The sequence below is a fragment of the Semicossyphus pulcher genome, unplaced genomic scaffold (genome assembly GCF_022749685.1).
Source record: "Semicossyphus pulcher isolate SPU_LCO1_2020_fin unplaced genomic scaffold, fSemPul1.0.p SCAF_4, whole genome shotgun sequence".
In the NCBI taxonomy this organism is placed as follows: domain Eukaryota; kingdom Metazoa; phylum Chordata; class Actinopteri; order Labriformes; family Labridae; genus Semicossyphus; species Semicossyphus pulcher.
The window spans coordinates 13,942,666-14,230,326 of record NW_027211715.1 but is presented as its reverse complement, the minus strand read 5'-3'; the positions used below and the strand labels follow the sequence as shown (position 1 = coordinate 14,230,326).

At 40.9% G+C, this 287,661-nt stretch overlaps 15 protein-coding genes across 18 annotated transcripts; 2 read left to right on the top strand and 13 right to left on the bottom strand.

The window, feature by feature from the left end:
• Nucleotides 1–818: 818 nt before the first annotated feature.
• hsd11b1la (hydroxysteroid (11-beta) dehydrogenase 1-like a) lies at nt 819–6,802 on the bottom strand. The gene is made up of 6 exons (XM_069680155.1): nt 6,659–6,802; nt 3,124–3,254; nt 2,748–2,951; nt 2,554–2,647; nt 1,438–1,603; nt 819–1,287 (listed from the first exon to the last, which is right to left on the bottom strand). The coding sequence occupies exons 1-6, from the start codon at nt 6,741–6,743 to the stop codon at nt 1,104–1,106; spliced, it is 864 nt and encodes a 287-aa protein (XP_069536256.1). The 5' UTR covers nt 6,744–6,802; the 3' UTR covers nt 819–1,103.
• A 985-nt stretch (nt 6,803–7,787) lies between these two features.
• Nucleotides 7,788–9,737, top strand: micos13 (mitochondrial contact site and cristae organizing system subunit 13). The gene is made up of 4 exons (XM_069680041.1): nt 7,788–7,927; nt 8,393–8,549; nt 8,930–8,987; nt 9,282–9,737. Exons 1-4 carry the CDS (start codon nt 7,899–7,901, stop codon nt 9,377–9,379), a joined length of 342 nt encoding a protein of 113 aa, XP_069536142.1. The 5' UTR covers nt 7,788–7,898; the 3' UTR covers nt 9,380–9,737.
• Nucleotides 9,738–9,814: 77 nt separating this feature from the next.
• On the bottom strand, nt 9,815–15,246 carry LOC138607436 (spindlin-1-like). Of its 2 annotated transcripts, none has more exons than XM_069680039.1 (5): nt 15,174–15,246; nt 14,411–14,452; nt 13,700–13,947; nt 13,356–13,589; nt 9,815–12,053 (listed from the first exon to the last, which is right to left on the bottom strand). In XM_069680039.1, exons 2-5 carry the CDS (start codon nt 14,428–14,430, stop codon nt 11,848–11,850), a joined length of 708 nt encoding a protein of 235 aa, XP_069536140.1. In that variant the 5' UTR covers nt 14,431–14,452; nt 15,174–15,246; the 3' UTR covers nt 9,815–11,847. The 2 variants fall into 2 exon arrangements, with proteins under 2 accessions (XP_069536140.1, XP_069536141.1); XM_069680040.1 differs by having other exon boundaries at nt 14,411–14,449; nt 15,174–15,242.
• An 849-nt stretch (nt 15,247–16,095) lies between these two features.
• Nucleotides 16,096–18,085, bottom strand: LOC138607534 (serine protease 57-like). The gene is made up of 5 exons (XM_069680158.1): nt 18,017–18,085; nt 17,785–17,938; nt 17,183–17,312; nt 16,815–17,060; nt 16,096–16,723 (listed from the first exon to the last, which is right to left on the bottom strand). Exons 1-5 carry the CDS (start codon nt 18,057–18,059, stop codon nt 16,571–16,573), a joined length of 726 nt encoding a protein of 241 aa, XP_069536259.1. The 5' UTR covers nt 18,060–18,085; the 3' UTR covers nt 16,096–16,570.
• A 6,709-nt stretch (nt 18,086–24,794) lies between these two features.
• LOC138607683 (granzyme B-like) lies at nt 24,795–26,655 on the bottom strand. Of its 2 annotated transcripts, none has more exons than XM_069680323.1 (5): nt 26,588–26,655; nt 26,361–26,511; nt 25,691–25,826; nt 25,252–25,518; nt 24,795–25,163 (listed from the first exon to the last, which is right to left on the bottom strand). In XM_069680323.1, the coding sequence occupies exons 1-5, from the start codon at nt 26,646–26,648 to the stop codon at nt 24,987–24,989; spliced, it is 792 nt and encodes a 263-aa protein (XP_069536424.1). In that variant the 5' UTR covers nt 26,649–26,655; the 3' UTR covers nt 24,795–24,986. The 2 variants fall into 2 exon arrangements, with proteins under 2 accessions (XP_069536424.1, XP_069536425.1); XM_069680324.1 differs by having other exon boundaries at nt 24,795–25,148.
• A 1,909-nt stretch (nt 26,656–28,564) lies between these two features.
• LOC138607960 (transmembrane protease serine 9-like) lies at nt 28,565–41,126 on the bottom strand. The gene is made up of 11 exons (XM_069680626.1): nt 41,059–41,126; nt 40,832–40,982; nt 40,564–40,699; nt 40,121–40,387; nt 39,861–40,017; nt 32,248–32,254; nt 30,371–30,456; nt 30,144–30,294; nt 29,468–29,603; nt 29,028–29,294; nt 28,565–28,924 (listed from the first exon to the last, which is right to left on the bottom strand). Exons 1-11 carry the CDS (start codon nt 41,117–41,119, stop codon nt 28,763–28,765), a joined length of 1,581 nt encoding a protein of 526 aa, XP_069536727.1. The 5' UTR covers nt 41,120–41,126; the 3' UTR covers nt 28,565–28,762.
• Nucleotides 32,419–34,062, bottom strand: LOC138607084 (mast cell protease 1A-like). Its single transcript, XM_069679633.1, has 5 exons — nt 33,999–34,062; nt 33,772–33,922; nt 33,258–33,393; nt 32,819–33,085; nt 32,419–32,716 (listed from the first exon to the last, which is right to left on the bottom strand). The coding sequence occupies exons 1-5, from the start codon at nt 34,057–34,059 to the stop codon at nt 32,555–32,557; spliced, it is 777 nt and encodes a 258-aa protein (XP_069535734.1). The 5' UTR covers nt 34,060–34,062; the 3' UTR covers nt 32,419–32,554.
• Nucleotides 35,977–37,682, bottom strand: LOC138607085 (mast cell protease 1A-like). Its single transcript, XM_069679634.1, has 5 exons — nt 37,619–37,682; nt 37,392–37,542; nt 36,878–37,013; nt 36,439–36,705; nt 35,977–36,335 (listed from the first exon to the last, which is right to left on the bottom strand). Exons 1-5 carry the CDS (start codon nt 37,677–37,679, stop codon nt 36,174–36,176), a joined length of 777 nt encoding a protein of 258 aa, XP_069535735.1. The 5' UTR covers nt 37,680–37,682; the 3' UTR covers nt 35,977–36,173.
• A 1,695-nt stretch (nt 41,127–42,821) lies between the features above and the next one.
• LOC138607574 (granzyme B(G,H)-like) lies at nt 42,822–45,371 on the bottom strand. The gene is made up of 5 exons (XM_069680204.1): nt 45,287–45,371; nt 45,057–45,204; nt 44,854–44,989; nt 43,287–43,547; nt 42,822–43,191 (listed from the first exon to the last, which is right to left on the bottom strand). Exons 1-5 carry the CDS (start codon nt 45,336–45,338, stop codon nt 43,030–43,032), a joined length of 759 nt encoding a protein of 252 aa, XP_069536305.1. The 5' UTR covers nt 45,339–45,371; the 3' UTR covers nt 42,822–43,029.
• Nucleotides 45,372–60,657: 15,286 nt separating this feature from the next.
• Nucleotides 60,658–86,931, bottom strand: fgf22 (fibroblast growth factor 22). Its single transcript, XM_069680279.1, has 3 exons — nt 86,559–86,931; nt 62,392–62,495; nt 60,658–60,902 (listed from the first exon to the last, which is right to left on the bottom strand). Exons 1-3 carry the CDS (start codon nt 86,929–86,931, stop codon nt 60,708–60,710), a joined length of 672 nt encoding a protein of 223 aa, XP_069536380.1. The 3' UTR covers nt 60,658–60,707.
• Nucleotides 86,932–96,775: 9,844 nt separating this feature from the next.
• On the top strand, nt 96,776–161,826 carry polrmt (polymerase (RNA) mitochondrial (DNA directed)). The gene is made up of 21 exons (XM_069679706.1): nt 96,776–96,917; nt 97,583–97,681; nt 98,399–99,249; nt 99,873–100,006; nt 112,174–112,360; nt 115,520–115,669; nt 117,484–117,651; nt 118,118–118,288; nt 120,569–120,808; nt 121,889–122,674; nt 122,947–123,069; nt 125,773–125,895; nt 128,536–128,715; nt 129,802–129,888; nt 133,822–133,935; nt 146,914–146,966; nt 150,982–151,080; nt 151,504–151,576; nt 154,536–154,627; nt 155,558–155,631; nt 161,116–161,826. Exons 1-21 carry the CDS (start codon nt 96,776–96,778, stop codon nt 161,163–161,165), a joined length of 3,996 nt encoding a protein of 1,331 aa, XP_069535807.1. The 3' UTR covers nt 161,166–161,826.
• Nucleotides 161,827–174,736: 12,910 nt separating this feature from the next.
• Nucleotides 174,737–227,172, bottom strand: hcn2b (hyperpolarization activated cyclic nucleotide-gated potassium channel 2b). Its single transcript, XM_069679661.1, has 8 exons — nt 226,355–227,172; nt 224,541–224,964; nt 217,333–217,494; nt 205,706–205,924; nt 189,538–189,684; nt 188,849–189,089; nt 182,486–182,650; nt 174,737–175,808 (listed from the first exon to the last, which is right to left on the bottom strand). The coding sequence occupies exons 1-8, from the start codon at nt 227,170–227,172 to the stop codon at nt 174,877–174,879; spliced, it is 3,108 nt and encodes a 1,035-aa protein (XP_069535762.1). The 3' UTR covers nt 174,737–174,876.
• A 2,026-nt stretch (nt 227,173–229,198) lies between these two features.
• Nucleotides 229,199–242,718, bottom strand: bsg (basigin). Of its 2 annotated transcripts, none has more exons than XM_069679509.1 (8): nt 242,496–242,718; nt 236,519–236,687; nt 235,664–235,752; nt 234,559–234,695; nt 234,044–234,320; nt 231,829–231,853; nt 231,665–231,737; nt 229,199–231,091 (listed from the first exon to the last, which is right to left on the bottom strand). In XM_069679509.1, the coding sequence occupies exons 1-7, from the start codon at nt 242,557–242,559 to the stop codon at nt 231,677–231,679; spliced, it is 822 nt and encodes a 273-aa protein (XP_069535610.1). In that variant the 5' UTR covers nt 242,560–242,718; the 3' UTR covers nt 229,199–231,091; nt 231,665–231,676. The 2 variants fall into 2 exon arrangements, with proteins under 2 accessions (XP_069535610.1, XP_069535611.1); XM_069679510.1 differs by having other exon boundaries at nt 231,829–231,841.
• A 1,866-nt stretch (nt 242,719–244,584) lies between these two features.
• LOC138606994 (E3 ubiquitin-protein ligase RNF126-like) lies at nt 244,585–251,685 on the bottom strand. Its single transcript, XM_069679508.1, has 9 exons — nt 251,610–251,685; nt 249,737–249,795; nt 249,046–249,106; nt 248,369–248,604; nt 248,169–248,237; nt 247,994–248,063; nt 247,755–247,848; nt 245,860–245,975; nt 244,585–245,750 (listed from the first exon to the last, which is right to left on the bottom strand). Exons 1-9 carry the CDS (start codon nt 251,682–251,684, stop codon nt 245,574–245,576), a joined length of 957 nt encoding a protein of 318 aa, XP_069535609.1. The 5' UTR covers nt 251,685; the 3' UTR covers nt 244,585–245,573.
• A 7,788-nt stretch (nt 251,686–259,473) lies between these two features.
• fstl3 (follistatin-like 3 (secreted glycoprotein)) lies at nt 259,474–263,705 on the bottom strand. Its single transcript, XM_069679707.1, has 5 exons — nt 263,541–263,705; nt 262,945–263,130; nt 261,028–261,243; nt 260,721–260,948; nt 259,474–260,638 (listed from the first exon to the last, which is right to left on the bottom strand). Exons 1-5 carry the CDS (start codon nt 263,608–263,610, stop codon nt 260,586–260,588), a joined length of 753 nt encoding a protein of 250 aa, XP_069535808.1. The 5' UTR covers nt 263,611–263,705; the 3' UTR covers nt 259,474–260,585.
• Nucleotides 263,706–287,661: the final 23,956 nt, after the last annotated feature.

The following is a 287,661-nucleotide window of genomic DNA, read 5'->3' as shown; positions in this document are numbered from 1 at the left end:
TTCCCTGGTAAGCCTGACGTGAGACAGGTGGTTGTGTTTCCTTTATGCCTGTTGCAATGTTCTTTTGGCCAGGAGCACTAACATGGAAGTTGCATTGAATTGGTCATTCTGGCTACTTTCAGGCTTAGGGTCAACGTGACTAGAGGTCAAACTGACGTCCAACTGCACACAGCTCACTTTTTACTAAGGTCAAAGTGACCTCATGCTGCACTCACATCAACCTCACGTTAATGATTACTTTATGGTCACGGTGACCTCATTCACAGATTAATTGCAACATTTTAAGTGTTACTATATCAGTAGGCTAACATCAGTCTAATTCTCAGATTTTTCTTCCTCTTTGAAAGACATTCTGTTGCGTTTTCTTTTCATTCTGTTTTGTGTGCCATCCTCTAACACTCTCAGCCTCACTGCCCCTTGAAATAAGACGTCACGACGGGCTAATCAAAGTAGAGAAGCAAGTTTGCAGAGAGGGAATGGACAATAACCCTTGTGTATCAATTTAGATGAGCTGGATTCAATCCTAATATGAATATAAAAAGGAGTATTATGTTGTGGATCTCCAGAAATGGCAGAAAAAACACCCAAAATCTTCCAACTCTCCGGGCTTACCTTCAGGTTATATATGATCTTTTCATTTGATATACATGATCCGAGTTCGTGTCCTCTAGAAGATGTTGGTCCTTGTGTCGTCTTCTGAATACAATAATTCAGTTGGATCTCTAAAAAAGGGAATTTTATGTGCCTTGTCTGATGGACCACACTGGCTGAACTATGAAAAATGAGACTAAAAGCCAAACTTTCCTCCTTGTGGACTTTTAATGAGGAAAAGGGGACAGGGGTCGGTTTGTTATAAATATGAACTTGATCCATTTGGCTGTAAGGACAACAGCTTTCCGATGAAAAGTTAAAGATTGGGGACAAAAATCTGAGTTTACAATAATCTTATCAATCACAGGGGATATACCAAGCACAGACAGTCCATGGAATAATCAGCCCCAGTGTGAATATATACAGGAAGGATATGATGTTTAAGCTCTAAAACACATAACAAATTGTGTAATAAATCTAGGGCAGGCAATGACACTGCAGATGAATGTTTTTCATGGGATGTAGTTGTAGGAGTTCTGCATTATATAGCTTGTGAGGGACGGGAACCAGTCTTTGCTTAGAGTCACTATTTGGGTGAACCATGGGTAGAACAGGTCCGTCTGTCTCGTAGCTCCTGTGATGATGATGTTTAAGGCTGCATCAGTGGCAGGGTAGGCTGGAACATTAGTGACGCCCCTACAATACAGAAAGATACTGTTATTAACTTCTGTGCCAGCAGAATATAAATATCAATAAGCCAAATCATACAAAAGCATCAGTGATTATTTTGCTTGTTAAAGACGCTTTACATTTGGGTTAATAAAAGTTACTGTATAGTGCACTAACTTGACTTTGTCCATAGCTGCTTCAGTATCAATGAGCCCCAGTGTACATATAGAGATGGACACATTGCTCTTCTTCATAGCCAGCTCATGATGAAGAGCCCCAAAGAAACCGTTCAGGGCAAATTTTGTTGAGGTATATGGTGCAACAAAGGGACTGGCCATTTTACCTGTAAGGAATAAAAAAATAAACAATTTACCAGATGTAAAATACAGGACATTTTGGGCCTCATAACTTTTGTTTTTTATGCTACTTAGTGTAAGTATACTACTTTGCTTCTTGTACTGATGACAGATGAGTTTTAACCTGACTGTAAATTTAACGTTACACGGGTAACTGAACACTGTTTGGTTAAAATGGCGACAGTTTGGTCATGTTTACTGTTACGATAACTAAGTTAGCCCAAGATCGCACTGCTGTGTCCTGCAGAACCAAACACTGTGTTTGCAGCTGGGTAAGTCTTCTCCATAAACAATGAGAACTGAATGTTATCTTAAAGAGAAACACAATGCAATGTTTGCCTGTGTTGGACCTTGATTTAAGTACAGTCCCTTGTGTGTATCCTACTACTACTGCTTGATCTGACATACTGTATTCAGCTTTACTCAGCTGTTATCAAAACGTCTATATCCTACTGTCATAGCACTCCTGATCAATGATTTACGTGTTAAGTAACTAACTCGTTTTTAGTTTTTTGTGTGCCGTTTTTTGAACATTTTAACTGTGTTAAGTTTATTTGTGTATCCTGAAAAACATTTATTACATAATTAAAACATTAATCAATTATTACCATTATTACAGGAAACAATTGAAACAATTGCAAGCCTGGCTGTTCTCAGCTTCCGCACTTTTCAATACATATATAAAAATACCAATTAAACCAGACTCGACATGGCTTGTAATCAGTGGGTGAAATCATTTAAAAGTAATAATCTAGTCGAGGAAGTACTGCTCATGTTGGATTCATGTTGGGTCGCTGTAAATAACCTTACAAAGAGTACGGTCTAAACCTGCTCTTTTTGTAAAGTGCCTTGAGATAAGTTTGGGTATTTGGCGCTATACAAATAAAATTGGATTAAATTTGATGTATGTATAAATGTTAGTGCGCGGCAAACCTACCCAGAAGTGATGAAACGACCACCAGTGATCCTTTACTTTGCTCTAGGGAGGCCAAAGCTTTCCAAGCCATCTGAATATAGCTGAAGAAATTGACCTTTTGAAAGCGCGCACACACACACACACACACACACACACACACGTCAGTGCATTCCCCTCATGTTTTGTGCTGCTATACCATTTAAATGCTGCACTACCTTCATGAGCCACCTGGTGTGCTCCACGTCTCCCTTCCACATGCTGAAAGGGCTCGGGCCTATGTGGTTGAGAACCAGGTAATCCAGCCCTCCGAGCTTCTCCACAGCAAAATCTACCACTCTCTCAGGGTCAGACTCACTGGACATGTCTGCTGCTATGTACAGGGCTTTCTGGGCTCCCAAACTCTGGCACTTCTCTGCCACCTGAAAGAACAGACCAGAACAAATGGATTAACCGTCAAATGCAGCTCATGTTTTATAACAACCCAGAGCCAGGACAAAGTTCTTCAGGCAGTTGGCAGAACTTTTAGCGCTTATTTCTTCAAATATTTGCTGTCCGGAGCTTTGTGTCCATTTTGATGTTAGGTTCACTGACCTGCTGTAACACTTTCTCCCTCCTTGCTGTAATTACTATCTGTGCACCAAAACGGGCGTAGTGATATGCCATTTGTTCGCCAATGCCCGTGCTGGCCCCTGTCACCAATACTCTGGCACCTCTGAGAGATTCTGTGAGAAACATGAAACACAAAAAGACAAAGTTCCTGTTAAAAAGATATGTTAAATACATGTATGTATATTAATAGCCTACGTATATATGATTTTTTTGTTGTAATTTCTTTGAAAGTGATGACATTGTACTGTCTCAGATGACCTAAATTTATACCTATGTTCATTCAGCAGCCATGAAAAAGATAGACGACTCAAAGTCCTCTGTGTGTTGTTTGACATATTGAAACTTAGTGTAGGAGACCTCTGACCTGAGGTGGGAGGGGCTGTTACATACATGTTTATGTCCTATATCCCGTGTAAGGTACTTCATTCTTTTATGTCCAGTTGCTTTTTGTTTTTGAATTTCTTTTGAAGCCCTTATCAATATTTTAGGCACCTTTACTCTCTGCCTGCAGTCATTAAGATTTTGGTGATTTACAGGCTTAGTAAATGTCTCTTTCCAAACTCAGCCCTCCTTATGTATGGAGAATCATTTAGCACTTTCTGTTCTTCTCGTAAATTGTGAAAAACTGTAAAAGAGATAAGAAAGCAGTTTACAGGTAAAACAGCAGATCCTGGATAATGCACACTCGGACCAAACTGTGTGTGCACAGATGCAGAGTGCGTCTGAAACAAATCAAGTTTAATTTCCACTTGTAAAAGTCGGAAGTCATATAAATGTCAAAATATAAAATTCATAACTGTGCAACATCAGCTGTAGTTCCTTGGACATAATGCGATGCAATTGTTAAATAGCTCACATTAAGACTACCCCATTGAATCAGACCATATCATTGTGTTACTGGTGGAAACTTCAACGCACACTGCTCCCTCACAACATAAATGCGGCGTTCTCTCTCTTGTAAGGTCTCGGTCACAAGCGGAAAGCATGTCAAATGATCACCAATTAATCGCTCACTTTGTGCTTTCTTTTCTCCAGGGCAACATTAAAGTTTCATCAGCGTAATTATACACATATTTTGTTTAATGCAAAGCAGTTAACGTGTAAGGCATCGCGTCAACAAAACAGCGACATGATGAGGTTAGGGGGTCCATATTGAAGCGTGGGCAATAAAGATGCTGCGTGGTCTCGACTTTAATGGGTGGGTAAGGTTAATGGCAGTACACAGAGTTAGCTTATTAAAGATAAATAACATTTAGCAGTTTGACAAAACATTGAATCCTTTTTAACGCACACATAACACTCAAGAATTCAGATAAACATAACAACCCACACATTAGCTGTGTCTCAATTCAGGGGCTGCATCCTTCGAAGGACGCGATCTACAAACGATGAGTCACTTGTAGCCTGCGTAGAGCGAGAAGGCTGAACTGAAACGAGACAGTCTGGTCTACGGAGGATTTCCTGTTTTCCTCACCAGCTATTCCTGCTCTTCTCCTTGCATCACCAAACACCGCTCCTGTTGCCTAGCAACAGCGAGCTAGCGGGCTAACTAGCTATCACATCTAACGTCACGTAACTCAACCTATTCTTTTAAAGATAATTTGTTATTTTTAACATTTATGTCGCTAGCTATTCGATTGAGTTGAAACCAAAAACTTTAACATTTTAAAGTGTATTCCTCGGCCGCTTAAGAGTCCACCATCTCATTTGAATTGGCGCACAATAAATCTCAGGATACGTTGGGATGCACCCGATGGATCCTTCGCGGCCCAGGGAAAGGAGGACCCATTTGCCACCCCCATCTGAAGGAGCCTTCGAAATGGGACAGCCTTCAATGTGCCGCTGTGACGCAATTGGCCTTCAAATATGTCCTTTGAAGGATGCAGCCCCTGAAGTGGGACACAGCTACTGTCATTTTACTGTATTTTGAAGGTATAGCTTGGGAAGGAAAATTTAACCCTGCACTGTATAGGGACACTTTATGTTTCCAAGGTTATTCTTTACCAGGCTTAAGTTGCGTAAGATTCTATTGAATATTGGATAATAAAAGGACTACACTTACCATAGTCAAGCTACATCACGTCATTAGTCTTTAGGTCACGTTTGTCTTCAGGTCACTAAGTGCTAATCTAAGTCAAGACATTAGTAGTAAAGGTTGAAGGTCAATTCGATATATGTAAGACATAGATTCCCAGGGAGACAAAGCCAATTGAGTGTTATCAAGACTGTGGATTAATCTAAACTGGTTATATGGATTTGGAATATTGCTCTGGGACAGACAGATTGTACCTTATCCTCTGAGGTCAACTGACCTGAAATACAGGGTCATAGAACATTTGTTGAGAGACACCCCTTTTCCGTCAAGAGATCAACACCTAAAATACTGAAACCTAAAACTACTACATCAGGATCATCTTAAGGACTAAATTATATTTATGTGTCTGTACTGGGAAGTTAATGTAACTCAGACAGAAAATAGTCCCCTGATTTACAGACATTTCTTTCAACACGCAGATAGAGAAGAGGGTCTTCTTGGTACAGTCTGGATCATGTGACAGCCCTGTAGATTTAATTACATGTTTGACTTTTATTACAAATTGACTTGGAAAAAGCCTGGAGTACTTCCAGGGGACTTGTGCGTCACACTTAATGTTGTCTGATGCCTGGACTTGCTCGCTTGCATTTAACTTTTCGGAGATGTTAGGTGTGGTAGCTACTTTCCCAGGATTTTTTTTTTTAAAGCCTAATATTCTATTTTCTGCATTGTAATGTAGTCCACTAACTCAAACTGCACTCTCTGCATCTGGTAAAAAAACATGCACCAACCAACAAATGACAATAAGGAGTCTGTTATTTAATTACTGCTTGTGGTCAGGCTGAACTGTAGGCTAAGTGCATTCCATAGTAGCCTTAACTCTTCAGTAACAGCCAAACACGTTTTCTAAAATGAGATTTAACCACTATAGGAAGATTTATTATATGTTTCTAATTATAATTTAATTTTTTGGGGACAAGTTATTGCAGTTCAATAAAAAAACAATTCAGTAACTGTTGTTGGTGGGGGCATGTCCTCACAGTCTTTGCCATTTCTACGCCCTTGGTCTGTGAAAACAGCGGCTGAACTACTAATCTATTCCAGCATCTCAAACAGGCACGCAGCCGAGTGGGAGAAGTTTGGAACCGTTTGAAAAGTCAGACAAGCCCGATAACAACCCCTGAAAAACCCAAAACAAATCGAACAGGCGTGACAGTGACAAACAGGAGATTTTAATTAAGTCTACATGGCCCCGTCCTACCTTAAGTTTAGGCTATGTTTCACATCATTATGTCAATAAAAACCACTGCAAAATGGTATAACCACCTGCAGATCTTAACGCCATCTGTCATTGCAATTTAAAAAAGCTAAATCTGCAGGTATTAAAGTGACCCAACTCATAAACAAAGAACGCATAGATTAGCAGGTACACTTCACAAAAACGCAAGTAAGTGATTTCGATGTTGCAGTGTCGTCCCTTACCTGCATCAAAACTCGGTGCGTACCACTTGACAGCCAGGAAAGCTACACATATACTAGCTAATAGGACTTTTTTGAAAGTTCCCATTTTGTAAACGTTTAGGCACTTAGGATTTAGGAGTAAACCCAGACCTCCACAGTTCCAGCTCCGCCTTGCACATGAGATGAGGGAAAGCGAATGCCATTTATGTAACTCTCCGCTGTCTTACTCTTGACATGTGTGAGCATGTTTGTATGGAAGCCCATTTCTGCCAATCAGATTTTTAGAAAGACCCGCAAGTCGTTATAATGAGAAACTTTACTAAAATAATGCAAAGTTCCCTCTAAATAATGACATATTATCACAAAATAACAACCAAATATTGCGATATAATGAGATAGCATCACAAAGATAATGACCAAAAATAGTTTTTTTATTTACCAAAAAAGGCAATGGCGAATTGTCACATAACTAAGAGCATAGATGACCTATGGATTTATTTGAAATAACTAGATTTCCCTAGGTAACACTTTGCAAATATGCCTATATTAATATGTGATAATGGCTGTTATGTATGTCATTTTGTCAAATTTTATCCCCACTAGCTGTTTTCTTTTAAGCTTTTATTTTTATGCTTCAAAACCACTGAAAAATAATTATTTTAAAAATTATTTTTATAATATATATTCTATATTTCTCATTGCTTTGAAAAACTAACTCATTAATTTGAGATAATAATTCATTACTTTGATACTTGCTCATTGGTTTTAGATATGCATTAATTTCAATAAAATACGCAGTAAGTCATTATTTTGAGAAAATGTGTCTTTTAAATAACTTACAGGATCTATTTATACACTTCTTCATATTGGCCTTAATGGGCTTCCATACCAGGTGTTTTGTTCAAGATGTTATTGAACTGGAATCAAGCCTGGCCAACTTCTGAAAGACAGACAACAAAAAACATTTGTTTTATATTTAAAAATACACCTAATTTTAAATAACTGTTCTTTTTTTTATTAAGACGTAAAATTGTGATTTAAATGGCTATACATCCAAACAAGTCGATGAGAGCGAATCTGCCTCTCTGAATGTAAGCTAGCGCTGCCTTTTGAAGGGGAAACTTTATTGACAAAACCCTTGTGCGCAGGGCTCGAACAGGCTTGTCCTTCAGTGAAGCTATCCAAACAGCCTTCACATAAGCTCATCTTTTCGTGTACTCGTAATAACAGTACGCAAAAGGAAACTTCCCTCCTGTGGACAATGGCGGCAAAGATTTTGCCCGTTGTGAAGTTAGTGTTTTTGATTTTACTCGTCATTTAAGTTAATGCTGCTGTTGATGCTAGCTGCTCGATTAGTTAGTTAGCTAACTGACGCTAAGCTAACTGTCAGTCTACCCGAGACCTTTCCATCTGTCAACTTTAACCAATTTGCTTAGGTGTTAGATTGCTGGCTTAATAACTCAGCATTACAATTATTTGATTACAATAATGTTGTATATATTTATTGGAATTTGACGTAGATCTAGCATTTTTTCTGTTTGCTAACGTCGGCCAGGCAATGTTTTATAAATAGCTTACTTGTGTTCCTAGCTGAATGAAAATGTCTTTGCATTAATGAAAACTCTTAAGTGGTGTACTGTAGTAGCTATTAATGACATTAAATCTTGTTTCCAATCAGTTTTACATATGTTTTACGGAATAAAGTGGTGATTAAGCCCAGTTGAAAGCCTGCCTGCTTCTGTTCTTCATTTTTAGACTGGCCACCAAGGTGACCATTGCAGGAGGAGCTCTGTACGTCGCCTGTGACTCAGGTCTGTTGGGAAGCAGTGAGCAGGGCTCAGAGGCACTGGGAAAGGCCAAGGCTGCAATACCACCCGCCGTAGAGGAATGGATGAAGTACTTTGGCCTGGAGGTATAGATAAGATAGACCACTTAAGCATAGTACTAAGGCACCATAGTGCAGTTCAAGGGGGGGACTCTTGTATACCTTTTGTTTTAGAATTTGGACTATAGCAGGGAATGATGTCAGTGCTGAGGTCACTCCTATGCATTGACATACTGTCAGTATTGCTGCAAAGTCCAGGTCCTTTATTAATAATAAAAACATTCACAGAGGTAATTATCCAACCCAAACTGATGCCCTAAGGTTTTCCTCCTAAAGTTGCATTGATTCACTAGAGAAGTTGTCATATTACACACTAGATACATGAATGAGAATTCAGTGGACTCTAGAATAACAACAAAATATTGTACTATTCTGCTCCAAACTAATGAATTCCCTCTTCTCCTCAGACTCAGCTTCCCACCATGCCCAAAGTTGAATTCTCCCCAGTTCAGGCATGGAACTCTGGTAAGAGCTGAGAGAAAGACTTGTTTCTTTTTTTTTTTTTTATCATTTAGAGAGATTATAACTTTATTAAGGTCATGACTATGTGAGTGTGCCCGGATTTAAAATTGTAGTCTAGATATAGGGAAGTTGTTAGCAGTTCATTGGCAAAGTAATCAATTTCAACATCACTATTCTAAGATAATATAGAACTTTCTTAATCCCGAAGGAAACTACGACTTTCAGTTTAAACTTCTTTTTCTGTATTTTCATTGAATCAAACGCAAACCATTGATTGTATTTTTTATTTAATTGCAGGAGTGCGGTGGACTATCACAAGTCTTTCGGAGGCTCCAACAAAAGCAAATGACTATACACATCAGGGTGTGCAGTACATTAAAGACCTCACGAAGTGAACAGGAACTCTCTTGACGACCTGACATTTATCTTTTTGTGTTTTGCACTTGAGAAATGACATCACTTCTCCTAAAGTTGTAGCCCCTCACAGGAAAGAAGAAAGAATATGACAGAGAACCGTTGAAAAGGGTACTGTGGTTCTCTGAATATCAGTGGCATTGGTTTGGAGTTGTATATAATGCTAGGAAGCAAAATGCAGTTTTAAAAAGTTCATTCTGTGTCGTATCATATTTAATTTCTTCTCAAGACTGACACTTCCCTTGTTCTCAAACCGCCCAAATGTTGTGACAAGAATGTCTGTTGTATATATGCAGTTTGTCCATTTATGACTAAGTAATACATCAATCTTAAAACACATCCAGTCTTAAGTTTGTTTTATTGAGGCAAAATATTTTCTCACCTGTTCATTATGTGCTCAAAGAACAAGGCCAAACAAATGTGCAAAAATCTTTATTTCTCATGACAGAATAATAATGACACCAATGGGCCGTCAATGTCGCTACAACTTCCGAGCAGGAGGTGATCGAAAGAATGAAGAGCACATAGTCATGTGAAACTCCACTTTACACAACATTGAAACACTCCACAGCACCATAACGGAGATGTAAAGTTTGAACCTTTTTTCCCATTTAATATGGATTAAACAAAGAGCACTGACTCTTCAACACATTGTCACTTCCCTAGTGTCAAAATGAAGGTTTTAAAATCTCCTCTGTTCAGGTGACACATGCACAGTTTTGACAGCTGAAAATAATAACCGTATCCTTACTGATTGGCTAGTCTACAGAGGGATACACTGAATGACCTTGAAAAGGCTGATAGGACAAGGTGACGAAGTTGGTGATGAAATCCGTACAACAAGCATACATGTTTGCAAGACAAAGTTATAAAGACGAGAACCAGAGTGAGTTAGATACTGTAAACACACTAGTTTGTCAGCTGATTATACCTGTTAAATATTAAGTTTATAATTTATGTATATTAATAACCCTTTCACTAAAAGCTGGTGGTGTTTCATGAGATATTCCTATAAATGAGAGTAGTCACAACAGGCAACATTACATGGCATCATACACAAGTTGTACATATTAAATAGTGTTTTCTGAATGTATTGCAACATTATTTTTTCTACATGCAAATGTTACATGACATTTATTCTGTCACATTTGCTCTGAAGGAAAAAGCATTATGGGGGAACCTTTGTAGTGTAACCATAACCTAAACATGTAAACTTTATACAATAAAGTGCTCCCCACAATATCAACAGTGAGATAATACAACCAATGATAATGTGTTTTATACTTAAAGATAATTTCCATACTGCATTAAGAGCAAAACACAGCACTAATATAAACTGATGGTTGCAAAACTGTCCTCAAGCTGACTTCTGAATGAAAACCAAATAGCAGCCTTCAAACGCAACAATACCTTAAGTGCGTAGCTAGTAGGAGATACAGTATGTACAATATTGCAAAATGGCAAGCCAGAAGGCACTTTATGATTTGTGTGGGATCAAATTTTAATTGAGAATTTAGCAAAGTGCATCTTCATCACCAGTAAAAAGGATCTGATCTGGTACAATACAAGGCATGGTGCAAAGGCGCAGCAGTACATTTCCCCATGATCATAGTTAGTCAGACACGAAATTTGATAGTATTGTTAGAGAAATACAGCACACATATTCACCTTTCCATTTGATCCAATACATGCCTCGGTTAAAGGCAACCATCCAAAACACAATACTTGTGTGTATATGATAGTTAGGCCAAATCAACACGTACACAGGTACTTCAAACTGTGTACGGCTACACTGAAAACTCCTTACAGGTAGAAGGTGTTCAGAAACTTCAGAAAATTTTAGCTTTTAGGAGACGGAGAAAAAACATTAGCTTACTACGCAGGCTTAGAATGTTCTCCTCTTCTGAAACACGCTTGTGTGAGTGTTTGGGATAGTTTTTGGTTCTCGTGTTGACACATACTTTGTTAAACAAAGCTGCATATGAAAAAAACTTCTCTGTACACCCGTGTACCTGTGAGCTCGGCCTTACAAGATACTAAGTTGATCAACAGAAAAAGTGTCCTCAAAAGGATATTTTGAGCTTCTTTTTGGTCATACTGGGATTAAATTAGGATAAATACTTTAAGGACAGATCAATAAGAACCTCAGGGACAACAATGCAAATGCAGTAACAACCGCACCTTGCAGCTGTTGGGCAGTGCAATCAGGACTGTCCTAAGTACAAAGTAGAGCAGCAACATTAAAAAGAGTGAGTACCTCTCCTGGAAATAGCCAAGCATAGCGGTGCTACAGTTCTGCTGTGCTATGAAAAGCAGATTGCACTTTCTTCTGAACAATAAAGCATATTAACTAAACAACCCTGGCATGGCTTTGAATAACAAGATTATTACAATGAGTGGAACAGAAGCACATGGACGGCTGGAGAGTGAGATAAAATGTCCACTTTCTTTAGGTGGTTTTGACCAGGTCATAGACATGGATATGAAAGTCATCATCGTATTTGATATAGTAGACAGAGGGCTTGGCCGGGACCTGGTAGATCACCAGGCCTGTTCTCTTAATCCCCTTATCGGTAACATACTCTACTTGTTTTCCCACCAGGCTCTCCGTCTCTTCTCCTGGCTTCCTGTCTGCAGGCAACAGGTGCTTGTTTTCTGAGGAGTGAAACATCACAACATAGCAATTACATTAAATTCGAGTTAGATCCTGTACTCTTTTCATTACTTCAAAATGATCATGCACAAAACACAGCAAAGCTTTTACAGACCACAAAATCCTCCATTCATTAAGTTTGAATGTAACTTTATACATTTCTGTGAACATGTATTTGCAGAATCATTTCAATATATATATATTTTTTAAAGCAGTAACTTGTGCATGTTTTAAAACATTACCTCAGGAACAGTTGTTGATGAAACAACTTATTAGAGTCTGAGCTCTCATTATTCAAACGTAACACCACAAATATCTTATCTCTTCAGGAAAAACCTTCCATGGCCTTGTTTCACTCCAGCTTTACTCTGGTGGAAAAACGTCACCCTTGACATACACTACTGCTCTTTGAAATCATCTGCCACGATATTTAATACAGTCAGATGGTTGAGTGTACCATTCTATATTTTAGGATGGCATTTCATGCTTTTAGGCTGTAGAAGGGCCCTCTTTTCAAACAGATGTGTCTTTGTATAAACAGATTACAAGAAATATCACAGAACAAAGCGATGTAAAATCAAGCAGGGCAACAGTTACATAAGAATTTAGGAAACGGTCAATCATTGGTAAAAGAAATCTGAAGCCGAGCATCCAAATCTGTACAAATATAGAAACAGGTTCATGTTTCTGTTCCAAGTGTTTAAATCAAGTGTTGCTGTAGTACAGCTATTCTATGAACTTCTAGATAGACACAGATTAGGCACTGTTGGATTGAATCAGCTGAACACACTGTGGACTGACAATTCACAATATTACAGATCAATTGCAAGCAACTTTGTGGTTAAATAGTGATTTAGGGTTACTTACACTTAAATTAACTGTTAACCGATTCAATATTGAATCACAGGAGGGAATTCTCTTGTCCATTAACACTCAAACTATATCAAATGTAAATAATAGATTTAGTGTCAAATTTAAACGTTTTATCTATGTTCAAATAGCCATTATTGAAGACAAGAAGAAGAACACCATAATCATGGTTGATTTCAGACTTTACAACATTGTGTATGTCAAAGTCTGTTGACACAAATTGATTTACTTAAATGACGCAATTGTGGCTTTCGCCTGATGCGGATTTGAAACGAATAGCGACTCCCACAATCACCGTGACTCATTGTGGTCTCACATGGTATCCATGCTTTACGGATGCCCTTTATGGATATTATCCATAAAGTCTGAGGACAAGATGACCAAAGATTTTGTGATTAATTAATCAGACTTTTATAAATCCAAAACACCAGTACCTGCTTCAGGCAGAATTCTGAGGTCTCCGTCAGCGTAGTCGTCCCACAGCTGGTACATATAAAGAACGGGGTCCTTTTCATAAGTGATATAATACCAGTTGGTCATTATTGGAGCCCTGGAGAGGACCATGCCTCTCCACTCATTCTTCTCTCCATCTTCCTTTTCAAACAGATGCTCCACAGCTTTTCCCACCAGCTCCTCCGCCCCTGGAGGAATCTTGATCTTGTTGTTTACTGTGTAGACAAAGTTGCATGTGAGACATATGGCAATCTATAAACCCAGTGTTGCAAAAACAAAAATGCAAATCACCTTTATTATAAGGTGCAGATTTGCACTGACTCACCAACTTTTTCTGACAGAACTTGTAGGTTCGACACTCTGTCATCCTTGAACAACTCGATGCCGTAGACGCAGTCAAAGCCGTCGTACTTCACCATGAAGAGAGAGGGGTTCACACTAAGCCTGTCCAGTACCGTTCCTTTCCATTTGCTCTGGTTCCCCTTCTCACGCCAGTTATGCTGAATGCGGACTCCCAGAATGCTGTTGGGGTCCGGGGTCAGTGTGTCACTCAGCTCACCGCTACTCCGTTTCCTGGTAAAACAGGTTGAATATTCAGGTCTTGGGGTCTATGGTTAGGTTTAAAGTGCGCAGTTTAAATCTTAAACAAATAGAAAAACTTTCACGTAACAGGCTCTGTAACTTCTCACGTAACATTCCAATGTTTGATTGCACATAAATATTTGAATTTGAAACATTTCCTAAAATGTACTATAGGTTAAACTGCCATTTAAATACAATTTTTATTTAGGTCTTGTTGCAACATTAACACCATCAAAACATATCATACAGTTTTATATGCAGCTAATGAATCAAATTAAATCCTAAATTAATTCAAGTCAATATTTTCAGGGATAAGTTCAGTACAAACTAGAATGAAGTTGACCACTTTTCATGTAGTTGTTTGTGACATTATTTTTTCACTGATACATTACACCCAAAAACCTTCATTAACAGGATCATTCGATGGCAACCACTAAGGTTTGTTTCTACATACCTGCCCCTTTTCTTGGACATGCCTCCAGAAATTCAAAGGCTACTGATTAAGAGAAAGAAAGGGCAATGTTCAGTTATATTGTGAGTGAATATGACAGCTGCCAAACTTCACATGTACGGCATACTAGTGCATGAGGAAGGCCTCTACCTCAGCTGAGAGGCTGGTCTGTTCTAGGAGACCCGTGACAGGCTGCAGCCTGCTCTGTAGAGACTGACAACTCCAACAGCCAATAGATTAGTATGATGAAATAACTTCCTGGGTATTTACTTTAATTACACAGCCATGGAGGTCATAAAACGCAAGACTGTATAGTTGTCTTATTTAGTTAGCAGAATGCACACATATCGCCTCACTTAAGAATTAAAAGCCAATAAAAATCCAGGTGACACAACTTAAGATAATACGTCAGCCATGTCACCGTAAATGACGAGTTGCAGTGTGTAACGTTACATTTTAGTAAAAAATGATTTGTACATTCGTAACATGCATATGGGAGACGATTAAGCGAGCTCGACAAAATACAAAATAAAGTCATGCCGTGCGTCACCTGTCCTGGACTAAATCCAGCACACCTACACCTCACACTGTAGGTTAACACTCGTCTGTCCTAGCTCTACATTAATGCAGATGTTAACGTTACTGTCAGAGGAGCAGAGGCGGCGAGCTACCTCCGCTCTTCGTTGTCCTTAATGGTACGTAACAAACACCAGACACAACTGGATGTTTATTGCCTCATTCTCTCTTCGGAACATATTGTCATTACCTTTATGCAGATTTCATATCAGTATTGTTCTGTTCGTCTGGCAGAGAAATGTTGCCACACACCACCCGCCTATCAAATCTCGCGAAACCTGTGGAAAATGGGAGATGAGAGAAAAGACTCTAGTTCCCAGCGAGCCTGTGGTTGCCATGACCGCAGTGAAGGACGTGAACACGCGCGCAATGGATAGTGGGAGTTGATGTTTTCATGACAATGATATGGACTTTTAACGACTACAGTTAACCAAGTGTTGTAAACTACCCTGCATGCTGTGTACTCCTGTTTTCGGAAATAGCGTAATTACAGTATTAGTCCACAGTATCGAGCTGGAAAAGACAACCGACCACAACCACGGATGAATTGCCACAACCGGTGAAGGGAGGTCGAGGTTTTGTGTGACGCAAAAATGGTCTAGATTCGATTTAAAGGGATAGACAGCATAAGAGAGGCGCTATAGATGCATAACAGTATGTAACGACCCCTCTGCTTCGTTCACTTTGCTGTGGCGGCAAGACAATCAGCAGAATGGGCCCGGTGTTCGTCATGCATATTTAAACCAGGGCAACAGCCTGTCTTGTGTTATTTTTACAGAACACTTCCTCTCATCTACACCCTACTCGACTGACTTTACTGATTCTTTATATCTACTTTTTTGTTTTTGTTGTTTTTATATTGTGTTTTGTTGTAAATGGATTAGGATTATTTTTCTAAAATGGTGTACCCGGTGTGTCCCCGTTATTTGTCTCAGAGCTGGGCTGTGACAAATAATCCCAGATGTCCTGATTTGGCACAGCCTGGCTCTGAAACGTAATCAGACATAATACCCTGCCAATAGGTGTGCAAGCCTTGAGACAGAAAGCAGAGTAAACCAACAGAGGGGCACAGAAACTATCACACAACTTACTTTAATGAAATTAAACCCACAGTTGTTCATCTTTTTGGAATACTTGGTCCATCAAATAAATGCAACCCCAAAGCTATTTGCATGAATCAAACATGCAAGAACAGCTTTAAGTTTGAGCGTTTCAAAGCAGCTGGATGATGACAACACTTTAAAAAGGTCTATCATACCTGCAAATATGAACAAAACATTGACCCATAAAAAAAACATATTTCTCCAAAGCTACATTAACAACAAATTTATTTTATTCATCATGCATCCTTTTCTCATTATTATTACATTCAGCTAAATATACATTTTAAAAAACAGTTTTGCCTGACCATCTTGAATTCATACTGTGTAAAACTCACTTCAACTAATATCACCTCACCTGGACCACAGAACTGCATTATTGAACACATATCAAACAACATAAAACCACGTATTAATATATTAAGATCCCTGTCTTAAAAAGTACATCCAAGCAAGCATACTGACACTGCCTGTTCAGTCTCAGAGGTTAATTGTTGGCTAATACGGTTCTGATCCATGCCCTGAAGGACGATACGCGTGTGTAGACATCAGGGGTGGCGGGGTCTCCGCATCGCCGGCCAGAGAAGGAGACGACACCTGCTGCATCTCCATCACACACCAACGGACCACCGGAATCCCCCTAAAACAGAAGACATATACACTTCAGAGAAGGTGAACTTTGTATGAAATGTCCTTTGTAATTAATTTTTCTAGCTGCTGTATTTACTTACCGAGCAGAAGCCTTGTAAGACGCGGGATCCAATGCCACAAACCATTGACCTGAAGATGGGAACAGTTCCCCATCTCCTCCGGCATTTCTGCAGAGTTAGGAGTGTCACATTGACTTCCTGAAGCCTGTTCGCCAAGGTATTGTTGTCCCCTATATCTCCCCAGCCAGCTGTGTCACACTGACTCAGCCTGCCCCTTTTCGGGGTGATCAGCTGCACTGCTTCAGTCAGTTCGGCGCTGCCGTTGAGCTGAGAAAAAGGAGATCAATGGTAGAAGCATCTTAAAATACAAACAGTGTAAAATAGAAACAATTATGAGGAGAGTTTCTTCATGCTACAGTGTTGTGAACAACAGTTTAAACTATCCTCACCTTCAGGAGCATGATGTCGTTTTCATGTCCGTCATAGTTGGGATGTGGAATGGATCTGACCACGCTGAACTCTTGCTTTGTGGACTCATCACTGGTCAGAGAGTCAGCTCCAAGAACAACCGTGACTGGTCTAGAAATCACAAACAATTTAGTGGACTTTAGATATGATATAATAGGTACTAAAAAGCTCTTTGACTTGACTTAAATACATTTGTAAAACTCTAAATCACAGTCTTCAAATCAGTGCTTTCCATGCATGTCAGAACAGTTCAGCCATAGTGTTTACTTTGATGGATTACTATTACAGTATGTCTGACAATCTGGAATCTCTGCAAGTTGATTTAATTCTGAATTGACAGGAATTAAATACACTTGGCTGCAATGGAAGTAGGAAAAACATTTAAACGCATATAATCAAGTTATTGCAAACTTTGAGAAAAGAAACTCAGGTCCCTGAAGACACTGTCATTATGGTGTCGGGGAAAATAGTGGTTTACATTAGCTTAACAATATTTCAAATGCCAAGGTATCTGTTGTAGTTGTGTAAGTAGTTCTTATAACAAAAAAAACCCTAAAGGATATTTCTGTTTTTGTATTCTTACAAACTTAGCTGGCAGTGTGCTGCTGTGAGCACAAAGTCCTCCTTCACCAGGGCGCCCCCACAGAAGTGGTTACCTCGGACTTGCAGCGAGGCCATGTAAGGGCGCGAGTGGGGCGCAGCAGTTTGGCCTCCGACAATTAGAGAACCATCAGCCCCTGAAACACCAATCATCATTCATTATTTGCTCACATTTATACAAGGCAAGGATTTTATGTCTCTGATGTGTAGCTTACCGTTCAGGACGAAGAGCAGCAGCAGTACGACGGTGATTGCCATGGTCTCTGGTCAAATCAACACTTTCCACTCTTAGTCTTATAATTTTTGGAGAAGAGAGCATCTTGCTTATTTTGTGGTCTGTGTTGCTTCAGTCAGTTTGCTAACAAGCTTCAGACTTCTCTTTTGTGAAGTTGTCGGTGGAATTACAAACATAGTGGTGTCAATTTTCAAAACAGGGTTTCATAATCAATGCAAGAACCAGTGGAGTTATAATGGCTCTGAAATATTCACATTAAACATTTTGGATCATTGGAAGTTAAACAGAAATAATGTGCAATGTGTGTTTGTGTGAGGTATTCTGACAGTTACTGCATAGATTTAAATCCGGCAAAGACTGTTATTTCATTTTCCTCTTCTCAGTTAGTTGCATCACGTTTGTGTAAACAAGTCTGTTCTTAAGAAAGAAAGCGGTCTTGTCTGATGCAATGCACAGCAGACTTATGACAGTACTATGCAACATTTGCCACTCTATCTAATCTACCTAATTTACTTAGTTCAGTCACGGAATTAATGTACCACCTAATTTCCTCCCATTAAAGCCAACACACTTATCTTAAAGATGCTACGTGGAGGTCATTGTAAATACCCAGTTGTGTTTACTTTCATTTAAAGGGGCAGGCATTCATTTTCACAAACCTGCATTGTGTGTAAACTTTGAGGTCACACAAACATTTTGGGCTTCCCAAGAATTTAATTTTGCTGTAACGTGCGACTGGTTTTTTAAGCTGTGTTGGCTCTCAAATCCACAAAATTCAAAACTTATTACACTTTAAAATTTTTCCTTTTCTGCGATGACTGCACAAAAGGAAAAAAGGGCCTTTTGGTAAAACTTTGAGTGGAAATAAACAATGCAGTTATTTTATTTGATATTTTAGATGTTCGTGGCAGCCCTCTCCACAACAACGCAGAACAGGAACAAATTTCTTATCGCTATTTAATTTAGCTGGCTAATCCTTCTGCCCTTCTGGCATCATGAAAATTCTTGCTATCAGTTACAGTAAATGAGGTGATAAGTGATTGCCTGTTATCCGTCTCCTCTGTTTTCCCCTCGGGCCTGATGCAAAAGAGGTTAATCATCAAACATGTTGTCAGATATGCAAGGTTAACACTGCATAGCATGTACTGCTCCACATATCACTCTTACACCTGCTGATCAATGCTGTCTAATTATCTCCTCTACATTGGTCTGTGGAGATATTCATGGATGTCATTGTCTACCGTCAAACAAATCTAACTTTTATTATAGAACTGGATCAGCTTCTATTGTTAGATTGACCAGTTTGTTTTTTAGTAAAATTATTAGTCCCCTCCCCACAGGTGGCCCAGGTGAGATAAGGCCTCCAGGCAGCAGTCTTCAGTGTGTGACCTCGATACTGAACAACCATGAGAATTAACACAACACAGCTGAAACTATTGCGCTTTGCCAAAGTATCTGAAAGCCTTTCACCTCCAGTTTTGATTTAACCAAAATCCTTTTGGAACTGTAACCAACGAAAACTCGAACCAGACCTGTCTGTAAACAACGTGCATGGGGAGCCTGGTTAGAGTTAGCCGCTGTCAACGGTTACAGGTTAGCCCACACAACCAACTGCCAGCTATCTTCTCTTAGAGTTGAACTCAGTCATTCGCGTGACGTTTTATTTATTAAATTATTTGCTATATGCTCAGTCTCAGAACCCTTCGGCTATTGTCTGACGATATATTTATGCTTCTGGGAGGGATTGCAGACTTTTCGGGCATTCCAGTGTAGCCAGCGTTTAGCTATAAAGGACCTCCGTCCAAGACTACATTGTTAAAAGTCCAATTAACTACTTGAATTTGCCCTTCCAGATATGTCTGCCAAATAAACACCATAATTTCTTGGCTCATTAAATCCCCCGGAGGAGCGCCCGTCATTTTGGCTTACTACACAGGTAACATTGTCAGGAAGACCAAGAGTCTCAGTTGTTACTGTTGTGTACACACAGTATAGGGATCTGAAAGAGGCGTGCGCCACCTCCCATGGAAAAGTTTTGATCTAGCTAACAAACACTGACCCATACGTACAAACTTTTTGGAGATGACGGTAAGTGGTGTTACGGAAAGTGGCGTTATGGAGAGTGAAGCTACGGAAAGTGGTGTAACGGATGATAGTGGTGTTACAAATAGTGGTGTTACGGATTGTGGTGTTATGGATCGTGGTGTTACGGATCATGGTGTTACGGGTCGTGCTGTTACGGGTCGTGCTGTTACGGATAGTGGCGTTACTGGCTGTGCTGTTACGGATAGTGGCGTTACAGATTGCGGCCTTTTATTATGTATCATGATGTCGTACACACACTGAATTAGACTTGAAAGCTAACTTTGATTTTACATCCACGTCATCATAAACATTAAAACTAGCGGTGTTATTTTACACCCCTCCTCTAGTGACCCATAACTAATAACTAATGTGTGCATATACAGTATAACCAAGTGTGTTGTATCACTACCACTGTGTTGTCAGGCGCAGAGAGGGTGCTAGAGACACTGCAGTGTCTGCCTCACACACTGCCTTCTCCAGTCACCTCATCCAGCACTTTTCCACTATCTTCACATATAGACTGCTTAAATGAGCAAAGTCAGCTCTGAGCACCAATCCTTGTGAAGGCCAAGCTCACCATAACAAATCCTGAGCTTTTGTACACTTATCAAACTTATGAAACTTCAATCTTCAAATGAAATTCCTTTTCTTCATCTTCCTTTCAGTCGTTGCGATGATTCACCGTAGAGAGCCATTAGTCGTTGAGAAGTGGAAACATTTTTTACATGGACATATGGTCCAGTCAAAGCTTCATAGAAAACACACAAATGAACACGCCACTAAGACGTCTTCTCAACTACTGGAAAAACTAAGTAGGATTTAGGCCAGGGGTTGCACTTTGTTCGAGCATGCCAGAGGAGGAGGAGGACTCATCAATGATGTTGCTTTGTTAATATCAATATAACATGCATTTGCATGTATCTTCAATATCAGCAAAAGTGTGAAAAGTAAAATACAGGCACGCACAATCAAGAAAATTACCTGCTATGTTCACACATCAGCTCAATGAGACATCACACAGACTTTGTACTTTAGGGGGCAGGCAGGGTAAAGTTTGTATATGTTAAATATGTCAAACCTGCTTTTCAGACCAAAGGTTAAAATAACTGCCATGGAGTATGATGCGCACCGGAGGTCCAAAGGTTCCAGGCTAATCTGGTGGTACTGAGATTGTATTAATTTAGATAAGAGCGCCACACGATAAGATATGACTGTGTTTATCTCAGTGGAAATTGTTGTGCACGCTCTTTGATTGTGGTTCTGCTGCCTAAGCAGTCCTGTCTGTATAGATTATGTGGATCTTGTATTGAGTAAACATGCAGGCAGATTTGTAAAGGTGAAAGTGTGGACCGAATATGACATTCAATCTGGTTTTGTGGTAAAAACTCAATGTTGATAGGTAACTTGGTAATATCACTCAAAGCAGGTGAGTGCATGAGCTGTGTTGAGCTCTGTGCCAATAAACAGATCATTTTCACATTAACCCTTGCAGGTAATCTTAAACATAACACAAAATACATGGACACATTGGTTAAAAAAATTAACACATTTATATTAAACATCCTAAAATCAATCAATTGTTATTTCTATATCGCCAAATCATAACCAAAGTTATCTCAGGACACTTTACAAAAAGAGCAGGACTAGGCCGCACTCCTTGTTATATTATTTAGAGACCATGAGCAGTACTAAGCAACATTTGCCAGCATTGGAGGAAACGCTTCCTTTAACAGGCAGAAACCTCGAGCAGAACCGGGCCCATGCTTCTTTTTGCATTTTGCATGCCGTTACCTCTGCAATATCAAGAGGCAAGAAACATTATATCTAACATGTAAAATAATGATGATAAGTAACAATATTCTGATAATAACAATTACTTAAAAACCCCCTCCAGTGAAAATCAAGTGATTAACCTTGTAAACATCTCCATGTGGTGTTTTTCATGCGCTACAAGACATATCAGGGACAACCTAAGCAGTCATCTCCATGGCTGGGCCTGTCTGCTTTTAAACTGCAGTGTACCAAGGACAGGCTGAACAACACGTTTTCAGATTGCCAGGTTTGAGACTTCACAAACCTAAGGAGCCAATCCTTGGATTGGACTGGGTGACACTATGCATATCATTATGTGTAACCTATGGCAACTACTTTGGCAAAGCATGAGCCAGCTGTAACCGTCGTCGTAATTTGTGCAAACTTACTACTGACTACTAACGTTAATGTTACTACTACTAATTACTACATTTCAAGCTAGATAAGTTTCAGCAACTTGCCACTAAACAATGGCAGAGACGTGTTTTGTTTTCGGCTGTAATATGTGAAAGGAGAAACATACTGCATAGTGGGCGGGGACTATGCAGATTCTAGATTTTTTAGGAGAAGGAGGAGACGCCTTTGGAGGTTTTTTACAAGGTAATTAAATGTATTTTGCAGAAACGTTTCAGATGCAATTTGTTATTTCAAAAAGAGCATTTTATATGTCTTAAAACATGACTGGAGCTGGTCTTTAAACAAGAGAATAAAGATGTGTAGTGATTTGCATGCATATGGAGTGGGTAGAGAAATCTATTTTTCTTCACTGTTTGTATTGCTGTCATCTCATTTATCTCAACTTCTCTCTTTACTAACAAAGAATCCTGATTTAAGGGACAATGTCCTCCAAACTCCCCCAAGTTGACAAATCTCAGAAACAAAACATCAGTAGCAGAATCAGAGGGGTGGCCAGGGACCCCTTTGAAATCTCATTGGCCAAACCTCGGTGCAATCTCAAAATCCTAAGCTATGATTGGCTATTTGTGTTGTCAGAGGCGGGACTTATGTTCAAATCGCCTATTTGGGCTGAGTTGCAACAGGCTGCTTGTAGCTTTCTTTGCATTTCAATGTTGCACATTTCCTTCTGTTAGTACTTTAAATTGTTACTCTGGACATACATCTTCTTACTGAGCCCTTCAAGAATTAAGCAGTTGTCACTTTATGTTACTTTTATATAACATCTTTACATACTTTGATGTTAGTCGTCAAAGTAGATATGATTAGAGGAGATGGGTAAATAAATGCTAATTATCTGTGTGTATGTGGTAGCGTGGACACATACTTCATGCCCACCTGCATAAGTCAGTTCCCCAGCTGGGCCACCCCAGTCAAAACAGTCTGGATCCACCCCTGCAAAACATGCCAACATATTAGTCAGTACTCGGTCAAGATCAAGATGAGTCTACTATCTAACAGCTGTCCATGTATATGGACCTGTTTAACATATGACTGATACTGACACTCAAGTTGGCAACTCTTAAGGTTTGCATGTGAGCAGTTAGAAGCCCTGCTGTGTCAATATTTTACACAGTATTCATGTCCTTCTGAAGATGAAAGTAACCTTTGTGATCCCATAAAATGTTCATCATGGGACATTAAAATGTATTTAATACTCAGATTTATGACCAAACAGCTGTTAAAATAATAACACTTCCATCAGCCTCACTTAGCGCTTAGCAAGGCTGTGGATTCAGTCTTGTTTCATCATGTCTAATACTTGATCACATCAGGTGAACTTTGGTGAGAAAGTATTGAATAACCTCTGATGTAAACTACATTTGGGAGGACATACTGTGATGGACGTGTTCAACTTTTACAAATTGCACTCGTCACATAAAGATGCGTGTCCTTAGGATACATGCGTGTGTGCAACAGCTAACTAGCACATGTGTATAGATTAGTATTAAGAAATTAACGATGTCGGACATCTTTGAATCTCAGACTTGTGTGAAACAGCAGAGTTTATTAATACCACACAATTGTCCTTAAAATTTACCATATTTTCCTACTTGAACATCATAGAATATCAAATTCACAAGCATACAAACTTTTACAATCATTTTTTATCATGTATTATTTCATCACTATGCAGCCTCAGCATCCCCCTTCCTGCACTAATGATTGTAGATGTGTTAGTGCATCAGGGTGAAGCATTTACTGTAGAATCATGAGACTAATAGCAGGTTTATTTCAAGAGTAAGTACCTTTAAATCATCATTTTTTGATTTGGTATTTTCCCATTTTAAGCCTCTCCTTTTGGAGGAGGAAATGCTTCCTGCCCAGTCAGCTTTTGACACAAAGTGAGAAAGTGAAAGTATCAAACTTGTACTGAGTGTGCTCCGTCTATCGCTCAGATATCTGACACTCTTTCGGACCCCTCCTCTCCCTGTTTGTGGACACTACTCAGCCACATCAAGTGAACCCTGTTTGATGAGTTAAACACAAACGTCAGTCTGATTTTCTTTGGTGTGGATTCACACAGCCCACTGAAACATTTACTTTGAATTCCAAGACAAGCTATGTGAGCCACGGAAACCACAGTTTCCAGGTTCAGGTTTGAGCCTCAATGTTCTCACAGTTACAAAATGTTTGCTCTAGTTAGAATCCTTTCATTTTGGAGCTCTGCTGCTCTTTCAGTGCAACCAGTGTTATATTTTCTTCTTTAAAAGTACGCTAAAATGTTTTTTTTAAAAGCTCTTTTTAACTTGAACACTATTTTTTTTTCTTGAGTTTCAGTTAAGGAGCAAACTCAAAAGACGATTTAAACATGGCAATAAATCCACAATAACACTGAACACAACAGTTTTATTTGTTTAGCTTTATTTAAGCAGAAGGCAAAATGAAATTTACAGGACGTCAGCAGATTTAAAAAACAGTTTTAGATATTTAGATATGAAACATACAGCCAGGTCATAAAGGTCAAGAGAGAATATAAACTGTAAAAAAGGCCCATTCTGTAAATGCAAGCTTTAAGACGAGCTCTGCAGGCTCGTCCTGAGGTGGGTCCAATAAAATACAACACAAAACAGTACAGTTAAGCTGAATTGTTGCATTTAACAGTTCTTTTGCTTGAGTGCCTTTTTGATCCAGTGAAGGTACTTCGATGTCTCTGTATAGACGTTGGGAGCGTTTGGGTAGTCACAGTTTCCCCCGTAGTTAAAAGACACCACACCTACAGCTGCCCCGCCGCACACCAGAGGACCACCAGAATCCCCCTGTGAGGAAGAAAGCTGCATTTGTTTATTTTAATGTTTAAGATGACAAACCATTTAAAATAGAAACCACTTGATGTTTTCTGTGAACAAACTGAAAATGTACCTTACAGAATCCTTTGTCTGTCTTATATCCACCTGCACAGATAACATTGGCAGGAAGAGTAACTCTGCCACACTTCCATTCTTTCTTACAGGTCTCCAGGTTAACAGTGGAAACTTCCACAGCTTGAAGCACATCAACAGCTTTACCACGAGTTGTTGTGTAACCCCACCCAGCTACACGACACTTAGCGTTGTCCTTTATTTTAGTGACAGACTTTGGAAGTTGAATCGGTTGTACTCTTTTGTTCAGTGGAGCCTTCTTCAACAGCTGGAGACACAAAGACGTGAAGGTGAAATCAAAATGTAGCAAAGACAGATTCAAACCATTTCCTCCATCAGGTCCCAGATTTATAAAGATGCTTAAAAATGGAGCGACCCAGAAAAGTAATTGGTTTTGACCATTTTGGGGAGACTCCAAGGCTGATCAAATTTCTACTTACTTTGAGGAGCATGATGTCGTTGCCAGTACCCACTTTTTGATAAGATGGATGCGGGCATGTCCTTACTTTGAATCTCATCGTGTCATTATTAACCTTCTTGAGATCATGGGTGCCGAGAACAACACTTGTAGGCGACCTGAGCAAGTGAACATTGAAAGGTTGTCAGTAACTTTTCTCAAGCTGCACTATAAGAAACAACCTATAAAATCTATTCAATAAAATTGAGGTAACAATTTGCACTGTATTTAATTTAGTAAATTTTATCTTATGCTTTGAGTGAAGACTACATACATTTCACAACTACTCACTAATAAAACCTGAACCAGGGTTTGAACCTTCTAGCTGTGAGGCAACAGCACTAACCACTGCATCTCTGTTGCACACTGTGCAGAACAGGCCCGATATCTTTGGGTAGATTGTATTATGTTATTTTGGGTTGCAATTGTTACTGTTGAAAATTAGGTAACACAGGTAAACTTTACTCATTTTAATCAATTCATTCGCTGTATACTTTTAGTATAATTTACACAATTTGCATGGATTTTATTCACTACCCTCAAAAATCCTTTTTTACAGTGGGTGCAGATACAGCAAATAAAACAATACAATTAAAATGTGACACATTTTTGCTACACAATAGGTTCTCTTGATTTAATTCCTGATTACTCACGAGTTTTTACAATGCGCAGCAGTGAGTACGAAGTCTTCACTGATGAGGAATCCTCCACATACATGTTTCCCTGCGTCGTTCTGCAAGGAGGCCATATACAGCATCAATTTCTGCGGGGCCTTTTTACCATGTATGATTTCACTCCCAAGAGCTGTAAAAAGTGAAAAAAAGATGCTTTAATGGAGCATTTGTGCACCAGAGACACAAACTAGAACTGTAAATCTTACCGTGAAGTCCAAGACATGTCAGAAGATAAAAAAGCAGACACTTGTGCAGAGCGTGCATCATGCTGACAGCAAATTCATCCTTCTGTCTTTGGGGTCTCAACTGGAGCTTTTTATACAGCAGTGTGCTCAGTGAGCGGCCCCGTGGTTTCCATCTGCTTCACCCAGACTTTTTCAGCCACATCCTCTGTGCACCGGTGTGACATTAAATCGTCTTATCGTGATGAGTGCATGTGGTCAAGAAACGAGGCAATGTGCAGAATTGCAGTTGTTACGGTAAATATGAAGCCTGTGGTTTTGCTGCTTCATAGACCTCCAGCACATACGCACATTATGCAGTCAGTATGTTCTGTTCACCAGTCAGCTTACTTACTTTACTCACTTCTACATTTAATGTCATTATTATTATTTTTTGTCATTTCTGGGTGTTTGCAGTCTGTCTCTTTCTGTTTGGATTAAGGCCACTTAAGCTTATTTTAACTTCAGTCAGATGAATTAAAGAATAAAAACTAAATTCTCTGTTATAGATCTCAATTTAAATTCTGACCTTTGAGCTGTTTTTTTGGCTTTGTCACTTTTGTTGCACCAAAACCTCTGACAGCTAAACGAGTAGCACAAACCACAGTTACAGGTTTGAGTGTCGATATTTTCACACCCACAGTTATGAAACCGATGCTCTAAAGTCATGTGATCATTAACTGACAGCTACAAGTCTAATGGAGTATCTTCACTCATGTGTCAGTCCACAGATGGTGGAGCATTTGTGTAAATGACATTATGAAGTCTGCAGTTTCATAATCTCACATACTCAGGATACTTGTTGGCCAACACAAGTTTTAACCATCTGATTTTTAATAAATGGTAAAGTAATGTGAAGAGGAAGCATCACTCCATTACCATATAACAAGAAGCTATGTGAGAGGTTTCACAGCATGGAGGCATGAGAAGCCTTATGCCTTATTTATGTGGTTTTGCTGCATCATTTGGATGAGACAACTGCAGAAGTGTTCCACAAATGTTTCCAAATGTGAAACATATCTGTTCTGTTTCCTGCGTGTGTTTGGTCTATTAGAGTTTGATATTGTTGATGATGCACGCAACTTTCTTTAGTGAATAGTACAACAGGGGTATATCAGTACGAAAGGCCTAAACAGACGGGCATCCATACACTTTATTGACTCTGTTCTCCTGTGGTAACGAATTATTTCCTGCTATTTGCTCGAGATCTCAACTTTTTATTTTTGAACATCATAGAATAACAAATTCGTAAGCACACAAACCCTATTTTGAAAATAATTTTCATCATAAATTACCCAGGAGTGAATTTTTATTTCCACTGTTGCACTCTGGGCAGCCAGCAGGGGGGGATGCAGCCTCCTGGCCTCAGCATCGCCCCTCCTGCCCTAATGATTGCAGGTGTGTTTGTGGGTTAAGGGGAGGCACATTTGATCAGTATGAGACTAGATGCAGGTTTCTATTACATGATACCCTTTACCCACCACCTTATTGGACAGTTTTTAACTTAAGCACTCCCTGTATGTGGACACTATACTCAGCCACATGAAGTGAACCCTGTTTGATGAGTTAAACACAAACTTCAGACTGATATTCTTTGGTGTGGATTCACACAGCCACTGAAACATTTACTTTGAGGTCCAAGACAAACTAGGCCAACCACGGAAACCACAGTTCCCAGGTTCAGGTTTGAGCTTCAATGTTCTCACAGTTACAAAATGTTTGCTCTCGTTAGAATTCTTTCATTTTGGAGCTCTGCAGGGCCTTTTCAGTGCAACCAGTGTTATATTTTCTACTTTAAACGTACGCTGTAATAGAAAAAAGGCTTTATTTATTTATGAAGGGTTTTTCTTGCATTTCAGCTAAGGAGCAAACACAAAAGACGATTTAAACATGGCAATAAATCCACAACAACACTGAACACAACAGTTTTATTTGTTTAGCTTTATTTAAGCAGAAGGCAAAATGAAATTTACAGGATGTCAGCAGATTTAAAAACAGTTTTTCAGATATGAAACATACAGCCAGGTCATAAAGGTCAAGAGAGAATATAAACTGTAAAAAAGGCCCATTCTGTAAAAGCTCTGCAGGGTCAGACGTCTCATCCTGAAGTGGGTCTAATAAAATGTAACAAAACAGTACATTTAAGCTGAATTGTTACATTTAACAGTTCTTTTGCTTGAGTGCCTTTTTGATCCATGGAAGGTACTTCGATATCTCTGTATAGACGTTGGGTGCATCTGGGTAGCGACAGTTTTCATCATAGTTAAAAGACACCACACCTACAGCCGCCCCGCCGCATACCAGAGGACCACCAGAATCCCCCTGTGAGGAAGAAAGCTGCATTTATTAATTTTAATGTTTAAGACGACAAACCATTTAAAATAGAAACCACTTCATGTTTTCTGTGAACAAACTGAAAACGTACCTGACAGAATCCTTTGTCTGTCTTATATCCACCTGCACAGATAACATTGGCAGGAAGAGTAACTCTGACACTCTTCCATTCTTTCTTACAGGTCTCCAGGTTAACAGTGGAAACTTCCACAAATTGGAGCACATCAACAGCTTTACCACGAGTTGTTGTGTAACCCCACCCAGCTACACGACACTTAGCGTTGTCCTTTATTTTAGTGACAGACTTTGGAAGTTGAATCGGTTGTACTCTTTTGTTCAGTGGAGCCTTCTTCAACAGCTGGAGACATAAAAGATGTGAAGGGGAAATCAAAATGTAGCAAAGACAGATTCAAACCATTTCCTCCATCAGGTCCCAGATTTATAAAGATGCTTAAAAACGGAGCGACCCAGGAAAGTAATTGGTTTTGACCATTTTGGGGAGACTCCAAGGCTGATCAAATTTCTACTTACTTTGAGGAGCATGATGTCGTTGCCAGTAACTGCGTCTTCATAAGATGGATGCGGGCATGTCTTTACTCTGAATCTCATTGTGTCATTATTAACCTTCTTGAGATCATGGGTGCCGAGAACAACACTTGTAGGCGACCTGAGCAAGTGAACATTGAAAGGTTGTCAGTAACTTTTCTCAAGCTGCACTATAAAAAACAACCTATAGAATCTATTCAATAAAATTGAGGTAACAATTTGCACTGTATTTGATTGAGTAACTTTTATCCTATGTTTTGAGTGAAGAGTACATACATTTCACAACTACTCACTAAAAAAAACCTGAACCAGGGTTTGAACCTTCTAGCTGTGAGGCAACAGCACTAACCACTGCATCTCTGTTGCACACTGTGCAGAACAGGCCCGATATCTTTGGGTAGATTGTATTATGTTATTTTGGGTTGCAATTGTTACTGTTGAAAATTAGGTAACACAAGTAAACTTTACTCATTTTAATTAATTCGTTCGCTGACTTGTATACTTTGAATATAATTTACACAATTTGCATGGATTTTATTTACTACCCTCAAAAATCCTTTTTTACAGTGGGTGCAGATACAGCCAATAAAATAATACAATTAAAATGTGACACATTTTTGCTACACAATAGGTTCTCTTGATTTAATTCCTGATTACTCACGAGTTTTTACAATGCGCAGCAGTGAGTACGAAGTCTTCACTGATGAGGAATCCTCCACATACATGTTTCCCTGCATCGTTCTGCAAGGAGGCCATATACAGCATCAAGTTCTGCGGGGCCTTTTTACCATGTATGATTTCACTCCCAAGAGCTGTAAAAAGTGAAAAAAAGATGCTTTAATGGAGCATTTGTGCACCAGAGACATAAACTAGAACTGTAAATCTCACCGTGAAGTCCAAGACATGTCAGAAGATAAAAAAGCAGACACTTGTGCAGAGCGTGCATCATGCTGACAGCAAATTCGACCTTCTGTCTTTGGGGTCTCAACTGGAGCTTTTTATACAGCAGTGTGCTCAGTGAGCGGCCCCGTGGTTTCCATCTGCTTCACCCAGACTTTTTCAGCCACATCCTCTGTGCACCGGTGTGACATTAAATCGTCTTATCGTGATGAGTGCATGTGGTCAAGAAACGAGGCAATGTGCAGAATTGCAGTTGTTACGGTAATTATGAAGCCTGTGGTTTTGCTGCTTCATAGACCTGCAGCACATACGCACATTATGCAATCAGCATGTTCTGTTAACCAGTCAGCTTACTTACTTTACTCACTTCTACATTTAATGTCATTTTTATTATTTTTTTCATTTCTGGGTGTTTGCAGTCTGTCTCTTTCTGTATGGATTAAGGCCACTTAAGCTTATTTTAACTTCAGTCAGATGAATAAAAGAATAAAAACTAAATTCTCTGTTATAGATCTCAATTTAAATTCTGACCTTTGAGCTGTTTTTTTGGCTTTGTCACTTTTGTTGCACCAAAACCTCTGACAGCTAAACGAGTAGCACAAACCACAGTTACAGGTTTGAGTGTCGATATTTTCACACCCACAGCTATGAAACCGATGCTCTAAAGTCATGTGATCATTAACTGACAGCTACAAGTCTAATGGAGTATCTTCACTCATGTGTCAGTGTTTACTTGTCCACAGACGGTGGAGCATTTGTGTAAATGACATTATGAAGTCTGCAGTTTCATAATTTCACATACTCAGGATACTTGTTGGCCAACACAAGTTTTAACCATCTGATTTTTAATAAATGGTAAAGTAATGTGAAGAGGAAGCATCACTCCATTACCATATAACAAGAAGCTATGTGAGAGGTTTCACAGCATGGAGGCATGAAAAGCCTTATGCCTTATTTATGTGGTTTTGCTGCATCATTTGGATGAGACAACTGCAGAAGTGTTCCACAAATGTTTCCAAATGTGAAACATATCTGTTCTGTTTCCTGCGTGTGTTTAGTCTATTAGAGTTTGATATTGCTGCTGATGCACGCAGCTTTCTTTAGTGAATAGTACAACAGGGGTATATCAGTACGAAAGGCCTAAACAGACGGGCATCCATACACTTTATTGACTCTGTTCTCCTGTGGTAACGAATTATTTCCTGCTATTTTCTCGAGATCTCAACTTTTTATTTTTGAACATCATAGAATAACAAATTCGTGAGCACACAAACCCAACTTTGAAAATAATTTTCATCATATATTACCCAGGAGTGAATTTTTATTTCCACTGTTGCACTCTGGGCAGCCAGCAGGGGGGGATGCAGCCTCCTGGCCTCAGCATCGCCCCTCCTGCTCTAATGGTTGCAGGTGTGTTTGTGCATTAAGGGGAGGCCCATTTGATCAGTATGAGACTAGAAGCAGGTTTCTATGACATGATACCCTTTACCCACCACCTTATTGGACAGTTTTTAACTTAAGCACTCCCTGTATGTGGACACTATACTCAGCCACATGAAGTGAACCCTGTTTGATGAGTTAAACACAAACTTCAGACTGATATTCTTTGGTGTGGATTCACACAGCCACTGAAACATTTACTTTGAGTTCCAAAACAAACAAGGCCAACCACGGAAACCACAGTTCCCAGGTTCAGGTTTGAGCTTCAATGTTCTCACAGTAACAAAATGTTTGCTCTCGTTAGAATCCTTTCATTTTGGAGCTCTGCAGGGCCTTTTCAGTGCAACCAGTGTTATATTTTCTACTTTAAACGTACGCTGTAATAGAAAAAAAGGCTTTATTTATTTATGAAGGGTTTTTCTTGCATTTCAGCTAAGGAGCAAACACAAAAGACGAATTAAACACAGCAATAAATCCACAATTACACTGAACACAACAGTTTTATTTGTTTAGCTTTATTTAAGCAGAAGGCAAAACGAAATTTACAGGATGTCAGCAGATTTAAAAACAGCTTTTAGATATGAAACATACAGCCAGGTCATAAAGGTCAAGAGAGAATATAAGCTGTAAATAAGGCCCATTCTGTAAAAGCTCTGCAGGGTCAGCCGACTCATCCTGGAGTGGGTCTAATAAAATGTAACAAAACAGTACAATTAAGCTGAATTGTTACATTTAACAGTTCTTTTGCTTGAGTGCCTTTGTGATCCAGTGAAGGTACTTCGATATCTCTGTATAGACGTTGGGTACATTTGGGTAGTCACAGTTTGCCCCTTCGTTAAATGACACCACACCTACAGCTGCCCCGCCGCACACCAGAGGACCACCAGAATCTTCCTGTGAGGAAGAAAGCTTCATTTGTTTATTCAATTTCTAAGACGACAAACCATTTAAAATAGAAACCACTTGATGTTTTCTGTAAACAAACTGAAAACGTACCTGACAGAATCCTTTGTCTGTCTTATATCCACCTGCACAGATAACATTGGCAGGAAGAGTAACTCCGCCACTCTTCCATTCTTTCTTACAGGTCTCCAGGTTAACAGTGGAAACTTCCACAAATTGGAGCACATCAACAGCTTTACCACGAGTTGTTGTGTAACCCCACCCAGCTACACGACACTTAGCGTTGTCCTTTATTTTAGTGACAGACTTTGGAAGTTGAATCGGTTGTACTCTTTTGTTCAGTGGAGCCTTCTTCAACAGCTGGTGACACAAAGACATGAAGGTGAAACAAAAAAGTAGCAAAGACAGATTCAAACCATTTCCTCCATCAGGTCCCAGATTTATAAAAATGCTTAAAAACGGAGCGACCCAGAAAAGTAATTGGTTTTGACCATTTTGGGGAGACTCCAAGGCTGATCAAATTTCTACTTACTTTGAGGAGCATGATGTCGTTGCCAGTAACTGCGTCTTCATAAGATGGATGCGGGCATGTCCTTACTCTGAATCTCATTGTGTCATTATTAACCTTCTTGAGGTTGTGAGTGCCGAGAACAACACTTGTAGGCGACCTGAGCAAGTGAACATTGAAAGGTTGTCAGTAACTTTTCTCAAGCTGCACTATAAAAAACAACCTATAGAATCTATTCAATAAAATTGAGGTAACAATTTGCACTGTATTTGATTGAGTACATTTTATCTTGTGCTTTGAGTGAAGACTACATACATTTCACAACTACTCACTAAAAAAAACCTGAACCAGGGTTTGAACCTTCTAGCTGTGAGGCAACAGCACTAACCACTGCATCTCCGTTGCACACTGTGCAGAACAGGCCCGATATCTTTGGGTAGATTGTATTATTATTATTACAGCCAATAAAATAATACAATTAAAATGTGACACATTTTTGCTACAATAGGTTCTTTTGATTTAATTTCTGATTACTCACCGGTCTTTACAGTGCGCAGCAGTGAGTACGAAGTCTTCACTGATGAGGAATCCTCCACATACATGTTTCCCTGCGTCGTTCTGCAAGGAGGCCATATACAGCATCGATTTCTGCGGGACCTCTTTACCATGTATGATTTCACTCCCAAGAGCTGTAAAAAGTGAAAAAAAGATGCTTTAATGGAGCATTTGTGCACCAGAGACACAAACTAGAACTGTAAATCTCACCGTGAAGTCCAAGACATGTCAGAAGATAAAAAAGCAGACACTTGTGCAGAGCGTGCATCATGCTGACAGCAAATTCATCCTTCTGTCTTTGGGGTCTCAACTGGAGCTTTTTATACAGCAGTGTGCTCAGTGAGTGGCCCCGTGGTTTCCATCTGCTTCACCCAGACTTTTTCAGCCACATCCTCTGTGCACAGGTGTGACATTAAATTGATGAGTGCTTTGGGTCAAGAAATGGGGCATAGTGCAGAATTGCAGTTGTTACGGTAATTATGAAGCCTGTGGTTTTGCTGCTTCATAGACCTGCAGCACATACACACATTATGCAATCAGCATGTTCTGTTAACCAGTCAGCTTACTTACTTTACTCACTTCTACATTTAATGTCATTATTATTATTTTTTGTCATTTCTGGGTGTTTGCAGTCTGTCTCTTTCTGTTTGGATTAAGGCCACTTAAGCTTATTTTAACTTCAGTCAGATGAATAAAAGAATAAAAACTAAATTCTCTGTTATAGATCTCAATTTAAATTCTGACCTTTGAGCTGTTTTTTTGGCTTTGTCACTTTTGTTGCACCAAAACCTCTGACAGCTAAACGAGTAGCACAAACCACAGTTACAGGTTTGAGTGTCGATATTTTCACACCCACAGTTATGAAACCGATGCTCTAAAGTCATGTGATCATTAACTGGCAGCTACAAGTCTAATGGAGTATCTTCACTCATGTGTCAGTGTTTACTTGTCCACTGACGGTGGAGCATTTGTGTAAATGACATTATAAAGTGTGCAGTTTCATAATCTCACATACTCAGGATACTTGTTGGCCAACACAAGTTTTAACCATCTAATTTTTAATAAATGGTAAAGTAATGTGAAGAGGAAGCATCACTCCATTACCATATAACAAGAAGCTATGTGAGAGGTTTCACAGCATGGAGGCATGAGAAGCCTTATGCCTTATTTATGTGGTTTTGCTGCATCATTTGGATGAGACAACTGCAGAAGTGTTCCACAAATGTTTCCAAATGTGAAACATATCTGTTCTGTTTCCTGCGTGTGTTTGGTCTATTAGAGTTTGATATTGCTGCTGATGCACGCAGCTTTCTTTAGTGAATAGTACAACAGGGGTATATCAGTACGAAAAGCCTAAACAGACGGGCATCCATACACTTTATTGACTCTGTTCTCCTGTGGTAACGAATTATTTCCTGCTATTTTCTCGAGATCTCAACTTTTTATTTTTGATCATCATAGAATAACAAATTCGTAAGCACAGAAAACCAACTTTGAAAATAATTTTCATCATAAATTACCCAGGAGTGAATTTTTAATTCCACTGTTGCACTCTGGGCAGCCAGCAGGGGGGGATGCAGCCTCCTGGCCTCAGCATCGCCCCTCCTGCCCTAATGATTGCAGGTGTGTTTGTGCATTAAGGGGAGGCACATTTGATCAGTATGAGACTAGAAGCAGGTTTCTATGACATGATACCATTTACCCACCACCTTATTTGAAATGTTTTAACTTAAGCACTCCCTGTATGTGGACACTATACTCAGCCACATGAAGTGAACCCTGTTTGATGAGTTAAACACAAACTTCAGACTAATATTCTTTGGTGTGGATTCACACAGCCACTGAAACATTTACTTTGAGTTCCAAAACAAACAAGGCCAACCACGGAAACCACAGTTCCCAGGTTCAGGTTTGAGCTTCAATGTTCTCACAGTAACAAAATGTTTGCTCTCGTTAGAATCCTTTCATTTTGGAGCTCTGCAGGGCCTTTTCAGTGCAACCAGTGTTATATTTTCTACTTTAAACGTACGCTGTAATAGAAAAAAAGGCTTTATTTATTTATGAAGGGTTTTTTTTGCATTTCAGCTAAGGAGCAAACACAAAAGACGAATTAAACACAGCAATAAATCCACAACAACACTGAACACAACAGTTTTATCTGTTTAGCTTTATTTAAGCAGAAGGCAAAATTAAATTTACAGGACGTCAGCAGATTTAAAAACAGCTTTTAGATATGAAACATACAGCCAGGTCATAAAGGTCAAGAGAGAATATAAGCTGTAAAAAAGGCCCATTCTGTAAAAGCTCTGCAGGGTCAGCCGACTCATCCTGGAGTGGGTCTAATAAAATGTAACAAAACAGTACAATTAAGCTGAATTGTTACATTTAACAGTTCTTTTGCTTGAGTGCCTTTGTGATCCAGTGAAGGTACTTCGATATCTCTGTATAGACGTTGGGTACATTTGGGTAGTCACAGTTTGCCCCTTCGTTAAATGACACCACACCTACAGCTGCCCCGCCGCACACCAGAGGACCACCAGAATCTTCCTGTGAGGAAGAAAGCTTCATTTATTTATTTTAATGTTTAAGACGACAAACCATTTAAAATAGAAACCACTTCATGTTTTCTGTAAACAAACTGAAAACGTACCTGACAGAATCCTTTGTCTGTCTTATATCCACCTGCACAGATAACATTGGCAGGAAGAGTAACTCCGCCACTCTTCCATTCTTTCTTACAGGTCTCCAGGTTAACAGTGGAAACTTCCACAAATTGGAGCACATCAACAACTTCACCACCAGTTTTTGTGTAACCCCACCCAGCTACATAACACTTAGCGTTGTCCTTTATTTTAGTGACAGACTTTGGAAGTTGAATCGGTTGTACTCTTTTGTTCAGTGGAGCCTTCTTCAACAGCTGGTGACACAAAGACATGAAGGTGAAACAAAAAAGTAGCAAAGACAGATTCAAACCATTTCCTCCATCAGGTCCCAGATTTATAAAAATGCTTAAAAACGGAGCGACCCAGAAAAGTAATTGGTTTTGACCATTTTGGGGAGACTCCAAGGCTGATCAAATTTCTACTTACTTTGAGGAGCATGATGTCGTTGCCAGTAACTGCGTCTTCATAAGATGGATGCGGGCATGTCCTTACTCTGAATCTCATTGTGTCATTATTAACCTTCTTGAGGTTGTGAGTGCCGAGAACAACACTTGTAGGCGACCTGAGCAAGTGAACATTGAAAGGTTGTCAGTAACTTTTCTCAAGCTGCACTATAAAAAACAACCTATAGAATCTATTCAATAAAATTGAGGTAACAATTTGCACTGTATTTGATTGAGTACATTTTATCTTGTGCTTTGAGTGAAGACTACATACATTTCACAACTACTCACTAAAAAAAACCTGAACCAGGGTTTGAACCTTCTAGCTGTGAGGCAACAGCACTAACCACTGCATCTCCGTTGCACACTGTGCAGAACAGGCCCGATATCTTTGGGTAGATTGTATTATTATTATTACAGCCAATAAAATAATACAATTAAAATGTGACACATTTTTGCTACAATAGGTTCTTTTGATTTAATTTCTGATTACTCACCGGTCTTTACAGTGCGCAGCAGTGAGTACGAAGTCTTCACTGATGAGGAATCCTCCACATACATGTTTCCCTGCGTCGTTCTGCAAGGAGGCCATATACAGCATCGATTTCTGCGGGACCTCTTTACCATGTATGATTTCACTCCCAAGAGCTGTAAAAAGTGAAAAAAAGATGCTTTAATGGAGCATTTGTGCACCAGAGACACAAACTAGAACTGTAAATCTCACCGTGAAGTCCAAGACATGTCAGAAGATAAAAAAGCAGACACTTGTGCAGAGCGTGCATCATGCTGACAGCAAATTCATCCTTCTGTCTTTGGGGTCTCAACTGGAGCTTTTTATACAGCAGTGTGCTCAGTGAGTGGCCCCGTGGTTTCCATCTGCTTCACCCAGACTTTTTCAGCCACATCCTCTGTGCACCGGTGTGACATTAAATTGATGAGTGCTTTGGGTCAAGAAATGGGGCATAGTGCAGAATTGCAGTTGTTACGGTAATTATGAAGCCTGTGGTTTTGCTGCTTCATAGACCTGCAGCACATACACACATTATGCAATCAGCATGTTCTGTTAACCAGTCAGCTTACTTACTTTACTCACTTCTACATTTAATGTCATTTTTATTATTTTTTTCATTTCTGGGTGTTTGCAGTCTGTCTCTTTCTGTTTGGATTAAGGCCACTTAAGCTTATTTTAACTTCAGTCAGATGAATTAAAGAATAAAAACTAAATTCTCTGTTATAGATCTCATTTTAAATTCTGACCTTTGAGCTGTTTTTTTGGCTTTGTCACTTTTGTTGCACCAAAACCTCTGACAGCTAAACGAGTAGCACAAACCACAGTTACAGGTTTGAGTGTCGATATTTTCACACCAACAGCTATGAAACCGATGCTCTAAAGTCATGTGATCATTAACTGGCAGCTACAAGTCTAATGGAGTATCTTCACTCATGTGTCAGTGTTTACTTGTCCACTGACGGTGGAGCATTTGTGTAAATGACATTATAAAGTGTGCAGTTTCATAATCTCACATACTCAGGATACTTGTTGGCCAACACAAGTTTTAACCATCTAATTTTTTACAAATGGGAAAGTAATGTGAAGAGGAAGCATCACTCCATTACCATATAACAAGAAGCTATGTGAGAGGTTTCACAGCATGGAGGCATGAGAAGCCTTATGCCTTATTTATGTGGTTTTGCTGCATCATTTGGATGAGACAACTGCAGAAGTGTTCCACAAATGTTTCCAAATGTGAAACATATCTGTTCTGTTTCCTGCGTGTGTTTGGTCTATTAGAGTTTGATATTGCTGCTGATGCACGCAGCTTTCTTTAGTGAATAGTACAACAGGGGTATATCAGTACGAAAGGCCTAAACAGACGGGCATCCATACACTTTATTGACTCTGTTCTCCTGTGGTAACGAATTATTTCCTGCTATTTTCTCGAGATCTCAACTTTTCATTTTTGATCATCATAGAATAACAAATTCGTAAGCACAGAAAACCAACTTTGAAAATAATTTTCATCATAAATTACCCAGGAGTGAATTTTTATTTCCACTGTTGCACTCTGGGCAGCCAGCAGGGGGGGATGCAGCCTCCTGGCCTCAGCATCCCCCCTCCTGCTCTAATGGTTGCAGGTGTGTTTGTGCATTAAGGGGAGGTACATTTGATCAGTATGAGACTAGATGCAGGTTTCTATTACATGATACCCTTTACCCACCACCTTATTTGAAATGTTTCAACTTAAGCACTCCCTGTTTGTGGACACTATACTCAGCCACATGAAGTGAACCCTGTTTGATGAGTTAAACACAAACTTCAGACTGATATTCTTTGGTGTGGATTCACACAGCCACTGAAACATTTACTTTGAGTTCCAAGACAAACTAGGCCAACCACGGAAACCACAGTTTCCAGGTTCAGGTTTGAGCTTCAATGTTCTCACATGTTTGCTCTAGTTAGAATCCTTTCATTTTGGAGCTCTGCAGGCTCTTTTCAGTACAACCAGTGTTATATTTTCTACTTCAAATGTACCCTAAAATGTTTTTTTTAAACCTCTTTTTAACTTGAACACTATTTCTGCCTACTGGTGATAAAAAACAATAATAACAAAAGACTATATGAAACACAAAAAAAATGAAGGGTTTTTCTTGATTTTCAGCTAAGGAGCAGACACAAAAGACGAATTAAACACGACAATAAATCCACAATAACACTGAACACAACAGTTTTATTTGTTTAGCTTTATTTAAGCAGAAGGCAAAATTAAATTTACTGGACGTCAGCAGATTTAAAAACAGTTTTTTAGATATGAAACATACAGCCAGGTCATAAAGGTCAAGAGAGAATATAAGCTGTAAAAAAGGCCCATTCTGTAAAAGCTCTGCAGGGTCAGACGTCTCATCCTGAAGTGGGTCTAATAAAATGTAACAAAACAGTACATTTAAGCTGAATTGTTACATTTAACAGTTCTTTTGCTTGAGTGCCTTTTTGATCCAGTGAAGGTACTTCGATGTCTCTGTATAGACGTTGGGTGCATCTGGGTAGTCACAGTTTCCCCCGTAGTTAAAAGACACCACACCTACAGCCGCCCCGCCGCACACCAGAGGACCACCAGAATCCCCCTGTGAGGAAGAAAGCTTCATTTATTTATTTTAATGTTTAAGACGACAAACCATTTAAAATAGAAACCACTTCATGTTTTCTGTGAACAAACTGAAAACGTACCCGACAGAATCCTTTGACTGTGTCATATCCACCTGCACAGATAACATTGGCAGGAAGATTAGTGTTGACAGTCTTCCATTCTTTCTTACAGGTCTCCAGGTTAACAGTGGAAACTTCCACAAATTGGAGCTCATCAACAGCTTTACCACGAGTTGTTGTGTAACCCCACCCAGCTACATAACACTTAGCGTTGTCCTTTATTTTAGTGACAGACTTTGGAAGTTGAATCGGTTGTACTCTTTCGTTCAGTGGAGCCTTCTTCAACAGCTGGAGACACAAAGACGTGAAGGTGAAATCAAAATGTAGCAAAGACAGATTCAAACCATTTCCTCCATCAGGTCCCAGATTTCTGAAAGTACTTAAAATGGAGCGACCCAAAAAAGTGATGTCATTGGTTTTGACCATTTTGGGGAGACTCCAAGGCTGATCAAATTTCTACTTACTTTGAGGAGCATGATGTCGTTGCCAGTAACTGCGTCTTCATAGGATGGATGCGGGCATGTCTTTACTCTGAATCTCATCGTGTCATTATTAACCTTCTTGAGGTTGTGAGTGCCGAGAACAACACTTGTAGGCGACCTGAGCAAGGGAACATTGAAAGGTTGTCAGTAACTTTTCTTAAGCTGTGCAGATACAGCCAATAAAATAATACAATTAAAATGTGACACATTTTTGCTACACAATAGGTTCTTTTGATTTGCAATTACTCACCAGTCTTTACAGTGTGCAGCAGTGAGTACGAAGTCTTCACTGATGAGGAATCCTCCACATACATGTTTCCCTGTGTCGTTCTGCAAGGAGGCCATATACAGCATCAAGTTCTGCGGGACCTTTTTGCCATGTATGATTTCACTCCCAAGAGCTGTAAAAAGTGAAAAAAAGATGCTTTAATGGAGCATTTGTGCACCAGAGACATAAACTAGAACTGTAAATCTCACCGTGAAGTCCAAGACATGTCAGAAGATAAAAAAGCAGACACTTGTGCAGAGCGTGCATCATGCTGACAGCAAATTCGACCTTCTGTCTTTGGGGTCTCAACTGGAGCTTTTTATACAGCAGTGTGCTCAGTGAGTGGCCCCGTGGTTTCCATCTGCTTCACCCAGACTTTTTCAGCCACATCCTCTGTGCACAGATGTGACATTAAATTGATAAGTGCATGTGGTCAAGAAATGGCCATTTACCAGAATTGCAGTTGTTATACTATACAATAATACTCACTTCTACATTTAATGTCATTTAATTTGTTTATTTTCATCTCTTGGTTTTTGTCGACTTCTGTCATTCTGTCTCTTTCTGTTTGGATTAAGGCCACTTAAGCTTATTTTAACTTCAGTCAGATGAATTAAAGAATAAAAACTAAATTCTCTGTTATAGATCTCAATTTAAATTCTGACCTTTGAGCTGTTTTTTTGGCTTTGTCACTTTTGTTGCACCAAAACCTCTGACAGCTAAACGAGTAGCACAAACCACAGTTACAGGTTTGAATGTCGATATTTTCACACCCACAGTTATGAAACCGATGCTCTAAAGTCATGTGATCATTAACTGGCAGCTACAAGTCTAATGGAGTATCTTCACTCATGTGTCAGTGTTTACTTGTCCACAGACGGTGGAGCATTTGTGTAAATGACATCATAAAGTGTGCAGTTTCATAATCTCACATACTCAGGATACTTGTTGGCCAACACAAGTTTTAACCATCTAATTTTTAACAAATGGTAAAGTAATGTGAAGAGGAAGCATCACTCCATTACCATATAACAAGAAGCTATGTGAGAGGTTTCACAGCATGGAGGCATGAGAAGCCTTATGCCTTATTTATGTGGTTTTGCTGCATCATTTGGATGAGACAACTGCAGAAGTGTTCCAAATGTGAAACATATCTGTTCTGTTTCCTGCGTGTGTTTGGTCTATTAGAGTTTGATATTACTGCTGATGCACGCAACTTTCTTTAGTGAATAGGCTGGTCACTGTAAAACTGCAGACTAAAACATGCCATGCTGCCACTGCCCACACGATTGATGTCAGTTAAGCATATTTCTTTTCTTTGTGTTTTTGCAACTCTGGGGATACGAGTTATCATCATCTGACATTAGTGATGCAGCATTGTCACCTCGAGATAACGTGATGAATGGGCCGAGGTCTCGAGAAAACAACCGGAAAATAAGCACGGGAAAACCGAGTAAATAAAATATATGGATGCATGTCCACTTCGGGCCTCTGTAGAATACAGTAGCAGTCTTTTAATGAAAGATATAGAGGGTTACATATACGCCGTGCTTGTCTAACAGTCTTTCAACATAAGTCAAACTCACCAGATCCAGTCACTGACATGCATTTAACACTCATAATCTTTTGTCCCATGCATCATTTTATTACCCTACAATTTTTATTTAGCATCCATAACCCTTTGATAACCTTTATATTATTCATTTATGACCATGTTGCTACTCTTATGTGTGTATGTGGTCACATCATATCAGATTTAGTTGATGCAAGTATTAGATATAACACCAGTGTTTTCTTTGCTGTAAATCTACGTGACACAAGTCACAACCAGAAAATGTTTCTTTGAACTGTGAGACAATCTTGATGAAACAACAACAGCGACAGAAACCACAGTTTGCAGCTGCAGATATGGGCAGAGATGTTCCCACAGTCACGGAAATAAAAGTATACCAGACAACAATTTTAATGAGCCTCATTACAAAGTCGATTTTATTATTGAAAAGAATTTAACATGTCACAAACTGTATTTTGATTTTGGATGCTTTAGGCGTTAACAGAAATCACAGAAGCAAAAAGCACGTATTGCATAAGTGTCTAACTAGGTGACAAAACAATACTGCCACAATACAATCAAACTTTATACATCCACCGTGAAGAACTCATTTATAATGCTGTTTCATTCAACACTTCTTTTTCTTGAGAATCTCTTTAATCCAGGGGAGAAATTTGGATACGTCTGTGTAGATGTTGGGCACGTCTGGGTAGTCACAGTTATTATTGCTGTTGTAGGAAACAACACCGACTGCAACCTTGTTGTACACCAGAGGGCCGCCGGAGTCACCCTGTGAGGAGGAAGTGAGGAGGAGGGAGTTCCATTATTTGTCATACATGTACACTTTTACATTGTTTGATATTCTTGAACAGATAGAAAACCCACCTGACAAATTCCACTTTTTGTGCCGTATCCTCCTGCACAGATGACATTGGCAGGAAGTTTATTCCACAGCTTCTGACACTCTTTCAGGTTAACGATTGGAACCTCCACCTCTTGCAGATCAGCAACAACATCACCAGCAGATCTTGTCCAACCCCATCCGGCTACACGGCACTTCTTCTTGTCTTTCAGGTTCATTTTAGGACTTGGAAGTTGAATCGGCTTGATCCGATCTTTTTTACCCATGCGAGCTTTCCTTGACAGCTGAAGACAAGAAAGTAAAGGTTACAAACTGGTCAAACTCCTTCATAAAATTGCCCTTTTCTCCTCCAAATTTCAGGTGAACAAACATGTGAAGTGTTTCTCATTTTACTGTTACAATTGTGTTGATGAAATTATAATTTTTACAGTAAATAAGCAAAAATCTTCCACTTCATAGTCTTTACGACAATATCATTAATAAGATAATGAGTAAGATTTGAAGACAAGCTTTTAAAAAACACTATGGAAAACAGATGTTTTGTGTTTTTCAAGAACATCACTGGATCTTGGAAGTGGACTGAGTAAACAGGGACCTCAGGTGAGCCACAGAGAATGCCCAATCCCCCTCCCCCCACACAACATGGAAGCAAGACCAAAGTATATCAAATGAGGGCGAGCAATTTTCATTCATAAGTGAATGGGTGACATTTGAGTCCATCCAGTTCCTCTAATTATCTAATACACCCAACAAATGGATGAGATATGGTATTGGTGGAGGTCTGAGTCGAGTTTTTGGCTATGTTTCACTTAACACTGCTTAAAGGTATAAATATGTTTTTGCCTTGCATGTTGTCAAAAACACATTCAAACTGGGCCCCTCCTCCTGGGCTCTTTGTCACCAGAAGCTCACTCTCACTCACTGCAAGAACACGCGCCCCTAGCCGAGCTAACACCAACAGCATCACGGTTACCTTTGCGCTAGCATACTAACCGCCAGTTACCGCTGCGCTACTATGCTAACCACCGGTTACCATTGCGCTAGCATGCTAACCACCTGTTAGCTTTGTGCTAGCATGCTACCACGTACCCGTGCAAAGCAAAACAACAGAATAGATGCAGAGGGAAGGGTCTCACAAGGGTCTGCACACGCACTCACCAACACACATGTATGGAGGCCCATAAGTGATGATTTATATTATATTGTATTTGTAAAAGTCTATATTTAATTTTTCTAGGAAAATCCTATTAATTACATTTAAACAGAGCTACATTTTGTCACAAGTAAGTTTTCTGTTGATTTTTAAGGCTGTATTTCTTCCGTTTTGAACACCCCCTCTTGCTTAGTAATATAAAATCTATACGCTAAAGCCTGGGCGGAAAAGATGTGGGACTAGCTTCACAAGCACGTGGCCACTCTCTGGAGGCAGGACGTACTCGTGCAGATTAAATACATATCAAACTTGAATCATAATCTTTAGGAAAAAATGTGCTCCTATTTACTGAACCTTGAACTCAAAGTAAAAGCAAATAATTGAACAAAGATACAAAATGTCACTTGAAGTTAAAAGGTTGAATAGAATGTGCTTACTTTGAGGAGCATGATGTCATTCCCAGATGCCAGATCCTTATACGATGGGTGTTTGCATGTCTTCACAGAGTATCTCATTGTTTCATTATTAACCTTGTTGAGGTTATGGGTGCCAAGAACAACATTTGTAGGATTCCTACATAGAAAAAAAGGATTAAGGAACTGACAGAATTATATACAATATGTGAATGAAGGTTGCTCACCATTTATCACAGTGTGCAGCAGTGACCACAAAGTCTTCACTGATGAGGAATCCTCCACATATATGGCCTTCTTTGTCCTGCACTGAGGCCATGTACTGCATCGACTTCTCTTTGCTCTTTTTACCGTTTATGATATCGCTCCCAAGCGCTAAAAAGAGAAGACGGACATTGTAATGGAGTAATGTTTCATTTGTGAGCCGGAGAATAATAATCAGGTTTAATAATCTTACCATTTCCTTCTAAACCCGTCAGAACACAGAGAAAGAAGAACTTGTGCATCATGGCGTTGGCACTCAGACTGTCGTCTTTGGTGTCTGAGACCCCTTAAAATGTCAGTTTGTGCACAAAGCGACCGTGTGGTTATCACCTTCATCATCTAGTCACATCCTGTCTTTGTTAGTGCAACTTTCTTTGGCATTCACTATTGTCAATGTTTCCATCAAGGTAAGTGTGATACAAAATGCATTCTCATTTTCCTCCTTTGATTTTATACAATTTTTTTTTTTTCTCACTTCAGATGTCTTTCAGTCTCTGTGTTTGTTAAGTATCTGCCTTTTTGGACCTAATCTCTCTCTGTTTGGAGACAACTTGGTGAACTGGATTTAAGAGTAAAGAACATAGATTTAGAAGTATATATGCTGTGAGCTTAATTTTGTTTGAATGTGCACTGTCGTGTATATCTTGAATGCCAATAAAGTATATCTAAGTTTAAGTCAAAGTCTTTACTTGGTTGTGGGTCTGCTTTTAAAAACTAATTGGGTAACAGAAACCCCTGATGTAATCATCTGGTCACAGTTCAGAAAGTATGTAGCTCTGTCTAACTCTCAGGTTTGTCAGTGAAGTGTTTGAACTAAACTGCAGCCTGGAGTTTCGGTTAAAGGTGACAGACAGTCTGACAGCTGTCTCATATAAATGAGTCATCCGCAAGTTGAACGTGCTTTCATAGATTTGAGTATCATATTTAATTTTTTGACATAACTATTGCTAGGAACAATTCAGCGGTAGCTGGATATTAGTAAGGACATGTTTGTGTTTAATAATTGTCATGGAACATGTCTGCTCTTGCACACCCACTGGGGTCCATTCGCAATGTTTATCTGAGTAAGAGATTTGATTGGCTGAGTAGCATCACTTGTGATAATTTACAATGAATGCTTTGGCCTGTGAGTTTGCTGGACCGCTTGAATTACTACCGCAAAGACAAAAAAGCTGTGCATGTTGAAAACGATATGCTTGTCAAAATGTAATAACAGGTCCAGGTCTGGATACGATGTCATCTGGGTCTGGACCCGGACTGTTGTCTGCCAATTGGTGACCTATTCTTTACTAGCCGCTAGTTAGCAATTGCTTCTATGTTATCTGAAAACCACGCTCCGTCTGCAGCCTTTGAACATTTTTTAATTTAATATGGTGGTCTCCTAGCTTAATAGTTCAACTGACTTTACTGTCCATTCAAACATTATTATCTTGAGATTTAATGTTAGCAAGCTTTTAAGCAATTTTTACTCCATTATAATCTACGATAAATAGCCCCAGTTGCTCTGGAGTTGAGTTTTGAGAGTCGAGTTGAGTTGAGAGTTTTATTTTTACATCTTATAGTTCTGTTTGGGAGTTGAAGTATTTACATCATATTTCCATCTTCTAATTGTGAATACAGTATCGAGGAGGATTTCATGCAGGGTTTGGCTTATGGCAGCCCAGGGCTTACCATATTACACACCATTACAAGCCTCCGTTTTAGCAGCACACTGACCTCATCAACCCGCCGTGCCTTTTTTTATTGTCAAACTAGTCCTTTTTTCAGCTTCTTCACCATATTCACGTGGTGGCCATTTTGCTTCGATCTCACACTCAGAATGCTCAAATGCAGATGTTGTAACCCAGTATTCCAAGTTTTGCATAACATAAGGAATCTGCAAATGATTTCCATTGACTTGCTGACTTATCAGCAACATAAAAGATAATGGATAGTAAAAATATAGACATCGGGACATTTTGCAAGGTGAAAACACATTTTATAACCAAGTAGATACAGCTAAGTCTCAACAGCTAATGTTGGCATTATACCATGTCCTAGCTAACACTACCCTTAGCTAGCTTACATTACCCTTAGCTAAGAATGTATGCTGCCTCTCCCGTATCACTATCAAACAGTAATGTTTGCTAGGAAGTAGATGAATGTTAATGTTGGCTGTTGATGAGATGCCAAACATGTTGTTTTAGTTTAAAATATTACCCAGTGTTATGCCACATCAGCGCTGCCAAGCGTCACGCTTTGAGTGTGACAGTCACGCAATTTGACCCATTCTCACACCACACGGCACACTTGACATTTCTCACGCTTACATTTCCCCATTCAATACTCTATATTTATTTTTTTCATGATAATAAACTTTGGTCCTCGCGGCATGCCGTAGTTCGAGTAACTCTGATTGACTGACCGAGATAACCAATCCCAGACCAATCCACCAGTCCTTTGTGCCTAAATCTAACCAACCACGGAAGGCACCACGCAATATAAACCAATCAGAAGCAACGTAAGGCGGGTCTTGGCGTCTCTAACGATCTTTCACACACAACAGCGCCGACATTTAAAACCCACTCGACGTTCTCCTGCTTGCTAGAAGACGGACGGTAGGTAACTACCCAATTTTGATCACACAAAATTATTGAAAATGGGTTCACTTTTTAAATATTTTTACTAGTTTGATGTCGACGTAGGACAAATGTTGCTCTTAGTTTTTATCTGTATTATTATTAGACCCCCCTAAAGGAACCCACAGAGTCCCTGGAATCCACTTTGGCTGTGTCCGAAATCACCCCCTACTCAAACAAAACCAAAACCCGAAACAGTTTGGCTCTTGAGGGAACTCTATCGTCCATCATGACTGTGAAGATGGCGAGCCTTGAGCCACAGTGTTTCAAGTGGGAGCCCCCTGCCTCCGTCGTCAAGGCATCAAAATCTGCCACAAATGCCTACAACATGAGACATGTCCCCAGCTAAATGATGGACAGTTGGTTGAAATGAAATATTGCAAATAAATGTATTTTGTCAAAATTCTTGTTACAATTTTCATTTCTAATTTCTGGTTAATTAAGACTAGCATTAGGAGGCCACAGTGCAGGGAGAGCAGCTGGCATGGAGGTGAGGACATCAGTCTTAAGGTATAAATCGACGTTAAAACAGGCCAAAATTTTTTCGCCGGCGGCCAAACACATCATAACACTAAAGTCTCACTCTTGTGATTTTCTGAAACTTGGCAGCCCTGCCACATGTTCTCGTTACATTACCTCTATACATTAAACAATAGTTGCTGATCAATCAGGAAGCTGTGAAATGGTAAATATTTTATCAATATAAAAACGTTTTTACAGTTTGTAAACCTGGAACCTACAACAATATAACAGCATTTGAGCTTCCCACCATGAGCATGATGTCAAAAGGAAAATGGCCGCCCTGAAAGCTCCTCCCCCTTTTCAATTCTACAGGAAATTTTAAAAAAAGCTTTGGAACGTTTCTACAAGCCAATGGAATGTTACCAACTGATGTAATGCACAGTGCTTTGATCCTTTTATGCTTTGATTCAGAATGTTCTGTGACATCACCACTCCATTAAAAAAACTATAAATGACACAAGAGTTCAGGAGTCAAGTAGGATTTTCAACAGAGAAAACAGTGTACACACAATCGATCTCAGTCTTACCAGAATCTACTGCAGTCTACTACAGACAACCAGAATCCACTGCAGTCTACTACAGAGATGAACCCAACACAGAATTCGAGAATGGAGGCTGGATGTGCTGCTCCTCAGAGCAATCCAAATCCTCCTGCTGAGGTCTGCCACCTGCAACAATCCTGTCATGGTGCTCACACTGTGATTGGAAATTTACACGAGCAGATGGATGTGGATAACATGGCATGGGAAGAGGAAAGGCTCAAGCTGTGCCACAAGATCCATAATGGGCGTTACAGGGTGAACAGGCTGGAGGGGCTCATTGACCTCAGGGAAAATGAGTTCAAAGGCGAACTGAAGAAGAGCCTTGAGACCGTCTCAAAACAGCAGTCCGAGATCTCCCGCCTCAAGACCAGCCTCAAGCTCAAGGAGGAGCAGATGGAGGCCGCCCAGCGCCTGAACCAGGAGCAGATGGGGAAGATGGCGGCTCTTCTGGAAGCAGAGAAGCAGAAAGTCTCTGAGCTTAAAGACCAGATGTTTAAGGCATCTTTGGAGAGCCAGAGGACTGCTTCTCTGCAGAAGGAGAGCCAGGTGAAGTTGGACCACCTGAAGCAGCAGCTTCTGCAGAGGGACAACGTGATCCTGGACCTCAGGAAGGAGAAGGAGGCTGTCTCCCAGAGGCTAATAGAGACCTCAGCCCTGCTTAGGAGGAAAGTAAATGAAGTCCCCCGAGGTGGAAATCCTTGGGAGGACAAATTCAAAGCTCTGCAACAACAGGTCAAGGAGCAACACAGCAGAGTGGAAGAGGTAGAGGGCACCAACAAAGACCTGGTCAAGAGGGAAAACACCTGGATGACCAGAGTTCAACAGTTGGAAAAGGATAACAAAGACCTGGAAAACACCTGGCTGACCAGAGTTCGAGAGTTGGAGAGGAAGAACAACGAACTGTTGGAAAGAGAAAAGACTCAGATGATCAGAATCCAAGACCTGGAGGAGGAGAAAAGGGAACTGGAGCTGGTGAAAGAAGAACGACAAAGACACGAAAGTGAAACAGTAAATAAGATTAAAGTTAAAGATGGGGAAGTGAAAGATGAAGAGATGAACATCGAAGAGAAGGACAGGAAACAAAAAGAAAAGGAGGAGAGGAAACAGAAGAAACGAAAAGGCAAGAAACGTTTCTGGATGTTCTGGAAGAAGGATAATGAGGACACAAAGGTAGAGGAAGCTGCTTGTTGTTCGGCGGAGTCCGAGCAATAGTAGCCTTCTCTTCCTCCCTCATCTCCTTCCTTCCATCTTCTTCCTCTTTCTTCTTCTTCCTCCCCCTTCTCCCTCCATCCCCCTCATTCACTCCCTCCTCTCTTCATCCTCCCACCATCGTCCCTTCCTCCGTCCTTTCTTTCCACCCCTCTTTAACCCGCCCTCTATCTACCCTAACCCTTCTTTCCACCCCCAGCCCAAATACATACAAAAATAACCCCCAAACAAAACGAGTCGAGGCAGACGGCCGTCCACCAGGAGCCCGGTTCCGTCCGAGGTTTCTGCCTGTTAAAGGGAAGTTTTTCCTCGCCGCTGTTGCGCACTAATGTTGCCAACGCTCCTGGTGGTCAATTTGATATCCCTTTCCCCCCCTAAATATTTTCCCAAATTAATTAAAGCAATCACAGAATTACAGGTGCTGCACACTGGTGCGGTGGTTAGCGCTGGCGCCTCACAGCTAGAAGGTTCCTAGCTCGAATCCCCGGTTCGGACGAAGCGGGCCTTTCTGTGTGGAGTTGACATGTTCTCCCCGTGCATGTGTGGGTTCTCTCCGGGTGCTCCGGCTTCCCCCCACAAAAATCAAAAAATCAAAAAGTATTTATGTGTCAGCCCTGTGATTGACTCTCATTAACAATTTAAATAAAATTCGGACCATATTCCTGTTTGTGTTTGAAACTATTATTAACATTAACTCTTTACTCTGTTGTAGTGTTTAGAATATTTTGACACTTCCTGCATTTTCTTGGAAAAAGGTGTTTTTTTTACTTAACTCATTACTTAATACCTGAACGTTGGTCTTAAATGAATCGATTTGACCAACATCTTAAGCATGTAACATGGTAGTGAGCAGCTTCAGTGAGAATCTGTCCGGATGCACCAGTCCAGTTACTTTACCATGTCTTTACATTTTAAAGTATCTCACTGCTGTGTTTACAATGTAGAGCCAGTGTTTTCTTTTTTCATTTAAATTAGTTAACAGTAAATTACAGTAATGTGAGACTGAAGTTAATGCTGCATTTTGAAAATAATGTTTTTTTTTAACTAATTGAATATTCAAAGTTTTTGAGCTAAACTACTTCACAGAGTTCATCTTACTTCATTGACAAGTTCAAATACTCATTTTAAGTTCCACACACTGAATGGAATGTGTACTGTTTACTTAATGTATATAGGTTACCTTAACAAGAAATAAAATAGTTAGGTTTCCTCAAATGGTTTGAGTTGAACTAACTTATCAGGTTTTACAGTGTACTTGGATACATTAAGTGCTCACATCATTAAAAAAAAAAAGTACAGCTTACTTATATAACACATGTTCTAAACACAGAATCATTTCACACAACTTGACACAGTTAAGTTATTTTACTTAGTTTTCCCAAGGTAATCGCTTTCCTAATGTTTTTTAAGTAAATTTAACTTGTTAGAATGTACAGTGTGCCATCAGCGTATGAATGTGTGTGTGTGTGTGTGTGTGTGTGTGTGTGTGTGTGTGTGTGTGTGAAAGGGTGAATGTGACATGTGTTGTTCAGCCCTATGAGTGGTCAGAACACTGAAAAGCACTACATAAGTGCAGTGCATTGACATTTAGGTATCGATAAGATAAAGCCACATCAGAGTCTGCAGAGCCATGCAATTCTTGCTACATGTTATATATGTCCATATCTACATTTAGATCCCATCAAGTGTAACATCATATGTACCGTATGTACTGTACTTTGTCAGATATTACTGGTACTTTGTTAGTACTTCATGATGTCCAGCAGAGTGTGCCAGAGTTCATAGCAGGGCTTTAAAAACAGATCTACTTTATCACCACCAGATGGCACTGCTTCTCCATCAGTTAAATCAAATGTAAAGTCACAAATTGAGCTGTCTGATCACTCTTCCTTACAGCAGCTGTCTACCTTCTGTGACCCATTAAGGTCAACTCCCCAATTGGAAGTACAGTGAGCATGTCCTCCCAATACCAATATATAGGGTGTAGTTTGTGTCTTTGGGGGTGAGGAGGTAGTGTCGGTTGTCTCTCAATTGGAAGGTTGGGGGTTCAATACCCAGCTGCTGCAGTCTACATATCAAAGTGTCCTTGGGCAAGACACTGAACCCCAAATTGCTGTAGAAGGCATAGCCAGAACCTGACTGGAAATTGGCACTTCACGAAGCAGCCTCTGCAATCAGTGTATGAATGTGTGTGTGAAAGGGTGAACGTGACTTGAGTGGTCGGAAGACTAGAAAGTAGCTATAGAAGTGCTGTGCCTTTACCATTTTTTTGATGAAGCAGTCCTTTTGCAAACTATACCTTTGCCATTAAAAGTCCCAGATTACAAGAAAATATAAAAAGGGTTAAACATGCAAGCATGCAGGAAGTCCATGAGATCAATACTAGCTACTTATTTCTGCACTAATCCAAAAAATTAGGCAATGATGGCCTGATGCCTGACTACGTGGTGCAGTTACATGCTTTTTTTAATGATTTGTTTCAAATCAAAAGTCTCTGATAATTAGCAACAACAAACGTCAGAACCCTCCCAGTTTAGGGATGTAACACAAGACCTCAGAGCCTGAGTGCATGATCAATGTAAGCTCTCCTGGCTGCAGCCTCTGGTGCTGAAGCTGGAGAAGTGCAGGACAGAAATCACCTGTATTGTTTTGTCTAACTCTTTCTTAGTTAAATGTAAATGCCATTAGATTTAAGATAGATGTCTTTGTGCTCTCCATACTATAAACATATATTTACTTTGGCTTGACTCTTTATTCCTGGCTCTGACATCTTCTACTTATCTTTTAAGTAGAGTAAAAAACCTTAAAGGCTGTTAGAGAAATGTTAAAAATTAAATGCGATACAGCCAGTTGATACAATAACCAAAGATTTTAGCGGCATGATCATGTATTTCTAAACGCTGATATAATGTGTCACAAGGTGTCAAGCCTGGAGGGACATGATCTTTAAGGCCCTGACCTTAGCCTGCAATACAGCCTCACAGCTTCCTTAGACACTTGCTAGAATTATGTGTCCATGGTACAGATCAAAAAAACATATCAGCTTGTTTTTTAAACCCTAGTTTGAGCCAGGGTTTGAGTGAGAGATTGTTTCTCTACAGACTCAGTTGGAGTGGATCATCTGTCCCAAAGTTTTCCAGCTTGTATCAAGTTTCTTCACCTGACAGACCCTGACAGAGGAAACTGACCTGTGAATGTCTTGCTAATTGTAAGGCACAACCCAAAGGTTTTAATCCAATAAAAACCTTCTTTCTGCTTTATTTCAACCTGCTTAAAGGAAAACAGAAAGCAGATTTTGACATTGTGCATGAAAAAAAATCTGCTTTTAAGGAAGAAAGTCCACCTGTTAATCTTTGAGTTAAAAAAGCTGCAGTGTTAAAAAAAAAAAAAAAGTGAAAAAACACAGAGTCTGTCTGGTTTCACTGGCATGAAGAATTACTTCACACAGCCAGGCTTGAGGATCAGGGTGGATAGTCGTTGGCACAGCTAAAACTTTGTATGAAGCAGGACTGACTTTGGTCTTTTCCAGTCACTGACAGCCAAAGACAACCTCACGATGTTGACTGGGACGCAGGCCAACATGTGACTGCTCTGCCTCAGCTGGCCTGACTATGTAGGAGATGCTCTGTGCTCCTTTAGGCAGCCACCACCTTTTCAGTGTTCTTCTTATATTTGTACACTGTGTACGTTCTATATTTTAACAGTTTACCAGTCTAGGAACATGTGCAACCTTAAGTGAGAACTTACCCAGTGTCACTAAACATTGCTTACAGATGTGAGACCAGCTAGCCTGATTGGTATTTGAGGTATGTCTCTTTAGGGCATATGCTAGCTTTTTTTGCACTACCTTCTGCAGTATCCTGGTGAAACACACAAGCAACACGTATGTGAAACATTGGTCACAATTATAGCATCATAATTAACAGTGTTGGGGGTAGCACGTTATAATGCAATCGGTTAGAGTACTCAGATTACTTTTGTGTTGTTACGAGTAACTTACCTTTGCAATCCAAGTAATCCGTAACTTACTTACTTTTTCATCAAAAGTAATCCGTTACTGAGGAAAAAAAGACGTCTTTCCCTTTTCTGTTTGTCACCACAAAAAAGTAGATTCTTGACAGGTAGCTACGTACCAGCGGAGGAGTGTAATGAGTCGCAAAGGGGTCATTTTCAATTATTGGTAACGTAACACAAAAGTAATCTAATGTGTTACTTTTCTCAGTAGGTAGCGCAGTAACATAACGTATCCCATTTTTTTAAGGTAGCATTACCAAACACTGATAATTATAGCTAAACTTCATTATAAAGACTAAGGTAAGACTACATCCAAAGTGAAATGATAGTAAACACAGAAAAATGTTTCAATTTGAGACATATGCCTACTTTTAACCAAAGCCTTGAGCGATACACTGTGGCTAATTAAGGGTAAGGAAACTTCATAGGTGAGTGTTACATGAGAACATAAATACTTCTATCTGCACATTATATTGAGGCTGACATTAGCATAGAAACTGAAAGTAGGGTAAAAAATTTTATAGCATTTTTTTAATGTTGAGTTTGCTGCTGCTGTCCGTGATTTCAACTGCCGCTGTGACGTTCCAGCACATTGCATTGTGGGATACAGTATGCAAGGTAGACTGGTCCGATGAGATTTTTTCCGAATCAGTACGACATCCGGGTATTTCTGGCACACTGTACATTTTGCTTTTGTTTGCATACTGCATGCTACACAGTACATTTTGGCCAAATCAGTGCGTACTGCTAGTATAGTATGGCATTTTGAACACAGCAAATGCCAAGGCAGGAAATAACATGATAAAAACTCAAACCATTTCAAACTAAAACCATGCAATAAGACAAAATAAAACCACACATTAAAACCCATTATGCACACCAAAACATGCTGGTAAAACACTGGTATAAAATAATGCGAAATAAATACAGAACAAATATGAATTAAAGAAAATAACATGCCCTACCATGAAGATATCACTTCTAAACCTATTTACAATTGGCAAGAAAAGTGATGAATCATGGACTATTTATTTTAATAACAATTTAACGATGATGTCTATGTCTGCACTCAATCCCTCCCCTACTTTGAATCCAACTAGTAGCCTAGCTAATTGTCATGTTCTTCCTCAGAACATCTCTTGCGTGTTTTTAGATGACACTCATTGACTTTCCTTACTTTCCCCTCATCCATTCTGATTCAAACAATCACCGCTCCATCCATCTCCTCACCTCGCCCCCTGTGTCTGGCACGACTGCAAGCATCCAGAGAATGCCCGACATGGGGTTTGGCTGGTCGGCACCACATACCTGCGGCGTGGCATGGCAGGGCTTTGGGGAAACTGTGGCGCATGTGCCACTCAGCAGCCCTGTCTAATGTCCAGTAAGTGGCTTCATGCACACTAATCCACTCAGTGATGAGAAGGCCTCGGTCTGATGGCTCTGCTGCAGCCTGCCAAGTCTTTCTAAGCACACTCAGACGGTTCAGACGGAGCACAATGAGGACAAACTCCCGGCTTCACAGGGAAACATTGCTACTTTAATGAAATTTGATTTCCTTTGCAGGTATTTTTACTGTGATGAATCAGTTTGTTCACGCTTTCCCTCTTGTTTATGAAATATTTAATTTCAGCAGGAGGCACGGCAGGGAACTGTCTTGCTCTCGTGTGAAATAGAAGACATGTGAAAAGACAGCATGTGATTAAGAGAGTTTTGTAAATGTTAGTCCTGTATTTACATTTTTAGCAGAGCAAGGTTAAGTGTGCAAACCTTTAACCTGTTTAACCCCAGCCTCCTATTTCATTCCCGTTGAACTAGCCTCAAAGTTATCAAACTATTTCATTAGATTCTGCACGATTACTCGATTCATGGCGCGGCAATTACATCAAGTAGTATCTTTGATAACTTATTCTAAAACTTAAAGTTCCTTTTCCTACATAATGACATATTTCATACTTAAAAAAAAAAAATTTTGAACAAGGGGCGCAGGTTTAGCTCAGCGGTTACATGGAGCGTCCCATATGCAGAGGCTACAGTCCTCGATGCGCCGGCCCCCTGGTTCGACTCCCACCCTCGTCTCTTTGCCGCGTGTCATCCCCACTCTCTCTTCCCCCTATTTCCGACACTTTGCACTGTCCTCTCTGTATCAGTAAAAGCTACAATTGCGTTACAAACATTCCTCAAAGACAGGAGGCAAAACAAATTTCTGCTGTTATTCGCGCATATTCGACCACTGGACCATTTGTACAGTCCATGTTACTGCGCCTTAGATCAGCCAATTATAAAGAGGTTAGTAAGCTAACTAGAATTGGACAGAACAACAGCGATTCTGGGAGTATGCCAGTGTTTGCATTTGTCTTGAGATCTCCCCTTTTCCCCTTATTTCTCTATTTACACGAGGCAGAAACATTTAAACTAGCAAGGACCCTTTTCCCCTCAGTTTGTGCCTTCCTGTGTAAAAACACATCTATTCCTGCTCACTTCTTTACTTCGCAAGCTGTCTAAACCCTAAAGTATGTATGCATCTGTTTCAAAATTCAAATTTTCAACTGTCACCACACGAAAGGAGATATGACCATGTTAAACATTTGACACCTACAGTGTTAAGAGGGATTCTGCAAATGTGTTGTTGTGTGAACATTATACAATAAGTCCTCTGCAAAGGAAAGCTACATCTTCCATTGCACCACTTTTCACTGAAATGGGAATTAAGACAAAATCCTGACTAGGTTATGCATTCTCGTGCATTTGGTCGTAAACCTCGGTGTACCTGATAACCATACATACACATGCCCGCAAACTCACATGCACACTCATCTGTCGTCCACCCTTTAGTCCATCCATTCAGCATTATAACTTGGGCTGTTTTTGTAACAAAACAAGGCCTAATCCTAAATTCAGGGAGCTGTGAATGTGCCTCAACAAATGGCAGACAAATGAGAAGGATTAGCGAGGGCCTGTGAAAGAGTGAAAGGTTTGCCATTGATCTACGGTGGTCCTGTTCTCTTTCAGGGCCACTCGGTTTGAAAACCCCACTGAGTAAGAGCATACAGGGCCACTCCAGAGCCCCCTAGGCCACCGAGAGACACACAACAGCCACAATTAGTCTCAGGAGCTGTAATGGCAATTCAATAAGCGCTTTAAAATTGTGCCTTAGTCCGTCTGCCACCCCACAACCCCTCCCATCCCTCCCCATTTTCGTCTACATACATAAGATTGGTATTATGAGTGGCGAGGGGCTCTTTTTTTCTTTCCCACCCACCACAGTTCTTTTCAGTCACTGTGAGAGAAAATGACCACACAGGGTTTCAAAGGTTCCAGAGGCTGCGGTTTGTTGTCGCTGAAGCAGCATGACTTGTGCCCCTGTAGATTTTGGCTAAGGCCCTCAAAATGGGCTTCCATTATTACGTTTTTGTCACTCTGCTGCAAATTAATTTTGAAGCAAGTCAAAGTAACCTTCTTTATATACACTCTTTTTATTGGGTCACGCAGAATACCATCAGCCAAGTAATGTTTCATGGATGTGACGTGAAGAAGTACAGTACTAAAAGAGGTTTTTTGTGATGTACAGACATTTTCAGTGAAGTCAAAATGTCTTCTGTGCAGCCCACCAGGTGCTATCTAAGACGACGCTTTAGCAACAACATCATCGCATGACTCACTCTCAGTCCTGTGCTTACACTGATCAGATCAAACGCATCCTAAACACCTGCGCTCCTGACATCAACACATCATGGCAGAGGAGGAACTGGGTCTCCTGTCTTCTGGACGGCTGTCATTCCCATTCTCCCAGGCTCTCTTTGGGACATTCCTCGTTGATTTTGCACAGTGTTTAGGTTTTTCCTTTTGCTTCGTGATCAAAGGCCAAAGCTTTTGATCAGGACTTCCAAAGGATCCCTCTTGTTTTGCTGGCGAGCACACTGACAGGACAGTGGTTCGAGCAATGATAATTACAGCTCCCATTTGGTGTCCCTGGACCTGGCACCAACAGCCAGTCGCACCCTCGGGCCAAGAAGAAAGGAGAGATTCTTGGACGTTTAAAAAGAGGAGAGCGGAGAGGTAGAGGAGAAAAGATGGAGGACACGCTGACAAAGAGGCGAGTCAATCGAGAGAACAGGCAGAAAATGGGATTACTTTGTGTCTTGCATGTTTTAGTGTGTCTGTGCCAGCTGAGGGTCGGCTGACGTTCATATGTTCAGAGACACCTGTGAAACTGTAATGCTTTATTTTGCACAGCTATGAAGTCGGCCATTTCTGTAAAACAAAAAGCAAAAAATCTGAAATATAATGGTATATTCTGTCTTTTGTTGAAAAATGGTTAATACAGTTTGAAAGGTAAAGGTCTAATTAGGAAAACGCTAAATTGATTTCCGAGAGAAAGTGAGATGAGAAAATCGATTCTTAGCTGTCAAATCTGTATGCTATTGCTATTAGCAGCTGGTTAGCTAGCGTAGCACCCATATTGGAAACAAAGGGGAACTGCTAGCTTGCTAGCAATTACACAAAGTAAAGTGAAAAAGTATAAATATAAATATTTTTATAGTATATTTTTGGTAAGGACCAGTATCTTGTTGGAGTTTTCACTGGTTGATGGTTTATACTTTGTATCATATTTGTACGGAGTTATTCAAATGAGATACATTTTAATCAGTTAGCTTTAGCGGCATTGTCAAGTTTTGCTAACTTTTAATAGAGCCAGGCTAACTGTTGCCCCCTGTTTTCCGTCTTTGTGCTCGCTAGCAAGTTAGTTAGCAGCTTGTTGGTAGTATTTAGCATACAGACATGGAAGTGGTATCAATTTCTGGTCCAACTCTGGGCATTAAGTGTATTTTCCAAATAACAACATTTCCTGTAAAGGACATATATTTTATAGCTGTACAGCAAAAGGAGAACAATTACAGGCATTATTTACTTTTCAAAATGCCCTCAAAAGCTGAGGACAATGACATTTGCATGGCAACAGCCCAGCCAGACCCCCCATACTGATATTTCAGTGCTGCACCCAGACCTTTGGAGCTGAACTACAGTGTGACTTCACGCCATTCTGACCAGACATGTACCCCGTCACAGTAATCTCACATTATGACAAGCTGAAAGGTTGGCCTTTATTCACCCCAAACAGCCACTATTCATCCCCGACTCGCCTTTCTGTTCGGTGAAAGGACCGAGTGGCCTCCTGTGCCACTGGAGGGCTCGTCTGTGTGTAAATGACCTCGATGCTGGGTTGCATAGTTCATAACCACAGACCTTTCATCAGACACGGGGAGGTCCTCCACATCAACGCCTCTCCCGCTGTGAGTTTTGTCATGATTATGATGGGGACGGGGATTATGTCGGGGAGCTTGGATGGAGATGTTACCAGCACTTAACAATCAGTGCCACGCACAGGTTTTTTTCTGTCTTTATATTTGCACTTGAGGATTTAAAAAGGACTTGCTAGGCTGAGTAAATAAGCTATGAGTCATGATTTATGCACATTTTTTATTGAAGTTTACCAAACTCAGCATGGACCAAGGCACTCAAATGACTTTACTTTTCTGAAATGAATCTAAAGACTGTTTATTCTGAGACTTTGGACTTATATACAACCTACTGTTACTGGCCTAAAACTGAAAGCTGTTTATGATAAGTGGATCACAAATGTACCAACATAGTACCTGCAGTAATACCATACAAAATGAATATGGACTTGAGTATGATTATTTTTTTCCCTTCTTTTTTTTAAACTACAATTCAACACAAAAAGTCGACACTTACAATATTTATCAACTTCAAACAGTTAAAGAGTACAAAATGTTTTAAATATATTAATTGTTCTATTAGCAACAGCCTTGTTGTAGAGAAAAGTGTTAGCAAGACTTGACAGAGAGTAAGTCACTGTTTACTACTTTGTATAAAATGAATGAAGTTTCAGCTAAAGACATCTGGTGTACCTACGGCAGCTATAATGCAATAAATGACTCAAAAGTATATTATTATTTCACAAATGAACTAAAGACCAAGAATCAGACACTTGATGAGACACTGTGTCCTAGTCTAATCGCTGTGTGTTGTTGAATAGAGGAAGCAGACAGGAGCATGCACAAACATACAAAGGTCATCTCAGGAAATTCAGCTTGTTATCCCAGTAGTTAGCTTAGTTTCTGTTGTGTTATTGTCAAATGTAGACATATAAAGACAGAACAGTACATTTATCAATGTGTTTCAGTCATCTTCATCTCATCAGTTTCTTATAACCAGCAGTGTCAGTACAGTATATCCCAAGAAACAGTGAAGATGTTCAGTTTGTAGCTTTTTCGGAGCTGCTTGTTTTTTGTTTTAAAAGTGATACTTTTCTTTTATCACTGAATTGGCAAATATATTTGCTGTACCAGAAGTTTCCCTTCTTGTTTTGTAAAGCAGCTAAAATAGGCTAAAAAACAAACCATGTTGTGTTCTTTCCAAGCCTTGCTGTCCCTTTTTACAGTAACTTAAAGTCACCAGACATCCACTTCATATGCAGTTCAGACACACAGACAGATACTGTAGCCAGACAGATGTCTGAAGATATAATTCTACTGTCATTAGAAAATAAAGAAAATAACTTAAAAGTACATATTATACTAAGGCTACAAATGTTACAAACCTCAACAAATGTACATTTTTTGACAGGAGGATGGAATAATAAAAGGAAAGATCGCTTTCGTGCTGGTCAGAGTTCAGACTTAGGCAGCTATGAGGGCAGCATGGGCAGGAAGTGAGTAGACGGGTGCCTTCGTCGGGCCTTGTGACCTCGCCGCGGCTTCCCCCGCCCGTTCAGCGAAACAAACATCTGCCTGCCGCCATGCTTCCAGCGGAGGGAGGCGTACGTGTTGTAGCCGTTCTCCTCGATGCGCTCCTTGAACTTGCAGCTTGGGTTGTACTTCACCTGGGGGGGGAGACAGAGAGGTTAAGGAGGCTATAACAGATGAGTGTTTAGCTTATGTCTGACTGCCTTTCCTGCTGTGCTATACTAGGCAAGCTTCCAAGAAGAGCACAAAGGTTAATGTCTGTTGTTGCACTAAAGGATTTTCCAGGTGTTGGAGTGGTTGATAGGGAGTATTTCCATCACAAAGTAGTGGGCTGGCTTTGGGCTGACATTTTTCAGTCTCGAAGTGAAGGGTTGGTTCACCCAAGTAATAAAAAACAACACTGTATCTTATAGTATCTCTCAGTCCTGGTGGTGTCTGGAGATAGTTAAAAGGGTTTAAGATATTCATGTCCAAAACATTTGCTATTGACAGATTACAGCTTCTGTAAGTGGAATCAGTTTTGCTGCTCAAAGTACTGAACAAAACCAAAAGCAATTTGTCTTTCCAGAAACAATGTTGTGGTTACTCAAAATAACCCACAGGCCTCATGGCCCCAAGTTTTCTTTGGGACAAACGTTTGAAAACTGATCAGTGACTGAAATATTCACTATGAGGTCTGTGAAATATCCTGAGTAACTGTTACTGGAAAGAATTTTGCTGCTCAGGAACAGCACAAAAAAGCTGAAAACAAGAGAATATACCAAACCATACTTCAAACTAAAAGTCTTAAGCAATATCACACAGGAGAGAGTGCTGTTATACTGAATATCAGCACAGGCTGTTATAGGCATAATTGAGAAAAACATTTCAAACCTGACCCCTTGTTGCACTCAAACAATCAAAATGGTCAAAGTTCTCTTATGATCTGGTTTTTTAATCCAGTTTGGAGCTTTGTCTACATTTATAGTGATCTGTGAAGTAATCAAGGTGTCAGCTTAACCTTATCAGTTAGTCAAAGAGTCCTGAGAGATACTGTAGCGACAAAAGGTTGTAGTGCATTCCCTTTTTTAAGATTGTTATCCAGCTGCTTTAATGAGGCCCTGATAACATCAAGATACCGCAAGCCTGGCTGAAGTTACGGCCTGGCTCTTCAGATATGTTTACTGTGTTAGCTTGTTGAAGGCACTTGTCTTATCACTTCTTGTCCCTGATTTCTCAGGATGTAAAAACATGAGCCAGACACCACACACCTCAGGTCTGATGTCTGAAGAGAGGTGATTACTTTTAAAAGCTCGCTGTGAGAACAATAGGCAGATGGCACGCAAACTTTTAGGAGCCCAGCTGGCTCTTTGTCGTCGCCGGTTGGGTTTCTATCTATTTTGACAGTAGAACAAGCCAACTCAAGCTGAACGTATATCAACCATAACCCAGCCAGGTGTACAGGCATGATTGATTGTAACAGTTTGACCTTTTCTGGTCGATACAGCAGAAGATTCCTGAGATTTCCAGAATCAAACATATGTGGGTAGGCATTCATTTGGGACCCCTATATGTATATACCTCTCCTACCCTCACCTCCCTCCCATCTTGACCTTCTGAAACAATGTAGCCAGGTTGTATACGCACCGATCCAAAGAGCGTGCCTTTCTTGGACATAGCTAAGTACAGCCCGGTGCTGACAGATTTGATGGCAACAACTCCCACACTGACAGATCGGATTTCCATCAGGCCTGGAAAATAAAAGAGAGAAAGAGTCTGGGTTAGAAACATGTAGCGTCGGAGTTTCCTCATCAAAAGAGTCATTAGGATACCAGACAGACATATTCTCTGGGGAGGGAGAGAAGACACGAGAAAAAAACATATAGAGAGAGAACATGTGCAGTGACCTGAGAGAGCTCTCTTTGTAAGAAGACCAGGTGAGGTCAGAGCATTTCTAAACAAAAGGGTTAAAGCTTGATTGTGCCAAAAAAAGGTGGGAAATTATCACTTTTTTCTCATGGATGCTTAACTGAACACAGTTACTGTTTCTGCACAATGTCACCCTGCCTCTCTGCTTGCGTCCATTTAAACCTCCAGACTCCAGATGTGACACTCCATCCTGATGATGCCTTGCGTTGTTTACTGAGGGACATAAAATCTGTGTCTGCTGGCCTCTTAAGCATCCTCTCCAACTCTCTTCACCCCGTGAAAAAGCTGGCAAGCTTGTGGGCTAATTGTTTCCTCTAGGCAGTGATTGCAAACAAGTCCCATGTGGCTCACTCTTGATCTGGTTTTTGTCTGCATACAAAAATAAAAGGCACGCATCCATTGTCATGGCTACGATAGGGAGATGTTTTGGAGATGACCTGAGGGCGTACCGCAGGGTGCTGAATAGCAGCTAATTACTGAAGATGAAGCTCTCTTTAGGATGGTATTTTTCTGCCTTTATTTGCCCACTTACACCTTCAAAAGCACCCTGATGTGGCCTGTTATCAGATCAGAGCACGAAATCCGCTTTTTACACCCTTGGAAACCAAGTCTGTGCTTCGAAAACATGCAATGTTGTTGCTCAGAGGCAAGGCACTGCTGGATGTTTGTGAGAGATGACTGTTAGCCTTGGACAGATGCTGTAAACATAGCACGAGATCAAGGTGCTGAAGGACAGGGTGACCCAAAGCTGGTCGGAAATGAAGGAGTCATAAAAGTGGCAGCGGGCGACTGGCAACACGACTGACCATCCCCAGCTGCATCGGTGCGACCGCAAGTCTCGTACAAGGCATCGACTGAGCTCCTGAGCAGTCACGCTGGTTCAAACCATCCAGCAATGAAAAATAAACGCTCACACCGGGGGTTTCACAGGTGCTGCTCTTTTTTCTATTTCCTATTTATTTGTGCAAATCCAAATTTGTTTTGGAGAGAACAGTGAAGCTGAACTTGGCACAAAGAGTTGAGTTAATATGTTTTTTTTATTATATAATGTGTTTGTGTTTCCTTTTGACCAGGCCTAAAGGATAGGCTCACATTTTTCAAGTCTATCCTAACACACAACAAGACCTTGAAATCAAAAAACATTGTGTTTGTGTGTCTACCATGGCTGATATGCAGAAGGAAATTATCTGTCTGTTCCTTGAAAAACCATCAGTTGGTAAATATTTGGTGAATGTATAGACACAAAACCAACCTGGTTAGTCTGCTCATCAGGAGCAGATTGGCTGCAGGAGCCGTATTTGTCATCAGAGCTGTCAATCATCATTTTTACAGCATCAAATAACTAATTTAAAATAAACTTTAAAAATTAACACTTACTGACGCACGTAAATCAGCATGATAATAGCTAACTATACTAACAGAAGCCATGTTTGAAAAATATTTATTTGGCGTGCATTTTGATTTTATAGTTTGACTCATGTCCCATCTGTTAACATGGAGGGCTTTATGACCTATACTGCAGCCAGTCAGCAGGGGGCGCTTGAAATGTTTTGGCTTCACTTTAAGGGAGCTGACATAAGGCATAAAAGGCCCAAACAAAAAAATTAAAAATAAATGAATAAAAAACTTGATTGACTTTTGAAAACAGACAATTAACCAGACTTGACGCTTAAATACACATTTTCTTGACAAATCCACATCGAAAACTTCGTCACCTGACTTCTTCCATTGCCCGATTGGAATGGCTGAAATGACTGATTGCTGTTATTCTCGTTGGAATGCCCATCTGTGCATTCAAATAGAGAGACTGCATGTCTTACATGACGTGAAGAGATTTGCGCTCTGGGTGTCTACGGCCACTGAGCAAAAATGGGAATTTTACACTAAAAAGACTGTAAATCTAGTATAGTAGACACGACATGATTCCACTAACTGGGACTGTTAAAGCCGAACTGATTTCCGCTCAATTTAAGAATACAGTTTTATACTGAATAAAGACCGTGGAATTGCCCCCATTAAAATGTAGTAATGTAATGTAGAATGTCTCTTTATAGCTTGAATTAAGGTAAGGGGCAATAATTACAGCCCCGAAGAACTGTTTCAGTGTGTAAATGCGCATGTGAGTTCAAAACAGACTTGTAATATGGTAAATGGACTTCACTTATAGTGTGCCTTTCTAGTCCACTCAAGGTGCTTTACACTACCTGTCACGTTCACCCTTTCACGCACACATTCATACAGTCATTTGCAGGGTAACTGAGCTACTAATCACACACATTCACACACCGCAGTCTATGCTTCCAGGAGCTATTTGGAGTTCAATATCTTCCCCAAAGATGAAAATGTAGACAGGAGGAGCTGGGGATCGAACCACCAACCTTACGATTGGAGGGCGACCCACTCTACCTCTGAGCCAATGTTGTGTCATTTTTACCCCTGTGTGATCAAATAAAACCATCATAGTGGATTATCTTACTTTCTGATAACACACAAAGATCACACTAACTCTTCAGGACAGCTGTTAATGTCATCAGACTACTGTTTCTGCTTTCAAAGGATGCATCTGAAGAGCTCCAAAGCTTAAAAACACACATCTGCTGCCCCCATCTTTTGAAGCACGCAACTATCTCCAACTTTGTTTTCAGCTCTGAACATGGGCTGCCGTGCTTCCCGAGTGAGGTCATCCACTTCAGACACAGACACAAAGAGGTACAAAGGACGGCAGAGAAGAAGAGGAAGGTAAACAAACACAAACTCCTGTTGAGTGTCTTTCTTCTCTGACAGGAGCGTGTAAAAGAAGCCCTCTCTGAGCTCGACGCAGCTGCGGGGAAGGAGGGAATGCCTGAGTCGAGGACATCCAGGTACAAACCCAGCTGCACCCCCATCATCCCACCACCGCCTCTGATCCTCCGAGGAAACATTAACACTTTGATGGCAGCCTCCTCTTTACGAGCTGTGTTTACAAACACCGGGTGTGCTACGGTGGCACCTGGAGCGTGCAAGGGACTCATAAGCAATTAGCTGAGGCCCGGCTGGTGATTGGAGCGCTGCAAGGATTTATGGGGGATTAGTCCAGGCCAATGAAAACCGCTGGTGCCTGAAAGTGGTGCCAGCAGTAATTGCCATTATTTGCTGCTTTGGGTTCCAGGCACAGTAGGTGTGTTGGAAGGATGTTTGTCACATCTGAGACATTCAAAGAGAAAAGTCGTACGGGTTTAAAAGGTAAAAAAAAAAAAAAATCTATCAAATAAATCAGGTCTTATTTATTCTAAAAAAATGTTCAAATTAAAGAACCAACAACTTAGAAACTTGTGCCTACAACAAATTAAACGTTGTCCTATCTCTCCCCCTCATGTCACTTCATTCAAACGTGCTGCTGTAGCAGCCGGGCGACACAAAAGATCTGAGGACATGAAACAGGGATTTCACGTTGTCTGGAGGAATCACTCGGGCTCTGGACGCTTGACCACACATCTATAAAGACGAGTTAGATCCATATAACTCACAGTCGCCCCTTTGAAAAGTCACTCCATTGTGTGCAAAGCCTGAGAAATCACAGCGAGCTATTCCCAGCTATTAGAGGGCTTTCCTAACTGCTGAAATGCAGAGGTCGCGTTACTGGAAGTGTTGGGAAGAGTCGAGACCTGGTTGGACTACAGAGGAAACATGCTTTAATATTGGTATACGTTTTTGACCAAAACTATTATTATTTTCTTTTTTTCATTTTTTCATTTTAACGAGTTTAGTTGTACTATACAGTGAAATTTTCAGAAATATAGCAAAGGCTCACGTCTTATGGGTAATATTGGCATCCTTTCAATGTCTGTGTATCATAACATGAATAGTCTTTTGTCAAAAACCCAGACAAATAAATTAATATTATATACATTCAAATTATAATAATAGCTGTGATAATACTAGCATGGAGTGTTGCTTAACTTTTATTAGGCCCATAAAGTGTTTTTTCAAATCTTCTAATCGGAGATTTAAGTGAGGAAAGTTCTTGATTCTGAACTAATTTATTATGACAAAACTGAACAATCATGACTTTTTGCCCCTGAACTTAAATTCAGGTTGGACAAATAGGCCCTGTTTCTGAATGCATCAGACATTTTGACAAAGCAATAAGGAGGTAATCCTCTTTTATTAAAAACGCTGTTTTTTAGTATGGGGTTTGGTGCAACTTGTATCTACACAAAGGGACGTTTTTTTGTATTAAAATTAGACTCATTGAAGTGTAATAATTCACCATGTTAAGAGAAAATGTAAGTGTTTTGAAACTTCAAATCTTTTTAAATCAAGAAATGTTTCACATTTTAAAACAATCTCACCATTAGAATGAAGAAAGAGAAATAATGGAGACAAATTATCTCTTTGTTCCCGAGCTGCATTGGAAACCGAACGTCACTCCTGCTCCGCGTTCTGCTGAGCAAGTATCAACCGATGGCCCTATTGAGCTCATGAAAAAGGTACTTTTGGCTTCCCACTTGCAATTGGCAAGATCTCTTAACCTTTGACATGTTTTGGCTGGGACTGTCAATAAGCTCAAGCTGCCATTACAAGCAAATCCTGCACTATACGTGTCTAGTCAACTGTGGACTTGCCATTTATTTCTCCTCTATGGGATTTTTAAAAGCATAGAAAAAGTCTTTCAGCCTGCCTTTTTTATACTCTTTCTTTTCTCCCCGTCGCCTATTTTTTGGACGTTAGCCCATCGTCAGATCATTCAAGCCTTTTCTGACTTTGAAAAAAAAAAGGCAGAAAGGAAAGAGGGAGACACTCTCACGGGGTTCTCTTTTGTCAGACTCATGGTATGGGGGAGGAGGAGGAGGAGGGGGGGGGCAAGTACAGGGTGAAGGTGCTGCTTATAAGATGGGGGTTTTGGTTGCGGGGGCAGGCGCCTTCAGCGGCTCCCCCCTCCCCAATAAATCTTTGTTACTCACCTGAGAGGTGAAGAGCTAGACAAGATCTTATTAATGACCAGGCGCTTTGAATGGGCCTCTACAAAGTGTGGCAAAATGGTTCCTTTCATCACAAATTTCAAGCGGCAAAGAGTGAAAGACTGAGCAAAGAGAGAGCGAGAAAAAGAGATTTTCCTGCTCCTTTCCTCCTGTCTTCTTTTTGTTCCTTTTCCCAGGTCTTTAATTTCTTGGGTTGCACCCTTGAGCAGCTCTCCATGGCTCAGTGCTCGACCAGAGCAAAGCCTGGGAATCTCGGAGTTCCCGCTGTGCTCCTGCTCTTGATTGACATACCTTTTCAATTATTTCACAGTTTGCTTGCTTTTTAAACGAAGAGGGCCCTGTTGTTTTTTTCCTTCTGCCCTCCTTTTCAAAACACCAGCTTTTCATGTCGGGTCTGGGCTGCCGGGCCTAATGGCTGTGACCAGCACCTTTGATCTGCCATGACCCCCTCCAAGGGTCTGGTACTGGGTGAAGCAGCCGCCTGCACTGACAAAGGCTGCATCACTCACTATTGCTTTAAACACCTTGAGAGATTACCATGAGAACGGGCGCTCTGGTGGAGGCCATCACAGGTGGTGTGATATGGAAACTTGGACATTAACCCTTGAATGTACAGTAGAATACCAACTAATGATTACGAAGGACTTGTGGAGAAGGATGGTTTTGATTTCCACCAGAGGGAAGAGTGTAACCTGCACACAATTTAGCCGAGAAGTGATTGAAATTGGTGACTTTGACTTGCATGCAACCTGCATTTATGTACGGGATAATGCACGACAAGGTGTCCATTATCGGGAATTTATGGCAGATTTAGAGGCAAGAAATTCCTGATAATGGGCAGCTCGAAGGGCATTATTCTGACTACACCATTTTCACTTGCAGTTGCTCGCTAACCAGCGGAATAGAGCAGATCTTAGCTAGAACTTTTGGACCAGAGATATTCCTTCCTCTCAGCTAATACAACCATTCCTCTTAGCTATGAGGTACAATGCTATTGATATGTTAGCAAGGTTCAAAGTCACATTAGCTGTGTCTCAATCCAGGGACTGCAGCGTACGAAGGAGGCAGTCCACGGAGGATGCGTCATTCATAGCCTGCGTAGACGCTAAAGCCGAACTGAAATGATACGCTCTGGTCTACGGAGGATTTCCTGTTTGCGTCATCAGCTGTTCTCAACCTTACCCTAGTAAAGTCCTGTCGCCTAGCAAAGAGTAGCTAGCGGACTAACTAGCTAGCATTTATAACGTCAGGTAACTTAACCTTTTATTTTAAAGATAATTTGTTTCAAGGGCCCTTTCGTTTTTTTAAACATATGTATCGCTAGCTATTCGATTGAGTTGAAACCAAACACTTTTACATTTTATAAGTGTATTCCTCAGCCATGTAAGAGTCCGCCATCTCCTTTGATATGGGGCGCAATAAACTTTGGGATATGTTGGGCCACGAAGGATGCACTCAATGGATCCTTCGTGGCCCGGGAAAAGGAGGAGGCATTCGTTGGCCGCATCTGAAGGATCATTCAAAATTGGGACAGCCTTCGACTAGCCGCTGACTCGGCCTTCAAATACGCCCTTCGAAGTGTGCCGCCGCTGGATTGGGACACAGCTATTGCATACGGTTAGCTTACAGTTTATACATCAAGACTACCAAGCTAACAAGCAATCACATATCACCAAATCAACATCAAAATGTCACTAACAAATGACGAAGTGACACGTTGAAGAGTGGATGGAATGAATAGACCGGAACTACTTCATAGGCGCTACACACTGCAGCCAATCAGAATTTAGTAGTCCCCTAGACCAGCTTATGGTATAAGCTGATTTTTAGACAGGAAAGATGCGTTCAAATGCTCGCATTATTATCCCACTTAAAATTAGACTACAATGAAAAACCCAACCAGTTCTTGCAGAGAATGAGTGCGGTGTTGGGAAGCAGTCGACATTTGTCTGTATTAGGACGATTTTTCCAGACTTAAGAGTTGGCCGTTTGTAAGAATTCTAAGCCTTCCTTTTAGAGGACATGCTCAGTGGCCTTGTCTGCTTATAGCATACTGAGGCCTTTAAGTGTATAAGAGAGCCAAGACAGATCTGAAAGAAATGCTTGATGTCAACATGATTGAAGACCATGCATAAAAAGAGGGATATACAAGAAATGTCAGTGGTCACATGATATATTCTGAATAAACTGCCATTAAAAACACATTTGTTTGATTTACAATGACAGAAAATCTGATTCCTACTAGTAGTACCAGCTGTCCCAAAGCCAAAGACACACCAGCAGTGATTGCACACTGCACTCTCATTTAATAGTCCATAAAACATAATCATGACATTGATTTGGGGCAGAGGCCATTGTTTATGCCCTGACAACATAATGTTGTGCCACAAAAGCTTTGATTATGGTCTTCAGCATGTGGTGACCGAGAAGGTCCAAGGCGAGTGGTGTGTCAGCACAAGAGTGACTGTGTCAGTGTCTCTGAGGGCAGACAGGAAGTGCCAGACCTCTGCCCTTGTTTTCAAACTGTATTAAAGATATACTTTAAACGTGACATGACTTTATATCTGACTTATTAGGGTGCATTATCCGGAAAAATCCAGACACTAGATATTGATTGGTTTCTGACAGATGAAGGAATGCCTCATCAGGAAGCTCATATACCAGGAGCCTGGCAGTTATCAATACACTGATAGCTGTAGCGGTTGTCACGTGATACTGGGTCAGAGATGATCTCATTGCAAGGAGAGGCCGATATGAAACCTGATCTTCAGTTTTCTGTGGAACATGACAGTGCTGCATGGATCCAAAGATAACTTTACAGGGAACACAGCGTGCCGGAGAGTTTGCGGTTTGAATATGATTGTGTTCCACTCCCAAGCAAATCGGAAAATCACTGTCATAAAACCATTTTCAGCAGCCCTGCAGGTTGATTGTAAGTCGAGTTGAGTCAAGTCACAACACACAATGCACGACACATATAAAAAAGCAAATTTTGTGAAAGTATAAAGAGTTGTTGGTGAAAACTATGATATTGAATTAAATAATACATGAGCTTACTAGATATAGGATCAATACAACCAAAGTAACTTCAAAGATGGATTCCTAAGTAAAGTGAAATGATTGCTTACTACTGAACCTGTTTCTTCTCCCAGCATGCACTGATGTATGAGGTTGCATTTCCTCTAACCTCACACCGCAGTCTGGGTATTGACTTATAACATCACTAACTAGTTGTGTGCTATAATATATATTACATTCATATTTACATAGCATTATTAACAATGAAAACTCCACAAACTTCAAATACATCAACAGATAATGATCACATTAGAAATGTAAGAAGAACACTGAAGAACCCTTCTGAAACAGTGACACAGTTACTACAGGGAGACATGTCTGTCTTTTGGTCACACACATGAGCGATGTCAGAGCAGGTGTTTTACATCTGTTTCTAAAGGAAAGAGCACCTGCTCTGACTGATTGGGCCGCCACTATGATTTTCTGCCATTCAACTTCAGTTACATTATAAATTGGGTTTTCTTTGATGTTCTTCAGTCGTTTTTAAGGACGCCATGAATATGAAGAAAGACAATTCCTAGTAAGTTGCAACCTGCATTTTTGTTATACTCAGCTCCGTAACGTAGCTCCGCCGTCATGCAGCCTTTGCCATTGGACCAAGCAAGGCCAGCGTAAAGCCGCCCCAGTTTGTGTTTGTAAATAGCGTTCCAGTGTTGCAGAAGCCAAACGTGTACGAGGTGTAAACAAACAGAGCGTGCTTCACATACACACACACACGGTGCTGTTCCACCCTGTCGGCTCCGCTGTTTACACAGACCTCTGTTATTGCCTCCGATCCCGGGTCAGACTTCGCCCAACCATTCCGCCTCCGTGTGTTTTACATAGAAGACAGAACGTAACAGAGGTGTAATAATCCCCGCTTGAACTTGCTGTGTACAAGGGGCTTAGTACTGCACTACTGAGGTGTCTAACCCAGGAGTGACGTCGCTGAAGCGCGGCGGGGTAGTTTCCAATCAACGTTAAACATTCAACAAACATTCGCGCTTCATTGGTCAAAAAACATTTGCCCTTCAGGGATCAAACACCTGACCTCGACGGTGAACTTACTACCTTCATAACGGCGCTGTTATACAGTGCATTGGAAGCACACAATTTTTTGTAAAAGCAATGGCCCTATTTTTTGTAATTAAACTAAAGCAAAATTTGTCTACCAAATCTGTACTACAGTTTTGATTTGTAATGTGATGAAAATTCATTTTATTTATGGTCAGGAGAATTTTTTTCTTTTTCTTCAGTCTCATGTTTAGTCCTACAAAAGCGTTGGTTGAAGTTAAGGGTACCAAAGTTGAGGGTGGAGTCACTTTCCACAATGTGTTTTACACCTAGTGATGAAAAGATGACATTTATGTTTGTTTGAATACGTCTGATCAGGCTCGTGATACATATGATGCAATCCCTTCATTGGTTTAGTGGACCAACCAGTTCTGGACAGCAGTATAACATTTACAGTCTCTTTTACAGGAGCTGTGCCTGCAGCCCTGAGAGCTCTACTGTTCCTGCAGATGATTTGTGTGTGTGTGTGTGTGTGTGTGTGTGTGCAGTTTTACGCGTGTTTGTATGTGGGCCTCAGTCACAGAGCAGAGCTGTGGGTCTACAGGCAGCAAACTGTACCTGTCTTTCTCCCCTTCTTCATGTCTCCCATCTGCCAGCTTGCTTTTCGCTGCCTGTCTGTCCCTCTCTTCTCTGTCGTACCTCTTGTGGTGTCTCTGTCTCAGTCTGCCCGGGTCACCCCTGCTTCTCCCTCCCCACCGGCCCGTCTGCATCGGGTCTTCGGACATGCATCATACCTATTAACTCTCACAGGACTGGGATGATTTATTCATCCTTTACAGACAGCTATGAGATATGTCTGCTTGAGGCTGACCCGGGCTGGACTAAACACAACATGCAGTTACAAATCTCAGGTTTAAGTTACTTTGTCTCTCAGTTTTTCAAAGGAAAAAAGATTAAAAAACAAGGTATGACAATCTGGAAAAATTCACAAACATCAGCCTCCCTCAAATCAGCACATTCAGGCTACTGTACAAAGTAAGCTGGCCCTTTAAGATCTGATTCTGCTCCTCTAATGAGCGCAGGCAATCTGGACGTCTGAACAGTGTTTTTCTTGCCTAATTCAGCTCTTGATTCCTGGACAGTTAGGAATCCTTAACCTCAAGTCATGTTCGATTTGATCAAACAAAATGTAAAAAGGACATAATTAACGTAACAACAAAGGAGACAGGAAACAGGACTATTTTTGCACTCTTTTTTAACACACTTGAACTTACACAGATCCAAACATGCTGTCTCTCTCTTAATCACTCTGTACACACTGTGTGCATGTGTGCTGTCACTTTAATATGACTGTGTACAGTGTCATTTAGGAAGTAGGATGGAGGAAGGCTGGTCTGCATGTGTGTGAGTCCATCCCTGTGCATGTGGCCCACCACATCAAAAGATCGGGGACGATGGAGAGAAAGGACAGGAAGAAAGGAGAGAAAGGGCTGGCAGAGGGCTGGTCCTCCCTGCCCACATATCACTTGCTGTTCCCACATTCCATCAAAATCTCTGGAGGGAAGATGAGACCGATAAGATTATTTTGCTCCTGTCTTTTTCATGGCCAATGCCTTTTGTCCGGCAATGCTGTTACTATTTTTATATTATCATTGTTAGCATCAGGTACAGCCATTTGGGCCTCATGCAGGAGCCTCTCATGCGAGCAGCTTTGCTCTTGAACATGATTTTAGAGAATGTTTGGCGTTCTGCAACTTCACACACATCCCCTGCTGTATGATATCCCCTCATCCTTCTCCCTGACTGCTTCGTGCCCTTGACTAAAGACATTTTTAAGCATCAAACTTCACGTCAAACCGTTCCCACTTCATTTCCGCCCTTCTTGATACCAATCTCCTCTACTATTGAGTGAGCAAATATCATCCATGAAGACCTACTTTGCACAATTTGAAAAGGAATCTGGAAACAACTTGAAATGCACTCTCTTAAAGTTGCAGGCTCGTCCCCGGCAGGTTTCCCATGCCTTGCCAGACGGAGCCTCTGAGGGAGGTGTAAAGCACAGAGAGAATCTCCTTCTCTACAAGCGCGGGCCCCATTTTTTAGAGCCTGTGAACAAGCCACACGGCGGTGATCTGCTGAAAGCTGACTCCCGCACTCCCTCGAACGCAAGGGGTGACATTCTCTCACACACAATCCAGAGGCTAGTCCTCTTTCAGGTCTCGCACTGGGCCCTGTTACCCCCACCCTTTCATGCGGTGCTGCTGGGAGAAGCACTCCAGGGATTAGCCCAGCCAGGTCTTTCAAAGGCCATTAGAGCAAATTACAGGTATCCTGTTACCAGTGCGCTGGGACAGGCCAGGTGAGGGGCGCAGAGGCCAGGCGGGAGAGCAGGGGTCAGCTTGGGACAAAAAGACAAGGCCACCCTGGGCCCCACTCTATCGGAGTGTCTCCCTGGCTCCACAAACTGGTAGGCTTGCATGTATGAATGGCTCACTTGATGGGACCTCAGAGACATTGTCTCACCACCGTAACTTTAGCCTTTTTTTCTTCATACCCCCCCACCCACCAACCCCACAACTCAACCCTCCCCACCCTGGTTTTCTTGTCTTTCAACTGATGTGGGCATGACTTCGCCCAGATAAATGATCACACACAACAACTATAAAACATGAGAAAAATCCAATAATATACGACACAAAGCCGCGGCATATCGACCTTGGTGTTCAGAGTTTGACCTAAAAGTTGCAAACAGTCTCGTTCTGGCTACATCATCATTATGCGCCCTGCCCCTGGCTGAAGATTTAATTTGAATCACATTAACCTCTCTACTTTAAACCTAAATTTAAGTTGAAATAGTCCCACACAAACATTAATGTGTGGTCTGTCAATGTATCAGTCCGCTGCAGGCATCATGAGACTGATGCTGGTGATAACGTGGTGGAGATGGCCACAGGGAGTTCCGCATCCTGCCATTTTCTCGAGACTACTCACTCAAACACACACACACACACACACCCCTTTGGGCCACTTGTGTCAGCCACACTCACACTAAGACACACACTCATGCCTCACCCACTCCCAACCGGTGGATGATAATCTAGTGGAGGAGTTGCGGAAGTGTTTCATTAGCCAATTACCGTTGTTAGATAAAGGCCGCGTTCCCACAGTCCGCGAGGCCGGGGGTCAAATGTAACCAATTACCCTCCATCCCCTCGCAGGACAGATTAGTCTGTGTGATTTATCCCCAGACGGAATGACCCAATACTCCAGAATCACCATCCACATCTGGACATGTCTGTGTACATGTGTGGAGATGCATTTGTATGAGTCAAAAACGCTGCTTTTACAGTCAATGATAATGCGAAAGGGGAGATGGGAAATGAGCGCTAACGGTTAGCACAAAGAGAGAAGCGTGGTGAAAAACAATGCCAAAAATCAGGGATAATAAAGGTCAAAGATTCCCACAGCGCTGGAATCTCTTCTACCACACACAGACTCTCCATCAAACAGTGATTAGTGTAGCTGCTTGTCCTGTCAGCATGCTCTCCATGCTAGTTATACCACTGAACACAAACTTTCCCGGACATACTAAGCTGTGATTGGACGTAATGGAACATCAATCAGCTCATTATGGACCTCCAGGATGCCGCATCAGAGGGTAAAGACCCTCCGCTGATCAAACATCCAATTTATAAGCATGGAGGGGGCAGGCGACCCTTAAAAGGTAACACTAGAGGAGAACCTGAGGGAGCGGACGAGAGCTGGGATGGCGGGCTGGTGAAGTGAGGCTGAGGGATAGCAGAGGTGAAAAAGGTTAACGAAGCCCTCAGAGTGCTCGTCTGTGCCTGTGTGGTACCGAGGGGCCGCAATCTGACCGGCCAAGAGGCCTTTTCTTTAATCAAGGACGGTAAAATGCCTCCAAATCATGCATCACATCCGTAACAAGCGAACAGCAAGCTTTCAAAGGCTTCACAGATAGTTACGAAAAAGAGCTGCCCGCCAAGAGCTTTGTGACTCACAGCTTCTGCAGTTTCCTGCACTTTGGTGCCCTCGGAGGGGCGGCTGGGATGGCGGGATCCACATGAGACTGAGGTTATTCCCCTGTGTAACTAAATTGCAGTAGTGTGTTGCATCTGTGGCTGGTTTGGTTGGCTGTCCAGATCAGACTCAGCCACTCTGAGTAATCAGGAGAGGGCCTTTTCCTACCTTAGTATTCCCTGGTTCCTTAGACCAAAATTATCTCCATTTATATTGAAGAGAATTCACATCAGATCCAAAGGGCATTCCCTGACAGTTTTAACCACAGTGAATGTGTTGTCAAATACACCAATGAACCAAGATCTTATAGGTAAATGGACTGCGCTTTTGGAGGCTTCTTAAGACCACTCAAAGTACTTTCACATGTCGCATTAACCATTTAGCATACACATTCATACACTGTTGGCAGAGGCTAATTGCCAAGTGCCAATAGAGGATTTAACCATTCTCACATATTCATATACTGATGGCTATGCCTTAGGGAGCAATTTGGGGTTCAGTGTCTTGCCCAAGGACACTTCGACATGTAGGCTGCAGGAGCTGGGGATCAAACCACCAACCATCTGGTTGGGAGACGGCCGACTCTTTCACTGAGCCACAGCCAGCCCTCGTGATAATCAAAGAAAATCAAATATTGTGTGTTAATGTATGTCGTATGTTGCACAGGCTGGGTATCTGAATTTATATTTAAAAAGAGGTGCGTTTCAGTCATATGCAAGTTATCTTAATTACGCGTTTCAGACCTGTAAAAAGAATTTGCACTAACCTTAAAGTCGTAATCACGCTGGGGTAACTTTTTTTATATTTTTACAAATCTGTCAAGATGCTTTAAAATAACGAGGCGTCAGAGAAACACATCTTCTATAGTGGGCTGTTGAAACTTTATGGGTATTGCGATACACATCACTTTTAAATGGCCAGTGCCCTCATTGTACTTATTATCAGGGTACTATTCAGCCTGTGATGTCTTTTGGGGTAAAATGGTCTGATCCATGCATTCATACAGGGCATAGTCACCAGGAGCAATTTGGCCTCAGTTCAGTGTCTTTCCCAAGGACATTTCAACAAGTGACTGTAGCAGTCAGGGATCGAAGCCCCAACCTTCCGGTTGAGAGACGACCGACTCTACCACTGAGCCAGAGCTGCCGCAGTGATTGAATACTTGACTCTGATGATGTCGTCAGGGTTATCTCGGCTGTAACGTGACATTTTTTTTAAGATGTGCATTTAAAATTGTTGGGGATTTAGGAGGCAGGGAGGGTCTGATGAAAGACAATATCCAGGTGCTTTATGGGAAATGTAGGATCCTGTATTTTTTGTTGTTTGGCCCATTAAAAGGCATGAAAATACCTTTATGGCAATGAAAGTGTCTTGAGTAGACACGACATGACATGAAAAAATGCAGCATCATCAACATGGGAATCTTTCCTATGTCTACCATTTATCCCATATGACGTGCTTAGTATTGTGTGATTGGTTCTATATGTCAGTATATTCTAAATGTAGTGTAACTGTTTACTTTCTTATTGTTAGGATATAGGACTTCATTCATGTAAGCGCCTCCAGTTATTGTTCTTCGTAGTTCTGCATTCAACAGCAGTTTGGAAACCCACCAAATCTGAGTTAGTTTGAAAGAAACTGCCAACTTTCAGTGTGTGCATGTGCAGCTCAGGTGTGCAGTGAGGTTCCAGTGAGTGAGCAGCAGGACACAGAATATTCTCTCTGGCCTTAGCCTGCCCCATATTTACATTATTAAAATGAGATGGGCATACAGGGAGGTGACAGAAGGCACAAGAGTGAAATCAGGGCCCTGTCAGAGCTGTCACTTGCTCCACTGGCCAAAGGGCCCTGACCCCAATCCTATCCACTGCAGGGGAGGACAGGGGGAAATGGAGACAGCAGGAGAGAGAGAGATGGTGATAGGTAGAAACAGGAAGACAGATAAAAGAAAGAAGAGGATGATGGTGAAAGACGTGTATAAAGCGATATATAAAAACTAGATATAGTGACTCAATGCAGCTTCTTCCTGGTGTTTCACATGCATTTAAATACTACTGCTCATCAAAACTAGGACAATGCCAAGATAATTGTTAGGATGTTACCTCCATTTTCCATTCTCTGAAAAGCAAAATTAGCAAAAAAAGAAAGCTGCATTCAAGACAAAGATCGGTCAGTCTGCACAGAAGTGGGCTAATGTATGGCGGGACAATACTGTCCTGCTTCAACTGCTAAGCTTTGTGCCACCCTCTGTGTTCTAATGAGGAGCATGGCCTTCCAGACGGGGAAAACACCCGGGTGCGTACAAGCTTGCACATGTCAGCGTGTGTGCAAACACACACACACACACATGCGTCTGAACTGAGTGCAAGGTAAGGTCTGGTTCATATTAGCCATTAGGGAGAGCAAACGCACATCTTTTTCAGTTTAGGGTCCACTTCATGCTCCTGCAATGGCACAAGTATAAACACAGGCACATGCATTCTAAGTGTACACACATTCAAAGAGCTCTGACACGATACTCACATCCTGCTCATGTTCAGTTTGCAAAATGGCCTAAAAGATAAAATGCAGGTACGGGTGGATATGTGTAATGCAGTGCAGAAAAGACGTAGTATGGCCTCAACCTGTTGGTATGCACAGACCTGCTTCGCATTTGCTATTTTTAGCCTTCCATATTTGCATTGATTATCCTACTTCTACTTTCAGGAAACAAATTTGCAAGATGGTGATCTGGTCTGACAGGAAGTTTTCCTTTTATTCTCCAAAGCATAACTGCTCTCGCACAGAGGCTGTTAATCTAAACCCCAATCCCAGTCCCAGTGAAGTTTTTAATCAGATTTGGTCAGTTAAAGTCTGAATTAGAGACAGTTGTATTCCGTTCTCACCCAGTGGTCGGTCAATATGGTCTGCATTTCTTTGTTGTAACCCATGTGTTAAAATTAGTTCAGATATCTGCACTCTACTTACTGGACTACACTTGAAATGTATAATGGATTACCTGTAGTCTTTGCCTGGTGCTCTGAGATTGGAAAAAGCCATATGCTGATGATTAACACCTATTAGCACTCTTCTCTTCTGTGTAGTTAATTGTTTAGCCAAGTTAGGGACTCAGCTCTCAGAAAGGCAATGTTGGTTGTTCAGTCAACCACTTTGGTCCAGACTAAATGTCTCAAAAACTGGAGGTTGAAATGTATCTAGTATCTAAAAACATTCATGGTCCCAGTGGGATAAATCATACTGACTTTGGTGATCCCGTGACCTTCCATCAAGCATCTTTCTTTTAGTGCCACAGCTGTTGGACATATTGCCATGTTAGACGTTCATGGTACCAAGTGGATGTACCCTAAAGACCTTGCTGATTTAATGACTTTCATCTTGTCCCATGAGCATATCAAAGTTTTCTGGGATTCTATGAAGAATCTCAACATTTGCTCTGTGATTTGGTGCTAGTATATGGCCCTAAGAGGATGAATCGTAATGACTTTGGAGAGCCCCTGCGAGCACCATCATCTACTGAAAAACAAAAATGTGGTTGCTTAGCATTACAGCCTCACAGAGCAGCTAGCACGTCTTCTTTAAAATCGCACAAATTAGATAGTGTCTGTATGATTAGATATAATTTGTTACATCTTATGCTATCTTGAGGACAGTATTAATTTGCTGCACCCTTCAGTGTGGTCAATGAATTATTGTAAATATGTCATTTCCAGTTATCATTCGTAATATTTCTTCTCAGAGGTGTCATGAGTAAATAGATTTCCTGTCTATTACACACAGCCAGGAAACTAGATTTTTATGACTTGTCAATATTTAGCCACAGAGATTGATATGCAGGTCGTGATTGTTCTATTTATTGGTCAGTTGTTCCTGGCTGAGAAAGAGAGAGTTAAAGTCCATGAAACTCCTATGTGAGTTGTAATTTCGAATAAAAACAGGTGGGGAGACCCAGATTTACCTAAATGTTACCAAGAAGGGGTGCATGATTTTACTGCGTCTTATTGCTTCCTTTAACATTAAGTCCAAATCGTGCAGTGAGGGATACCTGTCTTTAGGGCAACAGGTGCATTACATTCCTGCTATTATTGCTTCCGAGTCCCAGGCTCCTTGTGATTCGTAGTTAAGTCGGAACACCTTTAAATTCCTGTAGCTTTAGCCAGTCAGCCGTAGCTGTATTTAGGGATGCCAAGTTGTTTCTTTTTCCTCCCGACAGTAGGGGTTCTCTTTCAGCCTCTTTATTCTTGGGCCAGTGGTTAAACGCCTTCCAAGACATGGTGTCTGGCTCAGTTTGTGCAGGGAGGTGAGGGGCTTTATTGGAAGGGTCAAAACAAAACCATTAATCTGTCTTGGTCTATCTAAGAATGAGGCAAGACCTGTCTCCCTCCACTCAATGCGCTGATTACGCCAGTGCATGTGTGTTTGTGTGTGTGTAGAGTCCGAGATGTGAGTGGCAGCAGCTTTTTGGTGGTTTCCTTTGGTGAATGAAATCAAACATGTTGTGCCGCATGAGTGAGACTAGCTGGCCGACTTTTCCCAGCTGATCTAATTTATACTAATTTGCTGTAACTTAATTTGCTGTAGACAACACCTAAATCACTTGATGAACACAAGAAGTTACCTGATCACGGGAGAAAATAGTTGAAAGTCTGATCATTTTCTGATGTTCACACTATTTGTTCCGTCATTTAAAAGTTGATCTACTTGAACCTTGTATTCAGTGTCCGTCCCTACTTTTAGGAGGATTTTTAGAACATCGATGCAAACATCTTTTATCAATGGCTTTACTATCCAAGAATCTGGTTACTGGCACTGTGAAGTCTTCCCCTTTGTGTTCCCTTCACACCCACAGGATGTCCAGAGCTGTGGGATGCTATAAAAGAATTGGCTGCTGGAGCCAAAGTCAGACTCTATAAACCTGCTGATGAACCCAGTAAATCCCAGAGAGGAGCCGCAGCCAGACTGCTAAAGGTTGTTAGCTACTAATTGCTACATTTCTAAGCCCATTCATGATATCAAACCCTGGTGGCAGAAACCAGGGAGCTCGGCTAATTAGGGTGACACTGACACTCTTGTCCTGCAATGTTCCCAGGACAGTGATAGTGTGTGTGTGTGTGTGTGTGTGTGTGTGTGTGTGTGTTCGAGAAAGAGATAAAACATGCACGGTCAACATGCATGCGCGAGTTAGTGAAGTTTTATTTAGCTTTCGGCCTCTTAATACCAAGAACAGCTGGTGAAGGGTCGATTCTCATCTGTCTCCCGCAGGCTGAGGCCATGCACTGTCCTTACTGGTGAGGATAATAAATTCATGATTCGTGGGATTTTACCCTCCTGCTGGCATCCAAAATGTCCACGAATCCCCTCTCAGATGAGACGACCCAGAGGAAACCTTACATAATGCCTAATGAGCAGCGGGAAACGCTCCAGCACTCCTCTAGCCTTTAATTTCCACCTCAATACTGAGCAGAGCACGCCCCGGCCCTTCTCCTAGCCTCATTAACATGTGTATTCTCAGGATTCTAAACACCAAAGCGCTTCCTTCGGCCAGGTGCTTCCCTCTTTAGCCCCTCCAGCCCCGCTGCTGTTGATCCAGTCACACGTCCCTGTCTGAGCTCTAGCAGAATTAATGATGAGTCATGGCAAGGATGTGGAGCTGCCAGGACAAAATAAACCTTCTTACACCTTTAAAATGGCAGACAGCACAGAAAAGACATGTAATGAAGGAGGATAGGGGTGTTTTTGAGAGGGCTAACTCAATATTAACCTGAAAATAATGTACAATGATGCTTATTTTCTGAGATGTAGTCATTATTAAATTTAAAACGGGATACATCACACAAACGATCTTCAGATTTGTTTTTACAAAACATTCACATCAAATACCAGCAAGGAGGAAATGTGTTTACTTATGCTAGCTGACTGAAACAAAGCTAATGTTAGCTTGCTAATATACAAGTTATAGTACAAGAGTCAAATTGAATTTTACAGATGATACAGCTAAAATGATACTTGTTTAAAATGCTTCTTTAATTCACATTTCTCCTAATGAGACAATACACTCAAATTTTCAGGACTATAAACAACCTTAGGCTTACGTTCCAAATAACCAAGATAACTTTAGTTATGATATTTTCTTACTTATTGAAAGGTTTTGGATCACACTAACTCTTATTTTTCTATATATGAATATGTAAATATAACAAAATATGATGAAATTATAAGTCCTTCTGGATTTACATGTTTGTTGGTCTTAACTAGTAAGGTTTTATTGGTGCAACTACATTTTTTTTGTATATAACAAGTTTTTAGTTAGCTAGTCGCTAACTTAGCTTATTACTCAATGAGGGATTTATAAATAGCCTTATTGTTATAAACCAGTCTTGGTACATAACATAATGAAGCTACTACTAAAGCTGGTATTGTTTACACTAAAAGACCTACCCATGTCTGACATCAAACCTGTAATAAGTGATTGCCTTGGTCATGTAGGGGCGACTAAAACTACTTATCTTTGACATATCACCCCTTTTTAGGTTGATACCACAAACTTAGCGAACAGCTAGTCAAAATGTAACAATCCTGCAGTTATAGAGCAGTACCAGCATTTTATTTGAAGATGTATTTCTAGCCACCTGATAAATGTATGTCAAAATTTCACTCTCTTTTTGCTTGGTTTTTGGTTCCTACCAACTCATGAAGGAAACATCAGGTTCTTCAGCTGCTGAATGCTTTACTATATCCACCAACTAGTTTCTTAGTCTCTCTGCTGTTTGGTGCTGAGCATGTGGTGTGCAGTGCAGCTTTTTAAAATATTTTTTTTTACTAAAAACAGTTGCCTTATGCAAATGGAACTGATGCAATGAGAGCAACGAGAGAGAACCAAAACAGTCTAGTTACAACTTAGAGAGCTAAATAATGTGGTAAATGTCACTGTAAAGCTCGGCAAAGGTGAGTGGCAAGGAAGATTGGGTGATTATCCTCATAAGTTCATGACTACCAAGTAACCCCTTTCAAAATAAAACATTTGATTATAACTACTTTACAAGGACAAATTCATTTATCAATCAAACAGGAGAATTTCAATTAAAAAAATATTTTTAAAAAACCCAATGTTTTCTATCTCTTCTTTACCCGATCATTCATTCACTGTACATGGAGACGCTTATATTCTCAAAACTGCCTATGCTGTCAAAACCTTCAGGTGTACTTAGTCATCTGTCTGCAGCACTCTGCTTGTCTTTTCCCATTTCAAATTCAAGTCAGTCTCTCCTTGGCGAGTGACAGTTTCCCCTGTCTAAAACAAGTTTGAATAATTTCCACAACATATTTCAGCAGGGTGGAAGATTTTCTTCCCATTGGGTCCCATCCAACTCAAACACACTCATGAACTAGGAAAACTCTCACATCAAACAGCGAGATGTTGCACACCGAGGAAAATTTGGTAAACACAACACTCCCTGGCTGTGAGAGCTGCACAGCTGGAGAGGCAGAGCGGAGCTCGTACGGCCGCAGTGACTTCTGCGCGTACAGCGGCGTGGTGAGGTGACCTTATTTCTTAGGGGTGAATGGGCTGTTATTACCTGGAGGCTGCACAAACGTTTGATGCCTTCAGCCACACACACCCAAAATTTAACAGCCCATCTTTTAAAATGTGATGAAAAAAATGAAACATAAAATATATGCTCTACCGCATGCCAAACAACAAGATAAAAGGCGAGAAATTACTCATTCAATTTCAATTACCCTTCTTGCATTGACTAATAGCTACTGTAAAAAGAGCTTTTTTTTGGCCCACACTCCACTGAGCTTCATGGTTTGCTGTATAAATTGATCATGAAAGTGTTGCTGGGTGTGTCCACGCAGCTGTAGTGCCGTAGCTCTGTCTAATTAGCAGGCTATGACCGATGACCCAGGACAGGATATGATGCGTACCTGCCTCTGGAGCTTTTGTAAACACTTGGGTGTGTTTTTTTCCCCTCAATCCTTTTTTTTTCTTTGCCATAGGTCAAAAGAAAAACATGTCGAGGCCCTCCATTTTAATGCCTCCAACTACTTGACTATGCCTCTTGTGTTATTTTTAGAAACTTTGATTACCAAGTGGTTTATAATTATGGGTGAATCTATTTTTAGAGCGTGCAGTTTCAATAGCTGTAGTCAGATAACAGTTTTCTTATCTGATTTTTGTCCCTCTGATTTGCTTAACAAATGCAGTAAGGCTATGTAAGCTGACAACCTGCTTAAACCTGATCACAAATTTCAGGAATGGATACATGAAACTTTAGTGTTAGTGTGTGTTTCAGTGTGTGTTTGTGTATAGTTCTGCTTGTGTGCTCACAAGGCAGGGCATTTATTCTCAGAACACTTTGGAGATGGAACTTAAACACGTTTACTCGTCCTGTCAGGGGCTTCTGACAGTTTTGAATTCCAGCATGTCCTCTCTTATCTGTCCTTCAATAACTCAAATATAGTTCCTTTATAACCAAAATGTAACATGTATAAACGTAAAATGCATTCACCTAAATGTATCACTTAAAATCTCCCTTTCACGTTGTCCCGCTCTCTTATCCTTTCAATACCTCCGCGTCAGGCCCTCTCCCGCTCTCGCCTCTTCCCTCAGCTGTTCCATGCCCCTGCTCCACTGGGATTGATACAATATTTTCCAACCTCAATTAGCAGAGAGCCTGTTGACTAATTCCAACTGTTTTTGCACCTGAGAGGGAGCTGGGAGTCGGGGCTGGAAAAACTGAGTGGGGTGGAGGTGAGGGCCGGGACCTGGGTGTAGCAGGCGAAAGCTGTCGGGGTAATGTAGCTGTGTCGACAAGAGTGTAAGGGCAACACAGAGGACAGAGGAGGGGTCGGCCAGACTGCTGGGCAGCGTTTGTGGAAGCTGGATGAAGGCTTTGGACAGCATTCAGAGCTGTGCTACCGTAGGTAGCGCTGAATCTTGCATTCTGTGTGGGTTTGTATGTGCAAGTATCTAATTTTCTGCAGATTTCATTAGTATTATAGAAATAGAAATAAAATGTGTCCTTTTTCCTGTGTTCGACTATCATTGATGTTCCAGTATCTCTGTCCCTGCTCGTGTCATTAAAAATGTACAACTTCCAGCTTGTTCTGCCACTCTAATCTATAGCATGGCACCCGTATCGGTATCAAGAAATGCTCCGGGTCAGGAGGCTTTAAGTCTGATTGGTAGAAACAGAATGAGACTTTAAAACAGCCTTAAACCAGATCTAGCTCATTGTAAAGCGCAACCACAGACTGACCACAACGTCTACATGACCGCTGGTTTGGCACTGCGCTCAGCTCAGGGTGCAGGTACACACCCTCGCTCTGTGTGAGCGCTGAAAGAATCGTTCTTTCCACCAAAGGAAATGAGAGGATGATGGCTGAAGAGTATGAGGACATTACATTTAAGGGGACTTTTCATAGAGCTACAGCAGCCACATAAGCATTAATGACCCGACTATGAATTTCACAATCCTGAAGCGTACATTTTGCTACTTTCCAAAGACTTTGATCGCTAGTTTCGATTAAAACGTCCTCATGCTGCCGCTGGATTTGCTACCCCACTTCTAGCATGATCTCTGAAGTGTGAAATTCAAGCAAAGTTTGGGCGTAATGTTTTATTATGGTAGCTGACTAATATGAGCGAATAATGTCCCAACTGGGGTAAGCTCACAGGTTCAAATTTAACACAGTAATAATTCATCTCAACTTGAATTTCTACCAGTGTGTGTGGTTTTTAAAGATCCTGCCAGGTGACTAATCCCGACAGGTTAACAAATGTCATCCAGTCTGCAGCTTGGAGCTTATTGAAACAGTGGCAGCAGACTGGCTGGCCTGTTAGCTGGACGCGGCAGCTGCTCCGGCCCCCAGTAGCTGCATGGAAAATCTCTGACTCACCCACTTGTATGAAAAGGCATTAATGACTGAATACATAAATATTACTGTCAAAGGCATTAATGTCTCAAAGGGCTATCCAGTCAGTCAGTCAGCCGGTGACTAATGGAGAAGGAGGTCAGATCGCGACCAGAGTCGGCTCATTTGACCTGGTCAAGCATCTGAAAGAGCACACATTGATGGACATGCTGAAAAGGCACGGCTGCTCTTCTAAGGTGTCGCTGAACCACAGATTGTGTACAGACTACAAGCCATCCAAGGGAATAACCCATGGTGGAAACAGCATTGTAACACGCTTGACACAGTGATCTGAGCCGAAGCAAAAAGGCAGGATTATGGGTGCAAGGGAGAGCACTCTTAAAAGAGAGCCATAGCTTGGTGAGTGATTGCAAGAAATAAGAAATGAAATGCTTTAAGTGGAAGCTATTTTGGCAGCACTTTGATTCTGCCGTCTCATTACTTATGACTAATCAAACAGCAAACAATACTCATGAATCCCTGTTTGCACGTGTTGCAGGAGCGTGTACAGCTGCTACTTACAATGGATGCACTCTCATCACAGTTTTGACAAGTTAATCCCGACTGACATTGAAGCCTTTTTTTTTTCCAAACTCAATTTGCATCAGCAACTGATGCTCAATGTCTCTCCTCAAGTCAGCTTTCCCGTACGGGCTGTCCCATGAGGAGCCTTAATCCACACAAGGGTATTCCTTCTTTACCTAGCAACGCGTCTCTCAAACTCCAAACACAACACAAATAGCAGCAGTGATAGAACATGGGATATCCCTATGAACTGCAATAAAAGGGAACAGATACGAAAGTCCAGCCATAAAAATCATACTGAGAACGTCAGAGGGGATCCTGTCTGCTCAGTGACACCCATATGAGATAAAGAAGTCAGCTGTGCCGGCTACTTACTGTCTGCGTAGTTCTTCCGCCGTGTGCCGTCCACCTTGCCTGTTTTGTCAATGCAGAGGAAGAACTTGTTGGCAGAGTAAAGCCGCCGCAGTCGGACGTCGCCCTCTAGGTGATTGTAACTGCGAGTGTGCCTTTCCAATGTCCATGAGCAGTTGATGCCACTCGCCAGCACCTGTAGGGGTTCATGCCCTACCCCGGGAGGACAGGCCCCTGCGGCGGTGCCAGAGGTGACCAGGAGCAGGGTGAAGCATGCCAGGCACAGGGAGGCTGCACTCGGCAGGGGGACAGGTCGCCCAGCGGAGGCTGCAGTAGAGTTTGTGCCAAGGGAAGGCTCAGGACAGAGTTGAGCTACGGACAGCGTCCATCTGCACATGGTGGGTCAGACTCCCAAGGTGCACCTTGTGCAAGCTGTAGGCATGCTGGTGATCGGGAGACGTCCCAGTGGAGGGATGACGGGAGGGTGTGAGTCCTGAAGGGAGAAGGGATGGTTCTCACAGCAGATCCTCTGGAAGCCGCAGATCCTCTGGAAGCCACAGATGACCGATCTCCACTTCGGGCCTTCCTACTGCAACAAGCTTGTCGAAGTTTCTCCAGTTGTCATCTTATGATTCGATTTGTCCAATCCCTTCATGGAGTGTCTTAATCTTAACAATCCATCTTTAAAAGTTCCTCTTTGGTGTCGCTCCTTGTTGTCTGCTGGTCCTCCTCCTTGGACTGAGGTCTTCTTTCCAGTACCACAGATAAAGTCCTGGGATGTATGAGGATGCGCATGTGTGTGTGAGTGAGTGTGTTTTTCTCTGTGTGTATGAATATGTGTGTTTTTGTGTGAGTGTGTTCAAGTATAAGTGTGTGCACCTTGCGATGCTCTACCCTTTCCAGCTGAATAGGAACAAGGTGCCTGTCTGAGCTGCTGACCCGTGGCTGAGAGGGAGTTGAATGAGTGACTCTCTGTGTGTGTGTGTATGTGTGTGAGTGTGTGATACTGAGAGAAAGAGAGAGAGAAAGAGAGGGAGTGAGCGAGTGAGTGAGTATGGGAGGGAGAGAGCCGGTGTGTGTTTGCGACAGAGAGAGAGGCAGTGAGAGTGTGTCTGGAAGTGTCAGAGTGAGCGGGTGTGTGTCAGCCAGCACGGGGCAGTGAAGCAGTAAGTGAACGGCCTCACGCTCTGCTGTGTGCAGTCACTCAGTCCTCTCTTCTGTGGAGGCACCGGCTGAGTTGTCCTGCATTTTATCCTGGGCAGGGCCAGCATCTAGGGGCTTGAAAGGAGTAGAAGGAGGGGTGGGTGGGGCCACCGCACTCATTCATAAACATTTCAAACAAATGAGAAAGCCTCCGTAAAGCAGCGTCTCCTTTCTCAGAAAAAGTTTATTCTCTGAGAAACAAGCAATGTTTTTCACCTGAGGATTTTATTATCCTCTTTTTCCCCCTTCTTCTTTGGTCGGTTACAGACACCTGGAAAGACTTACACTCCTTCCTATCCCATGACCACTACTGTCTCCCCTTCTGAACGGTGCAGCATTTTGTAACACGGTCAAATCATCTCCATTACTGTCCAGTGAACCAGCGAGGAGACTTTTTTTTTTTGACACCCTCGCCTCCTTTTTCTTCTCTCTGGCCACATGGGGCAAATTAAGGGAGCCTTTCCTTTTTTTTAACGGCTGCTGGTTTGAATCATCAAGCAGTCGCAAACACAGAGCAGGTTGCAGGAGTGTCGGCAGAGTTAGTCCAGATGAAGCCTGAGAGACTTTCTGATCACCTTTGTTAATATTTCAATGAAACACCCTCTCTGATCTTTGCTGTGTAATTTGGTAGAGCAGCGCGGAAATGAAGAACACCTTTTTTGTGACCTCCCGCACTCTTGTCTGTTTTTTACAAGCTGCGTAAACCTGATTAGGGCAAGGCATTAAAACACTCAGCCAAGCTGTTCCAGTTTCACCAGGGGGACTCCTTATCTTAGACGTTTTCTATGATATAGAATTATTCCCAACTACAATGTGAATAATTAAAGATAGATAGCTTGGGTAAGACTTTTTTGGATGTAGGATATTGGCTTTCTCGCTGTGAAATAAATTAGAAGATCTCTAGCACTCTCATACTTGTCTAGTAAATTCAAACTACAATACGTAGCCAGTTAATTTATCTTAGTATAAGACCTGAAATATAGCAAAAGAGCTAGTTTGGCTCCCTGTAATTTTTGTATATAGATATCTCCATATGAATATAGAATATATAAGTGAGAGACAAGACTGTTGGTTCCGGGAGTGTTTTGCGTCCTATTCCTAATCAGGGAAGTATCAACACATTGTGTCTGAGCACACTTTGGTTACAGAACTGCCGAAAAACAGTCCATTTGGAGCCAAATTGGTGAAACCCACTGGATGAAATGCAATTCTGAACCCATGGTCCAACTACGGACGACTTTTTAGTGATCTGTATAAACAGATATCTGTAAGTGAGTGCACATCCAGTCCTAGAAGTCGTCTCTCTACTTCAACTCCATTCTCTTGTCTCAAGTCTGCAGTCGGACACCGACCCGTGGATGAAAGAAGTCTTGGCCCGGATATCTGATATCTTTGTTTCAAAAATCGACTGGCTTCGACGAAAGCCAAGAAATATTGTCCGTCAGCCACTGAGGCTAAATCATCTTTAGTCAAAGCCAGCAGGTTTCTTGATTGGACTCTGTCTATGTGTGAGAAATCAACTTGCAAAGTGAACAGCAGACACATAAATATTCCCACCCTGTCCAAGAAAACCCAGGACGTAACTCCTGGAAAAAACAGAGAGATGACTCTTTTCTTTTGTACAAATTATAAAAATAAAATAATAACTTGAAAAAGCAACAACTTGACAATTACTGAGCTTTTGTTATCTTTGGACAGGGCAAGGCTAGCTGTTTCCCCTTGTTTCCAGTCTTTCTGCTAAGCTAAGCTAACTGCCTGCTGGCTCCAGCTACGTGTTTACTGTACAGCATGATGGTGATAGTGACTTGTTTGTGGGGAGTGGATTTGCACACACTGCTGTATGCAACAATCCAGGGTCTGCACACCAGACATGTTGTGATCCCAGACCATATGTGATCTCATGAAAGCAAAAAGAGGAGGTCCTTTGTTTTATTTGGACGAGCAACAAGTGAAGGTCATAAAGATTACATATACATGTAGCTGGTGTGCTTGTAGTGGAGATTATATCATAGTTTATATCAAGTTTATATCATAAGGCTGCACACATACTGTACAGCAACTTTAAAAAATAAAATAACTTTGGATGAAAGCAAAAGAAGTGTAGTTTTTCATTTTCAAAGTGAGATGAAGATTATAGTGTAGCAACTAAAGTCTATTTTTTAATGTAGAAGATCGTGGAAACTTAAAATGTAGATATAAAGACACAGAGAAAAAAACCGAACAAACAAAAAAACCCAGAGAAATTGAGAGTGAATAAGCCGTAGTTCTCAATCGGGGCTGTCCAGTGAGAGGTGGCAATGACCTCCTTTTTAAAAGAGTCACTGTTTCAATTACGTTTACCACCCTGAGGCGCAGCTTGTCCGGTGCTGGAAGTGTGTTTGAGAAGTATGTGCTCAAAGAGGGTGACAGTCACTTCACACTCTTTAGCTTGTTAACTGCCCCCAGAGACTTGCTGTCCCCTAGCCCCTATTTAAACCTTCCCATCATAAAAAAAACCCTATGAGAAAGAGACCAGTCACCTCTTTCTCTAAACTCTCAGCTCCAGCCCCCAACTCCCCCCGAGCCATTCCTGTCTACCTGCCGGTATGTTCTGGTCCTTGTTGCCCACCAGGCTCCTCATCAAAGCTTCTCTCAGCACAGATCTATGCGGGCCCTTCGTAAAAATCACCCTCTTTCACCCTCAATTAAACCACGCTGCCGCGTCTGTAAACTTCCTCTGGCTTTATCCGCTTTCCGGTCTTTGCTCTCCTCCCAGCTCCCAGCAACTTTGGAACCCGTGGCAAACTACTCAGTTTGAACAAAGACATAGTTAATTATTAGTTAAGATCAATGTTGCCAATTTTTGGCTGGCCGGCGGGGTCAGCCCTACACATGGGTCTGTATGTAGCTGACTGACTGACTGAGTGAGGGACAGTACTTTCAGAGCCGTAGCAAGAGAGAGTTGCGACATCGCAATGGCGGATCATGCATATTGGACCTCCACTGACGCGACTCTCTGTCTATATGGCTCTGGATACTTTGTTCTGGGAGTAGGCGGGGCTGGTCCTCCGCTGCTAGTCCACTGTCCTCACCTACATGCGCAGCGCGCACCTGCTTTCAAACACGTTGTCATCGGCCTTGTAAGGACAGTCCTTATAACACATTGCCCACAAAAGCGCACATTGACCTGATGCAGTCAGCCACATACTAGGTTTTGACCTAGTCTTGTTTAAAAGCTGATTGAAGTTACCCTAATGTGTGCTTCTTATTTGTGCCTTGCAGTCCGTTGGAGGGACTAGTTTGACAAGTCACACTGTTGTAGCAAAATTCAAATGCACAATACACTTTTAGGAATTGGTTTCTTCTCGAAGGTACAGTAACAGTTTTATATTTTTATTGAAAAGTCCAAAATCATTTCAGTTAACTGTTTACTCAACAAAGATGTCAGGGTACGAGTTAAGATCAATGACTTTGAACAATAGGTTCACGAAGAATCTAATATTGCAACCAGTCATGGTAGATGCTTTTGATGGTACAATACAGAGGCTAGTGTAAAAAAGGCCTTAAAAGCAACGACTATTGTACAATCTGTGGTTGTATTTCTCTTTTGTTAAATGTTATTTAACACCTAATTTGAATGGAAGTTTTTTTTCTGCTGAAGTGGTGTCTCTCTGCCAAACACACACAGGCTAACAGGAAAAAAAAACTTTGCTGAAATTCTTTGTAATTAAAATCATAAAATCATTCTATGTACTGTAACTTCTCAAAAATCCGATTGCCCCCTGAGGTCAACAACAAAGCTGTGCCTCATGTGAGTGTCAGATGTGGCGGCAGATTGCTTTGTGGTGTCTTGGAGGCAAATGTTAAAGCTGTGAGCTCAGAGCTCGAGCAGACACAAGCATAATGTATGTCTTTGTTAAATGTTGTAATGAGCAATCTATTTCTATTTTACAGTAAGCATCTTTGACTCTGAAATCTGCAGTAATTAACATAGTTTTAATGCTGTAACACATACCGAACCTGAATAAGATGTCCAGGTTAAGCTAACTCGGTTTACAATTGTTAAGCTAATTTACTATTTAAAATAAACTTAGGGTGTAATTCTTATTTCACACATCAGGAACAGAAATGTGTGATGCTAGCAGCTCTTTAAGACTATCGTGGTACTTTGAACTAAATGCTAAAATGTTTCAGCATTTAGCTTCTTAGCATGCTCACAGTTGCTAATTAGCACTATACCAGAACTACAGTTGAGGCTGATGCCATTAGTTTTGCAGATATTCAGTTTAAAAACAAAGTATTAAATAATTTTGAGGTGCGAGACAAATGACATCAAAAACTTATTACATTGCATCTCTAGGGGAACATGAGTGTACCAAATTTTATGTCAATCTGTACAATAGTTGCTGCTAGCTTAGCAGAAAGGATCCTTGATCTAGCTAGCTGGAATTAGGGCTACCACCGTCCTGAATTGTTCTAACCGCGGTGACCGCTTTTCTAACAACGCCCCCTTGTGAGTCGGAGGAGTATTTTGATTATTTAACTACAGCGTGTCCCACAGATGGTAAAACATCATCGACACGAGTGAACACAGCATGAGCGGTGGAAACATGAGTTTATTAACCACTACTCAGTTCACTACTAGTTGTTGTAGTGGCTAAACAAGCATGTCGTGAGACTGCACATGGGCTCATCTGCACCAATTAGATGTGCAGAGGGTTGAAACAGCGGCGCTGTGCCAGGTTTCTTTTGCAGATTACTGTGATTCTTATACGAGTTTGTAGTTCATAATGTTTCGTTCTATATGGTAAAGATGAGGTGCTTCCCTGGGGCGCATGGATAGTGACTTTACTGCGTTCCTTTACATTTTAATGCAGCAGAGATGCAGGACGTGTACCTAGCACTACACTGGGTCTATGATATTAAAAAAAATAGCGGTCAAGACAGTCACTGCATCCACCCCGCGTCACTGGTTGGTGTCAGATAACTGTGATCTTGCGGTCATGCGGTTACCGTGACAGCCGTAGCTAGAATTTAGTGTGCTCTTTAATTACCACTACATGCCTGATGCGTGTCTGCCAAGCATAGATTACATTGGCTCTTTATCCCCTGAGTTGAGTTGAGTCTAGTTGAGTCGGGCTGAGCCGTGTGGGTGTGCCCTTAGCTGAGAACACCACTCTGTGAGCCAGGCACCCAAGGAGGATGTTCTCAAGTTGGGGAACCTAATCTGTCCCAGCAGGAATCCAAGCGGCTCTGTAAGTGTATGAATAGAGATAATATCTCTATAATGAGGCCTGTTTTGTACCATCAAAGTCTTCAAAAGGGTCTGAAACCCGACCTCCCTCCTAGCACTGACAATCCCTCAGTAATAGCTCCCTATTATTAATTGTTTTGCCTTCCTGCTAAATCCATGTAGTTGTGTTTTAGCTGCTCACCCATGACTAGGTGCTTTAAAGTTTTCAGACATTGTTCCAGTTTGTAACTTAGTGGAATTAAAGTGTTTGTTTTCCTCTTTTAAAATGAAAGTGTTTTGAGAAACACAGCAATTTACTTTCTCTTTATCGTCGATGCTAAGCTGCAAGCAGTTACAACACATGCTTGAGGAATGAGGTATTATTCTCGAGTAGTAAATTCCTATAATTTTCGCCATTATTCAATTTATCCTTTCAGCGTGTCTAACCTTGCCTGTGTTGTTGCGTTGGAACCAGCACAGGTGTGCTCGACAAGATTGAGCTGCGTGCTGCAGTTGGCTGAAAAACATCCGGACGTGGTTAAAGGAACTGACCAGACCACCCCAAATCAGCCCCACTGACAACATGGCTCTTTGCATATCCTGCTTCGTGACCATTGTCTATTGTCAGCGGCAGGATGATAAGTGATCGTCTATCTGATGCTGTGGCGAGTTCTGAGAGATACAGCCTCCCCAGTTCTTCACAGGACAGCAAGGAGAGATCCAAACGGCTGATACTGTTTGATGAAAAAAAATGTGACTTGTCAGGGGTGATTTAACATCTACGCGCTGCTAATCTGAGCGATCAGAAGCACAAAACAGAGGACACGGATAGAACAGGATGGTGGTGGTGAGGATGGGAGAAGCACTTTTCCATCCTCACCGCCACAAATCTTTGCTGACTCAGCATTTCTTCACTCTCCTGTTAAGTGCATTGGCTTTGTGTGAACGTTGAGGTCGACCTAGCATCATAAAAGGATTCTTTCGAAACTTTTATTTAGATACAAAGTGTAGCATGAAACATCTTGAGACGTTTTAACAGACTCACTAATTGAATGCATCTTTAAATGTAGTTTTGGGGAAACCAAGTGAGAGCTGTGTGAGTCACAGCATCCAGTAAAGGCCTGAAGGATCATCGTGATGTCAGTCTGCTAATGGACAGTAATGGATGCAAAGTGAATGATATGATGACTAACATTTCATAATTAATGTTTGTATCAGTGATTAAGAAGTTTACAGCAGACTGTAAAAGTACTAAAGTGCTGCATGTCTCAGCTTGAGCCCAAAAGTTTCTAAAAAAAGAAAAAAGTTTAACAAAGTTTTCAAATTCTGCTCTAAATACGACTTCTCAGATGTCACATTTGTGAAGCTTCAAAAGGAAGTTCCTTAAGAAGCAGTTTTTTTCCACATGGTGACAGGTCACTAATTCCCTGTAAGTGATGCAGGGGCACACACAAGAGACTCACACGCACACACAAGCACATGCCAAAGGCATTTACCAACACAAGCATCTCACAGAGAAGTATCTCCATCAAAAACAGCCCTCTCTCCATCTGTTAAACAAATAGGGAGCCCCGACAAAGGTGTGCAAAAGAATCCCCATGATCAAAGTGTATGAGAATGGCAGCCTTGTCCTGGCCTGGCCATTATCAGGCCCCATGAATGCCTGTCTTCTCCTCTTTTGTCGGCCGGGGCATTGACAGTCACTCACCCGGCAATGACTGTCACACCAGCGCAAAGAGCCAGCCGCCGACAGGGGCCAACCACATCAAACGAGGCTGTCAAGGGGCCCTGCTCGTGAACCGTGGCAACAAACACCTCCTGATCCTCACCTACAGCTCAGCAGCAGACACCCACCGCTGTGCTCTCAGCCACTGCCTCCACTGAGAAAAGATGTACTGCCTGGACCTCATTTCCCTCTCTGCCCCCCCCCATCTACCCCCACCCTCTCTCTCTGTGTCAAGTAGTGCTTGTGTTAACCTCCAGCCTGCCGAAACAAAAAAGGGCCGCTAGAGTGTTTAAGAATGCTTTATGGATGCATGACAAGGGGAGGCTGAGGCTGCTGGGGGTCAGAAAGTATACAGCATCTGAATGAGATACATTCAGTGTTGGCATCAATTTGGAGCTGAGTCACATTTGATTTAAACCGTATGATGTTTCAAATTTAAAAAGTCGACTGGAAGAAGAAGAAGACGATAATTTTCACAAGGCTGTAACGAGTACTTTCTACGAGTTTCAGATTACATTAGTGGGAATAGATGTAAGTTCATACACAGTGTTTTTCCTCAGTGAAGGAAAATTTTACAACAATAACTGTATAGGAGTGAGTGCTGTGCAAGTCTTGAGACAATACACACAAAACTTTGTGCTGCTTTATGTGGCCACTATTATACTTATAAAACAAGCTTGAAACATTGTGAATGTCACCTTACAAAAATTTGCTCGTAATGGAATATTAAGTTTCAACCAATTTTATAGTGCATATAAAAAAAAACATTGTCAGAACTTTTCCATTCTAATATTGAACTATACACTAAACCACATTTCTTTAAACATATTCTAAAATCTCTCCATATCACATATTTATGTAGGTTCTAGAATAACATGATAATTAACATCTTGTCTGTATCTATGTAAGACTCTATTTTTCACCTTGGTCTGCAGTTTGACCTCTAGTGCTACTTTGATTTACTGTGGTGACACTGCCACCTGTAGGCCAAACATAATTTACTCACATTTCAAACAATTGATGTATACTGTACATGAACATATCTGTTTAACCAAAACAGATTTTGCCTATTAAGAGAACAGACATTTTAAAATATTCAGCAATAATTAATTGAATTTCTGCTATAACAAAGAGTAAAATACATCTGTAAGTCAATCTCACATAAAGTGGTGGATAATGAAAACTTAATAATGAAAACTGTCTAATTATTAATTCCCTCATATAGGCTATCTAATTGTGTTTCTGAATCAACACCAACATTTGCAGGCAAGGCAGAGAGACAAGAACCCCGAACCCCAAAAGACTTGGCAGATGGAAGGATGGCAGACGTCAACCAAGTCATAGTCATCAACCAAGGCAGTTTAAAAATTGCTTATTGTAAAAAAAACTTCAAATTAATTCTCAATGTTTGTATGTAAACTCTATTTTCAAACTAGTTATTTTCGATACCTAAAAGCAAAGTGCAAAGTTTTCTGCACTACACCATATCTGGATAATTTTGACCTTAATTTGAAAAATAGATTTATAGAATAGAAAACGTTTTGGAAATATGTCTTGCTTCTGTACCCACCTTACTGTAACAGATGGAACTATTCTATCACTATCACTTCAGCTTTATTGCTAGTTTTATTGCTTTATTGCTAAGTTTCAATGACAAAAAGATCTTACACCTTGTAATATAAACAACAGGTTGCTTATGGGTAAATAATCAGTTTTGCTTTTAAAGTACTTAAAAAAAAAAACATTAGGGTAGCCTACTTGAAATCCCCAAATCTAATGTAATGTGAATCATTAGCAACATCAATATTTAAAGGTACAATTGAATTTACTTAATTACCTAACAGCTTGACTCCCGTCAGTGTGGCTTTTTCATCTTCAAACTGGCACAAGTCCTTTCAGGTCTTTCAGGTCTCTGACTTCTGAAAACATAAAGCTTCAAAAAGCACATTCTTAAAATACTAAAAACGAACTCGATTTATCTGCGATCTTCTACTAATGCCTTAAACTACGATCAACCGCTCTGTGCGACTAGCTTGGTCTTATTTAAGATGGCTGCCTAGTGCTCGGTAGTAACGCGGTTATGGATTATTACATGTCAACATGTCACTTCTTAGAGTGTGTGCCTTTGCTAAATGTCTGAATCGTCGGAGTTTATTGGAAAAGTGCCCTGTCCGGGTGTCTTTTACGGACTGCTGTCAACTGTGTGTGTCAATAAGGAGCGGTACAGTCAGAAGAATATCAGGTGAGCCGAAGGAGACAGTCTTACATGTACACCCCAACCAGCACAGTAACAGTGTTATGGACAAGTACGACCACTTTCACAAAGGATTCTTGTGTTAAATGTGATTATGCTTACATGTGTATTAAATCTAGCCTTTACCTAAAAGTTCTTGTAATATTTGAAGAGCACAGTTCTTGTAAGTTACTAAGAATTTTTTGGAATCAGTAGTTATTGAGTCCAGCCAAATGACTGTATACAATCTAAGGTCCAGCCTGGGGATGTTTTGTTTGAGGACAATAATTTAACGGTTAACGGGTTTGCAGGGCGTGGGCAAACTTCTCAGAGCTGGCCAACCAGTGACCAACCAACCATGACTTCACTAAAGTACAACATAACTTTACCATAGCAGGGTCATGTTAGTCCACTCTGCCCCACTGTCAGGCTAAAGCTCAGGTGGTGGACCACGTACTGAAAGGTTGGTTGTTCGAGCCCCAGCCAAGGATGATGTAATAAAGTGAATGCAATGTAGAAGTTAGTGTTTGTTAAATGCAAGCAATAAGCAGAACATCACTCTTGTGTTTAGTTGTTGAATGCTGTCTCCCTGGTTAGGCACATATGTAGGACGTTAGCCTGCAAAATTAAAATTATTATCTCTAATGGTAAATACAACTGTTTTTGTTTTTCAGAAACTCCATTCCAGCTTCAAAGAAGAAATGTTTCATTTGTTATCCCAAAGACAGAAGATGGGAAGAAGCGTGTGCTGGAACAGTCTCAGTTGTTAGATGGTATGTGATGCCGTCACATTTGTGACCTCAAATACTCAAAAAATGTTTTGAAATAATTGCATTATACAAAGTATCATGTTAAAGCTGCTGTGAGGAACTTTAAATTTGTGTTGATTTTGCCCCCCCCTGTGGACAAAGCCGTACCTCCTATCTCTTTGCTGATTTTGTCCTATACTTAAGTGTTGTTTCTTTAACAAAAAATCTCATCCTGCTTTCTTTAACAGTCATATGTATCACTCACTGTAAATTGTTGCCCTGTAAAATGTAAGCAAAGGCAGCGTGCAGTTAATCGCCTCACCCGACACCTACCCCCCGCCAATGGTTTCAGGCATTAAAAATAACTATATAGAAATAATCAATCTTGTCGCTGATGGTCTGGTTTGCTTTTGTAGGTCATATACAGTAATCAGAATTATTTTCAGTCTGTTTCATAAACAGCGAAAAACTCCTCACAGGGGCTCTGGTATACCTAATGATTAGGGAGGTCTATATTTTGCCAGCCTAAATTGCATTTTTTACCATCAATAAATCAAGCCAACAAATTTATGAATCCGACTAGGGGGCATTTTTTTGGCACAGCTGGTACATGGAAAAAAAACATTAAAAAGTGACATACAGGCCCTAATTAGATACTGTACCTTGTAGTTCTTGTATTTTAGTCATTGTCTAAAAAGGTTTGTCACTAACCCAGATTCCTGTTCTTTTTCTCCCTGTCAGTGCTTGAGGCAAGGATCCACCAACTACGAACTGACGTCGTTTTAGATGTCCAACATGCAAAGGTGCAGTTTGTTAAAGCCCCCTTCTCTGGAAGAGTTTTTGTATCTGGTAAGGGTTCAAAAGGCAGCCCTCAGGAGAAAACTGACATTACGAAATCAGGACAGACTGTTTCTAAAGGAGCTTCTAAATCTCAGCCCACGCGGTGGATGGAAAAATTATCGCAGGAAAAGAAAATCAAACTTAAGAAACAGCAGCACATCCAGCAGAAAATACAGAAGAATGTCAAAGAGAAAGCTGCAGCCAAATCTAAAGACAGTAAAAGCAGCATGAGGCTGTCTGGCACGTCACATAAGACTATATCTAAGACAGCTAAAAAGACGGCCAAAAACTTGGGTGATGAGATTCATGCTGCTTTTTCTCCGAGGGCTACCTCCACTGCTGCTGCTTCTGCTGCAGCAGGGACAGCTGCCATGCCGCATAAAGCATTTAAAGAGAAACGGGAGAAGCAGAAAAATCTGGTTCCTACTGAAGAGGACCAACAGCAGGCTGTTATTGATGCTGAGAACAGGGCCAAAGAGCTAGCTGAGGTGGAGGAGCTGGAGAGGAGGCTTAATCAGCAAGTAGGCCAGTCGACGTATTCAAGTAAGCCAGAGCACCCACAGCAGGATGCTGAAGGAACTGCATGTCGGGACACCCGGAAAAAAATCTGCTCTTACCTGGAGGCGTGTGTGTTTGCGGGCGACATTGAGAGGGCACACCGTTTCCTGCTCAGCCAGCACAGAGTTATGGGTCGACGGAAACATCTGAACACAGACATCTACAACATCATGATGAGGGTGTGGGCCAAGAAGGTGAGTTTAACAACTCGGACACCTTTTTAAATCACAGGCACAGAAGCTTCCCTTGTCAATGAGATAATGCAAAAGTGTTTGATTTATTATTGGTCGAAAATTCTTTGGTTCTCTGACAGCTCATAGTCTTTCTATTGTACTTTAAAACTTCACCCTTTTGAGCCATTTATAGCAGCACCTTGTGGTACAAGTGCACAGAATCACTTTATGTTGCATCCCAGGGCCCTCAAACAGGTGTGCTGAGGTAGCGGGCTGTGGGAGACACCACCAGATTAGAACAGAGTTTTTTTTGACGAATTATTTTATTCCCTTTACTGATATTGATTTATTTGTAAAGGTCTGTTTTATTCCGAATAATGTTTATTTGGGGTTTTTATCTAATTTATGACTCGTTCAATACAGCTTTCAAACATACCTTGGTCCACTCAGATCACGGTGAATAACTAAAGAACCTTCAGTTTAACCTGTTTCCATTTCGAAGCTGAAATTGAGCCAAATCTCTGAAATGAAGTTATATCTTTTGTCTCCAGTTTCCTTGGTTACAATAAACATTTCTGGAATAGACATTGGTGTTACGGAAACAAAGTTTAATTGTCCTCCAATGTCTTGCTCTCTGTTTACAGGGCACGTTAAATCAGATTGGCCGCATGTTTATCCTGTTAGAAGAGGCTGGTCTGAAGCCAAATCTGGGATCGTACTGTTCTGCCCTGGAACGAATGGGCCGCTCTCCCGACTGCTCCCCAAGTATCGTCACAAGGTATGAATGCACGCACACATACACACAAACAGACATACAGTACGATAGCCACGAAAAAGACTCATAAAGACCTGGGCTCTAGAGAGCAAACATTTGAGAAATTAACACAAATATGAATTACAATTGGAAAGAAAATAGTGCAATATTTTATCGCTAACGATTTTAGATTATAATGGAGTAAAAAATAGCTAAAAGCTATTAAAAAAAGCTGCTAACATTACCTGAAAATGTCAAGATAAACATTTTTAAATGGACAGTAAAGACAATTTAATTATGAGGCCATGAGACCACCAAATATTAAATTAAGAAATGTACAAAGACTGCAGACCAAGCTTGGCTTTCAGATAGCATATAAGCAATTGCTAACTAGCAGCTAGTAAAGCCTAGGTCACCGACTGCCGATCTGAGCTACATCAGCTTCATCATCAAATAAACAGTTCTCCTGTTACGTCCGCACTTCTGTTCTTATTAGTTACTCTCTCTCGCTCCCTCACTATATCCCAGGGCCGTCTGTGTAGCTACAGTGCGTAGCCTATAAATATGTAATATGTTATATGTATGTGTAAATGTGCAAATTAGGTCTATAGTATCACTTCTATTCATGTTCATGAATATACTTGTATATCCTCCCTCTCACGATCAGCTCTCAAAGCTCCTGAATCAAGAGACCTGATTGGTCAGTAGGCGGCCTTTTTACACGCGCTGATGTCTTATCTCGAACATAAGTTCAGCATAAGTTACCATGGTGATCTACCTCGGTAAGAAGTGAACCACCATCGTAGTACTGAAAGTCCGGAGTTAACCCTGAAATTACCTGGATAACCACAAATCCTGCTTCGTGGTATAAAGCCCAGGAGGCAGAGACAGCAGCCTAAGTGAGGAAGTAAACCCCTCTCTCTCTTTCATTTGATTTTTGCATGGGCAACATTACACCACCATATGATTTATCACACTTTGAATTCTTGCTTGAAGTACCAGACATGTATTATTTGAATTAATTTGTTTTCATTTACAAAAATTAAGACAATTCATCACAAAAAAGAGCATAAAAATAAATCAGAATACAGGTAAGAATGGTTTTGACACTCAAAATCCTCCCCTGACCCCCCTGACCCCCCAGACTTACAAACACTCTATTTTTCCCTTCCAATATTGAAATATTTATTATCATTATTGTTACTTTATGAGACGCCCTCCAATTCTATGTGAAAATGAATAATAAGCATTGTTGTAAAACTATTTAATTGTACCTTCTTTATTAGGCTACTTCAAAATCCGAATAAGATATACTTTATTTAAACCCACGGGGGAAATGTGGGCATTGCAGTTGCTCTTCTGTGGTCCTGAATCATAATGCAGGTTAGACATTATGACTTTTTTGGACCTCGTTCAGTTTTCATGAAGTACCCCTGGTCTGGGGACTCGACATTAAACCCAGCAATACATGGCAACCAACAGGATGCCAATAGAGGGCAGCTTTATGCAGCAGATAATTATTCACTCGTATTCATATTAAAATCATGTAGACTGTAAAGTTAAGTTTACTTAAAAAAAATCAGGAAACCAATTACCTTGGGAAAGGTAAGTAAATCAATTAACTGTGTCAAGTCATATGAAAGAATCATATGTTTAGAAGGAACTTTGAACTTATCAATTAAGTAAGATGAACTTAGTTAAGTAGTTTATCTCAACTTAAAACTCTCCTGTGTCTACTCATTTCGACTGAGGAAACCTTAAACCTTTTAAGTTGCATTAAAACAAATACTTTAAACTGGAACAAATTATTAAACACTTTATTCAGTTCAATGCTGAACACTCACAACACGCACTTAGCCACACAAAGTGAACATTTCCATGTAAAGAATTATTTACAGCTCCCGAATTGAACTGAAATACTTCAGATTTCATCTCAGCAATCAATAAGAAAAATCTGTTTAAATATTCAATTACTTAAAAAATACCTTTTCTTTATTATTTTCAAAATGCAGCATTAACTTCAGTCTTAGATTACTGTAATTTACTGTTAACTGGTTTAAATGAAAAAAGAAAACACTGGCTCTACATAGTAAACACAGCAGTGAGATACTTTAAAATGCAAGTCACCTGACCGGTGCATCCGCACAGATTCTTACTGAAGCTGCTCACTACCATGTTCCATGCTTAAGATGTTGGTCAAATCGATTCATTTAAGACCAATGAGTTAATGAGTTAAATAAAAAACACCCTTTCCAAGAAAATGCAGCAAATGTCACAATAAAATATTCTAAACACCACAACAGAGTAAAGAGTTAATGTGAATAATAGTTTCAAACACAAACAGAAATATGGTCCGAATTTTATTTCAATGGTTGTTAATAACAATCAATCACAGGGCTGACAGATAAATACTTTTTGATTTTTGACTGTGGGAGGAAGCCGGAGCACCCGGAGAGAACCCACACATGCACGGGGAGAACATGCCAACTCCACACAGAAAGGCCCACTTCGTCCGAACCGGGGTTCAAACTAGGAACCTTCTAGCTGTGAGGCGCCAGCGCGAACTACCGCACCACTGTGCAGCACCTGTAACTGTGTGATTATTTTAATTAATTTGAGAAAGTATTTGGGGATGGGTGGGTGGGGGGGATCAAATTGACCACCAGGAGCGTTGTCAATATTAGTGAGCAACAGCGGCGAGGAAAAACTTCCCTTTAACAGGCAGAAACCTCGGACAGAACCGGGCTCCTGGTGGACGGCCGTCTGCCTCGACCCGTTTTGTCTGGGGGTTATTTTTTTGTGGGGGGGGTGGGTGGAAAGGGGGGGGCTGGTGGTTAGAAGGGGTAGGGTCGATAGAGGGGGGGGTTAAAGAGGGGTGGAAAGAAAGGACGGAGGACGGGATGATGGTGGGAGGATGGAGAGAGGAAAGAGTGGATGAGGGTGATTGAGGGAGAAGGGGGAGGAAGAGGAAGAAAGAGGAGGAGGAGGATGGAAGGAAAGAGATGAGGGAGGAAGAGGAGGCTACTGTTGCTCGGCCTCCGCCGAACAACAAGCACCTTCCTCCACCTTTGTGTCCTCATAATCCTTCTTCCAGAACATCCAGAAACGTTTTTTGCCTTTTTGTTTCTTCTGTTTCCTCTCCTCCTTTTCTTTTTGTTTCCTGTCCTTGTCTTCTCTTTCTTGTTGTTGCTTTTGCTCCTTCGTCCTTCGTCCTTCGATCTCTTCGTCTTTCACTTCCTCATCTTTATCTTTCATCGTATTTACTGTGTCACTTTTGTCTCTTTGTCGTTCCTCTTCTTTCGCCAGCTCCAGTTCTGTTTTCTCCTCCTCCAGGTCTTGGATTCTGGTTGACAGTGTTTTTTCTTTCTCCACCAGTTCATTGTTTTTGTTCTCCACACCTTGGATTCTGGTCATCAGAGTTTTTTCCTTGTCTACCAGCTCGTTATTCTTCTTCTCCAACTCTTCAACTCTGGTCATCCAGGTGTTTTCCCTCTCGACCAGTTCTTTGTTGGTGCTTACCACCTCTTCCACTCTGCTGTGTTGTTTCTTCACCTGTTCTAGCAGAGCTTTAAATTTGTCCTCCCAAGGATTTCCACCTTGGAGGACTTCATTCTCCTTCCTCCTAAGCAGGGCTGAGGTCTCTATTAGCCTCTGGGAGACGGCCTCCTTCTCCTTCCTGAGGTCCAGGATCACGTTGTCCCTCTGCAGAAGCTGCTGCTTCAGGTGGTCCAACTTCACCTGGCTCTCCTTCTGCAGAGAAGCAGTCCTCTGGCTCTCCAAAGATGCCTTAAACATCTGGTCTTTGAGCTCAGAGACTTGCTGCTTCTCTGCTTCCAGAAGAGCCGCCATCTTCTCCAGCTGTTCCTGGCTCTGGCGCTGGGCGGCCTCCATCTGCTCCTCCTTGAACTTCAGGCTGGTCTGGAGGCGGGAGATCTCGGACTGTTGTTTTGAAACGGTCTCGAGGCTCCTCTTAAGTTCGCCTTTAAACTCATTTTCCCTGAGGTCAATGAGCCCCTCCAGCCTGTTCACCCTGTAGCGTCCATTGTGGATCTTGTGGCACAGCTTGAGCCTTTCCTCTTCCCATGCCATGTAATCCAAGTCCATCTGCTCCTGTAGGTTTCCAGTCACAGTGCGAGCACTATGACGGGATTCTTGCAGGTGGCAGACCTCAGCAGGAGGATTTGAATTGCTCTGAGGAGCAGCACATCCAGCCTCCATTCCTGAATTTGGTGTTGGTATCATCTCTTTAGTTGACTGCAGTAGACTCTGGTTGCCTGTGCTTAACTAAAATGTCTGTGATAGACTCTGGTTGTCTGTGATCGACTGTGTGTAGAGTGTTGTCTCTGTTGAAGATCCTACTTGACTCCTGAACTCTTGTGTCTTTAATAGCTTTTTTAATGGAGTGGTGATGTCACAAAACATTCTTAATCAAAGCGTAAAAGGATCAAAGCACTGTGCATTACATCAGTTGGTGACATTCCAAAGCATTTTTTAAATATTCTGGAGAATTGAAAAGGGGGAGGAGCTTCCACGACGGCCATTTTCCTTTTATACGTCATGCTCATGGTGGGAAGCTCAAATATACATATTGGTGTAGGTTTCCAAACTGTAAAAAAAAATGGGATTTTGATAAAATTGTTATAATTTCTCAGCTTCCTGATTGATCAGCAGCTTTTGTTTAATGTGCTCACTTCCTGTTTTTAAATCCTCTCTAAAAACACATTTTTTCTCTTTGGCTTTTAACTCAATTTGAGATGCTGGCTTTATTGTCTTCTATTCTTTTAACTGTTTTTAATTGTTTTTATTTTGTTTTAATTACTTTTTATGTTTTTATGTGGGTGTACAGCACTTTGGCCAACTGTGTTGTTTTAAAGTGCTTTATAAATAAAGTTGCGGTAAAGAAGCGCTGCGAAGCGCCGCGCAACGAAAATTGCGTGCGAGCCAGAGCACTTCCATTCACACCAGACGCGCATTTCTCCGCGCCGGTCGACAAGCGCCTCTGCTCCTCAGCTGTCGTTTACTCACATTTGGAGCTGTTTTCATGTTTTCATCATGCTCTCTCTCTCTGTTTGCGTGTGTGTTTTGACACCCCGCCCGCACCCCCTATAGCCAGTCCACTTTGTGTCTCTCTCTTTCGTGTGTGTGCCTGTGTGTCTGTGCCTGTGTGTCTGTGTCTGTGTCTATGTCTGTGTGTTTGTGTCTGTGTGTGTGTGTGTGTGTGTGTCTGTGTCTGTGTGTATCTTCATCTCTCTAGCGCTCTGTTTAGATACTGACAAATATATAAAAGCACACAAATATAACATCGCATTTGTCAATCGCGGTGTTTTATTTTGAAAATTGTTTAAATTTTGAAAATTGACCGGATTCTCTCGTTTTTTCATGTGTGACTTCCTGCCAGGACTGACGCGATCGCTCGCGGAGGTGCGCGCCACGGCGCGTCTGGTGTGAACGACACAATCGGTTAACATGGGCGCCGAAACGGGCTCCGCTCCGCGGCTATTCGCGGCGCTTCGGCGTCCGGTGTGTTCCCGGTGTTATGGTTTAATGCTAACGTTAGCTGTTGAGACTTTATCTACTTGGTTATTAAATGTGTTGTGTCAAACTTTGCAAAATGTCCAGATGTCTCTACATATTTTACTACCCATTATCTTTTATGTTGCAGACAAATGGAGAAGCAGTAAAATGGAAATAATTTGCAGATTCCCTAGATATACAGTATGTTTAGCAAAACGTGGAACACATTATAACAGTATTCTGAGCAGGAGATCGAAGCAATATATGAATATGTGAATCTTTTCTCACCCTAAACCTAACCCGAGGAATTTGACTCGGGGGACGAAAAAAGGCACAATGGGTTGACGAGGTTAGCAAGCTGCGAAAAGTGGGGTTAGGGTTGGCCTGCGTGAAATCCACCACGATACTGTATTCGCCATTAGAAGAATAGAAATATAATGTAGATATTTCAACTTCCAAACAATGAAAACTCCAATTCAACTCTCAAAACCTGTAAATAAAAACATTTTTTGATTGCTCACTATAAATAAGAGAAAAACTTTTTGTCCTGTTCTGTTTTTGCAGGGATCACCAGTTTGGTTACTGTGTGAGGTTCTATTTTCCACATAGCACATATTCCTGCTATGTATCATTTTATTTTTTTTGCAAAATTGATACATATTTAAGAAATTAAACATTTGCTTCGTATCATTTGGTGTTAAACAAAGTTACTTTTACTGTAAGGCAGTGTGACAGAAAATTGAGTTTGAAAGGCGGGCAGTGGTAATACAGTGACTTACCAGCAGGGGTCATGCTATGACCATGCTTTAGCACATCCTGCCAGTTTCAGAAGTAGCAAAGTGTGTCTCCAAGAATCTGGTAGTCAACTTATTTTCAAAACAAAAGTTGCATTTGCTTCTGTTGTGTTTTATAATGTCAAGCAGCTGTTTTCCTACTGCAGTCTATTTAATACTTCTTAAATTGACACATAGAGCATTACAATGTAACCCAGTACAGTTATCTGGGATACTAACAGTTCGTTATACTGGGTCTGAAAGGAGATGAAGAGAAGTTAGTCCAAATGCTTCTAGCTGCACATTGTGAATTCATCAAATATTGATATTTCTTCTATGTATTGATGTATTGGCAGTACAGTGGTGCAATGGTTTGAACTGTTGCCTAACAGCGAGAAGGTTCTCAGTTCAAAGATGCGTGTTCTCCCTGCGCCTGCTTGGGTTTTCTCCAGGAAATCCAGCTTCCTCCCACAGTCCAAAGACGTGCTCGTTAGGTTAATTGGTATGAATAGTTTTCTGTCTCTATGTGTCAGCCCAGATTGACTGGCAACCTGTGGAGGGTGCACTTGTAAAATGTCAGCTGGGATTGGCTGCAGGCCCCGGCAAACCTCATAGAATATACAGTAGATAATGGATATATTGATATAATATCAGAATATATGCTTGAATACCAATAAAAACCCTAGACTTAATCACTTTCTAACATTTCTATATGTTGAATGTAAAACAAATACATAACATAATATATTGTGTGGAATTTTATACAGTCTGCGCATTGGGACCCAATGCCATTAAATCACCGCAGCAGTAGGATAGCCTAAAAAGGCTAGACTGTAAACTCATGATGCCTTTGCTTTGGTGGCAATGATGCTTTTTTTAGTTATATAATTCTTAATCCCTGCCTCCTGTTTTTCATTGTTGGGTTATTGCTGATTTACCCGAGTGTTGCAGGTTAGCAGTGTTAGTAGTTGGTCAGGTGTCCGACCAACACTGGTCACATGACTAACATATGACCAACACTAAGCTGCTGCTCGGGGACTCAGCAGCAGCTTAACCTGAACAGTCCCTTTTAGGAATTTAACAGTCGAAGTGCAACTTAAATCAATCAGGTCCACTGTCATTTTCCTTTGTAGACTTTTTGTTTGTTTGTTTTTTTGCTTGTTTTAGGGCTTTGGTTTCTCCTTTCATGCTGAATCAATTTACTTTTGTTGCTGCAACAATCTGATCCCCATTGTCATGTTCCTTTTGCTGTTGTGGCTGCATCCTGACCAGACTGTTTGTAGAAACCAAGCTGTCTTTTAAACTGCAAATTTAGGCATGCTTTAGTTTGAATACGAAAACCGTGTTAGTGTTCAGTGTTTCTCCTGCGCTGAGCGTACAGACACAAGTGTTCCTAACACTTTGCACCTCATTTGCTGTTCCATTCCCCTGTCGCTAATATTGTTACCATGGCAACCCTGCATCACATGGTTTGTGAATTGGGGGAGTTTTCTGTATAAGTAATGGTAGCACAAGACCACTTAAAATTGTGACAACACGCTGAGGCAGACTTAATGGCGTTGGCTTAAACTAATCAGGATGTTACCTGATAGCAGAACTCCACTAACGTGCATTGTGAACTTAATTTGGTTTTGCTCAGACAAGCCAGCAAGTTTTTACAACTTTTTACAACCTCATGAATCATTGTTAAGTATGTATAATTGAGTAGTAATGTCTCTGACTGTTTCAGCCCCACACTTGACATGAGATTCAACCTGTACACTTTACACCTATTGTGCACAGCTCACAGTTTCCACAGAAGACTGCATGTGTCACAGTGTGTGTGTTTGTTTGATGGCAGCCGATACAATCAGCTGGCCCGCAGCCCAGACGGTGCAGCTCTCACTGAATTTTCAGTTTTTTTCTGAGGGCTCAAACTTTAATCTGAGTCATTATAGCGTGAAAAACTACAGATACATGTCAGTCAAAGACTGACAGAGAATGTTTAACTCTCAAGTAATCATATTTGTACGCGCTCAAACATCCAGTGTTGGTTTTGCTGTAATGTTTACTGTTCATTTGGCACATTGTCTCAGCTGTGACGATGAGCACATCTTGTGTAAACTCTGTTATCATGGCAACTTTTTTGGGAGGGGGAATGTTTTTAGTTTTATGCTTTGAATAAGGCCTCTTGTGAACTAAGCTACATCTAATCACGCCAATGCAAAATAGCCCTCTACGACCAGATGCTTTAAATAATAGAAAAATAATATGTCATCGCCCAAAATAGATCACTTCTTTGGGAGCTTCATCAGCTCGAGTCCCGTTGAGTGCTTTTGCACAAACCACACACATCACACTGTACAGCACAGTCCAATAGCAGGACAGGTTGCAGGGCAGTAGGGTTGGTGGTAGGTATCAGGTTGGTCCATCGATCACTGTAAGCTGATGCTGATACGACATTGTTCTAAAGTGGTACACTCCTGCTCAGTCTCTGACCGAGCAGCCTCTCCTCTCTCTTACCTTCCGCACCATCATCATTTACTGAATTGTTTGTTGTCTACACGTCCTTCTCTTCACTGTGTTTTCTCCCCCTTTATGATGGCCTTTCCTTTCCTTTAATCACAGTTGCCTCTGAAGTTTCCCTCGCAGCATCCTCGCCCTCACTGTACCAATCTGTTCCCCTTCTCCTCTGACTCTCTCTCTCTCTCTCGCACACATACGCAAGCTGAGTCACGCACACACTTATCCCTTCAAGTTTTCCCTTTTGTAAGTGCTGTGTCCTCCAGAGCTCTTTGCTCCCTAGGGTGCAGCAGAGCAGTCAGCAGGCTGATTATGCTCTATCTTTCAACCTCTCTGCTCTCTTTGTTCCTCTGGACCACACTGCCAGCACCCAGACTAATCCTCTCTTTGTTCAGGGCTCCCTCATGTACTCAGACCAAATTGCACATTGCATCACTAGAGACTCCGAGGCATGAGTGAAAATACTAAAATATTTGACCTCTTTGGCTTTCTGTAGAAATATTTCCAAACATACGTTTAAACTGTAGAAACACGACAGATTATTGTAATACAGTGTTTTCCTCATTGGATTAATTATTGTGCAGAACCCTGGCTCACTTCTGATTAGATTAAGTCGGTGGAAGTCGCTGAGCCACGGTTTCCTCCAGATGGTAATTAGGGTGTTGTTATTTATAATTGTCTTGAGGAAAAGGTGTGCAGGGTGAAGCAGAGCGCTCTCATCCTCTGTGCTCGATGACAAATGGGTTTTCCTCACGTCCTTTTCAGGGCTTGGTTGTGCAGTTCTGTTCTTCTCCTCTAGAGAGCAGTACATCCAAACATGGTATTCAGGCTCCTCTATCTCTGTTGGGTAAAGGCTCCATACCCTGAAATGTGCATTGACCAACTAGACATAGTGCATAGTGTATACTGTGAGTCATATACATGGAATGAAATAAAAACAGTACTGGGATAACATTCAGACATTCCACAGCCAATAGGACTGCAACAAACGACTACTTTCATAGTCAACTAGTCATCGATCATTTAAACAGTTATTCAACTAATCAGATAATGAATTGCACAGTTACTATAATGGTTTGTTTAGCTATCAGCTTTTAAATTTACTATGAGGTTATTTCAAGCATGTGCTAACTAACAATAAAGACAACAAATATGAGTTCTTCATCAAAAATATGTCTTTTAATAAACTTTGCTGACTTGGCTACGACTGATACAAAAGATCAATAAATAATCCAATATCATGTATTTGTCCATTTAAAACAAAGGACAGACAAATGCTGATTAAAAAAAAGTCCAACATGCATTCATTTCACGTGCTCCCGTGATGCAAAGTCCGCTTTACAGATCTTGCAGGGAACCCTTTTCTGAGGGTAAAATGCTCCCACACATTTGAAGTTTAAGTACACGATGGTGTTGCATCAGCTTCCGCCATTTTGCTTTGTTGTTTACCTGTTACTTCAGTGACTGTAAATATAGATGGGCCACGCATCTCCACCTGCTGTCATTGCACGACATTGAAGCCAAACAGCCCCTGTGATAGGAGCTGCCATCTTGCATTGGTGATGTCATTTGGAGCCAGAGTACAGAGCACGCTGGTGTATTTAACATCAGAACAGCTTCTTTGTGTTGGTCTGATGTTAACGTTCATAGATGCGGAAACTTCAATGACTTTAGTGATTGTTTTAGTTACGTTTCCTCTCGCCGATCCTCCTCTACGCTGCTAATCTGTAACTGTCAATCATCCTTTTGACAGCTTTAAATTACTTTTTAAAACTAAACTTTTAAACTTGGAAAATGAACACTTGGACGTAAATCAGCATGATAAGAACTAACTATAATGACAGAAAGCATGTTTGAAAAACATTTATTTGCCGTGTATTTTGATTTTATAGTTTGACTCATGTCCGATCATCGGATAACATGGAGGAGGCGAGCTTTATGACCTATACTGCAGCCAGTCAGCAGGGGGCAATAGAGATGTTTTGGCTTCACTTTTAGGGAGCTGTCATGTCGTTCATCTTTTTATACAGTCTATGGTCGCTTCCCGAGCGCTGTTTTGCATGCGCAACTCACAGCAGAAATAGTAAGGATGCGAGATGGCTCACCCCTCAGCAAACTCAGCTCTGGAAAACAATGTTATGTCTGCGCACAGCATGAAAAACACACGTGACTTAACCGACTATTATCAATTGCTCATTGCTGCCCTTATAGCCGATGTGCTAATTACGAAGTTTATTATTTTCTGTTGCCACATATCACCATTACAATTAATTGATGTATTTAGTGCTTTTAGCATTTGAACAAAGTGTATTACTTAAGCCCCATAATCTCACTTATCACAGAACAAAAAAGATCAGCTAGGCCAAAAATGTTTATTCACAGGCCTATTGAGGTATCATGTATTTAATTGAGTTATGGAATAATCACGTTATAACACCTCATTTGTATTCCAGGGGCTGGTCACACATTGGCATTATCTGTATTGTGCAGTCCACTCATGGAGACTGTGCTCTCTCTCGGATTTCTCTAGGAGATTCTATTTAAATAAAGATTTCACTGATGTCGCCAGTGCTCATCTGCCTTTGGATCAAACTCATACTTTGTGTCTGGCAGAAAGGGCTGTCAATGCAAATGCTTGAATTAATATTCTGTAACTGTCAGTCAGAGCAAGGGGGACATATACAATGATCCCACAGACAGGGGAGTTTTTTTTTTAAAGATGAATTAATCAGAAGCCCAGATATTTCCACATCAACAGGCAGGTCAGAGGGTTTTGAATTCTGAACTTGTGATCAGACTCCAAAGTCTGTTCCGTCATAACATCCATAATCTCTCCCATAAAGGAAAATCTACTTCCCGTCTCAACCAATGTGCTGTTTTTTCTGGCTAGCTTTCTGCTAAATCTGAACACTGCGCTAACCTGATTAGGGGGAAAGTATTGTGGTTACTCTCGACAGCAGATTCTAATGTAGGTTAGAATCAGCTGACAGCTGGTGGGGGACGAGTCAAAGGTACAGGGATATGGGGAAGAGTGCAGCAGATCGATGTCATCACTTACTGTATCTAACAACCTCTCTCTGGCACTCTTGTGTGGCTAGCTTGCTGGCATTTACTTGTGGAAGACCCAGGGCATGTGCAGTAAGTATGTGGGTGCAAGTAAGATGCCAATCATTTCCTGTTATTGGCAATACTAACTCATAGAGCTTATATCAGTTATTACGAGTGACTGTATAAAGTGTATTATCCTAAATAAACTCCAATAATAATCAGTTAGAGGCCAGAAATCTCAAAACCTTGCAAAGCAATTGTTGAATCTGTAGTCCTGATGAATATCCCCACAAAGACCCCACAGATAAAACATTACTAAAACACCTTGTACACTGTGTGTCCCTTTATATCCAGGTGCCTGAGCCATATGGAGGAGGATGGCCTATCTGTGGACGACATTTTCAGCCAGTGTGTGTTTCGCCAAGATGAGAGAGACATGGTGCTGAACGCAATTCACATTGTCCGGCCAGACTATCAGCCCAGCCTCAACGAGACTACAAGCGAGAGCTACTCACCACTGGTTAAGGACTACTACACACAGGTATTACAAGCTAGCTTTCACCTGTATAGCATAGGCTTAAAAACGCTAAAAGAATTGCATCATATTCAATTATCAGTATTGGGTTGCCTAAATTGATAATATTAATACAAATCTTTCAATTATATTTTAGTATGTTTTTTTTTTTAATGAATATTGCTCGTTACAATGGCCTCTGTCAGTGGGTGGGATATGTTAGGCAGCAAGTGAAACTCAAAGTTGATGTGTTGGAAGCAAGAAAAATGGGCAAGCGTAAGGATGTCAGCGACTGTGACAAGGGCCAAATTGCCCCTACAATGTGCATGTGAGCATCAGGACTGGACCATGGAGCAATTGAAGAAGTTGCCTGGTCTGATGAATCACGTTTTCTTTTATATCATGTCGATGGCCAAGTGCATGTGCATCGCTTACCTGGGGAAGACATGGCGCCAAGATGCACTATGGGATAAAGGCAAGCTGGGGGAGACAGTGTGATGCTTTGGGCAGTGTTTTGCTGGGTAACCTTGGGGCCTGCCATCCATGTGGGTGTTAATTATCCCTTTTTACACTGCGTTTCCACCTCAGTGCCATAATGAAGCTCCACCATCCCCATTGTGTGTTTTTACATAGCGTTCTGGCTGTGTGGAAGCAAAATGTGCACAAGGTGTAAACAAACAGAGCATGCTTCAAATACACACACATGGTGCAGTTCCGCCCTGCTGCTAATGTCTTGGTACCAGATACCTCAGCACACCTTCAGAGGTCTAGTGGAGTCCATGCCTCGACGGGTCAGGGCTGTTTTAGCGGCAAAAGGGGTGGACCTACACTGTATTAGGCAGGTGGTCATAATGTTATGGCTGATCGGTGTATATATTGGACTATCATCATTGTAAATTGGAATGAGAATTACATGACAATTTTTTATTTATAGTCATCATAGAAATATTAAAGGACCTGGCAGTAAGCCTTGGGGTGCCCCAAAGTTAACTTTAAGTTTTTAGAGATACATGTTTTTTTAGCATAGGTGGATGTAAAGTGCATGTAAGTCATACTATCTGCTAATTTTGGGGTGGCAGATGTTTGTTGTAATCAGTAATTTTATACCCCACTTTGTGTTAGTTTAAATAAGCTTGAAATGAGCATCCTTTCCATTGAATGCATTTCATAGATAACATATTTTCAATCTAAAAGCAATGCTTAAAGGCTATATTGAAACAAGTACATTTAGAATGTACATGGGCATTGCATTAAAGAGTGAGGATGCTTGACTTTAAATAGCTCCAGAAGAGTTATTTTCTCCAGACCTAAGTCATGTGTGAGTTCTGAGAGTCAAAACACCAGGGAACTGGGTAAGCTGTCAGGAGGCTCCAGCGTGACTACGAAAGATTTGATTGTCACCCCTTCACAGCCAGACAGGCACTGGCCTATTTATAGTGAGCCAACTCTGCTTTCTAATGGGCCCTCCGCTTTCCTTTCCTCTCCACCTCTCACCTCTCCTCCCTTTTCCCACTCCCCCCCACCCCCCTCGATTCTCACACGATTCATTAACAGCTTCATGTACAATTGCAGTATTTTTAGCCTCAATCATTCCGCCATATTCCCGTCATCTGAGTGACATATTTCTGGTCTCCTTTATCTTATTGTCATCCTGTATGTAGGATGGTGGCAGTCAGAGGGTCATATATATTTAGCTGTAGAGTGGATGTGAAATTATGCCACTTGGTGAAATAAGAAGCAAGTCAATTGTGTTTGCTCCATTACCATTGCCACTGATTACATGTGTACGGTCGACTTACTATCCGGTTGTTTATCTGACTGTGAGCGTGACTTTTTTGGTAGGTTGATTTAACGACTGAAAGGCTGTCCAAATAACTGGTCCACTAGATAATGGAGGAGCAGACGGGATAGTCTCTGGAGGATTGGAATCAGTGTTAGCCGCAGACACACAATCTAATTAGAATATTGTTTGTTGGTGTGAGATGGAATTTTGATGAAGTTGAGGCTCGTACAAAATGCAGTTTGATCTAGTTTCAAATAATCATCTGAGATTTTGTGGTATTCTGTCCTTTTATTTTGGAAACTTTCCAATGTGGGTTCCCATTTTAACAATCTGGCAATACTAAAAGTACTTAATAGACTCTGCAGTCTTCTGCTTAGATCTTGTCGACCTACCCTGGGAAAGCAAGAACGTAAGACATTACTACAGATTCAAATAACGGCACACATCTTTACTGCAACAATACTGCAGCATAGTCCTTTTCACACATTTTACACCTGCTATCTACCGATTTAAACCTGCTCGACTGATCGTGAGGTGTTAGCTTATTTGCTCATTTATTGTTCTTAAGCTGTAATATTGTACAAGAGCTCTCTGTGGAGCATTTTATGTGCCACACTACCCTAAGCTTTGCTCTGGCTGCTGTCCATGCTACATCTCTCTGAGGCCTGATTTACAGACTATCTTGTCTGCTTCTCTGTGAGCTAATAAATGTTCTTACCACTGTGCTTCATTCACTCATACCTACAAGCTTTCTACAATGTGAACAGATACCTTCCTGGGGTTTAATGACCTTGGCAAGGTCCCTATCTATGTAAATAATGAACTTTTAAAGCACATTCTGTCTCTTTAGCAATTTGCAGATGTCTGAGACGTCTGTTGCTTGTTTGGTCACCTTGTCAGTGCAAAACACTTGGATATGGGGGATGTAGGGAGCCGTGTATTTGGCATCTGTTAGCATAGTGTTTTGACAGCTTGTGAGTCATCTAGGGGTTTAAAACTGATAAGCATTGCGGGTCCACTTACCTGCTTCAAATCTTAATTTAAGTCTTGAAAATTATGATGCTGAGAAAAAGGAACTCTAAGTTTGCTGTCTATAATACTGAGCCAACATTTGTGAGGTTGAAACTCTGCCTTGGCCTCTGCTCACTGGTCTGAAAAGATTGTCTTTACTTCTTCCCTGAGTTGATCCTCTCACGCAGAGCTTATACCCAGGTTGGGTACTAGCAACATCCAAAAATCTAAATCAGTAAAAACAGTTTAAAATGAAAGCCAATGTCCGTTCATCTTGATGTCTTGAGAGGTTAAGCACAGAGCAAGCAAACCTCCATATGACTTTTAGTAGGATGTTGTCATGATTTTCTGTCTCTTTCTCTCTGGCGTGTGTGTGTGTGTGTGTGTTTTAGAGGGAAGACCACCACTATCCCAAACTGGACTTCACTCGGGAGGAGCTTCAGGAGCGATTCAAACGTCAGCTCAATACGGAGCAGGCCTGCACTGTCACCATCAACTCTGTGGAGGGGCTCAAACCTGTTACTGAAAACATGGCCAAAATGGTAAAGAAACCACGTTGTTACATCTCTTAATCTTAATTGCAGTCAATTGCAGTTGCAATACACAGGACTGCTAGATGGGGCCACTAACTGTGATGTTTTATTTCAAAAATAGAATGTTCCCAAGTTGTTTATAAAGCCCTTTTCCCCATTGTCAAAAAACCTGCTAACATCCGGCATTTTTGCTTAGTGGGAAAGGTTACAATCGGCATTCAGACCTGGGTCAGATGACTCTGCAGTAGACCCGGGTAATTATCGCCTTGGCTCCAATCGGCAATGATGGGAACACAAAACCTGGGTTGACACGCTAATCTCTGCCACTTTTCCGGCGCGATGCTATGACACGCCTCCTTGTCATCTCAGCTACAAATTCCGCCCGTCTCCGTCCGAGCAGCCCTCGAACATAATAGTAATAGATAAAGTAAAGACCTAACCACCATAACATCACTGTTTACTAACCCTGTTTCCGGTGCTTTGTGACGTTAATGCAGCAGAAAAGGAGGCCGAAAGGAGTATACTCCACTGGCAATGGGAAAAGAGACAATCGACATTTATTAGCGGGTCTTCCTGGGTCTGAAAAACCTGCGTCAAGGCGCTAATTTCAGTGGGAAAGAGGTATAAGAGGGCGTTTCTGTGTTTAAAAAGCTATACAGCACCTGAAATCCTTTAATACTACAGGTGCAACACATGCTATCACATTGTTGGATTGATTAACAGACTGCTTGAAATAATTGGTAACCCTTGTCTGCAAGGTAGATTAGATGATGGAATGTTTTAAATAAAAAAACACCACATTTCCTCGAAACCTTTTTGCTTCTTCTTGGACAAAACAGCCTTTGTGCTGGAAGAACATCACCCTGTTGTGCCATAATATTGTCTCATAAAACTGCAAACTTTCAAAAAAGCTGGCTCCTATTGTAAGATGCAACAATGCAGCAGTAGAAGGTGCATATTATCTTGGCAGTACCCTGGTTTGTTAAGTGTAATTGTATCTGAACTGATAAATGTATTAACATTTAAAGTACTTTTAAATGCAGTCTTAAGGTAAGCATCACCCTATGAGTAAAGTTCCTCTTTTTTTTCTGCTGAAACTTTAAAATGATATGCATTTAGGCCTCACAAGTCAGAGGAGGAAACATATTCCTGTGGCGTGCCTTCTTTCCAACTCTGGCATTTACAGTCCAGCCTGGCTCGTCTGCCTCTGCAGATGGGCTACGTGGGAAGCGAGCAGGCTGAGAGTCCCTGGTGGTCAGGAAGCATTTACAGACAGACAGGGCAGAATAATAATGTATTGTAATGGAGGCCTCTGGAGAGACTGCAGAGTCACCTCTCCATCCAACATCTAGACTGTGTCTCTGCTTCAGTCAGACTAAGTAAAACTCTTCAACTGGAGAGTGAACACTAACAAATACAGTCGTGCAAAGTATGTACAGAATGCATCCTAACTGCTTAATGGGCCGTGACTCTGAAAAGAAAAATAGGTTTTTCCTTCCTGTTTTAGTCCAAAATAATAAGTCCATGGCCCAGTTGTGTTCCTCTCAGAAGGATACTCTTATTTTCTCCCTGAGCCAAACACGCCTAACCATCAAATGGAATGCAGGATCATGTTGCACATTACATATGTCCAGTGAGAGCTGGCCCCATCTACAGCTTCACAAACTATAATGACTTTCTATTTGGTTCATGTAGCATATGATAAAGAATGATTTCTGCAGGATTCTTCCATTTTATTTGACTCATTCTTCAAGTTTTTCTTGCTGGAAGGCACTGTCATGATATGGATCACTTCCAGTAACTCCAATGTGTTGTCCTTTCAGAGGGAGCTGCTGGCGAAGCAGCAGGAACAGTGGCAGAAGATCCTCCTCCAGGCGCTAAAAGAGAGCAAGATGATCCTTGCTAACACCAACACCAGGAACTTCAGGCTTAACCTTTATCCCTTCCTCTGTCTGCTGGAGGATAGGGAGTATGTTGACATCATGATACAGGTAAAACAAACTGCTCAATGAAATGCTGGAAGATTAGGATTCAACAAAGACTTGTTAGTGTTTGAGTCAAATAAGTTTGATTGACGACAGCTTTACTTGACTAAAACATTATAAAACATGTGTAGTGATGTCACTGTCATGCTCCTTAGTATTCTGTTGTTGTCCAAGACGACCCAAACAATCTGGGAAACCACAAAGCACAAGTCAAGTAGCTGACAATGACAACAGCTGCAAAAGAATCAGGAGAGGAGAGCATGCTTTGATCAGACACTTTATGCTTCCAATAGACAAACACACAGGATGTGATGTGAACTCTGAAGAGACCATTCTCACTTTGATTTCCCCTCTGAGTGAAGGATTGCATTTTTATTAAACTGAAGCAGGCCTGCCAAGAGCTCTGCTGTTTTGTTACAGAGTTGTAATTAACGTTTACTTTTCTTTGTGGCTCTGTCTTTCTGTTGTCCAGAGCGTTGCCAACATGCCTCCCAGTGGGGAGTCAGTGAAGATTTTAGCCGGAGATCTGGGCAACAGGGTCTACACCAAGTACTCTGTGCGACAGAAGATCCGGAATCAGAAAGTGGAAAAGTTGGGCAACATTTACAACGCTTACACCGACCTGCTGGCCAAAGATAGCAAGGTAGAGAAATCATCATGCTGCGTAGGTTTTCCTATGTGTGCTATGTTATGCTTTTATTTCTTTTGTATGCAATAAGTAGAAATCTGTCACATCAAAAAGTGAGTGGAAAACTTTTGCGTATGCACTACATAACAGAATGTATTAAGTTTAACAGAAACCTATGAGCACATTGTTTTTATGTTTGTTGATACCTTTTATAATTAAAAAGCTGTTGACATTCTAAATGTATAGCACTGCACTGTATCACTGCATAGCCTCTAAAATAAGCAATATGAATTATATTGTTGTTGATTATAAACATAACAGTTAGTTCCGACCAAGTAATCTTATTGGATAAGAGGCGTTCCATGAGTGCTGATATAGAGAACAAGATCACTGGGACTTTTCACTTGTGTATCATTCCGCCTCAGCCAGGCCAGTTCGCCAATTTCCAACCTCAGTCCTATCATGCTATCATGAGGAGCTAATGCTATTATGGTAGAGAAGAAATGCATTTGTAGGACGCTATCTGCTTCTCCAATAGGCTCTGGAAAACCTCCGCCAGACTGTATCATCTGGCGGAGGCTAGGGAGCTAGCTAACACACTTCCTCAATCTAGGACGCCCACCTCTGATGTCATGTCTCGTTCAAAATGGTCAGGTTTGAAATGTAGACTGCAGACCTGAAGGTTTTCAAGACCTAAGGTGTATTCTTGATGTATTTTGGTAGTATTTCACTCCAGCGTCTCTCGCTGGGCCGTTCCTTTCAGAGGGAGGGGCGCAATGCATGCTGGGCATTGTAAGAATGTAGAATGGGCGAAACCACAAGCTGTTTGTACAACTTTCTCCACAGCTATGTCGCCAATTTCAAATATTATTGCTTCTATGGATTACAGAGAACATTAATCAAGCTGGCACCTCTGAATCACACAGCAGACTCTTATTTCAATGGTTGGATGATTAATTAAAACATACAGATGTGATACATGATACAAGTGTGCATGATAAAAAACAGCCCGATCTGTTGTAACCTGTAGACGCAGTGCAGGAGAATGTTTGGGTTGCTTGGCAACAGAAGTCCAGTTTAAGTTGTGGAACTAGTTGAATTGGTTGAGCAAAAAGTAATCTGTTGCTGATTGTTGCTTTTTACTACTTTTTGCTGCTTAACTTCACCGAATTACAGCTGTGATGATACTCTGTACAACATCCCTCTCATGTGATATTGCTTAATTGATGAAGCTCTAGTAACGTGAAAACTTATACATGGCTCTTACTTCTGATTAACAAAATCAAATATTTTAAAACAGCTGTAGTTGTTGAGCTGATATTCTCTGTTTTTGTCACAAAGTGTTGTTGGATTTATTTTATTGCTAAGCGCCACTTTGGTTTGGTGTCCTAGAAATCAGACTGAATGACTCAGATGTATGACTCTGAGGTCTTTGATATTATTCATTTGTGCAGTTCCATGTGGTAGCGAATTGATAATGAAATGTAGAGACGTATACATACATGCTTCTGACCATCACTTCTTTATCAGCTTGTCAGACATCCCCTTGTAAAACCACCGGCCTTTATATAGACTTGTATCCCCCTTTTGCAGCTTTAACAGCCGCCGCTGTTCCCGGTGATCATTGTGATGACAGGCACTGATATTAGGCGAGAAGATGTGCCTTGCAATCAGCGCTGTATTCCTCCCGATGGTGTTGAATGAGGTTTAGGTCAGCGCTCTGTGCAGGCCAATCACATTCCTCCCTACAAAGATTGTCAAACCATGTCTTAATAGACCTCACTGTGTGCACATGGGCACAGTCATGCAGGAACAGTAAAGAGTCTGCTTGACTATAGTATCTTCTTAAACAGCCTCAGACTGTTATAGCACCTCCACCAAACTTTAGAGTTGGCACTGTTCCCTCTGGTAGGTACCGTTCTGCTGGCATCCAGTAATAGTGAGGCATGGATGGTCTTTACTCTCTCAGAGTACAGTAGCAGTATGCTTTACACTCATGAATCTCATTTCACACAGTTAAAGAGTTCCCCCCTTTAAAGGTTCCCTAGCTCTAGGTTCTTGTCTGGCAATTTGTCATTTTGCAGAATTTATTGTGTTTCTTGAAACATTTAAGCTTGATTGATTGATTTTAAAGATCACAGAGACAGTGCCTGTTCAACTAATTATTTAAGTCTGATTTCCAACATTCTATCTTATTGTAATTTGTACTGATTAAAAATGTCTGTGCTTTGAGAGATATTACTAAAACCATGTTCTATCCTGACTTTCAACCCACTTCCTTTCTTCTCCCTTCAGGCTTATGAGGTCCTCTCCAGGGAGCAGTGGTGCAAGCTTGAATTGGAGCACAGATCAGGACCCACGCTACAGGGCGAAGAGGCCCATTGGCCATACATAGTAACTCTGGAGCTGGGCACTTACCTGGTGGATATGATGGTCAAGAACCTGAAAATACATAGCGACATCCTGAACTCGGCTAACGACAGGAAGCTTATCCCCATTCTGTACCACATGTACACCTTCCGGAGCACACGGCAGGTAGAGTATACACAAGCCTTCAAAGAGCTCACTTTGTCTGTTCAACAGGGATTGTAAAGGAGTTGGATACTCTAAAGTAGGCAGCGATAATAACATAGTGGTCTTGCCATAGCGGCTTTTACCCAGAACAAAAAAAATAGCCTTTCAATAGAGATTTATTTGGACACATGGTCAAGGATTACACCTGAAGAGATCTCTGTGTGACTTACGTTCAATACATACAATTAATCTGATTAAAAGTTCAAAGTAGTTGAGGACTTTTACATTATAAAGAAAGAACCACAGTGGAGCAGAAACAAAGGAAACACCTGAAAAAAGTTGACCTTCACTCTGTACAAGTAGACTGTCTGTCACTCTAAAGCCTATTACCTGGTGCTCTTGTGCAGCCGCCTATTCAGTCTGAAGCCCCAAAGAGTGTGAATTATAAAGCCCCTTGTGTGAATTGGCAGAGGGAACAGTCGAGTAAGATGAATAGGTTCCAGGCTAATCCCTTTTTTTAGTGTCCCTTTAATTGGCTCACTGCTTTACTGCTGTGGGACCCTGCAGGAGGGTGAGCCGACCGTGTCAGGGGTGAGAGGCAGAAAGAGACGCAGGGCATTGTGGATTTTTGGACCTGATGCATGATTGCAATAAGGCAAACTGTTGCACAATTCTGTCCTTGTGTTTTTCTTTATATAACTCTCTTTCCCCCTCTGCTTTACTTTCCCTTATTCTCCCCCTCCTCTTTGGAGGTATCCCATCAGGGGAGCATCCTAATGATTTTACAGCACAGCATGAAAGTCTGACTCATGCAAGCAACACTGAGGTGTTTTTATTTTTCTGTCAGCTTTCTGTATTGTTTCTTTTGATGCTCGTATTGTCCAGACACACAAGCTCTCGGCATGAGATAAAACTAGAACACAGTAACTCTTTTATATCAAAACCAAGGCCTGGAAAGCGTCAACCCAGGTCTTCTCCCCTGACATTTTTAAAGTAAGAACTAAAAGAGGTTCAACAAGATAATCTGTGTATGGGAGCTCCAGTATTCAACATTTAAGATTTCTGCTTCTAATTGGACTCCTATGTTGTTTCACCCCCCAGGTTGGCTTCATCAAGCCCCACCCCATCTTAACTCAAATGCAGCAGGAGGCCATGGAGACCAAGTTGACCTTTGACTCCTATGTGATGCCGATGCTGTGCCCCCCCATGCCCTGGACTTCTGTCAAGTTTGGAGCATACCTGCTGACACCAACCAAGCTCATGCGCTCAGTGGAGGGGGCAACACAGCATGAGGTGCTGTTGGAGAAATGCCAGAACCTCCATGCAGTCCTCGACTCTCTCAACCAGGTTGGCAACTGTGCCTGGAGGATTAACCAAGCCTTGGTTGATATAATAATCTCCATCTTCAATGATCGGGGTAGTGAAAAGCTGGACATCCCTCCTCCTCTGTCAGAGGCCCCCAAAATCCCCTACTTCAACCCCCAAGACCCCGCTTACACTGCGTCTGAGAAAGCCCACATGAAGAGGGAAGTGATTATAGCCAAAAAGAAGTGCAGTGAGATGCACAGCCTGCGTATGGATGCTCTGTATAAACTCTCTATAGCCAATCACTTGCGGGATGAGATCTTCTGGTTCCCTCACAACATGGACTTCCGGGGACGTACCTACCCCTGTCCTCCCTACTTTAATCACCTAGGAAGTGATGTCACACGAGCTATCCTTGTGTTTGCAGAGGGGAAGAAACTTGGTCCCAAAGGCCTGGACTGGTTAAAGATCCACTTAGTAAATCTGACAGGACTGAAGAAGAAGAGCTCGCTACAGGAACGGCTGGAGTACGCCAACAGTATCATGGAGGACGTACTGGACTCTGCCGACAACCCTCTCACTGTCAGTTTGTCACCTTTCCTGTTTATTAATATCTTAGTCTAAGAACGGCTTAGTTATCAAGTATACACACATAAACATTGTGCAAAAATACAAATGTTAAGGCTCCCATTTTCAGTTTATATCATAACATTTTTTCCTGACTGAGGGAGTGTTCAGCTTATGCAGTTACAAAATCTTAAGGGGATATAAATGTCTGGCAAAACAAAAAGTGAAAATGCTTCCGAGCAAGTGTTTATGTATGCAGGATAATGTGTCGTGTTTGTCTTTCTCAGGGTAAGAAGTGGTGGATGAATGCAGATGAGCCTTGGCAGGCTCTGGGCTGCTGCATGGAGTTAGCCAACGCTGTGAGGTCCCCCGATCCAACACAGTTCATCTCTCATTTTCCTGTTCACCAGGTACAATCAAGCACTTCAAGAGTCATTCATCTATTTAAAGATGCACAGCATTATAAGTCTCATGTTTGATCTCCTACCAATGCATTTAACTGCAAACTAAAAAATGCAAATCCATTCACAGAGATGAAAAAATAAGACCATTAGAACAGATTAGCTTATCAATCAAAGTATTATTATTATATAGTATTAAATCATCTGTCGTCACTTTAGGCCAACCACAGCTTCAGTTAATAGCCTCCTAAAAATGACGTTTGCCATTCAGTCATGTTTTATAGAGCTATTTCAGAGGGCACATCAAAGTTAACAAGGCAAGACCTCCACAGCCATCTGGGGCCATTTATGTTATTCACCATAAAGCTGTGGCTGTTATCTGACCAACCAGACCAGCTTCAACTATCCTGTACTTCCATCTGGTTTTCGACCCTGGCCATCCCTCATACACAGCGAAGCAACAGATAAATCCTCCAGAATATTATCAGTGTTGGATTTTTACTGCACTATACAGCCCACTAACTGCACAGCCTTATGTCAGTAATTCAGTGATGGGTTTATAAATGATCTGTGGCATGTATAGTATTTAGATCAGTGGTTCACAACTGGTCTAGCCTCAGGACCCACAACCACCTCCTTAATGACGAATCGCGACCCAAATCTTTTAACCACTCAGATTTTGTATTTAATTAAAATCTGTGCATCACAAAACCTATCAGTATAATAGTCAGCCAAAATGACAAGCAGGCAGCAGTGCATTTGAAGAACATAATACCTCTACATTCAATTCACAGCCTCTTTTGAACAGAAATAAACTAAAAAAGTGTAACATAAATGCAACTACTGCAGGGCTCATCAAATTTCAAGATTGTAAATGTAACTGTAGCTGGGATACCCAATCAGTGCGTACATGGAGTGTGAATAAACTACACTACTACTGCATCATAGAATACCGATGTTCTTCAAAATAAAAGCGCAGCAAATAATATTGGCCTTTTTTCTTCTCCTGCGACCCCAAAAACAGCTCCGTAACCCACTTTTGGTTACCGACCCACCAGTTGAGAACCAGAGATTTAGAGTAGTAAAGCAACCTTGCACGCTCCTCAGGCCTTTTTTAACAGCCTTGTATTAATGAAGCTGTTTTTTTGGCAGTTGAGAAAATTTCGCTCATTTGTTTGTTATATAAATGCACAGTTCATATAATTCAATGACAGTTTTATGTGACAATTTACTAAAAAATGTCTCAGCAAAATCATTTAAAGTGTAATAGATGATTTCTAAGTGTCAGTAATTTTTCCAGACTCTAGGCTTTACACATATTTAAGAAAACTTGCTGACAATAAGTCAGTGTAATTGTTGTGGCTTACTTAGCATTAATTAGCATACCTAGCACCTCAGTGCAGATATTTTGACAGGACAGTAGCTCCAAGGTTTTCACTCAGTGTAGCTGTGAACTTTAACAAGCTGAGGGACTGTGGATGAAAATTTGCCTTTTAGCTAAACTTGTCACATCTACTGTTTATCAAATTGATGTGAACTACCCCTGATGGATGAGTAAATAAATGGAGGAAAGGGAAGAATTCAAACAGTCAAAAGGAGTTCATTTGACTTTTAATTGCAGAAATCTTGTTGTAGAGATTGTAGAGAGGCATTTAACTCATTGACCACATTTTGATGGAAATGAATGCCGTGCGAGCTAGTTCAGGCAGGCAACTGGAGCTGCACTGATTTTACACTTCGTCACCTGACAAACACTTCCTCCCAATTTGGCACTCTATTTTAGTTGGAAGATTTCTAGTCTCTCCGTCTGCTCTGTCATTGCCATCGCTGCCCTGCACCAGTACTACGCTCAGGCTTTCAGCCCCGTCACCACCCCAGCATCCACCTACAGGCTCCGGCTAGGGGGGGGTCTAAGATGTTATCTCATCACTCTTCAAATTTCTGCATGAAAAATAAATCTGTGAGGAGTGATGACGTCGGAGCCTATACACACAACACACAACACAAGCTATGTTCTGCTGCTGCAATACACATTTCAGACTATCACAAACGTAAGTTGTCTGACTGAAATAAAAATAATTCTATAGATGAATAATGCTTTTTATATTTTACTCTATGAGCCGAATATGGGGACGTTGCAGATTCCCCATATACCGCTAATCTCATTTAAACTGCTCAGTGTGTTAAGAGCATTACATTTCGATTGGGACAATGTTAAACCTCCATTAAAAATCCAATTCAAAGTGGATCAACTACTTTTGATTCAGTACCAATGATAAATAATGTATCATAAGTTAATTATTTACTACCATACTTAATTTCCATTCTGATGCCAAATCCAGTCCAGATGTTGCTTTGAATGTGCTATTATTTTAAGGTTCTTTAAGATGGTTTGATGGTCTAGGATAAGGTGTAAAATTCACTGCGTGGCTTTGGGCTGAGGGACATGTGGCAATATGTTTTTTATGAACTAACTAACTAACCTATTCCTCTTAGGTCGTTGCTCTTTCTCCTTAGTTTCTGTTTTCTATTCAGTTTCTTTGTCTTTCTTTCACTTACATATACTTTAAATCAACTGTTCTTTGTCTTGCCCACCCTTATCTTTTATCTTTGCCCTCTCTTATTCTGTCTTTATAATGATCTCTCTGTTTTTTCTCCTCCTCCATATCGCTGCTCTAATCTTTCCTCTCTTTCTCTCCATGTCTCCTCCAGGACGGCTCCTGTAACGGTCTCCAGCACTATGCTGCTCTCGGCAGAGATGTTATTGGTGCCACATCGGTCAACCTCGTGCCCTGTGACGTGCCCCAGGATGTGTACAGCGGGGTAGCACAGCAGGTCAGCGCCAGCGGGATGTTTTTGGTTTGCATTGTTTGTTCCCTTGTTGGAGCAGCACAGACTTGGAGAGGCATAAGAAAACTAAATGATGGTCGGGTTGAGTTTCTTGGCAGTTGCTCTGCTAATAATAGATAATAGATCATTATATCCTCCAGTGAGTGACAGACTTGGCTTTAAGAATATATTTCAAGTTTCTGACTTGAGGTTTTGAATTTAAATGGTTTAGTATCTCCTGCCTTACATTAAAGTGCAGTGAGAGTCAACTGTCAGCCACGTCCAAAGGCTCAAAGGGCAAATGTGCACACAGTCTCTGAAAGGAGACAGCCTGCGCTGAACCAGAATATTTTGAGCCATTTAAAGCTAATTGTTGTGAGTGTGCAGTGGAAAAAGTCCATCCCCAAGGCCCAAGACTATGATTGCAAAGTGTATAATGGAGTTATAGATGAGCGTTGGGGTTTGACAGAAAGTGGAGTGCAATTTGCTGCAGGACACTATCTCACTGTTGTATTTTTACCTCCGGGCGTTAGAGTTATTGTTACATGATACTGTAGATTGTATCAGGCTTGTGAAATAGTGAGCTACCTGGATAAATACATCTTGTTATCAGTACATTGCAAAGGTAAGCTGTACAATAAGTCAAGGTAGCAACAGTCAAATTATTAAAGACTCTGTGAAAAGCAGTAGAGCTGAAATGAATAGTTGATAACTCTGTTAGTTGATCAACATTAACATCAAGATTTTAATGTAAATAAATGTCTGTTAAGTCACTATCTATCACTGAATGAAGTGGCCCACTGATGAAAGCCTTTGCATTCGCAGTATATAGTATTATTATGGACTGGGTGTCTGATGCTAGAACAAATCACAAGCGGTGCCCAGTTAGTGACGTGTTTTCCATCAGCCAGCAGTGGTTGGTCTGCCAGAGAGGGTAGGCGGAGCTAAGCGGCTGATTTTCCGGTCTCTGCAGGTGTTGCGAGTAAACGGTAATCTACTGTGGCTGAACAAAGAAAAGATCGATGACTACAGATACAACTTCAAAAATAAGTAAAAATCCAAAGAAAAAGAAACAAATTCGACGCTTAGATGAAGGCAAATCAAGAGTTACAACTGGAGCCAACTGTAGACGTCACACATGCAACACTGTCTGGATATCTGGAAAGTGTGCTCCCGCAATTACCGTTTATCGCCATAGGTGCCACCAAAGAGAATGAAACTGAGATCTTCGAGATTTTCACTGAAAGTCATATTTTAAGCGTCTTCTGGTTCAAGTTCCTGTCTTTATTTTAAGTGAAAATCTCTTAGATATCTTTGTGTCTTGGACATTTGATGAAGTTACTTTGCATTTAAGAAAACTGTGATGGACATTTTTTAAGCACTTATGCTCTAGATGTATGTGGAGCCGTGTTGGGTAACGTTACTTTTACATATAACTTGTTTTGTTACTGCATTACCTACTAAGAAAAGTAACGCTTTAGAGTAATTTTGTGTTACAGAAAATTAAAAACCCCTAAAACCCGTTACATATGTCAGTTATAGTGTCAGGGCGGCGTGTAGCCTACTGTACGTCTACCTTTGAATGAATTGACTCTACCCTCATTGCATAGCCACGTTTATGGCCCATAATCTGTAAGTTTGCAGCCAAATGACAGACGCAATATAACCTTTACAGCTACTTATTATGCTAACAATCTGACAGTGAACTGGGCAGAGGCATACAGTATTAGGCGAAGAGATTTCAATGACAGCTGACAAGTACAGAAGCCCTTAGCAGACATGCATCCATACATTATATTTACTCTGTTTTCCCATGATAGAGTTATTTCTGGTTGTTTTCTCGAGATCTCGACTTATTTATCACGAGATAACGACGCGGCACCACCGTAACCAGATGATCATAACTCGTATCCCCAGAGTTGTAAAAGCACAAAACAAACACAGAAACACTTACCTCATTAGTGTGGGCAATGACGGCATGGCATGTCGTAGTCTGTAATACCACAGTGACCAGCCTGTTGTTTTGTTTTCTAGATCGACACAAAATTATCCCGTTATCATGAGAAAACGAGCTTTGTTGTCCCAAGATAACTCGTTATCACGGGAAAACGGAGTAAATAAAATATATGGATGTATGTCTGCTAAGGGCTTCCGTAGACAAGCACTTATCATCCAGGCACAACATAGATTTCACTCTGATGTTCTTGTTGCTTTCGCCCAAAAATGTAAGATAATGGGAATATTTCCATGAAGTAAATGCTGTCCTCTCTGCCATCTCGCTAGCTGAATTAGCTAGCTACGCATGTGCACTGTAGCTGTGTTTACCTCCTGCTGGTACACAGCTACCCGCCAAGAAGTAGGAGAGAAACAGAAACAGTGCTTCGAGGAAAAGGGAAATTTTTTTATCCAGTAACAGATTACTTTTTATGAAAAAGTAACTATATCAGGGATTACTTCAATTTGTATGTAATTGTAATTGTAACTTGAATGTAATGTGTTATGTTACTTTTTAGAACAAAAAACTAATCTGAGTACTCCAACGGATTAGTTGGAACGCGTAACCCCGACACTGATGTGGTGTGTGTGTGATATTTGATTGCATTTCAAGTAAATTACAATTAATATCTAAAAATGTCTATTTATTAGGTGGAGGAGTTCAGAGCACGAGATGCGGAGCAAGGTCTGAAGATCGCCCAGGTCCTGGAGGGCTTCATCAGCAGGAAGGTGGTCAAACAGACCGTGATGACTGTGGTGTATGGGGTCACACGCTACGGGGGACGCCTGCAGATAGAGAAAAGACTGAAGGAGATTGATGAGTTCCCCAAGGTACAGTACTGGTGGAGGCTGTCTGTGTATAGGGGGTTCCCTTACACGGCATGCTGTTTTATTTTTAGTGTTGTATCGGCGTGGTATGACGGAGTGGCCTTTCAGCTCAGGATCTCCTCTATATGGGGTTCCCCTCCCACCTTCCTCTCAGGCCATACATTCTCACACACGCATTAATCACAGACAGACTCGTAATGAAGTACAAGGTCCTCTATACTGAGGACTGTCCTCCTCGCATATTATTGCTCCTATGTCTCCTGCACATGCATAAAGACATTCATCACACTGCTTAGACTGACTGCATACAATTGATCGTGGACCCAATGGGATTTCAGTAACTCTGACCTTGACATTAAGAGTTTCAGTGTCTTGACGTGAGCAGCATGGAGCGGTGCAGAAGCTTTTAAAGTTTATTATAGTGAAGTTATTTATATATTATCTTACTTTAGTGAAATACAATATTACATGGTTGTATCAGCGAGGCCAGGAGTGTAATAATACAATAGATATCCTGTGCACAGTCATTATGAGTCTATTTTTAGTCGCACTTGAAATTGGTTGGACGTAAATGGTTGTGTGAGGCACACCCGTTCTGTGAAATGACTCAATGGCAGGAGAATGACAGCACTTAATCTTCTCCAAGCGCTGTTCTTCTTATTATCTGCCAAAGAGCTGTATAGTTCTTTACAATAGTTGGACTTAATCTCATTGTCAGTATAAACTGGTTCGGTACGATCCTGCTGTCAGTGTATCTACAGTCTCACAGCCAGAAAATTGTGCTAAATGACTTCTGCATAATGTCCCTAATTGTTTAAACAGGGAATTAGGGGGGAGTGTAATTGTGAGTGATTACAGAGGGATGGATGGCGGATGAGACAGCTCCTACCAAGGAGGAGATCATATCACTGTAATGATATAAGAAAACACCATTCTCATTCAGTGCTGCAACTTTAATCACTTATATTATATATTTATATGTATATATAAGTACATAGTTAAAAAATCAATGTGTGGCTTGTTTAAGTTGAGAAACGCTTGGAGCAAAAATGTAATGATGTGACTGTTAATCATGTGTTGTATTTGCAGACCTACGTGTGGGATGCATCTCATTACCTGGTGCGTCTGGTGTTCAGTGGCTTGAAAGAGATGTTTACAGGGACCAGAGAGATCCAGGTGAGACTTTTAAAAGTGACAAATACACACAACAAATTACCCCCACTTAAAAAACTGACCCTTTTGTTGTACTCTTTGTATACTGGTACAGACATTTAGTAAAACTACCTGAATTCTTAAGCCCCTTTTCCACCCTGCCTGTTCAAGGCGGGATTATTACGCCTCTGTTACATCTCGTCTCTAATGTAAAACGCATGGAGGCGGAATGGTGCGACGAAGTTGTTTCACCTCTGACCCGGCATCGGAGGTAGTAACAGAGGCGCATGTAGCCCATGTTAGAAAAGCAATGGAAAGAAATGATGGAAAGTGTAATATTGTAAGAGGGACTCTTCACTTTGATTGACACTGGGCGGCTTAGTGGGTGAACGCAACTTAGCCAATAGGGTGGAGACGCCCAGCATACCTTGCAGGTTGCTTGACCGCAGTCTCTCAGCTATCCGCCATCTTGCTGGTCATGCTTTGGCAATATTACCTGCTGTTTTTTGACTTTTTGTGTGCTGAAATCGTCCAAAAACTACTCTGCTGCCCTGTCCGGAGGTAGAGAGATTCACACTGCTCAGCGGTCAGGTTTTGGTAGACTGTGGATTTTGGACCAAATCCGGTGCCAGGGAGATCATCCGATGAAGATGAGAGATTCCAGTTAACTGGATGGCGAGCCAACCTACAGGTCCTTGAAGAGGATCAGATGGACTGTTACTGAGAAAGGATTTCCTCTTCATTTCATGGTGTGGTAGGACTAAGTAAACACAGATCAATGATCGATCCAACGCATAAATGGGACACTTTTTTTTTTTTTGTGCTCACTTTTATTTTAGTTTGTTATTTTGGGGGATAATTTGTACAATATTGTGTTGTGTGAATGCTAAACATAACCGCGGTTGAATTGTTCAATACACGTACAAATTCATCCTTGTGATTCGTCTCTTTCCTGATATTCAAATCTAGAGCTCCTGCCGTCCTAGTCCTTCTGAAACTGGTCCACCATAATTATTTTGAGCTTTTATTATTGTCATAGCTTTAAATCGTAACCAGGGTTGGACGTAACAGAAGCGAAACGGCGTCTGTGTAAACAGCGGAGCCGGCAGGGCGGAACAGCGCTGTGTGTGTGTGTATGTGAAGCTTGCGCTGTTTGTTTACACCTTGCGCACGTTTTGCTTCCGCAACACTAGAACGCGATGTAAAAACACACACTGGGGCGGCTTTCCGCGAACAATGTAAAATAGCAAAGGCGGATATCGGCGTGTTGGCCGATCCATTTTTAAGCCAATATCGGCCGATACCGATAACGTGCCGATAATATCGTGCATCCCTATTAAATTTGTGTAAGGAAATAGGTCTTGAAATATGTATATTGGTAAGTCTAAACTCAAATTAACTATGTAAATCTTTATAACAGATATGAGTCTCTATGTTCCCTTTATTAAATACTAAATCACTGTACTCCCCGGGAAACAGGGCAGACTTGTTTACTCAAATTTCAGATTCCTGACCTACTAATACTTCTTACTAGGATGTTGGATGTTTTTTATCAATGACTAGTTTACTTCACCATTACCCCGGCAACAGCACTCATTCATCACGTAGACTCCATTTATAGATTGAGGACGTGCACCTGGCAGGGGCTTGTGCATTATCTCCATAGGCAGGGAGGAGTCTGGCGAGCAGAGCGAAACACCACCCACTGCTGCTGTGTGTGTCCTTTGGGGAAAGTGTGGGGACGGCCCAGTCTGAAAAATCTGCTTCCCTTCGAGCCTCGGTGCTGACCTGATGCTCCAGTGCATGCATGTGTGTTTGTGTGTGTGCTGATGCTCTTTAAATAGGTCACATCCTCTCACATTTTGTAGCAGTGAGTTGAAGTATGAGTGAGAGAGAGGAAGCTGATCAATCCCCGGTGCTGTCATCCCTGACCTCTCTACGGTCTCTTTACATTTATTCTGTCAACACTGCTGTTCCACTCTTTCTACCTCTTATCAATCTATGGATTGATCAGTCACCCTCCACAGCTATCTCACTAGTTAATCTGTCTCTCCTCTGTGTTTGCTTTCATGCTATCTTCATTTTATTTTACCTGAACGAGGTAGGGGATGATGAATGGAGCAGCTTTGGGCCAGACTGCTACCGGGACATATTTATCTTTCCTACAGCTCCCTCTGTGTGCCTGCATGTGTGAGGAGGCTCTGGTGGGACTTCAACAGTCCTTCTATTCTTGGAGATAAACTGTGCCAGACGCTTATGCAAACATCACTGTTGCACTTGCAATTTTTAGAGTAAGCAACAACCCCTCACCTGTACCTCAGCAAGTTTGCAACAATTGTTTGGCACTCCAGGAAGTAGAACAGCAGACCTAAATGTAGAGATCATCTGTCAACGCTGGGGAGAAAACAGTTCCTTTTTTCTCTCTGTTGTTCCACATGTCCCGTGGTGTTTTTATATTCTTATCCTGATCTTATTCATGAAAAAATTAAACATGAAAGCCTCATCACCGGACCTTCAAAACTCACTGATTTGTGTTTGATTGCTCTGATGTCATTCACGCAATACAAACTCAAGCAACAGGCAGATATTGGCACTCTTGATTGCTAACGTACGTTGATCTTCTGCCCAGTGTGTGCATTCACTTAAAGAGGGGGTATCATGCTGTTTCACATTTTAAGACATGTATGTAATGTTACAATGTTGGATGTCCAGACTAAATGTTTCAATCTGTAGGTAAAATTACGTTGGAGTAATCCCCTGCTAAACAAGTCTAAGTCTGCAGCTGTGAACACTTGCTTTCAGACAGACTTCCTCCACTTTGTGATGTCACAAAGTGGAGGAACTCTATATTTGGTCATCTGCAAGAGACACAGCAGAACTTCCTGCCCCTGGCACAGTTCAAAGACATGTCCACCCGGCAGCTCAGACTGCATTGGAAATGTTTTTCACTCCACCGCTCTGCTCAACGGCTCTGCTCGTCAAGTTGGTTAAGAATGTCTCGGAGAAAGAAAGTTTTTCCTTAGCTGTGAAGGAAAGACATCCATGTTTACTTTTCCAAAGAGCAGCAGATATTCAGTTCAAATCGAAAAAGTGAAATTTACTCTTTGCTGACAACTCTGTAACACGGCCACAGGGTAGAGGTCTTCATGGGTCTACCGTAACCCAAGGACCTGGGGTCGGGACTTGTTTTAAAATCCTCGGTTCCGAGTCTGCTCAACATTATGTGTAATACCCGAGTGGATCCGGGAAGACCTGGCCGTGTTTAGAAAGTGTTCATGATTAAAGTACTGTGTGTGTCTGTGTGTGTATTTTAACTTGCAACAATGTGTCATTTGCATGAGAACGTGCGGGAAATTAAAGTGGAAAAAAACATAAGAAAGAGCAAAAATGAGTTGAGTGTCATGTCAGGTTCAGAGAAAAGTTGAAGCCAAAGCCGGTAATGATGGATACCTTCCTCGCTGATGTGGACAAAAAAGCTAAAAGAAAATGAATATAAAGAGGTAAAACCTCGTTTATGCTAATTGTGGCAAAAGATGAGAAGAAAGTATGCGCAGTTACGTGTAACACGTGTGTGTGGCTTCTAAACGAGCCGCGCGTTTGTCATCCGTCTGCATGACAGCAAGTGGACTTTTAATCTGAAATAACTAGTGAATTAGCATCTCTGTTTTTATCAACACGACATGGATACCAGGAAACTGCCCCTGACAGGCTTTGGAGAGCTGGCCAATCAGAAGAAATCAGGCTTGTAGGGGCGGGGTTTCTTAAAGGGACAGAGCTGACTGAGTCGTTTCAGGCAGAGGCCGTATGAGGGCCTGCACAGAGCACCAGTGTGAGAAAAAATAATGAGCTTTTTTAACTATAAATTATGCTAAACTACTCCACAGGTATCCCAGAGTGAAATATGAAGCTTGACATAATACCCCGCCTTTAACCTCTACTGGCATCCATGTGTTGCAGGATTGGCTGACAGAGAGCGCCAGGCTCATCTCCAAGTCCGGCCACACAGTGGAGTGGGTGACCCCCCTGGGTTTACCCGTCATCCAGCCCTACCACCGAATACGCAACCAAGTGGTAAGTCCCATTCTAAGGCATGTGTAGTGGTTCTCTGCTGGTCCCTCTGGAGAGTTGTGTAGGGTTAAGCATTTGGAACGTCTCCACTTTACATCAGTTATTAAACTGCAGAGCTTTCACTTGATTTCACACATAATTTCACACAACGTTGAAGTAGAAGTATTTGCACTATTTTAATGCTGAGCGCCTTACCCACTCTTGGAATGATCACCATAGTTTCATATAGCTACTGATAGACAGCTGAGACAAAACCCGCCTGTCTTCATTTTTCCGTATTTCGTAAATTCACCGCCTGACCTTTCTACACTTCCCATCATGTATCTTCACCTGCTATTGTTGCTCCTCTTCACTCTTTGTCTCAACCTTCAAAACATTCTTGATACTCCCACAGCTGACCTTTTCATAGCACGCACTGTATACACTTTTAACTCACAGAAGTATGCAGCACTCATTAATCTCTCTCTTGACATACTGACCAACAATAGATCCCCTGTGTGTGCCAGCTTTATTGTAGTCAGATTTAAGCCAGAATTTTCCTTTTGTTCTGATATTTCCATGAGGAAGTAAGGTGCTTTGCATCATCACTTTCACTGTAATCATAATTTCACAGTGTAATTTCCACTCATTACATCTCATTGGACTTTGATGGAATTTCTGATGGACCTCATAAGAAATGAGGGCAGCCGGTTATCTGTGAGACGGATGATTTTAAGTTAGAGTTGTACAGTAGGCGGACACACGTATGATCCAGAAAAGTATTAACACAGAAGAAAAACAGCAGCTCTCATAATGACTTTCAACCTTTAAAAAGCTCTACATCTTGTTAAATCAGTGTTTTTTAACCAAGAGAGCAAGCTGTTGTCCTCACACAGCCAGCCCACAATATTGTCTTCTGCCAAAGCTCAACAGGCATTTGCTTGAATTAGGGGCATTGCCACGGTGCATATACCAAAGCTATTTTGCATTTGTCTTTCAACCGTTAGATTACTGTAAAGGGCACTTCTTGGCTTTAATGTGAAAATGACTGGATGCCCTCAAGCCTCACTTGTGTGTCTAGATTTTTAGAAAGTTTTCTATCAAAGGTTAAAAAGAGGACTCTTCTGGTTATAGCACGTAACTGAGCTTGTGAGATACAATGTAGTCTGACTTTGGGCTTAGTGTAGTCTCTATTTACAGGGATGTGGATTTCCGGGACAGCAAGTGTTCTGGTTTCTGTTTGGACTATGCTTGTAGTCCGAGTAATTTTGACCAATCAGGTATCAGCAAGCTGCAGCATATGCAGGAACAACAGTCCGTGTGGAGAGCAAAAGCAGGCGGAACATAATGCGCCGTAATGACGTCCCGGCTCCCATCAGCAGCTATCTGACAACAATTTAGCTTCTTATTAATCTCTATAAACAGACATTTGCTTGCTAACAGCTAACTATCTGTTCTAGATCTAAAATTCAACTTGAGATAAATTCCCTGACGCGGTGTCACTAAATCCGTTCAGCATTCAGATTTCCCGACTTCCACGAATGCATCAGAAATGTTCTCCTTTCAGCAAATGAGCATTTTAAAAGTAGTTTTCTTCTCCTCTTGAGGACAGACCTGACAAAGCTTCCTTTTTACTTCTTACAAATCTGCATCATGATGTTGACATTTCGGCAAAGGTAAGACCTGTTAATTAAAGTAAATCACAAGAAAAACTTCTTGTCAAAAATTTTCTGTAAACAAGGCAGCACGCGGAGAAAGGAAGTCGTTTATCGTTAACCACCAGCTACACGCCCCAGCATGTTCACAGGTGTCCCCAGATGCTATATCATCGTCAGACCATAGCCCATGGGATCCGAGATTGGGCTTAGTGTGTACACAACTATCCCATTGTTTTAACCACAGCACTGTTTTTATGTGAAACCGCAATTATTCAAATCCAACTTGAATAATTATTGTCTCAGGCTTTTAATATGCAAGACACCCAACCTATCATGAAGCTGTAGTACTGCATGCTTTGCGGGAGGAATTTCCCAGCTGGGCTTTCCAAGTCTCGGTAGGTTTTGTGCAGGGGTGCACCACTGATGGTGTATTGTGATTACTGTGAGAGGCCCAACTATTATGGAACTCAACAACATCAATAGATCTGTCCGTCACTATGGAGATCCTGGCAGCAGAACGTCATAGAGATAACATGTCTGTGTGCCAGCACATCTGCAGATAACATGCTTGTTTGTGAAGGGTGTGTGTGTGTTTATGCATGGAAAGAAAAGGCATGTATATGTCTATATGTGTATGATTATGTAAAATTAATTTTGACCTCTTGTATCTTTAAGCTCATTAATTAAGCAAACGAAGGAGACAGACGTAAAGCGTATGCCAGCACAGGCAGACATCGAGCTCATAGGCGGGCGCCACATGATGCCTGCTCTTTTAGTATGACATCAAGCAGAAGGTTGGCTTAGAGGGGCAGTGACACCTCACAAGCAGGTGCAAGAGGGCGATGGTGACAGATGGTTGGTCCCCTGAGGGTACATCTCTCTCTGTTGCTGAAGTAGAGTGTGTTCCCTTGATTTGATCAGCTTTTTTTTAATGTCCAGCAGGCACCAGGAAGCTGATTAGCCTGTGCTTTTTTTTTTTCAAGGCCTAGAGATTAATAAGTAAATGAATGAATGTGGCGATGACCTCATGGATGAATGAGGTTTTAGCTTACATTTCACAGATCATTTTCTTCATCCCCTGCTATAATTCTCTAATCCAGTTGCATCATTGCGCAACCAAAATGAAACTAACTTGCAGAAAGGTCACCTTTCCCCTGCATAGCTGGATTAAATTCAATCTCCCAGTCTCCTCTCAGCCTCTTAAATCCAAGGCCACACTGTTTCTGGGGGTCATTAGTAATTAGACTCCAAGTAGAATGGGAAGATGAAGTGCAAAAGTCAGAAAGAAAACCAATAAGTGGAGAAAAAGTAGCTACAATGGCATCACATTTTCAAACAGGAGAGTGTGTGTGTGGTGTGCATGTCTGTTGGTTCACTTAAGCGTGCACACAGGGATGAGTACAAATGCCCACCTGTGTATTTAAGAATTCTTCATTGCTGATGAGAGGTGTGGAAACCAGAGTAGGATGGAGTAGCTGAACGTGAACATACATCAGGGAGGTTGCTTAACAGGATTGGGAGATACTAATCGGATCAGAGGTCACTCTGGCTCGGATTCCCAGTTTATTTTTCATTCCCCCTCCCAAGCAAGGTTACAGTAAAAGCTCACTCTCAGCGGATGGTGACACAAGAGAGTCATCTAGATTTGTGAGTTTAGCGTGACTGAAAGCTCATGATCTATTGTCCTCTATGTGGAAAGAATCAGTTTGGCATTGGTTTTTGGTGCTAATTTCCCTGGACAGTTAAGCATTGTGCACAATTTATTATTAGTACAGTACAAACTATAAAATACAGTAGTTTCATTCCTCTTTTCCATCATATAAACAGTCCACTGCCAGCATTAATTAATAGTTAAATATAATGTGTAATAAGCCCTTAGCGTTCATATCTTTAAAAAATTAATCTTACTAATCCTAGTGGAATTAATAGATAATGGGCCCCTTGGTAAAAGCCCCCACACCCCTCCAATGTAAGAGCATGACACCCAAAGTCTCTTAGTGGTTGTACGGCATCTCATTGAAGTAGTGTTGAACCTCAGTGTTGTCTTGGTGGATCTCTTGTGCCTATTTTTTGGTCAAGTTGCATCTATTTCTGGTTGTTTTGTGTTTGTTTGTGACCGTTCCCTTTCGGTGGATTCAGTTGGTACAACTCATATTGAAGGGGATATCAAGCCCTGTGAAGGCTGACTGAGGACACCTCTATCCACATAAAGGCAAATGATCTGTTGTGACACATATACCTCTGTCATCACAGACTTCTTTCACTTCTGGCTCTAGAGCACCACTAATGAGATAGGCTAGCTAGTTATAGCTAGTCATCTCTGTTGGTCATAAGGCTAAAAGTTAACTCAACAGCCCTGGTAGAAGTAAGCCACGCTACCACTCAGGTGAGTGTGGCTTCCCAAGGGGTGTTACTTGTTACATGTCCTTTGTGCCTGGGGTTTGTCCACACCAGGAGATCGTTGAATGAGCCTGCTCTGGCACTCAACTTTAGAGAGGTGGGTCACATTCGTGGAGAAATTGCTGGAAAAAATCTAGTGTGCACGACCCCCTCCACTCCAATTCAAGAGACCCAGCTTGGTCTGACATCAATGGTGCATGGTGGGTGGAAGTCACCCTGGTAACCGGGCTGACCACACAGAGTACATTGAGCTGAAGCTTTTAGAGAACACTGATAGCTCCCCATGTTGACAATGATGTGCTGGACATTGGGTTGCACATGCATGGTTTATCAAATAACCAACAGGAGACTTTGTAATCTGGCCAGTAGGTCCACATGAAATAAACCACTTTGTACCGATGCCATGTAGAGAGTCTTTGGACAAGAAAAAGCTGAAAAGGCTGGTAGGGTCTCTTGTCAGAGAGTATGCCGCTATACTCACCATGCCTCCAACATATCAAGATACTGTATATTTGCCTCCAGAGTGAATACCCACTGCCCCCAATCTTTTCCATTATTGACCATAACGCATTTCTGGGAATGGATGTGCTAGGGCGTCCATAGCCCTCAAAACAACTGGATGCATTTCTCCCAAGTTGAAATGATAGTGACTCTTCTGGAGTCTTGGTAGCTGGTGGAACCTGGTCCTCTCTGCTGGGACTTCCTCTTTTAAGAAGTGGGCTGACTCATCGGCAAGGGCGTTGTACGCCAGAAGCCTAGATGCCTATAAGTGGCAGCTTTCGAGGTGTCAACTTTTGAGGGCAGTTCCGTTCCAATGCTCTATTGCGTTACTTTTGGCACTCCTTCAGAAAGGGTCTCTCCTTTTACACGATTTAGGTCTATTCGGCGGCTATGTATGCCTCTCAAATTGCCTTTGATGATGTGATGCCGAGCGCTTAGCCTCCTGCCTCTGGTTAAATCCAGCTTCCCTTCTTACAATTTGGAAATAATACTTAGGCTCTTTGAGGTCCTCTTTTTGTATGCAGAATTTCTTATAACAAGACTGCACTGTTTCTTGCTTTGACCTCCATATAGCATGTGGGCAAGCATCATGCTTTGTCCGTGTACCCATCTTGTACTCTCACTTTGGATGGCTCTAAGGTAACACTATGCCTGAATGTGCGTTTTAGCCTAAGATTATCCCTGCAGCTTATAAGCTCCATGGCCTTTCAGCTCTTGAGCTTTGGTCCTCCTGCTTTTGCATCTGAGGAGCAAAAGAGATTGGATTCCCGGTGTCCTGTGAGTGTGTTAAGTGCCTACATAGACCACACTCACATGTAAAAAGAAGCATTTATGTGACCAGCTATTTGTCTGTTTTGCTTAACTGGCCAAGGGCAAGGTCCTTTTGAAACAGTGGCTTTCTCACTTGATTGTGAGGCTGTCTTCTAGGCTTACCGTAGCAGGTCTTCTGATGCCTTACGGTGTAAGGGGAAATTCAACCAGGGGTGTGGCACCATCATGGGCTTTGTTTAAGCTCTATCAGAGGCTCATTCTTTTTGGTGGTTCATGAGGCTGATGACATGTTCCATGCTATATGTGCGAGGAACATTTTATGACTAAAACTTCAGTTTCGCGGAGGAAAGAAACGAGGTACAACACTTGATTGGCTCCCAACACAGCTGGGCTCGTTGAAGAGCGGCTATCAAACTGAAGGATGTCTATGATGACAGACGTATGTATGTGCAGGAGGTGCCTCACATATGTTCCAACCGATCATCTTAAGGCATGAATAGAGGTGTCTTATGCTAGGTCATGCCAGGGTGTGATTCCCAATACTATATATATATTATGTTGTACCTTGGTCATGTCCTTCAGGTAACAAAAATTATAGACATTTAATGACTTTAACAACAATATGCCATCGTTTTGCATCTCACTGTGGCCGTTTTATGTGTCTTTGTGGCAAGTTTAATGCATTGAAAAAGTACATTTCTTACCCAAAGGCAACCCAAACTGTTTTTAAAGAGTAAACAGGAAAAGCACAAGACACAAAAAGCAGGCAAACACAAGCGCACAGAGATGAAACAATAAGGAAGACTCATTAAAATCCATGATTAACAGCTAGGTCTTTAGGTTTTTGGTAGGTATACACCTTTTTGTGTCTATCTTTTTGAATCTCTTTGTGGTTTCTTTGCATCTTCTTGTAATGGAATTTCAAAGACTTTGGTTTGTATTCCAAATTCCATGTTGCTACCTTGTTAAATCAATTATATGCTTCGTATGTCTGCCTTACTTTTCCGTTGTATAGGAGCAGAGAAATTCTTGGTGCCTTTACAATCAGAAGCAGTCTGCTTTTCATTCTAATTCTGGGGGACTATGTATCTCTAAATGTCGGAGTGATGCCCCACATGCCCCCTTTTGCCGGCGAACAGAAGTGAGACGTTCCCGGGGGTAGCATGGTGTTTCGTCGACCTTGCAGAATTCTGGCATTTTGGGGGTGAATTAATAAATGCAGCTTGAGTTTCAAGGACAGCCCCGAGTGGTAAAAAAAAAGAAAGTTGGGTAAAAAGTTAGTCTGCGAAAGGTCAGTTGAAGTGTGGCGAGACTCAGGGGTGTCTGTGACTGTGAGTCTGCAGCTGTCTCGATCTGTCTTCGGGGGGGAAAGGCAAGGGAGACGACCAGGTGACCTGGAACATTAAAGAAAGGAGGCGCGTGAGGTGTAACCCCGAACAACTGAGATGAGACGGTTGTTATCAAGCACTATGTGATGAATGGGGCATCCCCTCTTGGCAGTATGGCTTATATATGGTTACTTATGGCTGTTGTATAACCATTTGTGCTGCAACTCTCAGGTGATGAGACCACAGGAGACAATTCCCCACAGACGCACAGCAGGGTAAGCCAAGGTCTCGTTCATCACAACCTGAGGGTTTGAGTCAGGTCTTGTACACAAATCACACAGTTATGCATTATAATGAACAGGACCTCTGTGTACAGTAGTGACCTCTTTTACAGCCTGGCAGTCCATTACTCATCAGAGGTAACCTCCATTTCTTTCACCTCACACCTTTCTACAACACAGCTTGTCTTTTCCCTCCCTCTAACCTATACGTTAGGACACAAAGAGGGGATGTAAAGAGGGGGATGATGGACAGATTCCCCACACAAGTAGAGCGATGGCAGAAACTAATGGGGTTTACCACACTGTGCTTCTATTTTTAAAACCATTTCTTGATAATCGATTGATTTTGTCATTCATCACAGTGATCTTTTGACCAAAATCACCAAACAGAGTAGCTCCCACACCCACCGAGATTGGCTTTGATGTATATTCTACCGTGTGAACACCTGTGACGCTAATCCCAGTATATCATGACTTCTTTATGCATGCAGCTAATAATTTAAATATTCTTCCAGCAGGTCTATCATAAAGAAATCATAATCACAGTATAGTATACATTATTGCTCACACATTTTTAATCACAGTACATTGAAATTAATGTCAAATACAATCATTTTATATTATCTTACTTTCATGTAGCATTTTTTTATTCGGAAAAAACTCCTTAAAAATAATCAAGAGACAGATTTTGATAGGATCGTAAAAAGAGACGACCCGGAGCTGCTCCGTAGCCACAGAATATGAACCAACTACTGAAATACCTGCCACACGTGGAGATTTCACAGTGACGTGGATTTCAGAAAGGTGTATTTACACACAAGAATGACAGATTGTGTAAAGATCACACAGAGATACGTCCTCAGGCTGCTCCATAGCCTCTGAATAATGGAACATTTGTTACACCACATGCCAGCTCCCATGGCGATTTTTAAGCATATGGACAAATGTATTCACAGCTTTAACCCTTAAATTAATTTAAACTCCTCTGGATGTAATATCTCAAACAAATGTTCTATGAGAGCGCACACTTAATTTCAAAAAGTGTCACTTGATTTCATTATATATGGTGTTCTTGACACCTCAATTTCCAGCTCAGCGTTTGTGTTAATGCCGACTTCACAAAAATCCTTAACGTAGCACGGTGTACATTTTCTTTAAACGTGTGAAAACGTGAGAAGCATCCCACATGAAATATCTGTTTCCCAGCTCGTTCATTTAAGATTTGCAAAGAGCATGGAATGAGTATAGTTTGCATTGAGGAGGGATGTGTAGTTCAAAGGGCCTCGTTTTCCTCAATGATCATCCCACAGAGAAGCAATCAAGTTTGAATAAAAGGGCTGTACATTAGAACTAAACATGATTATTAAAGGCATCTCAGAATGGCAGTGGTCATGCTGTAGTATCTCGTGCTCTTGTTTGCAGATGTTATTTGGACTAGGGAGCAACGTGCAACGGATCACAAAACTCACGTTTCGGATTGTTTCATGGTTTTCAGTCCCGGATCAGATCATTTGTCAGATCAGCAAAAAAAAAAATAGAAAATAGATATTTAATATAACTCTTGCCCTCCTCCTGTACCCTTAAGTGTCACTGTAAATGTTAAAGGGCTAGTTCGCCAATTTTCAGCCTCAGTCCTATCGCACTGTTATGGGGAGCTAATGCCATTATGGTAGGAAAAAAATACTATTTGGCTCTGTGCCTTTGGAGGACGCTATCCGCTTCTCCAATGGGTCCTGAAAAACCTCCGCCAGACTACGTGAAACAGGTCATCTGGTGGAGGCCAGGGAGCTTGCTAAACTACACTCTCCCGCCTCCAATGTCATGTCTCGTTCAAAATCGTCAGGTTTGAAATGTAGACTGCAGACCTGAAGATTTTTTAAACAATCCACCGGTATATTCTGGTTATATTTCGGATTCTGTACCGCTCTGAGCCATTGCCTGAATCGCAAACAGTAGTATTTCACCTCCGCGTCTCTCGCTGGGCCGTTCCTTTCAGAGGGAGGGGCGCAATGCACACTGGGTGTTGTAGGAATGTAGAATGGGCTAAACCACGAGCTGTTTGTACAACTTTTTCCACAGCTATGGCGCCAATTTCAAATATTATTGCTTCTATCAATTTCAGAGAACTCCAGCTTTGACTGACAGCGGCTTTTTACAGGGGTGAACTGCTCCTTTAATTTCACAACGATTCCTGGTGCATCCTCAATTTCTTTGTAACTTCACGTTGCTACCTTTCAATAACTAATTTAAGCAGAGCTGAACTCCCTCTTTATTTAGGAAGTGCTTTTAAAAAAACGCTAGGTGAAGCTAGCGCTGCAGCAGCTGCTAAGCTAATGTTTGTGTTCTGTCACTGCATCGATACATGATCGTCAGTGTCCACAACATCCTATTAACTCTAATGATTGTACATCAGAGTAAACATTTCATGGTTACTCTGTGCAGGGATCTGGCGGCAGTATAACTGTATTTACACCATGATGTTAAACTTTGCGTCGGTTGGCGGATCACATGCGTGCTGAACCACTGGAGGGTGATCTGTAGGGTTCACGGATCAATTGTGATCTGTTGCACCACTATTATTGACTATAAAGAAGTGTAATCTTAATACCTCATTTAGCAACGAACATTGACGACTTGTCAGTTAACAGTTGATCCATCCATTTGGCTCAGTGAACCTCTGAGCTGCCAGGCTGTACAATATGAATTGATTAGTTTCTTTAGTTTGCTTATTTGTGATGTAGTTCCTTGTATTGTGCCGAAAAATACATTTTGTCCTCATGTGCAGCCAATAACGGAACAAACAAACACATTTTCTGTTCATACATATTACTGTGGGAAGATCCTTTTCATTAACTAAGAGTTATGATGTATAATAGCTGTATACAATATATAATTTGGAGTACAGATGGACCTAATTGTTTGCAGCACTCTGAATATGATTTTATTGTGATGGCAAACATTTCTGCATCAAAGCTGCTTTCCATCAATGAAAAATGAAAATGTGTTCATGAAGAGCAACAGACAGAGATTCTCAGATACATTAGTGTAGGCTGAAAGCAAGGTAAACAGACTAATGCAAAGTGCTCGCATTGACGAGGAGTTAGCCGCCTGCTGCCTCTCATATCTCTTCCCTGATAGTCGCCCGTCGTTGCCACCCAGGCGTGCATCCAAGGGTCAGGGAAAAACTGCCCTGCCACGGATGCCTTGGCACGGCTGATTGAAGGGACCCTCAAGGCTCAGAAGATTAAAGCGCTAAGTCTTCCCTCCAATAGGAACTGAAGGCTTTAGTGTTGGTCTTAGAGAGTGTGTAAAAAAACATGACGGTATGAAGAGAGCAGCTGAGATCAAAAGGAGGTATCTGCCTGAGAGTCTCTTAGTGTGCATAGACTGGCTAATTGCATGCTGTGCTTAATTTATCCTTCCTTTTCCACTGATGGTTGGCCATTAGTAACGTAATGATATTATCATGTACCAGTTACTCTGTGAAGTTGTTACCTGAAGAGAAAGTAGAGAAAGTGTAATTTGATGTTCATTTGCGCTCTTCATCATCGAACTCCTTTCCAGATTTTCTTCATTAATTAAATCTCATGGAGTCATGAATCACTGTGATTGATTAGCACCTACTTATAGTAAGCTGTAATTGTGTGACATACTCTTTTACTGCTGGGACCTTTCCTGTTCTTGATTTCGACTCTTTCTCTATACATCTTTCCCTGCCTCTCAGTGTGGCCAGATAACCATGGTATTTGTATGATATTTCTGCCCTCTGTATGATATACGATCAATGACGCCAAAAAAGGCTGAATGTACGATCATTTTGCCCCTTCAAAGAAACCCACAATAACAGTTCAGCGATGCATCTGTCACTCATTGCATCTCTGCGCGAGTGCAGCGATATGGTGCTTTTGTTTTGAAGGGTAATAACGGAAGTTATGATTGTGTGGTGGGCTGCGACTGACTCCGTTGTGTGAAGCATACAATTGCCGTCTTGTTCAAAGGACAGGACCTCCGTGTTGTGTCATTAATATGGTGCACAGGCCATCATTTTGCAATTCAGTGTGATATTTTGACCCTTTCTCATTTGTTTCTTTATATCTACAATAGTTTTTGGTAAAATAGGATCATTTTAAGGCTGCGGTATGATATTGCTGTGTTTTCAGTCTGGCTCTCTTTGTCATCTCTGTCCTGTCTGTGGTGTAAGTGCGTCCCTGTAAACTGTCTCATCCTCTTGCCTCTTGGATCTAAAAACTTCTTAGGAGACATTTTAAGCTAAAACAATTCAAAGCGCCTAATGAGCACCATGCAAGCAAATTGTAATACAATGCAGCTCTCTCTCTTTTTAGAAAAGATCCACCTTGACCAGCACTGCTATTAAATGCACACATAGGATGCTCATTTGTTTAGCTTTTTGGAAATGTCCCTTAGTGCAGTAATTCATTTCTGATACAATGGAGTATTAGGGCCACATTAAAGAAAATAACATCTGAAATTATAAGAATAAAGTTGTAATGACACGAGAATACATGGTAATTTTTTTGCCTTAAGCAAAGGAGTTCAAGTATTTTCGGGTCTTGGATCGTGAGATTGACAGGCGGATCGGTGCAGCATCAGCAGTAATGCAGGCGTACCGGACTGTGGTGGTGAAGAGGGAGCTGAGCCTGAAGGCAAAGCTTTCGATTTACCATTACGCTCCCACCCTCACCTATGGTTATGAGCTTTGGGTAGTGACCGAAAGAATGAGATCGCGGATACAGGCTGCCGAAATGAGTTTCCTTCGGAGGGTGTCTGGGCTCAGCCTTAGAGATAGGGTCAGGAGCTCGGAGATCCAGGGGGAGCTCGGAGTAGAGCCGCTTCTCCTTCGCGTCGAAAGGAGCCAGTTGAGGTGGTTCCGGCATCTGGTTAGGATGCCTCCTGCCTCCTGGGCGCCTCCCTTTGGAGGTTTTCCGGGCACGTCCAACTGGGAGGAGACCCCGGGGCAGACCCAGAGCTAGCTGGAGGGATTATATATCCCGTCTGGCCTGGGAACGCCTCGGAATCCCCCAGGAGGAACTGGAAAATGTTGCTGGGGAGAGGGACGCCTGGGTCACCTTGCTGAGTAGGCTGCCACCGCGACCCGGCCCCGGATAAGCGGAAGATAATAGATGGATGGATACATTGTAATTTTATGAGGAAAAAAGCCATAATTTTGGGCCAGGGAATATCACAAGAGCTGTCAGCTGCCTGCGCTGCAATCACTAAAATCAGGAGTCATTTTCAAATAAACTCAAATAAAGTATTTCCTATTTGTGAAACCTGTACTGTCATGTAAAGCTGTGTGATGTGCTTGCGCGTTACGGGATCTTGCATGTTCTTGCGAGGTAGATGTATGCTAGGCTTCCATGCTACCGGGTGTGTTCAATAAATACAGCTCCGACTAAAGTTGTATTAAGCCTCCTGTGCAATCATTTACAAGCATAACTTCACAAGATGCTCACTGTGAAGTTATACGTCAGACATTCCTCATTGTAGCGCGGGCTGTTGGCTGCTCTTCCGATATCCCACTTCATAATAACATATAAGCTAACAGTAGCCTAAAATTATGACTTTATTCTCATAGATTTACGACTTATTCTCGTGATATTACGACTTTATTCTCATAATATAATGATTTTTTTTCCATTATATAACAAATGTATTCTCATAATACTATGACTTTCTTCTCTTATGACTTTATTCTCGTAATCTCAATTTTTTTCGTCTTTAATGTGGCCCTAATACTCGTACATTCTCGTACAGGTACATTTTAGATATGGTTCTGTGGTGTTGATTTTGTGATCATGAACCACATGTTTCACTTTGTCCTTAAAGTCTCTTGAAGAGAAACTGAAAACATACACCTCTAAATGTGCTCCACAACTATTTCAATAATCAATAAATTGATATTGACATTTTTAAGCAAAGATGACAAGCGTTCCTTGGTTCAACTTTCTAAAATGTGATTTTATTTCCTTCGTTCACTATCAGCATGGTGGATTTGATTTTGAAGTTAACCCTCTCATTTATGTCTTTGTCTTTCCTCTGCAGCTGAAGAGTACCATACAACATATCAACCTCCAGATCAGCCATGACGCCAAAGAGTAAGTCTGCAGCTTATACTGTTTCTCTGTGTCTCTCTGACCCACAGCAGATATTATGCTACCTCTTTATTCTCCCATAAAGCTCGTAACCATTTCTAGCTGAAATGTCATTTTAGTGAGCGGAGCATCTTCTTTTGTCTTTTGATCACTTAGTTTGCAAACTTTTGTTTTGGGCCGCTTAGCAACTGTCTGTTAAGCTTTGAGAGGTGGATGGAAGTAGAAAGTAGAGCTCTCTTGGGGCAATTAGCTTACATTTCTAAGAACGTCGGCTCCACAAAAGCGCCGTCTCCAGTGGATATTATGATTTTAATTGCCGACTGAAACTTGGATGTAAGTCTACATTTGTCAAAAAGTAGGAAATGCCATCAGAAGAAATTACTTTGAAAGCTTAGGTTTGGACTTCCAGTTTCTGAGTGAGAAAATTGAATCATAGAATGGAGAGAAAGTAGTTCCAAAAAGTAGTTAAAACTTTTTTGCCCAGAAGCCTTTGGTCTGAGAAAGAAAGAAAGAAAGAAAGAAAGAAGGATTAAACATAGAAAAGGTTTCATGATTGGCAAAAAAATAAAGGGTTAAATCAGTAAAAACACTTACTCATAATCTTTGCTTAGAATTTGCTTGTTCGGTTAAGTTTTTAGATGAGAACCTGCGACAAAGACCAGAACATAACAAATGTCAGTGAAGCTTAGTCCTTTTAATGCTTACAGGTTTAGCAGAGGAGATTTTAACTGTGTGAATATATTTAACACATTATAACACAAGAAGTGGCTCCATTTGCACCTGTGATTTACTGACTGGCAGTCCACTTTGATGATATTTGACTTTTTTAGGATAAAGAGGAGAATAAATGTATTGTTTTTCTGTGTATAAGTGCTAGCTTGAGATGTGTGAATGACTGCTATTTTGGGTAGGCGAGAGCAGAATGTGTTGCTGAAGTTTAAAATAGAAAGGGTGATGGAGGTGAGAAGAGGACATAAAGAGACAGAATGAGAGACAGCGAAGCAGAGTCGTGGGTAGACGGAGTGAGCGCGCTGGAGACAGAGATATGACAGAGACTGACAGCCGTCCTCCTCAGTCTGACATCTACAGTATACCACAGATCCAGCAGTGTGAATACCGAGAAGCCAGCCAGAGCAGAGGAAGAGGCAGCAATGAAGAGAGTTGGAGGGAGGAAAGAGAGGGCAGGATGCCCCTTAAAGGCCGTCTTGCCTGAAAATTGAAATGCGCTGTCAGAAAATGCATCAGGGTTTCACACGCCGACATTCGGAGTTAAACTTCGGCTGATTTTCCTCGTCTTCTCTCTCTGCAGAGACACTCTGAGCACACACAATTGCACTCACTGTGATTAAAGATCCTAAAAAGAGCTCGTCCAGCGTCTGAATATGTAAATGTAGTCCCAGACGGAGAACTGACAACCTTCAAGTCCCCTTTTTTCTTGCTTTTTTCTCTGTAACAGTCGTCTTTAAAGGTGCTCATTATCCAAAAACAAACATTAAATGCTGCACCCTTTGCCAACTCAGTGCGTCTAATGATGTGAAGAGAACAGTCAGCTCTTTTGGGAGAACAGTTACACTTAGGAGAGCTGTGGTCTCTAACCCTCAGAGTACTGACTGTGCACCTTTCCTGACAGTCCGGCCCCTGGGATTTCAAGGTGCCATATTTGTTTCGTGTGTGAGCGTAGGTGTGAGACAAAGGGAAATGAAAGAGAAAGAACGTCTTGTTCTTAGTGTAGACAGCCCGGTGTGCTTGCAAATACATTTCCAGGAATGTTATGTTTTTCAGCTGAAGCCCAAAAATGCAGAACTAAAAGCACTCTGATAAAAGTCTGACATTTCCAAGCCAAAAATAAAATGGACAGAAGGATAACGAGACTGACAGACGAGCAGCGTGTGGCTGTGTGTCTCTGTGTGTGCGCGTGTGTGTGTGTTTTAGCTCGGTCCAAGCTCTCTCCGCTCTGCCTGCATTCCCATTAGAAGTGCGTTCTGGTCTGTGGCAGCCCAGAGGATTTGAATGGCACAGGCTCAGGGTAATGGGAACATGGGGATACAGACAGATTGGCAGGATGGTTTTTTTAACTGCCAGTTCCATCATCAGTAGCAGCAGCACTGCATTTATATTACCATGTACTGTTTCTGTTGTGTAATTCCTCTTTATTTACATGCTGTCATATTGACAATTGCTTACATGTTCGTCACATAGCAGAATATATAAATTGATGTTGATATCCATGTACACAATTGACAAGTCCCGCCCCCCTCATTTACAGCTGCTGCTCAGACAAGCTTGACCAAATGAAACATGCTTATGTCGTATCCATTTAGCTTTATGCTCCAGTGTGTGTAAGGGCATCAGGCCATGTAGCTGACAGGCTGACACCAAGAACCACAGTATGTGATGAGAGGATATTTTAACAGTGTTAACTTTTATGAACAAGGCAAATAGATGTATTATGGCTTCAATGGAAAACCGGGAAATCCTCCACTTTTTTTTTTGAGAGAGATTAAGATAGACTGGAATATTAGTCAATAAGTAAGACTTCCCATAAAGCAGTCAAAACAAACTTCAAATCCACTTTCCAATTTTTAAGTCTGTGTCTTTGTGTTAAATCAATAGTTCATTATTTATTTATGCATGCCTTTTCACTGTCTGGCAGCAAGTTAGATGAGCACATGGATACTGCCTCCACATTTGATATTTAATATTAAACTGCAGCCAAGAAAAAACTAGCTTAGCTCCATCCTAATGTAACAAAACCTGCCTACCAAAACCAAAGCAAACCTATCCAAATCCAAGTAATTAACAAGTAATTACATTGTGGCTCAGAGAAAGAGTGTGTTGCCTTTCAATTGGAATGTCAGTGGTTCGATCCCCAGGTCCTTCTTGGGCAGGACACTGAACCGGACAAGTTGCTCCCAAGGTATAGCCACCGGGAATGAATGTGTGTGAATGAATAAAAATGATAATATATCATTAGTGTACAAATGTGTATGTGAAAGAGCAAATGCTGGCATGTAGTGTAAAGCGCCTCTAGTGGTCAGAAGACGAGAAAGTAGCTATTCAGTGGTTTGTTTACCATTTGAAACAACAAAAGATGTTTTCCTTTCGTTTTGACATCCTGTTATATATCAAAATTCTCATTAAAAACATTGTTATATTTTTGTAGGCCCATCTTGAATTTGGGGTCGTTTTGCTCATTTAGCATCATGTTTTGCTTTGATTTATGAATATCTATCAAGTAAACCCACTCCTTATCTAACATGGCGGCTGTGAGAGTGTGGTTGCATGTCAACAGTTCTCTACAGCGCAATATTTTAACTACAGGTCCATATTGTGTATTCTTTGTTAAGCCACTTCCTCGTGTTACGGATGCACTCACTACCCTTCACAGACATGTAACACCTCATGTTTGATGAACGCGTTCTTATCTGCTTTTCGCCCTGACCAAAACAATATCTTAAAAATACAAGTATTTAGATAACATTGCAAGTAAATGAAATCACAGATTCATATTGGTGTCAGGATGATAATGCTCAGTAAAACATTGTTTAAAACGTTATATATTGTTCTATTTTTACAATAACTGTCTTGTCATTAGCAGAGGGTTGTTAGCTGCAAACGATGCTAGCTTCCCGGCTCTGCGAACTTGTTTGCCCCTTTTATAATCGCTCATTTTGTACAAAAATCTCTACATTTAATCTAATTGAAAGGTTTGTATTAAAAGTAGAAGGAAAATGTGTGATTAAAAAACAAAGATGGCAAAAAGTGGCCTGGTAGCCCACACGTACGTCCTTTCCCTACGTTACAGCCAGATGTCTCCACAGTAACTTTGTTATTATTATAGCTCAAATAATAGTTTATAGTGAGGCAACTTCAGACTATAGAGATAACTCTGCTCAAACCTTCCATTTTTATTAGTAATCAAGTAAAAGTGTAATGTAAGCAGAAAAAGTCCAGGTAACATTACAGAAAGTACAACAGTGTTTTTTATGTCTTTTCTTGTCTTTCTGTCTGTTCTCAGGAGACCAGACACAGTCAAGCAGAAGAATGCCTTCCCTCCGAACTTCATCCACTCTCTGGACTCCACACACATGATGCTGACTTCTCTCCACTGCTACAGGTATCACTCAACATCTTCAACACCTCCAATTACATACACATTCATTTTATCTCCTGCTGCCTATATGGAGTTGCTTCTCTGAAGGTAGTTAATAATAATATATGCATGACCTTATATGGCTTTGAGAATATACCGTCGCATGTTGAACGCAATTATCACCTCAGCTGTGCAGAGTATGGTATGCATTGTACTATGGTCTCACAGAGTAGGTCTCCTGACATGTGTGATAATTCATGATGGAACTCCCACTGAGCTTTGTGAATGAAAGTCAGCTTTTGTTTATTAGTATTACACCTTTTGTTAGAGTCTACTGATTTTCTACCTTTTTTCTTTTCTTCCTGCTTTTCTCTCTCTCTCTCTCTCTCTCTCTCTCTCACTCTCTCTCTCACTCTCTCTCTCTCTCTCTCTCTCTCTCTCCCTCAGTGCTGGCCTGACATTCGTCTCAGTTCACGACTGTTTCTGGACCCACGCCCTCACTGTGGACACGATGAACAAGGTATCAACTTACTGTGCAACCTTGTTTCATCTTTTCAGATATGGCTGCACGATATTTCGTTTAACAATTGCGATGTGCGCATGTGCAATAGTCACATTGCAGGAGGTGTGATTGCGAAGCGAAATTAAGTGAAACACTTCAAGCTGCTACTTTATTGTTGCTCAGTGTAAAACGGAAACTCCCCAATTTCTCCTTTTCCATGACTAATCTACAGGAGAAGTCAGTTAGTTATCACATCAGTGCAGCTCCTCATGAGAGCGCAGAGTGCTGAGCTGTAAATAAGCACGCCACATTGGTGCCATCCGAGGCGGACGCTCTGTTACCCCTCGATCCCACAGGATCCGTCTCCTCTGAACATGGTGTTTTATTTTGAAATGACTGGATGCTGTATGCTGCTTTCGTGTGTGACTTCCTGTTTGGAACGATCTGCTCTGTTGAGCTTGACGCGTGTTTGAAGCGGCCTCCGTCAAAAATTGACTCGCCGCGTATCTTTAGCAGAGCAGAGCGGAGACACGCTTCTGGGACGCGCCGGAGACGGACCGCGGCGCGTGCTGTGAAATCACTATCATTGACTTGAATGGGACACCGGAGGTCGCGGCGCACACGGAACGCGCAGGAGACGGATCTTATGGATATTACGGATATTATGTCAGTTTTTCCAATAGCATGCAGCCCTTTTTTCAGAGAAGTCAGATCATGTATCACCGTGGGTTTAGATGTCTTCTTTTCTTGCTGAGTAATTGAAGTTCAAGCTGGCTCATATGATTCATTTCCTCTGTCTCTCACTTGTTTTTACATCCAGGCTTCTTTTTACTTTATTTTTTCCCTAATGTTTGTTTTTGAAAGCACTTAGAACTGGGCTTGTTTTGGTTATTTTAAAGGTGATAAAAAGTTATTTCTCGCAATGCTGATTAGACAGAAGCATCAGCTTTGTGAAGCCAGTAAAACAAACAACATACTGTAAGTAGCTTACAGGCTTCTAGCTGCAGGTAGCACAATCTGACAGAGCCTCTTGTGCTCAATAAATGACTGTTTGCCCCTGCATGATGAAACTAGCTTGTCAACAGGCCCAGCTGTGACACAGCGTAAAATAAAATGGACAAAATTACCATAAAGTCCAAATGTTCCATATCTGTAGCTCCAGAGCACAGGCACAGCTTAATGTCTTCATCCAATCTCAGAGGAGGTATAATCAATGAGGCAGTTCCCGCTCAGTACATTTATGTCCTCTCATATTCTCTGGATATGTTGGTGTACACCTTCCTCATTACACAGGTAATTAAACACAGCAGCAGAGGAGGGATATTAAATATCGAAGCAGAAGAAGGTCCTTATTATATAAGTGTGGTCTTCTTCCAATAAGGTAGCAACTGTCAAATGCAGCAAATATCTCCTAACGATCTGCTAGCTGTCCATTCTGTGTGTGCTGAAAAGAGACAGCTGTGTGTGCACAAACAAAGTGGTCAGATTGAGCCACGTCGCACAATTCAAGCCACATAGCAACAGGTAGCAGTGCAATGATTTCAGACCTCTGCCTTTGCTGCTGCTTACACATTAGTGATATTTCCCTGGCAAAGCCCTCTCTAACCCGTACAGGTCACTGATTCTTCCTTTCATACCCCATCCTCCCACTTTCTGAACTGCCCATCCAGTTCAGAGTTACAGAAGGCTGGAGCCTATTCCAGCATGCACTGGGTCAGAAGCAGGGTCCTTCCTGGACAGGCTTTCAGAAAGACGCGTTTCCAAGTTGTTGTTATTAGATGCGTGCACACTTTGGGTAGAAAACAAACCAGAATAGCTTCGAGCTTATGAGAAGCTCATGTTTTTGTTCTTTAAACTGCAGAAACTACAAAAGTAATCCATGACATTTTAACATTTCAAGAGTAAAACCTCCCTGTTTGCTGTTGATTGCACGGCCACCAGCTTTTTATCTTAATGCCCTTTTATATTTTTTTAAAGATTTTATTACAATTATATCAACATTTTATGCAGAATTTGATCTAAAAAAACTTGTTGCCTTTGAGGGAATCTTTTACAGTTTATTTTGCTTGCTCAGCCCTTTGCTACCTACAAACTGCTGTTTAGCTAGTCAGTTGCTAGATGTGTCACATACAAGTTTCCCCCCAAAAATGAACGGAATGAGGGTTTTTTTAGCATGTATGTCTAAAATGTCTATATATGTATTTATTTGAACAATCTCGAACTTTTTCATTTAAATAAGTGTCTGTTAAGTCACTATCTATCACCGAATGAGGTAACACAATGGTGATTGAGCCTATGGCCCACTGATGAAAGCCTTTGCATTTGCAGTATATAGTATTATTATGGACTGGGTGTCTGTGGCGACATTCGCGGAAAAAATCACAAGCGGTTAGTGACGCGTTTTCCATCACCCAGCAGTGGTTGGTCTGCCAGAGAGGGTAGGCGGAGCTAAGCGGCTGCACTTCCGGTTTCTGTAAGCATTGCGAGTAAACAGTAATCTATGGCTGAACAAACAAAGAAAAGATCTATGACTACAGATACAACTTCAACGTCTGCTTAACTGTAATTACCGATTATTGCCGGTGGGAGGCGCTCAAGAGCACGAAACTGACATTTTTGGGATTTTATCTTTAAGTATGATTACTTTGTAGCAACATGTTTTCTGACCCCAGTGTAGGGCATGTCGTGGGAAAAAAATGTATAGCCTGCAATCAACACAGAAAATAATAGCACTTCTTTTTAGTCGGATTGGACTGAAAGAAAATCATCTCCATACCCTCCATTTTACATTCTACCTTTTTTCTTTGCAGACGATAGCTCTCTCCATATTTGGTGATAGCCTGATGTTGCTCTCTCTCTTCATTTGGTGTCCTCATTATTCCTCTCCATCTCTTACCTGGACAACTGGCCAGGAAAGTCCGGTGGGTCAAGTTTTGGGGCCAGAGTAACTCAAACCCCTCTTCTCTCTGCCTGTCAGGTCTGTCGGGAACAGTTTGTCGCCCTGCACAGCCAGCCAATCCTCCAAGAGCTGTCCAACTTCCTGCTGCAGAAATACTGCTGCGAACTCCAGTGAGTGCTCACACCTGCATGCAGGAACACACATGAAGTTCCTCTTAGTTCTACTTACTTACTCTTTTTGTAATAGAATCTCCTTTTCACATAGAAATAATTATTTCTTTTTCTGTTTGAATTGTTACGCAACTACCATCACTGCCATATGTATGTCTCTCGCTCCCTCTCTCTCTCAGTTCATTGAACACAGTGTTTTATCTTTATGGACTTTTATGGTATGGACAAACGCTACCACACCCTGAGCCTGCAGCTCGCACATGTGCATACGTTATAATATAGTGCAAACAGAAGGTGCACACACATCAGAGGTTATACGATTGTAAAAGTTATATTAGTGTGCCAGTTTTTCCTCCACTTCACTGTGACATTAGAAACAAAATGATTCCCTCTCTCTCTCTCTCTCTCTCTCTTTGTATCTGCCTCACTGGCCTCGGGCTGGGTTATGCTCATCATCAGGCTGTGTTTTTCTCTCTTTGGGATAATTGGACACCTCTTCTACAGCCTTTACTCCACAGCAGGGCTCAAACTTTTTGTCTCTCACACAAACACATTACTCTTCCCCTTGGTAACACATTATTCTTTACTGTAAGCACCAGGGACACAGACATGTGGGAAGAGAAAGACTATTTGCATTCCTTACCTTACCAATGTGAGACTGACTAGGTTTTTAATCCCACAATTTAGACTTCTAAATTAAAACAAGGGAATTCTTTTTAACAATTTATCTAGTTTTTTATATGTAAAAAATAAAATGCAACCAGCCTGCTTTAATGGCCATGCTAGTTGCTCAAACCATTACAAAGTCCATTGACACTTAAAACCGGAATGAAACTTTTCAGAAACCACCCAGAAAGTCAAATAGATTTTTCCATAGCACATCTATATAACACAAATGTCCTAACTGCTTTTCCTCCTCCTTTGTTGCAGGGCTGAGGCCAAGAAGAAGAAGTACCAGGAGTACAGGAGGCTGATGTTGCTGCTGGCCAAAGTGCCCCAGACAGGTCAGTGTGTATGCAGAGGTCTGGCTCCCAAACCCCTGGCCTCACCAAGGCTCAGGTACTGTTTGAGGGCGCGAACACACTAATTGGATTGAAGAGGACTTGTTTGTCCTGAGGCTCCATGTGAGGTTAGCAGGAATGTTATCTCATTGGGTTCTCTCACAAAGCTGTTTCCTGTCCTGTTTCCTAATTCTTGTTGCGTATTGTTTCTATAGTTATCACATTGTTTGTAGTCGGTTGTCCAGCTGTCTGTTACACCCAGACACGGAGTTCTAACTGCCAATTCTTACAGTAAGTTTGGCCAAAATTCAATTTTCAGCTTACGTTATGACTGCTGTTTTCATTGCTGCCTGCACGGCCACTCACGTCTATATTCCCCTGTTGTCCTTTGACGCCACAGTGTGTGTTTGTCTATTGTTGTCCACAGTGGAGGTACTGACAAAGCCACAGTAGAAGTCAGGTGGACTGAGGCTTTGCTGTTATGTAACCCCTCGCTCCATCTCCATCTGTACACTTACTGTCTGCTTAGCAGCGACAGATGTGTTGTATAAATTGATTACTGTTAATTGTGTCCCTCCCCTGCATAATCAGCTTATGTGGCTGAGACCAGTCAGGTGTGCCCCTCAGGTGTGTGTGTCGCGTAATTTCCAGTTACAATATGACGCCCAGTGGATGTGGACTAAAATCCATCATAATCTTCAGTATGAAGGACCCTTATTAAGGTGAACTGGGTTTCAATTTGTGTAATCCAGCAGGAGATCTCATGATCTCATGATCACAGAGATGAAAGGGAAATAAGGCTGTAGAGCCCACTGAATAACTCCAGCCATTACTGTGCAAAGACACAAATGATTCACTAGCTACATTCTGACTTTAACTATGATACAGTAGATTTCTGGTAAGATGAGATGTATTACATTATTCAGCGCATTCATGTCTTTTCTCTTTTAATACTTTGACATGTTTACTTTAAAATCACCTAATACCACCAAGGCTGCAAGTCCAAAGGTCAGTCGGAAAACAGTCTGTTACCATGATGACATAATATTCTTACACAATACACAGTAAAAATACAAAAACATTCCTCAATGACTGGAATTAAAAATACAAAATAGAAAGAAAACATAAATTCTGTTAAGTAGATAGATTTAGAAACATTTATGTTTTTATTTTTTTATCTTAAAGCAGAATGATTACGATTATCCAAAATAACATGCCAGACTCATACAATAATTCCACTTAATCACTTTTGACCCAGTACAAGTGTGCAGTGATGACCTTATTCACAGAGATCCCGTCCTCAGCTTGTATTTTCTAATTCAAGTATGCCGTAACTGTGTTCAGGACACTTCTGGGCATCACACTTTGGTGTGTAGCCAAGCGGCAACCTCCAGGGCTGAGAAATGAAGCCAACTCAAAGGTGTCAAAAATTGCAGATCCTCAAGTGGCTCCAAAAGCGAGTCGATCCCTATTAGAACCCATATTAAAACTTGGCTTTACAGCAGAATTAAACATTTTACAGCCCAGTACAAAAATGTTTTTTGGTCTCCATAGCTCATTTCTCTATTAATAACAACTGTACAGGTGGGGAATTTTTATATAAATCCCTTTTTTCAATTTGATTTAGGCAACAAGTTTTGCATGATAAGTTTTGCATGACATAACAACAAGTTATGTCTCATTCTGTGGAAAAAAAACATGGTTAGCTAGCTCATTCGCTAGCTTAAAAAAGCCAAGGACATACTGTATAGTAGGGGTATCAATTAAACTTGAAAGAGGTCCATTTGGAGATTTAGGAGGTCCGGAACGTCATAATGTCTGACCTGCGTTATGACTCAGTACCATACATTTATACATTTTGAACGTCTGTCAAATCCAATAAAGAAAATACAATTAGGCTAAATCATTTTTACAAACAACACTTATAACTTTTACACAGAGCTTTCATAATTTAACAAAAATAATAATGAATACTTCAATATTGGTAAGGAAATATAGTGTGTGTTTGTATGTTGGGAGGTCTGGGGGGTCTCCCCCACGAAATTTTAAGTGTCAAAACCTTTATTTCCTGTATTTTTGGTTTATTTTATGCCCCAGTTTGTGATGGAAGTGTCTTTATTTGTTAATGAAAACAAATAATATAATGTCTGGTACTACTGGTAGTTTAATGTTGTCCATGCAGAAATCAAATGACAGAATTATCAAGATTTGACCATAACAAGGGGATTCACTTTATATTTTATTTCATGTTTGCCAAATTTTATGTTATGTTTTGCCGTGCAGTTGCATTAGACTTTTTCTCATGGTGAGTCATGGTGAGTTTTAAAACAGGCAATGACTATGAAGTAAATCATATTTTGACGCACTATACACTGACGGACTGCTGGAGAGAGCGAGAACGAGGGGGAGAGAGAGAGAGTAACTCTCCTGTCGGGTGGCTCTTCAGTCTGTATCTGTATTCTCACACACCCACTGGGTCAGTCACAACGTTAATCTGAGTGACAGATTTGATTGGCTGAGTAGTGTCACGTGTGATGATTTACAACGAATGCATTGGTCTGCGAGTTTCTTGGACCCCCAAATCACTACCGCAAAGACAAAAAAGCTGCGCAGGTTAAAATAGATGCGCTTGTCAAAACTGTAAATAGGTCCGGGTCTGGAGACGATGGCAGTTGGGTCTGGATCCAGACTGCGGTCCGCCACTTGGACCTGCTGTATAGCTATGTTAACTTGGCATTTGCCAACCCCTCGCTGCCCTCCAGTGCCACCTTCTCTTCCAAATATAGTTCCTTCTGGTTACAGATAACCAACCTGGCGATGACCAAATTACTGAACTCAAGCCATCAAAAAGGCAGTCGGCAAACCAATGGGTGACGTCAGGGTGGCTATGTCCATTATTTATCCAGTCTGTGTGTGTTGCCCCCAGCCAACAGGGTGCAGTGCTGAGTACTCACACACACCTGTAGCAGATAGGCCATAGCTGGCGGGATGAAACGCCTCCCTGAACATTGGTGCAGAGGAGGAACATGCTAAATTGTTCTTTATTCCTCTTAATCACTTCTCTGTTCTCGCTCTCGCCACTCCCTGTCCCCATTCACTCTCGACCATCCCTGAACTCCCTCTGGCTGACTGAGCCGGGGAGGATGGGCCCATTTTAAATGGTGTGTTGACAAATAGCATCCTACTCATTCTGCCTTCAAGCATTCAACCTCATATTCTAGCTACAGTAAGTTTTTACACCTTGTATGGCCTTTGCTTAATTTTTTATGCTGCAGCTCCTGCTGATGTCTGACAGCTGCTTACATCAGGAAGAGTAGGACAAGGCAAAACGTAGAGTGCAGGACATGGCAGTGGGGTGTTACTGTCATTAATAAAATGTACTGGTGTCCAGTAAAACTAGAAAGTTCAACTTATTTAAGAATCTGAGTTTGACTTGCTTAAAAAAAGCTTTTCTCCCTCATGAATAATGCAAACCAGTTCTTTTACTGGACTCAGGCACCTTTAAACAAACCACATCTACTTCAGCTACAGTACGTGACTAAATTCTCAGCAGTTTCCTGAATAATAATAAACTGTATTATTGACTAAAAAAAATATTAATCACTTTGCAAATCGTCCAAATGTATTATGTAACAGGATAAATAAAGATTTCAGACCTTTTATGCCATCTCATTTTCAAGGGATCCAGTCTAATCTGACTCAAAGGGAAGGAATCTCTGTCTGAATCATGTCTTCCCTTCGCATATTTCTAGAACCATTCATCTCATAGACGTTATACTCTTTAAAGGCTGTTTATCTGAGGACCCATGGGTGTGAAGATATCCACGGTGCCCGGAGGATGAATCCTACCGGGCGGCTGTGGCTCAGTGGTAGAATCGGTCGTCTCTCAGTGGGAAGGTTGGGGGTTCGATCCTTGACTCACATGTTGAAGTGTCCTTGGGCGAGACACTGAACCCTAAATCGCTCCCGGTGGCATAGCCATCAGTATGAATGTACATAGATCCTGATTGGAATCGGTACTTAGGTCTTTCCCTTTGGTGTGTGTGTGTGTGTGTGTGTGTGTGTGTGTGTGTGTGTGAATGCGTGTGAATGTGACATGTAGTGTAAAAGCGCTTTGAGTGGTCGTAAGACTAGAAAAGCGCTATATAAGTACAGTCCATTCATACATTTACCATTTACTTACTGGACTGTGTGATACTTCATGACGCAATACTTAAAAACTTATCAAGTTACCATTAAACTCAACTATGTTTTTTGTCTTAACTGGCATATGTTAGCACGTAAAACACTAGATGAAGATGGTAAACATGTTAAACAATATAGCTAAATATCACCATGTTAGCATTGACATATCAAGCATCTTGGCATGCTAATTTTAGCATTTAGCCTAGCACCAATGTTCCTGAGTACAGTTTCACAGACATACAAGGGTATATATGTCTTTATGTTCAAATAAATTCTAACAATAACGCTGTTGACTTCTACAGATCAGTGTTAATTTTGTTAACGAAAAATAATGACGATAAAATTTCTTTTTTCCATAAGGAAGACGAGACATTGATGAGCTAAAGTAATTGACAATAAAAACTCTGACGCATATGTTTTGTTTTTCGTAAACGGGACAGAACTAAAATGTTAGTGGTGGGCTGTCGGACATTTAAAATTTGTGACATTTTCCCCCACTGTGCGTCTAATCCATCAAAATACAAGCAATTCATTCCTGTAACTGGGTAACCGGTTAGAGAAATCCGGTACCACAAAGGTCGTTATGAACTTTCTCTGTTAGCCCAGGCTTTCTGCTTTAGGCTCTGTTACTTCCACACAATAAGGAGCGATCACTGGCTGTCTGCTTCAGTCAGACTGTTGAAGGCGGTGATGAAAAGTAATCCTCAGACGCGGTGTCTACATCGTTCATTTACTGTATGGATGATCTGCTGAAATTTAAAGTCTGAATTTTACCTTATGCAAACGGGTAAAAACGAGAAGAGGGAGACTGGAGAGGGGTGGTCATATTTTTGAAAAGTTTTGACTAAAAGTAATGACTAAAATGTGACGACTTTTTATTGACTAGAACTTGACTAAAATGTTTTGAGTTGTCGTCGCCTAAAACTAGATTATTAAACATTTTCGTCTGAAGACTCAGACTAAATCTCAAATAGCTGACAAAATAAACATCACATCCTACCTTAAAGGTCCTCCTAGGACTAGCTTTGCAGCATGAGTATTAAAGCAGTTAAATGGAAAGATAAGTAATAAGGTTTTTATCATGCTATTCAGACTGGGTTGTGCCACATTCAAAGCTGTTCGGATACACATACTGAAATACTTTGTAATAACTTTAAGTGTGTATAATTGATGCTACTGTACGTGTAATCTACTATAATTTCCTTCAGGATTAATAAAGTTCTGTCTTATCTTATCTTACGCTCTGTGACTGCTCTCTACAGACTTAACGTGCTCTGACACTTTGCCTCTCTCTCTCTCCAGGTGATTTTGATCTCCAGCAGGTGAAAGAATCCACTTATTTCTTCAGCTGAGCAGCTCGTGAGGGGAAACCAGTGGAGGGAGATGAGTGGAATTGACAGAGTGCAGCAGGGAGGCTGCAGGCCCCGGGGTCTCAACTGGCTTTGTCTCCCTCAGACATCAGTGCATTGATCCAGCCGCACCCTCCCTGCCCGTCTCCTGCTCCACAGGCTGGCTGGAGCTGCTGGAGGCGTTAACACACAGTGAACTGTCTGATTAACTGACTAGTGGACTGATGGAGGGGAGGGTGGGAGAGGTGACAGATGAGGGAATCGGCCCCCGTGTGGGAATGTTGAGGACTCAATCAGTGAAAGTAGAGCTTTATTAGCGATGCTTAGACCATTCAGCTGCACGTGAGTGTACACATGAGCCATACTGACTGAATCACATGTGAAGCCTGTCTTCACTTGAAAACTGTAATTTCAAGCAACAGGTTGTGTGTTTGTGGATGTGTGTGGGTGTGTGTGTGTGATTATCGATCACATTACTGACTGGATCGCGATGTATTCTTTAACACAAAGTTCAAAAATTATAATTTTTTTCAGCATAAGTTTGTAGAAGAGAAATCTAAAAGGAAATAAAAGATGTACTTTACTGTATCTCTATTGGAGAGCCCTCTCAGGCAAGCACCAAGAGGCTCTTTACATGCATTGTGTGCCAGTGTACTCTTGACAGTTGCCCTAAAATAAATCTGTTTCTTAAATTGTCTCCTTATTTATTCAATGGTTCACAGAAATAGCTTGTATTCTTCAAGGGGATGAATGAAACAGCCTTTTATTTAGTTGTATGCATATTTCAATCCTGTTGTGTATCATGAGATAAAGGCCTCCTTTTAAAAGCACCACAAAGGGTTTGTAGACTTCACTAATCAGCTCACATCTTATTTTTCTGGGCCAGTGCTGCGTTTGGATGTAAAAATAGCAGAAGTGCTATCTTATCATTGCTGGAAACGTTACAGCAGTTTCAGACAAAAGGTGCTGTTGGTGTTCAAAGGCGAACATAGGCTCTGCCTAGCAAAGGTGTATGAGTGGCGATGTAATATAATGGAAATAGGGCTTATAGTGTGCTGATTGGACTGTTGAGTCTCAGATAATTTGCATGGAAACATGCACTTGACAATGCTCTATATTTTCTCATATGAATGTGATGTGACTTTAATCATTAAATCTATTATTCTGTTAAAAAAGAAAAGTCACCCTGGTTTGAATTGCAAATGTTATTATTGTAACCAGCTACCCCAGTTATATAGGTCATTTACATGTGTTATTCATTGTTAATCAAAGGGTATATACGTATATATATGTGGACACAATGAGACCTTATTTCAGAAAAACAAGATTTGAATTGTGCCATGAATTTCACCAATGATGTTTGTGAATTAAGCATTATCACATGAGAGGCAGTGATGTTGTACTGAATATCATCACGGCTGCGATTCGGTCACAGGCACAAGTCCACAGGCAGATAATTAAATAGTAGTAAACGGTAATAATCAACAACAGCTTGTTTTTTGCTCCACTAAGGGCCCGATCAGAGCACCTCGAGTTTTTCCGCTCTGTGTGCCTCGAGTTGAAAAAATCTCAACTCGAAGCAGACAAGCACCCAACGTCATGGGCGTTTTTTGTCATTGTCCAGGACAGAAAGGAGAGGCGAGCCTTCTGTCAGTTTACAATATAACGGTTATGTTAATGACAGCTAATGATTCAGTGGTTGCCTTAACAACAGTAGAAAAAAAGCCACCCCCAGCTGCTAAAACGCGTTCTGTCTGATTCGGGCCCTAACTCAACTAATTCCACAACTTAACTGAAACTGGACTCTTGTTGCCAAGCAACACAAGCATTCTCCTGCACTCTGTGTCTACAGGTTACTACAGATCATCTACTTTGTTTGATGTATCTGTTTGATTTAATTTTATTATTTTTATTTGAATAGGAGTCTGCCGTGTGATTCAGAGGTACCAGCTTGATCAGTGTAGACATACACGGTCTGCTGTACAGTTAATTCACAGTATTCAGAACCCCTGGCTGAGGTAGAGTGATGCACATAGCAAAAAAGTCCCAGTGATGTTGTTCTCTATATCGCCACTCATGGAATGCCTCTTATCCAATCAGATTACTTGGTCAGAACTAACTGTTGTATAATTTCTAATATCACACTTGAGGTTGTGATGTTGTACTGAATATCATCACAGCTGTGATTATCTGTGGCCTCATGCCTACGACCGAATCACAGCCATGATGATATTCAGTACAAGACCACAACCTTTCAGGTGATATTGCTTAACATTGCAAGTCAAGAGTCTGATTATAACCATGTGAAAACATATCAGTAAGACTATTCACCCAAAAGTCATGTAAGTGGATGTAGCTAGGTAACATGAGCCCCTGCTACATTGCCAGTTCAAGTTTCCGCCTCTGTTACGCCTCATCTTTTATGTAAAACGAATAAACGCAGAATGGTGGGGCAAAATCGTTCTGCCTTTGAGGCACAACAACATTGGTGTGTACGGCATGGGCAGGGTAGAATAGGGAAGTGTGTGTGTATGTTAAACTTGTGCTGTTTGTTTACACGTACGTGCTTCCGTAATGCTGAAACGCTGTGTAAAATCCCACACTGTGGCGGCTTTGCTTCTGCATTGTTTGGTGCAATGTAAAATGGCAAAAACAAGCTTCATTAAGGCACTATTGCAGACTCAATGTAAAAAGTTCCAGTTTTACACAGGCATTTCTGGTACTTTCTTTCTGACTCGAAGGGAAAGCTGCTGCTTTTACTTCCAGGTTCAAAAGACAGGCATCGTAGCCTTAGCTGCTCTGGGTAGCTTGGAGAGAGAAAGAGTTATGTCACTTACAGGACCTTTGGGTGTGCCATCTTTCTGAACACACATTTACACATTTTATACTTTATCCAAATAAACTACATCCATTTTGCACTATTAACTATCTTTTCATATCTGTCCACAAAACCCCTTTGGTACTCTGACAGAGGAGGGTAAAGGTGAGCGCAGGAGCTCTCTCCATCCCGAATTTCCCCTCTGGGGATCAATAAAGTCTTAACTTATTTGGGCTCCCAGGCTCTCCTCAAAGGCCAACATGCTCAAGACAGCTTGTTTTTGGCAAGCTGTTCAACTTCATGTGGAACATTTACACTTATTAATTAAACCTCCCTGAGCAAATCCTCTGATCTTGGTTATTCCATTAAAGCTGTAGAGTTAGGTAGCTAGCTAGCTTTAGCTTCATATCTTCCTCATTCGCTGATGTGTTGCATTTAAGTCACAGAGGCACAATGTGTTCAGCTAATATTTACTTAATTCTGTGCAGCTCCACGAGAAGTTCATGTAACATTTATAAACCGTTTTCTTCATTCTTTTCAGCCTTACTTGCGCTGAAAGGCACTCTCACCCTTTAAACGCGAAGGCAAACAAAGCCATGGTCTCCTCCAGCAAGCCGACCCAGCACGTCTCTCCTCCCTTTTCATCTCTTTGAGTCCAGTTGTCAAGGACAGAGCCCTCTCCTTTTAAGTGCTTCAGGATCTCACACACTTAACACATAATACAGTTCACTCAGCTTATGGCACATGCAGAGGAAAAAATGTACTGCACTACATGACCTGATTACCAACTGATGGAATGCACCACTCCATTAAAAAAAACTATAAAAAACACAAAAGTTCAGGAGTCAAGTAGGATTTTCAACAGAGACAACAGTGTACACAGTCGATCACAGACAGTCTAAAACAGACAACCAGAGTCAACAACAGACAACCACAGTCACTGCAGAGAACTTAGACATGAACCCAACACCGAATTCAGGAATGGAGGCTGGATGTGCTGCTCCTCAGAGCAATTCAAATCCTCCTGCTGAGGTTTGCCACCTGCAACAATCCCGTCATGGTGCTCGCACTGTGACTGGAAACCTACAGGAGCAGATGGACATGGATTACATGGCATGGGAAGAGGAAAGGCTCAAGCTGTGCCACAAGATCCACAATGGACGTTACAGGGTGAACAGGCTGGAGGGGCTCATTGACCTCAGGGAAAATGAGTTTAAAGGCAAACTTAAGAGGAGCCTCGAGACCGTCTCAAAACAACAGTCCGAGATCTCCCGCCTCCAGACCAGCCTGAAGTTCAAGGAGGAGCAGATGGAGGCCGCCCAGCGCCAGAGCCAGGAGCAGATGGAGAAGATGGCGGCCCGTCTGGAAGCAGAGAAGCGGCAAGTCTCTGAGCTCAAAGACCAGATGTTTAAGGCATCTTTGGAGAACCAGAGGACTGCTTCTCTGCAGAAGGAGAGCCAGGTGAAGTTGGACCACCTGAAGCAGCAGCTTCTGCAGAGAGACAACGTGATCCTGGACCTCAGGAAGGAGAAGGAGGCCGTCTCCCAGAGGCTCATAGAGACCTCAGCCCTGCTTAGGAGGAAGGAGAATGAAGTCCTCCAAGGTGGAAATCCTTGGGAGGACAAATTTAAAGCTCTGTTAGAACAGGTGAAGAAACAACACAGCAGAGTGGAAGAGGTGGTAAGCACCAACAAAGAACTGATCGAGAGGGAAAACACCTGGATGACCAGAGTTCAACAGTTGGAAAAGAAGAACAAAGACCTCGAAAACACCTGGATGACCAGAGTTGAAGAATTAGAGAGGAAGAACAAACAACTGTTGGACAAGGAAAAGATTCTGATGACCAGAATCGAAGGTGTGGAGAAGAAAAACAACGAACTGGTGGAGAAAGAAAAGACACTTTCAACCAGAATCCAAGACCTGGAGAAGGAGAAAGGACAACTGGAGCTGGTGAAAGAAGACATCAAAGAGGAGATCATGGAGGACAAGACAACTGAAAAGGAAAAGACAAGGATCGAGAAGGAAGACAAGAAGCTAAAAGTACAGAAAGAAAAGGAGCAAAAGCAACAACAAGAAAGAGAAGATAAGGACAGGAAACAAAAAGAAAAGAAGGAGAGGAAACAGAAGAAACAAAAATCAAAAAAACGTTTCTGGATGTTCTGGAAGAGAGGTGATGAGGACACAAAGGTGGAGGCACCTTGTTGTTCGGCGGAGGCCGAGCAACAGTAGCCTCCTCTTCCTCCCTCATCTCTTTCCTTCCATCTTCCTCTTTCTTCCTCTTCCTCCCCCTTCTCCCTCCATCACCCGCATCCTCTCCATCCTCTCACCATCATCCCTTCCTCCGTCCTTTCTTTCCACCCCTCTTTAACCCACCCCTCTATCTACCTTAACCCTTCTTTCCACCCCAACCCCCCCAATACATAAAAAAAATAACCCCCAAACAAAACGGGTCGAGGCAGACGGCCGTCCACCAGGAGCCCGGTTCTGTCCGAGGTTTCTGCCTGTTAAAGGGAAGTTTTTCCTCGCCGCTGTTGCTCACTAATATTGACAACGCTCCTGGTGGTCAATTTGATCCCCCCCACCCACCCACCCATCCCCAAATACTTTCTCAAATTAATTAAAATAATCACACAGTTACAGGTGCTGCACAGTGGTGTTGTGGTTAGCGCTGGCGCCTCACAGCTAGAAGGTTCCTAGTTTGAACCCTGGTTTGGACGAAGTGGGCCTTTCTGGTTGGAGTTGCCATGTTCTCCCCGTGCATGTGTGGGTTCTCTCCGGGTGCTCCGGCTTCCTCCCACAGTCCAAAAAAAAAAAAAAAAAGTATTTATCTGTCAGCCCTGTGACTGATTGTTATTAACAACCATTTAAATAAAATTCGGACCATATTTCTGTTTGTGTTTGAAACTATTATTAACATTAACTCTTTACTCTGTTGTGGTGTTTAAACTCATTACTTAATACTTGAATGTTGGTCTTTAATGAATCGATTTGACCAACACCTTAATGTAACATGGTAGTGAGCAGCTTCAGTGAGAATCTGTCCGGATGCACTAGTCCAGTTACTTTACCATGTCTTTGCATTTTAAAGTATCTCACTGCTGTGTTTACAATGTAGAGCCAGTGTTTTCTTTTTTCATTTAAACCAGTTAACAGTAAATTACAGTAATCTAAGACTGAAGTTAATGCTGCATTTTGAAAATAATAAAGAAAAGGTATTTTTTAAGTAATTGAATATTTAAACAGATTTTTCTTATTGATTGCTGAGATGAAATCTCAAGTATTTCAGTTCAATTCGGGAGCTGTAAATAATTCTTTACATGGAAATGTTCACTTTGTGTGGCTAAGTGCGTGTTGTGAGTGTTCAGCATTGAACTGAATAAATTATTCCAGTTTAAAGTATTTGTTTCGTGTTAATGCAACTTAAAAGGTTTAAGGTTTCCTCAGTTAAAATGAGTAGACACAGGAGAGTTTTAAGTTGAGATAAACTACTTAACTAAGTTCATCTTACTTAATCGATACTCATTTTAAGTTCCACACACTGAATGGAATGGGTACTGTTCACTTAATTTATTTAGGTTACCTTAACAATAAATAAAAGAGTTAGGTTTCCTCAAATGGTTTGAGTTGAACTAACTTATCAGGTTTCACAGTGTACTTGGATACATTAAGTGCTCACAATCTTTTAAAAAGTACAGCTTACTTAAATAACACATGTTCATTCTCAACACAGAATCATTTCACACAACTTGACACGGTTAAGTTCTTTTACTTACCTTTCCCAATGTAATCACTTTCCTGATTTTTTTAAAGTAAACTTTTCTTGTCAGAATTTACAGTGTACATGATTTTAATATGAACACGAGTGAATAATTATCTTCCGCATAACGTTGTTTTTTGTAATTTAAGTTATATGTTAGTATATTTTTGATTTACTTGAGTAGGTTTACTTTTCAGATATGTTTATATTTAGTTATAGTATATTTTAGATCAATAGTTAAGGTTATTATTTATTATTGCTGTTAGAATTCCTGGATGTATATTCCTTCTTCTAGTGTTAGAGTTATATTTACTGTGTATTTATGTTTTCCTGTGCTGTATTCGCTTTGATAACCTGCTGCTGTAACACCATAATTTCCCAGTTTGGGAACGACTCAAGTACATCTATATCTATCTATCTATCTAGATATGTATTTATGTAGAATTTCCAATCACAATGCAGCCCTCTAGCGCCTGGTACTCCCATCACAACAGCTAACTAGACTCTTCTCCTCAGTATAGTCCCTCTGTGGTGGAATGAGTTACGAAATTCCATTCGGTCTGCAGAGTCCTTTTCCACCTTTAAGAAAAAGCTAAAGACCCAGTTCATGATGATGACTATATTGACCTTGTTGATGTTGCTGATGCTGATTGAAATGAAAAAACTGTCGGCACAAGTGTCTGATCACACTTGAAGCTGTTTTTTGGCACTTACTGATTTCGTTCCCTCCTGTCTTGATCGTTGCTTGTGTTGTATTAGCTCTCGGATGTACGTCGCTTTGGACAAAAGTGTCTGCTAAATGAAATTGTAACATTTTATTATAATAATAATAATAATTGTTATTATTATTATTTTTTTATTGTTATTATTAGCTTTGTTATTGTGATATGCAATCTGAATACATTTGAAATTAATCTACTTTTTAGTAGCTAGCTTAGCTTTTTTCCTCAAGCCTTTAAATTAATTTTACTGTCTTCATTTGCCCCAGTTGTCATCTGCTGAAGAACACTGAAATGCAGTTGAATGCTTCGGGGGGGAAAAAGCAAGTGGACCTTTAGTTTAGACTCTTTCATCAAGCTATTTCCACAGTTAGGAAATGCAGCCAGTTTAAAGTCATTGTGTTTCTGTGCAAAGTTACATTGTTCATCCAACTGATCTGCTTTCTGCTGACAGTCCATGTGAGTCAAGGCTTAAAAAAACCTAGTGGGTTGAGTTGGGGGTATTTCCTTGTCTCACATCCAAAGGATGTTGTGACAGACTCCAACTGACCATGAGACGTAAGCTGTAAAAACAACAGGAATTCATGACAACATTAATTAGTTGACAGCAAATGTTCCTTTCAAAAGATATATCACATGACTTATCATGATCATTTTTTTGTAGTTGTACTGAATGAATGACATCACACCTGTAGAAGTAAGTGTTTCACATCAAGCTTTTCCGTAAGATCTTCATTCCAGCCAGGGGACCATCAGAAAGTGGACACTGTGGAAGTGTTGGTCGCTATCAGTGAGGCATGCCAGAGTTGGAAGCCACTCTTTGATAGCCGGACCACTCACTCTCACTGAGAGCACTTTGATTTCCGTGCCAGGCTCCTGGGCTCTCCTGGCCTATCTCCTGCCCCGTGGTGTCATGAGTGGAAAGCACTCAGCAGCACAAGCAGGGGAGCAGACTGTACAGACAGTCATAGGGGGGAGCAAACAGGGCTGGAGCTCTCTGTCAACAGAGAGAAGCACAGTGGTGTTTTGGAGAAAGAGAGAGGCTGTACAGTGTTGGCAGGTGTGTGTGTGTGTGTGTGTGTGTGTGTGTGTGTTTCGTATATGTCAGTGTGAGATTCCTAACTGACCTGTTTACTGACTGACAGGCTGTGATGAGTAACATGTTATTAATGTAAACATGTTTCTTAAGGACATATATGGACTTCTACTGTGGCAAAATAGCCTGCAAATTGTCGGCAGATAGCTTTAAATCTACAAAGGTTTCTTCAATCATCGGCATTGAAATGTTTGGATGGCATACTCACAGACGAAAGTGTGTGAAGTCTTTTCAACTTCCCCCTTTTAGACCATCTCTTCCAACTGTGCAGGGAAAACTGTGGCTGCCAGACCAGCAACAGCGACGAAATGGCTCTCCCAAAATGCCTCACAAGGCACGTTAGTAAAGCAGAATAATTGATTCTTCAGAGTTTGGATGGAGATAGAGAGTAGTTTTATTTTACAACGTTTTTTAAAATGATTTTTTTTTTTTTTTTTTCATTGAATACTAGTATATTGAATATATGAATTAGGGTAAAATCAGGTAAACTACTAAGTTGCTGTACATTTCAGTCCCCACACTACAACAGGTTATTAGCAAGTGTTGTTTGTGTCCTCTAACTTTGGTGTGTAAGTCAATGTAAAGGACATTCTTTTGGTGCCTTTTTTTGGCAGGTTTTAGAGGGAAATCTGGTCAGATTTCAAGATAGACTAAACAAGATACTGGATAAGCCATTAGCTAATGTCAGGCTATGGCTAACATTAGCATCCAGCCACTCATAGAAAGTGAGTGAAAGCTGATTGGAAGTTTTGCACAGTACAATAGAAAAGGCTTAGTTTCCGAGATAAATTACTGTAAATAACTAACAAACTTACCTGCTACAGTACTGTTAGCTAACATAATGTTATCTAGGAGGTGAATGCTAGCATTAGCTGTTGTCTTAAGGTAGCTAATGTGTTATCAAATGTGTTGTTTTTATTTGAGAAGTGACCAAGTTTTTCAATTGGTCGCTTACGGAGCAGTGGTGAAATATTAGCGATCGTCAGGTACCCTTCATTTATAGACACAAAGTGGAATACGGAAGCAGAACATTATAGCAGTAGCTATAACTTCAGAGGAAAATGGCCGCTGTTTGAATATGGTTAATAGAAGGGATCAATAAACATCAAATCACTATCTAATTAAGAGAATCAGTTGCATTCTTAAATACTGCGCAATAACTGCGCATAAACGAGGTTTAAAAAATGTCATATTTTATAATGAAAGCATTCAAATAGCCAATAAATGAATCCATGATGCCACAAAATTGTTCTTGTATTGTGTAAGAAAGTATTTTTTTTCTCTTAACACCATATGGCAGATAATAATATATTAAATCCACAAGAATGTAAGCAATCAACTGACACATGACATTCACCATCACATGCCTTTATTGCATTACGTGGTTATACTTCTATTAAGAATATGCAAAATCATTAACCAGTAACCTTTTTCTGCTCTTCCAATATGATAACCCAAATGATTTCTCTAAACACGAAGCAGTGGAATCATCCTGTACTCAAATACACTTTATTTGTTCTCCTTTTTACATGTATTGCAGTCGGATATAACTGACAGTGATGTTTTCATTGTGAGGAGCTTGCATTTTTTACAGCCACACACATAAACAATATACGTAGTACATGTATGTGAAGACTACAGTATATGCTAGGCACTAGGTATGCACAGTACATGTTATTGGATGTGACAACTGTAGACTGGTGCAATAAAAGAAAATCAGGTCCCTGCCACAGAAACGCTTCAACTGCACTGTGTTTGATTCCACAGAGATCGCATGTTTGCTTCAATTGGAATACAAGGAATCTGAGCGTACATTATCCAGCCTACATTTGTCTGTAGTGCTTGGACTGGTTTTAGGATTGCTGTTTGCTGTGTACTCACTATATTATTGAATGCCATTACACACTGTGATCTGAGAAAGAAAGCAAGAAAGAGTTAGGCCAAAAAAAAAAGCTGGGGTATAAAGGAAATACCAAATAAACGCTGAATGACTGCAGTCTGATATTAAATATCATTGTATCCTGCAAAATACAGACACAGTACAGAAAGTGCATGTTATATTTGTCAGTGTTGGCGTGGTCATTATTGGTCAATAATCTTAACTCATTAGCAGGAATGTACTTGTGTGACCAAGTTAGAAACGAAAAAACACATAATTGCTCCATCCAAAAAAAACAGCCCTTGTAGGTAAACATTTTAAACACTCTGTGCTATATTGTCAGTAATGAACCAGAAGACACATTAGGAAAGAAAAAGATTCAATCCAAAAAGGATAGGATTGAAAATAGTTTTCCGAGTTTGCAGAGGCTGTAACATCGAAGACGGAAAAAATAGGGTCGTATAAGCACACAAATTAGAGGAAACATATGCTTATGTTGATGTCGCTGTCACATATGTGAGGCTCAGATGCCTTCCCAAAGCCAGAGGGTGAACTGGAAAAGCTGAACAGCTGAGTCGCTGTAACATTTACAGAACACTTAAAAGTTGCAAAAAGAGGGTAAAAGGCATTTACAGACTCCTGGGCAACATGCTAATTAATTGGCAGGTAATGTCATAGAGGGGAAAAAAACCTCAAATGTAGCTTTGGTCCAAAAGACCAGGATTTTAAAAAAGACCAGGATGTAATAAATGAACAAATAAAAATACACAGTAGAAGAAACCATGCAGACCTCACAGCTACTGGCACAGCATTATATACAAACTGTGGGTGGTACTGTGAGCGACTGTTGAAAAAGAAGTGATACATCTTTTGTTATGCAATTAGTTTGTTCCGCTTTAATTATATGCTCAAGTAATATTGGTTCATAGCAGATGATAAAATGCATTTTGTCACAGATTAACAAGATATTCCATTTTTCTTGTGAGTATGTCTGCATTAAACGAGGCTAAATAAATAGCGTCTGGTTTACATGATTGAGATGGTTCACACATAGATATAACAACCATGTCAGTCAGGTTATTGTCACTACATATTGAGTTTTAAGTCTTAAAATGTCTTTCTAAAACAGACTTTAAACAAATGCTCACTCAAAAGGTGAAATATTGCATCTCGTCCATAAAACAACAGATCATCTGCATAGAGTGACCACTCTGTCTTTTTGAAACAGTTATTGCTTTGTTTGATCAACTTTCAGACAATATGACTGATCGAGTTTAGTGTAGTAATCTTTGATTTGTACATTTATTCAGCGCAGATTATTCAGTGACATGTCATCCATATGTTAATATATGTTATAAGATAGACAGCTCTGTTCTAAGACAGTGCCTTCAGGACAGAATGTGATCAGTAAAACACTATTCTCAAAACAAGCATCTGTATTAATTATTTTGGGCATCCAAATAGGTTCCACAGGGCTTAATTTGGTTATAAAACAAAACACAACAGACCTCAAAAACGCTGGGTAAAAATACTCTGTAAGAACCTTCAACTTTATTACATTCGGAACTCTCAAGGTGGATAGCAACGCAGGAATTTAACTAAACAAAATGAAAATGCAGAATGATCACAGGGAAGGAACCCATTGATGGCATTGTGTAATGAAATCCAATGGAAGGAGAATAATAACAGTCCTAAAAACGGCCAGAGGGAGTCCAATTTCCACTCTCATTACCCAGTAATGGTTCAGGCTTTAGTGAGATGAGGTGAAAAGAATGTCGAGTCTGGGGGAAGAGATTCCCTTCTTAGTGCTTTGGACACAAATCAGTGGCATCCAATGAATTCTTATGGAGGAATTAATGACAGAGGCACACTGCAATGTACACTCTGCAAAGTATCTGCACTGTCCTTGGCTTCTGATCAAACTGTAGTGTTTGCAGTTGGGTTGAGCTTTGCAGGAGTCTCATTATCTCCTGACTTTGGCATAGTGCCACATTACCATTACAACCGCTGCTGCAAGAACTGTGAAATTCGTGGTTGGAAAAGAATGGATTCATGGTTTGTATATGTGAGCTTGAATGCATTTACATTTACAATTTGAGTCATATAAAATCCTTTGCAGTTGTCTGGCAGTGAATAAAAATGTCTAAGATACTATTTAATACTATCACAAAGGGTGCGATATTACTACTCACATGACTACAGTCCATAAACCTTAAATAACCATAAATTGCTTTTGCAATTAAATATGCTTTCAAGAAGAAGTGTCTTTTAGTCAGTCTTCACTTTTGTTAGAAATAAATCTTAAAGCTGCATTAATCTATATCTTTCAGTCTGAAACTTTGCTACTGGAATCAGAGCTTATAAAGGCTAAAAGCTCGACAGAGATGCAAAGGTGAGAGAGTTTATCAACAGGAGCAACTCCCTTCACACTACCCTTAGTCATTTTAATCACTGTTAATATAAAAATTATTGATTAATGCAGCTTTAATGTGAGCTAACATGTTGACGTCCCCTGGAGAAATTGATGGCTTGGCTGGAACTTGACAATTTGTACCACAGCTGTAATTTTAAAATGGAAGAAGATCCTATAGAGGCTCAAATATTTATCTTTGGGGGCTATTAAAGGCAGGGAAGACGAACAAGACAGGCCAACTACAGTCTAAAAAATACATTTTAATGTATAAATACACCTATTTATTCATTTATATCAGTAGCTTTGGGGCAAATATGGCTTTAAATTTTGAAATTTAAAGGAGGTCAAGAGAGTTCTTTTCCCCCTTTATGGAAATATTATTTAACTTCGCATTATTTTATCTTAGCTAATATTACCAAATTTATCTGGTCTTTAGAGATACTTAAAGAATAGAATAAAAACACAATAATAATATTCAAAATCTTTATGAACTTTTACGAAACAACAATTATTATGCCTTTGTGAGAAGATCACCTTTACCAGTCAGCCTACTTACAAACTGTGGTGGGTACAGTAGTTAAACTCAATTAAAGTGCCAACTTCTGATATCTGAAGCAGGTCCCTGATTTTCTTTCAGTCCCATCTGACACCAAGTTTTTATTCAGAGCAGTGAATGATAGGCTAGATAAGCATATATACCAACATGTTGTTGACTATGTTGTGAAATAAACTAAATAAAGGACCCGGAGAAGGGAAGATGCTACTTTACCACTACTGATTTGTGCAACTACTTCGTCTGTGAGTAGAAATATCTCAATGCTGCTGATTCAAAAGTCACCATACAGGCTTTATTATGTAAGTAACAGTCTCCCTTTAAATTCTCGCTATTGCCAATCACTCAACATTCATACATTCGGATAGTCAAACTGGAGTGGGTACAGAGAAGAGGAACTGTTAGAGAAAGAACAGAAATCCCCACTCCTGCAGTCAAGCCCCTGATTGAGTCACTCCTCCTGAAAAGTTTCATGAAGATCACAAATTTGAGGATAGCCTGGATCTAACTTTGATGTGATCTGTCTCAGGAAGGCTCACTATAGAGTCTTTTTTGGGTAGTCCTGGGTCCCCGAGACCTGTTCCCAAACCCCCTACTGCCAGCCCTGCACCAGTACCAAAACCCTGCATAGAACCAGGCAGGGATGCTACAGGAAAGGACATCTGGTGGGGCAGTACGACCCTATGTGGTATAGCACTCCGAACGCCTGGGGGACCTGATGGGGTCTGAGTGGGTCCAATGGAAGTAGAGGAGACTCGTGTGGACTGGGGCGGACTAGGGGCACCTGGTTGTGCCCCCTCATGAGGCAGTGAGGGCTGAGAGGCAGACAGTGCCCTGGCGTCTTGGCTAAGACTGTCCATTTGCAGGGAATGGGTACTCTTATGTGTGCTGGACCGGTGTGCAGGGCTGGCTATGTGCTGCTGGGCTAGAGAAAGCTGGGAGCCTGAGGTTGGACCACTGGTACCATACTGGAATGATCGTCCTCCAACTGCCAGTGGGCTCTGGACAGGGGGGCTAGACAGGATGGGAGCAAAGGCACCAGAAGCAAAGAGCTGAGACTGCAGTGGAGAGGCTGAGACAGGGCTGGATACACTTTCCATCACCTGGAATCTCCTGACCATCCTTGGGGACTGCAGGTTCCCCGTGCCCACCGAGTTCCCTTGCATGGGTGGACAGAAATTCATGGCTACGGCCTGCTGCAAAGTGGCAATTGCGGAACTAGGTGGCTGGATGGAGGAACAATGTAGAGGAGATGACATGGACATGGCCCGCTGTCGTGGTACATCAACTTGCTGAACCATCTCCCGATCATATTTAACGATCTCCTGGATCATCTCATTCTCACGGTTGTTGAAAACCCCCGAGTTTAGATCATGCTGAACTTTGTGCATCAGGATGGAGTTCTTCTTACCTGCATTGAAAGGGAGACAGAAAGTAGCATTGTTGTTATTGTTGTTATTGTTAAACTTAAGTTGCAGAAGGAAACTCGTTTTGTCCTACCTCCCCTTACCCTCTGTCATTTTATTCTTGATACAGGAATATCCGCTTTATCATTTAACTTTATCCTTTATTCTATTCCTAGCCACAGAGGATACAGTAGGCTATATATAGTACTATCAGTTGTTTTCTCCAAGCACAAAGTCCATCACTGACAAACACACACACAGATAAAGAGAGAAAGAGCGAGTATCTTATCTTTTCAAGGAATCTGACATTGTTTTTTTGCCAGGTAGTGTTTTTTGCAGTCATCTCAGTGCACACAATTAGTGAGAGAGCAGGTCTATCGCTGTGCCTTCATGTCTATGAATATACTACTTGTATATCAATAGAAGAAGCAAATTTGTGCATGTGCCTTTGTTTGTACTTGAACATGGCTGGTGCTTGTCATGTTATCGACCCTCCTGGAGGTAATTGAAGTTCCCTGGATGTAAGTCCAGCTGTGTGTGTATGGGTGTGGTCATTTCACTTGTCTTAACCCCTACAAGTGTGCAGAACTAGAGACTAGGGATGGGTATCGAGAACCGGTACTAAGGTTACCCATCCCCACTAGAGACAACTGATTAACTATCTACTGAACTAGATACTGGCAATCCTTACAAAGAGCACCAAAGTTCAAAGTTCAGTCTTCTAAACTTATACAATTAACATCAAAAGGCCAATTTTATACACTGTTACAGAGAGTAGTCAAATTCCCACCCACCCTGACTGGTCTATTACTCACAATATTAATTGTGCATCTGTGAAAACTTGTAGGTACCAGGAGGTGCAAACCAGCTCATATCTTTAAGCTACCTGCAGTGTACTGAATCTAGCATCATCAGTGCATACCACAGCTTGATGTATTATATACGCAGTGGCTCTAACTTGAGAAGTAGATGTAACCTTGGTGTCTAAAAACATGAACATCAGTTAACTAAACTGTAATGCACACTTTTGTATTGCTGATTAAACCAAAGTGAGTAATGTTGCAGATAACTAGTGTCAAGGGGTTGTTGTTCAAGACCTGTTGTTAGGTGGAAAGGATAGGCAAGTCATTCGTAAGAATCTCCACACACTTAAAAATGGGAATGGAAGTAGGACGCAGCCAACATAACCAGAGAAATGCCATAAATAAACACTAATGCAACAAGGAATGCAAAAACCTCCAGTTTACATCAAGATGATGTAACAAGCCTTCAACAGGAGCAATGCCCCCAAAAAAATAACTACTTCTGACCAAGACTCAGAAGTATGCCACCCTGACATACCTTTGCAAGCATTTTCACAACAGTTCAAACGTTAAATCAAGTGAATCTCATGACTCGTGAAGGTCAGGCCACTTATGACTTAAATACGCTCATGTTACCTCAAGTATTGAAAAACTGATACTTGTGACTTCTCACTAGCAGGAATCACTTCAGGAAAGTAAAATAAAAAGTCTATTAGGAGATCACACGTTAAAACAGCAAGTCCCAGAGTCCTTCTGACTTTCTGAAAGATGAGAAGAGGGGGGTTGCTCCTGAATGCAAGCCAACACTGAGCCTAAACTGTGGCTAAGTTCTGGAAAGAGCAGAGCAGAGATATGCTCTAAATGCAGGTGTGCATTTGCAGATTTGAGTAGAAGATTTTGGATCTTATAGTCCACATAAAAACCTTCCTAAAGAGAGCAAGGACGATGGAGGAAAATTACTTATAAAATATTTGAATGACATAATGAGCTGGAAGGACTTAAGCAGAGACATCTCCTTTCTTGATGAAGACAGAAGGAGCCTATTTGGGTTTTTTTTATACTAGTAAGTGAATCAATTGCTTTGACATGTGAGGAGAGTTAAGTAATGACAAGTTGAGGCATTCAGATCATCAATATTTCAGCTATTTCCTTTATTAACCACACCTGACTTAAGGAGAAAGGGAACAAGAACAACCCATGTTGGCCTGACTGTTGGATTGACGTTCAAGAGATGAAGTAGGAGAAGAAGGGATTCCTTCAGGGACGTTTCAAAAACACCCATGCTTGCACCCAGCTGATGGGAGCTGAAATGTTTGCATATCTGTAGAAGCCAGCCAATAATTATGATGATGATGCTAACAGTCAGGCCTTTGCTCAACAAATGCTGCTGGAGAAAGGAACCGTAGAAAAGATTTCAGCTGCTTTCAGGTCTTCTTATAGCTGCAGCCAGATGATCTACCATCTGCTTTACCTTGGGGATCAAGATGGACTCACACAGGATTGGCATAGAGGGAAGTGTCTATGTGCCTGTTGGGAACTTAACTAGTACATGTTGCTATTCTGCACCACAGTCACAGACAGTTAGTCTGGTTTCTCTGATGATGCCCGTGTTCTAGAAAGCTGGCAAGACAGATATGCTCTTGGTCAGTGTAACAGCCTGTGTGATTCCCATGTAACAAAGGGGTCAGAAAGGCCGGTTATGAACTTGTTCCACTCTTATGCAGCCAGCCACCTGGCCAAAAGAAAAAAAATAAAGAACAGGAGGAGGCAGAACAAGACTGTGGTGAGTCTTGTGCCCCTAGCATTTTGCATGGTAACCATCTGTTGGCCGACCAACAGTGGGTGATGAGGTCAGTGTGTGGAGGGAGGAGGCAAAGGAATCTCCATTCACTGCACTGCAGCTTGGAAAAGCCCAATGGTTATGATGGTCGTTCCTTATGGAGCACCACCATTTTCCCAAATTATTTGCAGTAATCATTCTTAGTACACTTCCTCTGAAGTAGGCTAGGAACTGGTTGAGCTGTCCATCTTGGGGAGTCATGAGTCGTTCTAGTTTAGTTATGTTGTTCATTTGTATTTTGATGTTTAGATATTATTTCCTGTTTTCCTTTGTCACTTTGTCTGTTCTTGTCTTGAGTTCTTGTTGTTTAGTTTTGTATTTAGTATATGGTGTTCCTGTCTTGGTTTAGTTTGGTTTAGTTGTGCATTCATGTAGAGAATTTCCTGTTTTACTTTGTAGCCCTGTTAGTCCTGCCTTTTGTTTCTAGTGTTTCCTGTTTTATTTTGTAGTTCTTGCCCCTTGTATGTCATGTCTTGTTTTACTTCCTTCCTTTGTTCTGTTTCCCGCTTTTCAGATTGAGTGCCCTGCCCTCATTGTGTTCACCTGTGTTAATTAGTCTCACCTGTCCCTGATTACCCTGTGTGTATTTAGTCTCTGTGTTCCTACCCTTCTTTGCAAGTTCATTTAGTCTATGTCCATGACCTGCACTTGGTTTCTTGTGTTTCTTCCCTGGATATTCTTCGTGCTTCCCCTGACCCCTCGTGTCCCTTGGATTACCTGTTCCTGGTTTTGTTGTAAGTTTTTTGCTCTGCCTTTTGATTTTCCATTTTTGTCTTTTGTTGGATTTTAGATTTTGTTTTTTGCATTTTTTGGCCTTTGTTTATTAAATCATATCTAAGTCTGCATCTGGGTCCTCAACCTTCTTGTTTAAAACCTAAACCCTGACATGGGTACTAATGGAGTGCAAACAGATGCTATAGGTGACGCCAAATTTTGACTACTGATTGCACTTTTGTTGTCTCATTGGTGGTTTGAAGCAGTTTTTTTTTCTCACACACCGTGCATTGTTCCTTTCACAACAATGCCTACTCATTACCAAGCAACACCTCCAACCCCCAACTCGCTGCTATACAGCTTATTCTCTAATGTTATGTGACGTGTGTGTGTAGTTTGATGCATTGAGGGGATGAAGACAATGGTTAACCGTTTAGCCCCTGTCTATGTAGCAATGGCTCATAGGGATTTGCATTGCACTGGACTTTAAAATAGAGACATCTAACAGTCACTCTTTGAACTTGAAAGGAACAAAGCTTGCATGCCATATTTTGACAAAGCTGTGTGTGTTCTATCCAGATCTTTTTCTGACAAACACTGTTGAGAATGTTGAACAAAAGGACGAATTATTGATTAATTTCATCAAATGTGCCGTCCAATGGGGATATTGGGTTGAAGGAGAGGTCTTAAAGCAATCATGTCAGTCTCTCTCCAAATATGTGAGCTGACTGACTGAAGGCTGCTCATGTGTGGAATCTGCTGCCATGGTAACAGCTGGCAGGTGGTGGATGCGGGGCTTTTGTAAACATGTGTAGCGGATGATCCGATGATGAAGAATTAAAATCATTAACACCTTAACAAAAACTGAATCTTTTTCTTCCTGTTCACATGACCTCTGGGTCAATAATGACAAGTGAAGCCAGCTTATTTATGGCTCTTGTAGGAGGACGACTTTCCTTGATTTCTGGCTAACATCAAAAGACTCACTCGAGCAACAAGATGGAGATATCCAAAAACTGTCTGAAAATAAAGAACTTTATGATTAAAATGTACATTTACTAATATGTTATGTGTAATAACCAACTGTTACTGGAGTGATGCGTAATGTTGATTGTTGATTCTTCTTCGATTCAACAAGAATCGGTTGATAAGGACACTAATAACACGTTAAAAACGTTAGACTTTGAACAGAGGAGACTTTGAATATGGCAAAGCTGCCATTATGACCCCCCTCAGCCAAAGGACATGAAGAGATGCTCCAGCTGCTGCTGAGAGAGATGGAGAGACACAGACTCAAAGCCTGCAGTCTGCAACGTGGGACCCAAAATGCTGAGGCCGCCAGGAAGAACTTCTGCTGCTGCCACTCTGATCATCGTCAGGTGAACAATACTATTTCAAGTGTTAAGAGTTGATGTCAGACAACTGATGCTAAATTACCAATTGAGAAATTAATCAAGAGATTTAATAAGCATTAGAACTAAACTAGGACCCTTAATCAAAATTAAAGTTAAAACTAATATTAAATTGCTTCACAGTCTTCCATGATGCTCTTCAAACTCTCCACTGCCGAATGGTGTTTTATACGTTCAATCAGTTGATAAACCTCCAAAGATACGGTCACTGATTTGACTTGAATTAATGTCAATCCTATTTAGAGATTGTTCATTGTGCAACCTATTCATTGTGCGCACTCATTTATTCCTCATTCATTCATGTATTTTCTATTTAGTAGTTTAGTCATGTAGTCAGTAGTTTAATAAATATTTCACTTATAAAGACCTTGATTCTGTGATTTGTGTGTGTATTAAATGGTAAAGTCACTGTACACCGTGGCCAAGAACCTCGTAGCAACCCTGAGATCACAAGCCTAAATTAATTAATTATAAGTTTTCCCTGTTTTGTCAAAATTGGGTGGCGTCCAACATTGAATTTAAGGTAAACCTAAATTCTGTTATTTAGTAATGAACTAATCGTTTCTAGGAGCCGAAGATGAGTGCCCTCACTCTCCTTCAGCTTTTACACCAATGCCTGTAATAATGATGCAAACTTTGAGTTATGGATTATTGTTACATAATTTGATATTAATTATTAGTCCTTTGAGCCGCTACACATGTGAAGTGTGGTCATGTGACAGGGGATGTGACATCAGTGGCACTGCTGACCTTGGTGGGGCACGATGAGAGGGAAAGTTGTCGTTTTGAAGAAAAATAACATGTTTCTATTTACTCACTAACAAGCGGCTCCCAAGGCTTTGCAAATAGAGCCTTCTCTGTGCATGTTTGTTTGAGTGTTTCTGAGGTCAAACCGAAGATGTTCAGACTGAGTCTGTGCTCAGCAGTCATCTTAACAAATCAGTCATTTGATCTAGAGGAAGTACAGAGATACAAAAGAGCAATTTCCCTCAGCAGCATCTCCCCTGTTGTTCACAAGTGTCACATATGTCAAATAACAATTTTGCAAAGTGACAGAAATCCACAGGACGCTTTCAGTTGCCGTGATAGATTCACTCTCAAGAAACGACATAATAAATGATTCACAGCCATGAATACATTTTCAGCCACAACTGCTTTCTTCGCTCTACACAGATTACCTCTACAGATCATTCATACGGTACATCACAGCTGTCAGACAGCGCAGTGCGCTGATTGAGACATCACGTTAATGAATGAATACATCTTCCTTACTCTTCATTTCATCTCACGAATGACTCATACGCTTATGAAGACATCATACCTGTGGCTTTCATCAGTGAGGGGTGATGCTAATTATCTGTGACTAAATCTCCAAGACACGTTTATAAATCAGGTCTAGAAAGATTATATTTTGCTCAAGGGCTTCAAAATAAAAGCCTCGTGGACTTGCATGAGCCTGTTGGCCAGACAGAGACAAAGGACATAACACAATCAGATCCACCATTATCCATGTATAAATGTATCTTATGTTAAATGGGCAAAATGTCAAACTAATCCAAACAAAATCTTTGGGACTATTCTACAATGATCTAGTCTTGGCTCAGTGGCGGAGTCGGTCGTCTCTCAATAGGAAGCTCGGGGGTTTGTTCCCTGACTGCTACAGTCACATGTTGAAGTGTCCTTGGGCAAGACACTGAACCCTAAATTGCTAAGTGTATGAATGCCTCCTGATTGGAGATTGGCACTTCACTATCAGTGTGTGAAATAGTGAATGTGACATGTGAGTTGGAAGACGAGAAAAGCGCTACATAAGTACAGTCCATTTACATCTTTCAATCAACAATACCATGCAGTATAATAATAATAATAATCATTGTTAAACACAACTTTAAAGGTGAAAGTGAAAAACCTACCTATCCTGTCCAATCTGTCGATAGCAACTGTCTCGAAGGCCCTCCTCATCATCGGATACTCCTCCAGTACCTCATTGAAATTGTCCACAGAGAGAGAGTACAGGCGGCAGTAGGTGTCCGATTGCACACTGGCTGTCCGTCTGCCACGGGTCAGCAGACAGATCTCTGGATGGGTAAAAGAGAGACCAGACAAGAGACATGGTTACTTCACAAAATGTAAGAGAGACAGATTTCAGGGTGTCCGACACACTGAGAGAGAAAAGAATAGATATAACACATATGCTGAGATTTGTTGAGCAGTCAGATATTGACTGCTATTACACTATGACAAAACAACATACAGAAAAACCATCCTGCATTTAAGATTGTTCTTGACATTGTTCCAGTTTTATCAGGAAGTGCTTGGTGTCTAACCTCAGTTGATGCCCATTTGAATCAATACTGCTTTTGATTAATTAACTCCAGATAAGGTCAAAACATTGAGTAAATGTGTGATCAGAATTAAATAGTATGGAGTGGTTGTGTGTAGCCTCTATGATCCACCGAGAGTATTTCCTTGAGCACCAGCACAGCTCTCGCCTACTATCTTCTTCTATCTAGCTTTATTCCTCTATGGGCTGGGGCTTACTGTTGTCTTGACAACCATATGACCTCCTTTTCCCCACCTGAAAGGTCTTCCTCCACTGACTCTGTCTGGGAAAGGGAGAAAAATAGCAAAACACAAGGGTATTCCTTCAAGAACATGAATGGGGGCACTCTCTTCAAATGGGCTCACACTGTGTGTTCATGATCGTGGTGTCTCCAGCAGCTAAAGGAGGCTGCGCAAAGCAAAAACGCCAGAAGGGCGAGATACAAATTACGTAAAAACCATGAAATATAATAAGCATAAGTGACCATGCAATAATTATGCGTTGATCATTAGAGGAATTGTTTGACGTTTTAAGAAATATACTCATTTGCTTTCTTACGGAGAGTTAGATGACAGGATTGTAACCAATTTCATATCTGTAGGGTAATGAAGCTACAGCTGGTTAGCTTAGCTTAGCATTAAGACTTTAATAAGCAATATGGCTAGCCTGGCTTCTTCCAAAGGTATATATAAACTACATATCTGTCGTTCTAAAGCTGATTGGACCAAAGTGTAAAGCATTGTTTTTATGGCGGTTTATGATTTCTTGGATAGGTATAGTCAATCAATCAATCAAATTTTATTTGTATAGCGCCAAATCATAACCAGAGTAATCTCTAGACATTTTACAAAGGAGCAGATCTAGACCGACTCTTATGTTATGTTTCAGTGACAGTGACTTCTTCTGATCTCTGCTAATTTTTACACTGGTTTCTGTACAGATTTAAGCATCATAATGCACTTTCTTTTTTCCCCTTAAAATAACATCTTAACAATGATTTTGATGGTCCACTGACTCGTAATAGGAAGAATGGCACCTCTTTGATTTCCACCCTGTGCTACGAATGCCTGTTCTTGCACTTATTAACTTGGGTTGAGCGGATATGATCTCATGCGAGAAGTGCTTAACGCTTCATTTGACAGCTTTCTGGCAGAAAGCCCTGAATCCCAACTTCTCCTCTTAACGGTCTTAGCTCAGTATGGACATCATGCAAGAAATAAAGAAAGTGAAAAAAAACATGTGGACAACGCCGAATTTAAGAATAAGTTCAATCTTTGACAGGCTTTTAAGTTGTTACCCAGAGAGTGGATTGCACTCCAAACATCACCTTATTGGCAATAAATCAAAATATATATTTTTTCCTTTTTTTCAAAATATAACTATCATAACTGTTCTATTAAGGCAAACTATAGTAAGATTAGCCATGACAGTAGGGTCTAGCCCACAGCTGCTAGAAAGTATCATATTGTCCTCCCTCGCATGCACAAACACTGTCTTTATAGAACAGATGCATACTGTATGTACAGAACGCTCACATAAACCCACATACATGATGGTCTAAAAGTACATTAGGTTTTTTTTTACTCAAGGGGTATTTAGGTTTGACCTTGAGTTTGACATGTTTTTCTCTCGGATTTAATAAAGGATTTTTCCTCAGTAGATTAAAGCCTATGCAGAGGGATGTCCTACAGCTTACTGTATGTTCGTTGTTATGCTTCTCATTGTCTGCTTATATATAATCCAAAGCCACAGGATGTACTGCATAAAGCCATAACTACATCTGGTCATAATATCACTCTTTCTATTGAGGAATAATCAGGTGATTTTGATTATAAAGTTTGGTCCAGTCTTGTGTGAGAAATTAAGGTTACATTCTAAGCATCAAAGACGCTCCAGTTTTATAAGAATTGTGGAAAACTCTCCCAGAATCCACATGATGCCCCACAATCTTTATCATAAATTATAACTTGGGATCTTCTTGGTTAGGTTATACACAACACACATTTTGCATATTGTTAGCATCATTAGTGGGGAGTGCTGGCAAAGGATAACAATATCAATGAAACCACGGGGGCTGCATTAAAAAGCTGTTCAAACCACTCGGTAACTGTTTTATTGTGCAGACGGTGTAACTGTCTCCTCACATATGATGAAAAATACAAAGAATTTGAAGTATTTGGGATCATGACTGCCTTAACAACTTTCTTTAACCTGTGATGCACTTTATCCTGTCCTATTTTACTGTTTGAGGGCCTGTGTCCACTAATGGCGTTTTTTGTGCTGGCAGGAACCACAACCTCAATTGCAGAGCACTTCTCACCGGTGCTTACTGTTGCTAGGTAACGAAAGTTGTCTGGCGGCACTCCAACTTCCCTTGGTAGTTTAAATTACTCTGTATGCTTAATATTTGTTTTTATTCATGGAAATTTTAAAAAGAAAACAACAATAAAACAATGGAAAGGAATCGTGTCCTGACATTAGCAGCAGCACTAGAAGTGGAAATTGTACCTGCGAAAAAAGATGAAAGGATTAGCTTCTCCTCTGCCATTGTTGTTGACAAAGTTAATATCCTAAGTCCCGCCCCTTCTTGAATTTGACTGGTCGGTGAAGGAAACATGACATTGATTAGTGTGGTAGTGTTCCAAAAGTTGAACTATCTTCAACTAAGAGCACTGTGAGCGCAGCGACAAAAAACATGCTGAAAACGCTGGACTGCATTGGCTTAGTATAGAAAATAGACGCTGTCATTGCAAAAATTCCTTTAGTGGACACAGGCCTCAATTGCCTGATAAAATGTTCGCTGGAGAAATCCTTCTCCTGTTACTTGTAGCCTTCTAAACATATTCTTTGCCATGGTCATCTTCGAGAATTTGAAAATCTTTGCCACTGGCTATCCAACTTTACAAAACTCAGTCTCCAATCTTTTCACCAAACTTCATTAAAGCCCCTGTAAACCAAAATCCACAAAATCCTTCTAACTATGTAATTTAGGGTCTTATGTACATACGTGTAAGCATCTTCAACGTTTTAGAAATTAGTTTTAATCCAAACTCGAGTTATTGCCATTCTTTCTTTGTTAACTTCCCTGACGCTGGGGTTAAATTGGGCGTGGTCAGTGAGGATATTTATTTCATCATAAATTTCCTTGAACCAATCAACCGCAGTTGTCCCGCCCTCACAGGTGCAATAACACTTCTCGGCTCGCGATCTATTTTCCTCTCTCTGAGTCAGAGCAAACCCGTGTCCACATACCCTGAACATCTCTGCACATACCTGTTGCAATTAGCTACCTAACGATCGCCTTTTTCCCTATCATGCCTGTGTGCTGTCCCCGGGTGTACATCCACCATTGGAGATACAACGTGACATTTTTTTATTTTCTAAATGCGGCAACTTGGAGGATCAAGCAGGTTTTAAACAAACACATGCAAAGTAATGTGACAATCATGGCTGAACAAGCGGTGTATTGTTTTTCCAGACAGCAATTTTGGAAAAGCATACGGGTAAGTTGCAGACTCTTCTGAATTTATAGTCATATAAAATAGCTTGGAAAACTGTTTCTAATCATGAGCTAATCCAATGACTTGGATGTTTTGCTGGGTATGGCTAATACAGACCAAGAAATGTAAACACCAGGAGACAGAGCAAACAGGGCTTCTCTGTACTACATGTAACATTAATATTATATGTCATGTTTATAATCAGAATTCAGCTTGATTCTATAAATAGAAACAGGAGTAATGCACAACACATAAGCCCATGTTAAGCTTGACATTACTATCTACTTCCTGCTCCTAACTAATTCAGAGATTTTACCACTAACTCACACAGCACTGCCCCACACTGCTGAGGTTAAACCATGTTATCCCTCTAACCTAAGCTCGCTGCTAGTTTAGTGTATGACCAGAGATTTGTGAGTTCCTCCCAGGTGGCAGGGGTGACTCTGAACAGTCTATATCTGACATTACAAATGGCCACATCATCTCCGCTGTGTTGTGCTAATTAGCTGTTATTAATTGGCTGAGTGTATGTGTGATGTCTCATGTATCTGTGCCACTCCGGTGGCACCCTGCGCTCCTGGCACATCAACATTTCTGCCAAAGAATTCTGGTCTGCTGCAGAGGGCACCAGATGTTAAAAATGCAGCCCAAACCCTCAGCCCACAAGACTTAAATAAGCGTGTCTGTGTGTGTGGGTGTGGGTGTGCGTGCATGCCTGTTGTGATAGCGGTCGAGACACATGTTTCACACAGAGGAACAGCAGCCTGGGAAAGTGGGACAGAAGTGGCTGTAAGGCAACACTGCACTGGAAGTCCAAGTTAAATGTTGCTGTTTATGTTTTATATATAACTGTAGTGGATTGTATTGGTATTCAATGCGTAAATAACATATACTTGGAAATATAGAATTTGATATAACAGAAGAACACAAAAACATTTTTGATCTAACCAATTATTTTTGTTGCGTTTTAATATGTTCTACTCTGACCTGTTCATATTATTGCATTACACTTTATTTTCTTCTATTCTATTATGTTATGTTCTATTGTGTTCAATCTATTCTACTCTTTACAATTCTATCCATCGATTGCATGTTAACTGTCACCTAATTCATGGGCTGGATCATTAGAAGGATGTATTTCAAGGCCAACTGCGTCACAGCGGCACGTCGCAGGCTGCCCCATGTCTAAGGTTCTTTTAGATGCAGCAGACAAATGCGTGCTCCTTTTCTCGGGCCACAAAGGATCCATCGGGTGCATCCTTTGTATTCCAAGATTTATTGCGCGCCAATTCAAACGAGATGGTGGACAAATGTTACAAAACAAAGGGGCCTTGAAACTTCAAATTATCTTTAAAATAGGGATGCATGATATTGGATTTTTTGCCAATATGCTGATATTTTCAAACCCTTTTTGCCGATTGCCGATTTCAATACCAATATATTAGCCAGGTTTTTTTCCACCTAATTGCAGAGAACATCAAGTCTCCCCTGTAGTGGAATTGATAGCATGTCTACTCTTATTGTAGTGGCACACTGGCAGATTCTTGAGATGGGCAATTCAATTTGTAGGGTTGAATGAATGAGATTTGGCCCCTCCTCGCATGACTGATGCTGAGCACAACCTTGTGGTCCATTTCGGAAACTTTGAAAAACTGCTATGCCGCAGACATCTTGCACCCTTCTTCACGCTTGACGGAAGAGGCGTGGTGCAGGCAGTGTGCGCACACACTCGCGCAGTTAATTCTGTAGCATTATGTCAAAGTTTTTTAGGGAATTATCGAGCATTTAGGCATAATGAAAGCGTTTTTTTATCAGCGGAAATTATCGGCAGAAAAATGACATATCTGCTGATGCCGATATCTAATTTTCAAGCCATTATCTGCAGATACCAATAACGTGCCGGTAATATGCATCCCTGCTTTAAAATAATAGGTTAAGTTACGTAAAGTTAGTTATGTAAGCTTGTTAGCCAGCTTGTTACCTGTTGCTAGGTAACAGAAGCAACAGTTTGCGGCGCAAGGATTAGGGTGGGGAACAGCTGGTGACGCAAACAGGAAATCCTCCGTAGACCAGACCATCTCATTTCAGTTCGGCCTGAGTGGTCTACACAGGCTGTGAATGACACATCCCTTGGAGGCCACGTCCTTCGAAGGATGCAGCCCCTGAATGGAGCTTATATTACATTTATACAGTCTATGGTTCTGTCCTTAATTCTATACTGTTGTATCCTATGATAGAGCAGAATATAACAGAATAGAGTTGAATAAAACCGGTTGCTGTTATGTTACATTGTGTTACATTCTACTCTTCTGTGCTGTTCTATTCTGTTATGTTACTTTATAAAAATAAAGTATTTATATTAATAATTATTAGAATTATAGAATAAAAACAGAAAAACAACAAAATACAATAGTAACTGATGATCCTAAAGTGACAGGTTAAGTGATGTATACCTCCAAAGTAGGAGCCGTCCATCAGCTTCATGCCGATGCTTCCTTTGGTCAGGACGGTGACCACCCCGTGCTGTATGAAGTACATCTTCTTGCCGATGGTGCCCTCTCTGACGATGTAGTCTTTGGGCTGGAATACTTCAAATCTCAGTTTGGTCAACATGGCCGTCACAAAGTTGGGATCAGCATTGGCAAACAGCGGCATGGAGGCTACTAGCTTACGGCAGTTGAAGTTGACGATCTCCTGAAGGGTCACAGGAAAAGGCCACTTGTCGTGATATTTCCAAAGCAAACACAGTACATATTTAACTGTTTTTTGATGACTTTGAGAAACACTGGCACATTTTTATTTTTATATTCTCCTTAATTTCATTTTTATTTTCTGTTACCTCATTAATACTTTCAGCTGTCCTTGAAGCAAGAGAACTTACTTGAAAATGTAAGTTTGGGAAGTCTAGTTATCTCTAAGTGGATACATGATTCCCTATAGCAAGTAAGTACATTTACAAAGCAGTTAATAATACATACAAATGCTGGAGATGACCTTTAAACCAATGGGTTATGAAAAAAGAAACCCTAACTGAGCATCATAATGAATTTATTCCAGTCCACTTCCTCACTGGAGAGTTGAGACGTGTGTGCGTTTCTGGGTGAATGAGCACATTAAAGTCAATGCTCGGGTGTGTTCATACCTCGCGCAGAGGCTCGTTAAGCTCCTCCAGGATGCTCTCCTCATCAAACATCTTGCCCTGGTATCTGTGCTCGTAGTAGTCATGGATTTTCTGTCGGAAGTCGGCCGGTAGTTTGTGGAAAGACATGTACTGCTCCACTTGTTTGTACTAGAAGATGGAAAGAGACGTGAGAGATGGTGGAGAGGAGAAACAGAAGCTTTAATCAGCATTAAAAATCAGCAACTCTTTTGTTAATTGTGACAGGAGGAGGTTTGAGAACACTTTGCATTATCATGGCGATCTTCACACGCAGGTTTCTTTCAGTAATCTAGATGTACAGCTCTGCAAATATGAAGATCCTGTGACCCATTTCTACCTCATAGCCACAGGAGGAAAACTGTGATGAAGCTGTTAAGGAGACATGACAGCTCTGTAAAGCCCATGAGGATTCATCACGCTCTAATGTGTTTAAAGAAGAAAGATGCTGCTAGATCTTAACCACAGCAAGGCTCTTTCTCTCTGGTGGTCTAAACGCTTTATTTTGAAGGGACAAAACTACAGAAGGTATTATGTGGTCTTATACAGGGGGAAATGACTCTATTACTGCTGTGTGTTATTTTTTATTGAGCAAAATATATGAAACAACTCTTCCATGATCTGTAAAGACTGCTGTAAAGAAAAGAAAAGTCACATGTAAATAATTATGGTATTTATGTACTCGAGTTAGTAATCTGTGAGAGAAAGAGGTTGGAGTTGATAAATATGTAACTATGTGGCTTGAAAGAAGCTGAAAATGGAGGTTGGCTGCAGCACGTCATTGTGTTTGCTCACCCATGTGGTTCACACCATCATATATCCACCACTGTTATGTTTATCTACATCCAATGCAGCCTGAATGTCCACTTCTCTCAAGTCATTATGACGCTCCATAACACATTTCATGGCTGGATTCCCAGTGAAAATAGCAGCCGCTGGATCTACTGTATAGCTTCAGTTGTGAGGTGGAATTGCATGGCACTGTGTCAGCTGGGGGATACGTCTGGCAATTATTCCCTATTCACTGAACATGAATGGTTTTTTTTCTTATCTCAGGAGGATGGGATATGCTGTGCTGTTTCAGGTTTCTACACCATTTTTTAAAAGAAAAAACCCTCCATATGCTACACAGCCTCATGAGGGAGAAAAAGGGGCCACATTAGGGGTGGGAATCACAGGGAAACTCACGATACGATACGCGATAACTGATATATTGCAAGACAATCATATAATGATACATCATGATATCTGATCATCCGACGAATACAAAACACCCCTAAAAAGGTAAAATGCAAGATTAATGTGTTTATTCACTGCAATTTGGTGGCAGTACTGTAAGACTGTAAGACAAATTAGGACTTTGGATTAAAAGGGGCCGGCACATCTCTCAACCTCTTTTCACCGTTGTCGGATGTTATCCTACTGTCTATTTCTTCTTTTATCCTGCTGTCAACTTCTTCCTTATTAATTTCAGTTTACGTTACCCTCATTCATGCCATATACGTCACTGTGAGATGTCTTGAAGTAGTGCCCGGTGAATCCAAGGGCCCTGCATCCACCCGATGCAGTTGTCACACCCAGCGCCCATGTTGTGTAAATGGCAAGTGATCTTGCGCCCACGTTAGAACCTATGGGTGTGTTGGTCTTAAAATGAGGCGTGGTCAGGCAAATAGGTGGTGTGTTGCTATCTTGAGGATGCAGAAAGCAACTGCGCCATAGACCAACAAAACGCTGGTAAAGTCTAAAGTCTATGGCACAATATGTTCCTGGTATATAAAGGACGCATTATGGACATACATCGGAATGTTCACAACATGAGTCTCTGCTTGTCACTCACACGGGGAGCTGTGTATTAAACCTTGTTTATGGGACAAAGGACTGTGAGTCTGCAAGCTTTTATTTCCTTTGTCTCCTTAAATACTGCTTTCAGTCTGTTACTGATCTGGTGATGCCGGAAGAGGTGGACAGGCTCACCGCTGCCTCCACACATACCTACTTCACCTCAGGGAGATTCCTGCTCGAGCCATGCACGGGCAAAAAAACTGCCAAGACACCAAGCTGTTTTTAACATCAATCCGTGCTTCGACATACAGTATGTCGTACAGTGACCTGTGTTTTTTCTGCTTGTGCAGGGGCACAGTGGAAAGATATGCGGTCGGGGTCTGGTTCATATAAGAAGAATGACTGAAATCCACCGTGTAAATAGCAACACACCCTGGGCTCTTATAGGGAAGGAGAGCTGACACTCTGATTGGTTTGATTCATGTTATGCTGAAAACACACCTAATCCAAGGGCCTAAGCTGACCTCTTTGCACCTCCGTTTGCGCCCAGATTGTGCACTGTGTAACTAGCAAAAGTGGGTCGGACACGCCCTAAATAACGTAGCGCCATGCACTTTAGACTGTGCGCATTCTGCCATGTAAATAGGGCCCTAAATCACAGGGAAATATGTTAAGAGCATCTTATATTTGTAAATTAAAATATCAAGATTTGGCACCAGCCTTTCGATAATTATATTGCTCAAGTCAGGACCACGATATATTGCCATATCGATATTTTGTCCCACCCCTAGGCCACATTTATATTTTTTTGAACAACAGATAACAAATAACGCAGTTTGAGAGAGCAGTTCACTTCCTGTTGAATGAGGAGAATACTCAGTATGCTCCAAAACGATGCAGTCTTTGTACTACAAGATAAAGTTTACACAAAAAAACAGACCTTTAAAAAGAATAAAAAACATATAAAGCAGGAAGCACATGAATAGACCCAAAGACAGAAAAGCTGTTTAAAAAAGGGGGTCAATACTCCCCAGTCCAACACTACAGCTGGAAAAAAAACAAGACACTTTAATTTGGTGGTTTAATCTGAATTGCTCAAACAGGGTAATAACACTTTCAGTTTTCAAAGTGCCACTTACTGACAGTGAAAAAGAAATTGATTGCAGCCTGTCAGGCACAGCCGTCGTTGTTTACAGCTTACCTGTGGTTTTGAAACGTCTCTATTAATCAGCAGAGTTATAATTCTTTTGCCTTCCACAGTTAAAGTCAGAGCCGTCATGGCTGTCACTTTTAATGTTTAACCTCAACTGAAGAATCAGTTTGAAAATGTAAGAAAAAATAAGGATTTAATAATGAAGATTTTCAATTATCAGTCATATGACATCATACACAGCGCAAACATGGGAGAAATTAAAGCTTTGAATTCCAGAAAAGTCAAGGGGAGTCAATGAAGGATTTAAGGGGGTCCCAGGATGCAGGCCTGCTTGTGGTACCTTAAAGGAGCAATTCACCCCAGGAAAAAGCCACTGTCAGTCAAAGCTGGTGTTCTCTGTAATCGATAGAAGCAATAATATTTGAAATTGGCACCACAGCTGTGGAGAAAGTTGTAGCTTGTAGCTTGTGGTTTCGCCCATTCTACATTCCTACAACACCCAGCATGCATTGCGCCCCTCCCTCTGAAAGGAACGACCCAGCGAGATATGCTGGAGTGAAATACTACCGTTTCCCTCAGGCAATGGCTCAGAGCGGTACAGAATCCGTAATATGACAAGAATATACCGGTGGATCGTCTAAAACTTCCGGTCTGCAGTCTACATTTCAAACCTGATGATTTTGAATGAGACATGACTGCTGGGGGACTTAATACACTAACTCCTGTCTCCCCCTCTCTTTTCTCATCTGTGTGCATTTGTGTCGCGTTAATGCATGGGACTAACCCCTAGATCCCACAGGATCCGTCTCCGGCGCGTTCCGTCTGCGCCGTGTTTCTGGTCCGTCATCGGCGCGAGCCCTCGCCCACAGAATTGAGAAATCACGCGATAACATCTATGTTAGCAAAGCAACACACAAACTACAGTTCAGTTTGCACATCCGAGGTTGATTATCGGCTCATTTTGAAATCATTCTGTGATTTCTGTGCTTCAACCATGGCTGAGTACACGACTTAATTAAAAATGTTCTTTTTTCAAGATTTCAGTGTGCTGATCTTAAAATAAACGAAAAAAAAACGGGAGTCTGTACCGGTCTGAACATGGTGTTTTAATTTGAAATGACTGAATGCTGTATGCTGCTTTCGTGTGTGACTTCCTGTTTGGAATGATCTGCTCTGTTCAGCTTGACGCCTGTTTGTAGCGGACCGCCAGCTGCTGTGGACCTGTTTCACTCCAACTGCTACAACTAGTCTGTATTATCTGTTGTTGTTGTGTGTACGTTTCTCTGTCTGTCTGTTTGTCACTATCTCTCTCTCTCTTTCTGTCTCTCCCTCTATCCCACTTTCTTGGCCCATCCAGTCGAGGCAGATGGCTGTGCACCAATGATTCTGGTTCTGCTCGGGGTTTCTGCCTGTTAAAAGAAAGCTTTTCCTTGCCACTGTTTGCCAATTGTTGCTAAGTACTTGTTTATGGTGGATCTCTGTAAAAAATATAAAAAAAAGAGGACAAGATAATAAATTCAGCAAATTAAATGCCTGCTAAATGTAGTTTTTTTCAACGCTACATTGATCCATTTTATAGTGTTTTTGTTGTTTTAACTAAGGTGTAGAACAAGTACAGTACATACAGCAGAGGATGATCTTCACATGCGCTACATATTTGAAGGTGGAATCCAATCATCTAATCATCTAAAGTGCAGATACCTTCCTGCCTGTGACTCCTGACCAGATATCACAAATCATGAGGACACACCATGTATGGAGCACAAGCGGTTGACCTTGCCTGTAACAGTGGATGACACATGCGGTGGGTATGATGGCTGGCTGTCCGGGAAATTACATTTTGTCACACTGTAAGGTGACATATGGGTTAGGGAACAAAATGGAGGTTTGACCCTGGTGGCTCGGGTGACACAGCAAATCACAGTATCCTTAATACGGCACACAGAGGCTGTCAGGGTAGGACACCATTAATATTGTGTCTCTGCAGGAGAAGATTTGTACCATTATACGAGGCAGTGAGGGGTTTTTATGAAAGGAAAAAAAACTTTAATTTGACGTTTTTTCTCCAGTTTTCAAAAAAATTAAGATCACTATAAATCCTTCCTATCTCCTGTAATCCTCCTCTTGTGGGTTTTCTGTTTCAATCTTTGACGTAAATACAGCACAAATAAATACTACACACACATAGCCTACATAAAGTAGAGTATGACATTACAGATGACAAATTGAAAAAATCTGAGTGGACCACTTCTAAACCACTTCTATTGCATCTTAATTTATTGCCGTGGCCGTGGTTGATTTAAGCGATATAACATGAGAGGGAGTGATGTTGTAGCTGTGCTTATATTCAGTACAACATCACAACCTCCAGTTTGATACTGCTTTTATAAAACTCTTATACAAGCGGCAAATAGTAGTAAAAAGTAATAATCAACAACAGATTATTTTTTGCTCCACCAACTCATCTAGTTCCACAACTTAACTGAAAATTCACTGTTGCCAAGCAACCCAAACATTCTCCTGCACTCTTGCCACTTCGTGTCTAAAATTTAGTTTTTGTATGATGTATTTTTATCATTTTTTTTAAATTTATCATCAACCAGTGAAGGTACCAGTTTGATTAATGTATACATAGTCTGCTGTAATGTTAATTAACAGTATTCAGAACACCTGGCTGAGGCGGAGTGATACACACAGTGAAAAGTCCCAGTGATGTTGCTCTCTATTGCTGTGTCCCAATCCAGGGGCTGTAGCCTTTGAAGGAGGCACTCCACAGAGGATGCTCCATTCATAGCCTGTGTAAAACGTTAAAGCCGAATTGAACTGAGATGGTCTGGTCTAACCTTTCGTCAGCAAACGCCGCACCTGGTAGCTAGCAACAGGTAGCTAGCGGGCTAACTAGCTAGCATAACTAAAGTCGAGTAAGTTAACTTATTATTTTACAGATAATTTGTTTCAAGGGCCCTTTCGTTTTCTTAAACACGCGAAGGATGTGCCCAATGGATCCTTTGCGGCCCGGGAAATGGAGGACGCATTTGTTGGCAGCATCTGAAGGAGCCTTTGAATCAGGACAGCCTTCGACACGCTTCTGTGACACAAACGGCCTTCAGATACGGCCTTCGAAGGCTGCAGCCCCCTGATTGGGACACAGCTTATATCATAACTCATGGAATGCCTCTTGTCCAATCAGATTACTTGATTGAAACTAACTGTTGTATAATCAAGAAAAAAAAACAGCCATGGCAGCACTATATGAAAACACAAAATCCAGTCAACAACAATCTGACTAACCACCCTGTTAAGACAAAAAAAGATCTAAAGCCATTGCACTTAAACTTTGACCAATCCCTCCCCATTCGCCGTGTGTCAGTAAAAATAAAGATGCAGCCGACTTACACAATATCCGGCTCATTCAATCAAGCATGGGGGATAAACTGGGAGGCTGCCATTAAGTGCTTCCTGCCTCAGGATTCAGTGTGTGGCAGTCTCAATTACACTGACATGACATCTCTCACTCTCTCTCTCTAACACTCACTTCTTTAAAAGTGGTCTTGGAGGAGTTCAGTGGAGTTTTATTGACTTCCAGATTTTCTCAGTATTAACTTAAGTTAGTGACCGTGTCACTCAGAGTCAGTCGGACGGAGTGAGACTTTAAGACCTCGTGGTTAAAAATATATATAGGCCTATACACAATTCCTGCAAAGCTGAACAATTTCCCTAAAGAGGGAAATGTCAAGAAAACATTAAATCCACAGTGCATGTTGTGTTACCACAAGGTCATGTTTGTTTTTGTATGAGGAAAAAACAACAGAGGGGAAGATGGGAGAGTCGGCACCCTAAGTATCACGTACTGCTCTGACTCTGCAACATACTTGGAACCCCTATTTTTGAACAAATCATGTTTATAGGCAGAGACACACTTCTACAAGATTATACAGTAAGACAGTCCCTCCAGGAAGTTAAAAAGTTGCATTCATGCAAATTCAACCAATTTCAACCTACTGCCGCAACTTTTTCTCGGCCTTGCAATTTGGCAAATTGCTTTCCCCTCACACCAAACTCCCTTCTTTGATATGTAAAATATTGATCTCCTGAGGTGTGTTATGTTGTAATAACATCATTAACTGTATTACTTACAGTACTTGTTACTGATGTTTGTGTCATCCCTGGTTTCAAATAGTCATTGCACAATGTGATAGTAATCCCCCTGTCTCTTATCAATCGTTTTATGCCGCCACCGCAGCAGCCAACATCAAGGGTAGAACAGTTTAATTGTATTAAATAACATGTAGATTCTCCCTTGCACATATGGATAGCATTGAATGTGCACCTGCAGGGAGAAATTAGCATTTCATGGCTATTAACTTTAGTTTCATTCAATTTTTACACACTTGGAGTCCTGATGAAGATAGACTGAAAGTGATGTCAGAAGACAAACCAGTAGATGGCTTTATTGCAGTGTTTGTCCCAGTCACTTACAGTGTGCGCTTAATGTGTTAAACTGACAATAAAAACAAAAATATTGCAACTTGCATTGCAATTTATTTCAAAAGCTGCCACAAAATCAGGCATTTATGGCCGCGACAATCACAGAAAATGCCCGCGGGATCCTGGAGGGACTGATAAGACAGCAAGTCTACAATAAATGAATTTCCAAATCATCTCCAAATATCATTACGTTTGTTTTAAGGTCTCGAGTCCCTAACCCTAACAAAGCGAAGATCTTCCGAAATTGTTTTACGCATGCAGTCAAACCAAGCATGGATTCAGATAAGACTGGACCCTTAAGTAAAACTAACAAGCATTACATCTGTTAAATCCAATCTGTTCCTCTCAGCCTGTGGACTTAGCTAAGAAACAGGGATGGGGGTGGGGGGTAGGGGGGGCAGAATGGAGGATTTTTATGGGACATAAAGCCCCTAGTTGGTGGCTTGTGAGCATGATGCATGGCTGTCACTGAAAGCTGCCATAGAGGGAAGGGGGAGAAATTGAATTGGCCCTCCTATTAATGGGCCATGTCACTGAGCGTCAGGGCTTGCGATGTGATGAGTCTTATATCTGTGTGTGTGTGTGTGTGTGTGTGTGTGTGTGTGATGTCCTTAGTGTAAAGAACCCAAGTTGACTTCAGCAGTACCCTTCAGCTCACTGAGAAGAGACAGAAATAAACATAAACACACAAATGTGCACACACACAAACACACCGTCAGGCCCAGACAAGTGCATGCACTTACTGTACATTACCATGTGTGTGTTGATGATGGCATAGAGGGTCAAACTTGTTTTTGGCCCTTCCTCTGTAACTCATGGTCCTCTTGCTTGCTTCTCTTTATCTTGAGCTAACAACAATATTTGACTCACTTTAAACTCTGACATGTGGTAGAAAACTCCAGAAAAAGCTATTTTTCAAGTCATTGTTTGATGCGTTAAGGCCCAGAGGACCAGTGTTCTGCCCCCAGGGGTCACATCCCCCCTCCCCTTACACTCGCTCCATTGTTCAGAAGGGGAGGAAGTGATGGAGGACGAGTTACACGAGTGCAGTTACATAATGGCTAATGCCCTCCGTCCATGTGAGGTGTCCGCTGGCAGATGGTGTATTGCCCAACAGTCAAGGGCAAATGGACAGATGAAGCAGGGGAGGGCTGGAGATGGGAAGAACACGGGATGAAGGCACCAGTCGCCTCAACGTGAGGGAGGGGATGACGAAGGGACGCTAAGCTGCTGCCGCTGACATTAGTAGCCTTTTTAATACGGTAGCCTTCTGTTTGTGAAGATGGTGTGGCACATGATAAAAGTCAAAGCATCAACTACAACATCACAAGTCAGTAGGCCCTCTTTCACTTTAAATACTTGTTTTTTGAAAGGCAATAACTATACATATAGGATTACATAACGGTGCATCTTTTGACATTTTGTCACCATAACCAGGAAGTGACCATCAAAAGGCTGACAGGACCTCTCACAAACCAGACCCCGTTGTAAAACCTCAACATCATGTTAAAATTGAGGGTGCATGTAGACTAGTGAGCAAGCTCACAGATAGAACAGGTAAATGTAGTTAGCTAAAAGTTGAGATAAAAGAGCAAAGTGTCAGAGGGCACACTATCTCACGCCCTCTAGTTCTGCCCCTCACTAACTGGATTCTGGTCCAAATATTTGACTGGTACTCTAAGGCCTATAAAAGACTCTTCCAGCCAGGAGCTGGACTTGTCATCTTCAGCTGCTCACAGTCAAATGAAGATCTCCACTGATGCTGGGGATGACAATTGCCAAGAGACACATTCTGATACCCCTTTCCCACCTAAATTTAACATGTTGACTCAGGTTTTTCAGACCCAGGAAGACCTGCTTCTAGATGCCGATTGTCTCTTTTCCCATTGCCAGTGAAGTGTACTCCTTTCGGTCTCTTTCCTGCTGCGTCACCGTCTGACGTCACAAACGTGCCCGAAACAGGTTTAGTAAACAGTGACGATGTTAGGGTGGTTATGTCTTTATAGTATCGATTACTCATTCAGTCTGTTTATCAAACTCAGCGCGTCAAATGTGGAATGATGTTCGAGCGCTGCTCGGGCAGAGACGGGCGGAATATGTAGCTGAGATGACAAGGAGTCGAAGAAGTTACCGCCGGAGCATAGCATCGCAGTGCAATGCATGAGAAGAAAAAACAGTTGAAAGTACTGGATGAATAGTTTAAAGGTCCTGCCTCTGCAAGATTAAGTATTAGTTATACAGTATTAAGCCTTCTTCAACTGAAAACTTGCAAAACTGACTGAAACACAGACAAATCAGTTGTAGACTAACAAAGTAGTTGACTGTTGTGTAACCACTGCTCCAGGGTGTTTCTCTAAAACATCTCCCTCTCTTATTTCACACTTACTACCTCGTTTCACATTCCTGTCTCTAGACATGCCAAACACACGCTAACTAAACATCTCTGTTCTCATAAAGCAGGAAATATACCAGCCTGCTTTGCCTAACTCCTGAACTGGTAAACATTTAAAATCCACATCCCTCTGTGGTCTGCAGGGTCTTTGCATGCAGGCAGGAGCTGAAGCTCTGTGCTGCTGTTATTATGACATTTCTGTCCGAACGCCGAGTGTGGTGCAAACTGTTTACCCTGTGTTATGTCAATACACGTCCATGCTGTCGCCAACATTTACACTATCTCAGACAAAGAATCTGTTTTATCACTGAGGCGAGTTCCAACCAATAGCTCTGTCTCCAGTCTGTTATCTAATGGCAGGACTTATTGTGGACGGCAGCACAGCACGTTCGGTTCAGTGGTTTATGATGAACAAACAGTCAGGAGGGACCGGAGCAGGACGGCATGTTGGAGGAGTTTTTCTTTGTCCAGCCAAGCAAAGTGTCGCCACTCTGTTTATTGTGCAGCATGCAAGAGGAGGAGAACGTGACTGCTGACGTCACATCACTGACAGAGAGCAGCTACATGTAACTGACACAGACACTGAGCAGAGATGCAGCAGCTTCTTTGCCCTTTTCTCTCAATTTTCTTTTGAACTCTGGGCATTACTGTCAACAAGAGTATTATATAAAGCAGCGTCCCCAAACGGCGGACCGCAGTCCGGGACAGGACCAAACTGCCGTCGTCTCCGGACCCAGACCTATTAACAGTTTTGACAATCGCATCTATTTTAACCTGCGCAGCTTTTTTGCCTTTGTGGTAGTGTTTTGGGGGTCCAAGAAACTCGCAGACCAATGCTTTCGTTGTAAATCATCACACGTGACGCTACTAAGCCAATCAAATCTGTCACTCAGATTAACGTCGTGACTGACCCAGTGGGTGTGTGAGAATACAGATACAGACTGAAGAGCCAGCCGACAGGAGAGTTACAGAGACACAGTGGGAGAAAATAAGTGAGTTAGGGAAAAGTAGACATGGCGTGCTCTAAAATGAGAGAAGTAGAGAAAACCGAGCTTTTAAGACTGGACAGACTCGTATATGTTCTGTGACTGTGGCGATTATTAAACGCAGACATTGTCTGACACTGTCCGTTTGTCTCTGTTAGCCATAAACTGTATAAAAAGATGGACGACGTGACAGCTCCCTAAAAGTGAAGCCAAACCCTCTCTATGGCCCCCTGCTGACTGGCTGCAGTATAGCTCATAAAGCCCGCCTCCTCCATGTTAACAGATGGGACATGAGTCAAACTATAAAATCAAAATACACGGCCGATAAATTTTTCTCAAACATGGTTTCTGTCATTATAGCTAGTTATTATCATGCTGATTTACGTCCAAGTGTTCATTTTTCTGACAAGTTCATTTTTAATTAGTTATTTGATGCTGTCAAAATGATGATTGACAGCTCTGTTGACAAATTTGGCTCCTGCAGCCGATCTGTTCAGGATGAGCAGAGCGGAGGACGATCCGCGATTGGAAACGTAACTAAAACAATCACTACAGTCATTGTAGTTTCCATACCTGTGAACGTTAACCTCAGACCAACACAGAGAAGCTGTTCTGCTGTTAAACATGCCGGTGTGCGGGATCCTTGCTGTTTTTGTCGGTAAGTTAAGTGTGTGTTTGGGTTAGTGGAAGTGGCTACAGCCGCTTCACTCGGCGATCTCCACTGCGCAGACTCTGGCTCCATATGACGTCACCAACGCAAGATGGCAGCGCCTATCATGGGGGCTATTTTGGCATCACTTTTGTACAATGGGAGCAGATGGAGATGCGTTGTCCATCTATATATACAGTCATTGCTGTTAACAGAGACTCCAAGCTGCAGTTTAGTTCAAACACTTCATTGATAAACCTGAGAGTTACACAGAGCTTCATCAGGCTTCATCATCATGACTAGTTTTCCTCTTATTTCCGCACTTCTGTTCTTATATGTACCTGTTTGAGCCCTCTCTCTCTCCCCCTCGCTCGCTCTCTCCAGCAGTCCGTCAGTGTACAGTGCGTTTTAATGTTATTTATTTCATAGTCATTGCCATTAGAAAAAGTCTAACTGCAACTGCATTTCGGCAAAAAATAAGATAAAATTTAGCAAACATGAAATTAAATATTAAGTGAATCCCCCTATGGTCAAATCAAATCTTGATAATTCTGTCAGGAGGCAGAGAGACAGCAGCTTAAGTGAAGAGGTAAAGCTGTCTCTCTCTTTCATTTGATTTCTGCATGGACAACATTAAACTACCAGTAGTACCAGACATTATATTATTTGTTTTCATTAACAAATAAAGACACTTCCATCACAAACTGGGGCATAAAATAAACCAAAAATACAGGAAATGAAGGTTTTGACACTCAAAATTCCCTGGGGGAGACCGCCCAGACCCCCGACATACAAACACACACTATATTTCCTTACCAATATTGAAGTATTCATTATTATTATTGTTAAATTATAAGAGCTCTGTGTAAAAGTTATAAGCATGTTATGTTGTAAAACCTATTTAGCCTAATTGTATTTTCTTTATTTGATTTGACGTTCAAAATGTATAAATGTATGGTACTGAATCATAACGCAGGTCAGACATTATGATGTTCCGTACCTTTGCTTGAGACAAAAAAATCTCTAATTGGACCTCTTTCAAGTTTAATTGAGTACCCCTGCTATAAAGTAACATTTTAACTAAATTACATTCACAACTTGTTGAAGAGTGAATGGAAGATGGTTGTAAGAGCAATGGTTTAAGAAATATCCAGACGGTGCAACATCTGTTCAGACAGAAATGGGCGTGGCCTTTACTTATTGATTCGGCTAGAACCAAAGTTCCTCTATGCTTTAAGGGTCACGGTTATGAGGCCAAATAAGAATGTTAGGAATATGTTTAATAAGAGACAACCTGGTCGTGCAATGTTGGATCATAATTCTTGCCAAGCACCCCAGTGAGACCTCATTTCTACCATTTTTCAACCGGCTAAAATACGGTTATGACATCAACGTGTCAGAAAACCATTCTCTGTTTAATCAAATTAAATTATTTCATACAAATTAAATTTTTCATACAAAAATCATAAACACGGTGCTTTATGATGTTAACAAGAAGGTTCAGAGACATCGTAAAGGGGCAGTTTTAAACATTCTCCACAGAAGAAGAAAAAAGAGGACAGCGCATGCCCAGGTACCAGGACAGTGAAGGCAGAGCGACCCCTGGATGCTGACGTAGTTGATAATAAACAGGAAATTGTGAGGTGAGCAAGCTGGGTGGCTGATGCAGATAAATGCTGGACTTCAACGCAGCTCTTGTAAGCTCAAATTCAACTCAACTGCGTTGGGAATACATTTTTCGTTGGTGAAACTTGGTCATAATGTTTTATGAACGTCTTCAAATAGTCGGTGAAAAAACTTTCACTTTTGAACCATTTTGAACGTGATTTCAACAGGGGCCATAGTCGTCTTCTAAATGTCTTTTCAGCTGAAAAATGCTCACTCACTGGACTAATCATATTTTCCATTTACCTTCAACAAACTTTAAGTAAAGCAAGCTGTGCCTGCTAACAAACAAACACAGGCTGTAACACCAATTTAAACTTGTTTTTGGCGGGGTTAATCAGGACAAAAAATACTCTCTTGACAGGAAAGCATGAAGTAAAGAATGACTTATTATAAGCAAAAAAATTAAGAATACAACATAATAAATGATGTGCAATGCTTGGCAGAACAACGCAAAGGTTACAAGATGGCAAGATCAAAAGGCACTTACATAGAGCATCTATGAGAGTCAGAATAATATTTAAAAGATGGTAATGAATAGTGGGTTCTGTGGTCAGGGCAGTCTGCAGACCTGAGGCAGCTGAAAAAAAAAATACATGCAGTGTTAGACTTGAGTGCTGTCTGAGGGTTAAAGTTCACTACACTAGTCAATCTATCAAAACATTTTAAAGGAATGCATCCATGCACCACAAACAGACTTCAGTTCACCTGCTTTGTGTTGTGATGGCGGCAAAACTCTTAAATAATCCTTTGTCTTTGACAACACCGCTGAGGTGAAACTTGGGTCACACAGTATCAATGTGTTGTGTGTTTGTGTATATCCACCTTACATATGTTAGCATGGAGTTCAGTTCACTCAGTGAATATTGATGGTGTATCTATTGATAATACATACCCTGCTGCTTTATGCTTTTGAATCTAACACATACTGCAGCTTCATTACTTTAGAAAACCATCACAGCCACTCCTACAGGAGAGTCTACCCGATATGAACTTGACATCATGATGGATTCTTCTTGATGTCATGACTTAAAAAGGCAAGAAGACGATCTCCCTGTCATGATGCACCAGGCCACAAGAAAAAACAGAATAAAGCTACATGTATAAACAGAGTACGTCCGAGAAAGAGAGACATAAACCTGATCAGCCTTTGTTCTCAACATTGGCCAGAGGCTCCATCTCAACAACAAAGCTCCACCAATCACTCTGATGTGTTTGTGCATGTCTGCATGCATGTGTTCGAGTGATAGGTAGCATAAGACATGTCCACATCAGCCAGGATCTAAGGAAGCTAACAAGACAAAAAGCACCGCGACACCATGACCTTATAAAGCAGGAGCGTGCTCCCTCACTGGCCTGCAGACACCAAAAGCTTTGATCTCCTGTTGTACGGAGGAGACAAACAGGCGGAGGCCCAGCGAGCTGCAGCCATGAATATTGAACTAATGAAACAGATGCTGTTCCTTTCAAAGTGTGTTGGAATCAAATGAGCAAACCTTCTCTGTTTATATCAGATCTGATAACCGTATCCACATTGTTTTAGAGGACAAGCGCTGTCGATTAAATCTCTTCATGGCGTCTTGCCAGGCGCTACACAGAGGGGCCACCTGGGTGCGAGTCAGGTAATCCTGTAGCTAACCTCTGATTTATTCCAGCAGTAATCTAAAAATAGACCGTAGTAAAACCATCCCTCTTTTTTCCCTGTTTGTTCTCCACTAAAGCGATCCAGCTGTACTGTTTTCTCAGATAGTTTGACTTTAAAGGGTTAGTCCACCAAAATAACAAAAAAATCCACAGATGAAAACAAAATTTGCAAATATCAACAGCAAAGCTATTTCCAGAGAGCATTTTCCAGCTCACACACTGAGCACACAGTCCACAGTTTACACAGGGATTATTCTATTCGGCTGAAGGGACTTCAAATGACAACAGTTGATGCATGGGCTTAGGATTATTCAGAGTAACAGGACATTGTTTCTGAAAAGAGATGTTGCAGCTTAACACATTTAAAGAAAGTTAAATATGGGGAAATCGGCTTATTCATCCTCTATTTAATAGTTTGATGACAACTACTCTCATGTTTGTCCATTTAATATGAGGCTACATAAGCTTTGCAGCTTTGCTTTTCTTTTTCTGTAAACAATGCAGCACGCAGAAAAGGAAGTAGTTTATCGCTAACCACCAGCTACATGCTCCGGCATGTTCACAGGTCTCCCCAGAGGCTATATCGTCATCAGACTATAGCCGATGATTTCTTCCGAGATAACCCCAGAAGATGCACACAACTTGTTTAAACACAACTTGCCTTTTGTGTTATTCTTGTCATATATAACGCATACATAAGTGTGCTTTACAGGTTGCTAGTAGACAAATATTTCAAAGTTTGGTAACTGTCGGGCTAGCTGTTGCCCTTGCATCCAGTCTTTATGCTAAGCTTCTTCCTGGTGGCTCAATGGTAAAATATGCAATACCAGACTTAATTGTTCAATTTTGCTATGGCAATATGACTTGCGATAAATACAAAGGTAATCAAACTCTGCATTGCAATTTCTGTCTGCTAGCTAACCGCACAATCGTAACCAAATTGACCCTGGGTCAACTCAATGTCAGTGCGCTGGTGTACTGCTTAACACGTAAGAGCGAGGGCCTGGAACACCATGCGAATGGAGGATTATCTGTCAGCCAGGGGCAGCTGACAAAACAGGTTCAGGTTAGATAAAAACTTCACTTTCTTGAAGGTGTATCTAAATGGTCTATTTGTCTATACTCATATTGCCAATAGAAATTTGTTAAAACAGAATCTTCTGTGTGTAACATCACAGACACATTTTTATGTGACAGAATTGTTTTATTGAAATCAGAAAGTTTTTAGATACTAGAAGTAAGTTTTTCTTTGGTAGCTTGGTTGAACTTACTGTTAGTTTGAACAAAACTATCAACATTAGCTTAATTTAGCCACTCAGCCCCCAACATAACTCAAGCAGTAAACATCCAGTAAACTACCTCAGAACAGCAATAAAAACTAGCCAGACCCTTACCTTCTCTTGGTATTGCCGTCTGGATGAGTCCAGAGACTGGATGAGTGCAGTCGCGTGGCCGATGAACATGGCGTAGCAGGTGGCTCCAACGATCATACTGAGCATGGTTAGCCAGATGTCCGACATGCTCTCTGGGGCTTGTCTTCCATATCCGATGCACAGCATGTGGCTCATGGCCTTAAAGAGGGCGAAGGAGTAGAGCTCGCTCCATGAGTCATTCTGTTGGGATAGACAAATAGAGAAATAAAAGTTGGGAAAACAAAACATTTGATAGGTAAAAGAGATGGAAAGAATGGAGAAAATCAAGGCGATACTGTCCTCCTGGAAGAGCTGATTTATTTTATATATTTACCTTCATGCTACAATGATTTTAACCTGATGACCTCTGCAGAAGGTGAACTTTTCAGACACATCGCAGTGAAAATTTATGGAGGTTGAAGTGTGTTAGAAGTGCTGAAAGGAATAGTTAATTATGAATAAGAGGGTGAAAGAGTAGGAGACATTCCTGGTGAAGTATACGACTCTGTGTCTGGTGATTGTTTGGGGTTTGGCGGAGAGCCTCATCATCATCACTGAGCGGGCTCGCCTCGTTTTGGCAGAGCAGAAGGAGCAGAAGAAAAATCTTGTGTTTAATGAGGAGCCTGTACATCTGCCCGCTTCAGTCTGCCTTTGATTGGTGCTCACACACTCAGTCAACCCCAATTCTCCTGTGTTAGACTCATCAGCGAGTCCTCCACAGGCACCGCTGAACCTCACATCCTCCCCTCAAGCAGCTGTGTTTCACACACTGTCCAGAGTTTACCACTGCATGTGTGTGTGTGTGTGTGTGTGTGTCTCCTCTGAAACTCCTTCTGTCCCTTTCTGGGACGAGTGTTGTCCTCAGTCACTGATTGACTGGTTGGATCTGATTTGTATTTTTCCAGGGGCATTTGCATTTCATTTGAGATTCAAATGTAGTTGTTTTTGGAGGGAGGTGAAAGAGGACATACTGGCTTGAGACTGCCATCAATGTTTTAAAATAACTGTTTAGAATTTAAATTTGATAAACAGTATGAATTAAGTTGACATTTTAAAGGCACCGGGGCCGAGTTTTATGGTTTTCCTGTTGTGTGAGGCTGTGAGCTTGGCTCCAGTTTGATATTCGTTTTGGCTTGTCAGCTGGATCCGTTGTTTGGATTTATTTAAGAAGATAAACTGGATCTCGTAATCTTAGATAAAAGACAGAGAATAATATGACGACATTTTGAAGCCTTTAAGATTACAAACTATCATTATACCTCCTGCTTTGTTATTTCTGTCCTCGCTACCCTTGTAAAAGCAGTCATGTCTCACTGTCATCCTCAGCCCCTAAGCCCATTATCATATTTCCATACCCTGACGTAGGCTACAATTAAACACTCCAGCCCCAGGCTGAGCCTCATCTGCCAAAGAGGTGGTGAACAGACCTGAAGCTGAATCCCTTCAGCATGCTGGCCACACTGCGGGCAGATAAACAGCAGGAGTAGGAGTCCCTCGCTCTGAACCCAGGAACAGAATAAACACTGTCTTACACATGGCTGCATCCGCCTGTCTTACTCTATTACAGACAGATTCACTCCAAGAGTTATGTCTCCAACTACACTGGGGCTTTTGTAAATGCACTGTACAATACACCATACAAGGGGAACTCATGAACTAACAAACATGAAAAATGGAAAGATACTAAGGATATAGATACTGTACATAGAAATAATGCTGAGTTTAAAAATCTGATCACTTGCGTTTCTGAGCACCCCTGAATGCAGCACGACTGAGCTGAAACACGGCAGTGAGGGAGACATGCCCGGACTTGTTTACTGCACCTACAACAGAGACATCAGTGGTCGCCGTCGGACTCTTTTTATTGTGTGTGCATCCATGAATATGTAAGTTAGTTTTGTCGGCTTTAGCCGCGAGTGTATTTTTGGCATGTTGTACAGTATGCCTTTCCCCATAACTGTTAGTCGCGTTTTGTTCTCAAATCTCGCAAAAGTTGAAACCCCAGTTCGTTTAATCAAAACCATGAGCCAGATGTACAGACTGAAAATCTAAAACTGGAAAAAAAGTTCATAAGCTGTCTAATTCATCAAATTGTTAATATTGTGTTGACTGCTGTGTGTTTGTCATGTTAAATAAAAAGTACATGATGAAACTTCTTTGGGGTCAATTCTTATTGTAAACATTAAAAATTCTGTTATATTGTAACTTAAAATACCCCTAACAAAAATCGATATCGGATTGGAAATCGAAACAAATTGGGACCTTGTGAATTGGAATTGAATAAAATTGAGAAATCCTGATTGATACCCAGCCATACATAGAAAACAACAAAAAATAACTACTGATTATAAAGCAGGTTATCTACTACTGTCACATGATGTTGGAATTTAGGTTAACAGTATTCATCTATGGGTTGAAGATGCATTCTTAGTATGTCTCTGTATCTTTGAAAGTGTTGGTAAAAGCCATAGACTGTATAAAAGACGAACGACATGACAGCTCCCTAAAAGTGAAGTCAAAACATTTTGAGCGCCCCCTGTTGACTGGTTGCAGTATAGGTCATAAAAGCCTGCCTCCTCCATGTTGACAGATGGGACATGAGTCAAACTATAAAATCAAAATACACGCCAAATACATTTTTCTCAAACATGGTTTCTGTCATTATAGTTAGTTCTTGCTGATTTATGTCCAAGTGTTCGTTTTTCTGACAAGTTTATTTTTAATTAGTTATTTGATGCTGTAGAAACAATGACTGGCAGCTTTGTTGACCAATATGGCTCCTGCAGCCGATCTGATCCGGACTAGCAGAGTAGAGGAGGAACGGTGAGAGGAAACGTAACAAAAACAATCACTACAGTCATTGAAGTTTCCATATCTGTGAACATTAACCTCAGACCAATCAAAGAAGCTGTTCTGCTGTTAAACACGCCGGCGTGCGGGATATTTGCTGTTTTTTCGGTAACTTAAGTGTGTGTTTTGGTTAGCAGAAGTGGCTACGGCTGCTTCACCCGCTGATCTCTACTGCGCAGTCTCTGGCTCCAAATGATGTCACCATCGCAAGATGGCAGCGCCTATCACAGGGGCTATTTTGGCATCATTTTCGTACAATGGGAGCAGATAGAGATGCATCGTCCATCTATATATACAGTCATTGGTAAAAGCCCATGAATCAGCTCCTCTCTCCTGTATTCTTTAAAAAAAACATATTTTAATCATAGTCAAAGTCAAAGTAAAGTCTATGTCGTAGGCAAGTCTCATTTTCCTGCCCTGGTATCCCTACAAATACAAAAAACAACCGGTTAGCTTAGCTCAGCCTAGCATAAAAACTAAAACAAAGGTAACAGCTAGCCAGGCTTTGTCCAAAGGTAAAAACATCCACTTACTGGCATACAATACAACTTTCACAGGTTATATCTTGTTGTTTAGCCTGTGTAAGTATGTGCAAAAATGCAAAAAGGTTGTGGTTTTACAGAGTTTGTGTGTCTGACTGAGCTATCAGGCGCAGTAACTTCTAGGCTAGTTGCCTAGTAGCTAGTCTTGCTAGCAGTTTCTTCCTATATCTACACTGTCAGCAAGCTAGGCTAACCAGCTAGAAGCTAACGCTTCACTTATAATAAGAAAATATTACAGCGATGTTGATTTTGCATTTACTTTCTTTAGCAAGAAAGCAAAAAGGCGTATTTTCCAACACTTTCCATTCACATGTCTGTACGAGCAGGAAACCCCATACAGGGACAGCACATCTTGACCGGCTGTAACTGGTCAGGATGTGTTTAAGTTTGAGGTAATAGCTGATTAAAACTGACACACTGTACAGCTGTCTCTTGCTGTTGAAAATTACACCCTTCCTGGTAACACAATAAAGTCGTTCTACAGAGAACCCACCCAGTGTGTGTGTGCGTGTGTGTGTGGGGGGGGAAGAAGCAAACAAATGAAATTAGCTCGTGTTCATTTTATCTGCTATCGGTCTTCACTGCGCAGCGTGGATGATGGCTAATTGTACATAATACATTTAGCGAGGAACACAAAGGGAGTATGGGACATCTATGATGCATGATGGCGTAAGTATGGGATAGTGAGTGTATTCTGTGTTTGTGTGTGTGTGTCATGCTGCTAAGCATCTCTTTGACAGGGTTCAGTCCCTCTCTGACAGTCTAAAACTAACACCATGAGTTTGGTTTGCTTAAAAGGCCTGACATTTAGATGACACTGACATTTATAATTTTTACCAAGTAAAGTGCCATAACAGCCCTTTTTAGCCGTGTTAAGATTAATTATTTAGAACCAGCGGGTCCATGTTTGTGTTCATTATTTAAAACCAGATAGAAAGTTGCAAGATGATTTGGTGTCTGCTGCAAGTACTTGACAATATCAATAAAGTTTGCTGACATTTAAAGCTAAATATTCTGCTTGTTTGGAGGAGTACTGATGCATATATGCTTAAATTGGAGGGAGAGTTGAAGTAAAACAGACTAATTGGTAAATGTTATGTTGGCTGTGTTAGCTTTTACTCAAATGTAGGTGTGGGACCATATGTTATTTTTTCTTTAAATCTGAATGGCAGCCTATTAAAAAGTCTTGTTTGGCCAAAATGCAGTATTTTTCTACTGACTAACTAGAATGTACTTTATTGTAAATGTTGATTTGAATCTTAATGTCTGTTTCTAGAGGTTTATAGAGGTTATTCTGAGCTGACTGCTGTGTATCTCCAAATGAATTCATCAGATGTGGAATGAATGCTTGCTTGGACTTTAATTGATATGCGCGAGGAGTTTGTCTCAGTGGATCATAGCTTGCTGCTCAGTAAGCTCTTGTTACTGGGTGTGAGTTCATTAGCTTTAATTAGTATTTCACACAGAGGAAGAAGTTCAACATCGTGTGCTCAAATAACAACTTCCACATAACGCGATAGATTGGATTAAATTAAATGCTTACTTATTGGTTAAACTAACTTTATTCCATGCCTTCTACAGGGGAGTTATTACAGCGAGCAGGATATGGGATGTTTTTCTCTATCCAAAATACTACTACTTACGTTCAGTCTGCTTTATCAGGCCTTAATATAATGACTAAAAACCACCAAGCTCTTTGCAAAGGTGCAACATTTTGCAACCATGGCATCTGTCATTTTTTAAGAGTTGGTAGTTTTTTTCATCCTCATCCCTGAGGGGACTGAGAACACTGCAGCTTTTACACGTTTACTATCAGTAAATCAGAAAATTCAGCCATGCAAGTGGACCTTTTACAAACAAGGTGTGCAGAGGGATAAAAATAACAGCTGTGCATTACTGTAACTAGTGTAAGTTTACAAGAAGACACTCTGCAGAGGAGGAGCAGGTTCAGTCTAAAGGACCCATTAGTTGTATCCTGTAGAGCTCCAGTCTCTGAGCTGAGACACAGCTGTAGGTTTCAGACTGCTGTTGGTGTGCACTCATGTGCATCTGGACAATGTGTCCAGTGGCTGATGCAAGCTGTGGCCATTTGACTCAAGCCCAATGCATCTGCTCTGCTATGATCATGTAAGTATGAGGGAGGCTCTTGTTGTAGTGATTATCATAAGACTGGAAAGGCACATTTTTTTAGCGATGCATTCAGTCTGACTCTGTGCAAAAAAAATCAAAATGTATTAATGAGAACTTCAGCTAATGTATCATACCAGCCACCAGAGACCGATAGCACGGCTGTAGTGTCTTTCTTATTAAAAAAGTAAAACCTAGAAGTAGAATAACTTTGCAGCCTGTAATTAACAGTACCAAAATGAAAAACTGTTTGAACTTATCTGAGTGTATCCATGTTTGGAAAAGGCATATTCCACCTCACTATTTCCAGAGTTTAAAGTGATAATCTCAAAGAGTTTCATTTAAATAAATTACTGTTGAGTCACTATCTATCGCCAAATGAGATTGAGTCTATGGCCCACTGATGAAAGCCTTTGTATTTGCAGTGTATATATTACTGTTACGGACTGGGTGTCTGTGGCGACATTCGCGTAAAAAATCAGAAGCGGCGTCCAGTAAGTGATGCGTTTCCTATCACCCAGCAGTGGTTGGTCTGCCAGAGAGGGTAGGCGGAGCTAAGCGGATGCATTTCGGGTTTCTGTAAATGTTGCAGGTAAACAGTAATCTACTATGGCTGAACAAACAAAGAAAAGATCGATGACTACAGATACAACTTCAAAAATATGTGAATGAAAAAGAAACAAATTCGACACCCAGATTAAGGCAAACAGTCTAAAAAGGAAAGCGAAAAATCAAGAGCTACAACTGTGACAAAGGGAGCCAACTGTAGACATCTGGTTAAATTGGAAAGTGTCCTCCCGCAATTACCGCATATCGCCAAGAGAACGAAATGAGAAACAAGATTGTCAGTTTAAATAATACTTCAAAATTAGTGAAAAAACTAAACAAGCAACAAAAAACAACAAAACTATCCTTTAATTTCTTAAAAACTGAACTCTCTTTATATCATTGCACAGATCAAACCAGGTTGTGCATCATTTTTAAAGCATGTTGACTCAAGGCTCAACCTAGCAAAACACAAATTAGCTAAGCTTGGAGCTAATAACTGCAGCCCAACATATATGGGATTTTCTTTAGACCGATACTGATTTTAGAACAAGTATGTGTGTCTTTTTATAAAAAACAAAACGTTGGCTGGGTTTCATGTCTCTGCAATAAATGGTCTATGTGGGGCAAAACATTCAACCCCTGTAGCCAACCAGCCCACATGTGCATGTGTGCTCTCCCATTAACGAGACTACTGTATGAATTTAGGATTCAATTTTAACATTCAAATCCTACATGCCACTCACTTCTTCCAAATCACCTACTTAAAATGTCTTCTGTGCAATCACATTTCATAAATGAATGTGTTGTTCATGATATCATTAAACCAAATTAGAACTGAAAGAGGCTGCTGATCAAATGGGCAGTTGTCAATCGCTCACATAAACACCTTCACGCACATCTCGCACAATAACTGTCCATTAATCTTATGCGCGCTGACAGGCCTGCCTGTCACTTAGATCATTTTCCTGATTGAGTGGATTGAGAATATCCTTATTAAGTTTGAAAGCAGGAGGGTTTCATGAAAAGCATCTGTAAGTGGGTGCATATCATACACATGCAAAGCCTATATAATGAAGCCACGTAAACCCGTGCAACCGCAATTACAGCTCTGCAGTAAAGTATCTCTCATCAGGCTAAATATTAAAACATAGCTCTGACTCAAGGGAGGCAAGTTGAGAGGAAGAGAGAGGCTTTCTTCTGATGCTACTGGTCCAACCGCCAATCAAACCTACCTGTCATTATGTAACAGAGAGTCGCACAATATGAGCAAAGATGATTGTGGTTTCCTTAGTGATCACTCTGCAGGAGTCTGATTATCAGGCTTATAATTAACATCACTGTTTGCTTCTTGTTTAAAAGTCACAGATAAGCTTCAGGAAGGAATACAGCGGGAACGGAGGCTATTTTTTTTAATCATTTCCTATTTTTATAGCGACAGTGACAGATGTAGACGTGCACATGAAAGCAGGTATATCTCTGCATACCGGAGTGGCCTCTGAGCATGTCAATAAATCACGTTGTTTCTATCTAGCTGCAGATATATATACCCTAAGTGCGTGGTTATGTAAAAGGGGAATGCATGGTGGAGTCCGGGAAATGTCCAGCGCAGGCACGCAGCCAGTCAGCTGGAAGTGAAGCATGCGGAAGAGGATCGTTTAACGCTGCGTCTCTCATCTAAAGCAGCTCTGAAGACTATCTCTGACCTTGATCACCCTGAGCTGGAGAGCAGCAACGCACACCAGGCTGCCACGCCCACTCGGGTGCTCCCTGGCAGTGTGACAACTCGCTCAGAAAGTGACGCACAGATTCAAACACAGATCAGTCGGAGGCATCAAAGAGAGAAGTGAATGTAGAGACAGGGAGAGGGAAGGAAGGGATGAAAGAGTTAATGATAGCTCAGAAAACAATATATTCTCTGCTCTCCTACCCTTTGGTGAAAATTACCATGTCGTTAGGCATTATAGAGTCTATTCTATAAGATTGGAAAACATCTACATAAAATGTTGTTTTGAATTGAAGTTGAAAGGAGTCTGTCACATTTATACATTTATATTAGCGACGAACAGTAACATAGAGTGAGCACACAACACTGTAGCCTCCGCCAGCAGGGGAAAGTCACATACTCAAGTATTGTACTTCCACATACTCTCTCATTATTTTATTTTAATTTCAGGCTATTTTATACTTCAATTCAACTAAGATACAATACATGAGGATGTATCATTAAAGGTTAAGATAAAACGTTATAGATACTTTAATGAAAATTTATAAGCTACCCAGCAGTAGGCTATGTAAAATAATTTTAATTAGTGTTATTGTTAAAGTAAAAAAGTAAGATTTTCATTTAAATAAATGTCTGTTAAGTCATTATCTATCGCCGAATGAGGTAACACAATGGTGATTGAGCCTATGGCCAACTGATGAAAGCCTTTGCATTTGCAGTATACAGTATTATTATGGACTGGGTGTCTGTGGCGACATTCACAAGTGGCGCCCGGTTAGTGACGCGTTTTCCATCACCCAGCAGTGGTTGGTCTGCCTGAGAGGGTAGGCGGAGCTAACGCGACATAAAGTGGCTGTTTTTCCAGTCTCTGCAAGTGTTGCGAGTAAACAGTAATCTACTATGGCAACAACAAACAAAGATAAGATCGATGAGTACAGATACAACTTCAAAAATAAGTGAAAATCCGAAGAAAAAGAAACAAATTTGACGCTCAGATGAAGGCAAACAGTCTTAAAAGGAAAGCGACCGTCAGTAAGGAAAACCAAGAGTTACAACCGGAGCCAACTGTGGACGTCACACATGCGACACTGTCTGGATAGTTGGGAAGTGTGCTCCTGCAATTATCGCTTATCACCAAAGGTGCCACCAAAGAGAACCCAACTGAGATCGTCGAGATTAAATCTTGAAATTATTATTGATGCTGATACAGTTTTTGCTTTCACTAAAAGTTAAATTTCAATGACTCTTACTTGCATGAATTCTGCTACAGTGTGGTATTGCTCCTTTTGCTAAAGTAAAAGATCTAAGTACCTCTTCCACTACTGGCCTCATCAGACATAGAATGGATGTGTTTGTGCATGTGTGACAGTGTGTGTGTGTGTGTAACAAGAAAAGATGGCCAAAGATGAAATGAGAAACGAGAGGTGGAACAGCAGAGAAACAACAGTGATGTCTCACAGGGTCACTGGGTGTGTGATCCATCTGTTCCTGTAGATACACAAACACACACACCTATGCACACAAGCTCACACCCCAGTGCAGCACGGTACACAGTGTCTTCAAATGCTTATTTTCAACTCATTGATGTCACAAATCTTCATGCCAAAAATAAAAAAAACTCACACTTTTCTGAGGCTTTGACCGCAGCGTCAGGCGGCTCAGGAAGCAGCCTGGGTCTGACAAAGCATGGGAATTATCCAGTCTGCTGAACTTTCATACACACAACATTAAAGTGATGTTCCCTTCAGGAAATAGTTTGCAAGCAGGTTAAAATGATTTGCAGCTTCAGGTTCTTCAGCATTAAGTAGCTGTCAACCACTGACATCTTTGGCACTTACACTGACTGACTTTTGACTCACATTCTTAATTTCAGTTGAATCATTTTTGTTAGTTAGAAAACTTATCTAACTTATCTAAGTTATCACAACATGTACACTAACTTCTAGCTAAACAGACAAGAAATTATAAGTTAGCATTCCTAATTGTTTTTACAGTGAACTTAGGCTAGTTTAAAGAGGGGGTGTTATGCTGTTTCACATTTTAAGACATATATATAATGTTACAATGTTGGAAGTCCATACCATAGACTATATAAATAATGGACGTAGTCTCACTGACGTCACCCATTGGTTTCTGAAGAAGCGGTTTGAAGCCGCCGCTGGGGGTCGCCATATTGGAAATGCAAGAGCCGGCTAATCCAGAGGCAGGCAAAGAGGCGGAGTGCGAACCTATGGCTGAGGACTATGGACTGGCCGCATGAATCAGCCAGCTACGGCTATGAAGATAGGCTATATGCTCCTCAGCGTAGCTGGTGGTTATTAGCCATAGGCTGTATAAATAATAAAATTAGCTATTTATAACAAAAACGTTTTTTGTACCAGGCTGTAAACATGTTTATTTCTGCTGTAAAAATTGGCATTTTCCCACCTGCTGTAATGTTATTTATATATAGCGGGCTTGTAGGGGCGGGATTTCTTAAAGGGACAGAGCTGACTGAGTCGTTTCAGGCAGAGGCTGTGTGAGGGCCTGCACAGAGCACCAGTGTGAGAAAAATTAGGAGTTTTTTTAAATGTTAAGTATGCTAAGCTACTCCACAGGTATCACAGAGTGAAATATGAAGCACTATGAATTAGCACACACACCCACCCTCCCCACTTTAAATGACACTGATGTGAATCAACTTTTTCACATTAGCTATTTATTAATAAGACACAACTTGTTTGAGCCACTTCTGAAATCCGTATTATTTGGTATCATAGTTTGTATTGTAAGTCTCACCTGGCTGCACCACTAATGGACCTCCTACAGGTAATACAGGCAATTGATAAGTATGTGTAATTGTGTGTAAAATGTACAAAAGTACAGTATATAAGTAGAAAAAATAAGTGCGTTTCACTGCTCATATCTTCTTTATTTATTCATTTAAGATACCCAGGATGTGAAAAATACACTTTGGGGAAATTTGTCTTAAACGGTGCAACTCACATCGAAGCACCCCAGATTGTAATAATACAACTATAAAAATTAAGTGAAATGGTTTTAAATTGTTCCTCTAAGAGTGATAAAAAAAGCAGATACTTAATGTAGATTCAGTTACCAGTTTATTAGGAACACAAGCCAAAACTAATCCAGTCTAATCTAACAGTCTGACAATGAATCATACCTTTATTAGCACACAGTACGGATTGTTCTAGAGCTACTTAAGGGGAGATTTAAAGAGAGTGATTCGGGTTCAAGAGGTTGACTGAGCAAGTGAGTTGGTTAAAGGTTGTAATAATGGCTGTTCATTACTTGTCTGGTTAGATATTTGTTTCTCATGAAGCTTGAGAGTTGCACCACTTGCACTCCGGAGAGTTTTTTCTTTCAAGCCAGCAATCATTTTGGAGAAAACCTCTTCTAACGGTCTGACTCTCAGCAGATGGTCAGAAGCTACCTGCCAGCTAGGAATAAGGAAGGACATCTGACAGGAGAAGTAAACAAGAGAGAGAAATAATGAAGAGAATGGCCAAAGAACAGACGACACTGAGTGAAAACTGTCTTTTTTATGCCTCGTTTCTGCTGTCTGTACACTGGCATGTCTCCTGGGTTCAACTAGAGAGGGTTTAATTGAGGCCGTTCCAGTGTGAGTGTCTGTGTCGGTTTGAAAATCTGTGTGTGAAGAAACTTAAATAAAGTCTATTTCCCCATCTATGAACCATTGGGGATATATTTTGTGCAATTTTTTTCAAGCAGTTTTTCTTCGAAAACTTCCAAATACTGATATTCATGACTCAAACACACATATACACAAACATATACACACAGCGCATTCTGCTTACCACCATCTTATTGAGGGAGACCCAGCAGTCAGAGGGGAAGTCCTGCAGCATGGGAACGAGGAACTGGAGACAGCCATCCCAGTGACACAGCAGCAGCATCATACCAATCAGGTTGAATATTCGCATCACAGCACTGGCCAGGTCATAGGTCATGTGGAAGATCTGTCAGGAGGAGAGGAGATGGGCAGACCGGGGGAGAAAAGAGAGATAGATGTGTGAGGGGAATAAAAAAAACAGTTAAAGACTGAAGGAAAATCTAAAAATGTTGAATCTGATTTCCTAAACAGCCCATCCAGCATATTGTTATACTGAAGAAAGAAAGGGAAACAGTTGGATAGTTTTACTTCAAAGCCTACATCAAGGCTATATTCAGTCGTCTGTTAAGTTATGCATATTTGACAGCACGTATCAGGTTTCACTGTAGTTTGAATTTTAATTAAAAACAGTTAATCATCTAGTAAATGTTTATATGAAGAGGGAAGTCATTGCGAACTACATTATATCAAACAAAGTGACATTTCATTCCTTAATTTCTTAAATACTTCTATCCAACAGTAAAGAACACCAAACTATTCTTCACTGTTACTGCTTTATATTATATATTATATGGCTGTGTTAAATACTTGATTCTGAGACGGTGAATAGAAAAGAAAATGTCAACAGACTGACAGTGACGAGGCAGGTGCTGCGCTGATTTCTGCAGTCTGGTTCAACTTGTCTTATTTCACCATCAGTTGAAATGTTTCCATTTAATGTGAGTGAAAACAGCTAGCTTAGCTAATTTTAGTGTGAGTGAAAACAGCTAGCTTAGCTCAATTTAATGTGAGTGAAAACAGCTAGCTTAGCTCATTTTAATGTAAGTGAAAACAGCTTGGTTAGCTCATTTAAATGTGACTAATAAGAGCTAGCTTAGTTCATTTTAATGTGCGTGAAAACAGCTAGGTTAGCTCATTTTAATGTGAGTGAAAACAGCTCGGTTAGCTCATTTAAATGTGAGTAATAAGAGCTAGCTTAGCTCATTTTAATGTGAGTGAAAACAGCTAGGTTAGCTCATTTTAATGTGAGTAATAAGAGCTAGCTTAGCTCATTTTAATGTGAGTGAAAACAGCTAGGTTAGCTCATTTTAATGTGAGTAATAACAGCTAGCTTAGCTAATTTAAATGTTAGTAATAAGAGCTAGCTTAGTTCATTTTAATGTGAGTGAAAACAGCTAACTTAGTTCATTTTAATGTGAGTGAAAACAGCTAACTTAGTTCATTTTAATGTGAGTGAAAACAGCTAACTTAGTTCATTTTAATGTGAGTGAAAACAGCTAGATTGGCAAATTTTAATGCTTGTAATAACAGCTAGGTTAGCTTATTATTTTAGTAGAAAAATGTATTTCTCGAATATCATCATTACGATTATTACTTTTATTTTATGTTACGGTTTGTTTCTGCTTCCTTATTTTATTATCATTATTATTATTATTATTTAATATTTTACCCTTTCTAATTAGAGCGTCCCAGCATAAGTATTTACACGACTGTACTTGTATAACCGGGGTGACAATAAACATCTTGAATCTTAAATTCAATGTGAGTAAAAACAGGTGGGTTAGCTCATTTTTAGAACGCTACAGAGTTACCCATAGCTATGGATGCAGCTCTCACTGTGAGTGTAATGCACTATTTTTAAACAGAAAATGGAAATGTAATCATTTTCAAATTAATAAAATCATTTCCAAATCAACATTTTGTGTGTCAAATTATTGACTTAAGTAAATAGCTGTGTAATAAGCGTGATAACGTTAACTGAACAGGCTGTTATCGCAGAATGGAACCCCATCAGGGTGAACAGAACTCCTAATGGGGTTCCAATTCACGATAACAACCTGTTTACTACACATTATCCCTTACATAAAGTTCATATGGCTGTTCTGTTAGCATACTATTGTCTATTTATAAATCTAGCAGCATTAGCATTCATCTGGAGTAGTGTTTGTGGCCACCTGGCTAATTATGTCCAATATCCACAATTTTTGTCACTAGCTGCTTGCTTGCTTTGTTAGTGTGCTGTTTGATGCTGGACAGACAGCACACATTAGGTTTTGGGATTGTTTATTATTTTAAAACAGCTGTCTGCTGTGAGGTGGGTGATAAATCATTATGAGTTAACAGAACAGGCAACCCTCTTTTAAGTTACAGGTAGTCATTGGACTACAAAAATTAGCCTTAATGAAAGTGCTGCGAGAAAATATGTTTAAAATGGAGGTGAAAAAGTACTTGGGTTTACCTTTGATGTACGTATATGCGCTTGAAAAAGTCAGGTTTATTTTAAAACAAGGTATGGCGATGTCACTAAACAGTAACAAATGAGGTAATATGGGGTTTGGGAAAGTGTGTTCTCTGCCATTTCTTCTCCATCATAGCAGAATAATATTCAGGCTGATTCCGCTGATTATAACCATGTGGGGAAAATGAAACAGCACAGTCTGTGGCCTGTTCTTATTCATGAAAAATCCTCATCAGACATTGACAAAGCTTTGGTCAGCAGCCCAGGCCGGCCTCTCTCTGCTGTGTCTTAGATTTACTCCCCTCAGGTAAGAAGGCTCATTTGTGTGGAGCTGCTGTTGTGGTCACAGCCTCGTAAACCACACACACTACACTGTGGCTTCGCTGGCTGCTGGCCAGGCCTTCTTACCACTCTGTGTGTCTATGTATGTGGGTAGATTTACATGTGTGTGCACTGGTGGGTAATCCTTGCTTAGCTGGACCAACTGGCGGCTTCAGTAAACTGTGAGCAAAAGCATATTCCTCACAAGGGAGCGAGAATTATCATACAAGTGAAGTAGGCCAGACACTGTATGTATATCTGAATATTATATATAGATAATTTATGCATATCGGAAAGCACTTTCATGAGCCAATTGATGGTTTCTTATTTTACATTTCTTCTGGTTTCTGGCTTGAGTCTAGAGACTCGTCCTGCATGTGAACTAGGACAGATACTGTGTGTGTGTTTGTGTGTCTAGAGACGTGAACAAGCCTCCTCTGTTGTGAATTTACAGTTTGGGAGCAGCCGAGTCGGGAAATTCGGTGACTCATCCCGTCACCTCAGAGACCTCGCTGCCCTAAACTCGGCGCTCACATGAATATCAAAACCTGCCTCCTACAAAACCCTGGGGTTCCAGTGTCACTTGGTAATTGCAGTGCCAAAACAAAGCCAACCAGTCTGACATATTCCTCCTTCCAACCCTACTTATACACATGTTATACTTCTCTTACCTGCTCATGTAAATCTGAGCCCTTTGGCTGATCAGTGATTTATAAGCTTGGGCTTAAAATGGGCCAAAAACTACTTTCTTTCCTTTTTTTAGTGTTTCCTGTAATGGCTAATGGCCTTGGCTAATTTGGGAGCGTGAAAGGTAAACACACTGTGAGGCCCTGCCCTGTGATTAGGAAGCATCCCCGTCATGATTAATGAGGCTCCAGGACTAATGTTCCCCCCCGACACCAGAACAGCACCTGGCCATGTGTCACTGTCACACCACAATCTGGGTCAAGCCACATTACTGAGACCACAACACCCAGCCTGAAGCCCACAGATAAAGTTCTTTATATTCCTCTCTGACGCACATGGTTACATACACCGTGATGCAGACGAATTACTCAGAGGAAACTACTGAACCTGATTCCCACTAACAATCCCCTCTCTCATGCATACATTCCCACTGTTATCCATTCACTTTCATTGTCTGGCTGATGTAAAAGGCATCCTCTGGGCATGCCAGCAAGAGGAGAGCCTTGATACGAGCTTCATGCCTCAGGAAATTGCTCTGGTTATTTCTGACAGTGCTTATGTGTGTGTGCTTATCTGCTTCTGCTTTGGTCAACAACAAGCACACACACACACACACGTCAGTCTATTCAAAGATCACGTCAAAAACACATAATGCTTATTGTTTTTTGTAATTAGGAATATGTTTTTTCACTGGTATCTTCTAACAGTCAAATCATCACATCTCTAACACATCTCTAGCCCCTTTAACACATGCACTGCACTCCTGACAATTTCGTGTTTCAAACTTGAAGCGCAGCAGATAGGCCTAACGCTTACCCACGATAAATCTGCTTTCCAAAGTCCAAGAATGCTATCACGTTTAAAGTAGTGTGCCTTGTACTCCAACAGGTGGCAATAATACGCTGCCTGCTACAGACCAATGGAGAAAACCAATGAGCCAAGCCGTGGTCAGAAAGCTCCAGGGCTGAAGCTGTAGCTAGCTTCGGGGCTAACTCCCGTCACTTTCATACAGCAGCAGCATGCAGCATACAAGACACGGGAGCGTGGCTTGAGTCTTGAGGAGTTGTTTATTATGCACATACATAGCCTAAACTGTACATTAGTTCTTATGTCTATACAGCTACTGATCACACTTATCTCTGGTCCCCAACATGTAACTCGTGCACACACACTTCTGTTCTCTCTCACTCGTCCTACCACCCCACCCTCACGCACTTAGCTCTGCACTCAGTTCTGTAGGCCCCCCACCACCACACACACACACACACACACACACACACACACTTGTGTTCGATACAATTCAAATGAATTCCATATCACGTTGAATTTGTTCAAACTTGATTTTTGGGAGAAGTGACAGCCCTAGTATGTGTCCACGCCGAAATTGTTTGCAAGTTGCGGCAAACAATGCATCCGACAGGGAAAATCTTCTGCTGCGAGGGACATGTGCTTAAGGGCAACTCTGGAAAATTTCAGGGGCAGACTGTCGAGAAATTTTCTGGAAATTGCCAGCAGTGCATGAGTAAAAAGGGCTTAAGATGATCATTGAGGAAAACCCGGCTGCAGAGAGCTGAGCTAAGCTGAGCCGGGCTGAGCCGGGCTGAGCAGGGCAGAGGTGAAACAAAGCCAGCCGCGTTTGGATAGCGCTGAGCAGAGCAGAGATCAGAACTAAGCTGATCGGGGCAGCGCTGAGTGGAAGCAAAGGAGCATTCGGTTGTGAGCGTTTGACTCAGTAATTAAGGCTCTCGTCAGGTTTAAATTACCTCTCTGTAATCAGAAGAGCAGGGGTTATTTTCAGAGTGAGGAAACACACACATTTTATTCATAGATTCTTGTTAAAGCCAAATAGGGATCCTCAGTTTGAGCGCATGCGCATAGCAGGCAAGGGTTAATTGTGTTAATGTGGCACTTAAGTATGTGATGGATGATGCAGCTATATATAGACATACCCTATTTCCTGATGTCTAATGTCATCAGAAAGCAGTGTACTCAGTCTGTCAGTATCGATTTCCAACTGTTCGATGTCTTGATTTGTTGATCTGCCAGAGCCAAATAATTATAAAAGTAAGAAAAAGGAAGCTCTTATTATGAAAAGTAAAAAAGTAAATCAGCGTCCCCGGTGTTCGCTCCTCGGAAAATCCCCCCTCACTTTCCCACTGATAAGCCCAAATGAATCTTTCATGAATCCTTGATTGATCAGCACACTGGGTTACGATGATGAGCTATTATCCAGCTATCAGGCTCATTGTTATACAACATGCTTAAACCTCATTTTTTGTGTGTCAGGAAGTAATTATACAGTGGAGGATTGTTTTGATATACAAACAGAATTACTGCATACTGATATGAACCGCCGCGCTGGAATCCAATATTGTTTTATTAATTAGAGCAGCACAGTCTGACTCGTTTCTCTTTTTACCTCCGCCAAGGAGGTTATGTGCTCGGTGCCATTTGTTTGTCTGTCTGTCAGATGAATTATGATGACATTATTGGCTGGATTTACATGAGACTTAAAGCGTGGCATGGGCCAAGGAAGAACCTTTTGGAGCAGATCTCATGAACAAGATCCCACTCTCAAACAAGCAAAGTTTCCTCCTTTCTAACATAGTTATTCCTATGAGCTGATTTGATAACAAGCGGTAATGTTCATAATGTTATTTAAGACAAAAGTATTTGATGTATGTACATACTGTATACGATAATAAAGAACATAACAGAGGAAAGGTTGAGATGATGGCGTTCGGCTGAATGCACACCCATATTTTGGTTAGGCTTGTAGATGTGCTAATCATAGAAGACTGAGCTATTGGACTGAGCACAGGTCTGTGCTCTCTGTGTGCCTTGTAGTTTTGTGAATAAATACAATTAAAAGTGATGGGGAAACACTTTGTCATAACATCCAAACCTTGGCTGACTTGACTGACAACATCAGTGACAGTCAGTAAAGCTCTGATGGCTCTGATCTGTAAAAGTGAAGCTGATGAGCCTTTTTGTTGGACTCTATCAGAAATAGAAAATAATGGTCATCCTATATCACTACACCATCTCTCTCTGTAAGGTAACCAAGGATGCTTCACTATGTTGAAGTCAATGTTGAAGAACAGTTAGGAATATTGTCTGCAAGAAAAGCAAACATTATTTGTATAGCCTGACAGATACTGAATATTGAAGCCAATACTGTTCATAATTACTTGCCCTGTGGTGGAAAACTAATTGAGACACTGTTTCGTTATCATCTCAATCCTTATTTGGTATTATCTTATTTCTTTACCAGCTGACACTGACAGCAGTATATCTTCCATAAGCTGATATTGGCTGCTAATATTGTGATTTATCCGTCTGGATGTAGGATGTTATAACCAAATAGCAACAGGAAGAAAGTGTTCATTTGATCTTGTTTCATAATCTTATATTGTTTTACATACTAAAGGTGTTTTGTAAGATTTTCTAAGACCCTCCCCTTAACTAATAGACAAGACACCTAAAGACACCTTTAGAGGCAGAAATAATATTTTTTTTAAAAACATCAATCTATGAACAGGTAGTGCATGAATCTGTGGATTTTTTTTGTATAATTGACAATCATTTTTTAAAATAAATTTTTCTTTTTCCGAATTTTGATCTGAGTTTTTACAGTTTTGTTGTTTAATTGTTGTTTAATAAACATTAAGACATGTTGAATAATCAAATTTGACGCATAATTTTGAATATCGGTTGATATATCATTAACATCGGTCAGTTTACAGATGCACAATGCTTAGACTAGCCTAACATCGACTACTGACTCAATGGTGTCCCTCGCTTCTGCTTCCTTCTTTCCATGTACAACTACAACATGTTTTCCTTATCTTTATTACAGCCTTTTCTGGTCTATATACTGGCTGAAAAAGCAGGCCAGATCATTTGTAATGTAGAATCCCGCCTACCTCCTCCCATTGGTGGATGTACCGGATGAGTCTGGACAGCCTCAGCAGCCGCAGCAGACTGAGGATCTTCGTGAAGCGAACGATGCGTAGCGCCCGGGCCGTCTTGTACACCTCTGAGTCGATGCCCTTCTCCACGATGAGGAAGATATAATCCACGGGTATGGAGGAGACGAAGTCCACCACGAACCAGGTCTTCAGGTACTTTTTCTTAATCTTCTCGGGGTCCAGGATGATCTCGGTGTTATCCTCGAACACGATGCCGGTCCTGAAGTTCAGCACCAGGTCCATGAGGAAGAAGGTGTCGGAAACCACGTTGAAGATGATCCAGGGCGTGGTGGTCTCATCCTTGAAGAAGGTGATGCCCACAGGGATGATGATCAGGTTGCCCACCATGAACATGAGCATACTGAAGTCCCAGTAGAACCTGATGAAGGGGAGGATCAGCAGGAGGAGACTGTTAGAGACTGAGTGGGGGAGCTTTTAAGCTCCTGTCCCTAAACACAGTGAAAATGAATGATATTAATGAAACACCTGCTGTTTATCACTGCTTGCACTGTATCCTCTCCTGGTGAGGTAACCTATACCCCCTGACTCAAGACAAAGTCAAGTCAAGGACAAACAGAGAGACAGGGATATTACAGGAAAGATAAGCTGGGTGCAACTCATCCCAAATCGAAGAACAACGGACAGGGGCACCGATAACAGAGGATGTCTCAGCACTTATTACAGCTTGTGTATGTGATTCGTTGATTCTATTTCATCCTAAAAAAAAGGTATACAGTGCTCAGTAATGTCACAAAACATGCTCTATAGAAGTTTAAGCAGGGCATTATTATTCGATAATTGGTCATATCAGAAGATATATCAAGAAAATAACTGGTAGTTTAATCTATAAACTGCCAGTTATTTAGTTTTAATCTATACTACAAATAATCCGTAGTTGCAGCCCTGTATGCTTTTGTCTTAGTTGTTCTGAACGTCTAAGTTTCCCTGCTGTGTGATCTGCTGGAAGTAAGTGGGAGGAACTGATTGAAAAGCTTTGCTGAGTCATGACCGGAGTCAGAAAATGTGCTATTGTTCAGTTTTAAATGTTCTTTGTTAGAATTCCCCACGAAAGCACCAGTTAATATTACATTAAAGTATATTCTGACAGCCAAATCTAAGAGAAAGGCCAGTTAAGGCCAAATCAAATCTACCTTCAGACTGCTGCCCTTTCAAACTTGAAATAATAGGAGGAGCTCTCCCTGGTGCTGAAACACATGTTTCGACACATTCCAGCTCAAAAAATGGACTTTACACCCAGTTCGAAACACTTAAATATGAAAAAATAAAATATGTTTGAGGACACTTTATTGTTATAAAAACATTTGCCACATTGCATCAAACTAAAATTTAGCCAATTTCATGTGGAGATGGTTTATAGTGCAGCCATAATGTAAATCAGTTCTCCTCTGAGAAAAATAAAAACATCTTTCAATGGAGAATGCATCATGTGATCTTGTAGAAATGAGGCACTGCTTCTCTTTAGGTATGCAGTTTATTATTACATTTATATTTCATGCTCTTAAATGGACCTATTTTATTCATAATGGGTTTTTTTTCAGCTAAACTTTTGTTATTTTTATTTTATTTTCAACTTGGTTGCAGCTTAAGTGCTGGGCATCCAGTTCTCCAAGTCACTATAAATACCTGAATAATCTTTTCTACCTTTGTGGTTTAGTTATATAAAGTTTGATTTGGAGAAAGAGTACCAGACGTATGTGTTACAACCATAGTATGCGCTTTTTATGGACTTAACTCAATTTGCCCCGTACCTGAAGTCGCTGTATGGGTGGATAATCCAATTACCCGCTGACTTTACGCGCTCTTGTTCCTTCTCCACTGCCTTCTGGCTGCCAAACATGCGCAGGGAGAATTTATTCACCCCGGGCTGAAGCATGGAGCTGAACTGCCGCTGCATGTACGTCTGATTCCCCCTGGAGTCTCCATCATCCGGCACTATCTGAGAGCCATCCTCAGCTTTGGAAAATGTCACAGAGTTCCTGGAATGCTGACTCGGAGTCTGTCCTTTACTAGTCGGGGCGTTGGAGAAGGAAACTCTGGAGTCCTTTTTCTCCATCGTCTTGACCTCGGCCCCGGGCCCCTGAGTCAGGGACCCCGCGGAAGTGATCAAGCCGTCCATGACTGCCTGCCCCTGACAGTCCTCCTCAACTACTCCTCCTCCATCAATCAGCCTCTCCTGCTTTGAGATGAGAGAGGAGAGGCTCCCTGAACTGGTCGGGTCCCTTCTACAGTCTCCGTTTTTGTTGCATATCATACCGATGGCTGCCTCTCCTCTCACGCCTGCCTCTGAGTCTGAGTCCCCAGACTGTGAGCCGCCAGCAGCAGCCCTCTGGCACAACAGAGCACAGGCTCTGCTGCCACTGGCACTGACAGGTGCGGAGTCCTCGTCTCGCAGGAGCCACAGCTCATTGTTGTTGGAGTTTTTGCGCGCAATGGACGCGGCCCCGCCTCCTACCGTTAATTTCTTCATCGTGGTTCCTCCGCTGCTCCCATGATCCGCGCTTACTTCAGGTGCTGGTCGAGGGCGCTGGAATTTGGGCTCCTCCTCGCCGTCCTCCGCCTCATCCATCACAGGCAGATAAAGACAAACAGACAGACGGACACTCCCTGTACCTTGAACCTGGCGAGACTGGGCGGCGGCGGAGGAAGGAGTGAGGAGTTCAAAGCAGCAGCAGCCCTCTGCTTTCCATCCACACCACTTTACGGATAACAGCACACCGGTGGCGTTGCTATGGCTGCAACCTGGCTCCTGTTATTGTGTGTTTGTGTGTGATTGTGTGAACAAGAGAGAAAGGGAGAGGGGACAGCTTTACGTCTGGACAGTAACCACCTACAGATACAGTAGCTTATATTAAAGAAACTGTGAACAAAAGAAGGCAGTTTCACAGGACACGCCCATCAGTATTATTAGCAATAAAACTCTGTTAAGCTAATAAAAGAAAGAAACTCATATTGTAAACTCACCTGATAGGATTAAGGCACAGCTGGACAGAGGTGACACATGAAGGTCACAAGAAATCACCAAGTTCTCCATCTTCTGTCACCCACAGTGGATCTCAGATAAAACATCAGCTCAGAACCAATACGTCCACATTGAGGTAATACATAGTAATTATAATAAAACATCATATTTGACTTGTTTGAGGGGCTGTGTATTAACAGCGTCTGCCTGTTGCTTTAGGACGAGTCTGCCAGTTTGGTCAGGGCCTCCCATTCTTGGTTAAATAGCTCCCCCTTGTGGAAAACATACACATCGCACACTCAACAGCCTCCTGAGTTGAACCAGAAGCTTCTTGTTTTTGTGATTTCTTTAGGACTAATTCACTGTGCATGTTCATGCTGCCTTTGTGGCACCAAGAAGTCTGGACCATATTCTCTCTTCAACTCCCTCAAAGATGCATTCACTATTTGTTTTGCTGCAGTTTTTATTAAACTTTTTTTCTTTTTTTTTTTACCGTAGCATGTTGTCTCACATTGGAAAACTATTACTTAGGAAACCTCAGCTCTCCTGCAGCTTCTCATCGGGCAAAATAAATCTAATTCCAAATTAACTCTTATTTACTAAGGGTAATCACACATATCCACAGTTAAACAGATAAAAGGAGGGTCACAAACTGGTTTAGGGTCTTTTAGAGTATTTAAATGTTGTTGAACTATAATATTAATAACCAGTTTTATCAATCTCGAAAATTTCCGTTTTGTTATCTTTGGCACTTCTAATGGCAATAAATAACAACGAATGTACACTTGCCAATTTAAGCAGACGTCTACGGTTGGCTCCCTTTGTAACGGTTATAACTTTTGGTTTTCCTGGCTAAGGGTCGCTTTCCTTTTTAGACAGTTTGCCTTCATCTGAGCGTCGAATTTGTTTCTTCTTCTTTGGATTTTCACTTATTTTTAGAGTTGATCTGTAGTCATCGGGACCGGAAAAGCAGCCGCTTAGCTCCGCCTACACTCACTGGCAGACATACCACTGCTAGGTGATGGAGAACGCGTCACTAACTGGGCGCCGCTTGTGATTTTTTCTGCGAAAGTTGCCACAGACACCCAGTCCATAATATTATATACTGCAAATGCAACGGCTTTCATCAGTTGGCCATAGGCTCAATCACCATTGTGTTACCTCATTCAGCGATAGCGACTTAACATTTACACGAAAATCTTCGAGATTATTAGTTTAAAATAGGTTTCTTGGTGTTGGCCAACAGCTACCCACTGGACTGCGTTGATATCCAATATGCAGGCATTCTCAAAACCAAAGCTTTCAGTGAAGTTTGATTTGCACGTTAATAATTATGTTGGACATAAGCTGAGAACACTAAACTCATCTTTGACCTATACTCAATGCATTTTCTGTTTATTTAGGGTTACAATAAAGTCAGCCACAGAATACAGGTAAAAAAGCATTCAGATGACTTTTGTTAACTATATTTTGTTGAGTTATTCCTATATACACCGACATCTTTTGTTTGCAGGACACCAAATCCTGCAGCATGATTAAGATCAGCTTGGTGGACCGCACTGCACACAGGGCCTCATGACCTGCTTTTCTAAACCAGCCTTTAACTTGAGCAACAGTTAAGTAAACAGACATGTAAAATCCAATACCTTTATTCAGTATGTGCAAGTTGTACAGGTGGTTTTCCATGTACTCGGAAGGTACAACAATCTACACAATTCTGTCTAGGTCTTTTTAGTAGTATAACTCTGAATACATCCAATCACATCAATACTCAGTTAAATGGAACATATGGCTTCTGAATCATCTACACAGTGAAGGAGCAGAGATGACAGTCTGTCAGTCACACACAAATGTTTTAGCTCAGGTCACACTGAGTGAGAAAGAAAAACATCTGGTTAAATCTCCTGTATAAATTGAAACATCAGAGTGTAGTAGTAAAGTTGATTTCTACAGAAGCAATAGATTTTACATCTCTTGCACTTGGTCCTTAATATATTTTACTGTGGATTTGACATCTGGCACAAACACTGGTGATCTAAACATAAAATATAAATGGAAGAGGAAAGGAGCGTGGAGTGGGGTCCAAGCAGGCAGCGAGTATTTGACGTTTGTTTCTCAGAGTTTTGCTTCTTGTCAATTTAATATTAAAAGTAACTTTTGGTGAACTTAAATAAAAAAATGTTATAAAAAAATAGAAAAGGTTGGGCGTATAATACTGATCCCAGTAAAACAGTGAAAGTCACTGCAGACTCATGAGTCAAGAAACTTAGATTTGATGTAATAAGCCACTCCCACTTTAGTTGATTATCTAATTTTATGCATCAACTACATCATAACCCCTGATCATTTAAACCAAATATTATACAAGTCCATGTAGCCGATTATGATATATTAACTTTTTACATTTGTGGCGCAGTTTAAGTTACAATCACTTAAGCCAACTTTGATTCATGAGCTTTTAAGTTAAATTGAACTAAAAGACACGAGTTTAAAAGTGTACATGGATCTGAAATATTTTTCAGAGAAGTAGAAAATTAGAGCAAAGATGCAAACATATCGAGAGGTTATGAAAGAGTTTAGACTCTAAGCCAAACAGTTTTGGAGAGAACTGCCAAAACTTGATTATTAAAGCGCCACCTTCTGGTCAATGAGGGTTATGTGCCTAACAAGTCGGTGGAATTTGCAAACCATCTAACAGTTTTTCCTGTCTGACCACTTTAAGCAGAGGTAAAGAAGATACAGAAACATGTCTCTAGCAACAAATGGCACTGCTTGGACCCCTAAATATTCAAATAGGAAAAGAAAATAAAGCATGATTTAAAGGGATACAAGCTTTTCTACTTGAAGAACAGTAATTTCTTACGGCAACAAAAGCTAGCAGACATCGAATCTCAGTCATTTCTGCATTTAATTTTAAGTGTCACACTTCAATCCTGTCACAGGTAACAAAATGCAAAAAAGAGAAAGAAAAATGGAGCTTGTTAAGGCAAAGTATAAAACTCTGCTAAGGGAGGTTTGTGGTAGTGTAGGGACAGATCAAACGTGTGACTTTAAGCACACTCCAGTTGTTGCTAGAAGAATGGCAGTGATTTCTCAGGATTAAAAAAGTTTCAGATCTTCTAAACAGAACTCGTGCTGCTTCACAAGCAACCTCTCTAGATCGAAGAATTAAAAGCAAAAACTATTGTGAGATCAGTGTAGGAAGCATCGGCATTAACAGAAAATAACCACAAACTAAGCATTCCTCACATGAACTGTCTAATGATTTTACAACAAACACACACTTTGCTATAACAGCAGTTATCATGCAATATTTGCCCCACGGCCTCAAGCAGAAAATATTTCACACTATGTTCTCTGGCTGCACAATATGGAGAATAATAGAGAAGAAAACTAAACGAGAGGAAATCAGTCAACTTCTTAAAACATTAACACCCAAGCACAAAAAGGTACTTCAAAATTGCAGGGTGCACAGTATAATGTGCAACACAACAGCTGAATCCTGGGCTGCAGTCTGGAGGTCCATCTAGGGAAGAAATAAAAGTTGCATGAGTGAAGAATTCCAAACGTTTCACCTATGTTTGGACTGTAAATTTGATTTATCGTCTGCATAAGGTTTGTTCAAGGGTGGTATTAAAGGTGTAGACTAACTGACTTTAAGCAAATAATACCGTAAAATTTGGTGTACAAGGTGCACTTTTAATACATTTTTTCATCTAAAAAGTGGGCTGCGTCCTATATACCAGTGCGACCTATATACCAGTGCGACCTATATACCAATATAAAATGCAGAGAGAGGTATGTTATTGTGTTACGGTATTTTACCCAGACAATGGCACTATCCAGTTATTAAGTGGTGATGTCACATCTCTGAATTAAACTGTTCCCGGGTCCAAGCCGCTACAACGTCTCTTGTTTACAATATGCCGCAGTGCTGTTTGGCTTGTTTTGTATGTGTTTTAAATGTAAAATAAATTGAAATGGTGTTGAAATAACGTGTATACACGTTTTTATTAATAACCCCCATCAACAGACTGCGACTTATATTGCGGTGCGACTTATATTCTGGATTTTACGGTATATAAGTAGTTTGACTCACCTGTTTCACCTTCTAGTTAGAATTCCTTTGCCTCACATTCTTGTCTTTGTGATTTGCATTAGAATTGCTCTTCCTGAAAAACACAAGCAAAAATTAGTTGTGTCAAAAAAAGAAACATAAAGAACATTCGGTGATGATCAAGGTACGCTGCTGACTGTACTTACAGGGGAGCAGATCCTGAGTCGTCATCTGGACAGCAGCAAATGATCAATAAAGGAGAGCAAACAAAAAATGAGGGTCAATTGAAAGCAGGTTACATGTATGCGATTGGTATGAGCAAAACATGCCCCCTCCCCTACAGATGGTAGCAAATGTTAGAACATGAAATCCTCTGCAATGTGATATCAATGAGGTTATGATCAAATCAAGCTAAACATGAACTGCAGCATGCCCACCTGTTGCATTTCTGATTATGAAAGGTACGACTACATTGTCTTTTTATTTAATGTCACACACACAGACTGAACGTCTTTTATGAATCTGTTGGAAAATTTGAAATTGCTGTTCATTTTCCCTTTTACACATTGTCCAGTCACCCCTAAGCATCACAGAGGCTCATGCAATAAAAGCAAAGGACACCAAAGGAACACTGCAGTGGCTGTATCAAGATAAAAAAAACAGTCTTCAAGCTAGAGGAGCTAACACACAACCTGGCATGTAAAGAGGCAGTGTTCACAGCAGAGCAAGAGCACATATTCACATGAGCTAACGCAGGGGTAGGCTACCTCTGTGGCCAAATGGTGAATGAGACAAATGTAAATGACGTACTGATCTTGAGAACAGAGTTGCCTGTCTTTTATCATGCATAAAAAAGTACAAGATGCAGAGAGCATGCAGACAGAATGCTGAAACCTCTCACTTGTCAACCTGTGCGATTCCATGTCAAAACATTACACTCGTTTGTCTCATTTGACTCTTTCATTGGCTCAAACGCATGATTTTACAGACCGATACATTAGGCAGAGAGAAATATCGTATTGCAGGGCCAGTGAAAGAGTGACCAGATCTTTGAGCACATTCCTCTTAGAAGTGGTGACTATGAAAGCAGTTCATTCAGACTCCCATAGCTATTTCCACGCGGTCATCTCAGCTCAACCACTTCAGTCTGACATGCAGTTTTGTCCACTTACCAAAATGCAAAATCAGCAGCGAACAAAGAAGTAAAAATGTAAATAATAAAAATAATAGTTTCTATCACAAATTGTTTACACAGAGCTAGCTAACACCTTATATATTTTTAAAAATGTAAATCATAGCAAAACCAAAGACAATAAGGGTTCATATTGATTACATGCAACTACAGTCTACAAAAGCCCACATTAAGAGCTATGCTTTGCCTTAATGTTCTCCAACTTGTCACTAGGGGGCGCCATATTGTCTAAACTCTCAACAGCCCACTAAAGGATGCCTACAGTTTCATGTGTTTTTATACATTCATACATTTAAATTCGAATAAAATTATTAAACGAATCATAAAAGAGGCTTCTTTGTGTTTTCAGCAACACATTTCGACAAAAGACAGAGAAGCCGAGTCAGTTTTACCCTTAAAATGAGAGTAAGTTAACGTGTGGTTAATGTTTTTAAGCCATTCGGTCGCAAATGTTACCATATGAGGGTATTTCTAGGGCTGTGACTGTACTGAATTTTTCTAACCGTGGTGAAACACTGACACCCCCTTGCAGTTTGGCGGTTAACCGCCGCCCAAGCGCGTCCCCGAGACGGAAAAACATCATTGACATGAGCGAACACAGGATGAGTGGTGGAAACGCAAGTTAAGATCATTATTTGTGGTGACGGGCTAGTTGCTGTAGTGGCTAAACTAGCATGTTGTGAGACTGCACACGGGTTTCTTCTTCACAATGTATCGTTCGGTTTGGGAAAGATGAGGTGCTTCCCTGGGACGTATGGATAGTGAGTTAACTCCGTCCCTTTAGATTTTAATGCGCAAGAGACGCTGGACACGTACCTAGCAACATCACTGGGTCTATATTTAAAAATAAAATAGCGGTGATGATGGTCACTTGGTCCACCCCACGGTTGGCATCACATAACTGTGGTATTGTGGTCATGTGGTTACCGTCACAGCCCTAGGTATTTCTCTCCAACCACAACCGGGGAGTTAGTAAAGTAGCAAAAAAAAGGCCATTGAGTTGAGAAATGTGTGGCTGTTTAGACGAAAAAAAGAGCACGATGTTAAAAGGGGACAGTGCCTGTGGCCGCGGTTTGCTGTAGGTGTCCCTGAAATGCTTGAATTATCAGTAGCACTTACAGAACTATGAGACAATAATTTAGAACTGTAAAGCAGTTATCAATTATTTTTAAGATGGTACATCAGAGTTGATGAAGTATGTAATAATGGAGGCAGTATGGCGTACGTACCGTCATTGATCTCATCAGGCTTTCTCCTTTTCTCGTAGATGAAGATGATGGTCACCAGGATGATAACCTCGGCTACAATGCCAAGGAAGGGCCAGAGAGCAGCCAGGCGACTGCGGACACGCAGATGGATCTTGTCGTTAGTTGTGCCAAGTTCATTGGTTCCGGAGCAGACATAGTCTCCGATGTCGTTCTCGATGCTCAAGTCGTTAATGGTCAGAGTGGTATTGTTAGGGGTGCTCTTGATCTCATATTTGTCAGTAGTGCCGTTGATGATAGGCTGTGGGTCATGTTGAAGCAACATGTTAGGTCACAATGACCGCAACAGGTGAGACCATTTCATTTTGTTTTACAACTGAAGTAAGTGGACATACATTATTTGCATTCTATAAAGCGTCACAATATTTAAGGTGACCTAAACTGTGTGTTCATGTCCTGTAATTCAGAACTGTAGATAAAAAAATGTATTATGAATTAATTTTAGGAAAATCTAAAATTCAAGCTTGACAGACGCGTACCTTTTGGCTGCCATCTTCTTCTTTGTACCAGGTCCAGTCAGTGGGCAGTGGGTAGCCATGGCTAACACAGACCATCACACCTTTGTCCTTCTCATTGCCATGCTCAGAGTGCTTGTAGGCACCAACATGGGGGAGGGCTATAGCAAAGAAACAAACAAATATTCAAATAAGAAGATCAAAGTTTTGTGAGTTCAGTAAATAAACTAGGTTTATCATTTATCCTGGAGCAAGAGGCACATACACGTAAAAATTCAGCTACCTCCACAATAAAACATTTGTTTAATTGATCTCTATTATCAATTAATTCATTACTATTCTTTTGATGTTAAACTCAGAACTTTGATGATAAACTCATAACTTATCGTTATTTGCTCACTTGCACAGATAACACCAAGACAGCCGATACATCAAATATTATAATATGCTGTATTTTATTACTTAGCGTGTATAAAACGCACTTTTAATATATTTTTATTCATGCGACCAATATACCAGTATAAAATGGAGTGTGTGTAAAAACACTGTAACACAATAATATACCTGACGATGGCACTATCTGGTTGTTAAGGTGTGATGTCACATCTCCGCATTAAACCGTTTCCGGGTCCAGGCCGCTACATCTCCTATTTGCAATATGCCGCAGGGCTGTTTTGTGTTTTTCTCGCCGTTTTAAGATTGTCAATTTAACCATAGGCTGCCAGCTACCGCTAGCTACAGCACCGGTAGGGTTGCAAACTCAACATGACTAAAACATGTGGTAGGCTGTAATTTGTGTGTGTTTTGAATACGTTTTAAATTAAAATAAATGAAAATAGAATTGAAATAACGTGTATACACGCTTTTATTAATAAATAGCAATAAAAAATAAAAAATAAACTTCTTCCCTCTGCGTCTTATATTCTGGTGCAACTTATATTACGGATTTTACAGTATATAATCTTAGTACAAATATTTTATAAAAATAAAGATCATATGAAATGTTTGTACAGTAGTTGCCAATTCACTGCAAGATTCAACCATTTTAGTCAAAACTCTAATGTAAACATGAACGTTGAAATGACCCCTGAAAGCAACTTCAATGTGTCATATTTATAAATCAACTTACTTTTAACTTCAATTGTCTGCTTAGCCTCTGGATCAGTCAGGAACACGCATTCATACTTTCCACCAGAAATGTGGGTGATCTTTTCCAAACTATGGAAAGAAGAGTAAAGGGTTTGAGAATTGTAATCAATAGAAATTAGTATTTTTTTCTGAAGCCCTAGCATCCCAGCATATAGCAGGCGATAACTTCAAACCAATTCTGCTGATGCCACAGTTATGAAAATGACTAGATTTCCACTTAGCCAAGTAGAAAATCTGCGACAGAACCTTGTTTATGGTCGAGCTCAAAAATAAAGCTGCTTGTTCATGCAACAAATATTTCAGATTTTCTGGTAATCACAATTCCACTTTTGTTTGTTGCTGCTGTCCCGCACAGTTCTGCTTGTTCTCTCTAATGGGGAATTAAGGTCATGGCAAGTGAGCACACTGCTAGGGGCGCTTATCCCTGCTGCCAAGACTACCAGCAAAGCTGCACGACTGCACGGTCCATCTCTCTGCTAATCAAGAGCAGTGAATGGCTGAATGGCGCCCCTAGCTCTGCTGCTAATGGAGGCAGCCAGCGAGGAAGAGGGCATAGTAAGGGGGGTTGGGACAATGGGCAAGAAACAGGCAAAGTACAAGAGAGAGCATTCGAGAATAAATATGGCTATTGACTGCCAGGAAAGGAAAGCACAAGACGTTCCAAAATATTAAGCTCCTCATAAAAAAAGGACTTTGTTTCTCAGGTTAGTGGGAAACAGTATTAAATGATTGCCGTACCGTATTCAAGATAACATTAGTATGAGGGGATTAGCACCTATGATGAGCTATTGTAACTGTAGACTGATCTGCCCATGTGGCACACTCAGCTACTTACTGGAGGCTGGTCGACGGAGAAGTGTCACTGGACTTGGAGTCTTCAATGATTTTGCCATTGTGCATCCAGTGGGAGCCCTTGATGGGAAGGTTTGTCTCCGTCAAGTTGCAGCTGAGGACCGCAGAGGTCTGGTTGCTGACCTCATTAGGTTCGGTAATGATTTTTGGGGCTTCAGATAAACAGAGAGAGGAAAATAAATCATTATCATTCATTTCTAAAACTGAAATTTCAGCTAACTCACATTATACAACGTTGTTGCACTAGATGCAGTAACTACATATATGTTTGACTAAACAAATGCAAAGGTTTTTTAAGGAAGGTGAAAAATCTGGCTCACCAACAACATAATAAAGGGGAGAATAGGATTTGTACTGGAAATCTAGTCGATACAGTAGTCTACAACAAGGTCATGGGGAAATTATCTTTTAATAAATACATGCAGAAGAAGCAACAACAGGGTTATAAACTCACTGATCTTCACACATGACTGATCATTCTTTAAAATAATACTGGACCACAAGGCAGAAAGATACCCCATGACTTAAAATCTACTGTTAAATAATTAGTTGCCATCTTCCTACAGTTTAGTAGGCTATAAGCCATAGGAATGAGTCTACAAAGCGTAAACAAAGGGGCATTGCCAATGTTAGTATCAATTAAAGGAAAATGCTACCAAGAAAGCAAGACTAATCGAGTAATCTGACACCCCTTTTTTGTTTTTCTCTCAAGTATTAAATATTCATATTTTGTAAAGGTCGAATTATTTTAATGCAAGAGCCATTTGCAAATTTCTAACCTTATGACCAGTATTATATGCAAGAACACCTATTATGATGCTATTTAAGCCTGGAAACAGGGAAAAAAAAGGCATCAGATTGAAGGCATGTTCTGTGTCAGGAAATACAGGAATAGGGAGCAGCCCAGCCACGCTATATGACCAGGTTTGTATTCTACTACAGGATAACCGTGGAGCTTTTGAGGAGAGGGAGAGTGGATACTGGGTGAAGCAGGTTGGAGAGGGAATTGGACCAAGAAGCATGGGAGACGAGTGCCTCAGGAGTTGAATGTCCAGGGCTTCACTAATGAGGAGATACCAGCCAAGCTACTTCTCCTCATGCTTCCTGTACCACTCACTTTCGATCACAATAATGTTTGCCTGCGAGCGGATCCACTTGATTTTTGGTGTCTTCCTCAGTTCATTGCGGTCGGGGTCGTTGGAAGCACGGCACTCATACGTGCCTGAGTCGTCGAAGGTGAGGCTAGTGAGGTAAATGGTGCTGGTGCCGTGTGCTATATATGTGGCATTGATTTGCACACGGTCATCCCGTGCCCCATCAAAGAGCTGTGTGAAGGTCTCGTTGGGCTCTTCCCCCACTACAAACCACCACTGCACTTCAGGGATGGGGTTCCCTATTACCTCACAATGCAGCTCTGCGCTGTCATTGATCAGCTTCATCTGAGACAGGGGAGACTTGATGAAGCCCGCTGAGCACAGTTTACAGTCGGCCCAGCGAACAGATTTTGAGCAATTTTGAATGTGGTGGATTTAAAGCAAACGGGGGATTTCATGGATTGATGATAAAAGGCAGTAATGAAAGAAAGACAAGCAAAAAGAAAGAAAAAGAAACAAAGTTAATAAAAGCACAATGAAATGAAAAATGTGAAAGCAAGCATTGAAAATGCAAAGATCAGAGCAACATTTACACCCAAATACATCAGGGAATGTTAGGATCATTTTTGGTGCTCTGACCCTTTAAGACAAAAATAAGAAATGCAACATGAACGGCCATTAGGGATGACAAGACCTGATCTGAGGATCACAACAAGGGTCACTCTCAGTGTTAAATTAGTAATTATCATTGAGCTAAAACCATTTTTCTCGAATACAGCAGCCATGTAATGAATGCTTCTTAAATTATGACTATTTTTCATTTTGGTCTGTTTAAGGAAGGTGCTGTATAAATGTTCTGGTCATGTTGAGGCAATAGTGTGTGTTGCAGTTAAATTATATTGCATCACACAAAACAGATGTTACTAATATTTTGTGCATCCTCTTCATATAGCTAAATGAGAGCAGATTACTAGGTTTAGGTGATCCTATGTGAGGCTGATCTGTAATAAAAATAATTCAGTTCATGAAATTAAATGTCTTTGTACGGCTGTTTTCATTTAAATACCGAGTAGCAGTTATGCAATAAAAATGCTTGATCGAGACATCCCCAAGGACAAGCAAAACAAAAGGCAAAACAACAACAAAACATTCAATGGCATTCCCATTAAACCAAAACAGCATGCAATGACTGAATAGAGAATGGAGAGAAAAGCAGATGAGGTTGTAATGAAAAACATTTCACATAATAAAATTAATTAAAAATCCATGCAAGCTTTTGGACATGGACCAAACATTTCAGGCTAGTGCTTTTTCTCGGCTGTGGGTAGTGTCACCCAACAGTGGTTAGGGTGTTAACGTAGGCTAACAGAGAGACGATTTTTCAGAACATTCTGCCAATGATTCACGCAGGCTATGCACATGACCTCAATGTAGGCGAGTCAACATGGAGGATCCCAACTAAGCGGGAACTGAAGCATCATCGTTGTTGTACATGTTAATAACAGTGTGAAGAACAATTGATTTTAAAAGGCTGCCCAACAGAATACATGTTTTTCATTAAATATGATCAAATTTGGCACATATTTCCAAGCCAACTGAAAGACAATCATGATAGACCTGGTGTATGATTGGCTGTATACTAAAAGTATAACAATATTTTTAAATGCCACAAACCAGTCTGCCTCTTATGTCGTACAAAATAATTTTCATGGTAAGTTTCCTTAGTGTCGCAGCTCTTCGCATTAATAGCAGGTGGGGCGCTGCGGATTTGTTTGCACTCTCAGTGGTGGTCTGGGGGGTAATAAACTTAGGTGGGTCCCGAGAAGAATAACATTCTCAAACTAATGGCAAAAACACAGCAAGCTTGTTTTCCATCTCTCACTAACACAAACCAGAACAACACCATGGCTGGAGCCTGGGAACCCAGCACAGAAAAACAACCACAGAAATGAAATGGCTAAAATTTATCTCTTTTAATCAAGGTCAAGCTGCAAAATTTCATCACTATTTTAAACAAGATAAAACATGCACACTTATTTTCCTTAATTCCCTTCATGAAGATGAACTGAATGTTCTATTGTTAAAAGTTAATTCTTACTCTCATCAAAAACTTGAAGCAGGTCAACTGAAGACAGAACAACACAGACAGACTCGTGAACCTGTCAACAAGAACGCCGGTCTCTACATGTAACCTATATCATGTAACACAGCTTCCAAACCATTACCAAAGGTCATCTTCCTAGGACATGCTGTATGAAAGTTCAAAATTAAATATAGTAAGGGCAGCAAACAACTAACATTGGATTAAAACCATATGAAGCTTGACAGTGTCTTTTACTGCCTATAGCCCTCTGCTCTTTAACATGTCAGCTTTATGTGTTGAGAGTCCTTTCAGAGAATTAATTTAAGTTGATTTTCAATGTTTATAGATGGTCAAAAACAAGCTAAAGGGCCTGAACAATGGACAAAATAGTCTGGAGTTCTGTCATTTCAACACATAGGGCTAAAAAAAATGTTTCAATGTGAATGTCATAGAATAACATTTGTTAAGCAAAAATGGTAGAGACGAGCAAATAAGGCCAAACTATGGGAATGTGTGCTTTATCTTAATAGAAAGTTTGTTTTAATTCAACCAGCTGGTTGAAAATTAACAGATCATGTTGAAATATACTCAGCATTTTGAAATGGCAAAGTGAAAAACAATGACTGAAACATGTAATCCTCAGGCCAATTTCACCACACATAGCAAGGAATATTGAAAGTTTCAGGTTAGACAGGAAAATCTTGTCCTTTCAAATAGATGATGGATGTCATGGTTCCAGCACGATGAAAGTAGTAACATGCATGGAAACAGACAGGTTTTAAAGACGCCATTTCAAGCTTTAATTTGTATTATTTGGCCATGCTCAACATCTGAAAAAAAACATGTTTTGATAGGGGCCAAATATTTCTAACATTTAGCCAACAAAAATATAATACATATGACCTGATCTAGTTTAATATAATTATTCAGGTGACCTGCACAGATTTGTCACCACTATGAGGAGGATGTCAACCCCCACAACCAGACAACACAAAACTGTCACTGTTGGTTCTATTGCTTAGACTGTAGGCTTTCAATCAAAGGGATAATCTAAGTGTGAGCAGGTTAAGCACATGGGATCTCAAAATGGTGGTCAATAACAAAATGAGTTTGTGTGTTTGTGTTTACCATTTACCAAATTGCTAGGACATAACATCAAGGACTTAACATGTGAAAAAGCTGTTGTTTTTTTCCCCTGCCTTTCCTACCTGTCTGCCTCGTAACCCACTTTCATGCTGAAGTTAAGCTAGAGAAGAGGAAAAACTCTAGGGAAATCTAATTTTACTCCTGATCTACTCCAGAGCTTACTTTACCAAAGCAGGAAATGTCGAGCGGCATGAGGGCTCCTTGTATTTGTGTCACTAAGTGACTTTGATGCTCATGCTGTGCACATATCATTCATAAACAGTAGGGTTGCTCCTACCAAACATATTTCAGTGCATGCACTTGCCCATCGCTCTTAACTGCTATGGGATGATGAAATACTCGGTTTGGATACATATACGTGTACTTCAATGCCAAATCTTTCTGTGTTACAACTCAATAGCAAATAAAGTTCAACTTTAAAGAAGTAACCGGTAATAGTGTCACAAAAGCAATATGTTGCCATTATTATATTTTAGGACTTACAAGATCATTGGGGCAAACTCTTTTAGATAAGACAATGATTTAAAAGTAGCTATGGAAAATCAGCACCACCCAAACACTTGTAAAATATTACCGTGGCTGGCAGATTGAAGACGCAACATAATCATTTACTAATGAGTGGATTGTGAATTTAACCATTTATCTGTCCGAGGCTTGTAAATGATCATATTTAAAGTAAACTTCCAAGCCTGAATAGAAATCAAACACTGCTGCTAACTGTATGGCTAACAGGCACAAAATGAGTAACTAAAGTATCTCTATCAACATTGATCCCACCTAATTCAACTGAATGTATTGAATAACGTGTCAGTCACTGACGACACGGGTCGACACACTGACAGGAAACAGAAGGACTGGTGGTAAATATGACTAATAAACTCCAACCATTTTGTAGCAACATGACAACATATTATGACAGAAAGCTGAAAATACCGTATCGTGACAACCGTTGGGCTTCACGTGGACTGGGCCTGACGTTACAGGCACATTGAATCAATTAATGAAGGTTTAATCAGGACAAGCCAATAACTGTCTTTAAGGAGCGGAAGCTGGCAATTCTACAGTAACCAGCCAAAGCTACGACGAAAGACTCACCAAAGGACGGACAATTATTTTACTCTGAGGATATCTTTGGAAAACGTGTCCCTGCTCAGCGAAAAGCGAGTTAACTAAACGTTAATTTCTTACGTTTGTGAATAACGCGCTGCGAGTTTGGCTAAAATTCAATGTTAATAAACCACCATACGTTGTAAATTAATGTTCGAGCTCACGTGACCCGTTACATTTGCTAACATCGCGAAATTAAAATGTGATTCTGTAAATACATTCAGTGTCAATGCTGTTAAGCTACGAAACGGTCGTTTAATCATTTGAAGCGATTTGGCAAAATGCAAATTAGCTAAATGAGTCGCTAGCAAAGATACAAATGTTACGCCTCAGCTCGCGGTGATATGCGAGTTCTTTCTACCAACGCTGAATTAATGTGTACCAACCGCAGCTGTAAAACGACACACGACATCAAAAAACAAAAGTGACACTACATTAACAACTCAGAAGTCAGAATAAACATTGTTTTATGTTCGTAGTCAGGGCAAAGTCTACATCTTCAACCAACATGGCTGACACAAAATTCTTACCTGTGGACGCACTGGCCTGCCAGCAGCTCAATAGAAGGGCACTGACAGCCCACAGTAAATTCATGGTTGGTACTTTAGTATTTACTAAGTCGTCGAATAAACGCAACGTTAACGACGTCGGGCTAAATTTTCCTCCTCCTTTCCTTGCGAACTTCCAGCGAGATGTAGGCTCTGAATGTTCCCCAGTGAAGCCGATGGTCGTCCTCTAGTTGCACCTCACGCACACGCCCTGATCGTCACGTACACATGACGTATTGTTTAGAGGCGTGGTTACGTCACATGAGAGAGAGGCCTTTCCTTCCAGCCATTTAAACTTACCTAATGAATATTTTCTCATGTTATTATCGTAAGCATATTCAGTTTAATATTTTTAATATTATAAAAACTCGCCCCTTCTGTCACATATTCACGAGACAAGTATAGTTGTCAGCCACCTCAGAAGCCTATATTATCAAAATGAAAATCACTCAGATGTTCAACTAAAAGGTGAGAAAAATGTCTGCAGTATTCAAACATTTGAATATGAAGTTGAGTCTGCGAGCAATTTTTTATGTGCTTGCTGCTTACTAGAGTCTAGAAGTTATCTCCAATAAACAGAGAAAAACTGAAAATTCTTATATATCTTAATCAAGTAATCAACTGAGCAAAAACAAATGCATTCAGTGGGATGGGACATTAATGGACATAGCACACTATTTCAAAAATCTAAGCAGTGTTGCAAGGTGATCAACTAACACGTAGATCAATGCTGGAGTTTGTTAAATGACAAAATAAAAAAAACGTGGTGACGCTGAATCTTGCTGTGGGGTAGTTGTGTAATGGAGGCTTTAAAAGGAACATTGAAAAAACCCTCGACACATTCCTGACATGCTGTTTAATAGTGTAAAGAAAGCTTTGAAAGTACATCTGTGGCCAGTCTTTAATACTGTTTAAATTCAGTGGAATTAAATTCAGATTACAACCCAGATGTTCCCTGTAAACTCGAACAAGCTTGAGTAACTGTATGAGAAAATATGTTAAAAAATCCCTTAATCCAGATATGCCATTCTGATGTTTCTAGTAAGAGCAAGAGTGCTGCAAACCTAATGAAAATCTGTTTGAATGTTTCCACTTTGGTCCAAGATATTTTGCATGGATTTACAAAATATAAATACATTATTAATACAATACAATTTAAGCTTGCAGTTCTGAAAAGAGAGAATATTCTCATTTTTAAAGGGCTAAAATGGTAGTTCTAAGCACTGAATCTGTAGGCGCTTTGTAACAGCTTGCTATGTTTCAAGGTACGTAGAGCTCAAATATTTGCAGTGTTAACCACAAAGGTAACAATAAACTGCAAACATTAATCATGAATTTCACATTGTAAAGTCAAGCTTACAGCCATAAGTGTATACATTTGTCTTCGAGCGCGACTGAAGTTTTTGTCCATAACAATCACTTCAGAATAAAGGTGTTTGATCCAAAACCCCAGAGGAGAATTGAGGTACAATACAGAGGAAATACACCCATGCTGCCCAACAATTAAAGGAAGCGGAATTTATTGGCTTTTGGGTAACACTTCACAGGCAAGCACCCCTTTGAAAGATTTAATATAGACTCTGTTTACTATCTGCACATCAGGCCTTACTCTGAAAGTACAAAACAGCATTATGCATTGAAATCTTTCGGCAGTGCTCGCTAATGATGTTATTGTTTCCTGGTTGATGCTGGGTTGTGCAAGATTCATTAAAAGGGACGAATAACCAGCCTAAGTCTGGGAAAAACACACCAGCACAGCTCCTAACAAATGTTAACCGTCTTTCCAGTTTCTTAATTTGGTATTAGAACAAAAAAAGCAGAATATTTTCGTTAAAAGATAATCTATTAACTGAAGAAATTAACACATTTTGGAAAAAGTTGTCAGCTTGTTTTACTGCACTCCCGTCTAGGGTCTGAGCTCAGCGTCATACTAAGTGCAGCAAGAGAAGCAGACCTTCCCTAAATGGTTGTTGACCTTAATTAAAATGAATTTGATCAAGGTTACAGTTGTCATTCTGTTTGACTGTGGAAGAGTAACATGTATATATATAAAAATAAACACAGAGAAGTCTTTACATGGATTTTGAGTGGTAGCACCCAAACATCTTTATTTTCATATCAGTTCATATTTTTGGACACGATGATACTTCAAATCAATATTTTTTTCAACTGGCAACTTTAGAAAATACTTAATATACCTTTAAGTTAAAATGCACAAATGCACTGAAATGTTTCTAAGTTTTGTTTTATGTGAAAAGCTGATCCACATATTGGGCTTGCAGATAAAATAAAAAAAAACCTTATATGTCTAATTAAGTTCTGCTTATCCACATCATTCACCAAACAGCACCAAATTACTGCAATTTGACGCATAATTTCAAGTGCTATAAATTGTACCTGTGTGTTGTCAGGTAATCTTTCAGCTGTAAGTGGAACTTGACAATAAAATAATTCTATAAACTTGTAATTTTGCGTTGAGAACAAAAGGAATAGAATGTAATGTCCTTCCAAACCATGAAGTAACTTAAGTGCACACTTTAAAAGTGCACTACAGTGCACTTTGGGTCATTTTATCTGTGAGATATGAAGGCTACTTATAAAAAAGGAATAACTGTACATTTCTTTTTGCTTCATTGGCAAAAAGTGGAGCATCCTAAATCATACGAGTCTGGAGATTTTTTTTAAAAAGAACAGCAACTGTCTTGTTGTCACGAGTCTTCTACCTTTGGATTCCTTTGTGTTCTCTTCCTGTATGAGGTGGTTCAGGCTGATCGAGCCTCTTGAAGTCCCCGGGCCTCTCCACACCCTCCCTGATAGAAGCTGCACCCCAGGTCTCCGCCCTTCCTTTGTTCAGATTCCTGATGAAGGTGGGAGCAACAGGACGGGCAGAAATACATTGTCCTCACGTATCACTTACCCCTGAATCGGGCTTGAGTGCTCCTGGCGAAATACACTCAGGTCTCCAATCCGACATCAGGGAGAGACTGGAGGTCACCGCTCTGAAGTACAGCAGCCCAGGAGCTATAAACAGCTCGCAGGGTGATAAGGACAAATGGTTCTCTATGAGTTATCAGTGGAGTTCTCATTGCTGGTCGAACTTGAGGACTGAGGGGTGGATGAAGAGGAGGAGGAGGAGGAGGAAGAGGAGGAGGTAAAGTTCATCCCTGATAGTTCTGGAGGATTTGTTGCTGTGTTCTGTCCACTCAAGCTTTTCCTGCACACTGGACACGTGTCATGCTGGAGAAAAAAAATGATGAAAATATGAAGCTTTTAAAGTGTCATGGCTGATGATACCTCATCATGCTACAGATTCAGACAATAAATGATCAATCTATAAATTACCTACCTGTTCCAGCCAGGGGACTATGCAGTCATTGTGGAACATATGATTGCATGGGAGCTGCCTCACATTTTCTCCAACGCTGTAATCTTCCTTACACACCGGGCATTCCAGTCCTGAAGCTGAAAATTGGAGGGTTGTTAAAATAGTTAAATATGATCTGTCGAGTGGTTTTGGATGAAAGGTTTACTGAGACATGAGATTACTAATTATAAATGTGTTATTCTCAGAGATAGGGTTGGATGCTATGCTACTGATCTCACGTCTCTTTAGCTACTGCAAAGTTATAGTTGCACCAGCTCTCTAAAACCCCAAGTGGTGTGATGGGTGTGTTAAGTAACTAGGATAATAATAAAAGTGGTGGATAGGGATGGGTCATTCAGTTTTTAACATTGCTTTACATGCATCAATTTGACTTAACTTTTTTTATTTTTTCCATAATATTTAAAATTTTTACTCATCACTTACAAGGCGTTACATGGCTTGGTACCAGAATATACACTCACCAGCCACTTCATTAGGTCCACCTGTACAATCTAAAGCAGTTCAATACAACAGCACTGCCATGGATTCTGCTTTATGAAGTTTAGTTTGTGTTGACTTTTGTTTTCTTGAGAGTCAGAAGTGTGTAAATTTAATTATATTTATTACTGAGGCCATAGTTAAAGGTGGTGTTGTACTGAACTAAATTACATTGAGATGTGTCTAAATTTTTTTGTCCTCCCTATTTACATACATGAGGGGGCCAGAGTATTAGAATCTGAATATAATGCAGCTCAGTACAGCCCCACCACCAGCTATGACCTTGACGCTGAAATATCATTGAGTTAACACCTCTATGACAGCTTAGAAAAAAGCTGTCATAGAGATTTCAGGTGTACCTAATGAAGTGGCCGGTGAGTGTATAAGTGAGCTTTTAATGCATTACTGCCCAAGAAGGCCTCTTAGATCAGCCGCATTAGGCCTGCTAACCATATCAGAGAGGAGGTTGCGGTCAAAGGGTGGTCGAGCTTTTGTATTCAAGTCACTTTGTATTTGCTCTGCGGACACTGTTCCTGCTTTTAAATCCTGTCTTAAGACACATTTTTACAAACATGCCTTTTTAGCTGATAGCTGATTTTATTAGAGCTCTGGTGCACATACTTCAGTGTTATTGTATTTTACTACCTTTTGCTTGTTATATTTAACATCTTTTAAACAGTTAATTTTATACAGTTAGTTAAGCTGTATGCTTATATTTAGTGTTTTTTGTGTTTTTATCTACATTTGTCTCCGTCTCTTTTAACTTGTTTCTGGAAAGCACTTTGTCTTGAAAAGTGCTATACATAAAGTTTTTATTATTATTATTATTGTAAGCAATGCACTACATGCATTTTATTTTCATCTTCATATTTATTTTTTTTACTGTTATTATCATCAACTGGGTTTTACTTTCCACCGTCTTATCACCATGGCACACATTCATTATTTTCATTTTCATGTGAAGCACTCACATTTTTGTATGAAAGATGTCATACAAATAAAGTTTATCATAATTTTATCATTACTATTTCTTATGAAAAACATGTCTGAACTTGCATGTCTGAAGGTGCTGTTTATTTATTGTCAGATGACCAATTAAAATAAATATCCTGTCGTTGATTATCAGGTAGTGCACTGCTTGAGTTCTCTGTGTCACCACCATTGTTATACAGAATTATGCCTTTGAGGTCACTTGGTTTATGAGCTTAAGTTCACCAGAAGATCTTTCAGCTGAAATATTCTCATGATGTTCAGAACTGAAGTTGCATGCAACAGAATGTACCCATCTGTTGGAAAGAAAATACTGTGTGCACTGTACTATGTGCCTGTACTAAAATATAGAAGATATCAGAAGGAAGGAAAGAAAGAGAGATACTTACCAACATGCTCTTCTGTAACGTGCACTGTAGGAAGACTTTTTATTTTGTCCCTATCAGCAGGCGGAGGGCCCGTGTTCTCAAACTGGTTTAATAACTGAAGACGAAAAAAAGGGGTTTTATGTTTTTGAATTAAATACCTTTGTACTGCATGTACTGCTTATTTTCTTACACAGCAACAACAAAAAATACAACACATACTCTCTGAATAAGCAGAGTTTTCAGAGATTTCTTAAAAATACCTGAGTGATAATTGCATCTAGTCCATTGGCACCCCAAGCATAATCCATAGGATTAGAGTGAAGAACGCCCCTTAAAAAGATAATTAAACATTAGAAGACATTAGAAGGAAAACACCAAACACATTGTGTAAGGATTTCATTTCTGGTTAAATACATGTCTGTAACCAGGACTTACCAGGGTCCAACACCAATATTTGGCATTGCAGTAGGTGCAATTATTCCATTCACTAGCTGCTGAATGATTCTACAAAAGAGAACATAAAGCTATTACACATATTTAATGATGAAGAAATTCAACTGGCTGTCAAAGTGTGCCACTATAAAGGAAGCCTGGAATAAGCTTAAGTCCCACAGGTCACAAACTGCACTCCTTACCCTTCTAAAGTAGGAACTCCCTCATGCCTCCCTGCTTGTCGTCTTGAACCGTGACGACTTCTCGGTTGCCTGGCACCATATCGCTGCCGTGATGCCGTTTCCCTTTCTCGCCTGTTCTCTGCTTCCCGGTTGTCCTCTGTTCCCAGTCCAGCTCCAAAGTCAAAGCGGTCATCAAAGACACCCAGGGCGAACTGACCGTAGCCCGAAGGGAATGTAAACATGTGCTGGTCCGCATTCTGGGAGAAGAGAAAAAGATGAGAGCAGCAGAAAAAACAGAGAGCTGAAATTTGATGGTGGAAAGCAGTGAAGCGTTCTCTACAAACCGGTTACTATTAATGCTGTTGACAGTCAGGCCTAATTTCACACAATGGCAATGATGGCTGGCATAGTGACCTCCCCGTTTACTAAGTAACAGTGTCATCACAGCCACAGTGTTATTTAGATTGTTAGACTGTTAGATTGTTACTCATCTTTGCAAAGTGAAAATGGACCAATCATTTCATGCGTTATTGCTATAGAGAGCAAAAGCAGAAGTGGAAACATCAAGATGACTTCCATCACATCCACTGCTGGACAAGCCCGGATGTCAACACTTTAGAAAATCTGATGATACTTTGCAACAGTGTAGTGAGACAGAGAGATGACAGAGATGTATAAGAAAAGAAAACGTTAGAAACCTCAAACGGTTGCTGGTTCTGGGGCCCGCTGGAGATGGTCGACATGGAGCCATTGTCGGCACTAAACAGGAGACAGGTAAAAAAGTTATGTTTCAAATTAGTGATGTTAAAATGTGTCATAGTCGTTTCTAACACATGTGATGTCATACTTTTCTGTCATGTTCTTTGTCTTTGTACACGCTTATATACAAAGACTACCTAGGGAATTTAATCATTTAAATATAATAAATGGTGCGAGTCTCTAAGGTAAGAATCGAGACTGCACTGTGTTGCAACACATTTTGTATCCATATACTGACGCCAAGTATTGACCTTTGTTTCAATAATTACTCAGTTTTTATTGTAATATAAAGTTTTGCTAGTAGAATTTTTAAAACCAGACTATTGCTTCTTCTTTCCACTAGATGATACTGAATATTGCTCTAATGAGACCAGGCGAGGTCAGAATCATGAGTCATTACATCGCTATTTACTTTCAGATGCTAAACGGGGTGCTTAACTTTCGTGTACAAGTTGCCTTTTTTAAATATACCCCACACACACAGATGTACATGAAGTTGATTGGAGTGTGCAGACTGTAATATAATGTTCAGTTTGTCAGGTGCAGGTTTTTAATTATATTCTGGAGAAACAGTCATAACCGATGCTACCTTTTTCAGAAGCACTGCATTTGATACTTTATTATACACACCTTCTCTCCTCCAGCAGTTCCTCGATAAACCCTGACTCACATCTTGGACATGTGTACTCCTGTAATCAAACAAAAGTGGTTAAAAAAACAGCACATTTTGTTCAACAGCAAGCAACTATCTGTTTTACCTGCAGCAATTGGCATTCTGTAACTTGCATAAACACTACAGCAACAGCCCATAATTGTGTCAGTGTGTGTCAAGTGTAAACTGCAAGTAAGATATCTCAAATACAACTGTACTTGCATGGCCAGGCAGTGAAATAACTAATCCAAATAGTAACCTCTAAAGGCTAAAAAAAACGTCATGGCATTTACTGTGATAATAAAACTTAATTTTTATCACCAATTTAACTAAGACAGCTCAATAAAATGTTGCAGATAGGACGGAGGTCAGAAGCCTTTCCGACCCATCCCATTAACCTCTCTTAGGACACTGTTAAAAGAGTCCTGTCAAGCTGTGCCACGATCTGGTATGTGAACTGTATTTGTCTTTAAGCCCCTTTAGCAAACACTGAGGACAGCTAAGAGGATCAACTGGGTCTTTTTCCCTCCATCTTCAGAGATCTATATTTGTAGACATATTTAGGAAAAGGAGCTGCATGGTGGTGCAGTGGTTAGTGCTGTTGCCTCACAGGAAGAAGGTCCCTAGTTCAAACCCCGGTTCGGACAAAGTAGGGCATTATGTGTGGCGTTTGCATGTTCTACCCATGCATGCGTGTAGCTAGGTACTCCGGCCTTCTCCCACACTCCAAAAAAATGCTTGTTAGGTTAATTGGTGACTCTAAATTGCCCATAGGTGTGGGTGTGAGCGTGAAAGGTTGTCAGCCCTGTGACCAGTCCAGGGTGTACCCTGCCTCTCGCCCGATAGGCTCCTACCCACAACCCTGAACAGGATAAGCGGTATAGATAACGGATGGTAGATTTAGGAAAAGCCTGCAAGTAATGGATACCACCGTATATATCCTGATGGCTCACCATTACACCAGCTCTTCTTCCAGGTTGTCAGAAACCTTACAGCAAACAGCCAAAACACACACATACACTCACAAAATATATACACTTTGTGTATATTAATGTTTTTCTCAGTCCCTACACCCTGAATTTGAGAGGCACAATATGTATTCAAGCTGTATTTTAGATGGTTTTAAAGACTAAATAAAGTCACATTTACACTACAACAGACGCTATGCTAAAGACTAAAATAATAGTTGTACAACTGTTTAATGCGACCACAAGCCATTACCAGCAACGTACAGAAACCTATAGCTGATCTTTCACATTGTGAAGGGAACATTAACAGTCCTATGACAGATCATTCCAGCCTGTGATAGGCATGTCACTGTTTTCACCTCTGAATGGCAAAACAAGAAAAGGACGTGTAGGCATTGTGCCTGCTGGATCATTCACAGGAGTGCTTAACAATCTTGTACACAAAAACCTTAAGGTAGACTCACGTAATTAGTGTCTCGTTGATAAAAGAAACATATGAAGACGATATTTAGATGCGATCACGGTGCTGCAGTAAACTAGTCTATACAGCTAACAGGCTAATGTGCCTCTCAACCAACAGTAACCAACAAATTATCTCTTAAAACGTGGCTAAAGATTGTGCAGTAAATGTAGCACCATTTTGTGTGTAATGACTAAGCAGTTTGTGCTTGTATGCTTACGGATCCACCACTTAGATAACAAGATAACTAACACTGGTTAGCGTTAGCGAGATAAACGGGACCTCGCAGCAGCAGCTAATACTGTTAGCATGCTAACTGTTGGCTCGGTTGATAAAACCATTTCTACTAAAATAACACCAACACTACAATGTTTTTCATATGTACAACCGTCCATATCTTTACTTTCTGTCTTTGGTACTTACAGGCAGCCGAGGGCTAATCTCTGCCGAGCATCTGTGACAGAAGAACCGGCTGGGCCATGGAGGAGCTTCAGCCATCTTTAGCCACTAAACAGGTAGAGAGGGGGAGAGACTACGGTGCCCCGGAGAGGTCAAAGTTTACCTCCTAGAAAATACGACGACCATGTGATTGAAATGACTGCACTGAATCTCGAATTATATATAAATGTAGTGCTCGAATAATGATAATGTCGACTTTCAAGTATAATGTTTGCCCTGTTCACCATCTTAGTTTGGCTTGTTACTTTTAGAGAAAGTGATAAAGTGGAACATTGCTGAATAGATGACATATAGGTTATTATAGAATTCAAGATACATTTGAAACTGTTAAATGTATTGTATTGAATTAATGGTTTCACAACAGGTGTAAACACAAAGAATCATACAACAGAAAAGCACAAATCCTATTTTAAAGATCTGAATTTTTAATTTATCTACATTTGACAACCACCACAGTTATGTGATGTTATATAAAATCTTGCCACATGGTGGTGCTTTTGTGCCTAAATTGTTCAAGAGTTTTATATTGTAGCCAGAGACTGAGGACACAATGGGCTTTCGGTAAGTAAATGAGATCGTCGGTCAGGTTATATAGGGAAAATGGGGTTATGGTGTATTTAAATTATTCTCACATTCCAATGCATGAACCTAGGAGAAGTTTAGACTAGTTCATGTGGTGTCACCTAACAAATCTGTATCATGTAACGCCACACTTTGTCTCCACTGGACTCATGCCTTATCCCCGCAGGTTTAGGGCCCCCTGATCTCCCTGTTCACATGAAAACCAGAGATGTGTTTTTACAATCTGGCATTGGTGTGTATTTATTTTGACATGTTACTTTTCCATTGGATTCCTGTCAACCACCTCTTGGGCCCAACAATCGTTAAGCATTTAAAAGTTGTGAAGCATCTGTTTTTGAGCAACGCTTCTTGTCAAAGGTGGATTTGTATTTTGTCCTTGATCATTTGACATAAGTTGTTGGAACCATTTTATCAAGTGTCAAATCTGAGACATAAAACAGTAAATAAGAAGCCTCACACATGGGAAAGATATTGTCTAGTTTGATTTGAACACAGCCAAGTTCTTGCTGGCGGCTATCAGGCGGCCCTGAGATAGCCGTGAAAGTCTCAGAGACCCCTCAGTTATATAAGAATTGGAGGGGGAAATGATTGATTTTATTTTGTTTTCAGGTCTGTTTTAGTTGTAAATTTAAATTTCATCAATGTTTTTTGACAAGTATTCTTAATGTGATTACCATACTGCAGATTGACAGCTATAAACATGTCACACAAGTCTAGAGTATCTCTTTTGCTTGGCACAAAATGTTGAATAGGAGTTCCCATGCGACTTCCCATCAGCCAATCACATCGCTCATGCTGTCTGGCCTGATTCTTATTTACAAATGTTCACTTGGATGCTGCTGAGGAAAGTAGCCTTCGATGCAACTTGTTTCTAAGTAGTTCTTAGTGAAATACTTTTTAATGCAATACATTTTTCTGTTAAACCAGGTATCCACAGTGTATCCACTGTTAAAAATTCAACTTACACTTCATTCAAGTGTTACACAGAAAAATACACTGATACATGTTCTATGGCCTAACAGTAAAACAACTGCAAAATTTCAGTGTAACAATGGCTTTATTTCAAAATTGTTGCACGCAAAATGTAGATATGATTAGTTATAACAAGACTGGATGTTTCCCAACAGCAAAGCTCACAGTGTAACCTATTTAGGGCCCAATGTCCTCTGTAGGCGGGCATTGTGTCTGATCCTGCCATGTGGGAGCAGGGGAGACACGGCTGTCCCATGGACTGAGATTAGAGAGGGTCTGATAGCACTGAGGTTTGCTATGTCTGCCTGGCTGAGGTAAGCTATTGTTGTCTCTCTGCGCCCAGTGTGTCACCGCCATCCCAGTCGAATGCTCAATGTAGCAATGCAATCTGGGAAGTGAGTGACTTTGGGTCAGAGACAGGTCATGTGAGAAGCAGAAAACAACTGCCAGACAGATGGACCTTGTAGTTTTAGGTCACTACTCTAATCTAGATCTGGAATATGGTCAACAAAAAACGTATTGTTTTGAAGTACACTGCAATCCTCTTCCTTTCTGTGATGCACATTAAAACACTGGATACATGATGTAAAAGACACAAAAAGGCTATAATAACTAATTGTATTTCTTCCTGCTACTATAATTAAGCAGCTTTTAGAGTGCACACCTGCACATACAATGACTTACACAACTTATTAATAACATAGATTGAATTTTTATTTCTCGCTCTTTGATTCAATTCAATTTATTTTGCACTCTAAGAGGCAAGTGTTGCCGCCAAGGCAGCAGACAGATATGCTGCAATGGACACTGCCGCTTTTGTCACTCCATAGAGTTTTCCCAGACACTCCAGCCGGGATTGCCCCACAGTCCACACAGTCCCTCTGGCCCCCCGAATCACACTTTCACACAGACACACGTAAACACACACACATAGACCTACTACACACACACACACACACACACACACACACACACACTCAGCAATAACAGCCGCCTGCTGGAACTTCCTGGGCCTCTTAGTCATGCGTCACTTGTTTTCAGTCCCACCCACCGAAGACTCTCCCTCCCTCCAGACACACTGTGTCTGTGGCCATATGTCACAAGGGCTGTGCATCAGACACACACACATACGTGCATACACATACTGTAAGATCCCTGGACAAATGGCAAGAAGGCTGTAAAGGTCAATATTGGTGACGGACAAAGCTGTCTTTAAAATAATAAACCTAACATGCCCTCACATGAATCCCAGCAGGTATCCCTTCTTTTCTGGACAGTGTTTTTCTGCTCCGCTTTTGTTCCAGTAAGTCCCTCAGTACTACATTGGTACATAACTGTTTCAGATTACATCAGCCAGCAGCTAAAATAATATAGATGTAGAGGAACATATGTGAAAAATTAGTTACTTAAGCCTCTGTTGTGGTGGAGTGTTTGTGGTCACTGCTTTCATTGCTTCATGAGATGTGTATCATGTACAGTGCAACTAGTTTAAAATAGTATTGTTTAACTGTTTAAATACTTTAAACACTATCAATTAGTAGTTTTGTTATTTGTCTTGTTATTGTGTTAACTCTTGTTTAACATCAATAGGAGTGTGGTTTTAGGGCTGAAAGTATCGGTATAACAATGCAACTAGGCCACTAGATGAATTTACCTAGAAACAACTTGTAGTTTGATTGTGAAATTTGTTTCACAATCAAACCATTAACAGGCCAAAATGTTTCCATTACTTTGGTTTATCACCAAATAACTTGGAAATGACATTTCCATTGGTCTCAGCTGTATTTTATGATTAGTCTTATGTTAGCATGCTAACAAAACAATTAAACTAAGATGCTGAACAACACAAGCATTATACATGCTATACACTAGCATAAACATTGTCATTGTCAGCAAGGTTAGCATGTTAAAATTACAATGTAGCCATCAGCTGTAGATTGTTATTTACCAAATGTTAGCATGCTAACAAGACAAACTAAGATAGTGAACAGGACAAACATTATACTTGCTAAACACTAGCATTACATTGTTATTACAAATTAGCATGTTAAGCTTATGTAGCAGTCAGCTGTATGTTACATTTATTTAGCAAATGTTAGTATGCTAACAAGACAAACTAAGATGGTTAACAGGGCAAACACTATACTTGCTAAACACTAGCATCAGCATTGTCATTGTGAGCAAGTTAGCATGTTAAAATTATGACTTAGAGCAAAGTACTTGGGTGACTAGCTTTGGAGAGCTGCTAGCATGGCTGACTTGTCTTGTTAAGGAATAGCCATTCTCTGTAAATGTAATGTTAAATGTTAGTGGATGGCTAAAGTGATGTGTGATAATGTAATAACACTCTAAACAGACACAAAACTGAATGATGCAATGTAGTGAACTGTCAGAGAAAACACTAGAATGTTAAGCACAAGACAGAAAAGATAACATGTGATCTGTTCTACCCAGCCCATCCTAAATAGCTACACTGACCACAAGCCTTCACAGGAGACAAGAATTTTTATTCAACAAGAAATTCCCCCGCAGGTGGGTAGTGTGAAATGAGGACCAAAAAAAAGGACAAGTACAAAGTGTATGAGAGGAGGACTGTTTAGAATATTCCCAACTAGAGTATTGTTTTTGGCATGAACTCTGTGTGTTCATGTGTGTTTGTGTATGTGAGAGTGTGGGCGAGCATATGTTCTCAGTCCTTCTGTGTGAGTGCGGGTTTCCAGAGTGTCTGACAAGCATTATGCATTTTCAACATTTTGCATGCATAAACATTATGTGTGAGTGTGCGTATGTTTATGTATATGCTCAAACATTTGCATGTCTTGTAGCCTCAACAATCCATCAGCATGTTGCCCCTCTAATCCTCAAATGACCATCAGTCTGTTTACTTGATGTGCAGGTCCGTAGTCTGGGGGAATAGCTACCACATGGGCCTCCTGAGTTCATTCACGGTACACCGTCCTACTTCAAGAATCTCCAAACAGATGATTTAATAAGGTGTCCTGCTGGCTATTGTTGCCGCTAAGCTAAAAGACGCTGGTGATAATGAGAGGGCAAAATTGAATGAAATCCAAACCGAGGCATTTTCCCCATTCTCTTTTTGCTGAATTAGCATGGCATACTGTTATGCTACGCAGCAAATTAACTGTTCAACCAACTTTCCATTATAAACATGTAGGTATTGAGGCCAAGGCTTATAAAAGAAAGGTATGTCTGTATTATTTCTAAGCACCTGAAAGGCTGATGTGAAATTATGGTCATGGCCTGGTAAGTTTCCAAGCCTCAAATTGCAAAATTGGACGCAAACAAGCTAGGACCTAAGTGAGGCCAAATTATCACACTTCATCGACTTTTTTGCGAACTCAAACCAAAGTTAATTCAATAACCTTGTCAGTGCCAAGGCTGGGAAGACTATGATTTTAAATTGCCTCAGGCACACATGTTTCCACACACTTACAAACTCCAGAGACGTCCCAGAGAGCACCTAAATGTTTATTAAATACCATAACCGAGTGATTTTAGCTCAGTTAACAATTCCTGTTTTGTTTCACACACAACTCACAGGAACTATATGTAGGTGTATTCCCAGCACATTGTTCCCCTGTTAGACTGTACATGCAGGACAGACCACACACAGAGCCAGAGGAGACGCCGTCCCAGAGGTCCTGACAAGGAAGTGAAACAATTCTCCAAGAATAATTGGGGACAATTAGCACTTGCACAACTTCCTCATTCTGCTGATGTGTTGTTGATGTTCTGATCATCACCAAAAACGGACAAACACAGCAGTAGAGACTTGGTCTGGGTTTTCTGTTGTTGCTCAAAGAGAGAAATCTTACTTCGTTGCAAAGTTTCTCTGCGCAAATAAATCACTCGTTTTGTTGACAAGTACAGCTGGTGGACTCATGAAGCATGAAGTGATGATTTGTGTTGTAAACGAGGGGGCAAGATTTCACTTTTGAATATTTCCTTAATGATTTTTCTTTTTTTCTTCTCTCCATTGTGTCTTAAAACTGTATATTATACCCCTATAAAATATACATGACCTCAAATCAGAGATCGTAAAAGGTATTTCGGAGAAATTCATAAAACGACATCTAAAGCAGTATAAACTATAAGACTGTAGTGTGGCCTGTTGTGTCAGTAAATTGTCAGTTGTCAAAAGTGAAATATCAGGCACATGTAACAAAGCAGGTCTGGGAAATCATGTCTGAGGCACACATTGTGATGGAGTGATAGATCTGATATCTATTAGTTTCAGCTGTGGGACTGAGCTGTTTACAATCCAGTGGCGAGATCCAGAGAGTGGGTGGTCTTCAGCGCCGGCTCTCATCACAACATCATTTCAGATCTAAATGTTGGCTGTTAACTTACTGGAAGTAGTACAGCAACTTGGCGGAAATGATACCATGTGGACGTCGTTGAGAAAGAGGCTTGACATATCAGAGCAGGATGATTACGCATCCATGAAATGTCATGTGTGGGCGTCGCGTTACAGCTCCATGTGTTTGTCGGGGTATAAACAACTCATCCAGGGGTTGTGATGTAATGAGTGTGACTGATCCCCTGCTCATAACAGGTGAGCTCAAGCAGGATGGATGCACCTATAATCACACCCACGCACTCACGCATACAGACAAACACACACACACACACACACGCAAAGCTGTGTTTCTATGGAAGCGAGGCTGACCCACCACAGACCAAAACACGCAGAAAAAAGAGACTAAATGGAGCAAAGTGGGCAGAGAATTCCTGAGGTTTCATGTCGAGTGTAATTAGAATAACTCTGAAATGGCTCATAGGTTTACTCTGTGGTTATGTCGGTACCACCACTGGTGTGACACGCGCATCATATCCGACATTATTCACAGGGCTGCGCGGTGATGATTTACAGGTTGTTCCTGGTGAAGGGATTACACAGTCATAATGACAACAGCAAATGGGATTCATTTGTCTTGTATCAATCAGAAATGGTTTTTCCAGGTACATGTATCACAAGTGCTGCCTCGACTTATTTTTCATGTGTGTAGTCCAGAGCCTTTTGGAAATATGCACCGCAAACGCTGGATTTTAGTGAGTGTTCACTGCACATTCCTGTGGGGCTACCACTCTTTAAACTATGGCGAGAAACACTGGTTTGGTGAGTTTATTGTGTGGGTCATGGAAGAATTTATAAATGACTCATAAACGTATGAGTATAATTGGCTTTGATATTATATTTTCTACTCATTTCTTATCTAATAAAGTGTATAATGGGCTGTTAAAGTTTAGCTGGAATATAATATGTTCTTATCTTAAACAGGCACATGGGGCGTCATTAGAAGTCTTCCTCTGTTGGGACAAGTCCAGGTGCCACACTGAGGTCATGTCTGCATGCCTGATGACAAGATCTGACCGATACGTTTGTGGTGCCTTGGATGAATCAGTCATGTGAGATTTCACACAAAAACACTCAGATACCATTTAAAGACACATCCCTGAAAAGGATAATATTGTGTGTTTTAATGCGTGGGCACAACAGCCCCTCAGTGGCATTGTTATTTGCCCGATTCAAACTAACAAAACATCTAATTCCATTCCCAGTGTAATAAAAGGGTACTTGGACAGGAATATAAACATCTCCCTAAAGTCGAACCAGATGCTGCTGCATGGCGGAGCGCAGGACTCAGAGGAGTGAGAGAGAAAAGACAGAAAAACAAGGGAGGTACTTTACACAGGAGAGTGAGTCAGTACCCAGGCCTGAGCACTTTGAAACATTCACTCCCTCGTTCCTTCGCCCTCCATCCCCCTGACCCCTCCCACCTAATCTAGAGCAGGGGGATATCCCTGAGGAGACAGAGGATAAAAAGCCACCCAGCCTGGATTTGATTGTCCGTCGCCTCACACATGATGTCTTGAGAGGCCTGTCGGAGAGGCAACTCAAGACGCCGCACGCACAGGAGAGGAGGTCTAACCGTCGCACGCACAAACTGCGCGCTTGACCCACCCAAGTCAACCCCAGCACGACAGGGAAACTGTCCAGCTCCCTTTAGGGTGCAAGAATGATCTCATTTGGCTGAACGTGGCGATGAGTAAGGCTGACATGGTTGGAAAAAAAGTAAATATTATAGAATGCCTGTCAGACACAGTTTCAGCTGTAGAGTAGAGTGTGTATTGTTATCTATTATAACACAAAGCAGACAATAGAAAATAAAATAAATAAGAAAAGCAAGAATGCAGAGTGTGTGCGGTGGCCACGTTCTTGTTTGAGAAGTCGTAAGAAAGAGGACACGGCTGTGACAAATGTTAAACTTTATGTCGTTTTGAAATGGCAGTACAAAAATACAAAAATATGTTGATGCATTTATCATTCAAATTTCACAGTAGGTACACAGGTAGGTACACATGAGGCTGTTATTTACAGGAGGAGGATTATTTATCTGCTTTGAGTTGAAAGATTTGATCATCTGATGTTCATCTGGCAAATTCTCAGACTAATTTCATTTTTCTTTCAGACATCGCAAATGACATTAGTCCGTCTAGAAATAAATTCAATCAAATCAAAGCAGCAAACAGCAACAGAATGAACTACAGAATGCATTCAGAAAAGCAGAGGAGGTATTGTAGGGCTTTGGGTCGTACCAACACTCTTCTAAGGATCCTAAAAACACAACCAAACTCTTATTTATGGCGGCCAGCGGGTGGCCGAGAGTTTGGATCAGCATCCAGAGTAAACATGTTTAGACTATACAGGTTTGTTTAGGCTGAACCCCTTACTCACCTCCACACAAAAGTTAGCGTACCTACAGTACAACTGTCCTGCTATTGTTTGCGGCGAGCTGAAACCGCACTGGCAGACTGTGAAGTGGTTCCGACTTTCCATAACAATTAAGCATCGCTTTCCAACAGCTTACGAGGGAAAACTGCACGTTTGTGGGGAATGCTGACTGTACAAAGTGTAAAAAAGGTTGTAATACGCCAATGCCAGTGGCCACTTTAGTACATACACAATAAACAATACACAATAAATACATTTTGTTCCATCAGCTTTCCCAAGGATATATGAATTTGTTACTAGGATAAAAACATAAATAGAGTTTGATACCTTCTCCAATAAATAGTAGTGGTATTCTATTTACAATATGCACACATCTCCCAAAGAGCTCACGACAGACAAGTGTTTATCTGCCTGTACTTTCCAAACTTACACAAGATCAATGCAAATTGCTTGCAGGTTTTTGAAGCTCTTTTATCAGTCTTCCAACAGAGGACATTTATATTAAATGTATTGTCTGTGTACAAAGGGAAGGGGGAGATATCGTCAAAAAAAGAGGTCATCATGGGAAGCTAGTGGTGTGGCACTTGGAAATGTTTGTCGACCAACTTGTCTGTTGAGGAGATGTCCATCTAGACTGCGTTTTCCTCTCTGCCTTCCAACTCGTGGGCTTTCCGAGGGGGATCTGCACAAAAGTCAAAAGTCAAATCATTGTTTTATAGATGAATGCAGAAAAGTGCGGTAGTGAAAGAAAAGAACGGCCTTACTGCTGCAATGGCCGTAGTGGCGGACTCCTATGGAGCGGCCGAGGAAGCAGGTGGCCCGGCGGAGGTGGCAGGCGCTGGGGTAAGTGATGTTGTCATTGCCGCAGATCGGCTGCTCAGACGGCATGGGTATTGGGCAAGGAGTCGTGCGGCACATGACACAGTGGGCGCTGTTTGTCTGGTCAGTCACACAGGTGTGGGTACCTGGACACACCACATTGGAGCACGACTCTGGAAGGTGAGAGGCAAAAAAAGTTACATTGTGCTTTTTAAGCTAGGAGACAGCATAAACTAGATCAATGTTGCTCACTCTTGCAGTCTCCTTGGTACATGACCTCCAGGTCTGGGTGTCCCATGCAGCGGGCCATCAGAAGAGTACACTCATCCTTATATGACTTCCCATCGCTGCCGCACACAGCATGCTTCGGGGTAATGTGAGAGCAGTCTGGAGAGCACACACACTGAGGCCTTCCCGTCTTCATTTTGCAAACCTTCCCAAGACTGCATTTGACTCCCTCGCACGTCTCTGCAAAAGCACAGCCAGTGGTTTTATATGTGCGTGTACTGTTACTGTATTAACAAAGCAGCAGACATCAGGTGATCCACAGGCATCTCCGTACAAAACAAGCATGAGATCTGGGGTTTTCCCAGACCATAACACAATTTTCACCTTGCAAAATATTTACAATAATCACATCTCTTTATTGACCATTACACACAGGGGTGTCTCGCCGGGTGGAATGTGAGGCTGGCGTGTTTTCATAACAGATCTATGTGTACGGCTGCACACAGACTGGGCTAAGCTCCTGCAGAGGGACGGAGGGGCTCTGAGGTAGATGGAGTTCAAATAACTGTCAGGGAAGTTTACTGGCTGAGAAATGAGGAAGCCCCGGGCTCCTCCGACACCCTGCCGTGTCAAAGCACAGGATGAACTGTGATCCTACACAGCACAGAGGCAACATTAGACAATGCACACAGGTCTCCTCCGAGGACTGTTTTCAGTCTTTGGAGATGATCAGCTCAGAGTCCTGAGAATTCTGCAAACAATGACGAACTTATTTCTTATTTCCTGTCTCTACCACCACTTCAATATCCTGTTTTGTTCTGTCTCTCCTGGTCCAACTTTTGGTTGTTATCCATCTGTCTCCTGTTGTGGACACATTTCCTGAAGCAGCCGTTAAACTTTCATTGATGTGACATTTATGATACTAAAGTTTTCTTCCGAAATGATCAAGAAAGTGTTGCTTGCATTATGAGTCCCAGACATCCGGGCATGTGGCAGGCGTTTATTCCAGCCTGCAGGAATGTGTTTTCTTATTTTGATCATGGAGGCAAGCAGGGCTCCTTTTTAACTAGCTTCAGACAAAGTGCACATATAATGAGAGAGAGGAAGGGGAAGGAGGGTCTGGTTGTACCAACTTCATTATTTGGAAGTGATAGTTGTTTACATTTTAGCTAGAGTCATCTTTTACAAAGCTGTAGGCATCCTTTGACTGTGGTCCCTCTGCTCATATGAAGTTTATCTAAATACAAACCACATCTCTGATTCTCTCACCCATGTGTCATAAAAAAATTTGAGCCGTGTTTGGGCGTGTTTTTCTATAAATGCTCGTAGCTGGATTTTAACTGGACTTGGAGACGTTCGCAACTTTGGCCCGTGATGACATTGTGCAAGTGTGGCTAATAAAAACAGAATTTATCTGCAAGTGAACCTGAATGAACCTCGGGAACAAGCGTCTCGAGACAGCTGGGTGGAGTTAAGAGGAATGCCTCTGCTCGGTCCACGTCTGCATTCTGTTACGGAGCTTGCACCGGGAACGCATTGTGTCGATTCACAAATAACATGGTTTAAATTAACTTTCACTAACTCTTCGCAGACGCACACAAGAGGGATTTTGTGTTATGAAATGCCAATTTCTGTTTGGTCGATTTGGATGTATTGTTTTTAGTGCAGATGATATCTAAGCAGTGATTAGAACTCTTGAGTACTTACCTTTAAACTACCTCTGACATAACATTGGCGCTGACTTTTACTGGAGTCCAGTAAAATATGTCTTAAGCGTTTCTTCACAGTGGGTCTGTTGAGAACTTAAAAGTGCTTTTAAAGTTGCTTTCTGGTTTCTATGCAATGACTAACACTACACCCCACAGTGATAAACAAAAGCAACTGGTTCCTTCTACTGGGCAGATCCAGCAAATTACTTCTTCAGTGGTTTTGTTTGTTTACCTTTGCATGGTTTACAGGAGACGATTCCGAGGAAGCCCAGCAGGCTGACCTCATTCATGGGCAGGCTGGTGTTGGACCAGGCCGTGTCCAGGCGGCCCCCGGCACAGCACTCCTCTCTGGTCACCCCTCTCATCAGCACCATGTCGCACCTCTGGTCCTGACTCTGCTGCAGCCAGCACATCCCAGCTGGAGAGAGGAGCATAAATATATATTAAACTTTATACAGATATGTACACCTACATATAAAAACTTATATAAAGTATATTATTAATTTATTAGAAAAATAAGTGTATTAAATCTTAATGAATGATAGTACATTTGACTTCTTCTAGTCAATATCCACAGAATAAATTATACAACTGAAGTATTTCTTCTCTTATAAAGTGCTGATATAGCAAAACACAAGTACAACTTCAAAACATACTCTTTCAAAACAGAGTCATATATATTGGTAAAGCCTGAGGTAAAAAGTCTATAAATGAATATACATTCTAATAAAAAGTACCTCATAAATATGACAACAGTGAAGCTGTACTCATACATTAACTTGATGCCATTTACTTAAAATACTAATGATAAAAAAAGAGTCCACTCACCGCTGGCAGGATTCCTCCCAATCTGACAAAAAGAGAGAACAAAACACAAAAAGGAGACGAAGAAGCTCATTGTGTCGCAAGTTTGTCGAAGCAAAAAGAAGAAGTGATGTTGCTCCGGATCCCTCTGACTCTACTCTGGACGTAGCCCTCTCCCTTATGTGAATGAATGTGTTGTGGATAAGTGATGTCGTTCCCCCTCTGTATAAATATTTAGCCCAGATGGAATTATGCTGCTGGGATGGGCGATCCTCTCAGCCAGTAATAAGCCAGGGCAGGACACAGTTTGACTCTGACTCAATTTCCAGAGTCGGGAAATGATCCATGCCCTGCAGCGCCAGACGCTGGGCACTTATATGACCTCACAAAACATTTTCACACCAACAATATTAGACTCATTAAAGGGTCATTAAGTCCAGAAAAAGATTGAGAGAGGGTTCAAGATGGGTTTTTTTTTAAAATATTGAACAAAAAAAAAAAAAAGTAACTTTATAAAAAAAAGCAATAAATTAAATGAGATGTTGGGTTTTTTGGGGGAAAATACGTTATTGCATAATAACGACTAAATGTGACCTAAGAAGAGACAGCAGTCTTTAGTTTTCCCTACTTGTCTTGTACTGCCTCATCTCCCTCTTTGCTGTTAGCTCAGAGGTATTTATTCCTTATGTTATAACTCTTTGATGGTATTTTTTATACTTGATTTATGTGGTTTTAGATGAGGAAGTGGTCTATAGAAAATACATATTCAATTCTTATCTCATAATTTCATTTAAAAATAATCTTTTGAAGTGCCGTGAGCCATCACTGACCCCACATGTTGCCTCTTTGTAGTGTCAATGTAAAGAAAGTCAGGACCACCACAAGAAAAAGGTTACAGTAACTTCTAAGGTTATTCTGAAAGAGGCTTCAGGCTATATTATGCTGAAACAAAAAAATATCAAGAGCCTAAAATATGCATAATAACAGCCTTTGAATAAATGAGGTCATTTTCCACTCCAACGTGTCATACCTCATTTTGTTGATGGATTGAGTTTATCAATGAATGCTAATATTTCACTCTACAGCTGCGGTGAGAGCAGGGGGAGGTGTGGGAGAGAAAGCAATCTGCCCTTGAGCGATATATCAAGTTCAAAAAACCATGACTGTGTTGGAGCTTATCAAGAACATTCATATCTGCCCCCTCAACGCAGACAGCCACAGAACACAAGACCCAAAACACTGTACACATTACCTGTTGATGAGAGGAACAGCCATGTTTGTTTAACGCCATCCAATCCTGAAACAGCTCTCACCAGAGGTGATTAGAGGTTAATCTGCATTTTCATCATGTTTGATGAGAACATCTGCACGGCTCTTCTCTCTCCCTGCACTCATTCACCCTCTGACACTGAGAGGTATGCACTAATGCCAAAGTAATGAGCCGCCCCATCTGTCTGTCACCGTTTTTATTTTATGTTCCCTTTTGATCGTCGGGGGGGAAATGAAGGTAGCATATGCTGTAGTATCTGTGTCTTTGTGAATGATGTTCCCTTCTTCAGCAGAGATCCCCAGGAGACCGAAGGAATGCCGCCTGACCTAGGAGGGGAGGGAAGACGAAAAAGAGAGCAGTGAGCAGCGGCTGTGGGTGGCCTGCCTCTTCACTGGGACTCTGCAGATCCACTTAGCTCCTCATATGGTTTGGATCATCACTGCAGAACCATACAAATGAGTACAGCATGGTGGGGACTTTGGAGCACCCACTAATGTATGATCTTTATTAGGGTGCAGCTTACTGCGTCCCATCTTTGAGAAATATTGGTCTCTTTCAAGTGGCCGAAATCAGAGGGGCAGCATGAAATTGAAGGAGCCCATGTTGAACTGTGTCTAATGTGAAATAGAGTGAATGCATCTCCAGCAGGGCAGGTGTGGAGCCAAGCTATCATACTGTACATTTTCCTGTTCATAAAACAGGCAAAAACACCACTGCCATCTAGTGGATAAGTGAGCCAGCTTTTGCCCTAACTCCCAGTGACAAGAGAAACTTTAACTTCCAACTCCAGCGCTATTTAAATCTATGAGAAACATTATGATTTTAAACAGAAAAATTCAGATGACATTTACAAATTGCCACAGTGTAAAAGGCAACACAACATTAAATTGCAAGGCCAAATTAATTCAGCAAGTACCAGCAGTTTGCTTAAAGAGGAAGTGATTAGCAGATTTGTTAACTTTTACCCACATGTGAGGAGCTAAGGTCAGCTTAGTTAAAGATATAATCTCAAAGATTTTCATTTAAATAAATGTCTGTTAAGTCACTATCTAGCGCCGAATGAGGTAACAAAATGGTGATTGACCCTATATTTGGCCCACTGATGAAAGCCTTTGCATTTGCATTGTTACAGACTGGGTGTCTGTGGCAACATTTGCGGAAAAAGTCGCAGCGGTTGGTCTGCCGGAGAGGGCAGGCGGAGCTAAGCAGCTGCTTTTCCGGTCTCTGCAAGTGTTGCGAGTAAACAGTAATCTACTATGGCTGAACAAACAAAGAAAGATGGATGACTACAGATACAACTTAAAAAATAAGTGAAAATCCAAAGAAAAAGAAACAAATTGGACGCTCAGATGAAGGCAAACAGTGTAAAAAAGAAAGCGAGGAAAAGCAGGAGTTACAACCGTAACAAAGGGAGCCAACCACAGATGTCTGGTTATGTCGATCATTTGCGCCTGCAATTGTCAATTGTTGCCATAAGGTGCCACCAAATACAACAACACTGAGTACTTGAATTGTCACTGAAACTAGTGACTGTTAATGGACTAAATTAGACAATAACGAGAATAAGAAACAAAAAAATAGCATTTGTTAAAATCTACTTTGTACTGTCCTACCACCATACAGTATTCAGCAGATATAATTTAGTCTACAAGTAAAGCTAACATAAATACATAAGCTGCTAGCCCACAAGCTGCTTTAGCCAAGTTCTTTTTGACATTAGCCAGGTAGCTAGCTAAACCAATGCTAACACTGAGAAATATAAGCTTAGCTAATGTTTGGTGGCTAATTGGCAAGTTTTTTGAAATGTTAAAAAAGGTAGCAAAATGTGACATTATATAGGGAGCTAATTTGAGGTACAGTCTAAAGGGAAACAGTCCAGTTTCAGACCATGCCTGAGAAAATGTGATTTTTTTTCCTCCTGTGGGTAAGTAAAATTAAAATCAAATATTCAAATTAGTTTGACATATTTTGACAATATGCCCTTTTTCATGAATGACATATTATTATTATTATTATTATTATACAACTTAAGTATCCTAAACTGTCACAGCTACTACTACAGTAGTAGGCCTTGTCAAGAGGTATAGCAGTGATGTCCACCGTTCAGATACAACTGCAATTAACCAAAATGACCAGATGAGGGCGCCCCTCTCCTGCCTCTTAATATTGCATCCTTTCTTCAGTCAGTGTTTCTTCATCCCTGCAGCCTCCTTATCTCACCATATGTCCCTACTTAATGAAAAGATTATTAGCCTTTAATTTTGGACATCAGAGAGCTGCTGAATTCAATTTATACATGTTTTCTCCCAAATACATCTGTTATCCTGCCACAAGGCCTGTCCATGAAGAATGACAGCTGAAACTGAAAGCAGGGACAGCATGACCAATAAACATTGAAGATTAGTCGAATTTTCTTATTTTACTTAACATAGTCACAGCAACATCTTGTTTCACTTTATGGCATATAGCCTTGACCATAAATTTTCTCCTGTTCTCATGCTTGCAACTTTTTTGCTTTGTGCCTTTTTTAAAACCGTTTTTCTCAAGTTCTTGAAAGATATCTGGCCTTTTGTCCCCTTGAATTACAGCTATTTTCCAAGGTACACGCCTTCTTTCATTATGAAACAACCTGCATTTCTGATTTTTTAAGGAGATGATGTGTCTTTGTAAGAGCATTAAATAAATTCCTTGTTTTATTGCTATCAAATAAGTCAGTTACGAGGAAAGAAGTACTTCCACCCTATTACAGTCCACCCACTGCCCTATCTATCTGAAGTCATAGTGCTGGTGTGCACGTCACATGGCTAAACAGGGCTCAGCAGTGGTAATTGCTCTGTCTGCTCAGACTGGCTGAAAGCAGCTGCATCATCTATCCACTCAATTTACTCCTAATGTGTGTTACTGATTGAACCGGCAATGAGGGCAGGAAAAGTGTCAGGGCCGGATAGAATCACCCCCTCTGTCCCTCTGCACACAACTTTCCTCCCCCTGTTCTACCTCACCCTCTGCCTCCTCTTCCCCGCTTCCTTCCTGTGTTTAGTGTTGCCCATGTGAAGTCCCTCCAGCAGTTCATTAATGGGGAAGGTTAATGTGGGCGCACGCGCTGCTCATACAAACATCCCTGACTCCTTCCTAGCCCGCCCCCCGCACCCTCCCCTGTTTGCCACCTTGTCACCTTTTCCCCTCTCTTTAGTCCGCTCACTGTGTAACCAGAGCAGGGCACGATGTGGTCGTGACTGAGGGTCTCCCTCTGTGTCACACTGAATGCCATTTAGCTCCGGATCTGTGTGCTGCTCCGGATCTCTCTGCTTGTCCCCAGTGGGCAGGAATTACCCCTGGTGTTCATAGACGCCCCTCACGTCTGGATTCATAAAGGCTTGTAAAAGCTCTCAAGTGTTTTTATTCAACTTGACTTACAGACTTTCATTAACCTGGAGTCACCGTACCTTACGGTTAGATGTACAGTATAATAAAATACACATTCTTTGAAAAGAGTTTTTAGTTGAAAGTCAAGGCAAGTTATGGAGTTTCTCTGAAGTTGTAATTTCCAAGTATGTACCATGTTTAACTGACTATGCTGATGCCAGTATTAACTCAGTAAATTAACAGCTATTTATCCAACATATTGGACAAAGAATATAATCTTGTGTTAAATTAATATTGTACTTGTTAAAGTCAATTTTGGACTTGCAACCTCAGCATACAGCAGGCATCATTTGCTTGTAATTTCAGCTAACATAAATACATAAGCTAGTAGCTGCATTAGCTGAGTCCATGTTGACATTAGCCAGGTAGCTAGCTAAAACCCATGCTAACACTGAGAAATATATGCTTGCTAATGTTTGTTAACTACTTGGTGAGTTGATAAAATGTTATGACATTATGGAAAGTTAAACAATGTAGAAATAAGTGCCATTATAGTTGTGTATAGTTGTGTTCTTTTAAAGGAGTTTTTAGTTGAAAGTCAAGGAGTTTCATTTAGACCGGACTCCTGTTTTAAATTATGATTGCAATTGTTAAAGTCAATTTTGTGCTTGTGAACCTCTGTGCGTGTTGCCATGTATACAGCAAGAAGCATTAGCCTGTAATTTTAGCTAACATAAATAAGTTAGCTAGTAGCCTACTGGCTGCATTAGCTGAGTTCATGTTGACATTAGCCAGGTAGCTAGCTAAAACTCATGCTAGAACCGAGAACTTTAAGATGTCGCTTATGTTTGTTAACCCACTGGTTAGTTGCAAAAATGTCATTAAACATCGTTAAACAATGTAGAAAAAAGTGTCATTATAGTTGTTTATAATTGTGTTCTTTTAAAGTAGTTTTGTAGATTTGAAGTTTCAAAATTGCCATTTCCAAGTATACACCATGTTCAACTGACTACGCTGATTCCAGTATTTAGTCAGCAACAATATTAACATCATTTATCCAACATAATGGACAACAAGTAAAATCTGTGTCAAATTAGTGTTCTATGGTGTAATTTAAGTATCTAATTTGCCTTTTTATGGCTGATGACTGGAGCTGATTGCCTCAGTAAATGGTTTGTTGTTGCTCATCCAAAAATGTTTTCCGGTAAATTCCTTAACTACATTATGTAGAAATGGGTTGTTGTGTGTGGGATACGGGTAAACATGATACTAGAGTTTCTTGTGTATTGAGCCCTTCGGTGGGCAGTTATTTTATTATTGCGTATAAATAATTGTCACTGTATTTTCATTATACATGCATTGGGAAGAATAAAAGTGCTTAATTCAACTATATTTTCTTTTTGCTAGTAATTTCTGTACTGGTTGATACTTGGCACTGATCTCTCACATTAGTTGCATTAAACAATGTTTTTTTTTCTTTTTTCTTAACCCTACTTACTTAATTCAACTGAAATGAACCAAAATCAAAGACTCAAAAACAGCGTGAAACATTTCTGTTTTTTAACATCAATGCTGAGTTCCATCTGTGTCCTGATCACACATACCACAACCATATTGGTCCACCCTGTCAGTGCTTTGATTGCGACTGCAATGCCAGCAGCCATCTGCTATCTTTACACCTTAAGTAGTAGTATGTTGCCTTTAGGGCTCCTTATACCAACAGTGTTTTCAGACCTCATTTAAAGCTGCCACATTTTGTATTTTTAATTGGTGTTCATCTCGGTATGACTCACTTACTGTAGGCAGGCGGCCACGACTTACTGTAGTCACTTCCTGGATTGCTAGTGTCCTCGTCGTCCCTGCAAGAATGTAATGTGGCAAGGGGAAAAATCCCAAAAGTCATGATGATCTTTAACAAACATAAAAAGTGTGTTAGAAAAGAAGTACAGATATAGTTTCTCAGATTTTATCACCGCACTGACTGGAAGATATGATACATTTGGTTGATGAAAATACAAACTTTCAATAAAGTTTGGAGAAAATGAACTTTTGTGGCTTTATCACAGGTGTTTATGGGATTTTTGGACACCTTGCAAAAGTAAAACATTTTTAAAAAGAAATACAGAAATTTGGCCTTTTATGAGGGTTTTCTCTGTTTATCTGTTTAATATATAGTAAGCAAATTTAAAGCCGTTTAAGAACATTGGACGGCACCTCAGACCTGCTGTAAGGTAGAGTTCTCACTTTGACCATAATAACATCCACTTTTTATGTCAATACAGGGTGACCAAACATAAATAACACGTAAACATGTCAGCGTATTTAGATGTAATTACCTCAGGAGGTGGTCACAAACCATCCTGCATGAACATTTTTTATGCTTTGAAATCTGCACTTAAGTGAGAGAAGGAAATCCAATGTCGGTACTTACCGGAAAGGTATTTATAATCCAGTTGTGAACATAGTCTGGCAATGTGTGCTCCAGGTGCCAAATGGATATGAGTCACAGGTGTGAAAAGTGTGTGTCAGTCTGTCTCTTGTGAGGGCCTTATTCTGGCTCATGTGTAGGTGCACTGTAAAATAAATGTCGTATCCTGGAGTATGCTGCAGGTATAACAGAAAGAAAGAATACGTTTACAGAAACAGGCATTATAAAATAACACTCAGCATCTGCCAGGTGTTGGTGTGATCCAAAAAAGAAGAGGTGAACCCCCCTTACTGTCAAATAACAAAAGTGATGATTTATTTTCCTCATTATGTGCCGAACTTTACAAGCTTTATCAGGAATGAAAATCATTGCAGATGCTTTTGTACAAAACAAGACCAAACTTTTCTATGGAGGTCACGACAAAGGTCAAAATGGGCCTCGCAAAGGACAGGAATGTATCCTTTCTTGTGTTTGTCCAGCAAATGCAACCATTATGTGATGTGTTCAAGTATTAACCTGGAAGACTTCTTAAATCACCTCTTTTTGTCCCAATTCAAACGAGATGGTGGACTCTCAAGCAGCCGAGAAATACACATTTAAATGTAAAAGCTTCAACTTAACAACAAAATTCTGTTTGAAATAATAGGTGAAGTTACGTGACGTTAGCAATGATAGCTAGTTACCCAGTTAACTACCTGTTGCTAGGCAACAGTTTGGTGAAGCAAGGTTAAGGGCGGGAACAGCTGGTGACGCAAACAGGAAATCCTCAGACCATCTCATTTCAGTTAGCCTTAGTGGTCTACACAGGCTATGAATGACTCATCCTCCGTAGACCACATCCTTCGAAGGATGCAGCCCCTGATTGGAGACGCAGCTACTGTGTCTTCTTTAACTTAAAAGAACTATTATGTATTTTTGGACCCCACTATAACAGTTATCCAAACAGTGTTCTTACTGACGGCCTTAACTTTTTGTCTTTATCTGAATGTTGAATTATTTCTTTAACTTTGGGTTGAAATTGTCTCTTCTGTACGCCACTTCAGCATCCAGTTCATTATACCAAAAGTTGCAAAAACTTTTATTTTAAAGCTATTTATTTTACTTTACTTTTTTATTTTTACTGTAAATCTTAGAGAATTGAGCTTTAAGCAACATTATCTGATGCTTTACAACACTACAACACTGCTGTAATGTTTGACTAAATGACTACAAACCACACTTGTCTTACCTTGTTGTGCAATTCTGGTTGAAAATGCCAACAAAAAGAATCCGGAAACACACACAGAAGCATAAATGTGCACAAAAACATAAGGCTGATTCGCCCAGTAGTACCCGAAACTACCTGCAGACTGACAGATGCACACGCACATGAACCCCTCCAGGCTTATGTCTGGCAGACATAATAAAAGATAATATCATCCTTTACAAAACACATTGATTGAATGCTCCTGATAACCAACTTGCCAGATTGAAAATGTGGTATTATTGCAGTTATTTGTCCAAATTCTGAGAAGAGCTCAGAGTCTGTTTGTTGTTTGTCCTGAAATAACACCAACATCAGTGCCCCCTCTCCATTGTTGCTGGATGCTTGAATATGACCCTGCAGAGAGGTCCCTGATAACAGATCACACAGCATAGGCAAGTAATCACTCTCCTGTTTGTGTCTGAAGCTGCATTGTTACTCAGTGAAAATGCTCCAAAAAAGCGCAGATTATAGTTTAGATGAGGTGCAATGACAATTTTTTTTATAGTTTTTATTCAAAACGAACACCTGTAGTAGTCGTGAAAGTCTGTGCGAGTTCGTGAAAATAATTCATATTAAGGCTTGTGCCTTTAGCCTCTGTTGTTGCCTGCATTGTGCTGAAGTGAAGCGTATTTATTTCAAGCCTTTCATGATCATCTGTTGTGTTTACCTTGCCTGTTTTGTCCAATTGAATTTGTTGGCAGCACGGAGCAAATTGCTGTCAGACCTGTCCTCGTCAAACAGCATGCAGAGATCACAATCTGCTAAGCAGGGCGGACTGTGCAGCATCCAATCGCCAAACATAAGAATGAAACTAGTCTTTATTAACTTTCTCTGAGCTCTGAGCTTTTGCATGCCTATTTCAGCATAGTTTTATCATGCAGATGCTACAGTGCTCCAGTGGAGCATCACCTGTCATGAACAACATCAACACACCGTAAGGAGATATTTATTGTCATACTTATAAAACACCACCGTCTGTTCCAACTTCCCATCCTCTCTCTTTAAGCGAGCTAGCCCTTTAAACACTCTTGACTGCACAAGAGCCGATGCTCATGCTGGCAGCAGTTACCATGGCAACAAATGACTGAAGGGTATGTGTTGCCTGTTATGTGGAAAGCTGTCAGAAACAGATAAATAAAACAACACGGAGGAGGGAAAGTTTTGATTCCGTCTTTCAGAATTGAATACCATGTGACAGCTGTGTAACCATGTGACTTCGATTCATTGCATTCAGAGACAGAATTAATCAGTCAGAGATGAAAACAAGCACATTCATGTGTCAAATATGCACACACTGATACTTCTGTTGGTTATTATCACTGTCAACATGATTTAACATTTTAATTATTGATATTTTCTGCTGGTTTTGGTTGTAAATGAATGTTCTTTAATCATCTCCTTTTGCCTACTTCTCTCTGATCATTAACACCAATGAATTATTCCACAGAATATAAATCAATCTCTCGGCCATATATGGTCACTGCTTCCTTAGAGCGCCAGGCAAAACAGGCGACAGTGGATGGGGCAACAAATAAAAAAAGACTGACTGCTGATTAAATATTTAACCAAGCAAAAGGGCAGATGGGTCTTTAGAATTAATTACCCCGCTCAGTGTAAATATGAACATTGGGAGAGACTTACAATCAGTCGAAGCTCCATGCTGGAGTCTATGCAGTATTAATGACCGTCAGCAGAAGCACCTCACCTCTTAAAAAGGAATATGTTCTGTGGCTACTGATGCAAGCAGCACAGTGTTACTGTAAGGGAAAGATGGCTATTTAATGGATCCAGAGCAGTCTGGGTAAAAAACGAACTGAAACAACAAGGGAGGGTTCGCATTTGTTTTTAGCGTTAGCAGCACAAATCAAGGGAGAAAATGTTGGTTAGTCGGTCTGCTGATTTGGTCCGGGATGTAATATCTCAACAATTACTTTTAGGGTCCATTGACTTTTTTTCTAGAACCACCATGGGTTAAAATTTAGAATTTGCCCGTTTTATACCTGAAAATTAACTAATGACGTACCAATTAGCCTCAGCTCTACTTTGTGGCTAGGGATAACTAAAAATGTTAGCCTGCTAGCATGCTAAGCTAAACATTATGCCCGCTATACATTGGTAGGTTAGCATTGTCATTGTGAGAAATGTTAGCAACTGGACTTGGTTGAAGTTCTTGAAGACGTTTCACCTCTAATCCGAAAGGCTTCTTCAGTTCTAACTGACAGGTGGATAGTTGTAAACATCTCCATGTGGTGTTTTTCATGTGCTACAAGACGTATCAGGAACAACATAAGCAGTCATCTCCATGACTGGGCCTGTCTGCTTTTAAACTGCAGTGTACCAAGGACAGGCTAAACAACACGTTTTCAGATTGGCAGGTTTGAGACATCACAAACTTAAAGAGCCAATCCCATTAACGGATGGGGTGACGCTATGCATATCATTATGTGCAACCTATGGCAACAACTTCAGCAATGTGCGAGCCAGCTGTAACCGTCATCATACTGACTATTTATGTTAACATTATTACTACTATTTACTATATTTCAAGCTAGATAAGTTTCAACAAGTTGCCACTAAACAATGGCAGAGACGTGTTTTGTTTTTGTGGTGGGTTCAATTCAGATTCAATTTAATTTATTATGTCAAGCAAAGCATTTTGTGTCTTTAAACATGACTGGAGCTCGTCTTTAAAGGATCCTTGTATGAGTCTTAAATTTAGGAATTGGTATGGCTACAATTAGTATTTGTTGGGGGAAAAAAATAGATGTTAAGTCTGCGTCGTTCAGAAAGTGACAGGCTGCTAGCATACAAATTGACTATTGAGAGAGAGGAGACATAACTCTGGCTGTTGAAAAAATGTATACTATAAACGAAAAATATTAGCTTTAAATGAACACTGTTTCTCCTAGGACAGACTGGTTTAAGGGTTGTACCAACTCAGTGGATTGTAGCTGTAGCTGTGTAATCTGTAGCATCCTTGCAAGTTGGGCTCCAGTCAGAGCACCACACAACTCTAATCGGGGAATAGTAATCTGTTGTCTTGGAGCCATGCTTGACCGCGCCATGACAAAAGCAACACAAACCTGCCCACTTGAGTCCACTGTTCACAGATATGCCACAGAGCCATAAGCTGCCTCAGAAGCATCACAGAACACATGCAGTTCTCTGGTCATTGAGGGATCATTGATTTCAGTGAGTCCATAACACCCTGGGAGTTTGATTTTAGCTAGTTGTGGAAGTTCCTTTTCCCAAAATGTCCAGGCTTTTACAAAGGCATCAGGAAGGCATGGGTCATCCCATTCACGCTCTTTGGACCACAATTTCTGAAGCAGGACTTTGGCACGGGTTGTGATTGGGATAATGTACCCAAGTGGGTCATATTGACTGGCCAGTATCCTATAAACATTGCGGAGGGTCAGATTCTGGTACTCAATAGGTCTGTGTTTATACCCTAAGGTGTCTGAGGAACAGTACCACATTAAACCCAACGCCACTTCTCGTGGGTCTGTGCGATCTTGGCTAACCCAGAGTTCTGTGCTCTCTGCTTGGGCTTCCTTGGGTAAATGCTGAACAACTGAGGGAAGATTACTGATCCACTGTCAGATTTTCGAAACCACCGGAAGTGAGTGATGCACGCAGGCGGTCCAGGAGGCTTTTGGCCAGCTCTTCATTGGGAAAACTTTGCAGGCAGTTGTCTACGTAGAAGCACTGTAGGACTGATGTCAAGATGTCTTGCTGATCCACTTGATTGTCTTTCACATGTCGTTGGAGGGCATATGTGGCACAACAGGGGCTGCATGTAGTACCAAATGGCAAAACTTGCCACACATAAACCTCCAATGGTCTGTCCTCAGCCAGCAATCTGACCTGATGAAAAATGGCCTTAATATCACCAGAAATTGCAACAGGATGCTGACGAAAGCACAGCAGAACACCCATCAATGAAGGCCCAAGAACTGGACCAGGAAGAAGATAATCATTTAATATTTGTCCTTGAAACTGAAATGACCGGTAAACACAAGATGGTGTTTGCCATTGTGCTCCACAAGATGGTGAGGTATGTACTATGATGTTCTGTTGTTTTCTTGAGGGTTAAGCCTCTTTACATATCCAGCTTCCAATAACTTTTTTATCTCCTGATCATAAATGACTGCTTGCTCTGGGTTTTTTGAGAGTTTCCGTTCAGTGCGTCTGAGTGCTGGTAGGACTGATTCCTTTGCCACCCCCAGGACCCAAACAAATTCTTTCAATAGGACAGACGAGAGGAGGGTGGTCCGATCCAATAAGGAGTAAGGGTTGAACTTTCCTAAAGGCCTGAAGCGGTAAGTCTCGCAGATGCTTAAATCTTTGTAAAACCTGAACAGGATAAGACTGCTGTGCAAGGACTAATTTTTCAGCGGTGAAAGCCTCCCTTATAATGAACTTTTTATCTGCGTTTGTAACTGAGGAAATGTTGAATGTTACTTATGTACCAGCTAGAGTCTCAGTACCTTGGCGGACAGTTTTGAGCTTGAGAGACTCGGCCGCCCCTTCAAGACCAAGAGAGTCAGCTGCAGTTTCTAGTAGCATAGTTCGCTCCGGACCATCATCCAAAATAGCATAAGTTTCAAGGCTTCTCCCTCTGTAACTTAGCTGCACTCTGACCACTTTTAAAAGGACTCTAGTACTGCAGCTTGAACGAATCAGGCAAGGGGTACTGGAATCCCTTGGTGGCTGGTTCACCTCATGAAGGACTCCTAGGTGTTTTCCTTTGCATTTTGGGCAAAGCTTCTTTAGATCACAGTTTGAGGCTCTGTGCTCACGTGCACATTTCCAGCAACGCCCTTTATCTTGAATCCACTTCCTGACTGCATCTTTTGAGAGCTGACAAAAGTCCGGACAAACACTTAAATGGTGATCAGGGACACCACAAAATGGACAGGTCTGACCATGACGTGTAGAGGACTAATCACAGGTTGATAAATTTCCTTTCCAGCATGACTAGCTCCATGAAGAATAGTCGCAATTGGACTGCTGGACTTCACATAACTCAACCTTGTAGGCTTACGTTCCTCCTGGTTCCCTTTCCTGTTGTCTCGTGTTTGTGTGGCCATAGATTGGCATTCTGCTTCCTCTTCTAACCAGTTAGAGAAGTCAACAAGATTATAAGGAATACCTGGTCTTGTAGCACGGGTAAATCTGGCATAGTTAGCCACATGATCAGAAGGAAGTTTTCCCAGGAGCTGCTGTACATGAGATGCGGAAGCCAACTCTACATCTCCTTTTCCAAGGACTGCAGCATTCCTAATGGAGCTCTGACTCAGATAGCAAAATCACTGAAGCTTCTGGAATCATCAAGACGCACATACGGAAGATTGAGGATGGCCTGACATAGCTCTGGTGTAAGGAAGGGGATGATGAGCATAGGCCAAAGCAAGGTGACAAGCGGTTTCCAACTTCAAGTGATCCAATAAGACATGGTATTTGAACTGCTCACTTTCATCATGGGGCAGAAGATTTGTCAGAGCCATCTTAAGCAGGGCAAACTGTCTTGGATCCTCTCGGGTGAAGTATGGGAAGGAGGGGGCTGCTACATAAGATCGGTTTGGCCTCAGTGACTGCTGTGGTGGGCACTGAGGAATGAAATGAGGTTGGTAAGTTGGATTTGCACTCTGGACAGTTAGGAAAGAAGTAGCAGTGTATGGACGCATATCGTGATCAGCTGAAATTGCCTGAAGCTGTGAGGACGGTTGATATGCAGCAACTTGAGGCAGCTGACGACTGTTCGAGGGAGCATGAGGCAGAGGAATTCCAAGCAGTTTGAAAATGCTCATGAGGATGCACTAAAGGAGCTTGTACATAGGAAAGGTTCCCAAATTTTACTGCCGAAGATGTGGGGATAACTGCAGGCTGAGGCTCTGCCAAATGAGGAGGTTGAGAGGAAGAAGTTTGTAAAGGTAATAATTCCCTTTGCACAAGATGCTGCAAAGCAGACAATACCCTTGCTCCACTATGTGGTACACCAGGAATTAAGGAAGGTTGGAGCAGTGTTTGGGTAGGCCTTGAGACATGGTAAACTGGAAGTAAATTGCCCTGGACAGGTTCGCACAGTTGAGAAGAGAGTGTTACAGCCAGTCTGGAGTCCTGATGCTCAGGAAGGGGCAGAGAAAGTTGACTATTCTCTTCTGCAGCAAACTGATGATGATTAGAATGCTCATGCTGCCTACATGTTAAATTCAAAGGTTGGTCAACATGAGAAGTTTCTGTGGAGGCTCCTGAACATGGTTGCTGCATACCAGAATAGACACAGGTTTCAAGGTGTGATTGTTGATCAAAGGAATGCTCGCTGGTTTGTGTTGCCTGGGATGACTTTGGCCTTACAGACTGTGGTGTAGCTATAAGAGAGCCAGGGGGTCCTGAAAGTGAGCATATGTGGCTGTGTGCAGGTGGCGAAGGAAGATTGAAGGTAGGGTTACTGATGGGGATGTTATGCTCACATAACTTGTCATGTAGTTCTTTGACTTTACGTTGGGGGTCGTGATACCCACATGGTCCAGGGGACTGATCAGTGCAGTCAGGGTTTAATGATATTGATGAGCGAGAAGACATGAGTGAAGCAGAAGATGACCTTTTGTCAACCTTTTCTCCAAGGGCCTGCACACTTCTGCCCAAATTCTAAATGAGTCCTTTAAGCTGTTCAATTTCTCCTTTCACAAGTTTCAAGTCCATGCTGGCAGTCTCTCCCTTTAAATTCCCTTCTTTTGCAGTTGTGGAATGTTTGAGAGGTGGGGCAAGTTGTCCAGTTGAAGCTAAACCTTTCCCAGCTGAAGCTGTAGCCATGTTTAGCTTTATCAGGAGGCTCTGAGGGTTGAGGGTTAGCATGGCTAGCTTCTGGAGGCAAGCTTGGGAATTAGGTTTGGTAATCTGCCAGATATCCAGGTGGTTTGTGAGAGCGTGTTGGCCTTTTATTTAATGAGGCTCTGTCCATTGAATTGGTCTAGTTCCACCTCGATGGACCATGAAAAATATTTGCTTTAAATGAACACTGTTTCTCTGAGGACAGACTGGTTTAAGGGTTGTACCAACTCAGTGGGTTGTCGGTCAGAACAGATGAGCAAAGGCAGGGAGTTCCAGTCCATAATTATTATTATAACATAAAAGTAATTCATCTTCATGACTATTAAAGTATAAATCTAGCATTAAATGATTTATTACTAACACAGGAACTCAATAAACATTACAAATGAAGCATAAACTGCATAGGATACTTAAAACACATTTTAAGGAAACTTGAGGTGAGGGGGCATCCACATGCGGCCAGCCAGCTCCATTGTTCCCAAAGAGCTTGTCACAGGTGAGCTGGCTTCCTTTATTAGTTTTGAAGCGCCGCCCATTCAGGAAGTGGAGAGGCAGGTTAAGGAGAGTCAGAGGAGAAGGAGGGGATTTTTCACAATTAATATGTTGCCAAGATGACATGTAATATTGTAACGAAAAGTGCAGTCTACTTCTCAAATAGTGAAACTCACATGACAAATTGCAACATGAAATTTAGAGATCTAAAATGGACCAGGAGGCTTTGTTCTACAGTTATGTCATAATGTAAAGACTATTTAAGCATAGAATCTCTCAACCTTAAAGTGCCAGGTAGATACAGCGTACACCTGCACACATCCAAAGATCACCCTGCCGAAAATATTTTCAGTTCACTGTTGAACTTGTTGTAAGTCACTGATAATTGCCCCTTTGACTGTTATTTTTATGTAACTGCAGTGGTGGAGGTGGCAGAGAAAGATGAGCTGTTTAATGTTGGAGAATGGGAGTGGGTAGACGAGCTCTCGGTCGCAGGAAAAAGGAAGAAAAAGCAATTTGTGGAAAGAATGGATATTGACAATAACTTGAAAAAATACAGCCGGATGATAACAAGTCAAACAAATATAGACCGTACATGTGACAACAGCACAAAGAAACCAATATTCCCAGTAAGACTCCACTTACAGTACATGAAAGCACACACATGCGCCTCCCACGCATCACACACTCACACCTTTCCACACATGCACCCACACATGCACACATTCACGCAGATAGGTTATAAAAAAGCACTCCACACACACACACACATACACACATACACACATACACACTCAGTCACTCACAGCTACCTACCTCATGCCCCTGTGGCTCAGCTGGCATCACTCGTGCTCCAGGAGCAGTTACAAAACAAAAGGTCTTCATCCCTCCATCTCCAAACATTACTCACTGCTCTTACAGGGAGGGTGCTGTGTGTACATGCAGTGGGCTGCTCTATTCAATATTTCTGGCAATAGGAAGGACATGTGGGCCATATTTGTCTCCTGGACGATACGTAATCCGAACAGGAGACGGCCACCTACTGAGGACACATGGGGCATTATAGTGACGGTGAACACAACCATTGTGAAACCAAACCATCTATTATAAACTCTCCCTGTTGCTGTTGTGTCACTCCAGAGACTTTTTTCTATTGGCTGAAGGTCGCTGGAGCCACGTTGAAAGCCATGGTGATTTTTTATATAATTTTACGTCACAGGATATTTTATGTCACAGGTAGCTATGGTAGATTAGAGGGGAAACTGACATTTGTGGCTGTTCGTCAAGCTCATATTAAGGCATCCATGATGAAAAGAGTCTAAATATACATCACATTTAAAAGTAGTTTTAGATGCTGGGAATAAGTAAAGCTTCCAACATCATTCTGATTCATTGTGATATTCATGAATGACAAACTTAATATTCATTATAGTCATGAGGGCGAGTCTGAATGGGTGCCTACTGTATCCTTCAGGCCCCAATTTAGACCAGAGAAGCTCCATTACTGTGTTTGTGTGTGTGTAATTCATGGACTGATTCACGCTCCATAATGAGACAGTCACGACTGTTTTTTGTTGCACACACACACACACACACACACACACACACACACTGGCATACCATTGTGTTCCATGTTTTGGGTTTATGTCCTTTATAGATCTTTATCCTATTTTCTGGTGGAGAAATTTTTGATGCAGAAGCAATGAGAATCAAATTAGATGACGCAGGCAGAGAAACCGGCTATGAGTCTTTTCAGTATGTGACTAAAAGTAAACACCAACAAAGCAATTTAATACATTTAGAATTACAGCTTTGTACATAACCCATTTAAATATAGTTATTGTAGTCTGGCGGTATGATTAACAAAAGTATTTCTGAATTTTGTAGCCTTTCTTTGAGCAGTTAGGGGAAGTAGTTTAAGATACAGGCACTCACTTTTAAAACAAATATTTTTTAGATTAAGGTAACTGAAATCAGTACAATGACAGGTCGGGACCATAGATTGTATATAAAAGATGGACGACATTACAGCTTCCCAAAAGTAGAGCCAAATCATCTCTGTCGCCCCCTTCTGACTGGCTGCAGTATAGGTCATAAAGCCCGCCTCCTCCATGTTAACAGATGGGACATGAGCCAAACTATAAAATCAAAATACACGCCAAATACATTTAGTTTATATTAGTTATCGGATGTTATAAAAAGGGTGTCTAATGTCATAACTCACAGCTCTGTTGACAAATGCGGCTCCTGCAGACGATCTGGGGGGGGCGTTAAGAAAAGACCTAACTAACACAACACTGCTGTTATTTAACTTTCCATAACCACGATAAAAGCTGCTCTGCTGTTGGAAGAAGCAACTTGCGGGATCTTTGCATTTTTTGGGGGAAAGTTAACTGTGTGTTTTGGTTAGCGGTAGGGGTGGGACATCAATACCAGCCGATTAAATCAACACAGAGATTATTGGAACACAAAATATAAACTTAAAAATACTATGGGGCACCATATTATCATGATTTTTGTTGTGGACATTTAGATGTGAGATGGCTAATCTCTGCACATCTTTACATCCATCTAAACTAAATATATTCAATTATAATTATGATTTGAATTAATACAACTCCGAGCATCTATTAAAGAAGTAAAACATGAATTACACTGTTAAAAAAACTACCTATAGAATCTACTCAATAAAATTGAGGTAACAATTTGCACTGCATTTGATTGAGTACATTTTACCCTATGTTGTGAGTGAGGAGTACCTAAATTTAACAACTATGATACACTAAAATAAATTTGATAAATTCTACTCAACATTTCTGAGTCTAACAAAAATGAGTTATAATAACTCTTGACACAGAGACAGACAACTTTTCACACTCACACCTACGGGCAATTAAGAGTCACCAATGAAGCTAACAAGCATGTCTTTGGACTGCGGGAGGAAGCCGGAGTACCCGGAGGGAACATACAAACTCGAGCCCACTTTGTCTGTACCAAGATTCGAACTAGCAACCTTGTAGTTGTGAGGTGACGGTGCTAACCATTGCACCACTGTGCAGCCTTTTGGGAATTCAAGATGCTCAGATAAAAATAAATTCAAATCAACAACATTAGCCTGCTTGTGTTAATTTACCGACTAATATTCAGGTAAGTCAGCCAGTGAATTCGCTAAGAGAGGGCTATATCTAACTGATAAATAAATAAACACTTTCATTCATTCTATGATACACAGCAAAACAGGAATCTTAACTTCAACCTCGATGGCACACCAACACTGGCGAACACCAATGAATCCAACCCTGGCCTGCAGCCAAGAACAAACACTGAAGCATGCGCACTTTGCAGAACAGGCCCGATATCTTTATTATGTTATTTTGGGTTGCAATTGTTACTGTTGAAAATTAGGTAATGCAGGCGAACTTAACTCATTTCAATATATTTCACTTGCTGACGTATATACTTTTAGTATAACTGTAGTCTTTTACAGTGTAGATTAACAGCTTTGATTTAATTTATTTTTATGCTACATAACTTCTTCATCTTTTCTTGGAAAGCGCTTTGATGCTATTTATGGGGAATTTTTCCATTTAACCCATAATAAATCATTTTTGTTCATGAATTACTGGATTTTTTTTTCATCTTGTTTGTACACTGGCCTAAAGGCTCTCTGTTCCCACAAGCAATGAATTTGAATCGCCTCATAAAACGTGTACCAATTGAACACTGTCACTACTATGCATGCAATCTTTTTTTTCAACAATCTCATTTGAAAATGATGGACCCATTTAAGATGAAAATGTATACAAATGTAAAAAAATGACTTAGTATGGTAGACCTTTGTTCTTCTGCAAGTATGACCTGCTTCAACATCAAGTGTTGTGTGATGTTGTACAGGATGATACTGTACTTGTGTCAGCAGCCATGGCCTGCAGAGGCATTTGCAGGCTGTCTAACAGAAGGTGCTAGCAGGGCTCAATATGTCATTGTCTCTTGTTTGGCTAATTGCAGCATGGTGCCGGTGTCAGCCCCTTTGGCAAGCCAACACATGCAGTCACACACACACACACACACACATTTAAGCACACATTAGGACATTAAGACATTAAACACACATAATCATTTATGGAGGGGATGCAGATTTAAAATGCATGATAATTGTTTTAAAAGGCCTTCGGTTTGGATTTAATACCATACCATGTACAGCAGCATCTTTAGTAAGTCTTTCTCCACTGTAATCGCTTCGTCATACTTATGAAACAACTTTTTCCTCTTTCCACTCTTATTGCAGTGACTCCGCGATGAGTCAAACAAGGTGAAAAAGGCTACATCTTCGGAGCCTCTTTAATCACAGACTCCATCAGTGTGTTTCTGTGACAGGCGGTCTGAAGTTAAAGAGAATAATCTCTTTATTTCCTGTTATAACATGTTTGTCTGACTGCACAACAATATACAACCCACTCCTCCTGAGGTGAGACCTGTGTTTGGGGTCACAGGGGAAATTATGTCTTGTGTATTTATTAGCCTTTGTTGCTTTATTGTGTTAGCTCTCCAATTGGATCATTTATTTTTCCATGGCGGAGCTTAATGAGCTGCCTGGAACTGTGGCCGTGTCCACACAGGACCCAATTAATTAAACATGAGGACCATCACTCTTCTCTTTCCTCACTTTGGTGTTTTGCGTCTCTCACACCCCCGGAACAGTGAGACACGGTCTGATTCATTTTCTATCGCTGGTTAATTATAGGTTAAGTGTGTCGAACCAAAGTCGTGTTTGTGTGTGCTGGGAAATTACATTTATTTCCCTGCAAATACAAAATGAGGGCACATATTGTGTTATTACAACTTAGGGACTGTACACAAATTATTAGGGAGAGCATTTCAGTAAAGAGGGAGTGTTATGTATTTGGGGTTTTTTTTCCTGAGGGGAGGGTAAGAACATACACATTTGTTAACACCTCAAAAATATATTTCCGCATTTCCTTGTAGGAAAGGGAATAAAAAATGGGAAATTTCCTCTATCATAATTCCATAAATGTATAATAGATTACAAAATTGTGCTGTATCATTAAAAACTGCATGTCTATGAGGACCATTTGCGCTAATGAAACAAACATAATGTGTCCATTACTCCCACCCACATAGCTTTGGACCAATAGAAACTGATATAATCGTGACACATGAAGTCAATCTGTCATGAATCACTCAACTCACTCAGGTCGCAACGAACGGTTCCTGCAGCTATTTTGCTACTGTTCATTTTCTGAAAGCTTTACGTATAAATGCTGTCAAGTTGAGTCCACAAGCAATTTGAATAAAATGACCCTCTGTTTTTAAGTATATAAGTGGTATTAACATGATTCAATTTGAAATGTTTTTCTGTTTATAACTATGAAACAGGTCAGAAGTATTTAGGGACATAAGCATCTAAGACTGTAAATGGTAGTAAGCATGTGTTTAATCGGTATTAAGATTATGAGGGGGTCCATGTTCTCTCCTGTAAGAGGTCCCTGGCCCCAAAAAGTTTGAGAACCCCTGCCTTAAAGGGATAGTTTGGGTTGTTTGAAGAAAATAAGTCCTAGAAAAAAATTCAGTTTAATTTTAAGCTATAGTTATGAATATTGTCACCCTTTCACTTTGACGTCAGACAGCCCTGTCCTCTGAGATGTTTTTAACTGTACAATGGCTCTGTAGTGCTACGTATGCAGCAAACAGTATCCGATCAGCTGTTTGAGTCCGCAGTTTATAGAAGAACAAATACAAAAATACAATATGTTTAAAATGACAAAATGATAAAGAGATAGACGGGCCAAAGGGGAGAGAGGGGGACGCTTCTGTGGTTGTTTGTTGAGTTGCTTCATTCTCTTACTTACTTAGAGCTGTCTTTCCTGATGGTTGAGTACAGTATTGCTCTTAAGCAAGAGTCTAGCTGGATTATTTGGCGTTGATATTCTTAATATTCTTCAGAAAAATGATCACTGTAGATGTGGAGTTGTCTAAGTCGTGTATTTACATTCGTTGCAGCTATAGCCACAGCTGTCTGAGGCCATTATCACTCAACAGAAGTCGTTGTAATCTACGTGATGACCAGGACATTATTTGTTTGAACAGTCTGGGGGAAAAAAACAGCAACTGTGATATCTTCAGAAAAGTGAAGTTCCACTGGCCACTGCACTTGTTGACCCAAACAGCTGACATACAGCATAATACACAGCACGGCATGCGTAGGAATACGGAGCCGTTGTACGGACAAAAACGTAGTGCTGAAGGACGGGGCTGTCTTTCATCGAGATGAAGCTGTAAAAATGTTCAATAATATAGTGTACACTTCATGTTCATATATGTGTGGCCTTTTGAAGGGGCTAAAGTGTTTCTCATGACCCCGACGTGTACAGCTGTACATAGCTTAGCTCCTGTTTCGGCACTCCGATTGGCTTAATAGGTCCGTGCTGACTGTTATCTAATGTACGTAGTGCAGGCACTACTGATAAGTACCTCACATAACCTCACTTCAGAAAACTATCTATTCAACTCAGCAATGTCTGTGATTACAGTGTGAATCCTCTGTGTAGTACTAAGTTTTATGACCATATCCGTACTCACTATGAACTCGCCTTTAATAAGAGGGGAGTTTCTATTTACACACACATCTTTCACTAACAGTCAATTAATAAATCCAAGGTTTTTCATCTCTATAATGGTTATCGCAGCGTAACTGCAGTTTTACTGAGTTCAATTCTTCCTTGTATCCCCGACAATGAATGGAATTGTATCACAGGAAGATTTCTGGTACTTACATATCATAGGAAGAGCATTTGAATAACCGGAAGAATCAAAACTTCGGCTCATCATGAATTCTACAGGGGGATTCGTTTTTTTTGTGGTGGGAGGCCAGACTTCATCCTACATGGCTTTTACTTACCAAGGGCATCTGAGCTTAACACCCACACACATCAGGCCAGTAGAGTGGAGAAGAAGGAGCCGCTGGGTTTCATACTGCAGTGCTGAGAGACGGAGAGAGAGAGAGAGAGAGGTGTGGTTGTATCCGAGCATTTAGTCTGTTTCTGCTTTTTTGATATAGAGGCTTTCATGCTCGCTCTGTGCACCCATACACTGCCCCCTGCAACCTCCTTTTTCCTTAAATGGTTTTTCCGGAAACGTACATTTTCTCGCTGTTAGCCGGCAGCCACCAGCAGCTGAATCGCACATTAGAGGAGAGCGTGTCTTTAGGTTCCCATAGCAACAGGGTGAGTCATTCTGCTGCAGTCAGTTTAGTCACACTCGCACCGACTGTATGTTTCCCTCTCGTCCCTTTTTTCCCTCAATCTCACTGTCCCTCCACACACACATACACACACTTTAGACCGCTTTGGTGTTTAGACTGTTTCCCCCAACATAAAGATGGGGTAAAAGGGCATCCAAATAAGGTGTTTGTGTGTTTGATGGAGCAGGCTGATAATAAGGGCGGCTGGAATGTCGCTGCTCCGATCTGATTACTTATTTATGGATCCGGCAAATCAGTAAACCAACAGCTGAGAAGCACACTGTGAAGGAGGCGGGGGGTGCGAGAAGAAATGAGGGAGGCAAAAAGAGTAAGGGGGCTCCTAACACTCCTGTGGTGTCCAAGAACACTTGTTAGCTCTGAATAAATGAGCGCAATTTCCAGAAAGCTGATTTTTTTTGCCATATTGGGAAGTTATTTCCTGTTGTCTTATAATCGGGCTTTGCAAGTTTACAGCTGTGTCTCCAAACATTAGCGCTACGCCCCTGCGTTAGAAATGAATCATCAAACGCCTCATTGTCACTTGGTTGTCACAATGTTCGAATGGAGATGTGCTATGTAGGAGAAAAAAAGGAGCTCTTATAGATGAAGCTGAGGTGGTCGACAGATGCTATCGCCAAAATGTAACTTCCGTCAAGGCTTTTTTTTTACGACTTGTTGACCCTTCTGACCTGTGTCCGTCTTTGTTTCGTCCTTTGAGCAAGGTGGCAACTGTTTGCTTCATTCACAGTCAAAAACAGCTGATTAAGTTCACATGCACACATTATTTACTGATTGTCTGCAGGCAGTAAGGCATGAGACGACGTGATCAGTGGTGCTGATGTGATTGGCAAACATAAATAAAGATTAGTTGAGCATCATTTGAGATCATTAGTGCTGATTAGATGGTTTGATCTCTAACAAACAAGGGTTTTGTTGTGGGTTTATTGAGATTACAAGATGAACTTACATAAGGCCTTTTTTAAGAATTATTCAGCTGTAGCCTTCTTTAAAGGAGCAATTCATCCCTGGAAAAAGCCACTGTCAGTCAAAGCTGGTGTTCTCTGTAATCAATAGAAGCAATAATATTTGAAATTGGCGCCACAGCTGTGGAGAAAGTTGCACAAACAGCTCGTGGTTTCGCCCATTCTATATTACCCATCATGCATTGCCTCCCTCAGCCTAGCGAGAGACGCTGGAGTAAAATACTACCGTTTTCTCGACAGGCAATGGCACAGAGCGGTACAG

Excerpts from the sequence above, each read along its gene's own strand:
- hsd11b1la (XM_069680155.1), bottom strand. The coding sequence starts at position 6,743 with ATGGGAACTTTCAAAAAAGTCCTATTAGCTAGTATATGTGTAGCTTTC. Across the intron at positions 2,648-2,747 it reads ACACCAGGTGGCTCATGAAG|GTCAATTTCTTCAGCTATAT; the intron begins GTAGTGCAGCAT and ends CGCTTTCAAAAG. Across the intron at positions 1,288-1,437 it reads GCAGCTATGGACAAAGTCAA|GGGCGTCACTAATGTTCCAG; the intron begins GTTAGTGCACTA and ends TCTGTATTGTAG.
- micos13 (XM_069680041.1), top strand. The coding sequence starts at position 7,899 with ATGGCGGCAAAGATTTTGCCCGTTGTGAA. Across the intron at positions 7,928-8,392 it reads AAGATTTTGCCCGTTGTGAA|ACTGGCCACCAAGGTGACCA; the intron begins GTTAGTGTTTTT and ends CTTCATTTTTAG. Across the intron at positions 8,988-9,281 it reads AGTTCAGGCATGGAACTCTG|GAGTGCGGTGGACTATCACA; the intron begins GTAAGAGCTGAG and ends ATTTAATTGCAG.
- LOC138607436 (XM_069680039.1), bottom strand. The coding sequence starts at position 14,430 with ATGTCCAAGAAAAGGGGCAG. Across the intron at positions 13,948-14,410 it reads ATGTCCAAGAAAAGGGGCAG|GAAACGGAGTAGCGGTGAGC; the intron begins GTATGTAGAAAC and ends CTGTTTTACCAG. Across the intron at positions 12,054-13,355 it reads CAGAATTCTGCCTGAAGCAG|AAAACAAGCACCTGTTGCCT; the intron begins GTACTGGTGTTT and ends TTCACTCCTCAG.
- LOC138607534 (XM_069680158.1), bottom strand. The coding sequence starts at position 18,059 with ATGGCAATCACCGTCGTACTGCTGCTGCTCTTCGTCCTGAACG. Across the intron at positions 17,939-18,016 it reads GCTGCTCTTCGTCCTGAACG|GGGCTGATGGTTCTCTAATT; the intron begins GTAAGCTACACA and ends TTGGTGTTTCAG. Across the intron at positions 17,061-17,182 it reads ACGACATCATGCTCCTGAAG|CTCAACGGCAGCGCCGAACT; the intron begins GTGAGGATAGTT and ends CCTTTTTCTCAG.
- LOC138607683 (XM_069680323.1), bottom strand. The coding sequence starts at position 26,648 with ATGATGCACGCTCTGCACAAGTGTCTGCTTTTTTATCTTCTGACATGT. Across the intron at positions 26,512-26,587 it reads GACATGTCTTGGACTTCACG|CTCTTGGGAGTGAAATCATA; the intron begins GTAAGATTTACA and ends CACTTTTTACAG. Across the intron at positions 25,164-25,251 it reads CAGACAAAGGATTCTGTAAG|CTTTCTTCCTCACAGGGGGA; the intron begins GTACATTTTCAG and ends AAACAAATGCAG.
- LOC138607084 (XM_069679633.1), bottom strand. The coding sequence starts at position 34,059 with ATGATGCACGCTCTGCACAAGTGTCTGCTTTTTTATCTTCTGACATGT. Across the intron at positions 33,086-33,257 it reads ACGACATCATGCTCCTCAAA|CTGTTGAAGAAGGCTCCACT; the intron begins GTAAGTAGAAAT and ends TTGTGTCACCAG. Across the intron at positions 32,717-32,818 it reads CAGACAAAGGATTCTGTCAG|GAAGATTCTGGTGGTCCTCT; the intron begins GTACGTTTTCAG and ends TCTTCCTCACAG.
- LOC138607085 (XM_069679634.1), bottom strand. The coding sequence starts at position 37,679 with ATGATGCACGCTCTGCACAAGTGTCTGCTTTTTTATCTTCTGACATGT. Across the intron at positions 37,543-37,618 it reads GACATGTCTTGGACTTCACG|CTCTTGGGAGTGAAATCATA; the intron begins GTGAGATTTACA and ends CACTTTTTACAG. Across the intron at positions 36,706-36,877 it reads ACGACATCATGCTCCTCAAA|CTGTTGAAGAAGGCTCCACT; the intron begins GTAAGTAGAAAT and ends TTGTGTCACCAG.
- LOC138607960 (XM_069680626.1), bottom strand. The coding sequence starts at position 41,119 with ATGATGCACGCTCTGCACAAGTGTCTGCTTTTTTATCTTCTGACATGT. Across the intron at positions 29,604-30,143 it reads GCTGCGCATTGTAAAAACTC|GTCGCCTACAAGTGTTGTTC; the intron begins GTGAGTAATCAG and ends TCACTTGCTCAG. Across the intron at positions 28,925-29,027 it reads CAGACAAAGGATTCTGTCAG|GGGGATTCTGGTGGTCCTCT; the intron begins GTACGTTTTCAG and ends TCTTCCTCACAG.
- LOC138607574 (XM_069680204.1), bottom strand. The coding sequence starts at position 45,338 with ATGATGCACAAGTTCTTCTTTCTCTGTGTTCTGACGGGTTTAGAAGGA. Across the intron at positions 44,990-45,056 it reads GCTGCACACTGTGATAAATG|GAATCCTACAAATGTTGTTC; the intron begins GTGAGCAACCTT and ends TTTTCTATGTAG. Across the intron at positions 43,548-44,853 it reads ATGACATCATGCTCCTCAAA|CTGTCAAGGAAAGCTCGCAT; the intron begins GTAAGCACATTC and ends TCTTGTCTTCAG.
- fgf22 (XM_069680279.1), bottom strand. The coding sequence starts at position 86,931 with ATGTGCAGATGGACGCTGTCCGTAGCTCAACTCTGTCCTGAGCCTTCC. Across the intron at positions 62,496-86,558 it reads GCGGAAGAACTACGCAGACA|GCCTGATGGAAATCCGATCT; the intron begins GTAAGTAGCCGG and ends TTTATTTTCCAG. Across the intron at positions 60,903-62,391 it reads AAGGCACGCTCTTTGGATCG|GTGAAGTACAACCCAAGCTG; the intron begins GTGCGTATACAA and ends CTCCCCCCCCAG.
- polrmt (XM_069679706.1), top strand. The coding sequence starts at position 96,776 with ATGTCACTTCTTAGAGTGTGTGCCTTTGCTAAATGTCTGAATCGTCGG. Across the intron at positions 100,007-112,173 it reads TCCCCAAGTATCGTCACAAG|GTGCCTGAGCCATATGGAGG; the intron begins GTATGAATGCAC and ends CTTTATATCCAG. Across the intron at positions 118,289-120,568 it reads TGCTGGCCAAAGATAGCAAG|GCTTATGAGGTCCTCTCCAG; the intron begins GTAGAGAAATCA and ends TTCTCCCTTCAG.
- hcn2b (XM_069679661.1), bottom strand. The coding sequence starts at position 227,172 with ATGGATGAGGCGGAGGACGGCGAGGAGGAGCCCAAATTCCAGCGCCCT. Across the intron at positions 205,925-217,332 it reads TCTCCCTCAATAAGATGGTG|AATGACTCATGGAGCGAGCT; the intron begins GTAAGCAGAATG and ends CTATCCCAACAG. Across the intron at positions 175,809-182,485 it reads CGACAGATTGGACAGGATAG|GTAAGAAGAACTCCATCCTG; the intron begins GTAGGTTTTTCA and ends CTTTCAATGCAG.
- bsg (XM_069679509.1), bottom strand. The coding sequence starts at position 242,559 with ATGAATTTACTGTGGGCTGTCAGTGCCCTTCTATTGAGCTGCTGGCAG. Across the intron at positions 231,854-234,043 it reads GCCTGATGAGATCAATGACG|ATGACGACTCAGGATCTGCT; the intron begins GTACGTACGCCA and ends GCTGCTGTCCAG. Across the intron at positions 231,738-231,828 it reads GACTCAGGATCTGCTCCCCT|GAAGAGCAATTCTAATGCAA; the intron begins GTAAGTACAGTC and ends TGTGTTTTTCAG.
- LOC138606994 (XM_069679508.1), bottom strand. The coding sequence starts at position 251,684 with ATGGCTGAAGCTCCTCCATGGCCCAGCCGGTTCTTCTGTCACAGATGC. Across the intron at positions 248,064-248,168 it reads AATATTGGTGTTGGACCCTG|GGGCGTTCTTCACTCTAATC; the intron begins GTAAGTCCTGGT and ends TATCTTTTTAAG. Across the intron at positions 245,976-247,754 it reads CGTTACAGAAGAGCATGTTG|CTTCAGGACTGGAATGCCCG; the intron begins GTAAGTATCTCT and ends TCCAATTTTCAG.
- fstl3 (XM_069679707.1), bottom strand. The coding sequence starts at position 263,610 with ATGAGCTTCTTCGTCTCCTTTTTGTGTTTTGTTCTCTCTTTTTGTCAG. Across the intron at positions 263,131-263,540 it reads TGGGAGGAATCCTGCCAGCG|CTGGGATGTGCTGGCTGCAG; the intron begins GTGAGTGGACTC and ends TCCTCTCTCCAG. Across the intron at positions 260,949-261,027 it reads GTACCAAGGAGACTGCAAGA|AGTCGTGCTCCAATGTGGTG; the intron begins GTGAGCAACATT and ends CTCACCTTCCAG.